Here is a 209,050-nt window from a genome sequence, read left to right on the forward strand (position 1 = left end):
AACTGGCCTAATTTGCAGAGGTTCTCATAGACTTTAAGGTCAGAAGGGACCATTATGGTCATCTAGTCCGACCTCCTGCACAACGCAGGCCACAGAATCTCACCCACCCACTCCTGTAACAAACCCCTGACCTATGTCTGAGCCATTGAAGTCCTCAGATCATGGTTTAAAGTAGGGTTACCATCTTTTAATTTTTAAAAAGGAGGACACTCCATGGGGACCCGGTCCCGCCCCAACCCCGCCCTCAGCCCCGCCCCAACTCTGCCCCCTCCCCTGAACGCTCCGCCCCCTGCTCCTCCCCCTCCCCTGCTTCCCGCGAATCAAATGTTCGCGGGAAGCCTGAAATAGGGAGGCAGCAGGTAAGCTGGGGCGGGGTGCAGCGCGACCCAGTCCGGCCCCCCTGGCCGAGCGGCTCCCTCCGGCGGCTGGCCGGCCCAGGCCAAGAGGCTCCGGCCCCAGCGTCTCCCGCCCGGCTTGGCTTGGGCCCTGGGGCACTGGCCTCCGGCCCAGCACTGCGCCCGTGGCTCCCGGCACCGCGCCGGCCCCGGCCCCACACCCCCGGCTCCTGCCGAGCACTGCCGGCCCCAGCCCGGCCCCGCACCGCCGGCCCCAGTCCCAGCGGCCCCGGCCGAGCACCGCCGAGCCCTCCCTCCCTATTTTCCCGGACATGTCCGGCTTTTTGGGATTTCCCCCCGGACAGGGATTTGAGCCCCAAAAAGCCGGACATGTCCGGGAAAATCCGGACGTATGGTAACCCTAGTTTAAAGACTTCAAGGTGCAGAGAATCCTCCAGCAAGTGACCCATGCCCCACGCTGCAGAGGTTCTGAGCAGCTACAGGTTCTGAACACCCACAACTTTCAGGGATGTCAACAGGGGATGTTAGTTCTCTGCATTTCTGAACATCAGGTCATTTCTTTAGGCACCCAAATATGGATTTGCTTGCTTAGCGTCAGCCAACCCTATTTGAAAATCTCCTGCTGAAACCTTTAAGGCGAGGAATCACGTAGGGTTCTATAACTGGGTATCACTAATGATGGGATCAATCTGAGCAATGGAAAATACGCAGTGAATATCAGGAAATGTTTCATGGCCGTGAAATTAATCTCCTATGGGAAATGGTAGAAACTGAAATTTTGCCATTGACTTCAATGGGGCCAGGATTTTACCCCAAATTCCTTTTAAAACTAGACTGGACAAAGCACTAGTAAAACTACTTCAGGGAATAATTCTCCATGGATAGAGTAGGAGGAATGCAGTGAGCTAAAGAAGAAAGAATCTTCACTTCTGTGACAAAAAAATCAGTAGATCTAGTCCTTGAGACAACGTCTCAGCAAACAATTGCGTAATTGCAGGTTGCCGCCCCCTATTTTCGGTTACTTCTGACACATGAAATAAATGCTAGGACTTTTCAGGAGCTAAAAAAGAGAAATGCCAAAAATCTTTGTAACATCTGCTTCCCGAGGCAAGTCCTTAGAAGTTATTAGCAGCTAACTTCCTGAGTGAGTTCCTTGGAATGGAACATTTTTAGAAGGTCAAACCTAGTTGTGGGGGGAGGGATAGCTCAGTGGTTTGAGCATTGGCTTGCTAAATCCAGGATTGTAGGTTCAATCCTTGAGGGGGCCATTTGGGGATTTAGTTGGGGATTGGTCCTGCTTTGAGCAGGGGGTTGGACTAGATGACCTCCAGAAGTCCCTTCCAACCCTGATATTCTATGATTCTGACACCTAGTTGGGCCTACAGGACAAATGGAATTAATGAAGAAAAAGGTTAACTTATGGCCAGTGAATCTTCTAAATACATGGGACGGGCTAAAATGAACATGGATACAGACTCATTTAAAACAGCACTACTTATCTGTGTGCTAGGAGCGCTTGGGTTCATCTCTTGTTCTAGATGGCTTAATCAGTAACTTAATGGCTACAGAATTGTAAGAATTTAGTGTGCCGTTCTTGTTTCAGGGATCCATGGAGATAGGACTCCCTCTGCAAATAAGGGTGTGAAGTGATGTAGGTCACCATACTCTCAATATCCTTTTAAAACAGAGCTTGAGCCTGAAGGTTTAGATTTTGAAAAGTCTTTATCTGTGGGATGCGTATAAAAGAGCAGATAAGAGGTTAATGGGAATGATGTTCCAAGCGGCCCTCCAAAATACAGGGTTCAGAGCAAATGACCCAAGTAGTCTCTTCTGCCCCTGGTATCCAGTGATCTGACCCAAAGCTCATTGAAATCAATGGAAACAGTTCACTGAATTTCAAAGGCATTTGGGTCAGGCCCTAAGATTTCCTGTTAATATAGAGAAATAAAGCCTAAAATATAGCGTTTACATTTTTCTTGTATGCAGTAGCTCATAACAGGCTGAAGTTTCAAATTTTAGGCACTCAACTTGCAGCTACAAAACGTGCATAGATGCAATTAGCTCATCCTGTGCATAAAAGGAGCATGGTGCATACTTCAGGTCTGATTCTGCTCTGACAGAAGCATACGTTGAAAATACCTCAGTTGAAATAAATGGGCCTGCTTCACCACTGCACACTTGAGTTCTGATTTCAGTGGAGTTACTGCTGTAAAACTTGAGTATCAAGTAGTGAAGTAGGCTGCTAGAGATGCACTGCTATACACCTGCTGTCAGGAAGATACAAGCCTTTTTGTGTGTGAGCAGGTTTGTTGAACAGAGACCTGCATGTACAAGGGTACAAAGCACTTGGCACGTGCTTTAATACCGTTGACTTCAGAGACAAAGCATCCGCTTAAGGTTAAGCACATACTTGAATGCTTTGTTCTATCAGGGTCATATTTTGCAGCTATGATTTTGGCACACAAGGCTTGATTCTGCTCTCCTGTTAGCTTTACATCAATGGAACTCCATCTGCTTCCATTGAGTTACTCCTGATTCACACCAGTGTAAAGGGAGATCAGAATCAGGCCCTAGTTTTGAAAACGTTGGCCCAACGTTTCATCAGGATTCTCCTCATTTTTATTAAAGGAAGTACCTTATCAATATTTACTCCTGGTTATACATCTAGTTTTTCGCTTGCTTTTTTATTTTATGAGTCAATATTTGCTTTAAAACTGTACTCTTTTTATTTTTCTGAATCTGCCATTTAGCCAATTAGAGAGGCTTTACATTCTAATTCATGAACTGCAGTTGTGTGACCGACCTGCCCTTTCAAACTGGCTGAACGTAAATAATTTATATCTAATTGCAAACTCTGATCAAGATAAATGTCAAGAGAAGTAAAGTTCAGACAATACATTTTGAAAAATAGCTGGTAACGTGCCAGATTTTAAGGTAGGGTTTGGCAACCATTTATTTTGTCGTGAAGCGGACAGTTGTAAACATTTCAAGCTTGAAATTAAGATACATTAACTCAAACAAGCTTTGCCTGCTGCATTAGCAGTTGACAACTGTGAATAGACAGAGAAGCAATGTATTCAGATTCCTCTGAGATCTTTCTTTCCTAGTAAATAGCATCAGGTACCATAGCCCCGGTTCTCCTTAACAGTGAGCTCATGAGACTTTTTTGGGGGGCTTTCCATGATTCGTATTCCCCTTGCATTCATGTAATTGAGTGAAGGGAAGACACCAGCATAAGTGGCAATGTATACTTGGGTGCTGTATGTGACCGCCTTTTTTGATTTCACACTTTTCCTACATCATGGAGGACATAAATATCAGATTGAAACACACCAGAGTTAGCTGCAGTTATGTACTAACTACCAACCACTGAAGTCCTCTTGAACTCTGATCACCTCAAGAAGGTTCTCCTCCCTTTTAAATGTTGTCAACTTTTTAAGCAGGCCATTTTAAACATCTTTAGTCTTTCACGTGTGTGGGTTTTTAAAAAAATTTACATTTTTGTACATAAAGCTCCAGTGGCTGTTGGACAATTATGAGACTGCTGAAGGTGTGAGTCTTCCCAGGAGCTCGCTGTATAACCATTACCTGCGGCACTGCCAAGAGCACAAACTGGATCCAGTGAATGCTGCTTCCTTTGGAAAACTGATTCGTTCTGTGTTCATGGGGCTGAAAACTCGGCGCTTGGGAACAAGGTTAGTACAAAGGGGGTTGAGATTAGGGTTCAGTGGTAGCAGAAGCACATTCTCACCTTTCTTTGGCCCCATCTGTTTCACTTTACCGCTGTTTCTGAAAGGTCATGGAAAGGCCAATGAGCGGAAATGCCACTTCACTCAATTAGATGCTAAATACCATTGACCTGGACACTCGCTGCATTCAGTGACGTTGCAATGAGTAATGGATGAACGGGCAACGACTTGCTATCTTTTTTTATGGTTATCACCATTTTAATAATGTGGTGTGGATTACTTAAGAGGCTTTGTTGTTTAGTGATCTGAGTATCAGGGCCGGCGTTTCCATTTAGGCCACCTAGGGGGTCACCTAGGGCGCCAGGATTTGGGGGGGGGGGCGGCAATTCGGCGGCAGGGGGTCCTTCCGTGCTCCGGGTCTTCGGCGGCAATTCTGCGGCGGGTCCTTCACTCGCTCCGGGACCCGCCGCCAAAGTGCCCCAAAGACCGGGAGCATGGAAGGACCCCCCCCACCGCAGAATTGCCGACGACGACCGGGAGCGCGGAAGGACCCCCACGTAGGGCGCCAAAAACCCTGGCGCCGCTCCTGCTGAGTATTAGGAGTCATGGATAATTCCCAGCTCTGCCATAGACTCGCTATTGGGGATTTAGGCGAGCTCCTTCACGTGCCTATATATATTTTATCCATCTGTAAAATTGGTTTAATACCTCCTTCAGAGGAGTGTGTGAGGCTTAACTGAAGTTTGTAAAACCTCCGAGAGCCTCATAAAAGATGTTACAATAATTCAAATATTAGTCGTCGTCATAGTAGTAACTGTTTTCAGTGGTTGCAGATTGTCCTTAAGAACAGTGGCTCTTGACTTTACGTTTTGCAGGAGGGAGAACTACTGCCCTGTTCTGCCGCAATCTATACCACAAAACGCTCCTTCCCTCCTGTCACTGGTGATGCAGACCCACCCAACATTATTCACCGGTAACAGCCGTTTATTCCTAGGTCTATATAGTAACAACCAAACAATATCTCAAATGGAAAATTGCTACTTTAAGCAATATAAGTAATCTTAACATGTCATAAGCTGTGTCAGGTATTTGAGGACAAAGTTTAATTACTGTGGTGTTCCTGAAGCTGCTCCGAGGCGGAGAGGCAGCCATTTTGCTGAAGAGATCTCATTTGGGATGCCTGACCATGTGGGGAGTGAACAGAGCTCATAGGCCAGTTTCTTAAGCAGTCTTTATTCTGTTTTGAATTTTGGCTTACCAATAATAAACCCCATTGTTTTAGTAGCTAAACAGTCAGGTTTAACTTTGGCTTCATGGTTCAGTGTTACAGCAGATGAGGAAACTGGTTTCCAATCTCACACTCTGTTCCACTCAACCCAATCCATGTCACAAATGAGGTCCCTTTTCATCAAGATTGCTATCAGGAGCTGGAGACTTAGAGAATCGTATTGCAATTAAACGATTAGATTCTGATCTCACCGAAAGATTACACCAAAAGAATTCTGTTGATTTCAGTAACGTTACTCCAGGTTTTTACTCCAGTGTAACTGAGATCAGAATCTGAGCCCAAACCTTTAGACACAGACCTGCTGCTCAGAGTTTTCTAATGCAGAAGTAGGCTTCTTACCTATAAAACTTCCAGGGTGCTGGGCTGAGTCTCGTGAGCGGAGTGTTCTTCTTTTTAAAAAGTGGGAGGGCCCTAACTAAAACAGAATAGGTTGAATATTTGTGCCTAGAAGCTAGTTAAAACCCCAAATATGCATAGGGTGACCGTATTTCCCTATATACTGAATACGGGACACCTGTAAAATTACTCGTATTCAAGCAAGTTCAATCGCAATCAATCGTACAAACGTTCAAATTAACATCAAGTTGACTGAGCCCCTGTTAAAAGGAAATACTATATAGTTGGATTCTTTTTATTTACCTTCTTATCTTTAAGACTTTAGGGTTCATATGGGAAGGGGTGACACACACACACCCTTGCCCCCCTTCCCCACACACACACTGGGGGAGGTGACACAAACACACACACTCCCGTACACCTCTCTCACACAGTGGGGGTGACCGACTGACCCTCCCTGCCCAGTGCTCTCTGCCCTCCATGCCTGGCTGTGCCCCCAGGATGGACCTGTCTCTCCTGGTATCTGGCATCGCTTCTTCCTGAGGCAACATATGGGCAGGGGGCATGCAGGGTCACATGCCCACCCTCCCCAGATTTCTGCCAGGGTTCACAGCAGAATGTGGCCAGCAGCAGCCTTTCGGCATTGTGCAGGAGGGAATGGACGGGAGCTGCTTCCAGGTGCAGGGAAGGAGGAGGAAGGGAAGGGATGACCTGGCCCGTGTCTTTGCAGAGCTCGTCTCTTCCCCCTCCCCCCCAGCTTGTCCCCTCCTGCCCGCACAGTGTTGAAAAGCAGCTAACATCTCCAGGCTGGCCACCGACATGACCCAGCCACCTCCTGTGCCCTGGCTACAGTGCGGGCAGGAAGGGGTTAAGCCCTAAGGATTCATTGTGCACCAGGGCCCAGGGAACCTGACTGCAGGGGCTTCAGCGAACCGGACCAAAGAGGTGGCTCAACAGAGGAGGGTGCCTAGGGGGTGGAGCAGCCCCATGGTCCCTGGGGGCAGGATCTAGGGTGAGGGGTGGGTGAAGAGGGTGCTAAGCCCCTGCCCCAGGGGCTGCTGTGGCACCTACAGGTTCGGGGCGTGAACAGGCTGGAAATTGCTCCCCCTCCCCCGCCACTCCAGAGCTTAGCTGTGGGGTGGAGAGTCTTCCTCGTGCCAGCGCTGAGCAGGGCTTTGGCATATGCCAGGCGTGGCTCCTCCTGGCCATAGTAGTTCTTTAACTTCGAGTCACAAGTTTAGGTCCACTGAAATGACTCCAATCCCTTTTTAACGGGTTAAGACAATAGCTATGTAAAACATATTACAATAGCTAGGCAGATAACACAAAGCTTGCAAAATCCTTCATTTCAGCAACAGAGAGGGCTAAGCATTCCAAAATCTTTCCTTTATAAACCTGAAGAGAATAATTCCTACCCCAAGGAGGGTTCCATGTAGAAAAACAGTTGTCAGACAACAGTTCCTTTTTCTAAATTCTCTGTCTGTGGTTGGGCTGTGAAATCATCATTAAATTCAAGATGTGTTCAGACTCTTCAATACAGTGCAAATCATCACACTTCTGAAGAGCACCAACGCGGGTGTCTCTGAGGCTGTAATGAGTGCTTTCCCAGCTGTTTATCCTGTCCCAGTGAGGACCTGCTTGGCCATCATTAGTTCCAAATTGACAACTCTTGCTGCAGTCTGATTGAGCAGAACTACTATCTTTGGACATCCAGGCTGTGTAATTATCATCCTCATTCCTATAGCCAAGCACTGGGTAGATCTAAAAAGAATTCTAGCTTAATGGGGATACTTTAATTGAGTCATCCATGTGCAATGCTGAAAGCTTAGGAGACCCTACAGATCTGCACTGATCAGCCAGAGAAGAACTCACAGCCATTCTTGCTCTTTCGAAATCTTGTGTAGGCTTAATTCAGCCTTGCAAAACTATCATGAAAAGTAACTAGTGCAGGTATAAAATCCACCTTCTGCCATGGTGACTGAAGATAATTTGGGGGCATGGGGTAAAAGTTAGGGGAACCAGATTTTTCTCACCCCCTGGTGAGGGGTCAGTTAGGATGGTTTTATCCAATTTTATGTGCAGAAATCTAACCCCTACAGTGAAGTTCTGTTGCTGTATAAAGCCAATTCAGATTGAAGGGTAGAATGACTCCAAGATCTCTGTGGCATTCTATATAAATAACAGTTTGCATTCTGAAACTTACCTCTTATTCTCCAGTTGCCACTGATCACTTAAAAGACAAGTCTCACCGGAAACCACCCTGTAATTAAAATGAAAGAGTCTGTGACCTGAAATGTCAATTGCAATTTTAAAAAAGTAGTTACATTGATATCAAATGTGACACTTTCAGTTCCCAGTTGATACAGGAGCTGAGAAGATCAGAACAGTTCCTTTTTGAGTGAAGAGGTACATTTCAGCATCACTGTGGCTCCAGAGTGCAGGCTGAAAGCCACAGGTGAGGGACCACGGAGGACCATCAGCCAAGAGCATTTCTCACTACAACATTCAACTCCTGGAGTGATATCTTGGCCCCATTGAAGTCAATTGGAGTTTTCCCATTGACTTCAGTGGGGCTGGGATTTCCTTCTTGGTGCTTTAAAGCACAGTATATTTCTGGATACCACAGTGAGGAGCATGTTATAAATTTTTATACAGAAAGAAACCTTCACTCCGTCACTAAAAAACGGTCATGTCTGGCTACCACTGAAGTCAATGGTAATATTTCCATTGCTTTCCATTATTAAACGTAGATTTGGCTCAAAGTATTTTGACTTGGATAATCCCTTAGCTGCCTGTGAATAAGGTTTTATGACTAGATTGAAAGCAAGGCTGAAATGGGTCTAGGCTGCAAGATTTTCAATGTAGATGTCACTGAACTGTGTTTTGAGACACATGGTACCATATTTTCCCAGAGATAAGTGCCGAGTTCAAACAAATCTTGTAAAAGGAATCCTGGACTCTTGATTGCTTTCAAAGTTTGGGGTATAAACCCTCATCTCCAGGAACTTAGTTTCAGCAAGATTTGAAAATAACATGTACACCTCTGAATGTGAAATTAGGTTCTCAATATGCTTATTCAGCAAAGTAAATCCATGCTAAATTGGCATCTGGGATTAGACAGAAGTTATAACGCACATTTATGATCCACAAACCATTAGCACTGTCAAATGTTTCACTGAAGCCTAAAAGTAAATTGCAATGCTTGTGTGTCATCTCCATTAAATATCTGACATCTATAGATTTTAATGTTATGCTTGCAGGGGAAACTCCAAGTATCATTATTATGGGATCCGTTTAAAGCCAGAATCTCCACTGAATCACTTACAGGAAGACACCCAGTATATGGCGATGAGGCAACAGCCCATACACCAGAAACAAAGGTATGTGCCCAGGGCTTCTCAGATCTGCTAGTTGTGGCAATGGAAGCTGCGAGGAGTGGTTTCCCCAAAAGAGCAAAACACGGGGTCCCACCTCAAACAGCAGCACCAGGAGCTTGAGACTTTTAGCGCTGGTTATTTGCAAAGGGGGCCATATGCTGAGGGATAGCTCATGGCATAAATTAAAAAGCAACAGAGGGTCCTGTGGCACCTTTAAGACTAACAGAAGTATTGGGAGCATAAGCTTTCGTGGGTAAGAACCTCACTTCTTGCATCTGAAGAAATGAGGTTCTTACCCACGAAAGCTTATGCTCCCAATACTTCTGTTAGTCTTAAAGGTGCCACAGGACCCTCTGTTGCTTTTTACAGATTCAGACTAACACGGCTACCCCTCTGATACTTGGCATAAATTAAGAAACTTGGTGATAAGGTAAAGTACATTCTATAGGGAAGGAGGAAGGCACTGCACTTAACAGAGCTTGAAGTGGCTGATACTGAACAAGGATAAAGAAGGGTCAAAGAGAAATTCGGATTCCACAAACTATTCCTCTTTGCCTCTTTTTGTGCAGCAAAGGCTTGGACTTGGGCTGCCTGTTGCTATGGTGAACACTACAGAATATCCTTTTCACTGTATCCCAGTGACTCAACATTTTTAAGACCTTAGCTGTACAGTTATTTGTGTTTAACCAGTGGAAGGGGTCTTGTTTTTCTTTTCATAGACCAGCTAGTGCAAGAGGTTCAGATGGGGCCCAATCAGACTCGCATCTGGTAATTCTGGGTAAAATTAAATGAAGGTCATGATGCAAAGCAACTCTTGAATTGCCTCTTGGCAGCTTCAGCACTCTTGCTTCTGGTTGGAGGGAAGGCATGGAAAAATCTCAACTTTTTAAGTTCCCAAACAGCAAAAAAAAACAAAAAAACCACCTCTGCTGCTTATTTCACTGTCTGACCTTGAGCAAATCATATAACCTTTCTCTCAGCCCCGGTTTCCTTGTCTATAAAATGGGGAGGATGATACTTATCTCAGATGGATGATGTGACATTTCATGAACATGTGTATATAAAGCATTTGGAGAAGGTGCTACAGAGACATGAAATATTTATTGTTGTTTCCATCCTATTTTTGCCTGAAGCTTCCATAATATTTTTGAGTATTTTGAGTATTGGTATTAGGCCTCATCTGCAGTGAAATCTCGCTGCTATTAAAGAACAGTGTTTTTACTTGGTTAAAAAAAACCTGTGTGTAAAACAGTGTTATTTATCTAGAACACTTTTTTAAAACATTAACCTACCCGTGTTTGGCGCTCTGTTAGAAACAGGCTTGTGAAACCATGCTTAAACCTTGTTTAAAACACAATTATAAATAAGTGGTAAAGCTCTAATGCAGGCAGCCGTTAGACTTTTACTGGTACTGCCTCACTTCTTTAACGGATCATCCTAACGTTTATCGCATGTCTGATACGTTAGGAGCAGTGGGGAGGGCCAGCTATCAGTTTTACACAGCCCATTTGCAATATGAAGGAGAAGTTAATGTGCTTCATATTCTGTCTTGTCAATGGCATCCCAGGCACTTAAGACACATTCCTGATTGTTGACCCTCAGAGGTACAGTAAAAGCAACTAGTGCAAATAAAAAAAATACATATCCGAGCCCCAGTCCCTTCACTGGAACCAAATGGTTTTATTCATTTTAGCATTTCCGTCCCCCAAGTAAATGTAGGCAAACCATGAATGCACATGATGCAAACTGGGACGTCCGTTTCACATCAGCAAAGTGTAGCAATAAGATGTTAGGCCACCAAACAAGGTTGGCTTCCCCACCCCAATGTGAAATTGATTGGTCATTGGCCATTCCTAGTGGGAGCTGTCATTGTCACCAAACTCCACACCACAACTTGCTTTGATTGCCCCCTTCCCTCACTAGCAATATCAGCAGAGAAGCCCAGGGCTGCCCAGAGGATTCAGGGGGCCTGGGGCAAAGCAATTTCGGGGGCCCCTTCCATTAAAAAAAAGTTGCAATACTATAGAATACTATATTCTCGTGGGGGCCCCTGTGGGGCCTGGGGCAAGATGCCCCACTTGCCCGCCCCCCCCCCCCCCCCCGGGCGGCCCTGGAGAAGCCAAGAATCAAATAGAGCATAGGAACTGAATTACCCAGAAGCCCTAGTAGCTGTTTCTCTGGGTCAGGGGGCTGAGGGGGGAGCATGTACTCTTCTGCTTGTACTCCATGGATAAGAAGACTCCAGGCCACAGGGCAGTCAAACGAGAGACATCCACCTGCTCTACATTCTCTTCAACATCTAACAATTAAAACAAGCCGATACAATGCTTCTCTGAGGTTAGTCAGGAAATGGCCACTACTATTAATTATTATTTGTGTTGGAGTAGCACCTAGGTGCCCCAGACAGTCGTGGATCAGGACCCCATTCTGCTAGGCGCCATACAATTGTGTATCATTTTATTTTAAATGCAGAGCAATATAAATGACACTGTTGCCTTCCTGTTATTAACTCTGTGTAGAAACAAGCTGCATTTGATGCCACTTACACAATCTATTTACCTCTTTGGGATTATTTGAGATAGATAATTTGGCCACATTTTATACTAAGAATACGTTTATAAAGGCTTAATAAATGCTGAATAGATGTCATAAGCATATCACAGATATGAATAATATGTGTTATAGTTACAAGCATATCAGCAGAAGGTTTGCAAACCCCGTGATTATAAACCACCTGTTGATCTAACAATTGATTAACCATTTATTAAAACAATTATTTAGAATTTATTAACCCTTTAGAAGCTATTTATAAATGTACACTGACATATTAAGCGACTTGTTTGTTTGTTTAACGCAGAAGTGTTATATGGTATATGACTTTGCCAGATAACTCTTTCACTGTGTGTGTGTTTGCACATTTTAAATGTGCATACTACCAAGCTGTAGTCTGAGGGTTTTTTATATTCCTAGGTATAGACCTGCACAGAAGATGGATGGCATAAGGGAGAGTGGATCCAACAGTAGCCTGCACACTACTCCAGAACAGTCAGTTGCAGCTCAAAGTCAACACCATCAGCAGTTTATAGGTGAGGAAATTCAACTCAAATTCCATTCTTCCTTTCAGTTTTCTCATTTCTAGGAAATGCAACTGATTTCTAACTTGAAAAGGCTTCACAACCCTGCTCAGCAGGGCCAATCTATTGCCGTTCTAGGTGTCTGTTTATTTTCAACATTTGCCAAAGATATCCTAATAAGTGCTTAATATACCGTATCTTTTATTTTTACATTTGCAACTTCCCTCACTAACCCTATTACACCCACAATCTGCACAGCTTTCCTCAGGCATGCTGCGAAGATGTCATGTGTCGCATGCTTCGGTTCTTAAAAATAGCATTTATTTATATATATTACTTAGAAATCGCCATCTTTTCTTGAAGAAAGAAGAACAGGAGTACTTGTGGCACCTTAGAGACTAACAAATTTATTAGAGCATAAGCTTTCGTGGGCTACAGCCCACTTCTTCGGATGCATGAAGTGGGCTGTAGTCCACGAAAGCTTATGCTCTAATAAATTTGTTAGTCTCTAAGGTGCCACAAGTACTCCTGTTCTTCTTTTTGCGGATACAGACTAACACGGCTGCTACTCTGAAACCTGTCATCTTTTCTTGAAAATTCTCCCTGCAATCTTAAGAGTCTACCTCTGCTGACTTCTGTGGGGCTTCCCAGGGTGGGAAGCACTACAACCAGAAGAATGGAGCCCTTAACTAGTATTTTTTTTAAATTATATTTGCTTGCAGCTAGGTTTCCCATTCATTGAACTTTTCTGAGCCCCAGAAAGGCTCCGGTTTAAGATGAGTTGGGGGCAAAGGTTAAGATTAATTTTACTGGAAGTTTTTATCCTGTCCTTAGTGTTGATGTTATGGCATTCAAATCAAAAAGCTCCACGTTCTCTTTTGGATCAGGGGGATAGCTCAGTGGTTTGAGCATTGGCCTGCTAAACCCAGGGTTGTGAGTTCAATCCTTGAGGGGGGAGGGGCATTTAGGGATCTGGGGCAAAAATCTGTCTGGGGATTGGTCCTGCTTTGAGCAGGGGTTTGGACTAGATGACCTCCTGAGGTCCCTTCCAACCCTGGTATTCTATGCTTCTATTCCTCTTGATAATGGAAAAACTAGCAGCCCTGCAGAACAAGGGTAACAAAAGTCTTAGTCCTAGCTCTTTCTGTGCGGATGACTCAAATGAGAGAGCCTCCAAGATGGTGGATTTGTTGTGATTGCAATGCATACACACATGATAGAAGCATGCACCTTGCAAAGTTTGCATTCAATTCTTGGGGAAGCTCATATTTCCTATGACAAAGACATACCATTCAAGTCCCACTACTCTGGGTGAGGATCATGTCCAGCAGTGCACACATCTATTACATCGAAACCTTAAGTAACCATTCAAGAGATCAACAAATATTTACTGCTTAATGGAGGTGGCCTTCTAATAATGGTGAATCCGAACTGTACTCTGTATACTTGGGGCAATCTTTTAAGACGGGAGGTTGCCTAATAAGGCTGGCCTCCAATATATAGATTTCCATATGTGTGGGAGGAGAACTGGATACAAGACACACTGCCTACTAGTTGCCACAGTTCGCTGCATTTTTTCTATTTAAGGAAAACTGTGTTAAGAATTTGCTGGATACCAGCTTGTCCTTCAAAGGAACTTAAGAGGAATGAAAGTGGGCACAAACAAGTGAGACCAACAGTTTACCCAGTTACTTCCCAGTCCAAACTGTAGGTGTGGGGTTGAGGTTTCCCCCCACCGTGTTTCTGAGTAATGACACACAAGAACATGGACCTCTCTGAGCAGTCTCTAAAATGCAGTTGTGCCTGTGATGTCTGCCATCCAATTAAATTTTCCATTGTACTCTCAAAATACCGAAAGGATGTAATTCAGACTTCAGAGAAAATCTAATGGGAACGCACATTATAGTGGTACAAAGCATTCATGTTTCTTTCCTCCTAGTTGCAATAAAAACATTTTCTTTTCTCCAATGAATAATTGGGCAGTGGTGTTCTTTTTTGGAATGACATGTTGAAGTATTGGACAATCGGTCTCATTGTTCGTTATCTGAAATATGAAATGTAGCAACCGGCTGCTGCAAAATTGTATCCTAATTCATAGTCTTATAAAACTATGAATGCCTGTTAAAGTTTGCCATCTTTCCCAACTTTTCTCCTAGATGTAACCCATGTCTTTCCTGATTTCCCGGCACCTGATCTAGGAAATGTCCTCTTACAAGAGGGGATCACCATGAATGATGTCAAGACGCTACAGCTTCTTTACAGACGACACTGTGAGGTAACTATATAGGCTCTGTTTGCTTGATCTAGGATCTGATTCCATAGTGTGCTCCTTCTACCCCAGTCCTGCTCTCTTGAGGAGTGGGTTCTGAACCGGAATGTTTTTGATTGGCTTGATAACTTGAACTATGCTATTTCCTCCCTGTGTGATCTGCTTATATTCTGAGTGTTAAAACAACACATTGTAGATTGTTCTACTTTTGTATCTAATCTAATCCAGGTGGTAGGGTATTCCACTTAACGAAGAAGCTGTGTGACTGAATGTTATCAGAGCATCTTATGAGCTGTCATCTTTAATTCTTAGGCAACTTTGGATGTTGTAATGAACCTTCAGTTTCATTACATTGAGAAGCTGTGGCAGTCCTTCTGGAGTTCTAAAACACCATCTAGTGATGGCTCTACCACCATGCCTTCCAGGTAAATGGTTACACACGTATCCTTGCTAACCTTTGGATGACCTAAGTTTTACTAGTGTTTTACCTTAGAGATCATGAGTGATACTGTTTTCAGCTTCATGATTGTATTGATCTGTAAGAGTTAAGGATGTTAACTACCTACCAGGAGAGGACCCTATCTTAGGGATAGAGATAGAAGTATACTATTGTAATTGTACACCAGATGCAGAGGATTTTAGTATCTGTTTATTTGATGTGCACCTCTGATTACAGATACTAATCTAAAACGTGTTATTTTGACTAACAGGAATGGGTCACTGCTTTTGTAGAAGCCCAGTATAGACAGACATTTAGAACTGCATGTCATTGAATGTTGTTACAGAATGACATCAGAGGAAGCCAATAAGAACTTAATGACATTCAGCTAAATGGGGACTCGTTCTTAATCAGGTTGCCATGAAAATTAAAAAAAAAAAAAAAAAAAGCCTTGTGTTCTGGGGCATAATGACAAAATGTGCTGCTTTGATCTTTTAATTGTATTCTTGCCTAGTTCTCTGTTATTTCCTATTCTTCCCTGTTTATGCGTTAGTAACCTGCCGCCAAGGGACAGGGAAACGGACAGTGAGTGAAAATAGAGGAAACTGAAATAGTTGGAATGGTAATGAAAGTCCAAATAGTGTCCACTTTCACTGACTGTATATAAGGATTTCAGGTCCTAATGTTTTATATTCAGAGCAAGGACTGTAAAAATTTGGGAAATGGGGAGAAAATCCCCTCCTTTCTCCTAATAATCTTCAAATTCTAACCCGATTATCCTCCTCAGATAGTGCCCAATGGATGGATCGCTGCAAAGAAACACTGTAACTGTAGGTTTCTTTTCAGATGTTTAGTTTAGAGAGTCAGAGATAGGAAACAAAAGTAGGGGTGCATCGTAATTGGGATACAGTCATGGAACATTTAAGGTATTGTTAAAAATCTTACACCACCGAGAAAATTATTACAGGTGGGCTGCACAATCAGGGAAGACACAAACATCAGTTTCATGCATTGGGGCTGCAGTCTCGCAAGATTTTACTCCTCAGGAAATTCTGCGCCAAAAATATTAAAAATTCTGCACACAATGAAATTCTACATATTTTATTTGCCAATAAATAAATGTGGAGGCTCCTGCATGGCAGTGGGGAGCACAGGCCACTGGCTGTGGAGATGAGAGGTCATCCTGCATCCCTCCCCCGGGACACGGACTTGGCGGTGAGGCTGTATCTGACCCTAACACAGCGCAGGGCCGAGCCTGTCCCAGAAACCCCCTGGGGTCCTGCCCCTCCGCACCAGGCACCCCAAGATCATAGAATCTCAGGGTTGGAAGGGACCTCAGGAGGTCATCTAGTCCAACCCCCTGCTCAAAGCAAGGCCAATCCCCAACTAAATCATCCCAGCCAGGGCTTTGTCAAGCCGGGCCTTAAAAACCTCCAAGGAAGGAGATTCCACCACCTCCCTAGGGAACCCATTCCAGTGCTTCACCACCCTCCTAGTGAAAAAGTTTTCCCTAATATCCAACCTAGACCTCCCCCACTGCAACTTGAGACCATTGCTTCTTGTTCTGTCAACTGCCACCACTGAGAACAGCCTAGCTCAGGGGTGGGCAACTTTTTGGCCCGAGGGCCACATCTGGGTGGGGAAATTGCATACAGGACCATGAATATAGGACTGGGACAGGGGGTTGGGGTGCGGGAGGGAGTGCAGGGTGTGGTAGGGGGTGTGGTGTGCAGGAAGGGGCTCAGGGCAAGGAGTTGGGGCAGAGGAGGGGTGCAGGGTGTACGAGGGGGCTCAGAGAAGGGGGTTGGGGTACAGGAGGGGGTGCACAGTGCAGGAGAGGGCTCAGGGCAGTGGTGCAGGGAGGGGTGCGGAGTGTGGGAGGGGGCTCAGGGCAGGGGGTTGGGGTGCACGAGGGGTGCAAGGTGCAGCAGGGGGCTCAGGGTGGGGGTTGAGGCGCAGGAGAGGTGCGGGGCAGGGAGTTGGGGTACAGGGTGCAGGAGTGGTTTGGGGAGTGGGCTCCAGCCCGGCGCCACTTACCTGGAGCTGCTCCGGGGTGGCAGCAGCACGCACCGGGCCAGGGCATGTTCCCTCAGCCTCTCCTCGTAAGTCATGTGCCTGAGCCCCCTAATCATTTTCGTTGCCCTCCACTGGACTCTCTCCAATTTGTCCACATTCTTTCTGTAGTGGGGGGCCCAAAACTGGACGCAATACTCCAGTTGGGCCTCACCAGTGCCGAATAGAGGGAATAATCACTTCCCTCGATCTGCTGGTAATGCTTCTACTAATGCAGCCCAATATGCCGTTAGCCTTCTTGGCAACAAGGACACACTGTTGACTCGTATCCAGCTTCTTGTCCACTGTAATCCCCAGGTCCTTTTCTGCTGAACTGCTGCTTAGCCAGTTGGTCCCCAGCCTGTAGCAGTGCATGGGATTCTTCTGTCCTAAGTGCAGGACTCTGCACTTCTCCTTGTTGAACCTCATCAGATTTCTTTTGGCCCAATGCTCCAATTTATCTAGGTCACTCTGGACCCTATCCCTACCCTCCAGCGTATCTACCTCTCTCCGCAGCTTAGTGTCATCCGCTTAATAAATGATCCAGCACTCACCATAGCTCCTCTCCCACTAGCAAGCAAGTGGGACAGAGTCTTGAACACATGTCCAGCCCTGGCCCCCGATCCAGGTGTGGGGCAGGCAGGTTCAGCCCGGCAGGATCCAAGTGTGGAGGGCTTAGTGTGGGGGGATCCAGGTGTGGAGTGAGAGGGTTCTGTGTGGGGCAATCTGGGTGCGGACAGCTGGGGGTAGATCTGGATGCACAGGGGCTCATTGGGGGCTTTGGGTGCAGGGGAAATGAGACTGCGGGGGGTCCAGGTGAAGATGGTTGGACTCAGCGGGGGCGGGTCTCAGTGTGCGGGAGGATGGGGGCTCAGCAGGAGGGGTCTCATGTGGGTGGCTCTTGCAGGGGGGTCGGGGCTGGGGGAGTGGGGCCTAGTGGGGTGGGGGTCGGGTTCGGGGGGCTCGGCAGGGTGGTCCAGATGCAGGGGGGTGGGGCTCACAGGGGAAGAGGAAGGCCTGTCCTCCCCAGCCCAGCCCCAGCTCGGGCTAGCAGCTGAGCACAGCGCAGGGCATCCTCACCCCCCCAGCGCAGTGATTTCCTCCTCACCTGCTGCTCCAGGCGCCTGAAATGATGTGTCCGCGCCGCTGGGGAGGGGCACGTGACCACTCTTGCAGCTTCCCTTTGCTTCCCATCAGAGAGTCATTTTTCTCACCTTTTCCTAAGATAGGGTCTTGTATTTATGAGCAAGATAATGTACGGTTTCCAGGGTGCCATCTCGGGAGAAATAAAGTTACTTAAAAATACTAAAAAGAAGAGTAAAGACCCTTCTGCCCATGTATAAAGAGATATTGAGGCAGGTTAAATTGACCTCATTCACTTGAAGACAATGCTGTGTCCTTGTCACAGCATGGGACTGGCTTTTCCTCCATGAAAATGTTTTCAGTATTTGTTTCCCGGGCAAATTTGGCACTGCTCGTATGCAATACCGGGCAATACAACACGTCACAGCAGTCCGCTCAGTGGCAATGTGATAGTCAAAAGGAGTAGGTTGGACAGCAGAAAGGAGAGGTGTGGATGTCCGGGAATGGCCAGCCTCACCGTGAGGAACCAGATGAGCACTTGCTTGTTGAAAGGAGTGAAAAAAAATTGGGTTTTGAGCTGCATTTGTTTTAGAAAGAGGGGAATGGGGAATCACTGAGCCAGAAGGAGGCAGGCAACTGTTGTGGGTGGTTGAGTTGATGGCAATGAAGGACCAGCCTCTGAGAGAGGACTGGAGGAATGAGAGGAGGTCCAGACGGGGTGTGTGGATAGGAGGTGAGATCCTGGCCAGAACGAGCAGAGACACGATACAGAGAGCTGAGCTCCCAGAGCTGATGAAGTCCCTACAACTGATCAAGCACCACTTCCTCAGAGAGACTCCAGAGGTTGTCTTTCACTAAAACCCAAAATGTGTTATTCTAATGAGAAATATGGAACAACTGTACGTGCATAAAGTGAAAGGTGCCGTTAACACTACATTACTCTTTGCCATGTAGTGAAGAAGAACACGAAGGGGTCATCTCAAAGGACAAACTCATCACTCTGTGTAAATACGATCCTATCCTGAAATGGATGAGAAGCTGTGATCACATCCTGTATCAGGCCCTGGTGGAGATCCTCATCCCTGACGTGCTGAGGCCGGTGCCTGGTAAGTATGTTGTGAAGTGATCAGAATGGCATGGGGAGCCCTGACTCTTGACCAACTTTCTTCTTTCTTGTGTTTTTGTTGTTGTTGTTTGTTTTTTTACTGTTTCACTCCATATTGTGCAATAGAAATAGATGGTTCACTGAGGTTGGCTACCACTTGCCATAAAGGCTGGCGTAGAAGGGTTTTGTTTTGTATCCGAGCTTGTCTGTTATGGCAACAGTCGTCTCCTCTATATGGAATGATTCCCATTTGGGCATCGTATCATGGCTCCTAGATGTATTTTTCCGTCTTTTAAAAATTCAGTTAATCACATTATCACAGCCTCAGGCTTTGGCCAGGAACCAAGTTGGAAAATGTAGGCTTAATACGCATAGAATGTATTTAAGCATAATTAATCTGTGCTGAATGCTTCCTTAGAGATGTGTGTCTTTCTGTTCTGTCACATCATTCTGGCCCAGTCTGCACATTATGGATTTTTTCTCTCTCTGTATATATTGACACTGGTTTGGGAGATTAGCACAGGATGCAGAGGCTTTTACCCCCAAGGCCCTGATTCAGCAATCACTGAAGTCTCACTGAACGCACCGGGAGTGAAGCACATGCTTATGTTCTTTGCTGGATCAATTCCTCATTCACTAGCTCAGACTCTGTCCAGGGCAATAGTGACCTAATGGCCTCAGTGCAGTCCCTAGTGGCAGAAAACCACCACCATGTGCCCTCCTGTTGGCAGGAGGGGAAGGATGGTCTGGAGGCTTGTGTGCTAAGCTGAGACTCAGGAAACATGAGTTCAGCTCCCAGTTTTGCCACAGACTTCCTGTGTGACCTTGGGAAAGTCACTTGAGGCCAGCTTTTTAAAAGTATTTAGGTGACTAACTCCCATTGAAATGAGTGTGAGTTAAGTACCTTTTGGGCCTTTTGTCTCTCTGTGCCTTGGGCCCCGTTCTGTAAAATGGGGATAATAGCACTTCCCTACCTCTGAGGGCGGTGAGGATAAATACACAAATCATTGTGAGATGCTCAAATACCACCATAATGGGGGCCAGGTAAGTACTTTAAGTGTTCAGTTTTAATGGAAGAAGCAAGGACCAAGTGGGCTATAAATGGCCCCTGTATAGGTGGGGTTGTATATGTCAGGATTGATATCTAGGCGGCATGAAGAAAACTCTTGCTGTCACTGCCTTGTCCGGGAATGAACAAGAAGGTTTGCTTCTTTAGCACTGCCAGGCCCGCCCCTTTCACAGCATTACATTTCCTGAAAATGAAAACTTATTTTTTTGAATGCCTCTTTTTCCTGTCTGTGATTTCTGTTGTTCACCACAAACCCAGCAAAAATACATTAAAAAACATGTTTATTTGCTATTGTGACCTAGTAAATAAAAAGGAACAAGTTAAATTTGTTTTGATGCAAAAACAACCAAAAAGGCACTTTAACAAGGTAGCTTTACAATGGAGACGAGGCTCAACATTTGCAAACCTGGGTACACCAAGTTGGGCTCTGAACTCCATATTTAGGCAACTGAATAAAAGTGACCCAGTTTTCGGAGATGCTGAGAATTTGCAGCTTCCACTCACTTCACATCTTTGAACACTGGGCTACTTTTGTTTAGTTGCCTTAATATGGATTTAACAGCCTGCCTTCAGGCACCCAGCTTTGAAAATGTTAGCCCAGGTCCTCGGTAAAAGCCTGACTCCACAAGTACCTATAGCACGGAAGCTTAATTGTCCTTATTGGTCCATTCTGCATGATGTTGGGCCTTATTGCTAATGACTATACTATACATATGCATATCAAACAAAAGAGATTCACAGATTCCAAGGCCAGAAGGGACCATTGTGATCGTCTAGTCCGACCTCCTGTATAAGACAGGCCACGGAACTTACCCAAAATAATTCCTGTTTGAACTAGAGCATATCTTTTAAAAAATTATCCCGTCTTGTTTTAAAAAGGCAAATGATAGCTTCAGTGCTATGAACTTCTAGTTGTCTGTGATTTTCATATCCTGGCCCACACATGCACTTGAACATTATTATTATAGATGCCAGTGATCTTAGAAAAGTTTCACATATGCCTCAAATAAGAGGGAGCTATTTAATTTGTTGGACAAAAATCACAGCCCGATGAATATATTTCAGTCTCCATTTTTTTTTTTTTTTTTTTTGCAAGACCCCAATGGACTGCATTCATCTGATTAATCTGTAACTGCACTAGGCTCCCATGGTACAATTTCTGATCCAATAGCTATTATCTTGATTTCGTATCTCCCAGAGTAGTTCTAGGCTGACAGGTCTCATTAAAGCCTCTTTTCATTGGAAAAGCCTCTCTAACTATCCTGACTTCTCTCTTGCAGGCACCTTGACGCAAGCCATCCGCAATTTTGCAAAGAGTTTGGAAGGATGGCTGATGAATGCAATGAGCGATTTCCCCCCACAGGTAGTCCAGACAAAGGTAAACAGCGGGAGTTTGTTACAAACAGGGGGGAAGTGTTTTGTTACAGTTTCGTGCAGTGGTTCCAAGCCACTGGAATTTCAGGCTTTGGTGACTGGCATTCTGGGCCCACCTTAATGACATGCCTCTGCTGGGCCTTGTTACACCATCACTGCTCACTTGGCCAATTGGGCATATTCCATGCTCAACTCAGCAGAATAAACAGGCAGTGTTGAGCCAGAATACAAGATTTGGGGAGAGGTCCATGTCATGTTATCATGGACCTACGGATGGGGCGATATCTCCTCATGGAATGTATGGTCACAGCCACTTCATCTCATGAAGCATGTATGCTGGGGCCTGGATTTGCTATTTCTAACTCCAGGCTTCAAATGCAGTACTCAACAGCGATGATTAATTGTTCAGACACTGTGTTCATCAAGCGCTTACCACACCCTGTAGTCGCAGATAAAACAGTCTGCAATTAGGCATCTGCAGTGGAATGATGCTCTACTGGAGAGGGAGCCGGAATGCCGGCAGTGACCAAGGAGCATTGGCGGGCCTTGTTTAACTGCAGTGTCTCCTCTACTTGTCAGTTCTGCCAGCCTTTGATTTACATAAACACTAAATTGTCCAAGCTGATAAACATGGTCAAAGCTGCTCATTTTCCCCCTCCAGTCATGTGTTTCTGTAACACTCTCCCCTGCTGCTGATGTGGAGCCAAGGGTTCCACTCTGGCAAATTGCCTTGGGAGGATCACAGAAATGTAGGGATGGAAGGGACCTTGAGAAGTCATAAAGTCCAGCTTCTGTGCTGAGGCGGCATCGACTATATCCTGTCTACTCCTTCTCCTCTATCCATTAGGCCAGTACCCTTTCAAAGAAGAAAATTAGGTTGATACGAGGTAGCAATGAGCTATTACAGTGAAGAGTGCTAGCAAAGATTTATAAGTAGCAGCATCAATAGAAGAGTGTTGTGCCCTTACGCAGTAGCGAAGAGTGGCTTAGTGCTTATGTCCTAAGTGTTTTGAAAGGGTTGTGTGTGTAATCGGTATGGCCCTGTGGTGGGTGTACCTTTTACAGGTTGGAGTAGTGAGTGCCTTTGCACAGACGTTACGGAGATACACTTCCCTGAACCATCTGGCTCAGGCAGCTCGCGCTGTGCTCCAGAACACCTCCCAGATAAACCAGATGCTCAGCGACCTCAATCGAGTGGACTTCGCCAACGTGCAGGTGACTTTGTGATGTTTCAGTTGAGGCCATGTGACGTGGTGCAATGATTCCTAAACTACAGTGGCCTGCAGAAATCTAGCTGGTCACATAGTGCTCGCTCCTCCTTAGTGCCAACTACCAGATTGCACCACAAGACAATGAAGCGTACATTAAATGCTTTCCCAGGATTGCTTTTCTAGGAAAGCAATTGTTATAGGTGCCAAAGGGATGTCTTACAGTGGTGAGCAGGAAAGGAGGTGTCCACAAGCCCATCACTTTATAAAATGGGGCTCATGCTATGGACACATTTGAGAAGCCTGGATTTTAGTGATTTGGGCAGGGGACTGGGAGTCTCCGGAGTCTCAATCCTGATTTTTTTTTTTAGCAGGTCACAACCTCTCTGTGCTTCCGTTTCCCACCCAATGAAATGGGGACGCTAGTACTGACCTGCACCATAGGGTGGGTTGAGAGGCTTATTAATGTTAGAAAAACCACGTTGATATCGGTTGGTGAAAGGGTGAATGGGTGGGATTTTCAGAAGTGCCTGTGTGATTTAGGCGTATAGGTCCCTTTGAAAACCTCCAGGACTTGTGCTCCTAAAGCTTGTAAATGCTTTTGAAAATCTCACCCAGGACTAAAGAGTTAGGTGCCCAAATCCCATTTAACTCAGTGGCAGTTTAGAACATAAGAACGGCCAGACTGGGTCAGACCAAAGGTCCATCTAGCCCAGTATCCTGTCTACCGACAGTGGTCAATGCCAGGTGCTTCAAAGGGAATGATCAGAACAGGTAATCATCAAGTGATGCATCCCCTGTCATCACTTGATGATGCATCCCCTGTCATTCCCAACTTCTGGCAAACACAGGCCCCATCCCTGTCCATCGTGGCTAATAGCCATTGATGGACCTATCCTCCATGAATTTATCTAGTTCTTTTTTTAATCCTGATACAGTTTTGGCCTTCACAACATCCTCTGGCGGAGTTCCACAGATTGACTGTGCGTTGTGTGAAGAAATACTTCCTTTTGTTTGTTTTAAACCTGCTGCCTATTGGCACCTAATGAGGCATCTTTTGAAAATCCCAGATGTTGCTGGTCATACAGAAGATCTAGTCATGGAGTCCCGTGAGCCCGAACGTTGTTTGGCTGACTTGGAGTCTTTTCCTTTGCCAGATACATGAGTCAGGATGCACCAAAAGCCATGAGATGGAATGAACAGCAGTTTTGCTCAGGCATGTAAATATCAATTTCTAATTTCCTCTTGTGCCCTTGGCAGGAGCAAGCCTCCTGGGTGTGCCAGTGTGAAGAAGGCACGGTGCAGAAGTTGGAGCAGGATTTCAAACTCACCCTACAGCAGCAGAGCTCCCTTGATCAGTGGGCCAGTTGGCTGGATAACGTTGTCACCCAAGTTCTAAAGCACCATGAGGACAGCCCCAGCTTCCCCAAGGCAGCTAGGCAGTTCCTGCTGAAGTGGTCCTTCTATAGGTACACCTCTTTTCTTTTATCCTGGAAGTGTATATGCACCTGCTTGGGACATCTAAATACCTTTGCTGCTAAATTGTATTTTGTCCATCTGCAGGCCAGACTTCAAAAAGAAAAGCCATCCAAGGTCAATACCCTAAAACCTGGCTGCCGAAAGTTTGGGTCCTAAATCACTCTACCCTGGCATGAATGACTACATGAGTGTTTAGGGCAATGGAAAATCAGGCCCTGATTCTCTGTCTTAGTTCCCCATCTGTGAATTGGGGATAATAATCCTAATCTCCTTTGCTAGGGGCTTTGTGAGGCTAAATTAACTAATGTTCCTCAAGTGCTTTGAGATTGTTTGGGTGAAAGGAAGAATTTAACGATCGCGTATTAGGTACTGCACAGTATGACTCAGCATTTCCCATGATTCTTCCCACTCTAGAATTCACACCAGCCAATCTGTGGTTCTAAAATGTGTCCAAAATGTTTTGTTTCCTAACCGTTCTCTAGCTCTATGGTGATCCGTGACCTCACCTTGCGCAGTGCTGCCAGCTTTGGTTCCTTTCACCTGATTCGCCTGCTCTACGATGAATACATGTTTTATCTGGTAGAGCATCGTGTTGCCCAGGCAACAGGGGAGACACCAATTGCTGTAATGGGAGAGGTGAGCACTATTTATGCCCTAGTAACAGAACCCAAACTGAGCAGTGGTTAAAGGGACACCACCAGCACAAGCTACACTGTGCTCTGAACATGTTGTATCAGCCACTTTTTCTGAAGGATTCACTAATTTTTGGCACCTCTGTTTTTGGCACCTAGCATAAGACACCCTGACCTTTCAGTTTCTTCCTATTGAATTACTAGGAGTTGTGAGTGCCCAGCACCTCTGAACATCACACACAAATTGGCTCAAGTTAGGTGCCAGAATATGGAAGCACCCATTTGATGGCACTTTGCGGGAGTGTGTCTAAGACATCCCTGCAAGTTACATACCCAAATCCCATTAGCTTTTACTGGGATGGAGTCCCTAGCTGCTCTATCCCCTCAAAAACCTCAACCTCTGTGCACAGTCAACCACTTTCCCCTCTTTGGGTTTTTGAGGGAAAAGCATTTTTACAAATCACAACACTTAGTCATAAGCCCCCAAAGATTTGGCAGTGGGGCCCAGACACAGATGCTACACCTAAAGCCACTTCCAAATCACGTTTTAAACCGGCTGGATATCAAGTTGATAGTGTCCCCTTAAAGCTCGCTGTCCACATAGAAAATATTCAGTAAGAAAGTTTCCTTGCTAGCATTAACATGCTAGATTAAAACAAATACATTTAAAAATCTAATTTGCTCTTTGGATTTATACTGTTTGTTTCTCGTCCCTTTTCCTGCAACTGACACAGTGAAACTAGATAAATCAAGTTTCACCATCTGTTTAGTTAGTTTCACTTTCTAATTCTGACCCATTAGCCCCAGTGCTTAATTTTGTTAGGTCCTCAACACTGCAGCAGATTGTTTTAAATACACAAAAACTTGTTTTCATTAAAAAAGAATTTTTAAAACGATATGGAATTATTTCCGTTTATACTTTTTAACAAGCCCTAATTGTGGGCTTTAACTGTTTGACAGTTTGATTTTCCTTCATTAGACTCTTGTAAATATTTGTATGCACCATAAACTTCAGAAGGAGAAGGATTCTTCATAGCATAAGAGAACTAATCCCATCTTTTCATGTACATCTCCTCAGTATTTTATTGCTCTTACTAACTTATGTTCCTACTACAGCTTTGTTTTTCATGGTCTTACCCAGCAGTTCAGCTGGTGCCTCCATTATTATAAAGTAATAAGGCACTGCAAGAAGTCAGAGAGAAGTATTGATCATTCCAGGTGACTTACTAAAATAATAGAGGCAAGCAAAGTAACTAATGCAGCTGACTTAAAGTTGCTCTTTAAAGGCTGTCTAAGCCCTGGTCTACACTGGGGTGGGGATTGATCTAAGTTACGCCACTTCAGCTACGTGTATAACATAGCTGAAGTCGACGTACTTAGATCGACTTACCGTGGTGTCTTCACCGCAGTGAGCCGACTGCTGCCGCTCCCCCGTCGACTCGACCTGCGCCTCTCGCCGAGCTGGAGTGCAGGAGTCCACGGGAGAGCACTCGGGGGTCGATTTATCGTGTCTAGACTAGACACGATAAATCGATCCTCATTGGATCGATCGCTGCCCGCTGATCCAGCGGGTAGTGAAAACATACCCTATGTGTCCATGGTAAGGTTGCAAGGCCTCACTGTAACTCTGCCACCTCTTTCAGTTGCTGGATACACACGTGCAATGTGAATGCTATTTATTGCAATCCAATGACTGCTGCTAAGAGCGGAGTAGACAGGCAGCAGAGAGGGAAGGTGCCATGTGTGTGCCTGTGAGCATAGAGAAACCCAGCATCGTGCCATTTGATGCTCTGCACAAGTTTGCTCTTGGTTAGTGCTTCAAGCCTAATTACACAAGGAGCTCACAGATTTGCAGGCTGAGTTTAAGGTCCTGTAAGGTAGAAGTTTAGGCCTCACAGCTAGATACATTCTTTAAAAAGGGATCCTGTCTTTGACAAGGACCAAGCGGTTATCCAATCCAGGATACTCTATCCTGTTGGAGCAAATTCATGGGGGATAAAAAATAGTCGGGTCTGGTGTCTCAGTGGCCTAGAGGAGTGGCAATAGGAGATGGAGCTTTTCACCTCTGACGCCACTGCTTTGAATCTAGCCCAAGTATATTCGTCCCTGCCCCCTCCCAGCTGTGCAGTGTTGACAATGTTCCTAGCAGACAGATGTCCACATCGCCAGCACCTCAACTGGCACTAATTGGCCCCCTTAATAGATACATCCGAAGAGAGGCCAAGCATTGAATGGGCCATGGAGACTGAACCCTTCTCTCTGTCCTAGTGAGGCACTCTGAGGACAGAACACGAGGAGCTTTAGAGCTCTCAGCACGCGTGGTGCCTTTGACCAACACTGACTCTCAGCAGCTCCCTTTGTCCAGTAGGTGGCACTGTGGCCATTCCAGCAGAAGAGTACTTTTTAAATGAAAGAAATTGCATTGGCCAGAGAGGTCTGATCCACAGATGTAGAGTAACAATAAAAACTCGAAAGAGGCAAATCTGTTTTGCTTGTTTGTGATAGAGCAGTTTGCTGACTGAGATTTACAGATGAAGAGCGCCATAAGAGGGCTAGCTATTATTAGCTATTACTGGCGCTAGTGGGAACTACAATAATACAAATAATACTATAATAATGCTCTGGGTATTACATTTTTTTTAAAAACAAAATTTAGGTCCAAGTCTATAATAGTGATGGTCTGCTCGCGATTTCAGAAACGGATAAGCAAGTTTCTCCTCTTACTTTAATAGAGTCAATTTCTGCCTCTTGAGCTGTGTATGGGGTTTTGTGCATGTTGGATACAAGTTTGCTCATTGACTTAAATGGGAGCGGTGATGGGTTCCCCCCGGGTTGCCACCTGGAACTGGGGTACCACTGAGCCCCCTGACCCATCAGCCTGGGCTCCCACTCCCCCTGTGAGGCTGTGACAAGCTGCACACACGCTCCCAGTCTCACACTTTCACCAGTGCACAGGTAGAGACACACCCAGCTGTAGTAACATGCAGACAAGCGTTCGGACCAGCTATGGCACTTACCAGCTTCTCAGGCGCACACCCCCTCTGGAGGGTAAACCCAAAATTATACCATCTTGCGCTGCACAGAGAACTGTATAGTGTCAGCGCATAAAATTCGCCCTCTCCCTCAATGGGAGTAGGGTGACCAGACAGCAAATGTGAAAAATCAGGACAGGGGTGGGGTGTAATAGGAGCCTATACAAGAAAAAGATCCAAAAATAGGGATTGGCCCTATAAAATCGGGATATCTGGTCACCCTAATGTGGAGAGAGATATGTAACAGCTTTCTGCCCCACATTATGATTTCCACACACTGGTTTTAGACCAAACAAAAACAAGTTTATTAACTACAAAAGATAGATTTTATGTAACTATAAGGGATAGCAAACAGATCACAGCCGATTACCTCTCATATAAACAAAAACGCAATCTAAGCTTAATACACTAAAGAGATTGGATATGAGTAGCAAATTCTCACCCTAAATGATGATTTAAGCCAGAGATTCTTAAAGGGCAAGCTGCACTTGCTTGCAGCTTAAAACCCCAGGTATTTCTTTCGCAGGCTAGAAACCCCTCCAGCCTGGGTCCAACCCTTCCCACTAGTTCAGTCCTTGTTCCTCAGGTGTTTCCAGGAGTCTCTTTGGGTGGGGAATCAGTGAAGAACCATGATGATGTCACTCCCCTGCCTTAAATAGCTTTTGCATATGGCCGGAACCCTTTCTCTCCAAGCTTGGTTCCCACACCTTTCAGTGGCAAAACACTGGTATTCTAAGATAGAGTGCAGTACCGGGTGATCTGGTCACATGCCCCTGTACTGGCATAGTAGCCGTGACTAGGAGGCTGTTTGTAGAGTCCTCAGGAAGGTTCCCTGGTGGGAGATTATCTTCTTCTAAGACTTATTGTTCTCCCTAATGGCCCTTCCCAGCCATTCATCCAGACTGATTGCATTCTGCCTAGTGGGCGTACCCCAGGTGTAAACACCTTTGTAATAGATGCATAAACAATATTCCTAACTTCAGATACTAAAATGATACATGCATACAAATAGAATAACCATATTCAGTGAATCATAACCTTTCCAGTGATCTCTCACATGACCTATCTTGCATAAAATACATTGTAGTTATGCCATAATCATATCATCATAATATTACTGTGAAGAACACCGGGTGTAATGCCACCGGAGCTATACACACTCATTCATACGAGGCAACCAAGGCCGGAGGGGCCTAAGTATGAATGACATATTGCAAAAAAAAAAAAAAAATGAAGTCATCAAACATTTCTCTACATACACATTTACATATTAATTTATTTATGTAAAATGAACAAGTTTATTCTACTCACGACACTCATTCTTCAAACAGATACTTCTGAGTAAGAGATGGCCAGCGTAGCATACCTCGTGCTTTCTCCTGGCCTCCTCCTTCCTAGGTAGTGGAGTGCTCATCTGTCGGAGGATGAACCTGCAACATTCCCCATCCTGCTCACCTCTTTCCACTTTGTGCTTCTACCCTCAGCTCTCCCCTGGCACAGTGCAAAGCCAAGCCCTGCAGGTGTTTCCCCCAAGCTATGGCCTCTACCCCCACACACCCCATCTCACTCTCACTGCAGTCTGGGAGACAGCCAGCTGTTATTATGTAAAAGAAAACCACTCCGGTGTAAAATCCAGTGAAGTAGAGGAAGGAGTAGTGGGAAAATGACACTGGGTGGCATTGTATTTTTGCCTGTCTTGCTCTGAAAGCTGCCCCCCAGTGTTGCACTGGCTGAGGACGGTGAATTACTGTTTTCACATTGAACCCAAATATTATTTGTGGGATGATACCCAGTTTGTGTAGTTAATCTCCAGTGATTCACCACATCAGGCCGCTTGGTCACCAAGCTCTGCCACAATTAGAATCATTGAATAGAATCGTAGGACTGGAAGGGACCTCGAGAGGTCATCTAGTCCGGTCCCCTGCACTCATGGCAGGACTAAGTATTGTCTATTCTAGAATGTGAGATCAGTAGCTGTGACATGAGGTTTTTTAACATGAGTTCTGTCTGCACCAGCCCCCTACGGTTTGCATTTGTTTGTTTTAAACTTTCTGAAAGGAAAAGGTAACAGCTAGAAATGAAACAGATCTTTAGATGGCTGCCCAGTCATGATATTTAGCACTTCTGTACTATGTTAGCTCTTCAGAATCACGATACAAACATTAAACAAAGGATCTAAAGCTTTTCAGCTTTTGAATGACTAGGAGTTGACAAAACAGAGCTATTCCCTGTTGTGTTCTCTGCCCCCCTGAACAAAAAGACTTCATTGAAAATCAGCATCTTAAAAGAACCATTAAGGATCTTTCAAAAGAACAGTCCAACCACGGCTGCTGTAGTGACACCCTTGTTACATCAGGCCTGGTGTTTAAGGCTGGTGTAGAATGAAGGGAGAGCTTCCAGTTTCGTTTGCATGTGTAAATCAAGCAGTCCTCGCTTATTTCTTTTCCTTCAAGTGCTCAGAGTTTAGGGGAGGAAAGGGAATGAGATTCTGCTTATACCGGGTGTGAGAAAGCAGGAGACACCAGAATCTATTCTTGTGCAAAAATCTGTTCTCCCCGAAGTCAATAAGATTACACAGGTCTGACAGTCAGCAGGTCTGTGTTCTCATTCCCTTCTCGACTCACTCACATTCCATGTTTACCCAACATTTTCCAGTTGGGAAAGAAGCTACTTTGAGTTGGGGCAGAAAAATGAGGACTAACTTCAGGTTTATTTAGCTTAAAGTTTTTGGAATGAAACTCAAAAGAACTGTAGTTCCGTCTGGAACTGGATAGTGTGTGCAGGTTCTGTGCAAGCCTCCCACCCTACCGCTCTGGTACTGCCTCTTCCCCCCCGCTTCCCCCGCTCCCCCAGTCACTCACCAGTTGTCCAGAAATGGGACCCAGCACGCATAGAAGAGGATGGTGATGGGCACTAGGACCAAGGAGGCAGCGTCCTGGAGCTGCCTGCCAGCCTCAGCCCAGGAAAGGGACAGAGGGAGCCTCTTCCCTCTAGGGTGACCAGATGTCCCGATTTTATAGGGACAGTCCCAATTTTTGGGTCTTTTTCTTACATAGGCTCCTATTACCCCCCACGCCCCCGTCCTGATTTTTCACACTTGCTGTCTGGTCACCCTACTTCCCTCCCTGACAGCTAAGCAGAGCTCTGGAGAAATCAGGGGGGCAATGCCCATTCAAACTACACCCACGGCTGGCACAGGTTGCTGTGGTAACCGGATTTTTAGTGGCCGGTCACCAGTGTTAACTGGATCCCTGGCAATGTGTTCCTGCAGCGTGGGGAGATGCCGCAGGCTGGCTGCCGGCTGAGCTCCTTCCAAGCAACAGGGGACTGCTGTGCCTTTCCTGCTGGCAGGAGCGCTCCCGCCACCCTGCCTGACCAGTAGGGCCTAAAAATAGGAGAGCCTAAGGCTATAGCCTTATTAGTCTAATGGTTCATCTGGCCCTGGAGGCAACCTCTGGCCTGAATGGTCTTGGGCAGCTCAAGATCCCTGACTGCTCAGCACCCCCCTCTGTGCTGCTTGGGAATTAGCGGCCAAGATTTGTAACCTCTGTTAAGTTCTTAAAATCAGCTATTAATTACAATGGTTTTGAAACAGCTGAGCACTGTCTGTGCAACCAGGGGACTCTCTAAACCTCACTCATCCAAGTTGTTTTCTCTTTCAGTTCAGTGACCTTGCATCCATGTCCTCAACACTGCTGGATAAAGGTATCTTCCGGCTCTATTCTTCTCTCTTTCTCCTCTAGAGGTCGCTCCTTTAAGTCAATATTCAGGTTCATTTGTTGTGGGGAGGGGAAGCTTGACCATGTCCGCAGACCACAGTTTCCAGGGGGCCATCTCAGGAGAAATAGTTACTTGAAAATACTAAATAAATAAATAAATAAAAACTTGGCGCAAGCCACCTCCGTCCTCTGGTTTAACTGAGTTGCACCTTTCTATCCCCCGAAAATGCTGATACTGGGAATTGTCCTCCACAGATGACATTAGCGACCTTGGAGGCGAGGCAGATGCAGATTCCCGAAGTGTCGGCGAGCCACTAGTGAAGCGCGAACGTAGCGACCCTGGCTACTCGCTGCAAGAGATCTAGAACAGGGACTTGGGTTTCCTCCAGCCAGATGAAATGTCTGAAGACTTTTGGACCCGGGTTTGAAAGTCAAGCCTGAATTGCCTAGTACGCGGCGATATTAGTGCCTCTTAGTTTATCTTAACGTTTACTTCTGTTCGAGAAAGGGTTTAAGGGCGTGTGAGCATGTGTAAAGGATGCAGCGGTTTGTGAAGAGGGTAGCAGTTTGTCCGTACAGGAAGAGCCGATTGGAAGCCTGCTTTCTCCATCTTTCTACATGTAAAAGGAGCACAAGTGGTAGGTGAAGGGTGATGGTTCAAAAAAAATCCATGAAGGACAACTGCTTCATGGTTGACAATGAATTGAACTCCCTGGCCTTGGGATGCTCCCAGGACGGGTTGCTTGAGCCCTGTTCACCTGATCAGGTTGCTTTGGAGTAGAGGGGGTCAGATTAGGGGTTAAGGGGGCTTCTGTTTCAGGGGGTGGGGTTTGGGTTTCTTCTCCGCTTTTTCAGACTTCACTGTGATTTGGAACTTGCACCAGTCAGTGCCCGAGAAGAACCCTCCTATGCCCTTTTGGGATGGGGCGTCCAGCCTGGCCATTCACACTGTGGGATTACAGTACAACCTTCTCTTGTACCTACCTGGAGAGAAGGGCCCTGTGCTGTGTCTCTATCTGACCCGTGCAGGGTGGTGCGTAGTGTGTAGTTTGGGCTTTGCATGACACAACTTTCCTACCCGATCCTCTGTTACTTGCTGTGTATTGCTGCTTTTAGTCCCTGAATGATTCTGTGACCGCCCTGTAAATGGTTCAGAACTCTGACTCTCCCGGGAGCGTCTGGGACCCTTTCCGTCTGATTTGAGATACCAAAGGACTTGGAGGAAGCAGCAGCTGGTCACAACATTTGTTCTTTGCCCTCCACGCTCTAATGCGAACAGTAACTGTAGGGAGACAACAAAAGGAATAAGGCATGCGCATCCTCACCAGGATATTTCAGCGTAAGGCAGATTTAGGCCCAGAGCCTCAGCACCTGTTATAATTTTTAACAGTCAGATCTGCCATGCTGCCAAAATGTTGAATGTAGGGTCTGGGGGGGTGGGGGGAGAAAGAGCAGCTAACCCAGGGCACAGGCCCGTGGCATGAGCATGGATGCTGGGGTTACATTGCAGTGCCTTAGGGAGGACTGGCGCACCTGCTTTCCTCTGCCGTTCCAGTTTAAACTGATACAGTAGTGCCTGTCGCTCGGAATACGAGGTCTGAAAACAGTAAGTTAACCAGTTTCCATGTAGCATTCGTGAGCTCCTTGTGGGGCACTTTGGCCAGGTTCATGCTCCACCCCACAGTGGCATCTCCCAGCCTTGTATCATTTACCACTGCAGATCATTCTCATTGCTGTGACCGAACACTGCACATGTGTGGCTTAGAGAATCTGTCCCAAGGTGTTTATGTACACTGCTGTGTCCTGTAGGGCTCGTGTTATGTCATTATCTACGCGGTGTGAGAAGGGACAAAATTCTAGCATCAAACCAAACGGCGCAAAAAAAAAAGTGCAAATTTTTGTGAATAAATGCGGTGTCATAACTTTCATTATTATTTCTGATTTATGAGTATTTACTGTGAGCTTTCCCCAAACTCTCATGTGCATTTGCATATCGAAGTATAATCTATCCACCATATAATACTCATTAATTCCAAAAGGTACTAACCGTGCAGTAGCAATTTTTTTTAAAGTGTGAGAGCTAAGGGAAAGTTGTCTAGTGGCAGATCTTCCTACACTAGGCTACAGTACAGTTGTCCATGCGAGGGTGCTGTGTCTCTAGAAATATGTCACAAACTCAGGGAGAGACATGGCAAAGCGTGACTTGTTTGCAGAACTAAATTTGTAAAGACTGGCAGGGTCTAGTGTCCTAGCCACTGTCTGAACCTCAGATGCCGCGGCTTAAAAACAACCAGCACAATCTTACATTCCCTTGCTCTTGAAGAATTTGATGTTAATTGCAGCTGTTATTCTTTGCAGCTTGTAACCGCTGAATACATCAAACTTCTGCTTGCCACGTAAGTGCAAATGAGAATACAAGTGAGGTAGGCCAGCTATTTTGATAGATGCCCAAAATGGACATGGCACAAAAATCCCAGTTAATACATGTTTATTACTGTTCTTTTTTTAAGGGCTCAGACCTATATAAGAACAAATTCTTATGGCCCCCGTTCCTTCTTTATCTACCCAAACCCTACTGCTGTAGCCGCTCAGAGGGCAAGCATGGGCTCCACAGAGGCTGTCAGCTTAAAGCAAACCTGATCACCTCACTTTTCTTTGAAGTTATCTGCTTCAGCTAGGTGGTTCTGTGCTGGGGTGTCTGCCGTGAGAGAAGAGGATAGGACCACACAGTGAGTTGGCACCTCAGAGCCTTAATTAGAGACTGCCTTACTGCCCCCCCAGCCTTTAATCATTGTCACGGGATGGAAGGGAAGTGCGGGAGAGACACTGAAGACATGACAGTCCACCCCCTGGAACATATTCTCCTCCAAATACCATATAAACATGGCTCACAGAGGCAGGGGTGGAGGGAAGGGAGGGGCCTTTGTACCTATATCAAACTATCTTTATATAGCCTCCCATGTGGTATAGATACAGCTGCAGGGGTTTGGCCCTGGCCAGGGAAGCTTTCCCTCCACATGAGGCTGAAAAACAATAGAGAACAGATGCTAAAAAAGTTAGTGATTCTGTGCTGGCCACATGACCAGGGTGCACTGAATGCTCAGGTCCCTTTCACGCCTGCTGTCCAGCAGACGTACTCCCAAGGTGCTACTGTGCTGGCCAAATAATGAACACGCTCGGTGAAATGTCCTGGGCATGAGGCTCCCGCATCATCTCAGATGCTGAGGGAATAAACATCTACCTACCTAAATCCTGCTACTGTCATCACTGGAGCCACCTGTGGGAAGGATGGACTCGGGAACTCCCATTGAGCTTAACCCCATAATCATCCATCGCCTATGGAAACAGAGCAGAGGGGAGCAGCACTTTCACATTGCCATCAACCTGCCCTTTGGCAGGGACACAGCCCCTAGCATGCAGCTGCGGGACAGGAAGGCTGAGAAGTTTTCTGGCCCCTGTGTTGTGGGCCCTGTTTCTAAACCCTGTGTGTAACACCCTAGACCGCAGATGCTGATTTGCTCACTTCCAGTAGTTTCTACAGAATACAGTCTTGCTGGCTGTGACTTAATTCTCTTTTATTTGGCAGCTGCTGAAATATGTAGATGAGTTGTTATTAACGATTAAAGCATCAGAAAAAGGCCAGATTTGGGAGTGTGTAATTTTTTCCCTTCCACAAGGAAAAAGGCGAAAGTTCAAAGCAAAAAGGCTTACACACTTGAATCCTCGAGAAACAAATGAAGCCGCTAGTCTGACAATATGCACAAGTAACTTGCCAAGGGAAGGTCCCGCGAGTTGGGGCAGGTTAGGCAGAAGGAGGTACAGCTTCTATTCCTTGCTCTTATCACTCACCAGCTCAGTGACCAGCATCAAGTTATGGCTTTCTCTCTGTCTAGTTGCAGTGCGAGCTTTTGTAGGATGGAGGAGCTGTAGCTGCAAATGTGTTCAGTGCTCAGCACCCACGTACACCCCTCCGCCCACTGGAGCCGCTCTTGGTTAGAACGTCTAGATGCAACTGTCATAATTAGGACCCGACCAAACTCCCAGTCATGAAAAACACGGCACGGACCGTGAAATGTGATCTCCCCCTGCGAAATCTGGTCTTTTGGGTGCTTTTACCCTATACAGATTTCACGGGGGAGACCAGCATTTCTCAAATTAGGGGTCCTGACCCAAAAGGGAGTTGCAGGGAGGTCAAGTTATTTTAGGGGGGGGGTCATGGTATTTCCACCCTTACTTCTGTGCTGCCTTCAGAGCTGGGTGGCTGGAGAGCGGCGGCTGCTGACTGAAGGCGTAGCTCTGAAGGCAGCCGCGCAGAAGTAAGGGTGGCAATACCATACCAGGCCACCCTTACTTCTGTGCTGCAGCGGGCGGCGGCTCTGCCTTCAGAGCTGGGCTCCCGGCCAGCAGCCGCCGCTCTCCAGCTGCCCAGCTCTGAAGGCAGCACCACCGCCAACAGCAGCAGCGCAGAAGTAAGGCTAGCAGTACCACAGCCCCCCTACAATAACTTTACAACCAACCCCCCCACTCAACTCCTTTTTGGGTCAGGACCCCTACAGTTACAACACTGAAATTTCAGATTTAAATACTGAAATCATGAAATTTACAAACTTCTAAAATCCTACAACTGTGAAATTGACCAAAATGGACCCTGAATTTGTTCGGGCCCTAGTCATAATGAATGGTATTTTCAGAGCACTGCTCACCTGCCCCCTCAAATTCCATCACCCTAATGAAGTCACAGAAATGCTCTGAGTTTAAAAAGCACCAAAAGTCAGAAGCCAGGTCTGCCCTCCTGCTGGAGCTCACAGGCTTGACCTAGAGAGAAGAGCATCCCCGTCTGAGACCACACTGCCTTAGACACGCAGCAGCTGGGCCTGTGAAACACGTAGGGGTTGGAAAAGCTAGGGCTATACAACACCTGGATTGCATGCCGAGTTAGTAAAGGACAAACAGCTAGAATTTCAAAATGCCACTTCCTTCCTTTGAGGTCTTCCTGCTGGTTCCCCATCAGCTCGTTCTCATTCTCACGCTTTGGGGAAGCCTCAGGGCCTTTCACCCTCCCCTCCGTGAGAGTGGGATGCAGCTAAGTCTTATTTTATAGAGAAAGGAGCCACGCTGGCTTTTTTCGATAAGCCAAAAGCCTCTTCAAGGGCTGGAGCCTGTAGCTGCCCCTTGTAACCGGCGCTCCTCAAGCAGTTGGTTAGGAAGTTGTTCCTGAGTTACCCTGGTTTTAACGATTGCTTGAATGTTCCTTGATCGTTCACCCGCACAGCCGTGAGCAGCATAGATTGCAGTAGTGCCAAAGGTCATTTTCAGCTGGAGCCCACGGTTGTGAAATGCATCCCCAGGAAAGACGTCTGTAGCCATTACACTTCATGCTCGGCTCTAAGCCTTTATCTGCAAGGCCTTCCACGTGTTTTGGCCAAATCTCAGTGTCTCAAGAACAACTGAGTCACGGGAGCAGGGGAGGGAGAAGAGAATGTGTTGACCTTGTACAGGAGTTGGTGTCACGCGGCCCCATTGCTGTTACATACTGAGGAAACTGTGACCTTCAGGAACCGCAGCTTGGTGCAGGGTGTGACCATTTGCTGCAGGTGCTTCCTACTGCAGAAGAGCTGAATCAGGGTCTTGGGAAAGTCCTACTTACAAGGGCTATGCAAATCTCCTCCCAGAAGTGTGGCTGGGGACTAGGCCAGGGAAGTGGTTTGTATCACTGAAAACCCATTCAGATTTGTCCAGGGTAGCAGCTCTCAAGTCATCAAATCCCATCTCTCTCTGGTGCTCATCACTGGTTCCTGGTTTGCTGCTGCAGGCTATCAGGTCTCCACTCGCACAGCGCAACAAGCCGCTTCCAGTCTGGCATTTCCCCACAGTCACGTGCTTGATTCGGAAACCTTTGTATTCTTTGACAATAGTGTGTTTGCGCAAGCGGTGCTAAGACTGTGCTGCTATTCTCAAAGCATTCTGTACACACACTGCTGTGGCCTCACAGCCTCATTCCCCCATTCTTATACAGATGGGGAAACTGAGTCACTGAGAGAGGCAACTTGCTCAAGTCCACGGCAGAGCAGAGAATAGATCCCAGGTCTCTGATTTAGGGGATACAGCACTGGACTGGGACTCACTAGAGCCAAGTTCTATTCCCAACGCTGCCACTGGCCTGCTAGGTGACCTTTGGCAAGTCACTTTGCCTCAGTTTCCCCCCCTGTAAAATTGAGAAACTGACTTCCTGTGTAAGTCACTTTATCGCTAAGAGCCCGGGATCATCACCACCACCACCGTAAAATACACATGCAAACCGGGGACTGTGATTCTGACAGGACGTAGGGGCACAGCTGACGAGATCTGGCTTGGCATTTTCTCCTCCAACTCCTTCTTTTTATTAGACTCCCTTTGTCTCTTATTTAGAAGAGAAAAACCAAACCAAAATGCAGCTGTAAAAAGCAGGGGTGGGGAAGGAAAACCAGGCCTACATAAAGGCCTGGATATACTAAGGGACCTTGGTGGTGCAACACCTAATTTTCAAGCACCTAGCCCCGCAGAGGAATCCACAAATCCTGGGTTAGGCACCTAGGCTGCCCATTCAATACATGGGGAGATAACTCTGAGCCCAAGCGTACGGCCTATCAGTCCTCCTCCTGCACCGGTCCTTTGGTGCAGAATCAGGAGCCCTCAGAGACTGTCATGTTTGTGTTCCTCTCTGGCACTAGTTTACTCCTGACACCATATCACATGCACCTTGTACACGCTAGGGTTCAGGGCTGCCTCCAGCAGGTCAGGCTTCTGCACCACCTATGGACTGGCTACAGAGCTTCCTTCGCAGACAGATCACACCAGCCGCGTTCACTGCACGATCGTTGATGGATTGCCAAGTATGGCTGAGGTTAGCTTCAAGAAGGGTTACACACACAGTATCACCAAGTGGCTGAACCATATAATACAGTTTAGCCTTCCATTACACCTGCTGTGTGCTGGGAGCCAGGCACTGGGTGCCTGCCTGATGCAGCAGTGGGCATGCCCAGAGGTAGAAAACTTAGGATTCTAGAGGGATTTTTAGAGGAAAAGTTTAGGTGACAAGTGAATTTAGGTGCCTACAAGTTTAGGCCACAGCTGAGTGGGGGTTTTGTGGATCTCAGTCAGTGCTTAGCTCCTAGGTTTAGGCACCGAAGTCCCTGTGTGGATCTGGGCAAAAATACCCTTTGGAAAACGGGGCTGGACAGCCTGGGGCTTCTGCCAAGCCAGCTGCAAAGGTGAGTCCTCGGCACCCTCTACTGGGTGTTTGGCCAGCAGGAGATTAACAGGTTCAGGAGGAGCCCAGCGGCATTCTGGGATGCCGCATCATTGGCCGCAATGAACAAGATTTTCCGAGTCAGAGGAAGCTGAGATGGTGAGAGTGTCTGCTGCCTTTTCACAGATGTAGGGGTAAGGCTTGGAGCACTGGTCATCATTCCAGTTACGCGGCGGGGGGTTTTTTTCGAATCTCAGAGATGCACAATCCTCATTGTTAAAGTTATCTGGCTGGGGACCGTACCAAAATCTGGAGAGAAAAAAACAAACAAACAAACAAGGAACTGTCAGCACCTGCATTTTAGAAACCAACAATGCAGATTTCTCTGCATCTCAGCTCTCCTGCCTGTGATGGGCCTTTCCCCTGCTGCAGCACCCACTCAATTTGCCATAAAAAAATCTAATTAAATAGTTTTGTTTGAAAATTATAATGGAAGTAACTTTGGATTTTGCAGCTAGCCTTGGTGTCAGCCCAGCCTGCGTTTGGCTCGGGAGCAAACAGTTCTGGTGCCCACAGCGCAGGAATGATGCAAGGGTTAGAAAACCTGCCTTATCCTGATTAGCTACAGACTGAGCTCCTAGAATCTAACAAAGAAAAGGTTGCGGGGTGACTTGATCAGTCGATAAGTACCTACATGGCCAATATTTGATAATGGGCTCTTCAAAGTAGCAAGCAGAGGTAGAACACAATCAAACGGCCGGAGGCTGAAACTAAGCAAGTGCAGACTGGAAATAAGGCATACGTTTTATCAGTGAGGGTAATTAACCACTGGAACAATTTACCATGGGTCATGGTGGGTTTTCCATCACTGACCATCTCCAAAATCAAGATTAGAGGTCTTTCTAAAAGATCTGCTCTTATTCAAACAGGAATTGTCCTAGGGCAGTTATCTGGCCTGTGTTATACAGGAGGTCAGACTAGATCAGGGGTTCTCAAACTAGGGGTTGGGACCCCTCAGTGGGTCACAAGGCTATTACATGGTGTGGGGGGTCACGAGCTGTCAGCCTCCACCCAAACCCCACTTTGCCTTCAGCATTTATAATGGTGTTAAATATATTAAAAAAAAGTGTTTTTTTATTTATAAAGGGGGTCACGGTCAGAGGCTTGCTATGTGAAAGGGGTCACCAGTACAAAAGTTTGAGAACCACTGGACTAGATGATCTGGTGAGGGGGAGGGCAGGAGAAAGAGAGGGGGACATGTTATCCTGTTTGTCCCCCTTTGGTGCAGCTGTTGAATCAATGCATGCTCCCTTCCGCTCCCCTCCAGCGTTTCTTACAGAGCTGCTGCAGGGCTGAGTGGGGAGACGTTTAGCGAGTGTCCTCCAGCCAGAGCGCGCTATGGAGGACCCTGTATTACACTTACTTCTCCGTTTGGTTTAAGTCAGTGCCATCCACCCACTTCCACGAGTTTTCTTGGGCCACATCCGTCAGACCAATCCAATAAACCGACTGCCCATGCCGCTTGCTGAGGAAGGCCTGGAGAAGGTTACAGACAGCGCCGCATCAGAGACGCTTCAATGTTTCTGCTAAGAAGCTCCATTCTGCTCTCAACCACAAATCGCACCAGGCCGCTGAACTGACAAAAAAGGGCCCTTTCCCCAAAGCATCCACTGCAGCAGGGGGAAGAGAACCCAGCTGGCCCTGTTAATCTAGGGGATGAGGGGTCCTTCACTGTGGTACGTGTGCTCCCCGCTTTTCATTCCCAGAGATTTTAGCCCTGTTTTAGTTAGTTTGTTCTGTGACCCCTGGCATCCCATAAGTCAGAACCGACTCCTCTATTGCAGTGGGTCTTAAGCTGGGGGTCAAGAACAGGTGTCAGGGGGTCATGACCGCCCTGCCCTTCCCATGTCGGTCAACGAGGGAAAGGGCACGATCTTGGGGGTTCCTGGTATGGACAAGGTCAAGACTTCCACCAGCAAAGTCCCCCAGCGGCCTCAGAACTGAGGCAGTTTTGCTGCTCAGTGCCTGGGCTGGTGCTCGAACGTGGCATTCCCCCACCTACCTCCCTGTGGAGCCTGAGCTGGTAGCCATTGTCAGAGGCCACCTCAGAGCGCTCCGCTCAGAGGGGGCCCACACAACAGAGCTGGAGGAGTCCAGCGTAGTCCCTTCCTTCAGCACTGGGGCCATGTGAAAAATTCAGCTAGAATTTGGGGCGCACAGGAAGAGTTCCCCCCCCCCGGAACATCAGCCTGGGTCAACAGACCAATGGGGCCCTAGGCTCCTATTCCTCAGGCATGCCCCCGCCCCTTGGGGCCATTCAGTGCCTTGACCACTACCCACGCACAAGGCAGAATGACCAAGTGGCAACCCATGCATTCACCCCCTAGCCTGGAAGGAGATGGAGGCAGGAAGCGGCTTAACCCCTTGCCCCCCAGGGGTAGGGGGGAGGGAACAATCCTGCCCCAGCTGCAGCAGCTCCTGCACAGAAGTGGCTGCAACATGCGCTCTTAAGCCCTACTGCAGTAGCTACGGAACACACAAGCCCTGTGCTAAGGGTCCTGGGACAGCCCAGGTGGGCAGGGCCATTGACGTGGGCGTCCTCAGCACGTCCTCAAAGGTCAGGCCCAGGGTGGGCTTGCAAAAGGAGGCATCAAAAACAAAAACAAAACAAAACAAAAAACCACCAGCCAAAAACCCCACAAGGTCCCTAGGAGGCTCCATGATAGTAAGTAGCTCACGTTACCTGCTCCTCCAGATCATTAATGACCACTAGATCGGCCTGTTCCTTCTGGCAGCGGCTCCTGCTGGCATCCCACGATAATTTATCTAGAGAAAAGTTGTAGCATCTTCCTTGGTTTGAAATCCATTGGTTGGGGCACAAGGAACAGCTGATGTCTGAGGAGGGAGGAGAGGGAAATTGAGCACAGCTCGGCTCAGACCAGGGGGCCGCGTAAGAACAACCAGCACCTGAACTAGGCCGTTGTGCCCCTCCCGCTGGCTGGGTAGCTGCTGTCTCAGCTCCGGACCTTTGCCCGAGACGGCAGGAGAGAGCGGCCTTCGCAGCTCAAGTGGGCAGCAGCGCATCTGCCCTTTCCTTAAGGCCCATCCAACAGGTGGGCGTTCAGAGCTGAGACTAGGAACCTGGAGTCCTGGGTTCTCCTGCCAACCCCACCATGTTAAGAGTCACTTCCCTGCTCAGGGTTTCAGTTTCACCCTCTGAACCCGGGACAATGGCACCGTACTCACTGCGGGGCTCTGAGGCGTTGGAGGACGGGGACTCCAGGGTGCAGCTATTTGTGTGCAACACCCACTGCAGTAACTGGGAGTATCTCCCTTCCACTTGCTCCATTTTGCTTTTGGCTTGCTTGGATTCCTCTAGAAGCCGCGTGTTGCCAGCCAGGAGCCGGGAATCTAGCAGAGGGAGAAGACACCACGTTTGAGTGGGGGTGGCCCCTTCCCAAAGGCAGTCTACTTCAGCATCTGTCTCAGCACCGATATGAAAGCTAGGCCAACTGTGGCCTCAATCGATGGCCTGTCCTGGCCTTTAATCAAGAGGCTGAGCCGGTCTGAAAGGTCTGTGTGAACAGTGTGGACCTTGTGGGAGCTGCCTCTGAGCCCCAACCTTCACACCGGCCATCTGGTTTTACTGTTGCATTAAACTATTCTCGTTAGGTTGATCTAACTGACCCCTCCAGCCTTGGGGATTTGTGGTGCCCATCAGTCTAGGCACAGATTGGTAGCCCACACTAGAAGCCAGTTACACTTGAGGAGAGTCATTAGGGATGAAACTGGGGAGGTGGAGGAGATGCTAAGGGAAGAGGATGCATTTGCTGGAGAGTTAAGATCTCAAATCTAGGGCTTGGGGGCAGAGATCTTCCTAGGAAAGGAGGTTCACCTAGACTAGAGGGACCATACTTGGCAGGTCAAAAAGTGTTGTCCAACTGTGTCACCACCGAAAAGTTGTTACCACGTGACACATGTCGAGTCACCCTGCCAGCTTCTGACACAATAGCTTCCTGGGTACACTGCTCAGAGGCAAGGATGTCCTGCCACCCACTAGCTGACGGTTGGGAATGAGTTGATCGCGAAATAGCGAACCAGAGGACTTAGGAGGAATGTTTCAGGGGGTGGGGAGGCCCAGCAGGGTCTGGCTTTCTGAGCACACTTCAGCGGGGAAAAGCATTGTTCTCTCCATTTAACAGGGCCGGGGGGGGGGGGGGGGGGGGGGGGGGGGGGGGGGGAGAAACCAACCCTCACCCTTTCCATCAAAAGTACTTACACAAGATACTCAGGGAAATTAGCACCACCAGGAACAGCACGCAGAGAATCACCGCTATCGCTAGCCAAGGCCACAGAGACGTCTTCTGGGCGGGGGGCTTTGATTCTGGGTGTACTGAGGGAGAAAGGAAAGAAAAAAAACCCAACACATCGGTGCGCATCTGGTACAGACCCTACGCAGTATCCGCCGCAGAAGGGAGAAAGTCATAGGCCAGATCCTCACCTAGCGCAACTCAGCGCAGCTCCTCCAGCGGCATATGGTAATTTACACCAGCTGGTCCTTAGCATTCATAAATAGCGACCGCAACCAGGGTCCTGGGGCGACAGGCTGGGCTTGGGAGGCCCGAAGAGAATGTCTTATTTGAGCTTCTTATTAGTGTTAGATAGCGTCTAGAGACATCCTCCCCGCCCCCGAGCCCTGCCTCCCAGCGTGCTAGGTGCTGCACATGCACATCGTGAGAGGCAGTCTCTGGCCTGAAGAACTTCCAATCTAAATAGCCAAAATAGACAGAGGGTGGCAGGGGAAACTGAGGCAGGGAGCGGCAAAGGTGCTTGCCTAAGGTCATCCAGCAGGACAGTGGCAGACCCGGGAATAGAGCCCCGTCTCCTGGGTCCCAATCCAATGATCCATTCACTGGGCCATGCTGTCTCTACGTAACATAACACATGGGGACGGTGATATTCCAAGCCCCTCCCCGGGGCTCCCACCCAAGAAGCACCTGTCAGGGGCTCTCTGTGGATGACTGTTACCTGCTTTCTTCACATCTGTTTGCTGCAATCTGGGAGGAAATTTCAGATCCGCGTAGGTGACCTCATCTTCCTGACCCATCTTTCCTTTTCCCCACAGATCTGGGTTTCAGCTTCCTCCCCCTGTCAGGCACTGGGCCGTGGCTAACGGAGACGGAGCACCACTTATCCCTCCAGAGCAAACAGCGAGCTAGGATCAAGGTAAGAGATACAGTTAAAGGGCCGGGGTTTGTTACTGAATAATAAGATCAGCCATGTAAGTGACCGACCTCCAGGCCAAGGGGCGCTGCTTGGGCCAGGAGGGGTTTTCTGAGTCTGGGAGGGATTGGAACAGGCCAGCTGGTGGACACAGGTGACAGGCCCCCAGGAAACGTGTGTGTGGGAGACAATAGGAGAAGCAAAGTTAGCTGAACCCCCTAACGGCTCAAGCCTTCGCTCGCACATCCAGATGGGCTAGTAAAAAAACCAGCAAACATCAGAGAACTTGATTTAACACCACCACCTCTTAACTAGCGCTTTCCCTCAGTCGATCTCAAAACACTTCACAAAGGAGGCCAGAGACATATCCCCCATTTTACAGATGGGGAAACTGAGGCATAGAGAGGAAGTGACTTGCCCCAGGTCACCCAGTAGGCCAGTGGAAGAGCAAGGAATGGGACTCAGAAAACCTGGGTTCTAATCTAGTGATCTATCCCCAAGGCCATCCTGCCTTCCCTAAGACTAATGGGAGGCCATGTGACCTGGTGCATAGGGCACTAGACAAGGACTTGGGAGACCTGAGTTCTGTCCTGGCTCTGGCACTGACCTGCTGTGGGACCTCGGCTAAGTCACTTTGTCATTCTGTGCCTCAGTTTCCCCATCTGAAAAACAGGTAGACTAATATTTGCCTCCTTTGTAAAATGCTTTGGGGTCTCTGGATAAAGAATGCCAGACAAGAACTAGGTAGATCAAAAACTCGACCAGAGAAGAAATATTACAGCAAGAATCCCAAAGAGCTGCCCCCATCACAGGGCAGGAAAAAACCAATCACACAAACACCCTGCAAAGAAGAGACGCGTGTTTAATTCTGCACTCTCCCACCCTCCTCAGATCTACGGGGAAGTGAAAACGGTCAGTCCCGAAAGAGGAACAGAAGACCTCTAAATAAAACCAAGGAGGACAATGGCTCCCTCTTTCTTGAGGGCCCCTAGCAGGTGGCTGTCAGCGGAGCTCCCACCCAGTCACTGGGAACAGAAATCTTGCATGGGGCAGCTCCACCTCGGCAGCTGAACAGGGCTGGAGAAAGAACCCTTCTGAGACCAGAAAGCGGCTGCAGAGTCACCACCATGGTGGCGCCGAGATGGACGTTAGTAACTGGCTGGCATTATTGGCTGGAATCGTTTTATTCCCGTTTTCCTTTTAAGATGGTATTTCTGGAGTCGGTTGAGCTGGAGTCCTGTCACATGCAGGGACATTTAGTCACATGGAGCCAGAAAATAAAGCGTTGGCTTCTTGCCAGCACCCCCGGGCCTTAGGTCCTTATTCCACATGGCAAATCTTGCCATCAGATGGTCACTGCTAACTTTGGCTGGACAGGAAGCAGCGAGTTAGCCAGAGGGAGGCGTGGCCCATCTACCCAGACACTCTGTCAATACAAGACACAGGAGGCAGCCGTTCTGCGCCACTCCGCACCGGCAAGGCCTGAGCGGTGTCCAGCTTTGGGTACCGAACTTCAAGAAAGATGTGACCGAATTGGACCCAGTGTCCGGAGGAGAGCAACAAGAACAAGAAAAGGTTTAGCAAACTTGGACTCTGAGGAATGGTTGAAAGAAATGGACACGCTTAGTCTAGACTCTAGAGCCGTGTTTCTCAACCTTTTTGATACCAGGGACCTGCTTCGGGCCTTCCTAAACTGTGTCAGGGAGATCTCAGGGACCGGCTGTTGAGAAACACTGGTCTAGAGAAGAGAAGGCTGGGGTGGAGGGACCACATGATAACAGCCTTCAAATATAGAAAAGGTTGATGTCAAAGAGGACAGTGATCAGTTGTTCTCCATGTCCACTGAGGGCTGGAGAAGAAGGAATCAACTTAACTTGCAGCAAAGGAGATTTAGGTTGATAATAGTTTTTTCCTATCTAGAAGGAGAGCCAAGCCCTGGAACAGGTTATCTAGGGAGGTGGTGGAATTCCCACCCCTAGAGGTTTCGAAGAGCAGGTTGGACAAACGCCTGTCAGGGAGAGTTTAGGTTGACTTGGTCCTACCTCAGAACAGGGGGCTGGACTAGATGACCTCGTGAGGTCCCTTCCAGCCCAGCATTTCTAGGATCATGAAATAGCCTGTGTCTGCCAGGGTGGGAGGCAGTTCAGTGCCTGAGTTATTCAAGGCAAAGGAAGGAAGGAAGGAGAACTTTAACTGTCAGTTTCCCCCAGCACCGGAAACCCCATGCACCCAGGCTCAGCCAAGCGTGGAAGTTGCAGCAACAACCGGTCACGTTGTGAGTTCCCCATGCACCGTCTCCACAGGTGCAGTGGGGCGAATTCCTCTTTCAGTAGACACCCGTCGGGCTGGTTTGTACAGGCCCTTACCGAGGGAAAGCAGTCGCATTTCCGACTCTTGGAAGAGTGAAATCTTCCTTTGCCCAAATCCCATCTCGGAGCTGGCTTGGTTGGAAGGTTTCGCCTCAGATTTGTACATTTTCTTCCTTGGGAACTACAATGTGGTGCTTCCCCACCCCCACGTGCCCAGTGCAGTCTGGTGGCATGGGAGCATCTCAGACACACCCATCCCAATGCCCCTCAATCCTGTTTTGCAGCGCCCCACTCCACTCTTCCAGCCCTGGCCTCCGCATGTACGTACAGCTCAGCCCAGGCCCCTCAGGCCTGCTCTGTAATAGCCCCTGCTCATCCAGCCCCCCCATACAGCTCTGCCAACGCACTTCATACCTGACTTGCAGCCCTCTGCTATCCCAGCTTGACCCCTCTCCAGCAGGGCCTAAGTCCTGACCCACAATGCCCCCAGCTATCTTCCCCTCAACCCACAGAGTTTACATGAAATACAGCCTCAAGCTTGCTCAGTTTTGCTCATGGGAAGCTGTAGAAATCCCCCTCCTAACATGGTTTGAATGGAGAGCTGCTACCAGGGAGAGGTTGGGGCCAGAGCTGCTGAAAGGGTACATGGCTTGTGGGCACATGGCCACGGCATCACACTGATCCTGGGGCCTCCCCCAGGGGTGGGTACACACACACAGGCCGTGGGGTACGGCGATGTTCATGGCATACTTACAGAGAAGATCAATACATAACTACTCTTGCTGGACAGTTGCAACATAACACTACTTTATTCTTAGAACACAGCATCATTACAGACAAGAACCCCAAAACAGAGAGAGACAAAGCAGACTGCTCCTTAAAGCAGAGAGGCATAACTCACCCCACCCACCTTACTAGCCTGGCTGTCTGCAGACTGACTGCTGCTAGCTCAGAACACATGCTTCCCTACAGAGCTTCCTAAGCTGCAAGCAGGGCCAGGAAAACCCTCTGAAATTTAAAGTGACAGCCTACAATTTAAAAACCATTTTCAATGCACTGCAGGGACAAATCCCCCTGACAGCTTAAGGAGAGGGAATCTGTGTCCTCAGAAGGAGTCCTCTGTCACTGGTTTTGAACAAAGAAGGGGTGGATCTGGGCCAGGGGTTTTTCTCTCAAGTCTTAGTGGCAATGTTGTGGATCATCACCTCTGGGTCCTGCCCTGAACAGCATGGCCAATCCTTTCCATTATGTTGCCAGGGTGAACATGAGGCAGGTAGTAAGTGGTGCATCCTGGGCTTTACCTTGGATCTAGGGGGAAGTGAAGAGTGCAGAATTAAACACGCCTCTCTTCTTCGCAGGGTGTTTGTGGGTTTATTTTTTTTCCCTGCCCTGAAGCAAAACCCAGCTGGGGTCCCATGACCCTGTCTCCACCAAGCAATCAGTAAGACACTACATCTGTAACTGCAATCCCCCCAGACACAGCACTTCCTGACAATAGTGACAACGGGAGGAAGCATCTATTCACTCAACAGCATTAGGAGAACGGTTATAAACATGGACCACTGAAAGCCAGGGCATTCGGATTTAGGTCCCATCAACAAGCTGAACTCAGACCTCATATCTGCCCCTCCCACCCACAATCCAGCTTCACCCTCAAGCTGGGTAAATCACGCATCCATCCCCCAGCCTAACTCAGATCCGTTAGCGCTATGGTCCAATCCCCATGCCCACCGTGGCCCAGAGACCGCCCTCCCATTCCAAATGCACAACATGGGTATCTTTCTTACCTGCCAGAAGCTACCACAGAATCAACTCAGCTTTAAACCTCCCCAGCTGAAAGCTACGAAAGGGTTTAAAAGAGAGAACGACTGGGGGGAGGCAAGGGGGTGGATGGTTTGGTGGAAGCAGTGTTGTCTAGTGGTAAGAACAGAGGACTGGGAAGCAGGACTCCCGGGTTCTCTTCCCAGCTCTGCTAGAGGAATTGTGTCTCGGGCCAGAGCGTGCGTAAAGCAGGACTCCTGGATTCTATCCCAGCTCTGTGAGGGAGCCCAAACATGGGTTAGAGCTTCTTATTCTGGCTGGTTCTGCACCCCACTTCCAGGCTTGGAGGTGCTCTGCCCCAAATCCCCAGCCTGGAGATCCCTCTCCTTTGGCAGAGCTCGGACCGGGACCTGCCTGGCTTGGACTCAGCTCTACTTTTTAACTGTCGCTAAAACGCAGACAATGGTCAGCGCCTCCTTGTCCGTATGCCCAGTGAACCCCAGCACTTACTTGGCAAAGGCGTTCTCCCGTCTTCTGCTGTTGTACGAGCCGCGCAGAGCGAGTACTCAGCGGGGCTCTCTTCCCCCCTCGGTCAGAGGAGCACCCTGGGACCGCAGCTGGCTCTTGACAAGGGCAGGCCGGTCACCCCAGAACGTGTCCTCCTGCTCCCTGAGCTGTGTCCAAAGCACCGCGGGGAAGAAATTGAAGACAGGAGTTCTTGTTTCTTCAGCAGCACAGTTCCTCTTTCTGGAGGCAGAAGGTGAATTACTGATGTGGAAAAGCCCTTGAGTAACCAGCTCTGTCCGGCCGCCCAATGAGCGCTGAGTCCCAGAAACCAAGATGGGAGAGCCAGGGTCACGCAGCTGGTCCATCACCACCACACTCATTAGACCAGTGCGGATGATTCCCCTGGGGTCCGTTCCCCCGCTCCCTTGTTCCACAGCCCAGCAGAGCTCAGCGCATGGAACGTTTTCCTGAAGCGCCGCCTCCGTGTCCCCAGTCCGAAAGTCAATGCCTCACTCTTAGTTCTAGCCCCTTCTATTGCTCCAGCTCTGATCCGTCCTGGTCATTGCATCCAGCAGACAGTTCACACGCCCGGCCCCAGCACATGCTCACAGCTGCATAGCTCATTTTGTTATTTTTCTATTAATACGCTCTCAAAGGCGAGCTGGAATCCAGGCAGACAAATGCACTTGTGTGGCACTGGGGGACAGAGCTGGCTGGCTGGCAATTCCCCGGGCATAGGGGTGGGGAAGTCCAGTCTGGCATCCAGCTAGCCTGGCTGGTATACAGACAATAGGAGGGATTACCAAGGGAAGAGGGCCTGGTGGAATTTAGAGCAGCCTGAGCGCTGCTCTGACCTGCTGGGAGATCAGCCTGGGGACAAGGCTCCAGGGAGCACATTTGTGCCACGTGACTGGCACAGGTCAGACTGGGCCCACAACGGTGGGGGTTGTGTTTTTCTTTCTTCCCCACCCCCTTTCCGTACTGATTCCATCCCAGGGTTTCCCTCCAGCCACCACCCCCAGGACAGGAAAAGGCACCTGCTTCCCATATCTTCACTCCCTGCCCATCAGTGAACGCCTTCCCCAGCTGAAGGCCAACCCCAGCAGCCAGCCGCTACGGAGCGGCTCCTTCTGGTCAAAGCAGGGAACTTCCTGTGACAACAGCATCATCTCAGCTCTAGGAGCTGCACGCAGGCCTGGCCTTTGTAGGTTTGAGCAGAAACCAGCTGCAACCAGGTTTCCTTGGGGTGAGAGGAGATGCTGCTGGAGCTATCAGAGCAGGGCCAGCTCCACTCCCCTGCTCGAGCACATTCCCTGCCCTTTAATAGCTTGCTTTTCACTGACGGGAGTGGACGCTGCCTGCCTGCCCCTTTACAGATGGTTCACGTGCCAGAACCGTGCTGCCATCAGCATCACCCACCAGCCCAGGGGCGTCCAAAGGAAGTAGCCTTAGAACGTGGGGTCCTGCCTCTGTCTCCCAGCCCTTTTCTAGCCTCCACAAAGGGCAAGAGGCAGCATTTCAGCAGCTGATCTAGATTAATCATCTAAATTAGTGCTGGGGATGCAAAAGGCCCTCAAAGAAAGTTCCCTGTCCCAGCAGAGTCATGGCTGGGGCTCACCAACTTCTCCCGCTCTTGAGCTCAAGGTGCATAACATGCCTACAAAGGCAGGGTTAGCTCTGTAATGCATGCATCCACCCAGCTCCAGCTCCCCCATCATATACCTGGTCTCAGCTCCCAGGCACACCTGCTAGGAAGCCAAAGGCCTCTCCTCAGGCTGGGGCCCTGCCCTATTTCCTGCAGGAGGTTCATGCAGAGCAGGTGAAGCTGTTTAACTTGACAACACATTTCACCTGGATGCTCATTTGCCTCCTCTTAGCAGCCAGGGCAGCCCCCAGAGCTCTGCTGTGTGGCTTCCTGGGTGGGTCTGGCTTTTATTATAAGCCAGTGGCCTCGGGGATTCTCTCTTTGTATTGTTAGTAGGGCCAGTTTGTGGGGGGAGGGAAAGGAAATAACTTAGGGGTCTCCACAATGTAGCAGAAGGAGCTGGTGGGCTCTTAGTGCATCTTCACCTGGTGAAACAGGTAAGAAGCTGGTGTTTGCACCTGCTTTCTCCTGCCCTTAGGCTCAACCCTTTCCTAGAGTCCATCATATGCTTCTTGGGGTGTAGTGTTGATCCCTGCTGGGGGAGGGGTGGGTGATATGTGCCCTGGGCTCCCAATCACATTCTCATTGTAGTGCTGAATTTGTAATGAAAGAGGTGCTGGGGCTCAAGCAATTGTCTTGTATTCATAACCCACATGCCAAGCCTGGAGATACTGGGGCTATGAACTCCCAAGCCCAGAGGTGCTAGGGCTTAGCCCGATTGCTAATTAATGCTCCTTCGATATGAGGCATTTAAGCTGCTTGTGATTGTCCTCTGTATTTCTTCTACCTTGCCAGATGAAGCACCATGTCGTCTCATGGTTCCTTGGTGGCCCTGGGGCTTGGTTCCCAGCCCAGGTGCAGCACCCCCATGCAAGTACAAACAACTCCCTTTTCTACTCTGCACTTCCTTCCGCACAAGGGCCAGCCTCTCCCCCCACTCAGCCAGGAAGACTTCTTTGAGAACTTTGATGGGTATGTGTCTCTCTATCTACTGTGGGGCTACCCCTCCCTGATAGCCCTGGAGATAAGGCCTTAGTTATCTCCAGATTCCTAGTAGTGCAGGCAGTGCTCTGCCGTATGCTGCATCTCCTAGAGGAACCAGCTCTCGGAGAGAGAGAAGGGAGTTGAGGGCTCCCTTCAATTTTCTGCCTCTGCTGAGACTGCAAACAGAGGGGGCAACTGGTGCCCAATGTGAGCTGCTGGGGGTTAGACCAAGACCCCAACACACTTTACATGATCCTCCGCAAAGGCCTTTGATATTATCCGCCTCTGTTGGCTACTGATCTGGACTTGAGCTAGTGCTCTCGCGTTGAAAGTTCCCCTCTAACCTAGCGCCAATAGGCTGGAGTTGGCTAGTTCCCAGCCGGCTTGGCTCTGCAGTGTCCTGCTGCTTGGGTAGCCCTTTACCCCAGGGCACAGCGGGTGTACAATACTCCCATGCTGAGTTATTACATAGCACTAGCAGCTCGAGACCATTGGGGGGCCCCTTGGTGCTGGGTACTGTGCAAACGCAAGGTGAGATGGCCTCGGGCCTGACGCGCCCACTGTCTAAATGGATGAGACCGAGGTGCAGAGCGGGTCCTTGCCACAGCAGATCAGTGACCGAGCTGGCCAATGGGGAAATGACCCCATTATGGCTTTTAACCTATGGCTAAAATCTGTACTCTTCTCACACGGCTTTCTCACGCAAGCAGGTAGCTACCCGCTCAGTGCAGGTTGGGTATCCATGGGACCCACTTCCCTGCTCTACGCCTATGTTTGTAACTTGGAAGCTCTCAGCGGAACCGATTCTCTGTGGGCTTCTGGTCCCCCTCTATTGTAGGTATGCTGGCCAGATGCGTGGACATGGGGGAGAATCCTGGGGGTGGGGAAGGGAGTTAGTATCAAATAGGAGAAACGTCTTCCCAGCCTCTCCTTTAAAGCGCCTCGCCCCAGGGTGTCTCTGCCGGGGAGTTAGGTACAAGCAAAGAAATGTGAAACTGGAAGGGACATCCATAGGTCATCAATTCCAGTCCCCTGCACTTGAGGCAGGACTGAATCTGGGACAACTCTCCCATTGCTAATTAAGGTTTCAGAGAAGCAGCCGTGTTAGTCTGTATCCACAAAAAGAACAGGAGTACTTGTGGCACCTTAGAGACTAACACATTTATTTGAGCATAAGCTTTCGTGGGCTACAGCCCACTTCTTCCCCAGGGCTCTCTTCCTATGACTACAGCAGAGATGCCGCCCTCTCCCCCCCCCCGTGTTACAGGCTGAGAACTGTAACGTGGGAATGAGATCTAGGCCTTATCTCACTCCCCACTCCTTCAAAGTGACCCAGTTTCAGGACATGGGGGATTGAGGTCATGGAGGGGGAGTTAATCAAGAAACTCGCCCTTCTAGGGATTGTGGGAGGGAACCTGACTGACGCAACAGCTTGTCCCTCCCAAATGTACCATTCCCTGGGCTTCCCTCCTTAGTCACGTGCTGCCAAAACATTACAATGATGATCTTGCTTGCAGGGTATAATTAGTGGGCAGCAACAGAGTCAGGGTGAGAACAGGTCTTATGGGTAATACACTGAGTAGTTGCACCACAGCTAGCAATCAGCATTTTTTTTCAAGCGTTAAATGCTCGAATGTCTGGTTAAACAAAAGCTTAACACTATTTGCAATAGCACCAGCGGCTTGCATCCTAATGTTGTAGTCGTTCCAGAGACTATTCCGTCCCCTCTTGAAACAAATCCTGGGTATCTCTTGAGTGCCTGTCTAGGGTGTTTGAACAGCCTTCCCCCAGGTGAGCACCTCGACAGCCAATCTGCACAAGCAATAATAATAATTGGACCAGAGCCCTGGTCTCTGGTGTCCCAGTTCTGTTCCTTTAGCTGCTGCACCACACTCACTTCCCTAACCTTGTAGCCCAAACAGGTAGGGACATGTGAGTATCTTTCTATGTCCACCCAGTAGTAGCACTTCCAATCCAGAGCTGCGCTACTGGTCTCTAACCCAGCCACCCCCGTCTCCATGGCTGAGTGATGCTGATCCAGTCTGCAATGCTGGTCACTTCCAGGAACGGCAGTGGGGAAAGTGCTGTGTTTACCGGCATTGGAAGCCCCTCTGAGATTTCCTTGTATTCATGATTCCTAAAGGCGTTGCCTCGATTGCAGCCACACCGGGGTACCTGGGTGTTTGTCTGTAAGTGGGTAACCCAGCTAGTGACAGGTGCCCACTGTAAGTGATCCAGGCCTGGGTGCTTGTTTATCCCAGCTGCAAGTGCAGTTAACCTTGGGCGGGATCCCGGCTGTCTTGCTTGTAGGAGCTTCTACGACCTGAATGACATTTTTGGGGCTGACTCGTTCGAGTGCGACTCCCCGGTGCCCGACGCACAGCTGATCCAGAGGATTGTGTCTCAAGTGGAGTTCTACTTGTCTGACGAGAACCTGGCCAAGGATGCCTTCCTCCTCAAGCACGTTCAGAAGAACAAATTGGGCTTCGTCAGCATCAAACTGCTGACCTCTTTCAAGAAGGTGGGTGGTTCCCCCTTGCCCCTCACATCCTGGTGCATGTGACTAGAGCAGTGTTTCTCAAATGTGGCCACTGCGGCTGCATGCAGCCACCAGGGGCTTTTCTTGCGGCCACAGCCTTCTCGGCTGTGATTGTCCTCCCCACCCCTTCCAAAGCAGGGCCTCCTCCACCTTCCCTTCTCCCTGTTGCTCCTGGATGCCCCTGTTGCTCCTTGGTGTTGGTTGCTGGGGCCACCATCAGGGGTTGGGCCCTGCCCGCCTCTGGAATCACCGGGGGCACAACGCTGGAGGAGCAGGCAGCCAGGGAGTCCCCCATCTTCCCAGGGGCGGTGGGGCTCAGGCTTTGGGCTTCAGCTCAGGGGTGGCAGGGCAGCAGGCTCTGGGGGTGGGGCTTCAGGCTCCAGCCCCGGGCACTGGCTTTGTGGTGGCAGGCCTCAGGGTCCAGCCCATTGGCTTCGGGCTCCATCCTCTGGCCCCGTCCTCCAGCTGCGGGACTTTGGGCTCTAGTCGCAGGGCTCCAGACATCACTGCCTTCCCCATCTCCCCACCCCCATCTCCCTTGGCCCTCCCCCAGGGCTTAATTTGTCCCCAGGCTCGCCGGGGCTGAGTAAGTCTACTGTGAAAAGTGATACTTGTATGTTTGTTAATCACTTTTCACAACAGACTGACTAGCTAGCAATGAATAAATTACAATGATTTGGACATTCCTATGTGCATATTTATTTGGTTTTCCTAAAGCTAATTAAGTATTTTAAGAAAAAGTGAGAGAGTGGCCACCAGCCAGAGTTGGTGGCCGCACTGAGGCCACCAAAAAATTTGTCCGGAGTACCCCTGGACTAGAAGGAAGCTAGGACTGGATCTAAAGGACCAAGGCAATATCCCGATCACGTGCTAAAGTTTAGCTTGACCTCCTCTGGCCCTTGCAGGGCTCAACTTCGACCTGGGTCGTGGCCTGCCCCCTGGCCATTTCAAATGGATACGGCATTCCCCGCCCCTCCTCCTCCTAAACTGCTGTGCAGCCTCACTCTGTTATCAGTTGTGCTTCACCCCAGAGGTGGCTGCATTTCAGAGGTAGATGGCAGTGGGTAGCTTGTAAAGTCTTTTAGGATCTTTCAGGATGAAAAGTGCTCGATGTAGATGTTAAGATTTAACTGTTTGTTTGGCACAGATTTTCAAAAATGGGGGGCCTCAAATTAGGTTCTTAAATTGCGTGACCGGCTCTGGGGAAGAGAAGCAGTCTAATTTTCAGAAGTGCTCAGAAAGAAGCAACATTCATTGCCTGCTCTAGGAGGTAGTGGTTGCCCAGAATTGGTAGAAATGGGGTCCTTTACTTGTGAGACTAACCTCAGGTTCCTATTTTGAGAAATCTTGGCCTAAACAGACACATGTCAGCGGCCTTCTGTGGAATTCTGCATACTCAAGTTCTGACTCATGTTTAGCTGTTCTTGGCTTGTGGGTGAATAGTGTGTGTGTGTGTGTGTGTGTGTGTGTGTGTGTGCTCTGACAGTACACAATCCGTCTGCTCGAATGCACACAGGCCTATCCAAACTGCTTCAAATTGGGTCAAACCATCCTCTGCTGGCCACAGACTGGACACACTTCACTTGAAGCAGGAAAGACCTCGCTTTTTAAGGGTGGAGTGGTACATCCTGCTGGAAAGCGAGTCTTCACCTTAGCCATACCCAGTCAGCTTTCTGTCCATATTCAAACCAAGCAAAGGCACCTACCAGAGGTGAGGGGGAATCTACCAAGGGAAGTGTTGGGTTCTTCATAGTCTTCAAATAAAAAAAAATTCTGGAAGAGGAGGTTTAGCCAAACATGTTACTGGGCTCAGTACAGGTGTAGCTGGATGGAAGTTTCTGAGGTGTTAGATGAGTCCGACCTCCTGCCTAACGGTCCCTTCCAGCCATACCATCTATGAAACCTCTGCTCCCTTCCTCCCCTTGAAAATAAGTTAGAACCAACGTCCCCAAACTCTGCACTGCAGACAGCTGAGCTCTTCTCATTTCTGGCTACTGGTAGGGGGGGAACCCAAGTGCTAGCCTGGACTTCTGTGAAAGCAGCTACGAACAAAGAGGAGAAGCTGTGTTCCTAGGGGTCACTGTGCCATAGTAGGGACAGGAGAGGTGAACAGATGGGCTTTAGAACCTGACAACCGCAGTAGGAGATGGGAACAAGGAAAGCAGAGGAACAGAGCGGGGGGGGGGGGGGGGGAGGAGGAGGAGGAAGACATAATTGTATTAAAAGACCAGTTATAAAACATCAACACTCGGCATGTCAGCATGTGCTGGTCTTCCCCAGAAATGTGACCTGATAACCAGTGGGAGGTTAGGGCAATCCTCTCTGGATGAGGCATGCTATGGAAAAGCCATGAGAGCACCCAAAATGAATATTTTGTAGCTGGGAAGTGTTCTTTCCTCCCCTTCTCCCCCAACACCCTGTTTCCATGACTGGTGTCGTTTTAAGATGGGGCTTAATAAACCTTTGGGATTCTGACAGGATTGCCTGGGGACTGGCCTCCGTGACCCAAGAGGCCCCTTCCGGTAACTCTCTGGGGTCTCATGCCCTGTTCCATAGAGCAGCGTGCGCTTCCAGGGCTCTGTCCAAATAACCAAGGGCCAGGCGCATGGGCACGTTCCTCCCCGGCAACATGCTTCAGCTCGGAGCGGGAGCTCCCCTCCAGCAGGAAGAGGTGGGGAGTCGCTCTCCACAGAGCGTTTGGATCAGGGCAATTTCCGAAGTTCCCACCAGAGCAACATTTTTATTCCTCTTTCCCCTGGCGCTTCCCTCCTGGATCTGTTCCATACGCAACTTTCCCACTGCCTCTCTTAGCACAGAGGCACTGGGGGTGAAATCCTGCCCAGGGCTGGGATGGGGATAAAGGAGGCGGGAACACCATTCTGACTGGCTGTGGGGGGTGTGTATGTGAAAGGAACCGAGGGCATGTGGGGAGCTGTGCCCCCTTTCCATAGCTGCACGTGGACAGCACCAGAGCTGGTGCAGAGAATTCTGTGCAGGTACATCCCAAGAGTAGGGGGAGTCTTTGAATATCCTCATGGCAGGAGAATATTGTTTCCCTTCTCTCTTGCTGACAGGTGAAATACCTAACTCGAGACTGGAGGCTCACTCTCTATGCCCTGCAGTTCTCGGAGCTGCTGGAGGTGAACGACGAAGGGACTAAGGTGAGAAGGAAAATTCCCATCCCGGAGTCTCTCCTGAGCATCCCGCCAAGCAAACTGCTCCTGGCCTGGAACCTCCTACCCCAGGAACAGGGAGTGTCGCCACCGCTCCAGAAGAGCTTCATTGAGACCATCACTAAAATGTTCAGCCCCTTTGGCGCCATCACCTCCATCCGCATCCTGAGGCCGGGCAAGAAGCTGCCTTCCGACGTGAAGAAGTATTCCTCCCGCTACCCCGAGCTCCTGACCAAGTGCTGCGCCTTGGTGGAGTATGAAAACCTGGAGAGTGCTAGGAAGGCTTATGAGGAGCTGAGTCATGGCCTGGGCTCCCCCGGCAGGGAGAGCATCAAGGTGGTCCGTCTCTCCGGGAAGGGCTCCAAGAAGAAGAGCGGGGATGACGTGGAAGAGGTGGAGCTGGTGGACCAGCTGGGCAGGAAGCAGCAGGCGTCGGAGACGCTGGCCTATGCCGCGGGAGACTCTTTCTTCTGCAGCTCTTCGGAGTCCGACAGCATGCCGGCTTCCCCTCCCATCCTGATGCAGAAGTATCTCTCCGCTCCAGTGTGGTCCGCCTGCAGCCTGGGCATGAGCTTCAAACCCGGCTTCTTCAGCAGCCCTCACGCCAGCCCTCTTCTCTCCAATAAAAGTCTGGCTCACCCCCACTGCCCTTCGCCCCTGGCTGCCGAGCTGGGCAACGGTGGCTCCTCCAGCCCAGATACGAGTCCCGAGTTCCGAAGATTGTCCGATTCCTGCTGGGACAGCGGGATTGGCTCTGGCAGCTCCTGGGTCCAGCGGCGACGGGTGGCTGCCCATAGCCAGTCTCTGGAAACCAGAGCTCTACCCTGCAGCTCTCTGGCACTAAGAAAGATGCCAGATTCCTTTGGCCTTCGACCTGGAGTGATGCGCCTGCCCCATGGGCCGGATGGCACCAAAGGCTTCTACAACAGCATTGGGAGAGGAAAGCTGGTCCTAAGACACTAGTGTGTCTCGTTGTGGTTCTTCTGTGTGGTTTTTGTTTTTGTTTTTTCTTCTCTCAAGTAAATTAGCCCAGTGACCCTGGAAAGAGGTTATCTGCTAACTACTTAAGCGCAGCCCTGCGGGAAGCTGGAGTCTGAAGTATTAGGAACTTAGGGTTTAAGAGGGATGTTCAACGACTAGTCGGCTTGGGAGGTGAGATGCTGAGGAAGAGGATGTACCAAACAACCACCATTTCTCTCTCGCTGTAGTGGCTGCTTCTGTCCATGTGCTGTCTAGTATCTAGACTTTCTAAGCCGAGCCATGCTGCTGAGATTTTATTGTAGCTAAGGGTTTTATTCCACTAACTCCCACGCTATCCGCTACCAAATAGTTGCATGTGTATCTCAGCCTGCACCTATCGCTAGCAAGACTCAGGGACTTGTTCCTCTTTCTGATCCAGTAATGTAGCCTTCAGTTCTCAGAGCAGTGTCACCTAGGGGTGAGTTTATACCCTTTCAGAACCAGACTTCCAGGATGTGGTATTCTGTAACGGCCCGGCTTGGCAGCGGATGATGTAAATAGGTTGTTTCTAAATAGAGTCTTGTGTGTTGACATGTGAGGTTATGCAGATGGAATGTTAAAATGATCAATAAAGAGAGTTGAAGTATTCCAGGCACCTGCTGTACCATTCGAGCCATTGCTTTCTCCTTGCACATCTTTCCTGGGTTCTCTGCGGGCTGCAAAAGTATCTCCCTCTTTGGAAAACTTTGCTTTCAAAATGAGTTTCCTAGCAAAGGGATGCTCATTTCATCCTGTACCTAGGCTGTTTCACTGCCTCCTGCCAGGGATTAAATTCAAGCCCTCCTACCCCAAAGGGATAGACACTTATCCCCCAGACTCGGAGAATCTTCACTAGTGGTATGGGTTCTAGGACACAATGAGCAGGTCTGCCCTCTCCAGGATGGAATCAGGACACTGTTTCAGCCACTGGCAAGGTAATTTTGGGGTAAGAGAGTCCCTTCCCCACCCATATAGACTTTGTCTCCAAAGCAGTTTTTGTTGATTCAATAAAAAGGTGTCACGTTCTCTTCCCTAGAACCCACATGGTTGTAGACACTACTTCTGTGTCCACTCCAAATACTGATCTTGGTAAAACTTTTAATAAGAGATCTGCAAAGGGGGGGAAAAAACTGGGGGATCTATGGGGGGTTAGGCTCCTTGAGGGGATAGATAAGTACTTAATTATCTACTTTCCAGGGCTATAGTAAGGTTGAAATCACTAGTTTGTAAAACGATGCAGAATCCTCAATTGCAAAGTGCTTTCTACAGCCTGGTCAACACTTAAAACTTAACGTGCCTGAGCTACGTTGCTCAGTGGTATGACAAATTCACACCCCAGAGTACTGTGCCCCTGATGTAGATGTGGCCAGGCCCATAGGAGAATTCTGTCAATCTAGGTCCTGCCACCCAGGGAGGTGGATTACCTACCTCAATGGAAGAACCTCTTCCATGGCAGAAGGAAGCGTCTAACCTATGGTGCCACAGCAGCATAGGGTAGATAGAACCCTATTTGCACAATAGTGCTTTGTACATAACAATGTGGTTTCCCCAGGGAATTCTAATGCAGGTGCTTAATGTAGGGGCATCCCAGGCTGGGAGCACCAGGAGCGATTGCACCAGGGTGTCTGTGCTGTGAGCCTCCACTACTTAAGCAAAGAGGAAAAGTCCATTAACTCAGTGGTTCTCAGCCTTTCCAGACTACTGTACCTCTTTCAGGAGCCTGGTTTGTCTTGTGTACCCCAAGTTTTACCTCCCTTAAAAATGATAACAGGGCCACTGGAACAATGTATAATGTGGGGTGGTGAGAGTCATTGAACCAAACTATAAACCCTTTATAGGATGGAAACCACTTCAAGCCAGGGGGTGCTGCTGCAACTCCTCATTCTAGCACCTATGAATGATAGTGTCACCTCCTGACTCAGCGAGGCCCCGGGCTGCTCAAACATAGTGAGAGACCGTTCTTGCCTTACAGAGTTTACAGTCCAAATGAGACAAATATTAGTAAAATGGATCCTCTGTTGGACCCCATACAACTGCACTGAATGAAGGTGTTTACAAACCCACCCTGTGAGTGCAGAAGCCAGGGTGCATGATACATGCAATTGCTATTAAACAAAAAAATTCAATAATTATTTCATCAAAAACCTGGTAAATAATAAAAAGGTACGTGGGGGGTGGGGGGAGAGAACAGAACTGCATCAGTTTCAAAGCCCACAACTTGGAAACAACGTCCCACTTTCAAAATGGTGTGTGAATTAATGTTGTGAGCAGCCCTACCATGAACGTGACAGTAATTGGATTTGATGCATATCATACAACGGTACCTATTTAAGGGACAGTTGTAGCAGAGCTGGAGAGGGGTAAAGAAGCAGAGGCATCTGAAATGCAATTTTGGGAACAGGTTTGAAAACAAGTGATTTTATTGTATTATACAGTTTTTTCTTGCATTATAAAGCACCTCTCCAGGGTCCTAGGTGCTCGTAAAGCAAAGCTGTATAAGGTACATATGGGTATATAAATAATCTTCACATAAACACTTGCCCACTGACCCTGTCTTTTGAAATATAAATCACCCAGTTCACTGAACTTCCACAACTTAATTGGCTCCTCCATCCAACCAATCCTTATTGCTTAACTCGCCCCTTTGAGGAAAAGCTGGGGCACTAGATAAGTCTTGTGTTTGCTCCGGAGCTCATCCATTCTGGGTTGGAATAAAGGAGGAGTAGTGAGTACCTGTATCTAGGCTCCCTAGATGGAAGATGCCCCCTGCCACCGGCTTAAGCTAGCGGGCTGTTGGCTTCTGGGCCCCCAGCAAATTGCAACGGTGATGGTGTAGCCTGGAGACATTAGGAGCAGGAATGTCCCAAACTGTTCAGGGCTTTACGGATCAAAACTGCCGCTATCAATCAATCCCACCTAGAAACCAATTGGGAGTCTCCGTTGCCTTCTGAGCGGCGATGTAGCAGCGTGTCTGCATGAAGCAGTACTCTAGGAAGGAAGGACCGACAGGCTTGTGGTCCATCTAGTCCACTATCCTGTCTCCAACAGGGGCTAGTTCCAGATGCTTCAAAGGAAGGTGCCAGTGAACCCCTTGGAAGTGGACTGGTTCCTTTAATCTCAGATGGCCCATGGAAACAGGCTCTCACCGAGTGAAGGACCAGTCTGCCCATGACGAGGATGTAACCTCCACCTGCTCTCTGAGGGCTAGCTTGTGGCCTGCTCTAGGTGAGAGCCAGAAAATGGCTGGGTCCGCCCCCCGGTTGTCCTGGCAGCCCTGAGATACTGAACTAACCCCCACGAGTCCTTATGTGCATGGACAGCGAAGTCACCAAGGACAATGATCCTCATTGGCTCCAACACTGCAGCAGAGAGAAGCTGAACCACCCCTGCCAGGCTCTGCAGTGGGGTGATGGATGCACCAGGCCATCACAGCGTTCGCGCATTAAATGCACCATCGGTTGCACCCCAGAACCAGCTAGCAAGAAGCAGGATGCAAGATCAGGCAGAGGCACCTGCAGCCTCTCCCCAGCCTCCGGGCAGTAGTAGGGTGACCAGATAGCAAGTGTGAAAAATCGGGACAAGGGTGGGGGTGGTGGGTAATTGGCACCTATATAAGAAAAAGTCCCAAATATCGGGACTGTCCCTATAAAATCGGGACATCTGGTCATCCTAGGCAGTAGCAGCAGCACTACTTCCTCTTCCTCCTCTTCCCTTTGCCTCCATCTTCTCAACTACCTCTGCTGGGCCCAGAGGGGAAGAAGGGATATCCCCTCCCCACGGCACACACCAGGCGTTGCCGCCTGGCCCAGCACCAAGGATCCGGGGCCTCGTTGTGTGCCCAGGGCCCATGATGTGACCAGTTACATCCCAACTGTGGGGCACGTGGGTAAAGGGGAGTCACAGAGGAGGAGATCCTAGGGGTGGGCAGAGAGGAGCTGCTGGGAGCTAATTTTTACACCCTGAGTTGTCCCTACCCGGCTCCTCTAAACTTCATTCGAAGGGAGCCCTGTAATAGTTACAGAGTCCAATCATCAGTGGCAGCTCCAGGCACCAGCGCTCCAAGCGCGTGCCTGGGGTGGGCAAGCCATGGGGGGTGCCCTGCTGGTCCCTGAGGGTAGCAGTCAGGCAGCCTTCGGCGGCGTGCCTGGGGGAGGTCCGCCGGTCCCGCGGCTTCGACGGCAATTCGGCGGCGGGTACGCCGAAGCCGCGGGACCGGCGGACCTCCCGCAGGCATGCCGCCGAAGGCAGCCTGCCTGCCGTGCTTGGGGTGGCAAAAAAGCTAGAACCGCCCCTGCCAATCATCATGCACTCTGAGACCATGCCTAGTGCTCCATTTGCTGGATCCACACTCCCACGCTAGCTCGGGTTAGACCCCCACCGCTGGCAATTCACTGCCATGTGTTCCGGGCGGGGCAGGACTGCGGGGTTCCGTGCTTTCATTGAGGGCCTCCTTTTCCACTGCCCAGCACCTTGGATGGTCCAAGGGAGGGTGTCCAATGGGGGTGTCTACTCTGACCATCCTGAGCTGTACTTGACACACCCACTTTGCAGGCTCTTAATAATAAATCCCCCCCCCCCTTTGCACTGACTAATGCCGGTTTTTGTTGAAACCGGCTTTCTTCGAAGAAGGAAAACCAATTAATTTCCCCAGGGACTTTCTGCACCTCTGGGAATCAGCCCCCAATGCACCCCCGAAAGGCAGTTATGGTAACAGTCTGAATTAGTCGTGCACAGCTAGATATATATTCTAAGAGCCCTGTAACACATTGACCAACTGTAATATCTGGGAATGATGAATGACTGATCTTGGAATCAATCTGCAGGGTTTCATCACCCTTGCAGACACCTGGCCCGTTTTCATCTCCTTCCCCTCTATTGCAGCACGTGGGACACCCTGAGAACCTTCTCTTAAATGCGGGCACAGAGTGGGTTTCCGGATAGATCGCTTTTAATAGAATAATAGTAGGATGGTTCATTAGGCTCAGTCATTAACTGCAATCACCCAGCCCTGCTCCAGCCCAGTTTTGCTTCCGTACAGCTGCTCCGAATGGGCTAGTCAGATGCCTGTCACCAGGCATTCCTGCCTGTCCGACGTGCTGCTCTCCTGGGCAGAGGCAGGCGTATTTTTGCTGTCTGTCTGCTTTCCTTTCTTTATTGATGCACTGCTGTGCTTCTCTTTTCCTTGGGGCTCTTGCCTGGGGTCCTGGAGTGACCCGCTGTCCTGGGGAGGCTGCAGTACCCGCTCCAAATCCCACTTGGGGTCCTCAGTGAAAGTTTTGAGGTCATAGAAATAATCCATGCTGGCCACTGTATTTAGGATCTCGGGAACGCTATAGTCAAAAGACAGCAGCTCATCAGGCAGATTGAGGGACCGTATGTCGCTGGACGAGTCATCACACGGGAAGCAGCAATCTTTGCTTTCGCTCTCGCTGGACGTTAGGGTGCGGCTCAGGTTATCTCTGGAAACCTCCGAGTCCGAGTTAGCTGGAGAGCAATCAAACAGCTTCATTGCATCTTCCAACAAAACCTTCTCAGGCAGATCGAAGGGCTCCTCTGTGTCCAGCCCCTCGCTGTCTTCAGCGACGAGGCTGCCCTGCAGGGGACATGACGCTGCCTCCGCCATCACCTGTGCGTTTGCAACACTGGGACTGGAAAGAGGGTTTTGATCTTCGATGCAAATGTCTGGGATCTGTGTATTCACTAGGAGGTTCTGGCTCATGTGATTTTCTTTGAGTTCTTCCCCTTCCACCTGGAAACTATCAAACCCTTGAAAGTCTGGGTTGTGGGGACTTGGCCTATCCTTAAGGTGGCAGTAGGTGCTTATCTGGAGGCTTTGCTCATTCTGGCTAAGTCCAGGCAGCGATACGAGGAGTTGCGGCAGTTTGTTGTCATTGTTCTGACCATCTTCCTGCGGCTGAGGCATCTCAAGAAACTGGGAGTCGTGGAGTGGGTCAGGGACCAAATTACCTTGTTCTGTCCCATTGGCGGGGCCCTCCTGATTGAAATAAGGCATGATGTATTGGGAGTTGCTCGGGATCGGGTGGTAAGCTGGGTAGGAGACTGTCTGGACAGGACTCTTGAGGTATCTGTGGGTGTCCAGAAGGTAAGCGTTTGGTGAACTTGATCCACCCGTGAGTTTATAAACTGACGGTTGCACGAAATTGGTCATTGCCCATTCTATGCGATATATCCGGGGATCGAAAAAGCACCCACAGGGTGCCATCTGGAAACCTGGGCAACGGAGATAAAAACATCATTCGTGGGGACCCCGGAGCCGACGAGTAAATAAATCCTCCGGGAGCGCGTGACTCACCCCCAGCCAAGACCCGCCAAAGGCAAGATCCTCAGCTGGTGTCAATTGGTGGGGTAGTTCCCTTGATTTCAATGGGGCTGAGTCGTGTACACCAGCTAAGGGTCCGGCACAAAGGATCAAGGCTCTGCTGTGGCCCAGGTAGGAGCGTAGGTTACACACTGGGTACACATCTGGTCCGAAACCGGTGCCAGTGGAAAAATAGCGTCACTTGCACCAATCTGGGATTTGGGGCAAACGCAGTGTGGAGTCAGAGGGTGCAGCTCCCAGGGAATCTCTGGGCCCAAGTGAACAGTGTAAGTGACATGTTTAGTGTAAACTGATCACAATGCAGGTGCCGTTGACATCACAGGGTGTGTCTAGGCTACGAAGATGACATGAGCATAGCTAGGTTGCCGTATCTGTGCCGGCCCAACCCCGTAGTGTAGACACAGCCTACACTGCTGGAAGGGGTTTTTCCATGGGTGTAGGAACACCCCCACCCTGAATGATGGTAGCGTTCCTCCATCGAAGTAGCTGCATCTCCACTGGGGGTTAGGTCGGCACTGCGACGTTTGTTAGGGATATATTTTTTCACACCTCTGACTGATATAGAATCATAGAATCTCAGGGTTGGAAGGGACCTCAGGAGGTCATCCAGTCCAACTCCCTGCTCAAAGCAGGACCAATCCCCAGACAGATTTTTACCCCAGTTCCCTAAATGGCCCCCTGAAGGATTGAACTCACAACCTTGGATTTAGCAGGCCAATTCTAAACCACTGAGCTATCCCTCCCCCAAAGCTATTGCAACCTAACTTTTCCATGTTGACTAAGCCACAGAGTAGCTTGCACTGATTTACCATTCAGATGGTGTGTGTGCATGTGCAAAATGAGGGGAGTTTACACACCAGGGAGGGAGTATAAGGATGAGCAACCAACAAGAGAGTGGAAGGGAAAGCAGATCTTCTCCCCGGACACCAGGCAGCTGTCTGCCTAGCACCCTTTGTTATCTTTTACAGATGAGATTTGCAAAGGGCGTTAGGGGCCTGTCATGGGATGTCCACACCAGCCCCTGAAGGGGTTAAGGTGGCTAAATGGGCCAATTAACTGCCGAGGCTGCACCTGGAGGAGGAGCCAGGAGGACTAATTGAAAGCTGAAGCTCACCTGAGCGGAACAGCCAGGGCTTGTATAAAGTCAGACAGCTGGAGGCAGAATGGGGCTGCAGGGAGGAGGTTTGCAGTCACTCTCCCTGAGACTAGGGAGAGAAGGGAGCTAGGCTTGTAGGGAAGGACATGCCTGGAGGAGGGTGGAGAAAGAGACGGATAGAGGCAACATAGGAAGTAGGAAACCGCAGCAAGGTGTGGGACTGTACAGACCTTAGCGGCTGGGTGTAGGGTCCCCAGGCTGGAACCCAGAGAAGAGGGCAGGCCTGGGTTCCCCTACCAGCCAGTGGGGAAGTGGCACCATTGAGGCAGTGAACTGGAAGACTGCCTGGACAGAGAGACATTGGCATGCACCCGCAGAAAGGGAGAACCAAGCCACAAAGAGGGAGCAGTCGAGTCCCGAGAGAAAGTCAGAGTGAGCATCTGCAGGAAGAGGCATCAGATGGGCAGAGCTAATCCTCCTCTATGGCCACAAGGAGGTGCTCCGGTGGTGAGTAGCGCACCCCTGGACAGTGCCCAGGTCTTATGAAAATTCCAGTCTTAATTCTTATGTCTGTAAATCTTATGTGTCCTAAACATACCTGCAGGGGGTCCAGTGAAAACGTCTTTCTCTTGACTTGGGGGATGGTACAGGTTGGATGGTCCTGAAATAGTAACACAGAAAAGTCACACGGCCCCATTTTGAAATGACGCTTTATTTGATGAGTATTTTGGCAGGGTGTAAAATGATTAACTTCAAAAGATTAAAGAAAATTGGAAGAGAACGAAAAGGAGAGAATCCAGCAGTATATTTCCTGAAGAGAATACCCAGGACTGATAAATCTGAGGGGGGAAATTTAAAAGAGGAATAGACTAGCAGAACAGAGAATTAGTTCTCTTACCTACTGATGCAGGGTTGTTTGGAAGGACAAATGTTTGGAGTGGCCGGTTTGACTGGCTCTCCGATTGATCTAAGGGTCTGGGACCATAGGCATCATGTGGCTGGTAGAACGGTTCTGGTTGCTGCATAATTGCTGTGTCAGTCTGAAGGACAATCAGGTTACACGACTGCTCTTTGGATGTATCTAGGAGAATTGACTCCAGTGTTGCCACGGCTGAGAAGTTCTGTTTTGATGGTTACTCGGGAAAGAATTCCAGGTAACAACTGAGGTTCTAAGTCCCCTAAAAGTGCTGAGATAGTCATTACCTTTGGAGTAACCTACCTGAGTTTTATGGTAGGAATTTTTTATTTTTTTTTAAATCCGGCAGTAAAAGTTTGATCCTGGGATTGCCTTGTCTGGGGAGAATGGGTGGTGTTGCCATGAGATGTTTCAGCAAGGGTTGGTTAAAGTGTGACCTATAGGACATGGAGCTCTTGCAAGATGAGAACTGGTGCCTCCTCTTTAATGTGGCGCATGCAAAGCGCCATCTCTTGCAGCGCAGCATAAAACGAGTGTGTTGCTTCTTCCTTTAATCCTTCAACACCTCAGCTAGTTCATCAGGTAAATCTCCGCTCCGTCTTCTCTCCCAGGCTCATCTGCATGTGCACTCCCACATGCACTCTCTCTAGCTTCTCTCTCAGCTGTGTCTGGCACAAGCTTGCATTTTCCCATGGAAAGTTCCCCAAGTGCACAAGTTCCCAGGAAGTGCAGGACACCAAAGGGGTCGGTGGGTGCTAACGATCCTCCACGCTCGCCGAGAGCTCATCTCCAGGGGTGGGATAGTAACCCATGTAGATCGCCCCTGCCCCTGGGAGGGAGCAGAGGCCAAAATGGGCTTAAACCGCTTATGAATGAATGCTCCGTAGCTGCCATCTTAGCTCCTTTGCTTTGCCCAAGGCAAGAGCTTTCTTCCTGGTTGAGGCTACTCGGCGAAGTGGGCAGTGAGATCAGTGGCCCTGACACTGAATACCAGGACTGTGGTTCTCTGTTCACTTACTCCGCTGCACCCACTGAAGTCCAGGGCGTTGTCCTGGTGTGAGTGGACGGAGAATCAGCCCCCCCAAGTGCTTAGCGTTGCTCTGCCTGAGGTCCAGCAAGCAGGTGGCTCTGCTGTGTTGAGCTGGGAGCTTCCCCACATCCCAGGCCCTCTGGGAGACCTGGCTCACACCAACATCCCATAGGCCTGTGACATCACAAGGGCTCTGCTTATTCTACAGATGGAACTGAACGACTGCAGAGGGGAAGGGGAGGGGAAGAGCCTTGCAAGGCTTGGAGATGGTGACCTGACTGGCCAGGGTGAGAGGAGACTTTGGCATAGGAGGAGGATGTAATATTATTACCTTGATGTCTTTAGGGAGTTTTTATGGTGATGTCTCACACACCACACAAGACCTTCCAGCAGCAGTTCCGGCTTCCTGTGTATTTTCCACAGATAATCACTCTTATGAACTCTAAGGAGTCCGGTGGCACCTTAAAGACTAACAGCTTATGCCCAAATAAATCTGTTAGTCTTTAAGGTGCCATTGGATTCCTTGTTGTTTTTGTGGATACAGACTAACATGGCTACCCCCTGATCATATGAACTCTGCTGCAAATGTTCTTAAATGTCTACTCCTACTTTAGCCAGCTAGTCTTAGGTGCATCAGATAGCCTGCCACCACACAGCAGAGAGGTCTGTCCTCTTCGCTGAGGGCAGCTTGGCTTCACTCCCACTACTGCAATGGGAGAGAGAGCGATCACCTTAATTTAGGGCAACTTCTGGTCTCCCTCCACTGAGAGCAATGGCTGATGGCGGCCATTACAAAATAAGGCGAGTTTCTCTACAGCAGATGTTATGTGCCAGTCTCTGCTTAAGGAGAAACTTTGGTTGCTGAAGAATAACAGCAGAAAAAACAACCGTTCATCCTAAAGAATTAAAAATAAACCACCCAACTACACAATTGCACCAGCTCTACTCAAGATTCACCTCTCTGCTAACTTTTGGGCAGATAGAAAATGCCCAGGGAAATGACCAGGGACAAAAAGCTCTGACAAAATGCAACTTTTAAAAAAATTTAATTACCTGACAATTAATGGATGAACTCAGAAAATCCACTCAGTACTTACAAAGTAAGTGATGTTATTTTGGGGAACATACCCTGTACTCTTCAGACTCCGCAAAGAAAACACATCCCTACTCTAAGTGGAAAGTGGTTTTAGATATAGTGGACAAGTCTGATACGGTTGGTAGGCTGGGAGGGGGAATGAGAGCCCGATGATTGGGGATGATGTGTATAGTTCAGAGTGCTTTGATAAAGGGGGCAGTGCATGGCAGTGCTATATTCAGAGAATAATGGTTGGAGTTTCATTTCTCTGGCACCCAATGTGGGCAAGTCCAAGGACATCTCCGATCCTGATAAGTGGTTTGAAAAATCAAAGCCTCTACCTGGAGAGTGATATTAGCTAAAAACAAAGGCGTGAAATGGGGGAGATGAGCGTCCGTCAGATCTGCCCAGCCTTCCCTAGCAAGAAGAGCTCTAGCAAAATCAGGGATTCAAAACTTAAGGGATAGAAATAAAAAAAACACATATTCTCACAAGTAATATTTTTTCCCAAGGTTTGCAGACCACATAAATGTATCCATCAGCTACACCTGGTCACCTCACATAAATTCATCTTGCTAACCGACTTAAACACTGCAAGGGATTTTGCAAATTCGGGTGTTAAGGATAGATTTACAGCTCCTATTTGCCTTCTTTACAAATGTTTTTAAATATGTAAGAGGGATATTAAAATAATTCCTTGAATACACATTGGCTTTATAGTTCAGGCAGCTGGTATTAATTGTTATTGTCATACGTGGTTCTTAGTGTGCTTTTTTATCGAGATCTCAAAGTGTTTTATAAAGGAGGGTCAGAATCATTATCCCATTTTACAGATGGAGAAATTGAGGCCCAGAGATGGGGAAGTGCTACAAATGGATCTTTTTTGCATTTCATTATTAATTCTAAATTTGTGGTTTTTCATGATTTTGTGTGTGTGAAATTTCCAAACAAAAATGAAACCTTTGAGTGACCTCAATTTCACTGCAAAAAAGAAATGAACAAAAAGTGAAATTAGTGATTTCACCTGTTTGTTTCCAAATCAACTATTTCTGCAAATTTCCCCCCTCAGAACAAAAGATCAGGGGACGTGGAATCAGATGAAATGAGACTGGACAATTCTGCAAAATAATTAGTTAAAATCCTATCTGCAGTTTCATCCTACTCTGAAAATAACACTATATTTACAACACATTGGACTACCAATATTATCCTCTCCCATGGAGATTACTATTCGGGAGATGCCAGCCATGGCTCTGTAGTTACAGCGGAGTTGAATTTTGCATTTAAAGCAGAGATTCGTGTTCTTTGTATGAAAAACACCCTGTATCCTCAAGAAAGTTGCAGCACTTACTCCGAGTACCAAAAAGAACAAGGAGTCCTTGTGGCACCTTAGAGACTAACAAATGTATTTGGGCATAAGCTTTCGTGGGCTAAAACCCACTTCATTGGACGCATGGAGTGGAAAATAAAGTAGGAAGATATATACAGAGAGCACATGAAAAAATGGGTGTTGCCATACCAACTATAACGAGACTCATCAATTAATTATCTATAACAGCCCACCTTAATTGATGAGTCTCATTATAGTTTTGACATGTTCTACTGGGGGACCAGTCCATTGTGCCAAGAAGTGTCCCTAGTCATATGGGTGGTTTGGATCCTTCTGCTAAACCTCCCTTCCCAAATTGGCCCAGAATCCCCCCCCACTTTCTGGAGTGAAGCCCAGAAAGTAAGTGTGTGTGTGTGTGTGGGGGGGGGGGGGGGGGGGGATTCTGGGCCAATTTGGGAAGGGAGGTTTAGCAGCAGGTATTACAACTAAAATTGGAAAAGGTACAGAGAAGGGCAACAAAAATGATTAGGGGGATGGAACAGCTTCCGTATGAGGAGAGATTAAAAAAGACTGGAAAAGAGACAACTAAAGGGGGATATGACTGAGGTCTATAGAATCATGAGTGTTGTGGAGAAACTGAATAGGGAAGTGTTATTTACTCCTTCACATAACACAAGAACTAGTGATCACCCAAAGATATTAATAGGCAGCAGTTTTAAAACAAAGAAAAGAAATTATTTCTTCACACAACACACAGTCAACCTGTGGAACTCATTGCCAGGGGATGTTGTGGAGGCCAAAAGTATAGCTGGGTTCAAAAAAGAATTAGATCAGTTCATGGAGGATGGGTCCACCAATGGCGATTAGCTAAGATGGTCAGGGACGTAACCCCATGCTCTGAATGTCCCTAAGCCAGGGGTAGGCAACCTATGGCACAGGTGCCAAAGACGGCACGTGAGCTGATTTTCAGTGGCACTCACACTGCCTGGGTCCTGGCCACCGGTCCGGGGGGCTCTGCATTTTAATTTAATGTTAAATGAAGCTTCTTAAACATTTTAAAAACCTTCTTTACTTTACCGACAACAATAGTTTAAGAAAGAGACCTTCTAAAAGCGTTAAAATGTATGACTGGCACGCGACACCTTACATTAGAGAGAATAAATGAAGACTCGGCACACCACTTCTGAAAGGTTGCCGACCCCTGCCCTAAACCTCTGACTGCCAGAAACTGGGAGTGGGTGACGGGATGGACGACTTGATAGATTGTGCTGTTTTGTTCATTCCCGCTGAAGCACCTGGCATTGGCCTCTGTCAGAAGACAGGATACTTTTGAATCTCTTTGAGCCCCTCCACTTGCTCTCCAGGATGGCTCATTTGAACAAACCACCTTCAGCCAAATCACTGTTTTCCACCTGGTAAAGAGTCTTGTCTGCTTCCTTCCAGCAATGACCTGACTACACCTGACTGAGTCCAAGGCTTTCAGACGTGTGCCCTTGGCACTGGCCTTTTAAAACCATCCAATTTGAGGAGTTTAAACAAATAGCTGTTGCTTAGTACGGCTTGGCATTACATTAGGCTGGGATGGTTTCCTATGCTGCCGCGGGCGTAAGTGTCATGTGACGAGATTAGGGTTTTACTGCTCTGGTGCCTGTGAATAACTAATTTGGAGCAATTGGCTTGCAGTGACATATGTGAGTTTGATGATATTTCTGTAAGTGTCACGGGAAGCTTGAAGTCCCAACTTTCTGGTGGGTTGGAGGAATCGAATTTTGTCAGCATTAGTGGAGGAGACGGGGGTTCAAAGGGTTAAAATCCTGCCCGTTTATATTGCTGGAGGGTTTACTGGGTAAGGACAAGAAAGAGAACTAGCATTCTTTGCAAGGGGTGTGTGTGTGTGTGTGTGTGTGTGTGTGTGTGTGTATACGTGTACAAAGCCACTGTCCTGGATGCACTCCAACTGCTCGGCTGTGTGCCATAGTTCCCTGCACTAAGAGCTAGCAGAGAGTCCCCTTCAGTTCAGTTGACCGAGGCCTGTGCTTTTTGGGAATAGGAGGATGGCAGTTACATGCAATTGCCACAGTATATGGCTAGGGTGACCAGAAGTCCTGATTTTTATAGGGACAGTCCTGATTTTTGGGTCTTTTTCTTATACAGGCTCCTATTACCCCCACCCCCCCACCCCCCTCCTGATTTTTCACATTTGCTGTCTGGTCAGCCTATATATGGCCTAATGGAGCCCTAAAGTGGTCATGAATTTGGTCCAGCCTCACGGTGCTGTGGTTGGCTGTCAATATTAACACCCTCTCGCAAGCTTCCTAGAATATAACCTGGATTATTTCCTTTTTAAAATGACCCGTTTCGCACAATATTGTCAATCATCAAGGACTAGACACCCAGAGCCTGCTTCTCCGTTGCCCTGGGCCTTATGCAATAGGTTACACCAGTGCAAAGTGGTGGTGAGAGGCTGCCGTTCTGATCTGGTAGCCATTCGCACCCCACTTTGCACTGGGGTAAATGTCTGTGCCCGGTGCGGTGCAGCGGAGAATCGGGTCCACAGGCACAGGGGGCGAGCGCAGACAATGCGACACTTCGAGGGCTGCCCCAACCACTGGGTAGGGATTCTGGTGGGGTAGGGATTCTAAGAACCCTTGTTAAGCATCCCCTGCCCTACTCAGTTGGAACTGGATTTTGACACATTGCCTGGTTCCAGTCCATAAACTTCATTTAGCTGCACCACGCACACGGACGCAAGTGTGTGCCTATCCAAGTATCCGTAACATGGTCTCCGCCGTGACAGTATTTTAATGCAACCAACCACCAAGTCTCTAATAGGATCCTTTCCTCCCTGTATTGTTTCTCTGTCCCTCTGGACCCTTGTGATTGTATCGTTAACCTGAACGTGTGCAAACCATTCTTCCCTCTGAGAGCAGTTCTTGCCGTGCATCCCTCCGTGCTGTCAGGCTCCCCCCGTCGGTCTCTACTTGCTGCTGATGTTACTGGCTTGCTTCAGGAAGGTGAATTCTCATGGTGTAACTTCCCCAACTGGCTCGAGAGCAGGCACACATCTGCAGGTAGTTTTCCTGGACCTCGTCGCTGGGTGACATGGAGATAATGTAGGGTGACCAGATGTCCCGATTTTATAGGGATAGTCCCAATTTTTGGGTCTTTTTCTTATATAGGCTCCTATTACCCCCCCACCCCCTGTCCCGATTTTTCACACTTGCTGTCTGGTCACCCTAAGATAATGTGGCAAGGGGAAAACTATTTTCCTGCTGATCTGAGGCACGCACAAGGATTTCCATGGTGGCTGTGTCAGAGAATTCTCGTTCTGCGATCCACAATGCTACGGGTTTGTCGTGCCGGGGAGGGAGCACAAATTTCACCCCATCAAAGGCTGCATTGGTGACTTGCTAAGAGCCTAAGGAGCTGCACTGAATGTCAACTCTCCTCCGGTACAAAGCTTCTTCCACCTTGAAGAAGACTGGCCACATTGCATGCTGGGATCTACATATGGTCCTGGTTCTCTGTCTGTTTGCACTAGTGCAAAGCAGGAATAACTCCAGAGAAGTCCGTGGCATTCAGACCAGTGTGAGATCAGAACCAGGCCAGTCAGGTAGCAAGCTCACTTTCCCTGCAAGCTGCTGCGCCATATTAAGGGCGATGGTGCCCATAAACCACATGGTAGAACTTTATGGACGACGTTTTGCCAGCCACAAGCTATGGTGGACTTTGCATTTGTAGAACTGCTTTCCACCATTGATCTCAAGGCAGGTAAATGTGATTCCTATTGTACTAAGAAACCTAGGCAGCTGGTGGTTCAGGCCTGACAGTGAATTAGTGGGCGTTGGGCACAGAACCCATGAACCCTTGCACTTACTCCCCTGGTCTAACCACTAGACTGTGCTGCTTGCCTGTATACGTACACTTAGGGCAGGTCTACACTACTGCTTAAGTCGATCTAACTTACCTCGCTTGGGGGGGCTGTGTGTGAAAAAGCCCCCTCCCAAGCGACGCAAGTTTCATGCTGTCCACACCGACACAGACGCTCTCCTGACGACATAACTTCCGTTTCTTGCCGCGGTGCAGTATTTATGCCAATGGGAGAGCGCTCTCCTGTCAGCACAGCTCGTCGTCACCAGATGTGTTCCAGCGGTGCAGCTGTGCGGATGTAGCACTGGAATGGAGACGTGCCCTCATTTAATGTACTGATAAAACATGCGTGCCGTGCCTTAGCCTGATTCTAAACTTGAGAACTGCAATCTAAAAAAACCTAGAATTAGTTCATTAATTATTTTTCAAGTCACCCGGTTAGCATATTCGCCCACTGCAGGAGATACGGCATCAGGGACAGACTGGTTTCTTTTTGCCACCTTTTTCATTTTAGAAATAACACCCCCCCCAACCCAATTTACACCTCCCAGCAGTCTGGAGCTACCTGACCCCATCAGGTCCTGCTCTCTCCCACACACCTTTCCTGCTTCCTGTGAACCTGGGCTACTTTCCAGCTTCTGGTTCTGTTCAAGAGTCTATGCTGGGAGCTTCCAAAGCTGTTTTCCTGCCAGCAGGGAAGCCAACTGATGCCATTAGTGATGGGAGCCAGATTGAGATCCAGCAATACATTTCACATAGACCATCAAGTGGTAACCGCTAACCGGGGCCATGTCTGAGTCCGTATCTCCTAAAGATGGATCTATCCAGTTCCCTGCTACATGTGTGCGCAGTTCAGCTGCCAGCAAATATGCTTTTCCATGGCACAGAAGCTGCTAACCAAGATACTAAGGCAGTCCCTTTCCTCCTCTGAGTAGCTGCATTAACCCCTTCATCTCCTCAGGATGCCCAGTGAAGGACTGGGGTGAAGCTCTCAGAACACTCTTCGGACATACCTTATGTTCCTATAACTTCAGACAGCCATTGACATGGTCCTGCTGTGTCCATGGACTCAATGATATCGAGAGACCTAGGCATCCCCTAGTATTGGTTCAGGTAGGGCCAACATACAACTGTTGAACTTGAAGGAGCTCTCTAATTCCCTCTATGTGGCTGGAAAGCTCATTTGCAGCGTAAACCATTTCAAATGCAGGTAGTGCTGAAATGCCTTACCGGTTCCTATCCACCCGAGTGATTCACAGACACGGTCAAGGGATGTGTCAAATGGAAACACCTGCAACGTGAAGAGCAAATTGCTACCAGATGGAGCGTGCTTCTAAGGGAGGAGAAAGGCCAAGTTAAAGGATGCCCAACTAGGAGAGGAGCAATTTCTCCTGTACTCTGAGCATGGGAGGGGAGTGGCTGTAATGATGTCTGGAAAGAAGGGGAACAAAAGGTGTTGTGGTTGGATGCAAACCTCAGCTTGCATGAGAATTGTGTTTTTGTTGTGTGGGGTTTTTTTTTGTTTTGTTTTTAAAGGAAGGAACAGAGTTGAGGGTTTCCCCAGGATCTCCAGATCTCTGTGTGAACTTCACACAGTTTCAGGAGCTGTGAACTCTTGAGCGATACTTGGTGTCTGTAGGGGATTTCAAACTACCCCCTGCTGTGTAATAGGGATGGAAGAGGCCTCCAGACCAAACTAGTTTAGCACAAGCAGATGCCCCTGTATATACTATAAACGGTGGGCCCGATTTCCCCATTGCCCTGCACCTTGTTCAGTCAGTGCAAAGTTGGCATGAAACACTGCCCGGCTGATTTGCTAGTGTTTTACTTACGTAAGGTGCAGGGCAACAGACCATCAAGCCCCATGTGTGTCTATATTTTCATTCAAAACTCTCCTCTCCCCTTCTCTCTGCTCCCTTCCTCACCTGACTGAAATGCGAACCACGAACACGTGACTCTGAGTTCAAGTCTGGAACCTACATTGGTTAGTACAGGGGTTGGCAACCTTTCAGAAGTGGTGTGCCGAGTCTTCATTTATTCACTCTAATTTAAGGTTTTCCATGCCAGTAATACATTTTAATGTTTTTAGAAGGTCTCTTTCTATGTCTATAATATATAACTAAACTTGTTGTATGTAATGTAAATACACCTCTACCCCGATAGAACGCTGTCCTCGGGAGCCAAAAAATCTTACTGCGTTATAGGTGAAACTGCGTTATATCGAACTTGCTTTGATCCGCTGGAGAGCGCAGCCCGCCACCCTAGAGCGCGGCTTTACCACGTTATATCCGAATTCCTGTTATATCGGGTCGCATTGTAGAGGGGTAAGGTTTTTAAAATGTTTAAGAAGCTTCATTTAAAATTAAGTTAAAATGCAGAGCCCCCCCCCCGGACCAGCGGCCAGGTCCTGGGCAGTGTGAGTGCCACTGAAAATCAGCTCGCGTGCCGCCTTTGGCACACGTGCCATAGGTTGCCTACCCCTGGGTTAGTAGGTAAAACAAGTTTGCCTAGCCTCTACCCCAGGCCTAAGGCATGTTAGGGTAGCGTGGGAGGGGGATGCAGATTGATTCCACTTCCCACTCTAAAGGCGGGGGTCCCTCTGAAGATGCAGACCCCACTCTTCCAGGGGAGCCCCTGAAGTTTCACTTAAGGAGGCAGACTCAGAAGGCTGGTTCTGCCGGAGAAAGCTCTTGCAGGCCTACAAATATCTTAGTAGCCAGCAGTGAGTCAGGAAGAACTTTCTCTACTGGACAAGCCCAGGGAAACAGACGCTGGGATAAGTGAGATCATCTCATTATGTTTCTTGAAGGGCTGATCCAGCAAACACCTACTCATCCATGGAATCCTTTGAACTCGCACACAATGGGTCTGCACGCATAAGGATTTGCAGGCTCGGTGCTTTTGTAGTGTTGGAAGTGAGTTGGATCTGAGACTCACGACTGGGTCCAGTCGGGCTCTGACAGCAGGACTGTCACAAATGGCCACTGATCTTGAGTGCCTGACTGCACACACCTTAAGGGGTCCCCAATCAGGGGACCCCCAATCAGAGGCACCCATAGGCAGTGGACTGATTATCCCCATATTGCAGATGGGGAATCCAAGGCCCAGAGAGGAAGTAACTTGACCCCAGTTCTGCGGGGGCTCAGTCCACTGTCTTTTAGCAACAACCCAATCGCAGCGTTTGCATCCTGTAAATATTACTACAGAAATCCCGCATCTATGTCCCACCCCACCCACGTTCCTGTCTGGGACTTGCCTTGTTGTACGACAGCAAAGGAGCAGAGCGCTGGGGCGAGAGGAGGGAGTTTGGACTCTCCGTCGCCCATGAAACTGGGCCAAGGTGAATACAGTTGTTCCATATGAATCTACTTGGAATCAAATGTCTTTCAGGAGAACCATTCTTTCTGAGGCATGAATGCTCATTTCCCTGCTATTGCAGGGGGACTTAGGCCTATTCTCTGCCTGTGGCACATGTCTAGGCTCCCGTGGGCTGTCATACTTTGGTCACTGGGTTTAGTGTGTAGGTGCTGGATGGCGGAGGTGGCCTGAGATATATAGGAGGTCAAACTAGATGATTTGGTGGCCCCTTGTGGCCTTATATAGCAGTTACCAGCTCCGTGTCACGTCAGTGTGGAGAACTGGATTAGTTCTGTGGATAGAAATCTTTGGCCTCTAGTCGTCATGCCAGTCAGCACATTTATACAACCCTTTATTCTGCATTGGCTTCTGTGGACCAGAAAGGCGCATGCAGCCCTACCAGAGTCCATGCGCTTTGAGGAGTGAGAGTCTTGCAAAGGTCAGAGCCTTTTATGTTGATCATCATCCTTGTGCATGGTCCCCTGCTGTTGGAGTTGTATTTAAAGGGACTTAGGGTAGATTTAAAAAGGTATTCAGGCACCTAAAGGTGCAGAAAGATACATAGTGGGATTTTAAAAAGCACCCAACTACGTTAGTCACCTCGCGCCTATTGATGTCAATGAAAGTTAAGCACCTAACCTGCAGACTTACATTTACAAGTGTTATTTCTGTATCTGAAGAGACTTCTGCTTCGGTAAGTTTTTACCATTGCACTCTTTCTTCTGATTTCTAAAAGACAAAAAGCTCCTCTCCATAGGCCGAGATACCCTTATATCAATTTACCAAGGCATTTCATGGTTAAAAGCTCAAGGGCCTAGCCCACAGAAAATACCTCCACCTGGCTCAACAGTTTAACCTAGGAGCCCCCTGTGTAAAAACGGTCATCTCTAAGAGCCCTTGCAGATGCACGAATGGAGCGGTGACCTATCCAAGCTGGCTGCATCTTAACAAAACCGTGCAAAACCGAGTCTACTATAGCTTCTCTCCCCTGCCGTACAAGCACCAGCATTGCTTAGCAGTTCTGCTGTATTATACAATATCTGCACAGGTGCAGTTTCAGCAGCATTTTTATGAACGCATTGCCTTCGAGGCAGTTGAGAAATTGACTTTTAATATTAAACACGAGGAAATTATTAAAAAGGGGGAAAGGGAAACCCCCTATTAAATCTCACACCTTTGATTCAGGTCATTAACTTTTCATGCTGCCTCATCGCCTTTTCTTGCCGGAGTTGTTTTTATGCAAGATTTATGATGTGCCTGTGAAATGCTCGAAGCGTATTGTGTTTTTCCCCTCCCATGACTGACTACAATCTACTCACCATGGACAATGATTTACGTTTCATTTCCTTGCCTGAAAAGGTTATGAAAATATGCCCGTTCATGAGCTGCTGGAAGACCCTAGAGAACAGGGAAACGGTTTATTTAGATAACTCTACAGGGGAACACGGTCATAATTTCAAAAGTGCTAAGTACCCCAAACTCCAATTTAAGTCACTGGAGCTGCAAGTGCTCAGCCCCTCTGGAGAAACAGACTCACCCCTGTTTAACATCTGCATGTGAATACTATGGGCCTGATTCTCTACTTGCTTGCATATGTTGTCATTTGTCGGTGCAAAGTGAGTGGGAAAAACTCCAGACTTCTGAATGGGGAGCATTTTTACTCTAGCTTTGCACAGGTGTAAGCCATGCCATATGAAAGACAATGGAAAGATCAGGTCCACTGTTTCATTCACAGACTTACTCAAGGTAAGAAGTGACTGACAGGTGTGGAGCTAGCCAAGGTATCGTGCAACTGTTTTATGGTGTTGAGTCTTGGGGTGGGATTTTTCAAAAGCACTGAGGAGGCCAGGTCTTGAAAGTTAATAGGATTTAAGTGACTTGGATTTTCAAAAGCATTTAGGCTCCCAACTTTTTATCTTAACAGGGCACAGGAATGTCATTAAAACCCAACGCTGCTTGTTCACTCAGTAGCCATAACAGGTCCATTTTAGGTATTCCCATCTCTGCAGTGAAGAGTGGCATTCTTAAATGTAAATTCTCTGGTCCAAATATCTTTTCTGTACACAGTGATTAAATATGTACTGAGGGGAATCTGTCCAGCTGTAGTTCTACTTGGAAAAGGGGCATGTGAACACCCTTCTAGAAGTAACTCTGGAAAGGCAGAGGAACCCAGAGGGGTTAACACCATGTGCGAGAAAGAACAACTGCATCCACATTTGTCGCCCTATTCGTTGCCATTTCTGCATCAGTATGGCACATGGCTTGTATGGACGAGAGAGGGACTGGAACTGCACCCTCCTTTCCCACTATAATCCAATCACCATGAGCCAGCACCACAACACTGATTCTAGAGTGTTTGCTGACTCCTTGTATATAAACATCAATGTGAGACTCCTACCTCACTTGGAAGGGATGTAGGTAAAAGTGGCACCTTCTGAATTGACAGATCTGCTCTAGATATGTATTTAGGGTCATATGTGGCAAACTGACTGGCTAGAATCAATTTCTATGGCTTTTACTCATGGTAGACCTGCAGACCCAATGACATATGAGAGAATGAGCTCCATTTTGTTCTTGCCAATACATCTTTGGCAGATCTGTTCAAATCCCAAGCGCAGAATCTTTACTGCTGTACACCAAGTGCAGTTGGGAGAGTTATTTGTATCAGGCTGGGAGTTTGTGCAATGTATTTATTGAATGTGTCAAAATAATATACATCTGAATAAAACCTGGAGAGACTAAGGGGAAGGCTCTCCTGGGAGACCATGTAGGGTTATTAATGGTTTGTATTAATCCAGCTGCCACTCAGACAAAACACAAAACAAACCCTTCAACCACTGCACAATTGCTTTTTTTCAGTAAAAATGTAAATTGCCTCAGCAACTCTAGGTGTCCACTATCAATGTGGAAAAAATCTCTTACCCTGAACACCTAGAGGAGCTGAAGAAATTTAAATTCTTACTGTAAAAAGAAAGCACTTGTGAAATGGTTGAAGGTGTGTGTGTCTGTCCGTCAGTCTCTCTCTTGCAGCTGGACCAAGCAAGGTTACATTGATGCTAATGCTCACACCCTCAAGGTCTTTATCAACCCTTGCTACAGAAGCACCTACCCAAGAGATGTACAAAGTGCACATGTTAAAAAAAAAAGAAAAAAAAAAAAGCTCATGTGGTGAATTGAGGCAAGCCACTGACCAACAAGCACTTCATTTTTTTGCACCAAAGGCCATGAGAAGGCTTTGGAGAAAATGTAAAAGTTACACAGAGATGATGGTCCAGTGGTTAGGGCACTAGCTGTGGGCCTGAGAGATCCAGGTCCCTGCTCTGCGATGGACTTCCTGTGACAACCTGGGCAAGCCACTTGGCATCTCTGCCTCAGTTCCCCCACCTCTAAAATGGGAATAAAAAAAACCCACTACCCACCCTCCTGGGAGCTGAGCACATACACACATTTAAGATTGTGAGGTTCTCCGAAACTATGGGTAATGAGGACTACAGAAGTATTCTAGCTAGAGAGATCCTTAGATGGAAGATGGGCAGCTCTCTCAGCCAGAACAGGCTGAGTTGTGACACTTGTCCAGTTATCGGCTTGTGTAATGACAAACATTAACTAGACATTAAAAAACCATAAAATTTTATTTAATTCCCAGCAGCCGGAGGCAGATAATCCGTGTCTCACCACATACAGCTCTATTGCCTTCTCTTGCCTTGCCTGTTTAAGGACTCTTCCAGTCAGTCCTATCTGTAAGAATTTGCCTTGTGTTTAGGCAGGAAGGTAAAGTTTGTAGGTACAGGCCCCAAAAGCATCTCACTGCAACAAAACAGATTTGTATTCAAATACATTCAGATTCTGACAATACCTCAAACTAACACACAGTCATGCAACATCCACTCTGTGGTAGGCTAGGCTCTCTTTGCAGTAGGAACTAGGGGGTCGATTTTCAATTTAGATGCCAAACTCCCACAGACTTTCAGATGCCTTATTCTCAAAAAGTTGAATTTGTGTCTTGAAACTCCCCATCCCACCTCTCCTTCTGCTTACGCTGAGCTCGAGACACAGTTGGTGCTCATATGTTAACGACCCAGATCCCTCAGTTGGTGTATCATGACATAGCTGGTGTAGATCTGTGTAGCCCCATTGACTTCAATGGAGTTGAGGATCTGTCCCATCAATACTACAGAACTCTAATATATCTAAGTACTAAAAGTTCACATTAAGGAATATTATGGTTTGTTGTCTTGTATATAAAATGTTTACAACCAAAATTCCCAAGAAACCAATGTTTTATTAATGCAGTATCATTATAATTTTCCACAAGACAAGACATGTAGGCAGTGAAATCCAGTAGAGTGAGCAACTATGTACCAACAGCTATAGACCTTCGGCATGAATATAAAGCTATCTGAATGCAGAGCAGACACTGTATACATTATAACCACACTTCTGGAAGCAGGCTAGTACTTACCTTCTTTTTTTTACCTTGAAGGTGACAAATATATTTTATTAAAGTGCACAGAGACTTAAAATATAAAGTTTTAAACGTTTTCATACTTCCAGTGAGCAGTATAGAACAAAGGAGCTAACTCGATACTGAAGTTGCAAGGCTCTGCTTGGAAAATGGCATTTACAAAACTTGGCTGAAATGTACCGTTCTAGTAACTTGGTTGTAGGCAGCTGTTTCCAATACTAACAAAATGGACAAGGATTAGCTACTCCCCCCCCCCCCCCCCCCCAAAAAAAAGGACAAGGCTGCTGCCATGTTCCATTTTTGCTTCTTTTCTGTTTCCATGGGATGGGACATAGCAGCTGGCTACACTCTCAATGCCATTTCAACCATGGGGCTGAAAGTCTGCAGAGTCACTTTTCAAGCAGTGTCTGTAGACTTTTGGATGCAAGAAGAAAAAAAAAAGGCTCCTGAAGTCTAATTCTGAAAGCCTGCAGTGGATTGGAGAGGGGAAAGTCCAGCAACTCCCCAAGCTGTGGAATTACCTAGACTGGAAGCTCTTTGGGGCAGGGGCAGTCTTTTTGTTCTGTTTTGTACAGCACCTAGCACATGACTGGGATTCCTACGCGCTACTGCAAGACAGATAAATAATATACTGGGTACTGTGCAGTCAGTAAACTTGAAAAAAAAAAATCACATTAATTTTCCTCCTTGGTAACAGCCTTCAAATCATGGTGTGGGAAGCACACTAAGTGTCAAATCCTCTAGGTTTATATTAGCATCTCAGATACGACTTCTCTCAGTATAGGCATCTGTGGGCACGTACAAACAAGGAGAGAGTAATATGGCAATACAAGGCTTAACTGAAAACCTACTGAAGTGAAGGTATTGCACCATTCTAGTCAGTCTCTTACTGTCACTTACTGTGTTGGGGAAGTAGACCACGATCCTAACCAACCCTACAGAATTCTCATATTGAGTTGGGAGGTGGGGAGAGAAGGCAGGATAAAATATGAAGTTCCCATGATCTTTCCATGCCAGTATGATTGTGCATCATCTGGTATTTGAATATTAGGTTGCAGGATGAAATCACTATGACCAACTGTCTATTTTATGACAACTGTTAGCCATTTACCTTATTTTAATCCAGTCGTCCACGTTTTGGCTTGCCATTAAGGTCTCCAGATAGTCTCTTCCCATGTAGTAAGGAGGCCGCTCATTGATTTTCTGAGGTAGGTACTCCAATAAGCCAGCTGGAATATACCTCACAATGCAAATACATATATTAAATGTCACTGAATTTTATTATTCTACAGTAGAGGCAGAGACCCAACAAGAAAGGTTTCTACCAAAGATGTTTGTGAAACCAAGTTACCTGCACAAAAATGACAGCCATTCCAGCATGAACTTCCTGGTTTTCTCCACCCCTTGGGTATCCGAACCCCAGTGTTCAAGGCCATAATTGGTGAAGTCTTTGAGAATATCAAATCTTTCATTGGAAGAGATGTCCCAGTGTCGCTGTTCTTTAACTTCAGTGAAAATCCAAGGTTTGATCAATGCCCCTCTGTGGTCAGACAAGATTGGATCAGAAAGGAAAATGGTTGTAACCAAAGACAGGGCTTTCCAGCTATAAGACTGAAGTTTAGCTACAGACTTGTATATGTGAGACATGGGATGACTCCAGCCAGACAGCATTTGTGTTACTGAGTTACCTCCCCGTGGGCACAGGAAGACTGCATTTCATTTTCTAGTTAAAGCCTCCTACAAACACAGCTCTGGCAGGAGGATCTGACCACTAACCAGACAATCCAGCCTTTTCAGGGAATCTGCTGGTTTTCACTTTGACCTTTTGGGGCTCAATTCTGTACTCTTATATGATCAACTCCCATTGACTTTCCTGGACAATGCACCCTGGCAAGTGAGAGAATAACTGAGCCCCAACTATTGTTTTTTTTCCCCATGTGTCCCATTTATTTATACTCCAGGAGCTTGCCTAGAGCCAAGACAGAACATGGAGTAATCATGTACCAGCATCTATTTAACCTCAGGGATAACAGGAGGTGTGGGAAATTGACTAATAAATATTAAACACCTGAGGGATGAAAGGCATTAGGAAGTCTGTTTCTAAATTACTTAAGCCTTAGAAAATTCCACCCAGAGAGGTTGTGACTGAGCTAATGTCACACAGGAAGCAGATGCCAGAGAACTAGATCAAGGTTTTATTCCCTACTCAGGTCTATTCTTTAACCACAAGAGCCCATAAAAGTGAGAGTCAGGGCAGAGCAAACATAAGGTTAATCAGCAGGATTACTCTAAGGCTGGGATCTGAGAAGTGAAATTGGAAGTAGCTTCTGAAGGGGGAACAGATTCAATTCTCCAACAGATAAGAGACAGGCCAAATTGATCAGGGATTAGACAAAATGGTCCCCAGACCTCCAAATCACTTGTGCTGTGCTGTCCAATGTCAGAACCAGTTTAATCTGCATTGCAATATCAGAAAGGGAGATCATCAAGGCTGGAGCTTTGGATCTAAAGAGACTTGCGTTTTTTCAACCTGCTAGCTGATTAAGAGTTATGCCAACCCTATGAGCAGCAGCTTCTATCCCACAGATTAAACAGGAGTGTCACCCAAATCATGTGCTCAAGAGCCTGGTTTGACTGCGAATCATTTGCAATACCATGCACTTCTGCTTACAGCTCTCTGTAAGCTGATGGTGCCCCCTTTAAAGGCTACACCAGAAGTAGCAAATAGTGCTGTAGCTTTCAACTCCCATGGGAGTCCTCTTATGCCAGATACACTGTAACAAGCCTCCAAGAACAGCCTTGCCAAGGAGGAAACCCTTGTTGTCGTGGTGTTTTTGTTTTTTTTTAAACCTCATGCCTCCAGCTTCCATCCAGGACACACCACACGATCCATTGTCTACAGCTAAGCTCTAAGATATAACCGCATTTGCTCCAATCCCTCAGATAGAGACAAGCACCTACAAGATCTCTATCAAGCATTCTTAAAACTACACTACCCACCTGCTGGAGTGAAAAAACAGATTGACAGAGCCAGATGAATACCCAGAAGTCACCTCCTACAAGACAGGCCCAACAAAGAAAATAACAGAACACCACTAGCTGTCACCTTCAGACCCCAACTAAAACTTCTCCAGTGCATCATCAAAGATCTACAACCTATCCTGAAAGATGATCCCTCACTCTCACAGATCTTGGGAGACAGACCTGTCCTCACTTACAGACAGCCCCCCAACCTAAAGCAAATACTCATCAGCAACCACACACCATTGAACAAAAACATTGACCCAGGAACCTTTCCTTGTAACAAAGCCTGATGCCAACTCTGTCCACATATCTATTCAAGTGACATCATCATAGGACCTAATCACATCAGCCATACCATCAGGGGCTCGTTCACCTGCACATCTACCCATGTAATATATGCCATCATGTGCCAGCAGTGACCCTCTGCCATGTACATTGGCCAAACCGGACAGTCTTTACACAAAAGAATTAATGGACACATCTGACATCAGGAATCGTAACTCAAAAACCAGTGGGAGAACACTTTAACCTGTCTGGCCATTCAATGACAGACCTGCGGGTGGCTATTTTACAACAGAAAAACTTCAAAAACAGACTCCAACGAGAGACTGCTAAGCTGGAATTGATATGCAAACTAGATACAATCAACTTAGGCTTGAATAAGGACTGGGAATGGCTGAGCCATTACAAACATTGAATCTATCTCCCCTTGTAAGTATTCTCACCCTTCTTATCAAACTGTCTGTACTGGGCTAGCTTGATTATCACTTCAAAAGTTTTTTTTCTTACTTAATTGGCCTCTCAGAGTTGGTAAGACAACTCCCACCTGTTCATGGGTGTGTGTGTGTGTGTGTATATATATCTCCTCAATATATGTTCCATTCTATATGCATCTGAAGAAGTGGGCTGTAGCCCACGAAAGCTTATGCTCTAATAAATGTGTTAGTCTCTAAGGTGCCACAAGTCCTCCTGTTCTTTTTGCGGATACCGACTAACACGGCTGCTACTCTGAAAAAAGTAAATAGGAAAGGCAGCCACTTACCTTGCAATCATAATTCCTGAAACTCCAGTCTGCATGGCTCGATTAGCATCTTCGTAGGACAAGATATCTCCATTTCCTGTGTTGGAGAGGAGAGAACCCAGGAGGTCAGAGTGGTGCACAAGATCAGGTCAAAATGAAATGGCACAGGATGAAACTCAAAAGTGCCCTTATACTCTGAAAAGTGACCCTGTAAAATGGCATTGGGGGCTCCATGTTTATTCTCTCACAGGTACTACAGATTACATTTATTCTTTTTACAAAAGGATTTTTTCTAACTGCCAATCTTGAAAATTCAACCTGGGACCTGAGGGTCACGACAGGTTTTTTGCTTTTGTGTCACTGCCCAATAATTCAGAGATGCCAAGCTTCCTTTGAAACATTTAGAACGTTTATTAAAAAAAAATTAGGGAGGTTTCTTGGACCTCTCTCCCCTCTCTGATCTCCCTGCAGAAAACAGGACCTCTCCCCTCCCCCAGAGAAGCCAGGAACAGTTCCTCCTCGCCTCGCTGTCTATGGCCAAGGGGAGGGCAAGGACCCTCTAGTCCCCACCCTCAAACAGGGAGAAGGGGAGGATCAACCCTAGGAAAGCTGCCCTCCTAGGGCCCTTAATTACCTTGGCAGTGCTGGGCCTGAACCTCCTTCCTGGATGATTCTTCTCCTTCCTCTGGTACGTTCCCTCTTTTCTGCCATTGCCTCCTTCTGCCCCTCTGGCTTCTCTTCCTCCACAGACTGAGCAGTGAGGGTCTGAGAGGAGGCAAGCCGCAGTGATTGTTAGTAGGGCTTGGGGCACTGGATTCACCGCCCAAGCCACAGGCTGTGTTGCGCTTTGACTGCCCCGCGTGAATCCTGCGGACTAGCTCTAGATACCTAGAGCATGTTAACACAGTCCAGCAAGGTCTGCATGGGGCAGTAAAAGTGTAGTACACAGCCTGTGGCTGGCGCGGTGAATCCAGCAGCACCCCAAGCCATGCAAAATCACTGACTCACCTCCTATCGGACCCTCACTGCACAGTCTTTGAGTGAGGGGGTGGAGAAGAACGCCCTTCACAGCTGCAGCGCAATTTGTTGAGTTTCTCAGACCCGAGAGGTGGTGACTGACATGCACACACCTATTTTTGTGTGTGTGTGTGTATATAATATTTTACAGGTCAAGTTCTATCGTCAGAAACTTTCAAATTCTGCTCTGTTACACCTGTGCAATCATATTATCTTGCCCTGGGGTTTCAGAAGCATGAGGATAGAACTGTGTTAGACAATAATTCAACTGACGATTCATGAACAGGAATGAAGTACAGCTCACCCCGCCCAAGCCCTCATGGCTCCACAACACTAACAGGAGTTTAATGGTAGATGAGACTTGGAATACACAAGGGGACTGTGGGGGAGATTCATCTGTCAGTTCATTGACCTGAATGGAGTTATACTACAGTCGAACTGTTGGGTAATTTTTCAGACCAGAACTGCATTTTAAGCTAAGTGGTCAACCACTACTGGTGACAGCCGATCTATCACCTCTCTGACATCACTTTAGGGACTTGTCATTAGTTCTCTCTCTGCTTCACTCTTCCCTGCCAAGACTGAATGTGCTCAGGTCTCAACTTTCCCTCAAACAAATAATGAAGACAATCTCACTGAAGGAGATGCAAGTTTGGGGGAAGACAGATTTTATGTTAATTGGACCAGTAATATTTTAACCATACACAGATCACATTTCAGAAAAACAAACGGTTTTAAAATAACCAAATCATTAAAAAGTTAAAAAAATAAAATCAGCCGAGAGAAACATACCAAACAGAGGCATTGGGCTGGCTAATTTAGCACACTCTGCTATGTACTCCCAGTCTGCAACCTTTGTGTAACGCTGTTCTCTAGATCGGCCATGAAGCTAACAGAAAGAAGTTACAATTAGTACCTCACCAAGTAATCTAAAGCAGCTAGGTTGAGATACTACAAGAAAGGCAACAAGTTCAAAATGGATAAGAGTGAAACGCTTTGATAGCACAGAAGCTAAGCATTCGGCAGAGGTCAGCGCTGCAGTGAACAGTAGGGGAACTGGTTAGCAGAATTCAAAAAGACATCATGAACAAACATAACATTGTCAGTGCTTGCAAGCTAGAGCAAGAAGCCAGAGGGATTATCAATGTGGACAGAGACCAAGGTGGTATTAATGATAACGTGTCCTCACTGTAATATCTCCTCCCCTCACAATACAACTTTGCACAGATGTCTGGGTTCATGCCTCTATCCTGATGCATCAGGCACAGGCCACTACCAAAAAGGATGATTGGACTAGATGCACTTAAATGATAGACAGACAGACAAAGCATCATGGACTCTGGCCAAATTCCTGACATCAAACACAGGCAGGGGCCCATACCGTGACCATGGAAGCTCCCCACCTCCGGATGTTGGGGATTACTTTATGAGCCAGGTTGACTTTTTCTTGCACACCAGTCCTTATCTTCACTGTCAGAGGAACATCCAGTACCTGCACAAAGGGAGGAGTGAAGCTAAACCAGACAAAAGAGCTTTGTTTGGAAGCTCGTTCTTCTCGGCCAGAGGATGCCTGGTACTCACCGAATTCATTCCTCTGACTATCTGTTCAAACTTGTTGGAACGGTTCATTAAGGCACATCCACCCCCCTATGGGATAAAACAGGCACAGTCAGAGATCCTTGTATTTTCACCTAACCCAAGAGCCTTGCTGAAATTAACCAGACCGCTGCTTTTCATTTGTATAAACTAGAGAAGATTTGCACTTTTTCATCTTGAAGTGCAGTCAAGATTGACCGTGCAACTGCATGCTGTAGCTCTGGGGGAATATACTGTATAGGGTGACCAGATTTTAGGGGACTTGACCCGCGTCCCGACCTTACATTGGTCGGGATGTCTGGTCCCCCTATATGAGGGAAATAGCGGCAAGCAGGCGCCGCCGGCGCCACTCACCTTCCCTCCCTGGGCCCTGGGGCAGCGCGCAGCTGAGCTCCCGGCGCGGCGGAGCCAGCCCACGGGGCCCACCCCCCGGCCGTCAGGAGCCTGCAGAGCACAGCCCTGCCCCTGCCCACAGAGAGGCAGCGAGGAGGTCTCGCTCTGCTGTGTGCTGCAGCGGGGCGGGGCCTGTAGACTCCGGCAGCAGGCAGCGGTCGCGGGGCAGAGAGCGCCCCCGCCCCCCTCCCCTCGACCCGACCCTAGGAAAGGGCCAGAGGGACTGGGAGGGATCTGCCTGCTGGCTGCTTCCTGGGAGCCGCTCCAGGTAAGCACTGCTGGGCTCACCTGGCCCCCTGGCAGGTCCCTCTGGGGGAGGGCTCCCCTCAGACCCACTGCCCTGAGCCCCTACCCTGACCCTGTTCCCTCAGCCTCCCCCACAGTGTCCCCCCCTGTGCCCCCCACCCTCAATCCACTGCCCTCAGTCCCCGACCCTGTTCTCTCTGCCTCCCCTGCAGTGTCCTCCGTGCCCCCACTCAATCCACTGCCCTCAGCCCCCACCCTGAGCCTGTTCCCTCAGCCTCACCCGTAGTCCCCCCTGTACCTCCCACCCCGAACCCACTGCCCTCAGTCCCTGCCCCACCCCAAATCTCCTCTTCAGCCTCTCCCGTCATCCCACTCCATCACTCCCCCTGCTGTCCCACCCCCTCAACTTCCCCCCCATTCCAGTCCTGCTCCCCTCTGTCTCATCTCCTCCAGACCCTGTCCCTCTCCCAAATCCCCCGACCCTCCCCAGCCCAGCCCCATTATCTCCCCCGCCCCGCTCTACACAGCTCTCTACCCTGTCCCATTCATGCTCCCCTCAGCCCCTACCCTGCTCCCTCCATCCCAGTCCTGTCCCATCCCCCTCAGCCCCCCTGACTCCCCCAGTCCCAGTCCTGTCCCCCCTCAGTTCCTCCACCCTGCTTCCCCTGGTCCATCCCCACACACCCACCGACTTCCTCGACCTCCCTCTCCCCAATCCCACTGCCTGGACTCACCCCCATCCCACTCAGGACATGCAGGAAAAAGAAGCAATGGGCTTAAATTGTAGCAAGGGAGATTTAGGTTAGACATTAGGAAAAACTTCCTAACTGTAAAGGTAGTTAAGCACTGGACAAGTTACCTAGAGAGGTTATGGAATAGCAGTCATTGGAGTTTTTTAAGAGGTTAGATAAACACCTGTCAAAGATGGTCTAGTGTTATTACTCACTCCTGCCTCAGTGCAGGGGTTTGACTAGATGACCTGTTGATGTCCCTTCCAGTCCTACATTTCTGTGATTCACACTGAATAGCCTTGTGCCACTGTTTAGTAGTAGTGGCACACAGTTCTCTGACATGCAGGTTTATAAAATTGTAGTTAATATACAGTTTAGAGCATAGCAGTTTTAAAGCTCTGCATGTTCAGACCAACCGAGCTGAAAATTGTGATCTATAGTATTCAAAACTATTAAGATGTGGGCTGAAATAAATAAAATCAGCATGAATTGCTCAACAATATCAATGGAATCAGCATTGCACTGCTATATATTGTAAAACATTACAGTGAAATCTTGCAAGCATTACATAGCACGCCGCCTTGCCCAAGTGGTAACTAAGCATAACATCTTCCTGTTTCAACATTCTTAACTTGTATCCCATAGTTTTTTTTTTCCAAACACTGAATACTGCTAAGTTATGAGTTTTAACAAGTTTTTTTTTCTTTTAAACCACAGCACTGAATGTTATTCTAAAATTGTTTTCCAAATATTCTTAAACTCCCAGTTTATCCCCCGCTGATGTTCATTGTGAAAAGTATTGCAGGTCTAATAAGAATATTTGGCACTTTTGTAATTCACTGTACAACCTGTGTTTTGTGCCCTCCTCTGGTGGATTTTTAGAGGATAACTGTATAGCTACCAGCTAAGGGAGTTATATCTTGAACTCAAGTAGTAGAAGCTCATGCTTCTAAGTCTGGATGGCTCGGGTTCAATCTTTGGTGACTAGCTATGATGGAGGTTGCTACACTTATCCCTTTAATCAGAGCTTCTGAATTTGCTTTGTTGTAGGCAGAGCTAGCCTATAGTTAAGCAACCGAAAATTTAGAATGGGAAGTGTTGAAATGTTGGGAAGCCTTATAATTTTGCCAGTCTGGAACGAACATCCCATCTGAGGGATGGGGGTGGGGAGAGAGGAGAGTGAGACAGGACCAGGAAACTGGGACAAGGAATCCAGAGCGGTAGTGGGGGGCAGTTGAAATCAGATGAGGAGCTGGGGTGGGTTAGACAGCAATAGGATAGACATAGACTGGATGGGACAGGGAAGAAGGGTCTTTGACTACTAGAGACCACTCCATTCAGGAGTCTGGAATAGACCCAGGATTCCTGAGTTTCACAGTTCCTCTTCGGTCAGCAGATATCTGTGAAACCCAGTGGCAAAAAGTGTCTCATCCCCCTATAGAGCTGATATATCACATATAGGATGTCAACCTACTGCCTCTGCCATCATTTACTCCATTAGCTCAAGTGGCAGAAGTCTGTGCAGTGGATCTAAAGGTTCATCGGCAGGGTTGGAGCCATGCGAGTTTCACAATGATTCCACATGCCAGAATTTCTGGGGCAGTTCAGTTTTGATTTTTACAAAAAAAATCTGGGGAAATGCGTACAGAAATAGGGTGACCAGATGCCTAAATATCGGAATCTCAAGCAGGAGTAGAGAGGTTATTTTATCTCTGTATTTGGCACTGGTGCAACCACTGCTGGAATACTGTGTCCAGTTCTGGTGTGCACAATTTAAGAAGGATATTGATAAATTGGAGAGTGTTCTGAGAAGAGTCACAAGACTGATTAAAGGATTATAAAACATGCCTTATAGTGATCGACTCAAGGACCTCAATCTATTTAGCTTAACAAAAAGAAGGTTAAGAAGTGACTTGGTTATAGACTAAGTATCTACATGGGGAACAAATAGTTAATAATGGGCACTTCAGTCTAGCAGAGAAAGGTAGACATGAGCCAACAGTTGGAAGTTGCAGCTAGACAAATTCAGACTGGATATAAGGCATACCTTTTCAATGGTAAGAGTAATTAACAATATACTAAGGGTTATGGTGTTTTTCTAAAAGCTATCCTCTAGGAATTATTTTGGGAAAGTTCTATGTCTGTGCTATACAGGCGGTGAGACCAGGTGATCACCGGATCCCTTCTGGCTTTATAATCTCAGAACTAGGTACATCAATTCACATGCAAAATTCTCAATAGGTGTCCTTGTCCTGTGGCTGGTGGTGCAGGCTGCAGCAGGGGGCCGTATAACCCCTCTCGCAGCTTCCTAGGGCCCCCTCTCATGGCTCTGTGCACCTGTGTCTGTCATTGTCGTCCTCTCCCGCCCCTGTCCCGCTCACCCAATGTGTCCTGATATTTCACTCTTGTGATCTGGTCACCCTAATATTGTATAGGAATGGTTTATGTATTCTTGTAGGCTGGGGATTGTATGTAGCTCGGGGTGGGAGCATTACCAGTTCCTCCAGGAACTAAAAACAGTGGTGGATAATTAAGGCGAAATTAAAACCACCCCAGAAAGGTTGGACTATCCCTGCAAGCGGCTCACACATACTGGCTCAAACTGGATTTTCCAGAGACCAACAGACAAAGAAAGGGCTTTTGGTCTAAAAAGGCTGAGTTTAAACTGACACAGGGCTTTCTTTTTGATTCAGCAAATGGACAGGACCTTCTGTCCACAGGGGGTCCCCAGCCTTGTGGAAGGGTTAGAAACACTTTGCCATGCCCCAAGAGTCTTGTGGTGGCTGACCTCTGGTAAGCCTTTTAAGATGCGGATAGGGACTTATTGTTTTTTATGTGTTTTCTCTGTAATGCTTTTGCCCTAAGAATAAATGTATTTTGCTCTGTAAAGGTTGGTTGCTTTGACAACTGGCTGATAACTGGTATACACTGTGGAAACACCTGGAGAAAGGCTAATCACAGGTGCTGGACCCCAGCCAGACCTGCTGGGGAAATCCCAGTGAAGTGCAGAGGGACTGCAAGCCTAAACACTCATCTGGAGGAAAAGAGACACAGGTCTCCACATGAGAAAGGTGACAGCTAGGAAGCCTGAAACCTTTAAGTGGAAGTCCTGGAGGAAGACTGGGGTGGAGGGGTGTCAAAGGTGCAGTTAACCCTGAAACTGTGACAATGATCAGAAAGGCCACTCTGCAAACTGCACCTCTCTCTTCAACCGATCTGCCCCTGGTGTAAAATTTAGGGTTGTGGCTGCTGAGGTCATTGACAAAATAAGCTCTCACTAGTGTGTTAGGCCTGCAGAGCATGAGCTGCATTCTGGCCTGGCTTGCACACCCGCAACAGAACTAACTAGTGTTAATTGTTAACACAAGTTATTGGGCTCCCTACAAGAGTAACTGGTTGAAATTCCATGGCCTGTGCAGTTGATCTAACGGTCCCTTCTGGCCTTATTTTCTATGACCTAGGTTCCAGTTGAAGAAGATTTGTTGCTGAGATGCTGCAGGATTCAGAATAAACCCAAGCTTGACTTTCAGATCCCAGGCTGAGTTTGCAGAGCTGACAGTTAGAAAAGCCATCTTATTATTTGTAAGATGAACACATTTGCTATGAAGTCATTGAAACAAGCCTTGGAATAGAGAAGGTTACTCAGTGTGTAGAAATAACGGTCCTTAGACTGAACAGGCAGTGGCGACATTTGTTGTGTTGTGAACAGACAAGGGATTGGGAGGAAAACCAAAGGAACGACACCTGCTCAGAGAAAGGATGGAGGATCTTGTTAAATGTTACCTTCTTATACACCAGATCTATTGGGCACCCAACGTTGATGTCTACAAAATCCATCTCAATGGTCTGGTTCAGAAGCTCTGCACATCTGGTCATAGTGTCTGGAAATGCTCCCTCCAGCTGAAAGGGAAAACAGGACAGATTCAGCCAAAATGAGCTGAACTCTCCAAAAAAAATGCCCGAGTCTCAGCTTAAAGACACAAGGGCAGTTCACCCACAGGGAAAGTTACTCCCTGCAGATGCCCAGTGGACGATGTTTCCCCAAGAAAGAAATACATGAGTTGTTCCTGGATTCCCTCATGGCTGAAGTGACGATACTGGACCTGCACTCCAAAGAGATCTTCTGTGTAGTGTCGCTTCAAGAGAGCCCATTCAGATGACTGGCCTTGGAGCAAGTTTGTGCACACAGCCATTTCTCCACAGGTGACATCCGCTCCAAAACGCTTGCATATTCTCCGGAAAGGGAGGTTACCACACTGAAACCCAGAGCAACAGGGGAGAGTTGGCAAAAGTTTTGACCTGCACCACTCACGTGAGGAACTTGTCCCATCAAAGTGGGTTTACAGCAAATTTTCACAAGTGGGGGAAAAAAACAAATTCTGTTAGAACTATTTGACCTACCGTTGTTAAGGGAGCCAGGTAGAGTTTGCCTTGGATAGCCAACTGGAAAACAAAGACCGGAAAGGCATATTAGAAGAGCTAAAATAGTGAAGGCCAAGTGGGGAATTTCAGTTATACACACCCTGGGAGTTTGGCTTTTACAGAATTCATCACATTTCCTTTTAGTTTCCATGAAAACAGTATGTTTTTAAATTAAGCATTCCTCTGCAGCATTTGAACCCCCACACTGCAGCACTGCGCTAGGGCAGGAGGACTAGAAAATTAAACTGACTCATCTATTGCATTGCCCAGCTGAGTGAAGTGAAAGAGCTACAGAAATGGGGAAAACAACATTTTAGTAATAGCAGGTGGTACGAGAAAGAGAGAAGGGAACTAGTTTTTCTGAAAAGCAATGATTTTTTCTTAGCCTGACAGCCTTTCTGGGTACATTTCCTCTTAAACATCCTGAGGCATTTGCCAGGTGAGTTCAGATCAGGCAGAGCTGGCAACACCTACAGCTAGGTGGGTTTCACATGAGCAAGACAAAAATGTTTTTCTGAACAGCGGACCTGAAAAGCATTTATTACAAAAAGACAACATCACAACCTTCAAAGATCCAAATCATTAACTGTCTAACCATGTTTGAGAACAAAACTTGGGGGAAGCGGGTAAAGGGATTTTGGATAAGCAGGAGAGCAATGTATGATGCACGCTGCAGCACATGGGGGTGGCAGCCATTTTCTGACTTTCAGGCTGGATAATTGGGGTTACTCGGTTTATAAAGAGAGAATCACTGAAATACATTTTAAACTAAAGGCTCAGACCGGAGCCCTAGGAGTTCTCTAATCACAGCAGACAGCATCATTAGATAGCTGTGTACGGAGGCCTCTCCCCTCACTAGGGGTCTGAGATACCAACCTCCACTGCAGTACGACCCCACAAGTAAAAACCTTTTTCTTGTTTAAATGCAGAACCAGAAAGACTTCTCCTCCACCCAAGAACTAAGGGCATGTGCACGAGGAATACTTCACCAGTACCTCACCTCAGCCAAGACTGCCAGTCACCCTGACTGAGGCTTTTCAAATGCAGCTTTAAAACTACCCGATTGTTGCCCAGTACCACGCGCACCCACAGAATAAGATCCCATCCTCAGCTTTAGCACTTACTCTTTTTTTCTCACACAGCCGCAGTTTTATAACATCTTCATCGGTCACCGGGCCTATTGTTTTGAGAGTGGAATCCTTTGATGCATCCGCTAGGCAGGAACTCTGCAGGACCATTGATTCAGGAGCTTCTCCCTTCTCTGACACTGCAAGACATTCTGGTGCCTCCTCTCCAGGAGGTAGGACATCCACGCCCTCGGCATTCCCTTTGGATGCTGTGCAGTTTGTCATCCCTTTCTCCCCCATTGAGTTGCCTGCTGCCTTGTTTCCCGCATTGCCTGTGCTGCTGGGCTTGCCCAAGTGACGAAGGTACTCACTGGATTTGTCAAAGCAAACTTTTTTCTTGCGCAGTCGCTGCTGGAGCTCTTTGCTGAGGCTGTTTCTCACCAGTGGTTTCCCTTCCCACTGCTTTACAAGGTCCTCATTAATGATGTTCCTGTAGTCCTCCCCCAGGTGCGCCCTAGCAAAGCGGCATGTGACTCCATAAATGCACTTTCCGAAGGTCTTGAAGAGCACGCAGCTATCCCCGAGGTCTGAGGGCTTTGCAGCCATGTACTCCCCAACATCATGCAGGAAGCGCACTGGGAGCCAAAGTAGCACTTCTCTGCACATTCCTTCAACGACAAAACACACTTTCAATGTAAAACCATCCCCCACCCTTCTGTGTAAATGGGCTCATTTTTACTGTGTGTGTCAGCTTTGTTTCCAGGAGGAGTTCCATGGACTTCAGTTACACACACTCTGACCATTCCTGATCGCTTGTCTAGTTTAAAGAAACTAGCATCAGTGTAAAACGTCAATGCAACTTCACCAATGCAAGCTCCTAATGTAGACACACTGGACCAGTGCAAAATGGGGCTTGCACTCATACAACTTACCCGTGACTTATGGGGATATGTTGCACTAGTGCATATTCCGTATTACCCTCTTGCAGTACATCTACTCTGGGGGGTGCAGGAGTTGTGCCAGCACAAAAACTACCAGACTAGACAGGGCCTAAATAAAGTGCAAGCTCTCTGAGGCTTAATAGCTGAATTACCCCCTCCTGAGAATAAATAACATCCATTCCATAGGTACGTAGATGGCTCATTCATGACATATTATTAGGAATCCAAATGCATGCTAGGTGTTTTACAGCTAAAAATATTCTTATCTAAAGAACCCTGAAGTTGCCAACCAGAGCAGGCCAGCCACTTACCTGGATTACTGATTGGCACAGCCTGTCCTTTTCATAGTGATTTGGCTTCATACATGGCCGACTCTTATTCTGGCCTCTGGCTCTCTTCTGTTCCTGGGGTTTCTTCTCCTCCTCTTTTACAACTTCCTCTTGGCTTCCTTGCTTCCTAACTTGATCACCACCATCTAGCTTCATCTGTTTTGCTGGAGGCTCTGTCTGGTCATTGCTACTAGGATCTTCCTCCCGGACATCATCTTGATTGTTTTCCTGATTCCTGGATTCCCTTTTTGCTTTGAGATAAGCATGGAACTGGTCTTTCGAGGTGAGATACCTACAGCGCAAGAGTGCTCTCATTAAACTTCTGACTGATCATTTGACATGTGCTACATTAGACAGCAAAGTTTACTGATGAGAGAACAGGCAGATCGAAAGAAGCATATTCTACACTAAGGAAATTAAAACCAGCATTAACTTTTCTGACCACAGGGATGCCACAAAGCCCAAAACGTGAAGTAGGATCATTCTTGAGCTAGTCTTTTTGTCTGCTCCACAGACATTGGACTTACAGGGTTATTGAAAACCAAGTTAGGGCCCCAGTTCTCCACTACACTGAGGCTATGACAAGACACAGTGGGCAGTTAGAGGGGTCCTACTCTAACTTGCACTGCGGATGCCAGGTGATCCAGCAGAAGGTCAGGTACAACAGAGCTCAGGTCCCCCTTCCACTGTATTCTTCCCCTTATACCAGAATAGGGGGATAGCTGGCAAAGGAAAGAGATCCACTGGGAATCCCCAACTGTGCAAAAATAGGGCGGTTTATAGCTTGCCTCATGTTCAGTGTGGACATGGAATCTGTGGACACAACAGCTCCCAAACCACTTGGATTAAGGCAGTGGGATGTAGGCTGTCGCATGTATACTGCCTCTCTGCATTAAAGATGTACAGTGTATTCCTCATCTCCATGGTAGATCTTTGGGGTTGGAAACCACTGAAAAACTGAGGAAGCACCACAGGCACCTTTGTAAGTAGAACAGACAGCCTTTATTACTAGCATCTTCTACAGAGAGCAGCAAAATACAGTGAAACTTGTCGTAAGTGACCACTTATGCCAACTTTATCGATACCTCCTCCTCCAGTTTGTCCATTTCTTCCACTTATGATGTTTTGTCATAACCCTTGATTATGAGCTTACTGGGGCAGAGACTGTCCGTACAGCGTTATAGCACCACAGGACCCCAATCTTTGACTGAGGCCTCTCGGCTACACTGTTCATACAAAAATTTATTCACAAGACTGACAAGAGACTGATTGCTTAATGGAGGTGGGGCAGAATTATAAACCAAACATTTGAGGATACTTTAGGATGGTTTCCTAAAACAGAAGGGTGGACCCAAAATCCATCTTTAGGCACCTAAATAAAAGTGGTGTGATTTTCAGAAGTGCCAAGCACCTTCAGCTCTTGCTGACTTCAATGATAATTGTGGGCGCTCATGACCTCTGAAAATTTAGCCACTTTTAATTAGGTACTGACTTTTAAACATGTAACTTCACAAAGCTTGCTGTGGTCTCTCACACAGGTTTCACTAACTGACTGGTAAGCTGAGGACAGTAACTTAACTCATCCAGGGCAACAATCACAAGGCCAGTAACGTTTTCCAGTTCTCCCATATTTGTGCTCTCTCCGTAGTTTGCAAGGCCTCTTATGAGCCTTCCTGCAAACTGATACTGTCTCTGCCAAAGGCACCTGTTGATATTTGCTGGGTGCTGAACGGCCAGCTGCTTTAACTACCTCAACCCACAAAGTCATGTAGGATGAGTGGAGGGATGGGGACTCCAGGGGCCATCTGTCATGGGAGCAGCCTGGGGAAAGACACTGTGGTATTTTAACAACGCAGCAGGTCCTCTGTTGCTGATTCTTTTCTTTTAAGTACCAAGTAACCAAATAACTGATTTTCTTTCAAGAGAGGTGAGCGATGCGGCCTTCCAAGCGAGTCACCCCAGCCCGGGAAACCAGAGCACCCAGCCCAAAGCCACCCAACTTCTGCGGCCCGAAGGGCTCCGTCGACCACACATCAGGCACCCAAAGGCCAGAACCAGATTGCATGAAGGGAGGGGGGGAGGGGAGGATGCTGGGGTAGCACAGGAAAGGGGTGCTGGGAAAGAGGGAGGGGGGCTTCGGGGGAAGCAGGAGGGGGGCTGGGAATGGCGGGTGTCTCGGGGGGGGGGGGTTCCCTGAGGAGGCAGGGGAAGGGGAGGGGGGCTCCCTGAGGGGGCAGGGGAAGGGGACCCTAGGGAGGTCCCAGGGGAGGGGGAAGGGGGCCCCTGGGGAGGTCTGGGGGGGTTCCCGAGGGGGTGGGGAAAAGGGGCGGGGGCTCCCCGAGGGGACGGGGGAAGGGGCCCTGGGGAGGAAGGGGAGGGGGGCTCCCCGAGGGGAGGGGACCCTGGGGAGGTCGGGGGGGGGGGGCTGAGGCGAGCCCGGGGAAGGGGACCCTGGGGAGGTCGGGGGGGGGGGGGCTGAGGCGAGCCCGGGGGAAGGGGATGCTGGGGAGGGGAGGTTCCCCGAGGGGGTGGGGGAAAGGGGAGGGGGGCTCCCCGAGGGGGCGGCGGAAGGGGCCCTGGGGAGGTCTGGGGGGGAAGGGGGAGGGGAGGTTCCCCGAGGGGGCGGGGGAAGGGGACCCTGGGGAGGGGGCGGCGGGTTCACTGAGGGGGCGGGGGAAGGGGACCCTGGGGAGGTCGGGGGGGGGGGCTGAGGCGAGCCCGGGGGAAGGGGACCCTGGGGAGGTCGGGGGGGGGGGGGCTGAGGCGAGCCCGGGGGAAGGGGACCCTGGGGAGGTCGGGGGGGGGGGGGCTGAGGCGAGCCCGGGGGGAAGGGGACCCCTGGGGAGGTCGGGGGGGGGGGGGGGCTGAGGCGAGCCCGGCCCGGGCCTGGCCGAGTGAGGGGCGGGGGCGGCCCGTACTCACTGGGCTCTGATGGGCGCCACGCCGGCTCCCGCCGCCTCCATGCCGCGCGCCAGGCCCCGGCTCGCTCGCTGGCTCCACCCACGACGGCGGGCGCGAGCACTGAGCTCCTAGAGCGCGCGCGCCCGCCTGGGTCACGCGCACGTGAGGGCCGAGGCCGGGGCTGGCTTGAGAGGAAGGTAACACGGGAGAAGGACCGTACCATGTAGTCTAGGATGGGAGGGGGGGGGGAGACCCAGGTCATACCATGTGGCCTGGATAGCAAGAATGGCCTGGTCTGGTGGCTCAGAGTTCCAGGCACAGGCATGGGGCAGAGGCTGCAGCAGCCCCAGACCAAGCTAAGGGCTTGGAGCAAGGGGCGAGCCTGGGGCAAAGGGCCTGCCCAGCAGCCAGTGGGACGGAGGGTGACCCTGGGACATTGCCCCAGCTGCTGCCTTGCAGCACCCACCCTGGGTATTGCCCAGACTCCCTGCTGGGGTTTGCCTTTATGCAGCTGTTTGGGGCTGCACCCTGGCCATGCGGGGCTGGCTCCGTCATTTGGCTGGGCCACTGGGTTCTCCAGGCACTGGCAGGCAGGGCACTCAGTTCATCTGTACTGGAGCCGACAGACCCCACGGTGCCGCCAGCTGGTGTGACTCTGCCACGAGGCTGGTGATATTTGGGGTTTCTCTTAAGGCCCCAGTCCCCGGAGTCATGTGCTCCTGGGAGACTCTGCTTTCATTCCATTTAAAAAAAAAATAATTGTCTAGCCCTTATGGTTGTGGGGGAAGAGCTTGAAAACATAATGCCTAAGGACTCAAAAACCAGAAAGGGGGGGGGGGGATCATGATTTTTAAGGCAATCTCTTGATTTTGGGGGGCCTGACTCGTGACTTTGGATGCCTGGGTTTGGCAAACTGAGCAAGGCAGCCCTGCCTCTCTGTGCAGCATCCTAGCACCTGCTGACATCTTGTCCCAGGAAGGTAGAGGTGAGGAGTTGATGGGGCTAACCTGCTCTGTGTGGGTTTTGGGGGCTCAGTGGTTGGATGTGTCCATTCAAGAGGCTACAGTGTGGGTTTGTGAAAACTCTGAAAAGGTTGGTGTCCTGGAAGAGCTGTGGTCCTGTGGAAAGCACACAGTGGGGTTGTCTTCATCATGAGTATGTCGGCACCCCTGGTATTTACCCAGACAGGGGTGACTGCTGCCTTTGAGGGCTGAGAATAAATTGGTTGAGGCTTAACTCTTTAAACTCAGAATCTCATCTCCATCCCTGAAATTCATTGTAGTCTAACAAGAGCTCTGAGTACCTTGAAAGCTGTTCTCTTTCACACAGGCGCCGACTTTCCAATGTGCCAGGGGGTGCTCGACCCCTGGCTCTGCCCCAGGCCCTGCCCCCACTCCACTCCTTCCCCCAAGGCCCCACCCCACCCGCCTCTTTCCACCCCTGCCCCGCCTCTTCCTGCCCCATTCCGCCCCCTCCCCCAAAGTGCACCGCATTCTTGCTCCTCCTCCCACTGCCCCAGAGCCTCCTGCAAGCCGCAAAACAGCTGATTACGTCAGGCAGGAGGCGCAGAGAGAGAGGGGGAGAGGTGCTGACCTGTGGGGCCGCTGGTGGGCCGGAGGCGCTGCGGGGAGGGGGAGGTTTTGATAGGGGGGCTGCTGGTGGGTGCTCAGCACCCACCATTTTTTCCCCGTGGGTGCTCCAGTCCTGGAGCACCCACGGAGTCGGCGCCTATGCTCTTTCACCAGCGGAAGTTGGTCCAATAAAAGATATTACCTCGCCCGTCTTGTCTCTCTAATATCTAACATAGCTACAACAACACCGCAAAGATAATTTGATTGTTGATTAAAACCACTGGTCCAAGTAGGAGGTGGAGGATGGGTGGCTGTATTGATGGCTGGCAAGGAGTTAAATAGTTGCCTGTTTTCCAAAAAGTGGAGCAAAACGCAGTCAACCTCCTGTTTAATTCAGAAGGGATGCTCAGGCAGGGTTCCCTGAGGAAGAGGAAGGGGACCCTGGGGAGGTCCCTGGGTGCAATGTTCTCTCCACAGGCTGCTCCTCCTTATTAAATAATAATAATGACATTTCCCTCTTCTCTACAACTTACCAGCTAAGGATCTCAAAGCCCTTGATGCTTCCTAGCACTCTTGTGGAGCGAGGCAGTATTATTTATCCCCATTTAGATCAGGAGAGGTGGAGTAACTTGCCCCATTTCATACAGTCAGTAAATGGCAGAGTGGGGAATAGACTCAGTGTTCTGCTGGAGCTGCAAGACTCCTTCTCCTCTATCCTTAAAGACAACTGCAGCTTCAGACTGTATTATGGAGCTCCTCGCTAACCCTGCCCTAAAAGACGCTTTGCTTTTTAAGGTCATTTCCCAGATTTCTATACATCTAAATTTGCTTATGCTACATCGATCGTTCTCTTTAAGGTGGCAAATGCAAGCCATAGTCCAGTTGCTAATCATTTATCTAAACTGAGGGTATGAACTATCCCACGTTGAGCGGAAAAGTAAATCCAACTCTTGAGAGTTCCCATGGGCAGGATTTCACCGCCCGTTGATCTGCTAACAGATTTTTCCATATTACCATTTAGAAACATTTTCCATTTCAGTCCAAGCACCAAGCCGGGAAGGTTTCGTATTTCTGTCCCTGATGGCCAATGGGAAGAGGTCGTCTGCTCTCCGCACGCTCCCTTCAATGACCTGTATGGCTTAGTGCTTTCCTCCTAGAGATGGCTCCCAAAGTGCTTAGGTAATAGGATACATTGAGAGGTCACAAGATAATACCCCCAGGCCCTGGGAATCTGGATCATCTTCTCATGGAGGTTTGAGCCATCACATACATTGGTTACAGTTCTGTGGTGCTGCCAGAAATCCTAAAGACTAAGGCTCAGATCCTCGAAGGTATTTAGGTACTGAAATCAATGGGAGTTAGGCATCTAAATACCTTTGAGAATCTGGGCCTAATACATTATACACCTGCCCACTCAACAGGGCAAGAAGGCACTGAGACTCTTCTCAGACCAGCTAAAGAGTCATTTCTAACATTGTTTTTGGCCTGCTGATGTCAGTTCAGGATGCAAAATAAAAATGATCAATGTTCTCTATTTCTCCCCTGAGCACTGAGTCCCGAGAAAAAGGGTTGGACCTGCTACTGAACTACTGAAATCACATGCTGCCCATTGACTTCAGTGAGTGCTGGAAATCAGGCCCCAAACTACAAATTCATCCCTGTGCCGGTGCAGGCACCAGAACATGGCTAGAGAGGAGGCATAAGAACATAAGAGCTGCTGTACTGGGTCAGACCAGAAGTCCATCTACCCCAGTATTCTGTCTCTGGCAATGGCTAGTACCAGAGTTACAGGGAGAATGTACAGAACAGGGCAGGTTTGGAGTTTTCCAGCCCAGTCTTCCACTCCTGGCTTCTGGCAGGCAAAGGTTTAGTATTGCCCCGAGCATGGGGTTGCATCCCTGACCATCTTGGCTAATAGCCGTTCGTGGACTTATCGTCCATGAACTTATCTAGTTCTTTTTTTAACCCAGTTATACTTTTGGCCTTCACAACATCCCACAGCAATGAGTTCCACAGGTTAGTTGTGCATTGTGTGAAAAAATACTTCCTCTTGTTTGTATTAAACCTGCTGCCCATTAATTTCATGGAGTGACCTCTGGTTTTTATGTTGTGTAAAAGGGTAAATAATACTTCTCTAGTCACTTTTTTCATGCTGTTCCTTATTTTACAGACCTCTGTCATATCCCCCCTTAGTCACCTCTTTTCTAAGGTGAACAGCCCTAATCTTTTTAGTCTCTCATAAATACCCAAAATATAAGACCTAGTAGTAATGTGGGACTTTAACTACCTAGACTTCTGTTGGATAAGTAATACAGACGCTCCCCGACTTACGCAAGCGTTCCTTTCCGGAAGGCCTTATGTAACTTGAATTTTGCGTAAGTCGGAAATGTATCTCCAACCATTATGCAAAAAAACCTCCAAAAAACAAAAAAACCTCCTATTTCTAACTTACGGAACTTTTTCTCTAAGCTTGGATTTGCGTACGTCAGGTTTACATAACTCGGGGAGCGTCTGTATGGAAAACACAGAATTTCCAGTAAGTACTTGGAATGTATTAGGAACAAATTTTTGTTTCAAAAAGTGGAGAAAGTAACCAGGGGGAGAGCAATTTTAGATTTGATTCTGAGCAATAGGGAGGAATTGGTAGTGACGCTAAAGGTGGAAGGCAATTTCGGTGAAATAGATGATAAAATGATAGATTTCACGATCCTAGGGAAAGGAAGGCATGAGAGCAGCAGAATAAGGAAAGTGGACTTCAAAAACGCAGACTTTAACAAACTCCAAGAACTGGCAGGTAAGGTCTCACGGGAAGAAAATCTAAGGGGAATAGGAGTTCAGGAGAGCTGGCAGTTTCTCAGGGAGACAATATTAAAGGCGTAACTGCAAACTATCCCAGTGCAAAGGAAAGAGAGGAAGAATAGGTAGAGGTCAATATGGCTCCATCAGGAACTCTTTAATGACCTGAAAATTAAAAAGGAATCCTACAAAAAGTGGAAACATGGACAAATTGCTAAGGAGGAGTATAAAAGAATAGCAAAAGATGTAGGGGCAAAATCAGGAAGGCAAAGGCACAAACTGAGTTACACCAAGCAAGGGACATAAAAGGCATTAAGAGGAGGTTCTTTAAATACATTAGGAGCAAGAGAAAGATGAAGTAAAGTGTAGGTCCTCTACTTAAGGGGGGGAGGAGAGCTAATAACGGATGACATCAAGACAGCTGAGGTGCTTAATGCCTATTTTGCTTGACTCTTCACTAAAAAGATTAATGGTGACCAGATATTCAACACAGTTCATATTAACAACAAGGGGGAAGAAATGTAAACCAAAACAGGGAAAGAACAGATTAAAGAATATTTAGGTAAATTAGATGTATTCAAGTTGGCAGGACCAGATGAAATTCATCCTAAAACACTTAAGGGAACTAGTTGATGCAATTTCAGAACTGTTAGCAATGATCTTTGTGAACTCCTGGAGGATGGGTGAGGTCCCAGAGGACTGGAGAAGGCCAAACAGAGCACCTGTCTTTAAAAAAGGGAATAAAGAGGACCCGGGAAGTTATAGACCAGTCAGCCTAACTTCGATATCTGGAAAGATACTGGAACAAATTATTAAACAAGCACCTAGAAGATAATATGGTTATGAGGAATAGTTAGCATGGATTTGTCAAGAACAAATCATGACAAACCAACCTAATTTCCTTCTTTGACAAGGTTTATTGGCCTAGTGGATGGGAGGAGGCAGTAGATGCGACATATCTAGATTTTAGTAAGGCTTCTAACACAGTCTCACATAACATCCTCATAAGCAAGCTAGGGAAATGCGGTCTCGATGAAATTATTATTATGTGATGTGACGGGGTGTATAAACCCCTCACTGGACAGGTGGGGGTTAAGAAGCAACTCTGGGCTCAGGAGGCCCCGCCCCTCCGCCCATGCTGAGCATGCTCAGGTTGGAGGTGGGGTTTAAAAGGCCAGCGGACGGCTCAGTTAGGGGTTGGCAGGCCAGAGAGAAGGATGTGCTCTGGGAGCTCCAGGCCAGGATGTGACTTGATTTCTCCACTAAGCCTGGGGATGGAGGAGTCACAGCTCCTGGAGCCTGGGACCAGGCTTGGAAGCCTGGAATGCAGTGCTACCCAGGGATGGCCGGCAGCCAGCTGGGATGCAGAATGAAGTAGGAATTGACCTAAGGAAGCTGACCTGAGGCTGATGCAAAGCACCGCTGAGTGAGTGAAGCTGAACCAGCCTCCCAGGGACCTGGGTTGGAACGCGGTGAAGTGGGAGGGCCAGCTAGGTAGAGCCGGTGCCTGCAAACCTCCAGATCCATTGGGGGTGTAACTGCTGCCTTGGGGTCTAATCACTTGGCAGGAGATTCTGGCTCCCACCCACAGGTGGGTGCACAACTGGTTGAAAGACGCCACTCAAAGAGTAGTTATCAATGGTTCGCTGTCCAACTAGGTGGGTGGATCTAGTGGGACCCCACAGGGGTCAGTCTTGGGTCCGGTACTATTCAGTATTTTTGTTAATGATTTGGGTAATGAAGTGGAGAGTATGCTTATAACATTTGCACATGACTCTTATCTGGGAGGGGTTGCAAGCACTTTGTCAAGTTTCTTTTGGATTCTAATCCTGTCCCCCAAATTGGAGAATTGATCTGCATTCAACAAGATGAAATTCAATAAAGATAAGTGCAAAGTATTTCTCGTAAGGAAGGAAAAATCAAATGTACAACTATAAAATGGGGGGAAAACTGGCTAGGTGGTCATACTGCTGAAAAGGATCTGGGAGTTATTGTGGATTACAAATAGAATATGAGTCAACAATGTGATACTGCTGCAAAAAAACGAGTAATATCATTCTGGGGTGTATTCACAGAAGTGTTGTGTGTAAAACACAGGTGGTAATTTTCCTGGTGAAGCCTCAGCTGGAGTACTGGGTCCAGTTCTGCACGCCATGCTGTAGGACAGATGTAGAACAAATTGGAGAGAGTCCAGACGAGAGCAAGAAAAATGATAAAAGGTTTTGAAAACCTGACATGATGAAAGGTTGAAAAAACTGGGTATGTTCATTCTTGAGAAATGAAGATTGAGGAGGGGGACCTGATAACAGTTTTCAAATATGTTACGGGCTGTTATAAAGAGGACGGTGATCAGCTGTTCTCCATGTCCACTGAAGGCAGGACAAGAAGTAATGGGTTTAATCTGCAGCCAGGGCGATTTAAGTTGGATATCAGGAAAGGGTACCTTAACTATGAGGGTAGTGAAGCTCTGGAATAGGTTTCCAAGGGAGGTTGTGGAGTCCCCATCATTGGAGGCTTTCAAAAACATGGGCAAACAGCAGTCAGGGATGGTTTAGGTTTATTTTATTTTGTCCTGCCTTAGCACATAGGACTGGACTTGATGACTTCTTGAGGTCCCATCCAGCCCTATATTTCTATGATGGTGGTGTTATATTTTCTGTCTTATCTTTTATCCTTTTCCTACTAGTTCCTAACATTCTTTTAGCCTTTTTAACCACTGTTGTGCATGGAGCTGACGTTTTCATGGAACTATCCATGGTGACTCCAAGCTCTCTTTCTTGAGTAGTAACAGCTAATTTAGAATCCATCATTATATAGGTATAGTCGGGATTGTGTTTTCCAATTTGCATTACTTGCACTTATCAGTGTTGGATTTCATCTGCCATTTTGTTGCCCAGTCACCCAGTTTTGCGAGATTCCCCCAGTAAGTCTTTGCAGTCAGTTTTGGACTTCTCTATCTTGAATAATTTTGTATCATCTGCAGACTTTGCTACTTCACTGTTCACTCCCTGTTCCAAATCATTAATGAATATGTTGAACAGCATAAGTCCCAGTGCAGATCTTTAGGGGACCCCACTGTCTAACCCTCTCCATTGTGAAAAGTGATCACTTATTCCTACGTTTTCTTCATATCTTTTAACCAGTTACTGATCCATGAGAGGAGCTTCCCTGTTATTCCATGACTACTTAGTTTCCTTAAGAGCCTTTGATTAAGGATCTCATCAAAGGCTTTCTGGAAATCCAATATCAACTGGATCACCCTTATCCACACGCTTGTTGACACCCTCAAAGAATTCAAATAGATTGGTGAGACATGCCTTCCCTTTACAAAAGCTGGGTTGACACTTCCCTAACCAGACATGTTTGTGTCTGATAATCCTGCTCTTTACTATACTTTCTACCAATTTGCCTGGTACTGAAGTTAGGTTCACTGGTCTGTGATCGCCTCTGGAGCCCCTTTTTAAAAAAAATCAGTGTTCTGTTAGTCAACCTCCAGTCACCTGGTACAGAAGCTGATTTCAGTGATAGCTTATATACCGTGGTTTTGCAATTTCATATTTGACTTCCTCCAAACTCTTGGGTGAATCTCATCTGGTCCTGATTACTTACTACTGTTTAATTTATCAATTTGTTCTAAAACATCTTCTATTGACACATCCGTGTCGGACAGCGTTTCAGATTTGTTACCCACACCACAGGGATCGTTTTTGGGCATCTTCCCCCATCCTTTGCAATGAGCACCGATGCAAAGAATTCATTTAGTTTCTCTGCAATGGCTTTGTCTTCCTTGAGTGCTCCTTTAACTTCTATGTCATCTAGTGGCCTCATTGGCAGCCTTCCCACTTTGGCTATACTTCAACAATTTTTACTGTTAGTTTTTGCATCTTTTGCAAGTTGCTTCTCAAATTCCCTCTTGGCCTGCTGTATTATAGTTTTACACTTAACCTGCCAGAGTTTGTGTAAACTTCTTCTTATCCTCATTAGGGTTTGACTTCCAAATGTTAAAGGGTGTCTTTTTGATTCTAACAACTTCCATTACTCTGCTGTTTAGCCATGGTGGCATTCTTTTGGTCATCTTCGTGTCTTTTCTGATTTAGGGTGTTGATTTACTCTGAGCCTCTCTTACGGTGGTTTTTAAAGAGTCCCCATGCTGCTTGCAGACTTTTAACCCTGGCTACAGGTCCTTTTAATTTCCATCTAATAAGCGTCATCATTTTTGTGTAGGTCCCCTTTTTAAAATTAAATGTAACCCTGGTGGGTGTTTTGGAATTATCCCCCCCTACAAGGACATTCAATTTAATTACCGTATATACTCATTCATAAGCTGAATATTTTTGGTAAAAAAGTGACACATCAAAGAGCGGGGGTTGGCTTATAAACAGGTCTACACCAAAATTTGATGATTTAAAACTCTATGGCAGGGGTTGGCAATCTGTGGCACGTGAGCTGATTTACTGTGGCACGCTGCTGCCAGCCTGGGGTCCCCGCCGCCGGCCCCGCTCAGCCCGCAGCTGGCCTGGATGGATGGAAGCAAGCCCGGGCCGGCAGCGGGCTGAGTGGGGCCGGTAGCCGAGACCCCAGCTGGCAGGGGCCGGTGGACGGAACCCCAGACTGGCAGCGGCTGAGCTCTCAGCCCGCTGCCGGCCTGGGGTCTCAGCCGCCGGTCTGCCCAGCCTGCTGCCAGTCTGGGGTTCCATCCACTGGCCCCTGTAAATGTAAAATGTACGACTGGCACGCGAAACCTTAAATTACCACGAATATATGAAGACTTGGCACACCCCTTCTGAAAGGTTGCCGACCCCTGCTCTATGGAATCATTGAATTGAATATCTAATACATTGTCGTTTTGTTTACCTGGGGCGTCTGCAGGCATGGAGCCCCTCAGCTCCCTGTGGCCGCGGTTTGCTGTTCTCATCCGTCCTGGCACCATTTCCCGCAGCTCCCATTGGCTGGGAACAGTGAATCGTGGCCACAGGGAGCTGAGGGGCTCCATGCCTGCAGATGCTCCAAGCAGGAGTGAAAGTAACTTACAGGATTTACCGGTGCTGCCGGAGTCCTGAGGGGGCGGGGCCTCATCCGGAAGAGGCGGGCCTCTCAAGATTTAAAGGCCCTGGGGCACTGGCTGTGGTTGGGAGCCCCAGGGCCTTTAAATCAGCCCGGGGCTCCCAGTTGCAGAGGTGGCTAGGAGCCCCTGGGGCTCAGGGGCAAATTAAAGGGCCCGGGGCTCCGGCCGCCACGGAGCTCTGGGCCTTTTGAATCCCTGCCTGAGCCCGGCTGGGGCCGGGTTTTAAAGGGCCTGGAGCTCCTGTCGCTGCGGGGAGCTCCGAGCCCTTTAAATCCCGGCCCCAGCCCGGCCGCCGGAGCTGCAGGCGGGATTTAAAGGGCTCTGGGCTCCCAATCCGCGGCGGGGATTGGGAGCCCAGAGCGGTCCGGCACGGTGAACTAGCTCTTGCCGGTACGCCATACCGGACCGGCTTACTTTCACCTCTGGCTCCAAGTAAACAAAACGTCCTGACCCGCCAGCCAAAGTTTTCCAACCCCTGAAATATAGGGTCGACTTATGAAAGGGTCATACAGTTTTTGCAATTTTTACCTATCCATTTTGGGGGGTCGGCTTATAAACGAACAGGCTAATGAACGAGTATATACGGTACATTATGGTCACTGTGACTGTGCGTTTCAGCTATAGGTACGTCTGGAACCAGATTCTGTGCTCCAATTAGGACTAAATCAAGAATCACCTCTCTCCTTGTGGGTTCCAGAATTAGCTACTCCAAGAAGGAACTTGAGCCTCCCATATGTAGGCGTTGGTGGATTTGACGCCCGGTACAGTTGGGGTGACCAGACCCAAAAATCAGGACTGTCCCTATAAAATCAGGACATCTGGTCACCCTAGGTACAGTCTAGGACTCTCCTGGTTGCATTTGAGAATTGGCATCCGATCATGTTAAGGCTGCGATTTTTGTCATGGACGTTTTAGTAAAAGTCATGGACAGGCCACGGGAATAAACACAAATTCACGGACGCCGTGACCTGTCCCTGAGTCTGACAAAAAATCTCCATGACAAAATGGAGAAGGAGGAAGGTCCAGCGTCCTGCCCTGCTGTGGCTGGCAGCTGTGCCCCCTCTCCTGCCCAGTGTCTGGGCGTGATCCCCGCCCACAGCGGCTGGGTAGCTCCAGGGGATCCCCCACCGCCCAGGGACTGGGGAGCTCTGGCGGATTCCTGCCCTAGGCTGGGGAGCTGCGGGGGATGGGCGGTGGGGGGTATCCTGCAACTCCCAGCTGCTGTGGGCTGAAGTCACGGAGGCCTGCAGAAGTCAGATTCCACAACCTCCATGACCAAATTGTAGCCTTAGTCATGTATTCAAGACAGTTGTACATGCACACAGGGGAGGAGTTAAGGTTGCCCCTGCAGCTTTATCCCTGGTCTTTCTTGACTTCTGAGGACTTAATGGGACTCCTCCCTCAATGTTCCATCAGAATCGTATTTGGGGTGGAATTCTTGGTGTAGCAGAAAAGTTCTTTCCTTCTCTGAGGGGGGTAGGTCACATGCTCAGGACTGGCTGCCAGGAGAAGAGGTTTTGATTGATTGGATCTTAATACATTTTGGAGAGAAATACAAGAAATGCAAGCCTCTATTTTCAGCTTCACTTTGGCTGAGGAAAGGAAGGAAGGAAATGGGGCCCTAGGGACTAATGAAGTAATTTCACCGGTGTTATTATGGAGCACTAAGCCCAAAGTCAGAGCAATCCACTTTTGACTCTGTCTGTGGTTGGCTGAGGTCACAGACCTCCATGTCTAATCCCTTCCTGGGCAGCACAGGAAACTGAATCTAAAGTGACTTTCCTGAGGGACTCTGGTTTACGGTCTTTGAGAATGGAATAAGGAGCCTCCACGTGGCCAGTTCAACTCAAGCCCATGTTGGTAGTGCTTGAAATTAATCAATGGCTGCTTAGATGCATATGGAAAACGAGTCAGTGGGTCTCCATCCATTGCCCTTCTTGCTGGCAGTCTCAACAGGGATGTGCAGAATTTAATTGGCCCCTGAGAGTTAGCTCCCCACTCACCCCTACTGCTACCCTGGTCACACTGGGGTCCTGGGGCTGGTGGATGGAGCATGCGAGTATGAAGCTTCCTGTACTGCTACCCATGCTGTCTTGGTTCTGTGGATAAACATGGGGCTTGACTCTCCAGGATTATCAACTCAACATCATTCATCAGCACTAAAGCCATTTGAAGTGGGTAGGGGAGTGTTCCCCCCCCCCCTCTTCATTTGCCTTGAAAGACCAAGTCAGAAAAGGGAAAGGTCAGACACAGGCAGAGTGATCTACGCAACGGGAACCAAGTTAGAAAGAGCTCAGCCAGTTCAATGGCCAAGTTAAACAAGACACGTTTATTAATGAAAATACACCTTCCACCGACTCCCCTGCAACAGTCAGATGTTAGCGAGACAAGATGGGTGAGGTAATCTTTTTTTATTGGACCAATTTCTGTAGGTGAAAGAGACAAGCTTTCGAACGTATACGGAGCTCTTCTTCAGGTCTGTGTAAGCTCGAAAGCTAGTCTCGCTCCCTCAACAGACGTTGGTCCAATAAAATATATTACTTCACCCACCTGGTAAGATCCTGGGACCAACACGACTACAACATCACTGCAAGCAATAGTCAGATGTGTCACCCGAAGTTCAACCTACATTCAGACTTTAGCTGAAAAACAGAATCGGTGTGAACCACTAGGGGGCATCCATACAGCCTATAGCAGTGAAATCGAAACTTCTGTTTTGGTCTTTAGCGTACGTGCTACAATGTTCAGACAAATGGCATTGCCTAGTGCTTTAAGTGTTCGGCATGTCATAGACAAAGATGTCATTTATTCTGCCTATATACAATCCTATAAGTTGGGCATCACATCTACACTACAGCTGCTACAACAGCACAGCCTATGGCACTGCAGCAGGGCGGCTGTACCGTCACAGTGTAGTTTGTCCTATGGCTGGTGTGACTTGGAGCCAAAGAACATCATTTGATTTATAGAATTGCCCGTGGTTTGGTTTAGCTTATTAAAAGAGATGGGGTGGAATGGCCCCCAGACAGATACGTGGCATTTCCAGTGATGGGGAACCCAAACCCACACTTCGGAGCGCTCCAGATGTGTTCTTTTTTTGGTCCATCCATTCTGGATGTTCTCTGGCCACAACAGCAGCCCTTGCAATCCCCTCACCCACTCAGGGCTAGTGATTTCTCCAGAAAGAATGGGGAGAAAACGAGGCCGTGACCGTCTCCTTCCCTCACCTCCACACCAGCCAGCTGCAGAGAGGAGAAATTGCAGCACACTCCAAAAGCACATTTTTCCCCCCTGATACTCCCCCTGTTTCTAGTTTAACAGAGCTGATAGCTTGTTGGACCTTGGCGTTCCCATGTACAACCTTTCCTCCTAAGGGCATCCAATATGGAGGGTGGGTTTTGCATTGCCAGCATGAGCCTGTTCCCACCACTTCCGTGTGTAACTCGGAGAATCGGGTCCAGACTATCAGATTGTTTTGATATCCTGCAAGCCGCATCTCCCCCTCCAGCTCCATCTCTCCTATTACACACCATAAAGAAGAGGAACTCGTTAAAATATTAAATCCAGACTAAAGACCAACTTCGTCTCTGTTTACAAAACTAATAATAATGAAAAAAAATCTCAAATTTTAGTTGGGTTGGGAAAAAAAATCCTAGAGGTGAGACAAACCCAGACCCTTTATGGAACCCCCTCATCTCCGACGTTGTGGGAGAGGCAAGTAAATGGAATCCCAGTTGATTTTCTGTCTCCATATTCGACTGAAAGATGCAGCAGCCTAGACCCAAAGTTCTCTGAACCCTGAGCTACACACGCTACAATCGGGTTCATTCCTGTGGCAACCGTCGAGGTTTTGCAAAAATCAAAACCACCCCCAGTTTTGCCTCTGGCTTGTCATCTCGCATCCCAAATGTAGGGACAACCTCTCATCCTATCTCTGTTCCATAGGACAAAATAGTACAATAGGTTAGCCACAGGCCTTTAAAAACAAAATCAAACTCAGGCCATGTTTACGTTGCAGGGGGGAGGTCGCCATACAGGCGCTAGCTCTGTTTGAGCTAGTACACAAAAAATAGCAGTGGGCATAGGATGGCCAGACAGCAAATGTGAAAAATCGGGACAGGCGGTGGGGGGGGGTCATAGGAGCCTATATAAGAAAAAGACCCAAAAATCAGGACTGTCCCTATGAAATCGGGACATCTGGTCACCCTAAGTGGGCAGCACAGGCAGCTGTGTAGACCTGCTGTCAGCATGTATTGTGAACTGCGCTGCTGTGTGTCATGGGCCCTTTTTGCTAACGGAGATTCTCCTTTATCTTGAGTGGCTTTGTAGCCAGTGGGTCTCATTTCTCTGCCCCACTGTGTCATGGGGTTAGGAACACCTGCGAAATCCGAGGCGGTCACAGCTTTATCGTAGCATTTGAAATGATTTCTTGAAAAGGGCCCGATTCAGCAAAGCACTTAAGCACATGCCTCATTGACTTCAATGGAACTTAATCACATGCTTAAAATTAAGCGCATACGAAGTTAATTCCGTTGCTGGATGGGGGGCTGTATTCCATATAATGCAAACCCAATTATATGCAAATGCAAAAATAATAATAATGAGAAGCCAGTGTTTTGCAGTGAACTTTAGTTTTACTGAGGCAACAGAATGTCACCTGACCTCCTACCCAGCCCCTAAGAGAGCAATGAAACTGCCTTGGTTGAGCAGTCCTAATAAATATCATATGGTAGCTTTAGGATCCCAGTGTGTTTATGTGGGGCGAGTGATCCTTTCTGGCTTTTTGTTCTCCTCTTAAAGCCGCTGGCAGCTTTGCTCTTGCTGCTGGAGGGTGAGGAATTGGCAGCGCTGGAAACAGTCGTTCGCTTTTTCCAATTAGGCCTTGGCAAGCTGCGGGTTGTAGAAGTCGAGCAGCAAGCAAAAGGGCTTTGGCTGGGGACTTTGAATCTGAACAGGAGCCGAGGCGCGAGAACTTTTTCAGGACTGTCCCCTCGGCTGTGCTGAGCAGAGGATCCTTTCGCCACTTGTTTCCCTCCCTCTGCCCCCACTCCCTTCTTGGACAGGGTGCCGTTCACTATTGCTTTTGTGTAGTGTTCGGCCAATGGGAGGCCCCAGTTCAGCACAGCAGTTAAGCATGTGCTTAATTTTGAGCCTCAGAGCAAGTCCCAGAGAATACGCACGTGTTTTAAATTAAGCAGGCCTGCTTAAGTGCTACACGGAGAAAAAGGGGCATAGACGTGAACCAACCGAGTCTGTTCATGCTGTGCTTTGCCAATAACGCAGTCTGACCAACCCCCAGTGTTCAAAACTCAAAACTCCAGCTCCCCAAACCATGAGATTGGCTTAAAAAACACGAAGGTTTAAAAGTTGTACACGTTGGACCCTTTTTTGTCTCCAATGCAGGCTGAACTTTTCAAAGCAACCGGAGGGGCGTTAGATGCACTATTCCCCGTTAAAATGGCATCCGCACTCCCTAGGCGCCTTTGAAAATCTCAGCCGTCTCTCCCTAAAATGAGAACCGTTCGAGGGGCGCGTTGCACTGGGCAGTGTTTTCTAAACTCCGGCTCCAGGGAGTCCATCTCCCCTCGGCTCCTGCCTCTCTGCAAATCGTCGGTATTCATGTGTTGCAGCGCTCTAAACAGCCCTGGGATCCGAGAAAGGCCTGATCCCGCGAGATGCCGAGCTGGAGGAGGAGCCCGGTTACAGGGCTCAGTGAGCAGTGGGTTGGTTGTTGCCACAGGCTGGAGCCATGAGCGTAGTGGAGTCGTAAGGGCCGGGGCAGCGGGTCAGGTGCCTTGACAAGGCACCGTAAGAGCAGCTCCTCACCTGCAGCCTGTCTGCCCTCGGCAACCATGGAATCAGGCCAAGGCCTCACCTTCACCAATCGCTTAATTTCACAGCATGGGCTGAAGGGCAGCGGGCGGCTTTCCGGCCCTGTCGCTCGCCTTTTTCCCACAAGGCCCTGCTCCATCGACTGCTGTCACTCAGCGGGGTGCTGAGGAGGGATTGCCAGCATGGGTTGCGGATGCCTCCTTCCTTTATCTTGCCTGTCGTGGCTTCATCCCATTTTCCCTGAGAAGGGGGATGACCAGGGCTGGTGCTACCATTAAGGCAAACTAGGCGGTTGCCTAGGGCGGCAAGATTTGGGGGCGCCAAAAAGTGGTGCCCCCAATTTTTTTTTTTTACAGCGTTCCTGGGCTGGGCTGCCGGCGGCGCGCTGACACGTGCGGCTCAGACTCCCTCTCCCAGCACAGCGGCCGCTCCACTTCTCCCGCCTCCCAGGCTTGCGGCGCCAATCAACTGTTTGGCACTGCAAGCCTGGGAGGGGAGGAGAATTAGAGTGGGGGTGGCGTGCTCAGGGAGGAGGCGGAGCAGAGGTGAACTGGGGTGGGGAGCTGCCACACGGCTCCCCAGGGCGGGGGGGAGCTGCCACGGGGTGGTGCCTCAGGGTGGGGGAGGAGCTGCCGCGGGGGGGGGGGGGGGGGCTCAGGGCAAGGGGGGGCTGGGAGCTGCCGCAGGGCTGGGGGGGTGGGGCGCAAGGTGGAAGTTTCGCCTAGGGCGCGAAATTTCCTTGCACCGGCCCTGTGGATGACGGCGGATTACGAAGGGACGTGCCCTGATACGTGTGGATGCTGCTGACCTGCTAGTCACTTTGTCTCTCTGTGCTTCCATTTCCACTGTCCCTCTGTCTTGTCTGTTTAAATTGTTAATGTTTCAGAGCAGGGATTGTCTATTAATATATGTTCCTGTGTGTTTCCACCTAGCACAGGGGGGGCCTCAATCTCTGTTTGAGCCTATAGGCACTAATGTAATACAAATTATTATTTTAATTATTTAAAAGCATGGCAATTTCCCTTTCCTGCTCCGCCATGCCCTTGTGTTCCTTTCTTCAGAGATAGGGCTGGGTGCTCAGGGGGAGATGTGTGGTGTAATTTGAAGTGTAGGAAATGATAAACAGACTTTTCCTAGTCATTCCGGTTCGGTGGAAGATTGACTAATTCTGTTGACAAGAAAGGATTTTCCACATTTGTACCTGCACCATATCCACTTTGAATTGTTCTAGTCTCTCCATATATAAACTGAGCTCTGTTTGACATTAGTTCTGTCCATCTGTGTGTGTCCAGCTCTATCCAGGCTTAGACGGCGTTGCTTTCTGTCACCTGCTGGTGGATGGCTGGATAACGTGTTCACAGCCAGAGTACATAGAGACAGAGGTTAATCGGGGTGGGCAAATGCAAAACTTAAGAGCTAGATAACATGAAGCTGAACGTAAGGGGCTTGACTCTGATCTTATTTACTCTGGTGCAGTTCAGGAGTAACTCCCCACTGAAGGCAGTGTAAATGAAGTAATGAGGTGTAAAAGCAGTGTGAGGGCAGAATCCGGTATGTCACGTGCAACAGCAGGTTGAACTCTTCTGTGAAATATATGTAATGTTCTGTCTTCAGCCCAGGGATAAATAATAGTCCCCAGCACCAATCCATCAAACATAATTACGTCTCTTTCCTAACAATCCCTCAGAACTGCTCACAAGGGAGTTGACAGGGAGACCGAATTTCTTGTCAGTGGAAGTTCCTTCCTGCCGTCCAGGAAGGATGAGGATTAAAAGCCCCTTTCATTAATGTTGGCTCCAGAACTGGCTCACAAGTTAGATGCCGAGACTTCTAGAGTTTCCTACTCCCCAAAAATCACAAGCACAAGTGTCTCCCCAGAAATTAGTGAAGTCCATGTCCTTCCAGGATCACAGAACCCTTGTGCTCCTGGCTTTACAGAGGCTACCTGGGCAGTCCAATAGGTAGGGTGCTGGCCTGGGAAACAAGTAACTTGGATGCTGTTCCTGTCTCTGCCACTGATCTTATGTGTGACCTTGGGCAAGTCCCTTCCTCTCTACATGCCTCTGTTTCCCCTTCCATATTGTCTATTTAGATTGCAGGCTCTTTGACGCCGTGACTGTTTCTTACTATGTGTTTGTACAGCACCTAGTGCAGTGTGGCCTTGGTCTTGGTGGGAGCCTCACGGCACTACTATAGCCCACACAACAATAATACAGATGGGTAAAGTGAGGCAGAGAGAAGGGGATCCCATCATTTTCAAGCCTGGGTGCTTAAGTTCACCATCAAAATACATATTGTCAGGCATTGTCACTGTGTGATGGAGCGTATACCTTAGCCCACTTTGTTCCATCTTCTTTCCTTATACAGACCCAGCTAAGGAGACTCATGTGGGCCAGACCTAGGAGAAAGGGGTCCAGAGTTCCCTCTCCCTGGGAATGGAACCATAGGGAAGCCGTAGGAATGGAGTATCCCTATGCTGGCTCTTCCAGAAGAGGAACAGAATGCTGGGGAGGGCCCCGAGGGTCTGCAAGCTGAAGCTCCAGGCAACGTGGCTTAAATGGTTTGGTTTTATTTGATGTTCGTTGAGGGAAAGCTGGCACTGAAGAGGAGCCAGACATGGTATTGATGACCACTATTGTTCTGGACACTTTATTTGAGACATGATACATTGGGAAGGGTGAGACTGTCTATGAGTTAGCTGGAGGTTGAATCACTGGAACCAGACCATCACAGGGCCTGATAGCCAACAGGACGAGGTGACCAAGAGGGAAGACCCAGCAATGCCACATCCAGCCAAGGTCACTCTTCTACAGATGGTCATGGGACTTAATTTCAAGATAGACCTCTCTCATAGAGCTGGGAGGGACCTTGAAAGGGCCTTCACAGCAGGACCAAGTACCGTCCCTGACAGATTTTTGCCCCAGATCCCTAAATGGCCCTCTCAAGGATTGAGCTCACAACCCTGGATTTAACAGGCCAATGCTCAAACCACTCAGCTATCCCTCCCTCCTGGTGCACTTCTGCCTCCTTTCTGGGCTCTGAGTGCAACCAGCACAGGTCTTGCACTTTAGCCTCTTGCCCTTACCCGTCTCGGGGTGGAATCTCTGGTTTCTTCCACTCTCAGACCAGGACCTGGGTACAGTGCCCCATGCAGTCAGACCATTTATCACGTTCTATGTCCGACTGCAGTCTGGGCACCCGTGTGACTTCCCTTTGGGAACCTGTGACCAGTGATATAGTGACCAACAACAGCCTTCTCAAAACAAAGTGTTTGTATGCAGTGGTTAGAGGAAAGCATTAGAGAAAAAGGATTTTAAACGGACAGAGTACACCTGGCTAACCTCCTCTGCTCTTATGCTTCACTACTGAGAAAGTAGGGCAATTGGTTAGTTATCTGAGGTGCCTGTACATGAACGCAAGAAGCCTGGGAAACAAGCAAGAAGAACTGGAAGTCCTGGCACAGTCAAGGAACTATGATGTGATTGGAATAACAGAGTTGCTGGGGTAACTCGCATGACTGGAGCACGGTCATGGATGGGTATAAACTGTTCAGGAAGAACAGGCAGAGGAGAAAAGGTGGCGGAGTTGCATACACTGCAAGAGAGCAGTATGATTGCTCAGCGCTCTAGTATGAAACTGGAGAAAAGCCTGTTGAGAGTCTCTGGATTAAGTTTAGAGACAAGAGCAACAAGGGTGATGTCGTGGTGGGCGTCTGCTATAAACCATCAGACCTGGAGGGAGGAAGTAGACGAGGCTTTCTTCGGACAACTAACAGAAGTTTCCAGATCATAGGCCCTGGTTCTCATGGGGGACTTCAATCACCCTGACATCTGCTGGGAGAGCAATACACCAGTGCACAGACAACCCAGGAAGTTTTTGGAGAGTGTTGGGGACAACTTCCTGGGGAAAGTGCTGGAGGAACCAACTAGGGGCCATGCTCCTCTTGACCTGCTGCTCACAAACAGGGAAGAATTGGGAGGGGAAGTAGAAGTGGGTGGCAACCTGGGCAGCAGTGACCATGAGATGGTCGAGTTCAGGATCCTGACAAAAGGAAGAAAGGAGAGCAGCAGAATACGGACCCTGGACTGCAGAAAAGCAGACTTTGACTCCTTCCGGGAATTGATGGGCAGGATCTCCTGGGAGGCTAATATGAGGGGGAAAGGAGTCCAGGAGAGCTGGCTGTATTTTAAGGAGGCCTTATTGAGGGTGCAGGAACAAACCATCCCGATGTGCAGAAAGAATAGCAAATATGGCAGGCAACCAGCTTGGCTTAACAAAGAAATCTTCAGTGAGCTTAAACACCAAAAAGGAACCTTATAAGAAGATGAAACTTGGACAGATAACTGGGGAGGAGTATAAAAATATTGCTCAAGCGTGCAGGGGTGTAATCAGGAAGGCCAAAGCACAATTGGAGTTGCAGCTAGCAAGGGATGTGAAGGATAACAAGAAGGGTTTCTACAGGTATGTTAACAACAAGAAGACTGTCAGGGAGAGTGTGGGACCCTTAGTGAATGGGGGAGGCAACCTAGTGATAGATGTGGAAAAAGCTGAAGTACTCAGTGATATACCTTTACTTTAGGAAAGCTTTTGATATGGTCTCCCACAGTATTTTTTCCAGCAAGTTAAAGAAGTATGGATTGGATGAATGGACTATAAGGTGGATAGAAAGCTGGCTAGATCGTCGGGCTCAACGGGTAGTGATCAACGGCTTGATGTCTAGTTGGCAGTCGGTATCAAGCAGAGTGCCCCAGGGGTCTGTCCTGGGGCCGGTTTTGTTCAACATCATCTTTAATGATCTGGATAATGGGATGGATTGCACCCTCAGCAAGTTCGCAGATGACACTAAGCTGGGGGGAGAAGTAGATACCCTGGAGGGTAGGAATAGGGTCCAGAGTGGCCTAGATAAATTGGACAATTGGGCCAAAAGAAATCTGATGAGGTTCAACAAGGACAAGTGCAGAGTCCTGCACTTAGGAAGGAAGAATCCCATGCACTGCTACAGGCTGGGGACCGACTGGCTAAGCGGCAGTTCTGCAGAAAAGGACCTGGGGATTACAGTGGACGAGAAGCTGGATAGGAGTCAGCAGTGTGCCCTTGTTACCAAGAAGGCCAACAGCATATTGGGCTGCATTAGTAGGAGCATTGCCAGCAGATCGAGGGAAGTGATTATTCCCCTGTATTTGGCACTGGTGAGGTCACATCTGGAGTATTGCGTCCAGTTTTGGGCCCCCCACTACAGAAGGGATGTGGACAAATTGGAGAGAGTCCAGCGGAGGGCAACGAAAATGATTAGGGAGCGGGGGCACGTGACTTACGAGGAGAGGCTGAGGGAATTGGGCTAATTTAGTCTGCAGAAGAGAAGAGTGAGGGGGGATTTGATAGCAGCCTTCAACTACCTGAAAGGAGGTTCCAAAGAGGATGGAGCTCAGCTGTTCTCAGTGGTGGCAGATGACAGAACAAGGAGCAGTGGTCTCAAGTTGCAGTGGGGGAGGTCTAGGTTGGATATTAGGAAACACTATTTCACTAGGAGGGTGGTGAAGCACTGGAATGGGTTCCCTAGGGAGGTGGTGGAATCTCCATCCTTAGAGGTTTTTAAGGCCCATCTTGACAAAGCCCTGGCTGGGATGATTTAGTTGGGGTTGGTCCTGCATTGAAGTTGGGGGTTGGACTAGATGACCTCCTGAGGTCTCTTCCAATCCCAATCTTCTATGATAATCTAAATTAGACAGGCCTTTTGGTTAAATTACTGGGCCAGATCAGAAGCCACTTACATTCTCTAAGCCAGCGCTCATCCTCCTTGTCTACATGGGAAAATTGACCAGCACCGCGACAGCAGAATAAGCTATTCTTGTGGAGTAAAGATTCTGGAATAAGGTGACTTTTATTCCAGAACAGTGTCCGCATGGACAGTTATTGCAGCAGAGCTAAAGTGGAATAGCTTATCTTGTAATAGCTATTCGGGGCAATTTCCCTATGTAGAAAGACACGCCCTCAATCTGGTTCTCTCTTGTTCAAACTCATTTGGCTGCTCCCCTTGAGAGTGGGCTAGGGCCATTAATGCTGCTCACTTTAGCATTGTCCCTTAATGACCCTTAAGGGTAAGGTGTTAGACAACGATTAGAAAGGCCTCCTCTCTTTTCCCAGGCTCTGCTACCCGGACAGACTGAAATATCCACCGGCGTTTATGCTACAGTCACACCATGCAAGTAACAGATCCGGGCACAGTGTTAATCCCCAAAGAGCACCCCTAAATTTGACACCGGCATCTAAATAAAAGTGGCCTGATTTTCCAAGGTACTAAGCACCCACAGCTCCCAGGGACTTCAGTGGGAACTGAAAGTGCTTAGCACCCTTGGAAACCATGACATTTAGGTGTTGACCTTCAAGCCTCTGGCTTTGAAAATGTTGGCCTAATTGAGCTGTCCAAGGTCATGTGGCAAGTCAGTGGCATGCCTGGGAACAGAAACCAGGGGTCCTGACTCCCAAGATGTAGTTTAACTGCTACATTACACCCTCTTTTCACATAGCAAGTTGCTAGCAAGCATCCCCATTCTTGGCCTTTGGTATCTCCAGGCTCTCGCCAGGCGAGATAGTTAACAAGGGCAGGGTTTGTAATTCCGAGCACAGAAGCCGCATTAATGGATTTGTGTGATTTCCTTTTATCAGCCTCTCCAGCCTGCTGCTTGGGGAGGGCTGGGACGGGATTAAGGGAATGCGGAGGCCTGATAAATGGAGATAGAAAACCACGAGCCAGGGGCTGATCGATACAGGCCCAACATCAAGAGCTGCAGCAAGCTTCCAGGGCTATCTAATTGAATGGACCTTGTCCCCCGGGAGCCAGACTGCAATGGAATGACCTGAGTGGAGCACAACGTTCCCAGCGGCTTGCGGCTGGTGCAGTCATTAAACCTGTTGAGCGGGTGGAAGGGGAATGCTTGTGAAGGCATTAAGCTTTTGGCCTCTTGCGAATCACTTGAGTTTTCCTGACTCAACAGTTTATGTAGGTCTGATTAGTGTCTTGGCATGGGCTAAACTTTCCCATGCTTCCCAGCAGCGCTCAGAGCTGCCGGGGCCTCCTGGGTTTTAAGGAGCTGGGTGTTCTTGTTTGTATTTCTTTCAGGGAGTTTGAATAATAGTTTCTGAACACATCGATCGCTGCCTAGTAATGCAACCCATGCAGAGGTGAGCTTTTAGGAACGCGAGACAGTAGAGGAGTTTGAAGTTTGGCTTTGGATAAATATCCTGAAGTCTGGACGTCTCACCAGACCATCTAGAGCACCCGGGTTTGCAAAATGAGCTGAAAAAGAAATCTGATGAGAGCAGATTCTCTGCATCCAGCGCAGTACCGGGTGAATCCGTGGATTCTGGGCAAGTCATTCCATCCCATTGTTATGGGTATGTCTTCACTGCATAGTTAACCCAGGTTCTTACCTGGGTTTTAGCCCAATTCTCCCCACCATCCACACAAATAAACCTCTGACCCAGAGTCACGGGGTGCCCGACTCACCCTTGGAGCGCCTCCTGGTGGCCACAGCTGGGGATTAGCTCTGCCAGTTTGACATCTCTTTCTTCAGGTGCTCACTCTCAGAACTGCACCATCTTCCTGGCTTGGTCCTTCGGCCAGGTCACTGTAGTTTTCCCCCTCTGGGGTGTGTACCAAAGTCTCTCTGTACCAATTGTCCCAGACAATCTTCCAATTTGTTGCTCCTCAATGGTGGCACTTCTCCAGTGGCTGGGAGGGGAACCCACCAGGTTCCAGCCCAGGGACCCTACAACCAGCGTAGGGTCTGTACTGTCCCACACCTTGCTGCTATTTCCCTGGACTGCTTCCTACCGTGCCTCTGTCAGGCTCCTTTTCCACCTTCCTTCAGGTATGTCCTCTCTAGGCCTAGCTCCCTTCGCTCCCTACCCTCAGGGTGAGTGACTGCAAACCTCCTCCCTGCAGCCCACTTCTGCCCTCAGTTACCTGGCTTTATACAAGGCCTGCCTGTTCCTGCCCAGAAGAGTTTCATCCTTTAATTAGTCCTCATTGCTCCCTGGCTCCTCCAGGTGTAGGCAGTTAATTGGCCCTCCTAGCCACATTAACTCTTTCAGGAGCTGGTGTGGGGTGAACACCCCATCACAGCCAGGTTTGTACAAGGTTTAAGGCCGGGCTCCTGTTTAACTTTGGCTAGATCCTCTCCATTACGCAGTGAGGTTGCAGGCTCACTGGAGTTCTGATAGTCCTCCAATGCCTTCCCCCAACCCGGAGAACAGACAAGTTCTCCTGCAAGTGACTGTGGAAGGATCCTAGACTAGCTCAGCATAAAGAACCATGGGCTATGCCCCCAGACACACATGGGCAGATGCAGGAAGAGTAAGGACATGGGGACATGGGTAAGGCTTTGCAGTGGTGATGCTCAGCCAATCACCTGAGTTAACTGTGCAGTGAAGACCTGGCCTGTGTGCTTCAGTTCCTTCTCCCACCTTGTGTCTGCTTAGATCATCAGTACTTTGGGGGAAGGTACTGTCTTTTACGATGCGTCTAGCTCAACAGGGCCAGGATCTTAGCCTCTAGGTGCTACTGTAATGCAAACAAAGATACCATTTAATATTTGAAAGCTCTGGGCCTTCTGTGCTAACAAGGATCATGTGAGGACACAGCTGCCCATTAGCTGCAGGGCAAGTGTTGTAGATCCCCTTGTCTGGAGGGCTGTCGCTTGTATTAGGCAGGGTGAGGAGACCTCTCCTTTAGCAAGGCCTGGGGGAATATTGCCCCCAGTTCAAGCATGTCTGGCAGCAGTGCAGGAACGGCTTTCGGTTAGGCTTGGTGCTGACTGGCTCCCGGTGACTGCTCTGTGTTCCAGCTGAGCAAACGCCACTGGAAAGGAACCCAGCAGCAGGTCCGAGTGAAGACCAGACACCAAGCCATCTTCAGCCGCATCCTCCTCGTCTGCTCTCTGGCAGCAACCGGTGGCAGCTTCTGCTGGTTTATGGCTCCTTGGTTCACCCACCCAGCAGGGAAGCAGTTAAGAACTGTGCAGTGCTGTCTGCTCCTCATCCATGCCAACACGTGGGGCCCTTCTTTCAGATGGCTCTGGAGATCTTCACTCATTTCCTGTGTTCTCTCTCATAGGCCCCACAGGCCGTTTTCAGTCCTTTTCCCGTTAATCTCTTGCAAATGCATTTGAAGATCTTTTTCACCTGAAATGGTTTGCCAGTCTCTGTTCAGTCCCACTCCCTCTCGCTGTCTCACTCCTCTGGTTCCCCTTTTTAATTTGCCTTTGCTTATTTTAAATACACAGCTCCTCCACGGCAGAGTGTTTATAGTTCTAAAAGCCTTCTGCTGACTGCTTATGCTGCTCCTTATATCCCTACTTAACCGCCTTGGCCTCTGGTGCCATTTCCTCTTTTCCGAATGATCCAGGATGAATCTCTGCCCCAGTCTCCAGCTGTTTGCTAGATTGTTCCCATATCTCTGGACCCCTTTTTCCCAGACACTAAAGAAATCCAGTTAAAATTCCTTCCCTTGGGTGTTTCTCATCTCTTCAAAGTCACCATCCCTGGAGTCAGAAACATACACGCCACTGAGTCTCCTTCATTACCAGATGTTTCCTTCCCCTTCCCCTGCCCCTGCGTTGCTAGTGCCGCCTAATGCCAGAAGCAGGGAAGTACCAGATGCCTGTGGGGTGGTGTAATGTTAGTAACCTAAACTAGGACCGTATAGATCATTGTTGCAACCACTGTTCTATATTTGCAGCAAATCTTGTACAAAGGTTGTCGTGTGATGTGTCTATAAAGAGGTTATGATTTGCTGGTTATGATTCTGCTATCTGTATGTGTGTATCACTTTTGTATTTGAATTATGAATATGGGCTATGTACTTGTATCTCAAATGTATTTGATTTCAAGTAGCCAGAGTGAAGCATTTGGTCAGCTTCTTGAGAAGGGACTATTCTCAGTAAGTGCCCAATCAAGAAACGCTTAACTGACAAGGGACTTTGGGAGACACCAATCCACATCTGAGCTTTCCTGGGAATATTCAAACTAACAGGTAAACAATGGTGTCGGCCTGTAAAGAACTGAGTCATGCATGGACATTTGACTTGCCCATGTGACTCCAAACTCCATCTTGCTGTGATTTTCCACAGTAAGAACAAAGTGGTGTTCTTCCATGGGCAGAGGATATAAAAGGCCCTGAAAACTCTTCCATCTTGTCTTCAATCCTGCTTCTTACCTCTGGAGGGACTTTGCTACAAACTGAAGCTCTGAACAAAGGACTGGATGACCCATCCCACCTGTGGATGTACTCCAGAGACTTCATTTGAACCTGCAGTTTATTCTATTACGGCTACAAGCCTGAACCAAGAACTTTGCCATTACTGTATGTAATTGATTCCATTTAACCAATTTTAGCTCTCATCTCTATCTTTTTCCTTTTATGAATAAACCTTTAGATTTTTAGATCCTAAAGGATTGGCAACAGCGTCATTTGTGGGTAAGATCTTATTTGTATATTGACCTGGGTCTGGGGCTTGGCCCTTTGGGATCGGGAGACCTTTTTATTTTACTGGGATATTAGTTTTCATAACCATTTGTCCCCATAATGAGTGGCACTGGTGGTGATACTGGGAAACTGGAGTGTCTAAGGAAATTGCTCGTATGACTTATGGTTAGCCAGTGGGGTAAAACCAAAGTCTTCTCTGTTTGGCTGGTTTGGTTTGCCTTGGTGTGCAAAGGTACCACACCCTTGGGGCTGTAACTGCCCTGCTCTAAGCAATTTGTCCTGAATTGGTACTCACCGTAGTTTTCCACCAAGGGCAGCATCGTTACAGGTGGCAAGCAGGATTCTTTGGAATTCCCCCTGGGATCTTCCCTAAATGGGGCTCTCTAGCTTTACAGAACTCGCAAAGGGAGTTCCCGTTAGGTTTTATCCTGCCAGTGGAAAGGTCATATGGACCCTGAGAGGGCTTCTCTTTCATCCAGGCCTCCTCCATGTCCTTTTTGCTGCTTCATGCTCACTCTCACAAAAGCCCCATTTCACACATCAATGCCGATTCCCTACTTGGCCAGAGGGGTCACTATTGAGTGATGCGAGATGCTCCAGCCCTTCTTGGACTCCCAATCCAGCAAGCAAGACCAGAAATGAGATCCAGGTTTTCTGGGCTGTGTACATAGACTCTGTAGTCATCAGCAGGGATTGAACCCTGGACTTTCAGCACCAAAAGCATAAGCCCCTACAGGAGTGATGCCTTTAAGTGTGAGTGGATCTGATCAGGAATATGCCATCAGATGGACTATGGCCCCCATGATGTCTCTCTTCTGGTTGAATCAAGGTAGTGCATCTCTGAAGTCCATGAGACCATGGGAGATTCGGCCCAGCTGGGGAGCTGCCCGCAGCAGAGAATGGGGGCAAGGGGCACTGGAGTTATACCTGGCATGAAGCACTCAGGGGGACACAGATTAAACATTTGGATACAGGGGATGTTATCGCCAAGTGCTTTGAATAGAAACTTTCCCAGAACTTTCTGAAAGATTTCAACAATTCCACTTTTTCATTCCAATTTGGGGCAAAACCAAATTCGGAAATAGCAGCATTTTCCACAGGAGGGAAATTCTGATTCTTCCCCTCTCCTAGCTCTGACTGTGAGTCTGTTGAACCAGCCACCAGGGGGAGCGATGGTCAATGACACAAATCCAGTGTGCTGCCCGGAGCCCTAGCCAACCAGAGCCATCCCTCTCTCCATCCCCCTGTGCGTTGCCTTTCTTGGTTGGTTTCAAGGATAAACTAAATTGAGCCACTATCTGTGTGGGCGGCCAGAGCAGGTCCTGGGATTGTTATCGCCGCAACCCTGCTGATAGGGAGCGTTCTGTAGCGCAACACGCATTCCCCCACGCCTGCCCCAGGAGCAAAATCCACCGCAGCCTCTCTACTGCCTTGGGAGAGAGCTGGTTTCTGCACTGCAGTGACACTGGTGGCCTGGGAGCGGCATCTGGCTGCAGCAACCCACCAGTTTCTGGACCCGTCACGCTGGCACCTTGTAAATGTCGTCAGCTCCCTCATCCAGCGTATCAGCCGTTATGATTGTTTTGTTTTGTTCCCAAAATAGGCTGCTCTGTAGCAGAGATGCCCCGGTTTCCATCCACGGAGGAATGTGACACGTGAGCCCTGGCTAAACCCCAGCCCCTCGTTTCCCATTGTCGAGAATGCTCCTAGTGACTCAGCTTATTACTGACACATGCCTTCCAAGCCTGGGTTCTCCTTCCAAACAAGTGGAGCAAGGGAATCCATGTGAATTTCCCTGTCGGGACCGAGGTAACCGAAGCATGAGTGCAAAGCAGGCAGAAGGGTGAATGACTAAGTGGATGGGTGAAGGAATTTGCTGCAGGTGTGCACAGGGAGGGAGAATCTAATTTTGAGGTTAAGGCACCAGTGTGGGACCTCAGGAGGTCAGGGTTGGAAGGGACCTCAGGAGGTCATCTAGTCCAATCCCCTGCTCAAAGCAGGACCAATCCCCAGACAGATTTTTGCCCCAGATCCCTAAATGCCCCCCTCAAGGATTGAACCAGTGTGGGACTCCACAGTCCGAGTTTAGTTCCTGGCTCTGCCACAGCCTAGTCCCAGGTTTTCTCAACATGGGGGTCGGGACCCAAAATTGGGTTGCCAGAATGTTTCGAAGAGTCGCGTGGCAGCTCTTGTCCCACAGGGCTGGCTGGGCTCACCTCCTTGCTCCAGGCATTGTAACCTCTGGGGTCCCAGCGCTGCTCAGGTTTGGCCTGGCTGTCATGACAACGGGAGTCCAGGTTGGCCAAATCTGAGTGAGTGGCACTGCCACCCCATGAGCCTGGTCACAACTCTACTCACACAAATGTGGTCCACTTGGGGGAGGGTGGGGGGTGCAAACCTGAGCGGTGCTGCAACCCCAGAGGTTGCAACACCCGGAGTGGAGAACCAAGCCCAGCCAGCCCCAGGACAGGAGCTGCAGGCGCCGCCACTGTGAAATAAGTGCTGGGCAGGACCCGACTGAACCACCCAGGGCCTCCACCCCGAACTATTTACTGGATTGTGACCGGCCTTAACCATTTACAATTGGGTCCTGAGCCCCAAAAGATTGAGAACTGCTGGTCTAGTCTGTCTGCGTAGACTATCAGGGTTGGAAGGGACCTCAGGAGGTCATCTAGTTCAACGTCCAGACAGATTTTTGCCCCAGATCCCTAACTGGCCCCCTCAAGGATTGAACTCACAATCCTGGGTTTAGCAGGCCAATGCTCAAACCACTGAGCTATCCTTCCCCCTTGAGCAAGTTCTAGCCCACATCTCTAAAAGGTACAACTGCCCGGCCTGTGTAAGCTCTGGAGTAGCTCGGCAGATTTCAATAGAGTGATGCTGGATTTATGCCAATTTACACCAGTCCAACTGAGACCAGAATGCAGGGCCCGATTCTCCTCTCCTGTCAGTGTGCGTCTTGCAACACCCCCATTGGAGATGGTGGAGTTACTCCAGTGTAAAAGTGGGGTCAGAGGAGAATCCTGCCCATTGAGTCACCTGGGTGAGGATGGCAGGGTCAGTAGCTCATGGCGTCAAAAGAGCTTTGGCTTCTTTTGGGTAGACATCAGATCCTATTGCGTTAACCTGTGGTCACTGGACTGCCATGCTAGCTGGGGAAAGCTCTGTTCCCTTCCCTCTCTCGGCCCCAGAACATAAGATTCTGACCTCAGGCTGGGAATCAGCAAAAGGAGCAGATGGAACTCTTGAGCGGCAAGGTCCCATTTATCATGCAGTTATCTTCAGGAGGAAGGGGAGGACAGAAAGCAGCAGGAGAGAAGAGCCAAAGACTCCCTAAATAGAATGTTTGTCCGAGTTTTCCACCAGGCAGTAAAAGCTCTTTATCTGCCCCCTCCTATCTACAGACCCATCTCCGTTCTTACGTTGTACAAATTGCAGATGGAACGGCCCTGCCCTGCCAAGTATTTTCAGTAGCCTGCAGCTTTACATTGCTCGAGCAATGATTAAAGTACAGCTGGGGGGGGGGGGAGTGAACAGCTGATGTGTGCACCAACCAGCCCGTCTTTAACAGAAGAACTAATTGGATAAAGTCCATCTGGGAGGAAGCGATACCTGTTCAGCAAATGGATGGAATGTAGGGATCAAGAAGGTGACGGGAGCTTTAGCAGATCTTTGGCATATGGGCTTCTTAAGCTGTTCACAAAACACTTTATTGGCTGGAATTAGAGGGCAGTAATCTCGCAGAATGGTTTGCCTTTTGCCTCTCGTTTGGGCAGGGGCGCCAGAGGTTTTCCCGACGTGTGAATCCTAGACAAGGGGAGTATTTGGGGGAGGTGGGAATTTCTTTGGAAAATATTCCCTTCTAGACTATTCTATTCCATGGAGCCGCTTATAATCTTCCTAATTGCTCGAGTATCTGAGCACTTTCTGGGAGTGCGTTATGCGACATGACTAGCATCTGTCATGTGAGGCTTGGTCTTTCTCCCCAGAGAAGAAAATCTTACCTAGGAACCAGACAGAACAATCGGTTCCCTCTTGTTTGACGTCCTGATGAGAATACTAGATCCACGGTCTGCCTCTTGGGTTCTCAGCCATGGGGTCACGACGACCCCCAGGGGTGTTGCAAACAGGTGCCAGGGGGTTGCGATTACCCTGGCCTTCCAAAAGAAGCAGCAACAAGGCCTCATTGAGAAGCCTCTGAGCGACAACACAGGCCTTCCGGTTCCCAGGTCGCAGAGATCTCTTCGGCGCAGAGACTGTCTTTTTGTTCTGTGTCTGTCCAGCACCGAGCCCACTGGGTGCCCCGTCCATCACTGGGGTACCTAGATGCTGCCACTGTACAAATCACCATTGTCCTCCTCCTCTCCAGGGTTTGGTTTGACTTAGCTAATGGCAGCGGGAGAACAGGGTTGGTGGTATTAGCACTGTGGGAGCACCTAGATCAAGACAGGGCCCCCTTGTGGGAGGTGCTGACAAACACACTGTACCTGGCAGACCTTGCCCCCAAGAGCTTATAGTATAAAAAGTTTGCCCCTAAAGCTTTTCCCCTGGTCCGAGCTCCAGCAGTGGGCCCCTTTCCTTTACTTGGTGGTTGAAGTTTTGAAGACAGATTGCTGTGAGTCTGGGATCCCCGGTGGCTGCCGTCCGTCCGTCCAGCTGAGCTCAGCAGAGCAGGATTTCTTGCCGTACATCTGCAAACCTGCTGGTAATGCCCTGCCTTAAGGTCGGGGTCCACCAGACCCTTCCTTGCTGACACACACTGAGGCCTGGCTGTAGATCGGCCCCTGACACCTTTCTGCAAGCGGCCATATTTTCCCCCCGTTTCTCCCCCGTTAGCAAATCATGAAGATCTTAGGAACATGGGGCTCCAGCTCCTATGTACCTTAGAGATGCTGTCCCAGTGCACAGACCCAAGACCAAGCGCTGAATTAGGTAGCTCTACAGAGGGAGGAGATGTCTCTCCAAGGCTCCTGCAGCTCTAACATGCCCCCTTGCATTGGGGAGCGGGGCGATAGCAGCACCTTGCTTCCCCTGCCCTCTGCATCTATGGTTGGTCCTGATTCTGCAGCACTTTCTCGTGTGGTCCCTCTCCCGCTGCAGGATTGGGCCCAGCCCTTGGGCTTTCTCCATCCATTTGGATGCCTCAGACGCGTGCAGAACTGGGCTGGGAATCTCTCTCTCTCTCCCTTCACGCCTGGTGCTTCCTGGAATACAGTGAAGGCATGAGGGGATTTGGGGATCGGCCGGAGCTGCAGAGCGCAGGCGGAGAATGAGAGTGAAAATCGATGGTGGGGAGAAACATTCTGGAGCCTCCAGAAGGCGTGACGGAGGGGAAAACGGGGGAGGGAAGGGTTCTAGTGTATCCCAAGTGGTTCACTGAGCCGTTACCGGAGCTGCATTTCCACAGCAATGTTGGAGCCCATGGAGCAAGGTAGAATTCAAAGGCCGACTCTTCGATCTCTGGTTGGGAGATGATTCCCTGATCATCTGTCCCTCCCAGTGGCCCCCAAGCCTATTGCATCTGAAGACCTCTGTAAGGAAGGAGTTCGTGGAAGATTTACCAGTATCTCCTTGTAGGAACCAAGGCCCTGGTTTTCAGCAGTGACTAGTGATTTTAGTTGCCCAATTTTGGCACTTTACAGGGCCCACGTTTCCAGAGGCTCAGCGCTTTCTGAAGATCAGACCCCTCCCCCCACTTTTGGTGGTATCCAGTTGGGCCCCCCAAAAAATCATTTGGTCCTCACGTTGACTACACAGGCTGTAAATCCTGATGAAGGAACCTCCAAAGAGGGACCCTTCCGATAAGCAGGTGAATGTTTAAATGCTGCTGTGGGTAATGGTCTTGGGGCAAAAACAAAGGCCGGGGAATCAGAAGATCTGCCTCTGTGACCTTGAACGAATTGCTGTGTGCTGCCTCCTGACTGGTACATGGTGGGGGAGTATTTATAATGCGATATTGCACTGGGTTGGGGCTGCATGCAAGCAGACTCAGCCCCTTGGAAAGGACGGTTTGATTTATGGAATATACGTTGATGTCGGTGTGTTTGAACGCTCACGTGAACACCTTTAAACATCTCCCTAATTCCTGCAAAACCCAGGGGAAGCTTTGATCCCTCTCAGGAATTCTTGAGGGCGTGAGGTTTGAAGCTCTTCCGGAGACAGGATGAGCTAGAAAAGGGATCTTGGTAAAGCCGCAAATCTTGGAAGTTCCTTGTTTGAGACAAATCTACCCTAGGATGAGATGTAGCCTGCAGAAATTAGGGGGAGCTGTTTTGGTTGGGTGAAATTGGAATAGGCAGCAGGGCCACCCAGAGGATTCAGGGGGCCTGGGGCAAAGCAATTTCAGGGGTCCCTTCCATAAAAAAAAGTTGCAATACCATAGAATACTATATTCTCGTGTGGGGCCCGGGGCCTGGGGCAAATTGCCCCACTTGCCCCCCTCCCCCAGGCGGCCCTGATAGGCAGTGGTTGAAAACCACAACAGCCAGTCTCTCCTTTAGCTATGGAAGGCCCAGCACCCCTTTACAACAGGGCCTAATTCATCCTTCTATATCTCCACTCACTGCAGTGGAGGAATTTGACCCAGAGAGTGTAACGCCTAGGAAGTGGCATTTTCATGCTCCAGCACGACTTCTTTATTGCCTTATTCAGACAATTGCAGCTGTTTAGTTTGTTTTATTCCATTTCCTTCCCTGCTTGGTTCGCCTCCTTCAGCTCTGCAGCCTGGAGCCGCTACTGATTCTCCAACCACCTCCTTAGGAGCTGGCAGGCAGTAGATCTGGCCGGCTGGGGCCTCCGGGCAGAGCACTGTTGATTTCCTTCGCTTCTCAGCATTTTCCCTCTTGTTAGGACCTGATTCTCTGCTGTCCTGTGCCTCGTGAAGTCACTTGCACCAGTGCAAGCCCGGTGTGAAACACCAACAAATCAGAATGGGGGCATCATACGCCCGCTTTGCGGCGGAGAGACTGACTGCCCGTGATGCAAGGCAAGGGAGAATCAGGCTGGTGGAGTCCAGTCCCACCGAGATCCGGGAGGGTGGGGCAAGGGGGCACCATTGATTTCAAATGGAGCAGGATCACGGCCATCACTTGGAACCCGAGATTAAGACGGAGCATGATTTTTTTCACCAGAGCTTCCCTACAGTCAGTTCTCTGTGGCAAGGGATTACAAGGATTCTCACAGCGGGATGCAGCAGTCAAACCCATTTGCTTTTGCTGTACACCGTGAGGAGAAGCTAGCAGATGCGATGGTACTTGGAGGTCTGTAAATACCGGAGCCATATTGCCAACCCCAAGCATCCAAAAATGGGGAGTCAGGACCCACTAGGAAGTCATGAGAGTTGCTTAAAAACCAGGAGATTATAAAAAAATAAAACCAAATTTGGGTCCTTTTTTATTAGTCTTTTGGTTTTGGACCCTTCAGGGTCGAGTTTCCAAATGTTTCTCTGCATTCACAAGGGCTAGAACCCTTTTTTTTAAAATAAAAAGATAAAGGCTGAGATTCTTACTGATTCCCATGACTCCAGGAGCTGGGGCTTTAAGAAAAAAACACCCAAAATCATGAGACTTGTGCTAAAATCTTGAGTCTTTGCCTCATTGACCCAGATCAGATAAAACCTGGAAAGAGAGGCTCTTTAACAGAGGTGTTTAACAACAGCCTTTGGCGTGAGCTGCCAGAGCTTCCTGGTTAAGGCCCTGCCCGCATGACAGAACGGCACCTCAAGGTAGTGACATCAGTGCCTACCAGGGGGTGAGCTGAACCAGCACGAGCTGGAGCTCACATTGGGTGCAGGTCACTTCGGGATGTTAGTGGTTGAGGCTGTAATGGTGTTAGTTCTGCTTTTTGCCCTCGCAGGATGCCTTAGGGGCACACCCAGTTACAGCCACTGCACATTTCCTGAATTGGGGATGAGCGAGTGTGTTTGATACATCTTCCCTCTGCCTCATCCACAGAGGATGTGAGTCTGTTCTAGCCCCCAACTGTTTTGCCTGGGTCTCTCGCTCAGTTATAATAATCCCTAGTTCTTATCCAGCATGTTACATCCTTATCCCCATTATACAGATGGGGAAACTGAGGCACAGAGAAGCAAAGTGACTTGCCTAAGGTCACCTAGCAGGCCAGGAATACAACGCGGTCTCCCTTGTCCCAGTTCAAGGCTCTATCCATTAGGAAATACTGCCTCAAGCTATAGCGTCTTAAGCTTTCTAGGCTGGAGGTTCAGTCTGTGGTCTGGGGGTCGCCATATCGGACTGGAAAGTGTCAAAAGAAAAAGCAGATGTCAAGCAGCTGTTTAGTCCTCATTATGCAGGAATAAGCTTTTAATTTTAGGTAGGTTCAGATGATCAGATCGTCTAACAGGACAACTGTTGTGCAAATGTATGGGAGACATTTAATGCATTAAAAATACTTCATGGGGGGCGGGGGTTGTTGAACAATTTCACTAGAAACGGCAGCTTTTTATGTTTTGGTGACTTCATTTATTCAGCTAATGTCTTTTGCTGACAGAGATTTATCAGCCTGAACTTGCTTTTCCTGGCCTGGGAAAAATTAAAAGCTTTGCTCCTGGCTCAGCTGAAAAACCCAACCCAACATCTCTGAATGAGTTAGGCTGAAGATCAATCCTTCTCCTGACATCACAGCTCGGAGAGTCATGACAAGGAGAAGGGAAGTGGCCCAAACTGTTGCGGCTATATTGTACTGCCTCAAAAGCAAAGCCAACCATGGTTAAAAACAAAAGGGCCTGGATTTTTTCAGCTAGAAACGCCCTGTGTTTAAGGAGCTGGCTGGCATAGAATGCTCACCTCTGCTCTCTAGTGCCATGATTCCCAAACTACGCTAGGCCGTGACCTCCTTTGGGCTCACCTCTGTTAACATGACCCCCTGGGATCTAAGAGCCCTGCAATTTGACCTCAACCCCGTGGGACCAGGCAACAAGTGTGGGGCTTGGGTTGGGTCAGACAACAACCCGACTCTCTCGGGCTCGGTTTGGGTGGGCTCCCCTCCTGCCTATGGGGTTGGCATGGCCGTGATGGCAAGCCTCCCTCCAGCCAGCCATTGCCCCAGTGCCTTTCCCCGCATAACATGGCAGTGGTGGGCGGGGTACACAGCTGCTTCTCACAGCACAGCATGCATGTCCCGTGACCCTCCTGGTACCCTTTGGTCACAACCCACGGCGAGGGAACTCTAATGGATGGGACCAGAATGCCCAAACTGCCACAGCCCCTATATAGCTTCATGTACATTCTGCTTTAACTGCAGTGGAGAGACCCACCCTTCTAGAGCAGGAGGATCTGGGATATCTTTTTATAAGAATCCAGTTACCTATGTACAGATACCACTGACCCTTAATGGAGCAATATTGGTGACTTCTTCTTCTTCTCATATTTCCTTCTCATTGGGATAGTTTCCTGTTGTGCCTTTCATAGTGTCTCTTTGAGAAACTGCCAGCTCTCCTGAACTCATTTTTCCCTTAGATTTTCTTCCCATTGGACCTTACCTACCAATTCTCTGAGTTTGTCAGAGTCTGCGTTTTTGAACTCCGTTGTCCTTATTCTGCTGCTCTCGCTCCTTCCTTTCTGTAGAATCTTGAAATGTCACTTCGCGGTCATGTTCCTCCAACGTGCCTTCAACCTTCAGATTTGCAACCAATTCCTCCCTCTGAGTCAGAATCAAGTTTAAAATGGCGGTCATAGAATCATAGAAGATTAGGATTGGAAGGGACCTCAGGAGGTATCTAGTCCAACCCCCTGCTCAAAGCAGGACCAACACGAACTAAATCATCCCAGCCAGGGCTTTGTCAAGATGGGCCTTAAAAACCTCTAAGGATGGAGATTCCACCACCTCCCTAGGGAACCCATTCCAGTGCTTCACCACCCTCCTAGTGAAATAGTGTTTCCTAATATCCGACCTAAACCTCCCCCATTGCAACTTGAGACCATTGCTCCTTGTTCTGTCATCTGCCACCACTGAGAACAGCCGAGCTCCATCCTCTTTGGAACCCCCCTTCAGGTAGTTGAAGGCTGCTATCAAATCCCTCCTCGTTCTTCTCTTCTGCAGACTAAACAATCCCAGTTCCCTCAGCCTCTCCTCATAAGTCATCTGTCCCAGCACCCTAATCATTTTTGTTGCCCTCCGCTGGACTCTCTCCAATTTGTCCACATCCCTTCTGTAGTGGGGGGCTGAAAACTGGACTCAATATTCCAGATGTCGCCTCATCAATGCCGAATAGAGGGGAATAATCACTTCCCTCGATCTGCTGGCGATGCTCCTACTAATGCCACCCAATGTGCTGTTAGCCTTGGCAACAAGGGCACACTGCTGACTCATATCCAGCTTCTCGTCCACTGTAATCCCCAGGTCCTTTTCTGCAGAACTGCTGCTTAGCCAGTCGGTCCCCAGCCTGTAGTGGTGCATGGGATTCTTCCTTCCTAAGTGCAGGACTCTGCACTTGTCCTTGTTGAACCTCATCAGATTTCTTTTGGCCCAATCCTCCAATTTGTCTAGGTCACTCTGGACCCTATCCCTACCCTCCAGCATATCTACCTCTCTCCCCAGCTTAGTGTCATCTGCGAACTTGCTGAGGGTGCAGTCCATCCCATCATCCAGTTCATTAATGAAAATGTTGAACAAAACTGGCCCCAGGACTGGCACTCCGCTTGATACTGGCTGCCAAATAGACATTGAACCATTGATCACTACCTGTGAGCCCGACAATCTAGCCAGCTTTCTATCCACCTTATAGTCCATTCATCCAGCCCATACTTTTTTAACTAGCTGGCAAGAATACTTTGGGAGACCGTATCAAAAGCTTTGCTAAAGTCAAGATATATCACGTCCACCGCTTTCCCCATATCCACAGAGCCAGTTATCTCATCACAGAAGGCAATCAGGTTGGTCAGGCATGACATGACCTTGGTGAATCCATGTTGACTGTTCCTGATCACCTTCCTCTCCTCCAGGTGCTTCAAAATGGTTTCCTTGAGGACCTGCTCCATGATTTTTTCCAGGGACTGAGGTGAAGCTGACCGGTCTGTAGTTCCCTGGGTTCTCTTTCTTCCCTTTTTTAAAGATGGGCACTATATTTGCCTTTTTCCAATCGTCTGGGACCTCCCCTGATCTCCATGAGTTTTCAGAGATAATGGCCAATGGCTCTGCAATCACATCAGCCAACTCCCTCAGCATCCTTGGATGCAGCGCATCCGGCCCCATGGACTTGTGCATGTCCAGCTTTTCTAAATAGTCCTTAACCTTCATCTTTATCTTCATCCAAAGACTTTCAGCTGGTCTGCCTCTCACCTCCTTCTGCACCTTAGAACAAGTGTATATATTCTTCACATATAACACACTACCTCCTTCCTTTCCTCCCCCCTCCTTCCTGAAGAAGTTATGACCCTCTCTATCCCTATTCCAGTCATGAGATTTATCCCACCAAAGCTATGTGATGCTAATTAAGTAATAATTTAGCTTATGTACTAATACTTCCAGTTCCACCTGTCAAGTCAGGTGATGATGGCCAGTGCTTGGTGATAGGACAGTCCCTCTCTGGAAAAGTTTACTCTCCTGGGACATGAACAGGTGCTAGACAGAGATGAACAAACCCATTCTAGTATGGGATCATTGGAGCTGGAGTGTTGGAGCAGGAAGATGTTTCTCTAGCAAGAACATTCAGACTCAACTGATGATATTGTGTCCTAGGTATGCTATTCCTCCCCAGGTGTACTCGGGTCTTGATTCTGATCTCACTCACTCTGGTGTCAATCAGGAGTAACTCCACGGAAGCTAGTAGAGGGGTCTAGTATAAAACTTGTTTAGAGACCAGAAACATTGACGTATGCTCCTGCTGTTGTACCTAGCCGCTGTATGTATGTCATCAAGTATCGGGGGTAGCCATGTTAGTCTGTATCCACAAATACAACAAGGAGTCCGGTGGCACCTTCAAAACTAACAGATTTATTTGGGCATAAACATCAGATGCATCCATGTAGCTGGAGAAGGGGGTTTTTTACCCACAAAAGCTTATGCCCAAATAAGTCTGTTAGTCTTTATGTATGTCATGGGTCTGATTCACCTCTCATGTGCATGGGTTTTATACCAGCATTGGAGACAATGGAGTCACTCCTGACATACGTATTAGGGGGGGAGGGATAGCTCAGTGGTTTGAGCATTGCCCTGCTAAACCCAGGGTTGTGAGCTCAATCCTTGAGGGGGCCATTTAGGGATCTGGGGCAAAAATCTGTCTGGGGATTGGTCCTGCTCTGAGCAGGGGGTTGGACTAGATGACCTTCTGAGGTCCCTTCCAACCCTGATAATCTGTGATACACCAATGTAGGAAGAGAACAGGTCCAACGTATCTAGTCTTAGGTATGACTCTCTTACAGACTAGGGGCCATATCTTCATCTGGGACAAATCAATAGAGCAGTGACAATTTGCACTAGCCAGGACCACAAAGTAAAATATCTAATATACACTGTTTCATGACATTAGATTTATTATCAAGGAAGCAATCCATAATCTGCAATATTCTGAGCCCCGTCATAAACACGGAGTTAGCCATTCTTTCCAGTGCTAATGGAATGGAAGACGTGTATGTTCCCCTGTCAGCTTCAGTTATGCCAATGCAACACAAGCGATGGGGGAGGGATAGCTCAGTGGTTTGAGCATGGGCCTGCTAAACCCAGAGGTGTGAGTTCAATCCTTGAAGGGGCCATTTAGGGATCTGGGGCAAAAATCGGTCTGGGGATTGGTCCTGCTTTGAGCAGGGAGTTGGACTAGATGACCTCCTGAGGTCCCTTCCAACCCTGATGTTTTATGATTGTACATTTTTGAGGGCTCCACGGTGCTTAAAATTTACTCAAGTGCTATGTTACAATTAGTGCCTGTCGGTTTAAAATTTTCATACATCGATGGAGTCCAAGAAGGTTTTATACACACACATACTGAGAAGAAATCACCCCTATTGTGCAGGACAGTGATCGGCAAGTTCACGTGGTGAGTATTTCGTGCCAGCTATTAACCATGAATAATACTTGGAATAATTTTTATAATTAAATTGGCTTTTCTGAGCTGCCGGATTTTGGCCACCGTCTTGCAGGGGAAGTAAAATGACCTCATGTGTGAGAGTTACAGCGTGAAATAAACCAGTTTCCATCCTGCTTGGTGACTAAAGCATCCGCAGAAGAACTCAGCATTTCACAGGGCGTGGTGAAGTTTTCCCTGTTTATCCAGGATGGAAGCTGCGTTCAAGCTACCTGACATCACTTCCCATAACGTCCAGGCCGGAGGGCTGTCTGGGCCTGATATTGACGCCTGAACCGTGCCGAAACCAAACTGCGTAAGTTGAATTGTTTTCTGACCTGAACCTGAGTCTGCATTGCCTCAGGCAATGGTGCATGCAGTCCCCTGCCATGCTGTGTTTGTGCTGGGCAGTGAGAGGCGCTGTGCCGCCTCTACACACTAACTCTGCTTCACGTGTAGCGCAGCGACGTGTCAGCAGCTGGCAGGAACGGGGGGTGAAGCTCCCACACCCATCCCGGGGTAGGAGGAGGAGAACTGACCCAAACCAAGCCTGAGAGGGTTGGGTTGTGTTCTGATTCGACTCAAACCTAACACGTGGTGTTGGGTCCTGTCGGGTTCAGATGGGGCTGTAGGACATATAAGAGGGACAGTGTCATGTTGGCCAATAGTTAGGGCTCTGGATTGAGACTTGGAAGAGTTGTGTTCTAGTCCTCACCGTGACCTTGGGCACATCACTTTGCCTCTCACAGCCTTTGTCTCTTTTGTCTATTTAAACTCTTAAGCTCTTTGGGGCAAGGAGCATCTTTCACGATGTGCAAATACAGTGCCTAGCACTCGGGCTGGCCAGCAAACAAGAATTGGGTTTCATGAAAAATGTCAGAGGCTCTGTTCCGTGTCAGGACCAACCCAAAACCTTTGGAAATTTTTAATGAAAAACCAGCAAGCGAAAGATCCCAGTCTAGGCACTCACCTGGAACGGGAGAGACCTAGCTTCAGGTCACGGCTCTGAAGCAGGCAGAGCAGGGACCGGAGATAATATAACTAAGCAGGCCCTGGGTCTCATTCACACTGCTCTGACCGTGGAGAGTAGCTCTAGTGTGAATGAGAATCGGGCCCAGTTGTGGATCTAGCACTTGTTTCTTCCGGCACATGAGCTGTTGGGGCCGGACTGCCCCTGGCCTGTGTGGGTGCAGGGAGGGGGTGGGGTGTGAAAGGGGTGCAGCTTGCTTGCAAGGCTGGGTAAGGACTCTGCCCCCGGGGGAGGCAGGGATGCGGCCTCTCTAACTTGAGAACAAATTGTGCCATAACGCTCAGCCATTTGCTGTACAACGCCTTGGGGCCTGATCCTGTGTTCTGCCCTGCCCCGCTGCCCCCTTCATCTTCCTCACTTTCCATCCACCACATCTCCTCCCCTTCTCTTCTTGCCCCTTAGGGGATGGGGCTCCATGTTCCTGTCCCTTTGAGCACAGCCCCACTCAGGCAGGAGAGACCCGTTCTCCCCAGCTGTTGGAGCTGTCTCAGGTACCCCTTGGGCCCCTTCCTGGAGGACAGTGGATCAGTCTGTCCCGTCCTGGTGGAGCTTGCAAAGCCACTGATGGGACTTGGATGCCCAAATCTCGTCCATTTTAATGGGAACTGGGAGCTTGCACAATCTCAGTCCCCCCCCCCCCCCCCCCAGTGTAACTGCAGCCAGTTCAGTACGGTGACACCGAGGATGAATTTGGCCCTCTCCATTCATTCCATTCCCTCTCCTACTCCCCACGGTGATCCAGTCTCTCCCACAATCCCCAGCCATCCACTGAAACAAGGGTGTTTTGGTTGTAGATGCCTGAGGGGGTCACAGCTGTTGTGACTCACTGGTATTTCTTCTCGCTGCTCTGCCTCTCTTCTGGAGGAAGGTGCTTGGACCGGGCTCTCCCTTGAGCCCCCTCAGTGCTGCGGCAGGGGTTGTGTGATGTGTGTGGGGTGCTCTCCGCTCTGGAGGGGCCGAGCACGCGGCCTCTGCAGCAAGCCCATCCCTGTGGGGCACGACAGCGGGGATGGGTGTGGAGCTTGATGGGGGCCAAGTGTCAACACCAGGCCCTTGGGCGGACCCTGAGGCTGACGCCTCGTCTATCCAAACTGCAGCCTAGGGCAGAGTCAGGTTCTTAATACTGCCTGTCACGGGTGCAGCCAGGACCACGGCGGCTTTGGCCAATGAGACTCTGGGTATGTCTACGCTGCAGGGAAAAAACCAGCCATGCCAGCCGAATCGCGGTCCTGGGGCTCGGGCTAAGGGACTGTTTAACTGTGGTGTAGATGTTTGGGCTTCAGGCTGGAGCCCGGGCTCTAGGACCCTGCAAGACGGGATTAAACAGCCCCTTAGCCCGAACCCCACGAGCCAGAGTCAGCCGGCGAGTTTTTCATTGCAGTGTAGACGTACCCTCTAAGTTCAAGGGAGCGCCTGAGACCTTGTAGCCATGTAGCCTGAGACCTTCTACCCCGACGGCCTGCTTAGGTGTCTAATAGTGCACCCCTCCTGCCGTTTGTGCACGCAGCGTGCGAGGGGAAGGTAGAGAGGGGGATTCAAAGCCAAGATAAATATTCTCGGGCTCTGGCTGGGGCGCTAGGAAAACAGAAAGCGCCATGAGTAACTTAGTTAATAAGTTTAGAAACACATCATTAGCCTGTCAGCACTTCCGGCAAGTGAAACGTAGCCAGCCAGAGCTTGGCCTGCAGCAGCTGACTCACACTAGACTCGGGGTTTCAAGTGCGAGGCACTAGGAGTGAAGGGCTGCCTCGTCCCCGTGCCACGAGGCCGGCGTGACAGGCTGCGCTGCCCGTGGAGCAGAGCAGGGACTGAATGACAGTTCATCAGAGGCCTCATCTACCCCCTGCTGCCCCTTGCTCCATGGAGCTGTGGCATCTCTTACAATGGCGCAAAGCATTACTTCCCCTGCTGTGCCATTGGCTGGCATCCTAGGGAGGTGGAGCCAAGGGTCTGGCCACACCCTTTCCCTGCTTTCCCGGTTCCTGTCCATCTGGGCCGGAGAGGGAGGAGCACACGGTTCGGTGATGCCGGTAGCCTCAAAGAGACTGGAGGGACAGGCCTTTCTCCCCCAGGCGGGTGCACAGTCAGGGTCAACATGGGAGAAGTTTTTCAGACACGGCTGAAAAATGCACTTTCGGTCAACCTGGAATTAGTCACAAATTTGACTAGTTTCAGACTTTTTGGTTTTTTATAAGGGAGCCGCTAGGCAGGGGTAGGCTTTACCTCCGTGGTTAATGCATTCAGCTGAGCTGTAGCAGACCCACGTTCAGTTCCATCCCCTCCCTCACGTAGAGGAAAGGTTGGCATGTGCGTTTCCCATGTTCCAGGAGAGTATCTCACCTCTGGGTCTCCTTCAATCTTTCCTGCTGAAGCTGTTTCACTTTTTATAAATAATTGAGTAGTCACTGGAGCAGGGACTTGCGTCTCTCACAGCCTCGGCGGATGCCCTGATCACCAAGCTATAGAATCATTCTCCCACTGCTCCCTTGGCCCAATGACTATTCGTTGTCACTGTGAGTGACTATGAATTGCCACCAGGAATTGCCCTGAGCAGCCACGTGGGGTGAGATCACTGAATACATGTTAACGACCTGCCGGGGAAACTGCAAATATGACGGTGCCAAGCCGCTGCATACATCGGGGGGAGCAGCAAAGGACAGGCTCCTCACTTCGGCTCTAGCAAGCGAGTTATCAGACAAACAGCAGATGCACGCTGCTTGGCAGCACGTGGGGTTAGCAGAGCGTGAGCACCTCTCCCCGCTGTCTGATAAGAGGGCACGAGAGGCCTGATGCATGAAGGAAGAGCCCAGCTTAGTGAATGCTAATCTCTGAAAAGCTTCCAAGAAGGGCACTGGCAAGGTTAAAGCATGAGGCAAGAGAAAGCGAGACAGGAGCTTTCAGAAACATAATGAGGAGGTGCCAGTATATAGCCAGGATACAGCTCTCCCGGGAAAGAAAGAAAACTTTGCAGCAAAGCAATTAAGATTCCCAGACAGAAGCGTGGTGCAGAGTTATGGCTGTAATTAGTTTCAAGCAAGGGTGTCAAATTCATTTCATGTGGCGGGGCCTGCTCCGATGGCCTGCCGCTTGGCACAGGCCACATTCAGCAAAAGTTGTTAAAATAGAAAGAGATCAAGATCAACCATGTTGGTCGTTACTGGCATTGATTTTTGATTTTAGGGACTGCTGCTCCCCGATCCCTGGCATAGCATGAACCAGTGCATCAACATTTGGAGCAAACCACTGGGCTGAGGCTATCTTGAGTATCGAGTTCAGGAGTAAGTCAGTTGAGAACATTGTTTAAATATGTTGATATTTACGATGGAAAATAATGATTCACGCACATGTGTGCTCCCAACCATGGAAAGAATTCTTGATGCAAAGGACTTCAGTTTGAGATAATTTGATCCCAGATATTGATAAAACTTGGGAACACTAATATTGGAAAGCTTGCCCTTCAACAGAGTGTGGTACTGCAGTTCAACATGTTCCCCTTGGAATAAGTTGCATTAAACAGAAGCTTAATTTCAAAGGCATGAATGTCATCCTAACATTCTGTCACTACTTGGGTGTACCCCTGCATTCGTGTCTTGAGCATGTTCAGGCGCTCTGTAATATCCACCATGAAAGCAAGGTCAGGAGCCCTTCATTGTCCTGCAGTTCAGTGACATCTTTCCCTCTGTGAGCCATGAAAAGTTGGATCTCACCATGGAATTAAAAAAAAAAGTGCATCAACACAGCTCCTGGACTTAGCCACCGAACTTCAGTGTGATACAGCAGACCACGATGAATGTCACATTCTTCCAACAGCTGGCGGATCTGCTGGTGGTTGAGACCTCGAGCTCAAATAGAATTGACAGTTTTAATAACCGCCTCCATCGCACGATTCATTTAAAGTTTAAAGCAACGTTATTGGGAGGGTTCCTCAAAACAGACTTAACTCGCATTCCCCTTTGCTCTGCTGAATGGTTGCTACCTTGGTCAATGCACCAGGGACTGAATCAGGGCCCACCAAAGCTGAAAGCACAAGTCTCTATGATTTGAGTGAAAGATCCAAGCTCTCAAGTGGAGAGCAGTAGCAGACTTATATCCTCTGTGGGACTGGCTCAGAGTGGCCTGACTAGTGGGTTAGTCTCCACAACCGCTTCCTATCCAGGCACGGGGTGTCTGCTTCATCCGCCTCCTGGATCCTCCAGGTGCCTTTGATACCATTGATCAATCTTTTCTCCTTGGCACTGTCCAACTTGGCTTCCAGGGCCCTGTCCTCTCCTTGTGCTCCTTGCTCCTCCAAAACAGCCTCCTCTGATGCCACTCCCCCTCTCTGTCAGTCTCCTCACAGGGCTCTGTCCTTAAGGCCCTTCAGTGATGGTTCTTTGGGATATCCAGGCCTGTGAGTCACCTTGGGTGACCCCACCCGCTCACGCGGCTTCAGCTTCCTGACTCTGACTCACAAATTACTCTCTCTGCCTTGATCTGTCCTCTCCATCTAGCTTTGTGCCTATTGCACGTATTGCCCTGGATACTGTAACACCAACTCAAGAGTACCTTGGCTCCCCATCATCTGTCCCAAGCCCTCTGTTCTTGTCCTCTCCATCAGCACTAACAGAGCTGCGCAAACAACTGATTTTTTTGCTTCCCCGGCAATTCTGAAAAATCAGGAAAAAAAATAATTTGGGGTTGACCCGAAAACAAATTTTTTTGCAATGTTTTATTGAAAATGTTGGGAAAAAATTATATCAGGTCAAACGAACTGTTTCGTTATCAATTATGAGCCTTTAAAAAAATAAAATTTGAAGGACATTTTGAAATAAGCTGTCATTTCAGAATGAAAAATCAAAACATTTTGTTTGGGAAATGTTGAAACATAATGCTTTAGCTTGCTCAGGATATTTTTCTAAACTGGAACAATTGGGGTAAACTGATCTGAATTCATGAATCTGCATTTTTTTTTCTGGAAAAAAGTTTTGGCTGAACATTTTCACCCGGCTCTTGCCACTAACACCACCACCATCTCCCCATTACTATCTGGCAAATGAGGATACTGTCTACTCCTCTCTCTGCATTCGATTAGCCAGAGCCCTTATGCAGATGCTTAATATTGAACATGTGAGTAGCTCCATTGACTTCACATGCTGGGCTTGATGGGGCTGGTCCCACGTGCTTTCAGTTAAGCATGTGCACATTAGGGCATAGCCCTCCTCATCCTCCATGCCTTCCAAACCTGCTGCCTTCCTCTGCTGGCCACCTTTCCTCTCGGTATTTACCCTCTTTTCCCACTTGAAAAAAGTCTCCCATGCCCACTGCTTCTCCTGCAAAGGAATGTGGCAGCTCAGGCATAAAGCTGTGGAAAGGAAAAGCCGGGCTGGTGGAAAGCCTTTTTGGCTATTGTAACACTCTGTAGCTCGTGGGAACATCCTACACCCCCATGTTCATCTTTATAAAATGATTGTGTGGTAGGCAAAGTTTGTCATGTCGGGTGTCTTTGGAAGGCTCGTGATGCACTGAGCATTGTTGTTAGAGTGATTGTTCTTACAGGAATGTTGTAGCAATGTGATAGGTTGTAATTTCATGTATATAGTTATGAGGCTGAAAATGTGTCCTCGTGGCTTAAAACAGGCCCAGACAAAACTCTCCAGGAGCAGAGGGACAGTTCACACCTCATCAGGGCAGGTATGGGACAAACTCAGCCCAGCCTCACCGGAACAAAGGACACTGGCCTAGGCAGCAACAAAGGATCTGTTGGACTCTCGAGTGAATCACCCCCCTTCCCTTGGTCAGTTTGGCACTGCGATGAGGTAATGCTCACCTGACTCTGAAGGGGGGGGCAAAGCCAAGAGGGAAGAAAGAACATGATAAAAGGAAGAGACTCTTTCTCTCTTTTCCACCTCCATCTACAGACACCACCATCAAGTGACTGAAGCGCTGCTGAAAGGGGAGAGCCTGGCTGAAGAGCAACCAGCCAGCCTGTGGTGAGAAGCATCTAAGTTTGTAAGGGCATTGGAAGTGTTAAGATCAGCTTAGAATGCATTTTGCTTTTATTTCATTTAACCAAATCCGACTTGTTATGCTTTGACTTATAATCACTTAAAATCTATCTTTGTAGTTAATAAATCTGTTGCGTTGCTTCAGGTAGAATAAACTGTTTGGTTTGAAGCGTGTCAGAAACTCCCCTTGGGATAACAAGCCTGGTACATATCAATTTCTTTGTTAAATTGACGAACTCATATAAGCTTGCAGCGTTCAGTGGGCATAACTGGACACTGCAAGACGGAGGTTCCTAGAGTTGTGTCTGGGACTGGAGATATTGGCTAGTGTCATTCGGTTGCACAATCCAAGGAGCAGCTTCCATGCCAGAGGCTGTGCGTGAACAGCCCAGGAGTGGGGGTTCTCACAGCAGAACAGGGTAAGGCTGGCTCCCAGAGTCAAAGATTGGAGTGACCTAGCCGATCACCGGACCAGATAACACCAGGGGAACGTCACAGCTACTCTGGCACCAGCTGGCCCATTCCACCCGCTGCACAGCGAGACAGACTTTGGGAGCCGGACAAAGAGCAGTACAGTGAGATTTTTGTATCTGGCATCTTTCGCCATCGGATCTGTCATTCTTTGCAGGTTGGAGCCAGTGGGAAGCTGACGCGGCCCTAACTAGTCCTGCACCTCTGGATCCATAAACAACGTTTGGCGACGCCGAAGAAATGAGTGCAATGAAAGAGAAGAGGCCGGCGCTAATTCTGTGGGAGCCAACACAGGAGAAGCCATCGTCCTGGTGGTTGGTGTGCCCCTCCCAGCTCAGCCATGTCACAGGTGCAACTGCCCTTGGTAGTGTTAATGCACACTCACAAACGTTCAGCGTCCGAGTAAGCTGCAACCGTTGGACTGCTGGTGGCACTAACTGAGCCTTGCTTCAGAACACAGCGGGGAATGTCCGACTCTGCCTCGGGTGAAAAGTTACAGTAACTCCTCGCTTAAGGTTGTAGTTCTGTTCCTGAAACATGCGACTTTAAGTGAAACGATGTTAAGCTAATCCAATTTCCCCATAAGAATTAATGTAAATAGGGGGGGTTAGGTTCCAGGGAAATTTTTTTTGCCAGACAAAAGGCTTTATATACATTTTAAACCATTTTAAAGAAGCAATTTAATACTACAGTCATCACTGCTGAGTATGAAGCTTGGTTGAGGTGGTGGAGTCAGAGGGTGGAAGAGGATGGATTGTCCGGCTGCTCCTCTTACTGTTCTTGCAAGCACGGGCACTGACTTTGCCGGGGGCAGGGGGCTCAACCCCGGCTCATCCACTCCACCCCTTCCCCCAAGCCCCCACCCTTGACCCGCCTCTTCTCGCCCCCCACCTCCTCCCCCTTTACTTCACACACTGCATCCTCCCTCTCTCCCCTCCCTCCTAAATGCTGCAAGCCAGCTGACTGCCGTGGTCAGGAAGTGGGGGAAGAAGGGGGAAGATGCTGATCTACGGGGTCTGCCGGCGGGCGGGAGGTGCTGCGGGGGAGAGGGGGACTGCCAGCTGTGGAGAAAGCAGGCAGCCAAACAACGTAAGAGTGGAGCATTGCATAACTTTAAATGAGCGTGTTCCCTAATTGATCAGCAACGAAACAACGTTAACCGGGACGACTTTAAGTGAGGAGTTACTGTACTCAGAAGAGCAAGTTGGGGCCAAACCATCAGCTGGTGCAAATAAGCATGGTTCCATTGACCCCAGTTGCCTAGGTACACCAGCTGAGGCTCTGGCCTTTTATTTTCTGGCTTCTAGGAGGGCTTTGCAAAGGAAGGAAGGTAAAACACCAAGTAAATCAACCAGAAAGTGATTGACCAGCACCTTGGAAACCCCCTAATCCTGCGCCATCAACTGCACTGGCAGTTGAATCCCTGAGTCTCAGCATATCCAGTGGGACACAGCAATTCTGTGTCATCAGCTGCTCTGATCCCATGTAGGGAGCTGTAACACCATGCCCCGTGGTAGGTTATCAGCAAATTCTGTTTGTGTTGCTCGCTGAGCGTAATCAAGATCTTTCCATACACGGTCTTGTCCGTGGGCTTCTCTTTTGAGGTTAGGGCCAGTGGACAGGCCTTTTCTTCCTCTGGCATTCCAGGGAAGAGTAGGTATTTTTCTGAATTTCTTAGACTGAGTTCAGAAGCTGAATAGAGCTCCAGACGGCGAGTTCCTCCTTCTTCCGATCAACTGGAAAGAGGAAGACCCTTGGGGAAGTCCTCGTTGCCCCATGGAGCTTGGTGGAAGCTGTGCTGCATGAATTCCTTCCCTTGCAGCAACCTCGAGAGCCGTTCAGTTATTTGAGGGCTGACCCAACCCACAGTGACGTTATTGGCAAAATCCCCATTGGTTCCAACCTGAGCAGCACCCCGTGTCCTAAGAGACTGATCTAAGACCCATTAGAGTTAATGGAAAGACCCCCATTGACTTACATGGGCTTTGAATCCAGCCTGTGAAAATCAGACCCCTGGAAGATGTCTCCAGTTGGACCCCCAAGACACTAATTATGTTTCACAATCTTGGTCCATGTAATTTAGGAGCTTCTTCAGTCCATGTTCAACCGGGCTGGCTCCCACCAGGGAAATGTGTCCTGCGCGTTTGAAGCACTGGATAGCTAGTGCAGGGATATCCTTTTCTTGCTCTGGAGGAAACCGGTGTCCCTGGCTGCACAATGTACACCTGCCTTTGGGAAAATTACTTCCTGGGGCAGGAACTGGGTTCTTGTGCTTATACTCTGAATCTGGTGTCAATCTGGAGTAACTCCATAGAAATAAATGGAGTTGCCCTGGTGTAAGTCAGATCAGAATCAGACTCCTCTACTGAGGGGAGTCACTCTGGATTGACACCAGTATAACCTAGCAGAATCTCTGTTCTGTACATTTGTCCACCACATCACTTCCTAGCAGAGCTGGTGCCTGTGCTTTGGAAACCCGGTGACACTGAGGGGATGTCTACCCTGCAGTCACGGGGTGTGTGTGCAGCCCTTGTAGACATACTTGTTTCGTTTTAACCTACCTAGCTCGGATACTGGTAGATGCGGAGCCGCGGCCGCACAGATTAGCTGCCTGAATAATGTTCTGGGGTTCTGGGGGTTTATACAGCCTACACTGACGTGCACTGCTGCAGCTTCACCGTTCCAATACCTGAGCGAGCGAGAGCAAAGCTAGCTCCGTAACGTCTACGTGAGCTGCAAACACTCCCCGTGACGGCAGGGTAGATGTACCCAGAGACGGCGTCAGCGTTCTAAATCACAGGTTAGATCCGGTGGATGCGGGACTCTATTCTCTCTGGACAGAGATTCCAGCACCAAACTGGGGAAGGAGCAGGGATACTGCCAGTGTCTTGACTGCAAACGTCCCATCAGGGCCGGGCTGGGCTCCATTTGTGCACATGGTGGTTTTCTCTGCATTTGGTCAGGCAGGATCGCAGGGGCTTTCCCTCGCGCTTTGCCCACGGAGCTTGACTGAGGCTGAGACGCGTTTCCAAGTTACGAAGAACAGTAAGACGCAGGCCAAGGGTGGCTGTTTTCCAGTTCTTTCCCAGCTGTGCTGAGGGGCCTGCGATTCCACAGCCACTGCCCGGTAGCTCGAGAGAAGAGATCTGCAGGGTCTGTTTCCAGGAATTGGCGGGACCTATTCTTTGGAACCGCAGATTTACCCGCTTATGAATAAACACAAATTATAGCTGGTCTGCCCTCAGTTACAGCTGATTTTTATCTACCCCACCCTTACATTGCAACCGGAAAGAGCACTTGGCTGGATTCTCTCTCTTTCCATTTCCAGTCCCTGCGACATACTGAGAATTTGGAAAGAGGACAGCCAGGCTTGGCCTCTGTGAAGTGCTGACTGCCCTGGGTTTCTCCTGCCCAGGCATTAGCTATGCTCTTCAGTTCAGTTTGTTTTAAGGCCTGGAGGGACCATTGTGGCTTCCTGCTTCTACTGGGGCTTGACCACCCCGCTCCCCAGGATATTCTGTATGCAAAGCCAAGCCGAGAACCGCTATGCTCTGGAGCCACCCAACCAAGGGCAACGATCCCCACTTTACAGCTGGGGAACTGCGGCATAATGAAATGAAGTCAGCGGTCCAAGGTCACACAGAGCTGGGAACTGAATGAAGATTTCCTGCAGCCCAAGTCGGTGCCTTAACGACAAGACCATCTTTAAACTAAGCCCATTTGGTTTCCACACCCTATTCCAGCCTTCACGTCTCTGCGGTGACTACAACATTAGTGCTAATTATGATGGTGGATACTTGCCTAGTAGGACATGAACTGAGGGCTACGCACACATTTCCTGGAGGCCAATGCTACCAACCTGGACTGGATTCTAGCTGGTAGCTTGTAGAGGAAAAGGCGCAGTGGGGCCTTGCCAGCAGTTCGAGCCATTCAGCCACCCCAAAAGGAGGGCAGCTATTAGGCCGGAAGGCTGAGATCGTGTGGGATGGGGTGTGTGAGCTAATTGGACCAGCCCCTCCTCTAAGATGGAAGTTTCTCTTCCCACCAGCAGTAGGAGACTTGGCCTGTATCCTGCATATCCTGTCCCTGAGCCTCATCACCTCACTTTGTTCACAAAGCGCTTCAGATAAGCTCATTGGCAGAGGCTCTGTGTTCTGCTGAGGCATTAAGAACTCAGGGCGTTTTTTTCATTTCTGAGACCCTCAGAAAACAAAGCCCACATGCAGGCCACAGAGCTGGGACAGCAAATACAGGCCCTGTTCCCTGGAAACATAGGAGTTACAACCGGTGGCTGTCTAGTCCAGGATCCTATCTGAAGCAGTGACCAATGTCAGATGCTGTCAGCCATCTTGGCTGAAGAAAGCCGCTCATGAGACGTTAGCATCGCCTAAGCCAAACACAAATCCTAGCCCTGGTTAAACCTCAAACCTCCATCTAATGAATAACTGGAACCAAGCCCCTCTCCTTGGTTTATCTCAAGGTGAAAGGGATTTCACCTGCCCCTCCTCTCTAGGGCTGAAGGACATTTTCTTTGATGACAAGAGGCTGACTGTGTGTTTCGAGTTTGTGAAACTTGTGCAGAATTGGAGCCATTTCTGGACAGTTTAAAATGAATCGAAGGGATCTCGTGCCAGATGTTTGCTTCTCTCTGGGTGTTTTTTTTTTTTTTTTTAATTTGAAAAGCCACCTTTGGCCAAAACCCCCTCACACATCACCCCCCTAGCTGTTGCTGCTGCTCCACAGAAACATCTCACACAGGGAGCTACTGTGGGATCCTACCACACATCCTGGAGCGCGACAGGCGCATCCTGAACGTCACGCATGAGATAAACACGGGACTGTCATGCATGGGACATGTCCCCTATGGGACAGCTATGGAACCATCTCAGGTTCTGATGCTCTTGTCCCTTGATTGGTTGTGGCTGGAATGGAGATGTCATGAAGCTAAGAAAGCCCAGGATGCCGAGCTGAGGGAACGTCCACTGAAAGAGTGAATCTTCCCCCAGCTGTTTCTCATCTCTGCTATGCTCCATTGTGCTTGATGGCCAAGTTTTTAAACAGGGACTAGGGATTTTGAATACCCAACCTGAGATACTTGCAAAGGCCTGATTTCCAGGCAATGCTGAGCACCTGTCTCACTCAAACAAGGCCCCTTTAAAAAGTGCCAGCAGGAAAGTGATGTGTATTCATTTCATGATGCCTTCCTGGCTGGAAGTTGCTCCACCTCCTACTGCCACTCCCCCGGAGTTTATTTGCCTTCATTAGTCCTGCACGGCGGCTAAACAAGATGGAATTGGCCAGAGGCAGCTGGCTCCTCCACCTGCTAAGAGAGGAAGCTCAGGCTGAAGCCCTGAATCTTGCTCTGGTACCTTGACGAAGAAAGACCATCCTTCTTCATGATTGTCCATCTAACCCCCATGGGCTCATGCGTTTGTTTGTCCATTTCTGATGTTCATGCCTCACTTTGCTTTTCTACTTCCTCCACTAGCACCGAGAAGCCTCAACTGGGATCGAGGCCCCATTCTGTCAGGTGCCGCACAGACTCAGTGAGAGATAGGTCCCGTCTCAAAGAGCTTCCGATCTAGACAGAAAACGGGTGGGGAAACACACACAGAGAGAGGAGGTGATTTGCGCAAGGCCACATGACCACTCAGAGGTGGAGCATGGAGTAAAACCCAGGTCTCGTGTTCTGTGCTGTACCCACTAAACCACGCTGCCGTCTAGCTGTATCTCTTTAAGGGAGCTGATGTTATTTAGCTTGATCCGAGTTTTAACAAAAAAATGTTGAACAGATGGGCCCCTGGCTGCTGACAACCAGCTGTCACAAACAGGAAAACACATGCGTTTTCCAGAGTGCGCCAGCAGCATTTCGCTTAACAGAAAATACATTTTTCCTGCTCTGGGAAAGGCTGTTTGATGTAATATTGTCATAGGAAAAAACCCATATGTTGCCGTTTTGAAGAACGTGGGAGATGCTCTGGGGACAGTGTCATCTCTGAAGGCCTTTAAGAGCCAGGCATCCTGAAGAAGGGAAGCCCAGACCTAGTAGGAACCTCTGGGTGTGTGCCTTAGCATTGCTGGGTCCCACAGCCAGCAGCTTCCAGTAGCAAATGGTTGTGCCAGCGCATGCCCCAGACCCGAGCCGATGTGCAGGACAGTGTGTGCTTTGTGCGTTGCCTGACAAGAAGCAACACGTTCAAAGTATGCTGGGGCTTGACGTTCTACATCATGTGTGTCTGTGTGTTGCTGGGGCCAGCCGGTTGGAATGGCCCTGGTGAGCCTGAGCAGGGATGGAGGATTGGTGATGAGCCAGCCCAGGGTGCTCCTGTCCCAGGGTGGAGATGGGCCCAGCCCCACTGGGGACAGAGCCAACTCGCCTTCTGTGGTGTGGCATTCTTAAGGGGTCCTGAACACAAGGGGAAACTGAGGCAGGGCATCGCAGAGCCATTGCAGGCCACAAGGGGACACTTGGGAGAAGACTGACCCAGGTACAGTTCCCCTCAGTGAGGCTCTGCTGTGGGAGGGGAGAGGTGGTTCTTTGCCTTCCCACTTGGCTGACGCGCGTATCACACATGCATGACTGCGGGGAACCCTCACACATGTCTGAGGGCACGCAACCCTCTTGAACATGTGAGAACACGGAACTGCTGTGCACGCCTGAGTGTGTGGCACCATCACAACGTTCACACGGTGGCCATTTACATAGGTTGGGCGAAGAAGAGCCCCAAGCCCTGTGCATGGGTTAGCGTCTTCCTTGCTCCACCTGCGCTGAGGATAACAGCCTGCTGCTTACTCAAGCTAACCGCTGCTCCTTGTATTCAAGTGCCAGGGGCTTGTGTGGCTGGTGCCAAGGTTCTTGGGTCCTATATCCACTAACGAGCCATGCTGGCTTTTAAAAAGATAGCGGTGACAATCCCCGGGATTGGCGCTGATTTTAACAAGAGATTGCACGCTATTGCTAGCCGCTTGGCCACTTCGTTCTTCGGCGTGGTGGGCGCTTTAAAGCGATATCAGCAAAGATAGATCGGGAATGTGAAAAACCACCCCCCTGACCGACAGCTATGTCAACAAAAACCCTACTGTAGATGCAGCTGTGTTAATGGAAGAGGGCTTCTGTCTCCATAGCTAACATCGTTTGGGGAGGTGGCATTCCTACACAGGCAGAAAAACTCCTGTCGATATTCCTTGCGGATTTCTACCACCCAATCCCGGGGACTTGTTGCTATTTAACGTAGCCCTGTGTTCCAGCTCCGCCTCTTTTGACATCTCTCTCTGACAGCATTTCAGCCGATTGCCTCAAGCTCTGGCAAGCGGGCCACAGACATTGGGCTGCACACAGCGCAGGAAGTGGGGAATGATTCTGTGGTGAACGGACTGGCTGGGGCAGGCACAGATTCTGTTAACTAGCGTGTGTGTGTGTTCAGTGTTTGGTTCTGGCTTCCTTCCAGGCCACGTTGTGGGAACGCCAAACAGCTGGAGGGCACCTCAAGGTCACGGCGGAGTCACTCGGGGACACTAGCTCCTCTCACACCTGCTTTCCAGGTGATGGGAAACAAAGGAACCCCAAGCATTTGAGCCGGAAGCCGGGCTCTGGAAACCGTCAAGGAACGTCTTCTCCAGAGGCGAGATTTCAGTCTGGCTCCAGGCCCGAAGGAAAGGGCGTGGTAGTGAAAGTGAGAGTCGGAGAGAGCGAGATGAGGGTGAGGGTGGGACGGATCTCCAGGCTGCTGCTCCATGTTATTCTGCTAAAGCTCTGGCAGACCTGAAGCTGCGTCCCCCCCGCTGCTCCCGCAGCCCTTAGCCGAGGGGTTCCCAAACTGTTTGCTGGCACAACCCCATTTTAATGAGCTATTTCCTCCCGGGACCCCAGACAGCACCAAGGACAGCGTTTTGTGGAGCAAAATGGCATCCGTCCTCCATGCATTGTTGTGATAAATGAAAGCAGGGGGGGGAGCTCCCTTTGCTGGACACCCAGGGCACGTCTTCACTACCCGCCGAATCGGCGGGTAGCAATCGCTCTATTGGGGATCGACTTATTGAGTCTAGAGAAGATGCGATAAAATCGATCCCCGATGGCTCTGCCGTTGACTCCGGAAATCCACCGCGGCAAGAGGCGGAAGCGGAGTTGACAGCGGTGCGGCAGCGGTCGACTCGCCGCCGTCCTCACAGCCAGGTAAGTCGACCTAAAATACACAACTTCAGCCACGCTATTCACGTAGCTGAAGTTGCGTATCTTAGGTCGACCCCACCTCCGTAGTGTAGACCTAGCCCCAGCCAGCCAGTTAGCTGTAAAACCCCTGTTAGTAGCTGTTTTCTACTTGCTTTACCTGGGAAGGGTTAACAAGCCCACAAGTCAAAGGAAAGGCGTGGCCACCTGACCAAAAGAGCCAATGGAAGGGCTAGAGCTTTCTAAAATTGGGGAAAAAACTTCTTTGTCTGCATGTTGTTTTTCCGGGAAAGAGGGGAACAGGGAGTAGTTATGCTGTGAGAAGCTGAAAGCCAGGTATGAAAAACCATCAGAACATACCTAAAGATTGCATATCTAAAAACCCCCAAAATGTAAGTAAATTAGGGAATGTCTAGGAAGACGCGATTAGGGTTATTTCTTTTATTTTTTATTGGCTTGTGGACTCCTCTGGGCTAACCCCAAATGCTTTTTTGTTTTGCTTGTAACCTTTAAGCTGGACCTCAAGAAGGTTATTCTTGATGTTTAAATTTTGTAAGTGAGGTTTTTTAAATCTAGCAAAAGCCGAAGCTCCAGGTGTATTTTTTTTCTTTTTATTTTTAATAACGTTTACCTCTTTTTAAGAACCGGATCGGATTTTTGGTGTGCTAGGAGGCTTGTGCATATGTTATTTCATTAGCTGGGGGGAGGCATAGCTCAGTGGTTTGAGCATTGGCCTCCTAAGCGCAGGGTTGTGAGTTCAATCCTTGAGGATGCAATTTGGGGCAAAAATCTGTCTGGGGATTGGCCCTGCTTTGAACAAGGGGTTGGACTAGATGACCTCCTGAGGTCCCTTCCCACCCTGATGTTCTATGAACAGCTGTTTTCCTTTCTCAGCTCTTCCCCAGGGCGTGGGGGGTGAAAGGGCTTGAGGGTACCCCACAGGGAGGAATTCCCAAGTGCGCCTTTCTGGTTTTAAAGGGTTTTTTGCATTTGGGTGGTAGCAGCATCTACCCATCCAAGGTCAGAGAGAAACTGTAACCTTGGGAGTTTAATACAAGCCTGGAGTGGCCAGTATTAATTTTTAGAATCCGTGAGGGCCCCCACCTTCTGCACTCGAAGTGCCAGAGTGGCATGGATCCTGGAATAAAAGTGACAGCAGTGAGGCACCACCAGAGGAGGGTGCCCTGGAGAGCAGAGCTAATTCCCATGACATCCGGCAGGAGGCGCCAGAGTGGTGAGTCACACTCCGCCACAGACACCCTTATTCTGGGAATCAGAGTATCAGCATGGGGAGCTATGCCGGTCAACTTCCCCATGTAGACAACCCTAAGACAACTCTCTTGGGCTTCCTTGAAATTCCCAGCCTAATTGCGTACCCCTTTTTGGCAGTGGCAGGAAGAGAGACCAGCATCAGATGGGATATTAATAATCCTGTTAATAATAATAATTAATACCTAGTGCCTTTCAGCAGCCGATCTCAAAGTGCCTAAATAAAAGCCACATTTTTAACACCACTGAGCACCCAGCAGCTCCCGTTGTGATGCTTTGCGTCTCCAAATTGGTCAGCACTACAGCTGGTCAAAAGCGTTCATTTGAAAAAACAGAAATTTCCGTGGGAGATGGCTGATTTTGACTTTTGGGCTTTTCATCAACACCCCCTCCCCAAAAAACTAAAGACCCCCAAACCTGAACAATTAAAATCCCCCCCCCAAAACAAATCCAAAAAACCGGTGAAGAAAAATGAAGTTTTTCATCTTCCTTGATTTGTTTTGTAGGAACAACATTTCCCAATGAGCTGTATTCAGCACCCCAAGTGCTGAGCCGTTTGAATAGCTAGCCCTGGGGGTACAGACCTTTCCTCAGCGTTGCTCAGCTTGTATATGCCAAACCACCATGCTCCACGGAGAAGAAAACCATGGTGTGGGCTTCTCTTCTCTAGGCTCTCTTGCCTCAAGTTAATGGATTGACTCAAGGTACTTTATCGATTTTTAAAGGGGTGGATGCATCCCACTCCAGGGCCTCACTTTAAAGCCCAACCTGGACTTGACCCAATCCCGAGTCATTTACGGACCTGATCCGTTCTCCCCAAGCCTGAGTCAGTGCCTCCACTGCGGCTGCTTCACCCTTGGCCTTCTGCCTGCTGGCCACTTAATGCCCATGCCCGCCATCACTCTCCAGCTGCCTCCTGCCCGTGGGCACAGTGGGGGCTGCATGCGTCGCGGGCTGCGTGCCCCACTCCTACTGGCTGCCGCCTCGCAGTACTGCGCAGGCTCGACGGCACGCTCACATGCCCCATCGCTGCGCCAACCCCATGGGCAGGAGGAGGTGATCCGAGTGACCCAAGCTGAGCCCAAGAGGGTTGGGTTGTGTTCTGACCCAGCCCACCCTGCAACACTTGTCGCCGGGTCCCATTGGGTTCAGGTTGGGTTGCCAGGGTCTACACCCCACACCTTCGATCCAGTTACCAACATTTGTTCTTTACTGGTAACCTGGATCAAACACCTGTAGAGCGTCCACACTCATCTATTCAATCGTACCAAGTGCCTCCAGCTAATTGGCAATCGGTTAACTTGAAGTAAAAAAGACCAGTGTGGACATACATGTTTGCTTGACGGCAGCTATAAAAACTACTGCACTCAGAAGGGTAAACTTCCCAGCCAAGGATTAGTCCAGAGCAAAAACGTCAGCTGATACAGACAGGCAGGGCTGGCATGTGGATAGACCCCTTCTCCTTTCCCCTCTTCCGTTTCCCCTCTCTATCGTTCTGTTCATTTTTGCTCAGAAACAAATGTCAAAACAGTTACCGAGAATCTTAAGGTTGCTTTTGGCAAATGACTTGAGAGAACGGGGCAGAAGAGCAGAGCTGGATAATTCTGTATGTAATGAGCTCTGGTTAAAATTAATTATTGCTATGCAAATAAACAATAAAGGGCAGCATTAGCCTGAAGGCATGTGGGCTTATGCAATCTCTGCAAAACTGTTATGGGGCAGATTGCATACACTCAGGGCTGACGAAAGGGAGGCCGGTATGCCCCCCGCCCCCGCAAAAGTCTGAAATGTCTGTGTAATGAAAATGGGGTAGTGAAAATGAGGTACGGGCACCCCACATTTCTCTCGACGGGCCTGCGTACACTAGACCCTGAACCTTTAGAGTTTGGAGCATAGTAGGAGCAAATGCTTAATGACGCTGAATCCCTGACAGAGAAACTTGGGAGACGCAGGAGCAATTTAGGTAAATGGGGAATCAGGTAAGCAGGGGAGAGCCTGGCTGAAGGGCAACCAGCCAGCCTGCGGTGAGAAGCATCTAAGTTTGTAAGGGCATTGAAAGTGTTAAGATCAGCTCAGAATGCGTTTTGTTTTTATTTCATTTGACCAAATCCGACTTATGTTTTGACTTATAATCACTTAAAATCTATCTTTGTAGTTAATAAATCTGTTTGTTTACTCTACCTGAAGCAACGCGTTTGGTTTGAAGCGTGTCAGAAACTCCCCTTGGGATAACAAGCTTAGTACATATCAATTTCTTTGTTAAATTGACAAACTCATATAAGCTTGCAGCGTTCAGTAGGCATAACTGGACACTGCAAGACAGAAGTTCCTAGAGTTGTGTCTGGGACTGGAGATATTGGCTAGTGTCATTCGGTTGCACAATCCAAGGAGCAGGTTACATGCCGGAGGCTGTGCGTGAACAGCCCAGGAGTGAGGGTTCTCACAGCAGAGCAGGGTAAGGCTGGCTCCCAGAGTCAAAGATTGGAGTGACCTAGCCGGTCACTGGTCCGGATAACACCAGAGGAGGAAGTCACAGAGGCATGCAGTGTTTGTACCCTGCATGTCCCTATAAGTGAGCAGAGAAACCCATCGGGAAGAGATGATGAGTGAGAATTTCAGATAATCAAGATTTGGAAGAACGGGGTTTGACACTAGTCCCAAAATAATGAGCCAGTAACACTGTGGCTAGATTCTACGCTGTCCTGCACCTTGATCCATCACTAGAGCCCCTGGGTTTTTCGTAAATGCAAAACAACACTGCAATGCAGAGGCCCACGGGTGGTTCGCTACCCAGCGTCAGCAGCTCCTATCAGGCCTGACAAACTCACTACACACTGTTTTCAAAGTGCTTATCCTGAAGTCATCTTGTAAGGTAGCGAAGAGAGCTGGTGACACGCCGGTTGCTAAAATTGTTGTGAAATGTGTGTGTTAACGCTATATGTGGATCCCTGCTGATATTATGGTTGAAAGTCTGTCCTCCAACACCGGGGGAGACAGGTTTTCTTCCAGACAGGAGGGAAAGGAATTATTTCTTTGCCTCCAATGTATATTGAGCATTGGGAAAGCAACACAAAGGAAGCTGCATTTGCATGTGAGTCAACAGGAAAAACCAGGTCGAGGAGGGGGATGTGAAATCAGCATGGGAGGACAGCAGAAACTGAAGCTGCTGGGGTTGTCTGGTCACTGGGGTCAAAACAGGCAGTTTGGGGGAAATATAAGGAGAAGTAAAAAGACTTTGGTAGCCATTTCATTAGTGAAAAACACAGGGCTCCAGTAATGGAGAATCAAGTCCTCCATCACCAGTGGAGTAACCCTTTTTAGGCCAACTCTGTGACCAAAGTAGCCTGACCCCTGGGAGTGGCCCTTTCCACTTCAGTAGGATTATTTGCAGATTCCTTTTCTGAGCAAAGGTTCCGTGATTCGGGCACGATACAGCTCAACTTAAGGTGATAGCAAAACTCTCTCTAATTTCAATAGGTCCCACCGTGCCAAAAGCGTGACCCAGGCCAACTGCTTTCCTAAGACACAAATACCTTTTCTCTATTCCTGGGCAAGTTCGCTCCAGCGGAGCTGTCCGAAGGCAGAGCAGAAAGGCTTTTTAAAACTCCCTAGCCATAAAGCAGAATTTAAAAACAAATATTGCATTATTAATGTTTTCCATGTAAAGTAACAAAGACTCTCTCCCCAACAATGCAATGAGCAAGACATTGGAATTCATACAATGGTCATTATTAGTAACACCAGGAGAAAGGAGTGCAAACATGCCCTTCGGCGTGGGGTTGCGGGGATGGATGGTTTTGTAGCTAAAAGGCATTTATCTGGCTCCAGGAGATGTGGGTTCGAGTCCCATCACTTTTTTTTTCAATTTTCTTCTCTTTGGACGAATCACTTACTCTCTCCGTGCGTCAGTTCCTCAGTTCCCTGTAAAACAGGGAAAACAACATTTCTCTTGTCTGTCTCGTCGTTTGAGCCAGGAACTCCTGTTTTGACACTGAGGTTGTGTCGACACTTAGAATGCTACAGTACTTCCGCAGAGACACTCGCTACAGTGACGAGAGGGGGTCTCCCATTGCTGTAGTTAATCCACCTCCTTGAGAGGGGGTAGCTCGGTTGACGGAAGAATTCTCCTGTTGCCCTCGCGCTGTCTACACCCGAGGTTAGGTCGGCATAGCAACTTCTCTTGGGGGGTGTGGATTTTTCACATCTCTCATTGCCATAGTTAGGCGGATGTAAGTTTTCAGTGTAGACCAGCCCCCGAAAGTACGTCTACACTCTGGAGCCTATACTGGCGTCGCTACGTTGGTGCAGCCCCTTTATGTGGATGCAGCCTGCACCAACAGAAGGGGTTTTTCTGTCTCCGTTGCTACGGAGACAGAACAAAGTGAGCTATGTGGACAGAAGCCCTCTTCTGCCAACACGGCTGTGTCTACACTGAGGGTTATGTTGGCATAACTGTATCCATCAGGGGCACAGGGTTTTTTGCACTCCTGACCGATGTAGCTATGCCGATATAACTTTTCAGCACAGAGCAGGCCTGACTCCCTGTGTAGCCATAGGCAGGTCATTTGACCCCTCTGCCTTCATTTCCCTGTGACGGTGGGGTAATGATACTGACCATAGGCACCGATTCTCTGGGCGCTCTGGGGCTGAAGCACCCACAGGGCAAAAATGGTGGGTACAGGGGGGAGGAGCGAGGACCTAGTGTGCTCGGGGGAGGGGCAGAATGGGGTGGGAAGAGGTGGGGTGGGGCTTTGGGGGAAGGGGTGGAGTGGGGGCTGGGCCTAGGGCAGAGCCGCAGGGGTTGAGCCCCCCCCGGCACATTGGAAAGTCAGCGCCTGTGATACTGACCTACCTAACAGGACTGTTATGAAGATTCATTAGCTAACAGGCCAGGTTCTCCTCTCCTTTAATGGCCACCTTGATGGGGCATCTCCTCCAAAGCATCCCGCTCAACACCGCGCCCCCGGCACTGTGATAGGAGAACGGTTCAGTACAGATCTGGAAGGACCCAAGTTAGCTATTGAATTTCCTTTACCGCTTACAGCAGCACTCGGGGGTTTCTGCTCTGCTCTCAGGGCTTTAGCATACCCAGTCCAAGGTGATCAGATAGCAAGAGTCCCCACCCCTCTCCACTCACACTGCCTTGTTCTAACCTGGACCTCCCTTTGCCCTCCCATAAGAACATCAACAGGAGCGCAACTCAACTTCACGGGAGGGGAGGGGTGTCCCTTTGCATAGAAAATGCTTTGTAACTGTCTATACAGATGCTTGGGCCTGGAGGTGTTGGGGAAGTGATGTTGAGAGAACAATATGTCCTCAACATCTGGTTAGCATCACTCCGAGTTTGACATCAAAGGTAACCATGCACTCAGCTCTTCTGCTTAGCATGAGGTTGTGAAGGATGTGGGACAATTATTGGCCTCTCTTTTCCCCTGAACCCTTTCCAGCTATCCTTGGCCAGTCAAAGCCCCACACTCTGGCTGCTGACTCATTTAGAGTCTTCTTTCTTAGCTTCATCCTCGCCACCCAGCAAAGAATAAACAAGTCACTTGGGCGCCCTTAGGTGATCAAACCCCTCCTATGTCTACAGATTGAAAGATTGACTTTTCGCAGGGGAACTGGCTGTGACAGGAGATTGGCAATGGGATAAGGAGCCTTTTGTTTCCAACCAGCTGTTCAAATCCAGCCCAAATTGGTCATGACCCAGAGTCATTGCTGTCTGGTAAATGTGTGGTGACCTGGGAGAAATGAGTTGGTAGGTCTCAGGCTAGTTTCCACCACCGCAACTGGAACTAACTTGCCCCCTGCTTGGCAGACCTGGCAGTCAGGCCGAGGATTGAGTGAGCATCAAGAGAAAATCCCCTCTTGGCCCCAGAGGGCATAGCCAGTCAATAGGGCTGTGCAGATCCATCTGGTGCCTTATCATAAATACATAGGGTGCTGGCTGCTTTGCTGACAAACTTGCATTCCTGCCCCACTGTAAGTGATTCCTGCATGTATAGGGTTACCATATTTCAAGTTCCCAAATAAAGGACACTTCCGGGGGGAGGTGGAGTTGGAGGGGGTGTGGACGTACCAGGCCACCCTTACTTCTGCATGGCTGCCTTCAGAGCTGGGATGCCGGCCAGCAGCTGCCACTTTCCAGCTGCCCAGCTCTGAAGGCAGCGCCGCCACCAGCAGCAGCGCAGAAGTAAGGGGGGCAATACCAAAATCACAGACATTGGCTCATATTTCAAAAATCTGCCTGGACAGAGATCGGAGGATCAAAAAAGAGGTCATGTCTGGGAAAACCCGGCTGTATGTGGTAACCCTGTGCATGTATAAGAGAATGTATAGTGACCAGGCAGCCTTCTTAAACCATGGTATTGATTATTTTAACAATAGGAACAAAGCATTTTGAGAAAAAGGATTTTAAAACAACAGTCGACAGGCATGTCTGTCTTACTCAGACATGCCTCATCCCCTGACAGTTGCCTTCGATCTATTCACTGGCTGTCATTGGATAATGAGAAACATACACACACACGCCATTGTGTTGGAACAGTAACAGGGCAAGTTGTGATCATGGCATTTCTGTGGTATTTACCTCCCGGGATTCCAGCACCCAACAAATGGGCTGCTCTTATAATTTCACTCAGGCCCTGTCTCCTGCTGTTGTTCCCATCCCTGTACAGAAGTTCGTGCCCAGCTTCTTGTCTATTGGAAAATGTTTTGCCAACCGGACTCCCGTGGAAGCGCCCATGTGGTAACTGGATGCTAGCAAGCTATAGCCGCTGGAATTGGCATTGGTTTTTCTCTTGCCGGTACTGGCAGCCAACTGGCACAACCCACATGGGCGTGGGTTTCTTGCCTTTCTTAACCTTAGTGGGGTGTTTGGTAGGCGTTGTGGCAGAGGTGGGTTTGGGGGAGAGGGTCACACAGCAGAAGGGAGGACTCTGAGGTTTACAGCAAAGGGAGGCTTTATGGGGATCCCAGTGGAATTTGATTTTTTTTCCTTGCAAATTCTCTGAGCTGCTGTTGATAAATCGGCCTGGAAGAGGTGGAAAGGTGTGAAGCTTCCCGGGGTACCCAGCGTTGTGCGGCACCTACCTTTAGTGTGAGGGTCAGCTCCCTGGCTCCACCATGTGCAACACAAGCACACACCCCCCCTCAGCCTATGCAGACTCTGCTGTCTCTCTGCAGGTAAGCAATAGGCGCACTCCGACCCTTGTGCCCACAAAGTGCCCCCTGGAATGTCCGGCCCCTGGTCCACTGGGCATTCAGAGATTTCACAGATCTGCTACTCCCAAAGGAGTCGCTGACCAGTGTCACGGCAGGAACACCGCCCACTTAACACACTGCACTTAGATATGTTTATAGAGAAAACAAGAATACGTCTATTTAACGACGAACAGAGATTCAAGAAGGAGCAAGTAGAATTGATGGCAACGAAAGGTGACATATCAACTAACATCGTAACACGCATTCTAGAGCCTAGACTTCTCTAACCGGATAATTTCAGGTCTGTAGAGTTTAGCTCACCCCAAAGTCTTTCTCTGAGCATTATACAGCTGTGACCCTCTGTTCGTAAGACATGCATGCTGGCAGCTTATCTCCCAGGTGAAGGAGATCGGGTACAACCCTGAGCCCCTAGATAGTGCAACAATCCATTGTCTTTCATTACAAACAGGCTACCCCCACCCCACACTGGTTGTTTTTTCCTGTAGCCTTCTTTCCTGTAGATTTTGCAAACGTTGATCAGCTGGTGGCTCTGAATACAAATAGACTCACACTGTAAAACCCACACAATGGTCAGCCAGGCAGATAAGCATCTCCTCCACTGCCTGACCAGATCCTGCTTATCACCTTCTAGTGACCTGTCTTACATACCTTAAGAAGATAGTTTTCAGTATAGATACATAACTCCTTAAATAGAATCTGGACATACATCTCACAACGATTAGGCCCACCAGTGCATTGTTGGCAGTTGGCACTTTTATATAGACATCAGACCCAGGGGGTCCCTGTAGTCCCTTATGCACCCCTTACGCGCTCTGCCAGTTGGCATCAAGGGGTCCTTGGGGCACAAAAGGCACAACAAGAAGAACAAACACTCTAACCGGCTGGATGCTGAAGGCAGAAACCAACAGGTGGAATAGTCATAAGAATTGTAGGATTTAGTGGTCCTACCCCATCCTCTGGGGGGATTTCAGCAAGTCGAACAGGAGGCTTGTGCCACTGCCTAGACCTTCGCTCATCAGCCATGGGGCTGCGCCCCCAATGGAAGAGCCTGTCTCCGCTCATCTGCAAGGAAACCAGAACTGAGGCTGGATGACAGAGAAGGCAAGGCATGAAATGGAGCGAATGCTGCCGGCTGTCAGCAGCCGCCCCATGGAGACACCTCTGCTTAGTCTTCATATGTCAGGAGCCTTCATTAGAGCGGTAACCGATCATCCGCTAGCTGCTGTTATTACAGAAAACAACAGCGCTCGTCGGGGCGAGCCGCCAGGGCAGAAACGAATGGAAAACGGCTCATTTACTGTTAGTTCTGCGCCTGCTGTTCCAGCAGCACCTCCAGTCCCAGCGGCACTGGGCAAGAACGTCACTAGAAAGGAATCGTCATTCTGAACAGACCTGTCTGCTGCCTTCAGGCCCCGGCACGTCCCTATTCTCTGGCTGCCCCATTTTCACCCCTGGCTCAGCAAAGCCCTCGGAGCTCCCCTTGCCCGTCTGGCTGAATTGCACAGGGGCCATTAGAATCTGGCTCGGAGCCACTGCAGGAGGAAGGGGGAGCCCTGGGGCGAGGGGCCCGGCGCGGGCATGGGCTCCGATGCCCTGGGGAGCGGGGCCTGGCGCGGGCATGGGCTCCGACGCCCTGGGGAGTGGGGCCCGGCGCGGGCATGGGCTCCGACGCCCTGGGGCGAGGGGCCCGGCGCGGGCCCGGGCTCCGACGCCCGGGGGCGAGGGGCCCGGCGCGGGCCCGGGCTCCGACGCCCGGGGGCGAGGGGCCCGGCGCGGGCCCGGGCTCCGACGCCCGGGGGCGAGGGGCCCGGCGCGGGCCCGGGCTCCGACGCCCTGGGCCTGGGCTCCGACGCCCTGGGGAGCGGGGCCCTGGCGCGGGCATGGGCTCCGACGCCCTGGGGAGCGGGGCCCGGCGCGGGCCCGGGCTCCGACGCCCTGGGGAGCGGGGCCCAGTGCGGGCCCTGGCTCCGACGCCCTGGGGCGAGGTGCAGCAGAGGGAAGTTGCAATGCAGCAGAGGGGGGGCAGAGGGGCTTTGCTGCAGCACAGAATGGTGCCGAGTGGGCAGTTCTAACAGAGCGGAGGCAGCACCGAGGGGGAGCTGTGAGGCAGAGGAGGGGGAGCCCTGGAGGAAGGCTCAAGGCAGGGGCCAGGGCTTGTTAGCGGTACACAGTGATGCTGAGCCCAGTTGGATCATAGCGGTGGAGGCTGTGCGGGTTCGGGGGACTTGAGAGAAGTGAGCTACAGAGAAGCCTGGGGCTGGGGACAAGATTCAGCTGGTTCCTTGCTGGCCCAGCTCCTGTATTACTAATAATCATTGTCTGTCCCTCCCTGTCTGGGGAGGAGCTCTTGTCTCGCTCAGAACCATTTGGAGCTGGGTTCTCACCACCCCGGGGGTATTTATCTTACCAGTAACTGGTGCCATGGGGCTCCAGAGCTAAAGGCATGAATTGCTACCGCTTGAGCCAGGGTCTCTAGCCCAGAGCTGGAGCAGACTCCTACGCTCGGTGGATCAGGCACCTGGAACCCACTGATCCACGGGGTCCCTATTCCTGGGGACCCAGACGAGCCCTCCTCGTGTGACGGCCAGCCTCTGGACTGCCACGAGAAACTCAACCGGGGATCTCCAGAGCTAAAAGCGTGAGTCTCCTAGAACTTGAGTGGAAGAGCCAGAGCTGAGAGCTGTCAGAGACCCACACTCTCCGTGGCTGAGCCACAAAGGTGAACGTACTCAGGCCGCTGGCAGAGTCCTGACAAGCCCACCGCGGTGCTGGTGCGTGTGGTGGAATTTGACCCGGCGCATCTCGTTCCGTTCGATCTGGCTGGGAATTCTTTTCCAGCTGCCATTGGCCATCACTCACGCTTCTCTTGGGTTTTGCCCCCATGAGCTGGCTCAGGCAGTTGCCCTCCTACGGAGCACTGTGATGGACTGCCAGCTGTCCGTCACCATCACGTCTCATGAGCCGCTTGTCAGAAGGACCCTGGGCTGCAACGTGTTCGATCTTATTGCTCAGGACACGTAGAAAGCAACCTTTAAACTAGCAGCAGCTGCTGGGAACGTACATCGGAACCAGCCTCGAGGTCTCCAAAATCAATGCGCCACTGGCTACATGACCCCATCAGTAGCCCGTGTTTAGGCTAAAGCCCCACTCCCAGCCAGCATTCGTATCGGATCAACCCCTCTTACTCTCACTGCTCTGCCTCTCCCCCAGCTCTCTGTCCTGGGGGTACCACGGCACTGCCTCAGGTTGTCGAATGAGTCACCACCAGCCCTGCCTTACCTCCCTGCCTCCCGTCTCACTACCAGTCTGATCACACTGAGCTGGGAAGAGCACTGGCCAAGTAGATGTGGCCGGAGAGCAGCACGTGTTTGCGAGCCCACCGCCTTCTCATCATTCTCCAACAAAGGTAAGCCGGTGGGGTAAGCTGGCGTTAGAAAACGATGGGTGCTTTAGGAATAGATAGCTAGAAAAGGGCATTGAGTAGCAAGAGCTCTCTGTGGTGACAGAACTGGCATGAAGTGCGGATAGACGCTGCATTGGGTCCTGTAGCCCCCATCCTAGGCAGCTAGAGACATTCCTTGCCAGCTGCGCAGTTTAGGAAACTTTCTTTAATTGCTCTGTGATTAAGTAACTTTTAATTTCCTCCTGTCAAATATAATCCTATTTGCTTTTTTTCTTCCTCTTCTTTCCCCTCCTGGAAATTAAGTTCATGTTCCTCCTAATTACCCAGCTGCTTCTCTAAGCGCCGATGGGGATGCAGTTGTTTGTGCTGTTTAGGTCACAAGGCCGGCTCTGTGTGTGTGTGTGTGTGTGTGTGTGTGTGTGTGTGTGTGTGTGTGTGTGTGTGTGTGTGTGTGTGTGTGTGTGTGTGTGTGTGTGTGTGTGTGCGCGCACTGCAGAGATCAAGCTACTGGATAGCACTTGAAGTCCTACCTGTCTCGGAGGCTAATCCTGGCTATTTCTCTCCAGGGTGCCAGCTTGAATCCAACCCAAGGAGACAATGATCATAAGCTCCTATCCACACTGGTGTGGCTATGCTGATGGCGACCCACAGGGCAGATGCTCTGTGCTAGTGTAAAACACAATTAGCACCACACTATCTCAGCCCCGTGCAGCATGCACGACTCCCCTGATGCCACGAGGCTCTGACGGGGAGGAGCAAGCCCCGTAGGTGCTGTCTAGAGCAGGCCTGGAGGAAAGGTTTTCTCTGCACAGCTGTAAGCAGACGACAGATTCCAGAGCAAAGACATGACGCCTATTTCATGCTTCCGTTGTGGGAGGAGAAGGTGCTTTGGCCAGATATTCCTGGAGTCCTGCTAGCTTAGGGAGGGGAATAGTGGGGGATGCAAGTGATAAAGCCACAGTAATCGACTCCTGTACAAAGCCTTGCTAATTCACTCAGAAATCAAGAGCATTCTCAGCGATAGATTTCCGACAGTCAGAGGGCACCGGCAGCCTGCCTTGGACTCCCCGTGGCCAGTTGGACGAGGAAAGTCAGGCCATGTGTCACTGGAAAGGGAACTTCTCCTACTCATCCAAGAGGTTTTGGGAGTTGACTTTCGGTCCCATTTTCAGGAGCTATTCACCGTCTCCCCACCCTTGCCTCACACAGGTGGTCGGTGGGCAAACAAAGGGAGATGTGGGGGGGTAAGGCTGTTAGAATTTGACTCCTTCACAAGGATGCACTCCGCTCATAAAACTGTCGATGCTCCCTCCTCCGTGGCTGGGCCAAACCCCTCCAGATCCATCCAAGCAGCATGACACCCCCTGGAAGCTGGTGGTGCCCAGAGAAGCCACCCTTCTGGCCTGCCCTGCACCCAGGGCTATTTCACACTGCTCCCCGGCCTGCAAAGAGAGAGCTTGCTTGGGAGATGCAAGACTCGTAGAGAGGGGCTAAGTGCACTTATGCTAACCCCCATCTTGCCCTACACATCGGGGATTGAACTAGCGACCTCTAGACCTGAAAGCATCAGTCTTCACACTGTGAGCTAAAGAAACGCCCCCCCACTACACAGCGCTGGAATAAACTCATATCCGCCAAGGGGGACCCGCAATGGGCTGATCAATGGGTTACGTGCTCACCACTCAAAGAGAGCGCTTGGTAATGTGTACCGTGCATTGACACCAGTGGGAATTTTGCCTCAAGGCCTGGAGCTCCTGGGGATATTTGCATGGAGTGTGATGCGCTGGTGCCTACTTTCAAACTGGGGCAAGGCAGAGCAGTGTCAGCCCCTGCTCGCACCTGGGCAGAGGCACAGCAATAGCCGTTTGGTTACAAATACCCCAGGTGTAGACAGTCCCTTGGTAAGGGCTTAAGGAGCAGAGTCCATGGCCTTTGCACCACCTCCTCCCCTCAGCAGAACCCTCCTCCCCAGCACCTTGGCCCAGCCCAGCGGGGAGGCCCTGAGGGAGAGGGCTGGTGAGCGAGCCTGGCCAGCCCTCAGCCTACAGCGGTGGCTCCTGTCCCACGGGGTGGGCCTGGCTCCCCACTCCAAGCATTGCAACCTTGTAGTGCTGCTCAGCCGCGGCCCGCCTGCCTCTGTGTCACGGCTCTCGCTCTCCAGCCTGACCCACCCTCAGGCCTCGTCTGCACACCGGACCCAGGACACATCTAGAACCTTCCTGCGACCCTCACAACTCACCATTTGGGAAACGCTGCCCTGGGCGGGGGGAGGGGCATTTAAAATTGTTCTTCCTCAGCTCTGCCACTGACCTGCTGGTAACCATGGTCAAGTCCCTTTCCCGCTCTGCGCCTGTTTCTCCTCTCACCCTTTGTCTGTTTAGACTGGAAGTTCTGGGAGCAAGGACAGTCGCTCATGGGCTCTGCGTCGGGGCTACAGATGGGAGGTGTAGATCCCAGCTCGGGTAGACGTACACACGCTAGCTCCGCTTGAGCTAGTGCGCTAAAAATAGCAGTGGGCCCGTGGCGGCATGGGTGGCAGGACAGGCTCACTCTGGTTCCCTTGCAAACCCCTTTGGCACCTCTGCATTCCACCCCTCTCGCTCCAGATGGCAGAGCGCGGTCCCTGGGGCACAAACTCTTTTGAGTAAACACCTTCCTCACTCGGCTGCTCCCAGGGCAGCGAGGCAAGGCTTAGAAACCTGATCACGCAGGCAGGTTACAGCTGCGAAACCTCAGCCAGCGCCGGGCTCGCAAGGCGGGCCAATAAAACAGGAAGGCAGCACGTTCAAACTGGTTATGCTCTGTCAAAGGGATTATCCGCGGGGTGGAATGTAAACTGGAGGGGTGAGCGCGGCTCACGGCGTGAGAGGACCCTGGCAGGGCCACCCAAAGCGAGAGTGTCAGGTGAGTCTTTCACACGTCGCTCTGTTGGGAGGAATGCAGAGCCGGGCTCCAACATCATTTATCAATGCGAGAGCAAAGGCTGGAGACTGGATGCTGCAGTGGGAACAGGCAGGGCCCAGCTGGGATGGTTTTAAAGAGACTCCTGTTGTGAGGCTGCTGGCCACAGGCAGACCCTGTGGTTCTCTCTGGGGCTCCAGCTCCCCACCTCTGCTGTCTAATGTCCGCCCTGGGTTTCCCTAGCGCCTGGCCTGGAGGAGGCAGACCTGGAAAGGAGTTATGACTGCATACCCGCAACAGGGACTCTGCAAAGCCAGTTAGAGGAGTGGTCTATCTGCTTCCCCATAGAGATGCTTCCCCCACACGGGCAGACGGAGAAGGGGGCTAATTAACCCACCAGGCCACAGCTGAGGGCAATCAGGTGGCTACGTAATCCCCTGGCTGAGTGAGGGAGCCCAGCTGAGGGGGAACAAGGCAGGAAGTCGGCAGCAGAAGGGGGGCTGCTGGGAAAGGCTGCAGTGATTCTCTGGGAGAAGGGAGGTGTGTTTGGAGCTACAGAGACAGGGTAGCTCCCAGGGAGGAGGCTGGCAAACCCAGAGATGGGGGAGTGCCAGATGGTAAGGAAAGAGCTCAGGGAAAGGCAGTAAAACCCAAGAGGAAACAGACCTTGGCTGCTCATTCGATGGTCCCTGAGCTAGGACCCAGAGTAGGGGGCAGGCCCGGGTTCCCTCACCAGCCCCTGAGGGAGTGGCACCATGGGGCGGTGAAAGGGAAGACTGTCTGAGGCTGCTGGCGAGACCGGACTTGGACACATCCCCCTGGATGGGGAAACCGGGTACTGCCCTGGCCTGCGGACTGAGTCACGACGAGGAGGCTGCAGTGCCTGGAATGAGAGAGAGAAAGAGACAGAGCGATGGCGTGCAACCACCAGAAGGAATGTTGGCCTGGCAGAGCTAATCCCCAGAACTGCCAGGAGGAGGCGCCATCCAGCGGTATGTGGAACCTAATTAAGTCAGGCCAGATGGGGGATACCATGAATCAACCTGTTCAGTAACTTCCCCAGTGAGTAATTCCCCTGAATTCATGGGGCTACTTGTAAAGTAGGGTACTACTCGCACTGAGTAAGGGTGCCACCATCTAGCCCTTTATTTTTAACTATGGAAGGACTCAACAGGGAAACTATTTTTGGCCGGACCGTGAACCCCTTCCTCCCACTGCTGTTCAGGGTACCGCTTGTGCCGGTAACGGCCGTCCCATGGGAGTAGGCACTCTGCAATCTTTGTGTGTATTTCTTACGAAAACGCCTGGGTTTCACGGAAGAACCTTGCCAGCATCCAGAATAGTCCCTTGTTTATAAAACAGAAATCAGGAGCTTGGCTTGGCGCTGAGCAAAACACGCTCGAAGCATCGCAAAGTCGCCGCTTTATGATTAGATTGATGTCTAAGGAGAGAACAATCCTGGAGCCCCCCTCGCGTTTCCGTAACTGGATCCCTCCCCTCAGCTGTATCCAAAGGGCAATTAGGACGCTCTGATCAGGACACGAGTTATTCCTGTACAAATGAGAGGAAACAGGCCCAGGAACAGCTCCTTGTGGGCCGGCTCAGCTGCCGGAGGTGAAGATCAGATTCCAGGCTGCTCCTTTCAATATGTTTCCCATTAGACAGATAAGAGCGGGACTAATGCAATTCTCCTTTTGTGAACACTTGTCATGGAGATTAGGGTACTGTACTTGACGGCATCAAGGGCATTAGATAAATCCCCCGAAACAGCAGCTCTCCCAGGAGCCATCGCTAAGAGAATCCCATTAAGCTGTTGTTCTCTTGCCAGCAATACCATCTCAGCCGTGTTTCCTGCCGCGGAGCTAACAATCCCACAAATGGGGAGGGGCGAACTCCAAAATAGGCAACTGAACCAATCTCTGGCAGAGTTCAGGTTCTCAGGAAGGAAGGAAATTGGCCTGTCTAAGCTACCTAAGGAATTTCTGTGCTGCCCATCCCTTGGGGGTCCAACTACCAGCAACCCAAGACTGTTCCTGGAAATGCCACAGACCCCTCCATCTTTCCTGCCCCACTCTTGCATGGAGGCTCCACCACTCCCCATGTCAACTGGAGAGACAACTAACTCCTCCTGGGACAGTGGAAAGACCTCCATGGTCCTCAGGTGCCCTGCGGTGAAGAGATGGACCTTGTTCGCTGCCATAGCAAGCCCAGCAGGATATATTTTTCTCCACTGCCAGATGGTTTATTATCCCAGACTGTCCCCACTCTGTCCCAGACCCAAGCATCTCCAGCTACCAGCAACTTTCGGAGTATTTTGTAGAAAAGAATGGAATAGGAATAGAATCCGTCCCCTAGCTGGCTTTGCAGAGTACCTTGGGTACATCCCTGATGCAGTCCCTTCCATCTCTGCTTGGGCCGTGTCTTAGGAAAACCCAGTGTGGCAACAGTAGGCAGCGAGCTGGAGATGCCCAGAAAGCCACAGGGTCCGTCTCCAGACTCAAGGATGACCTCTGTATCCCAAACATCACAGGTAGGTCACAGTGCCACTGCTGTGTCTCCTTCGCCCATTCGCTCAGTAGGAAGGTGCCCATCCAAACGCTGGGCAAATCGTGCACATTGTTTGCCGGGTGAGGAATCCAAGAACAAGGTGGTTTGACTCCAGGGCTTACATTTGGTTTGAAACATGTTAAGGCCTGAATGCTGCTGAGGTTTGTGACCTTCCCGCCTGATGAGGTGTGACCTGGCTGGAGACCCCTGCAGCAATCTCGTTATCACTTCCCAGTGGCGTCTGGGCAAGGTCCTTGACAAATACCGTGGCCTGAAGGACTCACACGGGACTGTCTGATGATACTGGGAAAACTCAGTTCCCCCGGGGGGATTTAAGGGGTGAATGCTGCAGTGTAGACAACGTGTCCATGCGGCAATTGTCACAGAACTCACCGGGGCACTTATGGGAGCACCCATGAGGCCTGAACAGACAAGGAGCCTGATTCCCGGTGATCTTGTGCCATGTGTGTTCACATACCCAGCGCAATGGCGGATCAGGCCCTGGAACTTCGATGCAATGCGTTGGCGTGAGGAGTCCTAACCCAAATCCTCACAGATGAAGAGCAGTTTTCGGTTGCTGTCTCCCACTCCCTTCTCTCTGCAGCGGGGCTCCTGCTCCAGTCCCCACCGCCTCCCTGTGACGGGCAGAGCGAAGAGCTGCTCTCCTGCCTTTCTGCTCCCTGGCATGCCCATACTCAAAGGAGCCCCCGCAGGCAGGTGAATCCCCCTGGGACATAAAGAACCTGAAGGGGACTGCAAACTTCAATGATCGTGAGATGCTCGGCAGAGATCTGCCCACCCCCCGGGGCACAGAGAAGCCCAGGGTAGGGAAGGGAGAGTGGCTTGTTGGGCCAGGGGGAGCTAACCCCACACTGCCGCTCCCATCCCCATCAGGCTGCATCCATTGGCACCTGACCGGAAGACAGGCAGTTGGCCGAGGGTGCCCATTGACTGAGCCGAGGGGCTCATGGGGTGGCTGGAAGCCCAGCAGCGGGGGCCAGGTAGGCAGGCAGCGATGAGAGGAGGGAGCCCGAAGGAAGGCAGGGCTGGCTGCTCCCACCGCCAGGGGGTGGGGGACGCTGGCTACTGACTCTGCCCAGTAGGCAAATAGCCCTGCAGGCGGTGGGGCTCCAGGGATGTAGTAAAGCGCGTGGTGGCTAAGGATGCCTGGAGCTGTGGTGGTCAGTTACTGAGGCTGGCAAGGACTCTCAGGGCACCACTCCGGATGCTCCCCAACCCCACCACTCTGTTCCCTGGACGGAGGGAAAGGGGTCAAGGAGGGAGCAAAGACCCACTCCACAGTCCCCCTGGAAGCAACTTGGGGATGGGGAGAAGAGCAGCATGTCAGCATCTCCCTGGACATGCCTAGAGAAGCAGTGGCATGGGGAGGGCAGCACTGGTAGAACTCCCTGCCCCCGGCCGTCTCCTATCACTGGGGCCACTTTTATTACCCATTTCCAATGGGGGGAGCTGTATTCTGTGTATTACAACGGTTCCATTGTGCTGGGCTCTGTCCATACACGGAAACTGAGACGGCCCCCGCCTCAGGAAGCTACATTCTTAAGCGATGAGACAAAATGGGAGGGGATACCCTGGAGAAATGATCTGACCAACATCGCACAGTAGAACCCAGGTGTCCTGGCTCCTACTTTAGTGCCCTAACCACTAGACCACAAAGTTTCCTGTGCCCTTGGCTCCCACATTTCCCCTGGGTAGATGCACTCAAAATGGCTTATGCCTGGAACAGGCACAAAGAAGACTGAAAAAAACACCTCGCTGCAGCATTTGGTCCTTTTACCTGGGCTTCCCAGCACTGCCGATGGTTCTGGCTCGCTCTTAGTGAATCAGCTCTTTGCAATTTGGATTTGTAACCTGCTAATAAACTGACCCATTAATCAAAGAGATGCATGTGGAGCAACTCCCTCTCTGTACATCATATGTCCAGCGCCCAGCCCCGAGTGAAAAGAAAAAGGGTCATAAAAATATTATTAGGTTTATTCTGCCACATTTCAACCTGAGCATGCTCATAATTCATGGGCTATGTGTGGGAGTTGGCCCGTCCCTTCCAATCACAGGACTTGCAGTAACTAATTTCAATAGGATGTTCTCATCAGATTCCTGACTTTATGCGTAAGGCCATCTTACGACTTCATTTCAGCCAGGTCTGCCTTATGCATGTAATCTACCTTCCCCACACAACACATCCCCCCCTCCCTCCCTCTCTCTCTCTCTCTCTCTCTCTCACACACACACACACACACACACACACCCATACTTCTCCTTATACATACTTCTTCCTCAATCCCACCCGCTTGGAAAAGAGGCGACTAAGGGGGGATATTATAGAGGTCTATGAAATCATGACCAGTGTGAAGGAAGTAAATAAGGAAGTGTTATTTACTCCTTCTCATAACACAAGAACCAGGGGTCACCAAATGACATGAATAGGCAGCAGGTTTAAAACAAACAAAAGCAAGTATTTCTTCACACAAACGCACAGTCAACCTGTGGAACTCTTTGCCAGAGGCTGTTGTGAAGGCCAAGACTATAACAGGGTTAAAAAAAAGAACTAGATAAGTTCACGGAGGACAGGTCCATCAATGGCTATTAACCAGGATGGGCAGGGATGGTGTCCCTAGCTTTGGTTTTGCCAGAAGCTGGGTGTGACACTGTACCCCATATTCTTCACACTGACATTATTAGGAGCTGATTATGACATAGTTATGATGTATTTTATGCAAGATTAATCATGTGAGATGTCATTGGAAAGGTTATGATTGGCTGAATATGATTATCCTATTTGTATGCATGCATCGTTTTGGAAATGAAGTTATGAATATTGTCTGTGAATATTATCTGTGTAGGGGAGGGATAGCTCAGTGGTTTGAGCATTGGCCTGCTAAACCCAGAGTTGTGAGTTTAATCCTTGAGGGGGTTACCCAGGAATCTGGGGCAAAATCAGTACTTGGTCCTGCTAGTGAAGTCAGGGGGCTGGACTCAATGACCTTTCAAGGTCCCTTCCAGTTCTAGGAGATAGGATATCTCCATTAATTTAATTTTAATTTTTTAATCTATTTCACTTGTAGCTATTCCTGGGCAACGCCCACTAGGCAAAAGGCTCTCCACCTAGATCAGTGGTTCTCAAACTTCAGCAACCCAAAGACCCCCATTTTTATTTAAAAATTTTCATGGACCCCCAAACCCCATGCTCAGCCCCAGGCCCTGTCCCCACTCCACCTCTTCCCCCCAGGCCACACCCCTCCTCTTCCCCTGAGTGTGCCCCATCTCTGCTCCTCCCCCACCCTCCCAGCACCTCCTGCATGCCGCTGAACAGCTGTTCCGCAGTGTGCAGGAGGCACTGGGAGGGAGGGGGAGGAGTTGATGAGCAGGGCTGACAGCTCTGGACATGACTCACAGACCCCCTGGAGTTCCCTTGTGGACCTCCTGGGGTCCGCAGACCTCAGTCTGAGAAACCTTGGTCTAGATGGCTGGCTGGGAAAGGCCCATTCAAGTTAATGAGCCATTAGAGAGAACAATAGGCCTTAGATGAAACTTATTTCCCACCTGGGGAGCCTTCCTGAGGACGCTGCAGACAATGGCTGCTGTGACACTACGGGGACATGTGACCAGATCACATGGTGCTGGACTCCATCTTGGGATGTCAGTATTTTTCCACTAACTTGCGTGGGAACCAAGCTTTGAAACAAAGGGTTCCCACCGTATGCAAAGTCTATATAAGGCAGGGGAGTGACATCATCGTGGTTCTTCGCTGACTTCCCCAGCCAAAGAGACTCCTGGAAACACCTGGGGAACAAAGACTGACCTGGGGGGAAGTGCTGGACCCAGGCTAAAGGGTTTTTTAGCCTGTGAATGGAACACCTGGGGATCCCAAGCTGTGAGCAATCTGCAGTGTGCTTATATCATCACGTCAGGTGAGAATTGGCTTTTCATGTCCTATCTCTGTAGTATAGTACTCTCAGTTTGGGTTCTTTTGTTTATTTGCTAGGTAATCTGCTTTGATCTGTTTGCTACCCCTTATAATCACTTAAACTCTATCTTTTGTAGTTAATAAACTTGTTTTTGCTTTATCTAAAACCAGTGTGTGGGAGTCCTAACTCGAGGCAAAAAGCTGTTGTATATTCCTCTCCGCACATTTCATGAGCTCACGCTGTACAGTTCCCCGTGCAGCGCAAGTTAGTATAATTTTGGGTTTACACTCCAGAGGGGGTGCGTGCCTGGACCCTTCCCATGCAGGGCGGATCACAGCGTCTGCATGTAACTGCAGCTGGGTGTGTCCCTACTTGTATGTGTGCTGGAGCCTGGAGAGAGCTTGTCACAGCAATACAGTGTAAAGGGAGCCCAGGCTGGTGGAGCAGGGGGCCTCAGCGGTACCGCAGTTCCAGGTGGAACCCCAAGGTTGGGGGAACCCATCACATTGGGAATGGGCAATGGGATGGATCACTTGATGATTGCCTGTTCTGTTCATTCCCTCTGAAGCACCTGGCACTGGCCACTGTCGGAAGACAGGATACTGGGCTAGATGGACCTTTGGTCTGACCCAGTCTGGCTGTTCTTATGTTCTCCCTCTTACATACACTCGAACCCACGCTTCTTTCTCCCCTCTTATATATACCTTCCCCCAAGTGCACACTAGCTTGCCTCTCATACAGTGCTCCATTTGCCCTCTTTGTGGACAGAAGGTAGAATGAAGTTTTTGTTCCTGGGGGATGTTACGGGGGAGACATAAATGGGAAGGAGAGATGGATTTGGGCTATGAAAGCGGGGCAACATTTTTTGGAAAACTTTCCTCCTGGTTGAAATTTTCCAGTTTTTCCAATAAAAAACCAAACCTGATTTTTCTGTTTGTAAAAAATAAAATAAAATTGGGTTTGGGTCACATTGGATGTTTTTCTACTGAAAATGGTTTTTGAAACCCAAAGAGTTTTCAGATTTTCATGGGCAATAATTCTTGAGGGCACAAACCTCAACAGCTCCACCTTGCCCAGTGTAGATAGTTCCTTGGGAGCCTTCCCTAATCAGGTTGGGATCGGAGCATGGGGGTGCAAGCCAGCTGCCAAAGTCTCAAGCCACACAAGACTGGTGCTGCCCACTGTCGCAGGCACTGGACCCTGGACAAGATGAGCCACTTCTCTGATAAGGTCTTGGATAGCTCAGTGGTTTGAGCATTTCCCTGCTAAACCCAGGGTTGTGAGTTCAATCCTTGAGGGGGCCATCTGGGGATTGGTCCTGCTTTGAGCAGGGGGTTGGACTACATGACCTCTTGAGGTCCCTTCCAACCCTGGTATTCTATGAAGTCCTATGTTCCAAATAGCCAGACATATTGACCTTTAGGGAATGCTACAGGGTTAATCTATTTCCCCTTTGAGGGAGAGCTTAGTGGCATGGACAATGTCTTTAGGAGGGTGGGGTAGTCCCATGAAAGCCCTCATTCACCACAGACTGGTGGGGTCAGCTTGCATCTGGCCTGGGAATGGCTGAATGTATCAGGCACAGGCAAGCCAGATTCGGCTCTCGTATTAGCTTTGCTCCAATTTCCAGGCTGTTGACTCAACTGGAGGAAGGGCTGGGGAAGAGAGAATGAGTGACAGTGCGGAGGATGACCTGGGAGAAAGCAAGAGGGGAAAAATAGGGAGGGTTTCTTTGTGATCAGAAGCTGACCTGCCGTAACTGAAAAAGGCATCATTCCTCAAACAAAGGCCAGAGGTGAGGCCAAACGATCACATGGGCTATAAAATCTAAAAACACTTCCCAGGGCCGACGGATCTGGTCCCAGGCCTCTTTTTCCTCCTCCAGACTAAGTGAGATAGTCGTGAATTTTGTTGCTGCTTTGTGTAACCGTTACCATGATGCTCACACCGCCCGTCTCGCCCGGAAATGAAAAACAACCAGCACTGCACAATTCAGGTAGGAAATACAAATGCGTAGCTCCTGCCACGAGCCACTCCGGGGGCGGGCACAGCTTATGGGAGGAGCTGGGGCAAGGCCGGGCAGTGCTCTAGACGGAGCCAGTGCATGGGATATTCATGGCATCTGCAATGAAGTGGGTGATGGGAAGAGTCCCCTGTTTGGGGAATGGGCATCGCTCCCATGAAGACTTGGTTCAGCAATTGACTATTATTTGCATTCTGGTAACCCCTATGGGCTCCAACTCAAATCCAGGCTCCATGGTGCTGGGCGATGAATATACACAGTCCCTGCCCCCAGCAGCTTACATCCCAACAGGCAAGACAAAGAACGGGAAGAGAATGGCCCCACATCACACAGCAGGGGAGGGGAGGGGATCCCGCCACCAGCTAACACACACGAAAGCTGCTAACTGTCTTGTTCTCACCTAGGATTTTACTCTGCAAATTGGAAGCTCTTTGGAGCAGGGACCATCTCTTTGTTCTCTGTCTCTACGGCGCCTAACGCCATGATGGGGTTTCTAGGAGTTACCGCAGTACAAATAATACGGAATAATCCATGTTAGTTAACACAGGCTAGCTAGCACACGGCGAAAACCCGACGTTGCTTCCTAGTGACGAGACGGCCTCCATGGCAGAGCTGTCTGAGGGACCTAGAACTGCCCCGTTGCCATAGTAGCTGCAAATCTCACAATCGCAGGGCAGCGCTACCCAAACCCAGGCCCCTGGCTAATGCCCTAATCACTGGACCAGCTTTCCTCTCTAGCATAAACACTGCTCCCCCAGTGAGATGAGCTTGGTGGCGTTCCCGACTCCGCGCATGGAGTCTTCTTCTTGGATTTTCCCTGCTGCTCGCGGTCAGGCTGCTTCACGTAGTTTTGCCCCAGGCCTGATGATTTTCCTGACACGTTTGAAACCAAATCTTTGCGGGTCAGGGCCCGGCGAAGGCGCGGCCATATCCTGCGTGTACTAGCATTACCCAGTGTGTTAGGTTAAGAGAACAGCTTCTTTATCAGCTGGGGGCCCAGCTCAGGTGCAGAACAGCTGTACTCCGGCGGCGAGTGAGTTCTTAGCAAGCTACACAGCTGGGTTGCAAGCTCCCCCGTGGGCAGAGGTTTCTTCAGGCGATGGCATCAAGCCTAAAGAGAACGTAGCTGCTTTGGGAGAGAACAGGTCTCTCGGCTCACAGGCTTACGGAGAATGTAGGTAGTGCACACCTGTTAGGCCCATCTGCCATTTTGTGAGGCAGAGCCAGGGCAGAGTGTTACAGAGATGGCACACCCTGCGCTCTCTCTTTCTCACACACACATATAGGCTCAGCTGGGGTACACCGGGGCGGCGGCTCTGAAATCAGCCGAGGATCTGGGTTCCGTCGTGTTTGATAGTTTCCCTTCATCTAAAATAAAAGCCATTCACACTGCCAGTCTGCTTGCTCTCTGTGTTTGGTAACACATAATGGGGTAGTCTCTGTCTGCCAGCATCTACACGTTCTACCCACTGTCTTCCTGTTTCTGCTAGTCCCATCCTTGTCACTGCCAGATGCCTTTATCTATGGCTCTCCTGCCAAGAGAAGTCAGTCCACTAAAAGACAATGCCTCACCCATCTTGTCTCTCTGTTCAGTCATGCAGGACAGAACTGTCTGTCTTTCCCTTTTGCGCAGGTTTGGACAGGCTGTTCTGGGGAGAAGCACAGTGTCAGTTGGGACTCTTGGCTTTTGCGCCAATTTGTCGTGTGTCCTTCAACATGGCACATAGGACCTGATCCAAACAGGGCCGCCCAGAGGATTCAGGGGGCCTGGGGTCTTCGGCGGCGGGGGTCCTTCCGCTCCAGGTCTTCGGGGCACTTCGGCGGCGGGTCCCGGAGCGCAGGGCCGGCTTTAAGCCGATTCGGCCGATTCCCCGGAATGGGGCCCCGCGCCTAAGAGGGCCCCGCAACATCCGGGGCTACTGGCGGAGCGGGGGAGGGAAAAAAAGCCACGTCCTGCTTCTCCTCCCTCCCTCCAGTGCTTGTGCCGCCATACAGCTGATCATCACAAGCCTGGGAGCGGGGGTGAGGGGGAGGAATGCAGCATGCTTGGGGAAGACGCGGGGCCAGGGTGGGATCCAATGGGGCAGGGAGGGGGCGGAGTCGAGGCAGGGCCCGGGAGGAGGGCGCGAGACACTTCGCGTCCCGGTGTGGGGCCCCGCACCTGCTAAAGCCGACCCTGCCAGAGCGAGTGAAGGACCCGCCGCAGAAGAAGCCCTCGCTGCCGAATTGCCACTGAAGACCCGGAGTGGAAGAAGCTCCAGGTCTTTGGCGGTGGGTCCTTAAATAAATTAATGGAGATATCGTATCTCCTAAAACCAGAAGGGACCTTGAAAGGTCATTGAGTCCAGCCCCGTGTCTTCACTAGCAGGACCAAGTACTGATTTTTGCCCCAGATCCCTAAGTGGCCCCCTCAAGGATTGAGCTTACAACCTTGGGTTTAGCAGGCCAATGCTCAAACCACTGAGCTATCCCTCTCCCCTCCTTCATTGAGCTATCCTGCCTTCACTCGCTCTGGGTGTGTTCGGCGGCACTGAAGGACCTGCCGCCGAAGACCCGCCGAAAACTCTCGTGGGGACCCCTGAAAACTCTCGTGGGGGGGGGCCCGGGACAAATTGCCCCACTTGCCCCCCCGGGCGGCCCTGGATCCAAACATTCGCTGAAATCAATGGAAAGTTTCTCCTTGACTTCAGTGCCCTTTGGATCAAGCCCATAGACCTTCCACCCACTTTACAGACGGGTGAACTGAGATGTGGAGTGGTCCTTCCTTAGGCCAGGTCTACACTACCCCCCTAATTCGAACTAAGGTACGCAACTTCAGCTACGTGAATAACGTAGCTGAAGTTCAAAGTACCTTAGTTCGAACTTACCTTGGTCCACACTCGGCAGGCAGGCTCCCCCGTCGACTCCGCGGTACTCCTCTCGCCGAGCTGGAGTACCGCAGTCGACGGCGAGCACTTCCGGGTTCGACTTATCGCGTCCAGACTAGACGCGATAAGTCGAACCCAGAAGTTCGATCGCTCGCCGCCGAACTACCGGGTAAGTGTAGCCAAGGCCTTAGTGAACTTTTGCCAAGTGCTTAGAGTCTCCCAGATCAAAGGCACTGTAAAGAAGCAAACAACCAGTATTATTTTATTAAACCGCGGCCTCTTCTAATTCTTTTAATGGTGTTTTCTTTGTGGTTTTGGTTTGGAACATCCTCTTTTCATTAAGGAAAGAAAGAAAATCTGTCTTGGATTGAAATGACTTGACTTTATCCATTAATTTCATTATGTCTCAAAGTGCTCAGTTCAAACACCTGGGGCGTGATAAACAATAATTACCAGAAACTGGACCCCATGACCCAGAAATCAAGCCAAAAGAAAAACAAGGGATTTGGATAAATACAAATGTAACATTCTTACATGACAATAAAGCATCTCTCTCTCTGGTCTGTTACTGCATGAATGGATCTGAATCCCAGCTGTCCCCAGTGGTGAATTCTACCTCGAGGGCACAGTGGTTTGCTATGCTTCCCTCTTGCAAGATTTTGTGTCACACAGACCTCGGGCTGAGCATTTTGGCTCTGTCCGGTTGTGTTGCAGCCCTGGGTGTTGTGCGGGTCTTTGATCGGAGCACCAGGTACTTGCCACCCACCGGCACAATGGAGCACATGAAATGGGGAATGTGAGGCACTCAAGGCTGAGGTGTACAAGGTGTTGTGACGGGGCAAGGCCAGATGGCTATAGAAAAGTAATGGGAGATAGATATATTAGCCCCAGGCTAAACAAATCCCTGGTACCAGGATAAGTAAATGGTAGCTGCTCTAGGTCAATTAAGACACCCGGGGCCAATTAAGATCTTTCCAGAAGGCAGTGGAGATTGCTAGGTTGATTGGGACACCTGAAGCCAGTCAGGGGCTGGCTGAAACTAGTTAAAAAGCCTCCCAGTGAGTCAGGTGGGTGCGCATGTCAGGAGCTGTGAGAAGTTGTGCTATTGGAGAGACTGAGCTGTATACTCCATACTAGGTACAAGGAAGGTGGCCCTGAGGTAAGGGGGAAGTGGATCTGGAGGAAGTGGGGGCTGCTGCGGGGAAGTAGCCCAGGGAATTGTACGTGTCCTGTTCCTAAAAGGTCAGTTACCATAGCTGATACTATTAGGGTCCCTGGGCTGGAGCCCGGAGTAGAGGGCGGGCCTGGGCTCCCCCCTTTGCCCCCTGATTAATCACTGAGACTGGGAGACAACAGAGACTGTGCAAGGGAGGATAGCTTCTCCTCACCTCCTTCGCTGGCTTATGATGAAAATGGCTCAGTAGACTATGACCCTTGTCTCTAGAGAGAGAAGGGTTAAGGGGAAGGTCACAGTGAACCTCTGAGGCTAGCGAAATCCATCAGGAAACGCAGGACCCATGGAGACAAGGACAGAGCTTTGTCACAGTGTGCTTAAGCATGGAGGGCGGATTTCACTCTGGGGTCATGGACCAAGGGCGAGGCTGAAATCCCAGCTAACCCCAACGGCCTTATACTGACCCTCTGCACAGGTGAATTTCATCCTGAGAGTCTAAGGCCAGATCTGCTGTGCAGAGCCAATGCCGGCGGAGCTCCCTAGGGTAGACAGTGTATGCCAACGGAAAGAGGAGTTCTGGTGGTGCAGAAACACCACTGATCGGAAAGACACAAGCTGTGTGGACAGCAGCAGCACTCTGTCAGCAGAGCTGTTTTTACACTGGGGGTTTCCCGGCATATCAGTTAAGGGGGGTGATCTTGTCACCCTTCTAGCTGACGTAGCTATGATTTTTTTCACCCTCCTCGCTGGCAGCGGTGCTGGCAGAACGGTGTAGCATAGACCCAGCCTCCGGCACAGAGTATCTTCAAAGATGATGGGTGAAGAGATGGTGAAGCGTCAGGGGCAAACTCTGCTGGGTACTAAGATGCCAACAGCTGTTCCTGTAGCAGGACGACCGTGAGGGTCGAAGCACGGCTGAGCCCCTGCCAAACGATTGCACAGCAAAGCACCGCTGCGGCCAGTTGCAGATGTGCCAAGACCCTGGTGTCTCTATAGTCCCAGGGCTTCCATCAATCTCTTTGGGGAGCTGGTTTCCTAGCAAGAAAATCTCAGTCGCTTGCTGTGATCTACAAGTGATCCCTGGCTCAAGGAGTCCAGATGTCACTTTGCTGGACAGATCCGTCCGTTCCAGACAGAATGTGACAGGGGCCCGCTGACAGGAGTGGAGAAGTGTGACGCTGGCGTTGGAAACCAATACCCATTTTTTTTTTAGAAAAAGAGACGCTGACGGGCATCCCCCCTCCATTGAATTATTATCTATGTGACAGTAGCACCTAAAAGCCCCAGCCAAGGCCAGGTGTCCATTGTGCGAGGTGTGGTGCATGCATCTGGGGAGCAATGCCGAAGAGCCGGGAAGCTATATAGGCAGCAAAAGTGTGTGTGGGGAACAGAGTTGAAAGGACTTGTCCCAGGCCCGAAGAGCAGCAGGACTAGGACCCAGGTTTCCTGCCTTATAGGCTTGGTTCCTGCTCCGCTACCCCCCCATGTCTGTGGGGGAAATCAAAGGTCCTGGGGCTTCCAGCTGTTACCTTAGAACAGTTGTTCATAGGTACTATTACCCAAGCCTGCACTGGAAATTCAGCCTCTTGTGAATGGCTCTCTAGGTTCACCTCCCTGGCTTAGCAATGACGGTGAGTGCGTAGGGGCTCCCTGCCTCCCACTGCATTCTGACGGCTTGCCCTGACCTGGGGTGGAGTTTGGGCTGCTTGGGCCTGGGGCAGGAGCCTCTCAACATGACTGACAGGTTAGACAGTGCACAGCGGACCAGAAAGCGGCAAGCGACACCTGGTGCAGCTGAGACCCTCGCGCCTCATCCTGTAGGATGCCGAGGCCAAAGGGAGTTAGGTGCCTTAATACCTTTGAGGAGCCAGGCCTGAGACCCCTTCAATTCACCCTTGGCATCGCACTGACTCAGGAGCGTGCTGCACCTCCCACAAGGTTCTCGACAGCGCCCAGGATCAAGTACTTGGCAAACCGATACAGTGCAAACCTCGAGGAACTCGCCTTCTTTCCGTCACTACATCAAGTTCAGTCAGACTGTGCCTTGACCGGCTTCTTAATAAGCCCTTCAAAGTCAGGTCTGACTGCTCCAGTTGGAAGTCGGTTTCCCCGGGTCATTCATCTTGTGGGAGCTACGAGGGGCAGCACCGTCGACTTGCCCCCAGCTCTTTCTCCATGTGGTTACGTGGATTCTGTGGGCGGTAGCATAGCCACTGGCAGTCGTGTCTTTCTGTAGTGCATGGCTCACATGCAGGATAACAGCCTACTACTTACGTGCACCGAACAGAGCTGTACCTTTAGCACAAGTGGCAGGGGCCTGCGCTCTATTCCTGCTGCCAAGCCTGGGTAGATCCTTTACAATGGCATAGCAGAATTTTTTTATTTATTTTTTTTACTTGCAATGGTCTATACATTGCTGTGAAATGCTCCAGAGAGAGAGTCCATCATGCACCCTCCGTAAGTGGGAGCCAGTCCGCGGCACAGCCCAATACGTAACGCTTCCAACCTCTTCAAGTATGGTTGTATTTCATCGGTGAAGCTCTTCAGGGACTTTGTGTTCCGTCATCATGGAATTTTTATGACTCCTTTGTGTGTATATAACGCGATTGCCCTGGAACGGGGAGAGATTAATCATTGTTCCTTTGTTAGTTTTCAGGAATTTTTAATGTCTATGTTTTTATCCATCCTTCATGTCAGAATGTGGGGTCCATGGGCTAGCTGACATTTCCAATGACTTAATTGCTTAGATTTTTCCCTTTATGTTTATGGACACTTGCTCATATTAGATTTTGAGTGAGACATTATGTACTGAGCACTTTCCGGCTGCCTTCAGATTTTTCACTCGGTTCCAGTGTCTCCTCTTACTGTGTATCATGTATTTAAAACATCCCTTCCCACATGGCTTGATGAATTAACTGGGATCTGGGAGGTGGACTAGAGAAATATTTAACATGGAACGTGTATGCCAAAGTGTCGGAATGACATCTGAATCGAGGAGGGGCGTTTAGAAAACTCCTCTTAAGAAGTCTCTATATGGAAGAAAAGTATCAGGGGGTAGCCGTGTTAGTCTGTCTCCACAAAAACAACAAGGAGTCTGGTGGCACCTTAAAGACTAACAGATTTATTTGGGCATAAGCTTTCATGGGTAAAAAAAACCACTTCTTCAGATGCATGGAGTGAAAGTTACAGCTGCAGGCATTATATAATGACACATGAAGAGAAGGGAGTTACCTCACAAGTGGAGAACCAGTGCTGACAGGGCCAATCCGATCAGGGTGGATGTAGTCCACTCCCAATAATAGATGAGGAGGTGCCAATTCCAGGCACTTTTGAAAATTTGGGCCAACAGGGAGATCTCAGATATGTCTGTGGCAGACGGATGCTTAGGACAAGGTGGGAGGAAAGGACTCTTGTGATCTGACACTAGTTAAAGTCCTGGCCCTCAGCCAGGTCTATGATCCGCTTCATTGGGGGGCTTCAATGACGCATCTGGTCCCAGCACTTAGCAGCAGGGCTTAATTTGTACCAGGGCTGAGCCCCGGCACCTCTGGGCCTGGCAGTTTGTAGCCCCGGCACCTCTGGGCCTGGCAGTTTGTAGCCCCGGCACCTCTGGGCCTGGCAGTTTGTAGCCCCGGCACCTCTGGGCCTGGCCATTCAGAGCCCCGGCACCTCTGGGCCTGGCAGTTCATAGTCCAGCTCCTCTGGGCCTGGACGTTCAGAGCCCCGGCACCTCTGGGCCTGGCGGTTCATAGTCCAGCTCCTCTGGGCCTGGCCGTTCAGAGCCCCGGCACCTCTGGGCCTGGCAGTTCATAGCCCAGCTCCTCTGGGCCTGGACGTTCAGAGCCCCGGTGCCTCTGGGCTTGCTGAATCAGTTATGAAAGTAAAAAAAATTGCTTGAGCCCTGGCATCTCTTTCATTACAGATTAAGCCCTGAGTAACAGGGCGGGTTGTGGGCCACGAGAGAGGGGCATTGGCGGAGCAGTGTCAGGGGAAAGCAGCAAACCTGGGACCACAATAGCTGGGGGGGCTGTGGGTCAAGATTGAGAGGCATCAGCAAAAGTGTGTGCTGGAGGTGCTGTGGACTGGACTAGAGGTGGGGGCTGTGGGTCAGGACTGAGTGGCATTGGGGGCCCAGCACTGGGATAGGAGAGGCTGTAGGGGAGGTCCAGGCTGAGGTTGATGGTGGGGTGGAAGCTGTTGAAATCGTGGTGGAATTCTTCCAGAATTTCTTTCCCATGGGTCCAGATGAGGAAGATGTCGAAGATGCCCCTTCTCTACCTACGCTACATTGACAACATCTTCCTCATCTGGACCCATGGGAAAGAGATTCTGGAAGAATTCCACCACGATTTCAACAGCTTCCACCCCACCATCGACCTCAGCCTGGACCAATCTACACAGGAGGTCCACTTCCTAGACCCCACGATACAAATAAGTGATGGTCATGTTAACACCACCCTATACCAGAAACCCACTGACTGCTATGCCTACCTTCATGCCTCCAGCTTCCATCCCGGACACACCACACGATCCATCGTCTACAGCCAAGCGCTGAGGTACAACCGCATTTGCTCCAACCCCTCAGACAGAGACCAACACCTACAAGATCTTCACCAAGGATTCTCAAAACTACGATACCCACATGAGGAAATAAGGAAACAAATCAACAGAGCCAGAAGTGTACCCAGAAGCCTCCTGCTGCAAGACAGGCCCAAGAAAGAAACCAACAGAACTCCACTGGCCATCACCTACAGTCCTCAGCTTAAACCTCTCCAACGCATCATGAGTGATCTACAACCCATCCTGGACAACGATCCCTCACTTTCACAGGCCAGTCCTCGCCCACAGACAACCTGCCAACCTTAAGCATATTCTCACCAGCAACCATGCACCGCACCATAACAACTCTAACTCAGGAACCAACCCATGCAACAAAACTCGATGCCAACTCTGCCCACATATCTATACCAGCAACACCATCACAGGACCTAACCAGATCGGCTACAACATCACTGGTTCATTCTCCTGCACGTCCACCAATGTTATATATGCCATCATGTGCCAGCAATGCCCCTCTGCTATGTACATTGGCCAAACTGGACAGTCACTACGCAAGAGGATAAATGGACACAAGTCAGATATCAGGAATGGCAATATACAAAAACCTGTAGGAGAACACTTCACCTCCCTGGCCACACAATAGCAGATTTAAAGGTAGCCATCCTGCAGCAAAAAAACTTCAGGACCAGACTTCAAAGAGAAACTGCTGAGCTTCAGTTCATCTGCAAATTTGACACCATCAGCTCAGGATTAAACAAAGACTATGAATGGCTAGCCAACTACAAAAGCAGTGCGCTCTGCTAGCTGGAGGACAGCAAGGGCTCTCCACACCCCACTCTCCGTGGTCCTAGGGCTGCTGGCGTCACTCGCATCCTGCTCTTGGAAGGCAAGAGTCTGGCTGCTTCTTGCTTAGCTGTGCCTGGCAGCGAAGGCTTCCCTGTACCCCTCTTCTCCCCCCCTGTGCACTCCCACGAGAGCAGCAATAACTGTGACTACAGGTAGCGCCCCGGACCCTGCAGATCTGGTTACATGCAATTAGCCTTTTTGCACATGCATATTTTGCACGTCCAGTTTCGGCTGCCAGTTTGGAAAACCTAGCCCTTCCCCACCCAAATGATCGTTGACAGTTTGTTGGGGAACACCCTGGGGTCCCCGGAGAGTTTGGGCCTGGCAGATGCCGTCGTAATGTGCTCCGTCTCCGTCTTCGCTCCAGTCGCTCCGGACTCTGAGTAACGAGAGGAGGGGGAAGCTGAAACGTGCTGAGTGCTAGCTTGGCTTGCAAAGAGGCAGTGCGAGGCCCCTGCTGTGCCTTTATCATGTCTCCTGCCACGCCATAATCCGTGTCTCGTGTGCTGCTGCCCATTAGCATTTCAGATCCACATTCAGGGAAGCCATTAGGCGTAGGCAAAGCTGAGGTTCATAGAGGGACTTCCGTGCAATTATTCTAACAGCGCAATATTGCACGGAAGGGCTGGCAAGTGCTGGATTTTCCATTTTCAGACAGATTCGTCTTATGCTGGGGTGGGACCGGGTCAGTTGTGTGCTATAGGGGCTTTTTGGGTGGGACCAAGTCAGGCGTGTGCTCAGGGGGGCTGGGAACGTGACTCTGAAGCGTTCACGACGAGGTTGCTGGTACACGCTCGAGATGGGATAACCTCAGCCGGAGTCTGATCCAACTCCCATCAAAGCCTCCCTCCCAATTGTATTCGGCGAGAGCTGGATTGGACCCAAGGGCTGGAGGCTGAAATGCTCATCTTGGTTCCAACATCTCGCAAGAACCGGTTTCCTTGTGACGTCTCCTCTATGGGCTGCTTGTGGTGAGGTCAGCATCAGCTTCTCTCCCAGCACTTGTACTGCAGCTCCAGCCTCGGCTGGAACCAGGGCAGGCCGAGGCCCCTGCAAAAACAACGTCCAGTCGTTTTAAAACAAAGGCACTTCCACAAACCTTTGCCAAGGGGGTGAGTCTGGGGTGGAGGCTCATGTAGAGTCTTCGTTTGTCCAAACCAGTTGGCTCAAAGTTAGTTCGAATGCAGCCCCCGTGGATAGGGACCAAACGTCATTCCCAGCAGGGAGTGAATAAACCAGTAGGACCGGCTCTGCCCTTCCCGCCCTTGGGAGCTAGTCCGACAGATCAGTCAGAGCCGTGGGGTGGGAGGAGCATGCGGTGCTGCTATGGGTGCTGGGGACAGGGCCGGCTCCAGGCACCAGCGCACCAAGCAGGTGCTTGGGGTGGCACATTTTCAGGGGCGGCATTCCAGCCAGACTTTTTTTTTTTTTTTTGGCGCTTGGGCAGCAAAAGCCCAGAGCCGGCCCTGGAAGCAGCAGCACGTCTTGCACCGGGGGCGCCTTGGGGCCGCTGCGGTTTGTGTCGGGAAGCAGCACCCGCACCTTAAGGCCGGGCGGGCTCCGAGCGCAGGACACTCGGGCTGGGGGCCGCCCCTTGGGGCATACAGAGCCGCCTGTAGGTGCCACAGAGCGGTTGCCCCCAGCGTTGCAGCCAGGGCTGGGAGAAGCAGCCCGAGCCATCCAGGGACTGCGGCAGGGCGGCCAGGAGCAGCAGCAGCAGCGGGGCCATAGAGGGCGGGGCGCTGCCGTGCGGGGCCCACGTCCCGCTCTCCAGGGCTCCGCTCCCTCTGGGGCTGCCCTGCCCCGGCTCCTCAGCCCCCTGCCTGGGCACTCCCCCGGCTCTGCCCTCCCGGGTCCCGGCCGGTCCTGGAGGCGGGAGCCCCAGCTGGAGGGACCCTGAGCTGAGGCGTGGCCCAGGAGCCCCACTGCTTACCCCGACCCTGACAGCGCCGGACCGACTGGAGGCAAGAGGGGAGCGGGCGGAGTCAGCACTGGTGGGGGAGCCCAGAGTTGGGATGTCAGGGAGTGCGGGTGGGGTGAGGGGGGAGAGCCCAGGGTTGGAGCGGCAGGGGGTGTGGGTGGAGGGGGAGAGCCCAGTGCTGGGGTGGGGGGCAGCCAAAATTTTTTTGCTTGGGGCGGCAAAAATCCTAGAGCCGGCCCTGGCTGGGGAGCCGGTCTGGAAGCCCAGTCTCCAGGGGCATCACACAGGGATTTTTCACAGGCAAAGAGCTTCATTTTCCCCCCTCCCCGTCATTAAGCGTCAAGATGGAATCCAAGCACAGGGTGAAAGCCGCCCCTTTTTGCATAGTGCAAACTCCCAGCTTTGTTCAGGGGAGAGGGGAATGCAATCTGATGGCCCAGCTTCCACTCATCTGCAGCATAACCCCATTGTAGCCAGTGGCAGCTGCCCCCCCCCCCACATGGCTTTTGGGCCACCAGTTATAAATACTCAGATCCAGTAGCCCCAATCCGCCCTCAATGACCCCCTCTTTGCTGGCCCATTTAGAGAGCCCCTGATGCCTACAGGGGGTGCATGATGCAGAGGCCCATGGCATAGTTACCCCACCTGTACCCTCCCCTTAAGTAAGTGGGGCTTAAATTGCATGGAATATTCCATGTTGGGATGGGTTTCAGCCCAAGTGCAAACCTGGTAAAGATTAGCCTGGACTTCTTCGGGCAGCACTGGACCCTATGATGTGAAGAGTTACCTGATGTTTTAGGAGCCCTTTACTCAGGCCTTGTCTACATGAGGGAAATTTGCAGAGGAAGTAAATTAAACTAAACCGAATTAAGGCCGCTTTAATTCTGAATCACAGCATCCCCGCAGGGTTTAATGCAGTTTAACTACTCCACTTCAAATTCTCACCTTTAGTGAATTCGGATTAACGGATGTCCCTGTGTAGACAAGTCCTAAATTGCACTGGTGTAAACCCCATTCTGCTCTGGTGCATTGTGTCTACATTAGGGGGTCAGTATGGCTTTGTGGATAGAGGCCTGACCTAGGACTCAGGGAAGCTGGATACCACTCCTGGCTCTGCTGTTGGGTAACTTTAGGAAAGTCATCTCACCTGTCTGTGCCTCAGTTTCCCCATCTGTGAAATGGGACTAATGTCACTGACCTCCTTTGATGAACGGCACTATATAACAGTGAGGTTTTACTCATGGTCCAGCTTCACTGGTGCAAATTACCCTCATGCAGGCAGGGTCTCAGTCATCTGTGAGCGCCTTCCATTTGACACGGCAGCATAAATATTTAAACTAGCGGCGTGGACGTGGGGGACCGAGATGTGTGTGAAATGCCCTTTGCAAAGTCTTTAGCTCCTCGGATTACAGCAGCAGCACATGGAAATCATTACGGCTCTGAAACAGGGCTTGCAGTTTTATATACTGGTGACAATAACAGCATCAAATCCATCAGCTCCTCCAATCCCAATAATTGAATTCCCCTTGTAAAATCAAGTAATTGCAAACACGTGGCCTTGTTCTCTGCTTTCTTCTGCACCAGCAGCTACTATTAATTCAGCCTTGGCATAAAAGTTCCCGCTGACTCCAGGGCGAGCCGCATTAGCCTGTGCCCAGGCTGACGGGGATCTGGCGAGTTTTAAGCACATAATGGCTGGAGGCTCCGGTTCTCATCTTAGCTGCTGATCGGGGACAGGAGTCAGGGCGCGCTGACATGGTGACAGAAGGGACAGTCAGGCCTGCCGTCTCAAAGCTTCTCCAGAGGTCAGAACAACCTCTCTGCTGCAGTGCTAGTGGTCAGGCCTGGGGGCAGCAAAGGGACTGTGGGGGCGGGGGGGGGGTTTGAGGTTGGAGCTGCAGAGAGGAGGGACAGTGTGGTACAATGGTGAGCGAGCTGCACGACGGTGAAGGAGACTTGGGTTCTCTGCTAAGCGACCCTTGGCAAGTCCCTTCCCCTCTCTGGGCACGTCTACGTGGCAAGCAGAAACCCGCGGCAGCGAATCCCAGAGCTCAGGGCTACAGACTTGGGCTCGTGCTTGGCATTAAAAATAGACTTGTAGACATCAGGGCGTGGGGCCTGCCCCCCCAGGCTTCAGAGCCCGAGCTCCAGCCCAAGCCTGAACATCTACACAGCTCTGTTTCCCCCTCCCGCCTGTTTTGTCTCTTTGTGTATGTACAGCACCTGGCACGGTGGGGCTCTGATCTCCATCTGGCCCCTAGGTGTAGCGTCCTGCTGTGATGGGGGTATCAACGCCGCTCTGGCAGTGACGGGGTTAAGGGGAGCCGCTGAACCCAATTAGGGGAGGCGGGTCGTTAAGGATTAGGACCAGCTGAGGAGATCTAGGCTGGGCAGTGCCTATAAAGGAAGGACCCCAGGGCAAGGAGACCCAGAGACCAGCCCATCCAGGAGAGAGGCAGGTGGGAGTTTCTGCTCTCTGGGAAAGGAACCAGAGAGGGGCTTGTGGGAAGGCGCCTGTGTCCTGGCTGGGGCTGTCTCTGAAGGAAAAGCTGGAGACGCCTAAAGCAGGCTTGGGAGGCTTCAGGGGAGAACCCTGCGTGTCTGTGGCTTCGGAGGAGCTGGGCCTGCGGGGCAAAGCCCTGGGCAGCGCTGTCTAACAGGGCGAAGAGGAGCTCTGCCGAGCCTGGGCCAGGGGTGAATTGCCCACTGAGACCGGGAAGGGTGGAGGAGTTTTCATTCCACTGAGCGGTGAACTGGGAGGTGGTTAACCTGGAAGGGTTGGGACTCTCCCTGTGACGTGGCCCCAGATCACAGAAGGGGGCAGGGGGGAAGGCAGAGGCCTGCGGTGCTGGGTCTCGCCGCGAGGAGGCGCTCTGGGGCGGTGAGTCTGGGATGAATACAGGGCTGCTGGGGGGGACTGAGGTGTGCTGACACAGCTTCCGGAGTGCATGACAGCTGCTGCAGGTGAGGACTGAGTCTTGACCTGGGGCCAATGACATAACCTGCCGGCATGGTAACAGGCTGGCCTGGGCCTGGGTGTGAGCCTGGGATTCGTGGCATTAGTGAGGCTAGGGGGGCTAGAGGAGAAGGGGGGGGCGATAGCAGGGCTGGGGGGTGGACTACATGAGGAGGGGCTTTGGGGCAATAGTGGTGCCAGGGGGAAAGACTAGAGGGGAGATGGTTGGGCAGTAGTCATTTGGGGGAGGGCTAGAGGGGAGGGGGTTTGAGGCACTAGCAGCACAGGGTGCGGGGGCTAGAGGGGAGGGGGTTTGAGGTGGGGCACTTGCGGTATTGGGGGGGCTAGAGGGGAGGGGGTTTGAGGCACTAGCGGCACTGGGGGGGGCTAGAGGGGAGGGGGTTTGAGGTTGGCACTAGTGGCACTGGGGGGGCTAGGGGAGGGGGTTTGAGGTGGGGCACTAGCGGCACAGGGTGGGGGGGCTAGAGGGGAGGGGGTTTGAGGTGGGGCACTAGTGGCACAGGGTGGGGGGGCTAGAGGGGAGGGGGTTTGAGGTGGGGCACTAGCGGCATTGGGGGGGCTAGAGGGGAGGGGGTTTGAGGTGGGGCACTAGCGGCACTGGGGGGGCTAGAGGGGAGGGAGTTTGAGGCACTAGCGGCACTGGGGGGGGCTAGAGGGGAGGGGGTTTGAGGTGGGCACTAGTGGCACTGGGGGGGCTAGGGGAGGGGGTTTGAGGTGGGGCACTAGCGGCACAGGGTGGGGGGCTAGAGGGGAGGGAGTTTGGGGGGGCACTAGCAGCACGGGGGGGCTAGGGGAGGGGGTTTGAGGTGTGGCACTAGCGGCACTGGGGGGCTAGAGGGGAGGGGGCTTGAGGGGGGGCACTAGCGGCACAGGGTGGGGGGGCTAGAGGGGAGGGGGTTTGAGGTGGGGCACTAGCGGCACAGGGTGGGGGGGCTAGAGGGGTTTGGGGCGTGAGCAGCGCAGAGGGGAGGTTGCCTGGAGATGCTATTTTCAAACAACATTCCATGGAAACCTTTAAAATTAAATTCATGGATCAACACTGGGCTGAATTCTCCAGCTCCGCAGGGAAACGGCTGGACGTTCCAGGAGACGAATCATCCCAAATCCTGCAGGGTGACAACGTCTTCAACCCTCCACCCTGGGAGAGGCTGTGCCTGCTCCTCCAGCAACCTGCTGCTTCTGCTGGTGAGAAGGGGAGCGCCTGGGAACCGGGCTGGATCTGCCCCCTCCCCGCCTGCCGTTGAGAGAGTCCCGTAGGACTGGTGTCATTTCCATGTGTTTGAGGCGAGCGGGTCTCCATTTCCCACCAGCCAGGCCTTGGACAATGCCACCTGTTTCAACATCCCATTGTTGCAACAGCCAACCCAGTCATTTTCATTCCCCCGGCTCCTGTCCCCATGGCTTTAACCTGCCTGCTCCCCCCACTAATCTGCCCCACTGTATAAATATCTCAAAGGAAGTGTGGAGAGCTTTCAAGTCCCTGTTGCTAGGAGCAACCCTTTTATTAGCAGCCACACATGTTGGGCACATGTGTCCAAAGTAGGGTGACCAGATGTCCCGATTTTATAGGGACAGTCCTGATTTTTGGGTCTTTTTCTGTTATAGGTTCCTATTACCCCCCACCCCCTGTCCCGATTTTTCACACTTGCTGTCTGGTCACCCTAGTCCAAAGGAACATCTGTCCCGGAGAGACAACATCAGGCAGCAGCGTCCTCAGGAGAGCTATTTTCAGCCCGAACCTGTATCGCCAGTCTCTCTAAAAGCATGAACGTTCCAGGCTGGGCTATAAGATCAGACCCTAAATAAAACTTCCACCGCCTCTTGGCACTGGTTATCCAACAGAACAGAAATGCGAATGGGACGTTTGCAAGGAGGCCAAACCTCAGCGGAGGGAGAGACGGCTGCAGCAGTCAGTGTTAGGCAGATAAGGTTCAATGAGGCAATCTCTTCCTCCTTGTACCCTGTCCACCCTCCTGCTCTCGGCATTCAGGCACCATGGTGATGAGCAAGGGACGCTAGATGGATGATTGATGAGCTGTGATGCCATAGCAGCCCGGCGCTCTAGTTATGGGCCATGGTAGGTGCTGGACAAACACAGACCCCCCCAAGGGCTACAGCTGGTGCTGCTCCCTTCTGGGGCTCTGGCACAGGTGGGGAGTGGGGTGGCTTTAAACCAGCTTTGTGCCTCCTAGGGTCTGCCCGGTCTGGGGGCTGGTGTGATCCAGGACGTAAATTAGAGCAGCCCCAGGGGCTCCTCTAACTTGTGGCGGTCCTCATTGCCCGCTGGACCTGGCATGCCCCTAGGCCTGGCACTGCAAGAGGGGGCCGTGTAGGCAGGGCCGACTCTAGGTTTTTTGCCGCCCCAAGCAAAAAAAATTTTGGCTGCCCCCCACCCCAGCGCTGGGCTCTCCCCCCCCACCCACACCCCCTGCCGCCCCAACTCTGGGCTGTCCCCCCACCCCACCCACACTCCCTGCTGCCCCAGCCCTGGGCTCCCCCCACCAGTGCTGACTCTGCCCGCTCCCCCCTTGCCTCCAGTTGGTCCGGCACTGTCAGGGTCGGGGTAAGCAGTGGGGCTCCCAGGCCACGCCTCAGCTCAGGGTCCCTCCAGCTGGGGCTCCCGCCTCCAGGACCAGCCGGGACCGGAGAGGGCAGAGCCGGGGGAGTGCCCAGGCAGGGGGCTGAGGAGCCGGGGCAGGGCAGCCCCAGAGGGAGTGGAGCCCTGGAGAGCGGGACGTGGGCCCCGCACGGCAGCGCCCCGCCCTCTATGGCCCCGCTGCTGCTGCTGCTCCTGGCCGCCCTGACGCAGTCCCTGGATGGCTCGGGCTGCTTCGTCCAGCCCCGGCTGCAACGCTGGGGGCAGCTGCCTTGCGGCACCTACAGGCGGCTCTGTATGCCCCAAAGGGCGGCCCCCAGCCCGAGTGTCCCGCGCTCGGAGCCTGCCCGGCCATAAGGTGCAGGTGCTGCTTCCCGACGTGAACCGCAGCGGTCCCAGGGCGCCCCTAGTGCAGGACGCGCTGCTGCTGGCAGGGCCAGCTCTAGGCTTTTGCCGCCCAAGCACAAAAAAAAAAAAAGTCTGGCTGGAATGCCACCCCTGAAAATGTGCCGCCCCAAGCACCTGCTTGGTTCGCTGGTGCCTGGAGCCAGCTCTGCGTGTAGGATTGTGTATGTCAGTCCTATGTTGCTCCTGCACTGGGGGTAATCTCCTCCTTTCTAGCTCCTAGATGCTGCCAGAGCGGGGCACAAGGGCCACAATCTGGTTCATGCTCTTCATATCTTCTTCCATCTCACTCCCTCTCCTCCTATCCCTATACAATTACACTCCACTCTTTCAACCCCCTCCTTCCTCGACATTTCTCCTATAAAGGCTTTCAAACATAGGGCACAAGAGAAGGGAACGTGGGGGGAAGAGCCTGCACTGCTTTAAGGCAGCGGGGCCTAGTAGGTTGAACACTGGATTGGAAGTCAGAAGGCCGGGTTCTGCCACTGACCCGCTAGGGGACCTTAGTCACTCCCCCTCTCGGTACATTTACTTCCCCATCTGTAAAATAGGGATAATAATATTCACCTTCCTTTTCTAAAGGACATTTACAGTGAAAGGTGCAATATAAGAGCCAACATTGGTGCGTTGTCTGCTTATCTGGGAGCAGTTCCTTGGAGGATGCGTTGTTTCCATGGCCTGTCCGGCTGATCAGGATTGTAAGTTCCTTGGGGAAAGTTCTCTGTCTCTGCACTGTGCACCGCCCGCCCCTGCTGATGACACTCACTCAACAATCATCTCTGGTGGCCTGAAACATACACCCCTGATTTATTCTGTGGGCCTCATCCTCTTCTCATGCAAAGCGGTGTAAATCAGGAGTAACTCACCTGAGGTCCACACAGAACACCGCTAGTTTTATATCTTTGCCGAGACTTGGTCTTGTCTTTAATGTCTTTCCACCACCAGAATGATGCTCACCACCCCGTGCACCCCTACCAACCAAAAATGAGATCAATAAAATCTAAAAGTCCAAACCAAAAAACCTCCCCCAAGCAGTGTCTTTGGCCCTGAAGAGGGAGAAGACCCCAAGAAATCCCCTTGGGACTTTGCCTTTACATAGATGGCCCCCAGATCATAGAAGATCAGGGTTGGAAGGGACCTCAGGAGATATCGAGTCCAATCCCCTGCTTAAAGCAGGACCACTCCCCAGACAGATTTTTGCCCCAGATCCCTAAATGGCCCCCTCAAGGATTGAGCTCATAACCTTGGGTTTAGCAGGCCAATGCTCAATGCTAAAACCTGAAGTCAAGGAGACAGCTTCTAAAGTTCTTGGGGGATATCACGGGGGGAACTGTCCTCCTGTTACTCCGGTGATGGACGGCTGTATACATCCCCAAGCGAGCTAGCGAACAACTGTTCTGCTCACAGCTCTGGGCTGAGTTCTCAAGTGGTCGTCCTATGATGTTTGTCTGCTGGCTTCGTATTCGACCTGTTGTAAATAAAACGCTAATTCTAAAAAAAGATGGGAGGCGCCCAATCCTGCCGCTTCTGTCCTCTCTTTGCAAAGCCCTCCCTGCTCTGTGTCCTTTTGCTCCAGCCCTGTCATTTCAGCTACGTTTTCCCAGGCACGTTTCCCTCCGCTCCATTTAGGGCTGCTTTGCATTAAGATGTTTGTATAGCAGCTACTGGTTTTGACAGGACATTTTTGCCTTGGTGGCCTTTGTTTTCTCTCTGCGGCCCCGGGGGCTGCGTGCGGAATGGTCGTCATTCACATGCGGGGGGTTCTGCAGCCCAGCAGAAGTGACGTTTCTTTGGGAGCCCTGCGTTGCATCCTGTTGATTGACTGACTGCTGCAACGCTGCCCAGCCTGGGGGCAGTGGAGATAGGGACCCGACCAGCACATCCTGTGATGCACTCTGCAGGGTGACTGACGCTGGTGTGCTACAGGCAAATCCCAAAGGGATGGATGGAGCAGATAAAGCACCACCTAGACTGGTCTCTATCTAGGTCCTTTAAGATGGTCGGTCTGGCTATTCAGGCTGTGCTCATCTCTGGTGATCTTCTTGCTCCATTGGAGCTTTTGGTGCCTGCTCAATCACTGGCTGCGTAGTGGCATTTCTTGGTACACATGCTTTGTAATTTGTTGATCTTCCGGCCTAATACTACGTCCGTACCAAAAATGCCGCTGAAGTCAAACCAGTGCTGGTGGTTGTGCTGGTGGAGGTGGTGGTGCGGGTGGAGGTGCTGATGCGGGTGGAGGTGCTTGTGCTGATGGAGGTGGAGGTGATGATGGAGGTGGTGGTGCTGGTGGAGGTGCTGATGCAGGTGGAGGTGGAGGTGCTGGTGGAGGTTCTGATGCGGGTGGCTGTGCTGGTGGAGGTGGCTGTGCTGGTGGAGGTGCTGGTAGAGGTGGTTGTGCAGGTGGAGGTGCTGATGCAGGTGGAGGTGCTGATGCTGATGGAGGTGCTTGTGCTGATGGAGGTGCTGGTAGAGGTGGTTGTGCTGGTGGAGGTGGAGGTGATGGTGGAGGTGGTTGTGCTAATGGAGGTGCTGATGCAGGTGGAGGTGCTGATGCAGGTGGAGGTGGTGGTGCTGGTGGAGGTGCTGATGCAGGTGGAGGTGCTTGTGCTGATGGAGGTGCTGGTAGAGGTGGAGGTGCTGGTGGAGGTGCTGATGGAGGTGGTTGCTGGGCTCAGCTGTGACTATCCTCATTGCTGAGTGTCTCCTGCCACTTAATCTGAAGCAGCAGACCAAGACGACAAAGTCAATCTGCGGCTCTCCAGTTTTCCTCAATGCCCCCGTTCCACCGCCATGCAATAGAGTTGGGAGAAGTGGCGGGGGGCAGCGGGGGAAGGGGTCTATAGAGCTGCAGCTTTGTAGCAAGCTTGATATCATGCCACCTCCAGAGTGGCTGCTGAAAGGCCCGAAACATGGCAGCTAGCTGGTGCTATACACGTATCCACTTCTTTCAAGCATCCTCCGGCACAGCGCACGGTGCTTCCCAAGTGTTCGACAGTTGCTGCCTGCGCAGTGGCCTGTCTGAGCTGGCTGTAATCTGGAGATGGAGGCTGGCAATGGCCAAGGACTTCGTTTTATCCGGATTAATAACCAGCCCAATGTGCTTCTTGCCCGACCACACTGGCCACAGCTACAGCGATTCGCCAAACCGAGCCAACAAGACAATGTCTTCGGCATATTTGAGATTTCCAAGCGGAGCGATGTTCAGCTCAGCACTGCTAATAGCTGCTGCCTCAGGCTTGTCCATTGGCTTCAGTATAAACACCGTCCCGACACGAAAGAGACGGGGGCTCTACGCACTGTGGCAATGGAAGAGTAATGTGCTATGTTGTTATAGGATCTCTCATGATGTTCTCCCATGATAGGGGGCCATCAGAATCCCAGACGAAATGCAAGGACTCAGTGTGTGTAATAGAAAACAATCCCAGCATATTAATACTTACAGAAACAAACATGGGAGAGACAGGAGAAAAGAGAGAATAAACCGTCCATTAAGTCAGCTTCATCCCACCGACTGGGCCTTCAAGCCCTTTGCTTCCTTCAAACCTGTCCTCTATTCTGAACCTCTACCAGAGGGGGCGCCTTCTGCTTTATACTGAGAAGGGGTTCCCATCATGCCTTGCTCTTAAAGGGGTACTCACTCCTGCCAGCATTCACAGAGAGTTTAAGAGAGTAGTTACTTAAATATGGTCCGGCACAAACCTTAAAGGGATAAGCACCCCATTGGACTCCCCATCCGGCCCTATAGAAGCTGAACTGTACAACCAGTTCAGATACTACAGAAGATGCCATGTGAAATTGTCATGCTTCCCATGTTCCCTGAAGACCTTTCCAGATTCTCACCCTCTCCCTCTCATCCTTTTTAATCCTTTATTTATTTTGTTTGGAAATTTCCCATAATTAATTTCAGGTGGGTACTCCTCTGGCATCTGGGAATTTCCCCTGCCTGTGACAGATGGAGAGGCTTAGCGGCAACGCCTGCACTGGTGTGGCAGGGGGCGGAGGGAAGGGTATTTCCCTTGTCTTCTCTCCCCTTGGAATGAGGGGGTGACGCAAGGCGAGATATATTCGTATGGCTCACACTTCATACCATACATGGTACTAAAGCCCCTCGGAGAGACAGCTGTGAGTGTAACAGAAAAGGTTCTAAGGTGAATGTGTCTCAGGGCTTGTATTACAAGATACTTGTAGATGATGCTGTACTGGGGCAATATGAGACTTGTCCTTGTGCCACTTATCTATGGTCAAGGCCCCACATAGGCTCTGGGCGTCTATAGCACTCAGGTAGCGATTCTGCAGCAGTATCCACCGGGCAGTGTAGCCTAGTGGATGGAGCACAGGACTGGAACACATGAGGCTTGAGTTTAAGCCCCAGCTCAGGCAATGACCTGCTGCATGACCCTAAGCAAGCCATGACGGCCCAGGTCCGCAGAGGTATTTAGGTGCCTAATTCCCGTTGATTTCAAGGGGAGTTAGGTACCTAAATACCTCTGTGGAACTGGACCTTCCTCCCCTGGCCACCTTGCCTAGTTAGATTAACTCTTTGCGATAGGTTCTGTGTCTCAATATATGTCTGCACAGCACCCCGTATGATGGGGCCTCTAGGTGTCCTACAAATAACGAGAGCTTCAGTTACCTTTTAAAAAGCTGGCTTTTAATGAATGAATGATGTCAATGAATAATACAACCAGGACCAGCCCTAGTGTTGTGTATTTTGACAGGACATTTATTTTACGCAGTCCTCACCTTTTCGGTTTCAAATATGCCTGATTTATGAATGGACAATGGGCCGTTTGGTTCACTGAAGATTATTCCGTCATTTGATTCCACGCTTGCTTTCACATATAGTGCCACTCCCCCACCAGCACAACCTGTTCTCTCCTTCCGATATATTTTGTACCCTAGAATTACTTTGTCCCTTTCATTATCCTCATTCCACCAAGTTTTTGTGATGCCTGTTATATCAATATCCTCATTTAATACGAAGCACTCTAGTTCACCCATCTTATCATTTGGACTTCTAGCATTTGTATATACGCACTTTAAAAAATTGTCACTTTTTATCTGTCTGCCATTACGTGATGGCCTATTTTCCATTTGACTGTTTCTCATCAGATCCTACCCATATTTTATCATCTTCCATCCTCTCCTCCTTACTAGGACATAGAGATTCTCCATTAATAGATCCTCCCCAAGGAATGTCTCTGTCCGAACCATGTGTTCCTCTGCACCTGTTGGCTTTCCCCCAGCCCTTAGTTTAAAAACTGCTCTACCACCAGAGACAATTCCTGCCCTGAAGGGTTTACAATTTAAATAGATGAGGCAGGCAAACGGTGGGAGGGGACCCAGAAGAGCAAAGTGCCTTAGCCAAGGTTACCCAGCTGGGAATAGCCTGGAGATCTCCAGATCTCCGTGTCCTACCCACCGGGCCATGCTGTCGCTAGAGAGCTCTTTTCCCTCTCCCCGTTCATCAGTGCAGAAATCTGAAATCCAGGTGTGCTGGGCACATCTGCAGCTCATTTTCCTCTAGCCTGGGATGCCAGAACAAGGTGCATAGGCCAGGGAATTCCAACGGCATAAATCAAAGGAGGGAAACGCAGCCTTTGGAATCCATTTGTCCTGGAAGCATCAACAGCTTCCACTGTGCGGAGTGATTGGTGGAACCAGCACCTTACAGCTGTATGACCAGTAAGCCCGGTCATAGCAGCTCGTTAATTTACTGCTCTGGGAGCAGAATGGCTTTCATTGGGCCTTAGGAACCGCTATAATTCAAGCAGCCGGATGTTGCTGTTGGTGCCAAGACAAGAGTGTTTTATGGGAGCCACCGGCCTGGCGTGAGAACTAGGGGGGGGGGGTGTGCCCTGAACAAGCAACAGCAAAGTGGGGCGGATTTATTTCTTTGGTAAATCCAAGTTCAGGTAGGGTTGCAAATGGCTTTCTGGGGAAGCGAATCCTGCTGGACAGATTTGGATGCTTTGTGGGGCAGGGACTGTCTGTGTGTCTGTACAGCACCTAGCGCGATGGGGCCCTGGCCCATCACTGGGGCTCCTAGCTGCTCCCCCAGTGCAAATCATCTAGCAGCAAGATGCCAGTGTGCTGCATCTAGGGAGCCTCAGAGCAGGAATATGGAGCTATTCCCATGAAGCAGCTACGGGCTTCGGTCCTATTTGGAAACACACCCTTGCTTCTCTATTATAGCAGCTACTTTTCTCTCGGGCATCTGTCTCCAAGGAGATGCTACTTGTCACAGCTGCAGGTGTATCCCTCCCACTCCACGGTCCACTCCAGGAGTGCCCAGTAAGGTCTCAGGTCTCCAGCTGCCACCTGTCTCTGGGCAAGGATCTTTGTCCCATTTCCTCCTGACTGGGGGTTTTAAGGCTGCCCAACTCCCTGCCATATGCTTTGATATCCCCAGCAAGCCAATCTGCCCCAAAGGCCAGCACCTGTGTGTTGCTTTCTCTCTGAGGGCTCTGACCCGTGTATTGTCAGCTGTTACCACCCAGATTTTCCTAAGCAAGTACCTTTAGTCTTAAGGTAAAAGCATTGTGGAGAAAACGTATAACAAACCATCAAAGTCCCTATACACATGCTCAGAGCTCACCTATCAGTCTTATGGGGCCCTGGTAGGTCAAGGTCTTTCCATCCCTTCCACAGGGACAGGGCCGGTGCAACCCTTTAGGCAAACTAGGCGGCTGCCTAGGGCGCCTAGTGGTTGAGGGCGCCTAAAAGCCCGCTCAGGCTAGGAGGTGGAGTGGAGGTGAGCTGGGGCGGGGGGTGGGGTGCGCGGGGAGGGCCACCCACAGTAACGGGGGGGCACACAGGGGAACCGCTCCCCACCCCAGATCACCTCCACTCTGAGCACACAGCCCCCTCTCTAAGTCTCCTCCAATCGGTGCCGCAAGCCTGGGAGGCTTAGAGGAGCACCGGTGTGCTCAGCGAAGGAAAGCTGGGGCGGGCTTCTCGGGTGGGGTTAGCTGCTGCGGGGGGGGGGGGGCGGATTAGCTTCCACGGGGGGCGGGTCCCCGGGCTGGGTTAGCTGCCGTGGAGGAGGGGCTTGCAAAGGGGGGGTAGCTGCTGCGAGGGGGGGCTCCCCGGGTGGGGAGGTTAGCTGCCACGGCGGATAGGGTTAGCTGCCGCGGGGGGGGGGGGGGGGCTCCTCGGGAGGGGCAGGTGGGCGGAGTTAGCTGCCACGGGGGGGCGGTGGGTGGGGTTAGCTGCCGGGGGGAGGGGGCGCAAGGTGGAAGTTTCGCCTAGGGTGCGAAACTTCCTTGCACCGGCCCTGCACATGGGCTGGGCAACCCTGGGACAGAAGGTCCTGTCTGTTCACTGGCTCAGAAAGAAGGCCCTGAGGCAGTTTAAACAGTTTAAACCCAGCCTTGTTATATCCAAAGCCCTTTCTTTCGCTGTTGATTTCTGGAAAAATCAGTTTGAACCAGTATGTGCAACTCTACCCCCCCCCCCCCCCGCCCTCAGAGATAAATACAATCCCTGGCCAACCATGTAACACAAACCATGTACACAGTACAATCCCCAAAGATATTGTGTGCGGCTGAAATATCTGTCACGCTACGTTCCTGTGACTCTCACGCACGATCACAAGGTGAAACTGAATGCGAAGCGTGCAGATGTTGCAGCTGCGGCGTGGAAACACTGATGCCGGTTTCCCTCTCTCCGACCCCGCTTTCAAACCGTTGTAACTTGGATGACTTCAGCGGAGTCTTTCCTGGGCTAAGCAAGAGCAGAATCAGGACCGTGGTTAAAGGCTTCGTGGTCACCTGTCCAGTCTCAGAACCTGAGGCTGTCAGATAACCATGTGCATGTGCCAGGTGGGACTAGAACTGACGTTTGCTGGTTCCAAAGGCATAGACCTCTCTCCAGTAAGCTCGGTGGGAGACGTCGCTGAGTACATGCTGTATTCCATGTAGAAGAGTGTAGAAGAGCACAGACACACATTGTTCACACACAGAGATTCAAGCCAGATCTCGTTGGAAGTAGAGATGACGCAGTGGGGAGATGGATGCTCTGGCCCATCACACGGCGGTGAGACAGCCTCACGTAAAACCATTACACGCCAGCCAGTGACAATGGGGGACTGTCCAAAGGCAGGGAGAGAGTCTGTCCGGCTGTGCTTCTCCTAACCTTATCCAAATTCTTTGGAGCTGGATATCTCCCAAGATCAGGACTCGCTGGAGTGGCTGGGCCAGAAAAAGCAAAAATGCTCATGTGCTTCTTTTGTCCCTTTCAGATTCAGACTTGCCCTTTGGCAGGACAGCACCAGAGCTCTGCAAATTCCAAAGCCTTTGGGGGAAAGAAAAAGGGCCTTCATCCTAAACTAGAAAACTTCAGCTTTTCTGTAGAGCGGCACCTACAGCTGAGGGACCCTTTAGCGCGGTGGTTACCTTACCTGCTCCAGCCCTGACAGGGCTTAAAGCAGGCCACAGCTGGCCCCATAAAGGGACGGCTAGGCAGGAGCTAGGTTAGAGTCTCTCTAGCTATAGAGGGAGAAGGGCCTGGCTGCCGGGGAACTGAGCAAGGTTCCTGAGTGGAGCAGTGCTGGGGAATAAGGCAAGGGAGCTGGGGAGCTCCCACCTGGAAAAGCCCCAGGCTGTGGCCTTGCCAAAGGCCAAGCAGGTACTAGAGTTGCAAAGGGGCAGCCCAAGGGTAGGCAAAGGCAGCAGGTTCAACCCCCCCCCTTGCCAATGATGAATAGCTTGTACACTGCAGTCTGCCCAGTGAGCGGGGGCTCGATGGTGACTGGCAGTAGCCAGAGACTGAGGCGAGGTGGGGATAGAGGGTTGGGGGTTCCCCAGGGTGGGGAGACCCAGAACTGTGGGGTTATTACAGAAGGCAGAACTCTGGTGTAGAGGGGCACCGGGGTCCGGGAGGGACACAGAGACCAGTGAAAGGCGAGATATCGGCCTGCAGAGGGCGCTCCAAGGCTGGAAAAGCTAATTCCCTGGAGGACCAGCAGGAGGCGCCACAGCGGTGAGTCGTCACTTCACTACAGACCCCGACAGGTGGGGAAAGAGATGTACAGTCCTTAACCTGAACAAATTCAAAGGTTCAGACCAAGTCAGTTAAATATGGTCCTGATTCGGCGAAGCACAAGTAACCCATCCCCAGTGAGCAAAGCAATCGAGCGTACACTTAAGCACTTTGTGAAAAGGGAAGAGACTCCTTGTATGCTTACGTTTAAGAACATGCTTGAGTGCTTTGTTGAATTGAGGCCTGTCACAGGAATTGGGTTTACATAGCTCATGGCTACCATGTAGTCGAATCAGCTCAGAAGAAGGGATTTTGTTTGGTACACTAGTCTCCGAACACATAGTCGCCTTGTTTGTGGTGTATATTCATCCAGCCCAGCTACCAAGTTCAAATTAGAAGTAAGGCCCACATTTTAACAGGGAGGGTGAATAACGGATGGAATACATTCCCAAGAGAAGTGGCAGATTCCCCATCACTTGATGGCTGACTTTCTGGAAGATCCGCTTTAGCCAAACTCAAGTTATTGGGCACAATATAGCGATAACTCGGTGAAATGTAATGGCCTGTGATACACAGAAGGTCAGACTTAGAAGGTCTAAATGGTCCCTTCTGACCTTAAACTGTATGAATCTATGAATGCTGGCAGTATTCCCAGTTAGGAACAGTCAGGAGTGGCCCAGTATTGAGAATTCTCTCATCTTTGGCTCTATTTCCCCAGGGAATCGGTACTATTGATATGATGGTCCGGTGTTTCCAGGCTCTGCTTGTAAGCTCCCGTCTCCCGCTGTGGTCTAACCTTGTGTACTAAGATTGGTTGCGTCATGAGAACATGTAATTATGAAATTAGGCAGCCTAATTAGATCGAGAGATAAAGCCCTGTATGGAATAATGTTTTTCCAAATCTGAACGTTGGACGCGGCATAAAGGGAGAACAAAGGCAGCTGTTTGTGGAAGCAGGCCTTGAGGCTGTAAGCACGGTCTAGTGGCGAGGTCACTGCACTGAGACCCAAGACGTTCGTTCATTCCTTAATTTTCCTGCTCGTGGAACGTACAGCGCACACTTCAGATCACCCATTTCCTGGTCTTCTGCCAATGTTGCAGCCTGGTCTATACTGCAAGGTTGGAAGCCATAACATACCTCCAGCATGTATGAGGCCTTCCACAAGGTCTTCTCCATCCAGCTTTTGCTGGCTCTAACGCATAAAGCTGGTGGACACTCCGACTGTATGGACTCCGGCGTACGGAGTAGATGGCCAGAGCCACCCGAACTATCATTGAAGCTGTTGGGAAGACAACAGAGGCTGGGTGGTCAAATACCTGAGCTCCTCATGCGTAATGTGACAACCCACCACAGGCCTTCAAGACACAGGGTGTCCATTCCCAGCCCTGCACCTCACCTGCTGGGTGACCATGGCCTAGTCACTTCTGCTCTTGGTGCCTCTGTTTCCCTTCCCACCTCTTCTCTGTCTTGTCTATTTACACTGTAAGTTCTTTAGGGCAGAGATGTCTTCTACTATGTGTATCTATGGTGCGCAGCCCAATGGGTCTCTGAGCTCAGGATGGGGTAGTCTGGAAATTCTGAAATAGCTTCATTCAAATTTTAAAAACCGAGTTTTCTCTTTAATTAAATATGAACATGAATAATGCAGTCAGGACAGTAGCCTCTGATATTTATTCTGACATGCATCAGAGATATTCTAACATAGCTGAGTTCACCATCTAGCAGTGCCCAAAGCATGGTGAAAAGCAGGCAGGCACATTTAGTTGTGTAGGATGGATTTGTAACTAGAGCACTACTATAGCACTTGAGTAGTGCCAGGTTCTAGTCTGCCAGGGTGACCAGATGTTCCCATTTTATAGGGACAGTCCCAATATTTGGGGCTTTTTTTAGATGGGGTCCTATTACCCCCCCACCCCGTCCTGATTTTTCATACTTGGTCAACTAAGGTCAACCTGTAGCCTGCTCCTGAAAGATATAGCCCCTCTAACTTCTATGGATGTAAATATAAACTTCAACATTTGAACCAGTTAGGGCTGGTCAACATTTTTCTCTTTTTATTTTTGTGACAAATTTTTAAAAAATACAAAACTATTTCTATTTCAAAGTTCTTGAAACAAATATATTTTTGGTTTTTTTAAAGATTTTTTTTTCATGGTTGCCAAACCCCCACCAAAACTTTCCAAACTACAAAGAGACTCCTCTGTCAGACATGGGTGGAGGGGAGTGGGATCAAGTATTTTTGTGAACACTCATGAAATCAGGAAAACATCACATGACATCCCTGTACCCAATCAAAAATTACACCATGGCAAACCAAAAGTGAAAATAATTTGAAAAAAAAAACCAATTTTTTGGGGAGAAAAAGAAAGCAGCAACAACATCTCGATCATTTCTGACGAGCATTTTTGCACAACTGAAAAGATTTGTAAAATCAAAAAAAAATTGAGATTTTTTAAAAATATATATATGTTTTTCATTTGAATCTTGTTTGAAAAATGTTGGCCAGCTCAAAAACTGATGCAGCAATGTCTCCCTGCATGCACAGACACCTGAAACAGAGGCATGAGCTGCCGCCACATAAAGATCTGTTAACTCTGAAACCTAATGTGATATATGTCAACATTGACAATAACTATTTCACTTCTGCTCAAAGCACGTGATGAAGAAAAATCAGCTATGCTTTCCAAGCCTCTTTGGCCACAGAATCTCTTTGAACTTGAATGTTTGTTCCTGTTGCTTGTTCAGCTCTTCAGTCAAGTCCTCCTAGTCCATCCTACCTGCTTCTTTTTGGGAGCGGTAAGGCTTTGACAACAGCAAAGGTCTTGTTTCCAGGCAGCATTAGAAAAATGGATCTTCTCATGTGACTCTCTTAATATTAAATGTTTAGATTGAGGCCAATAGCTGCTACTGCAATCAATTTGAGGCCCCGTGATGGGACTTAACCCCCATCACCTGCAAGGCTGGCAAATGCACCCAATTAGTCATGTTTTCTGCCTGGAGAGGTGAGTAGCTAACTGGCTCCTGGCCAGAGAGGGCGGAGCTATTCTGTAATAAGAAGACTGAAGGATCTCAGTTGGAGAAGAGACTTCAGGGGAGACGGGTCTTTCTGTCAGAGAGGAGCCCAGAGCGAGGGTTTAACAGGAGGACAAAGGGAACAGCCCACTACTGGGGCAGGGTGGGCTCTCACCAGGGAAGCCCTGAGGTAGGGTTTGCGAGTAGAGAGGGAGGAGTTCAGTAGCCAAAAGGGGCAGAAGAATTATTCAGGTTCATTTGGTCTTGTTGGTGATACCCTGAAAGGGGTTTGAACTTCGTGACCGGCCCAGCAGCTAAGCCATGGAAGGTCTGGAGCCAGAGTCAGCCAGCCAGTACTGAAGCTGATACCAGTGATGTTACGCCTGGACGCAAGGGGGCGCTCCAAAGGTGAGAGTGTCCCACCACAGGCCCCATTGTGCTAGGGGCTGTACAAACTTACTGTAGATGACTGTATTCTCCCCAAAGAGCTCCCAATCTAAGATGAGAGATGACAGATGGGTGAGACAGATAGGGGAGGACAGGGTTACAAAAGTAGGATGTTTCAGCGCAAACTGTATGTGTGTGCACTGGACTGAGATTCGGGGATCTGGATTCATCTCCCACAACTGCCACCAACTCCCTGTGGGGCCTTGGGCAAGTGCTCTGGGACTCAGTTTCCCTGTCTATGCAATGGAGATAATGGTACTTCCCTGCCTCATAGCTGTGTTATGAGGTGCTTGGACTCTCTGGTGCTGGGATGGGGGCATATAAGAACCTCAATAGAATTAGCTGGGTTTTAGCAAAGAGCAATTAAGGGGATTTGCCTGTTCCTAATTGTCTCAGGGGAGAGGCACTCATTTATGACTCATCTAGTAGCACAGCCATCTAGAACCCACTAAGATCCTGGTTTGAGCTGCAGGGTGCACAGGCAGACACAGCAAAGCCAGTCCCTGGACACAGGAAGTCCCACAAAAGAATTAAGTCCCCTCTGGAACCTGGCCACCACTTAGCAAATGCAACTGAAACAACCCACGCCCTTTGAACTGCTCTAAATCAACAGGGTCTGTAAGATTTCAAGGGCCCAGATCTGACTTAAATTAAAAGTTGCTGCTTCTTGTCGGATTTAAATTCCTTGACATCAATCTGCACAGAGCTGACCGGGATGATTTATTATTAAAAATAATGTCTCCCAGCAGTGTGTCTTTGCCATATTAGAGCATCGCCGCAGTCTTGGTTTGGAGAACAGGAAAAATCTCTCCAGCTGGCATTTTGTACATGTATTTGTACATCCCCTGACTTGGTCTTGCCCAAGTTCTGCCATGGAAAGAGACTGTGAGGAGCTCCTGCTGCTAGAGACGTTAATAAAACTGAGAATGCATGGTGCTGCACATGGGGATTGAAAGTGCGAGCGGATTCCTGACCACTTCATCTGTAATAGGCTAGCTCGATTCATGGATTCATAGCTTTGTTTTGTTTGTTTTTAAGGCCAGAAGGGATCACTGGATTATCTTGTCTGACCTCCTGTTTAGCACAGGCCAGCAAACTTTACCCAGTTACTCCTGCACTGAGCCCAATCACTTGTTTGACTAACACTCCTCTTCCAGAAAGGCGGCCGGTTTTGAGGAGGAAGCCTTCAAGAGATGGAGAATCCACCACTTGGGTTAAGGCAGAAATAAATAATAATAGATTGACTGGAAGGTCATTGAGTCCAGCTCCCTGCCTTCACTAGCAGGACCAAATACTGATTTGGCCCCAGATCCCTAAATGGCCCCCTCAAGGATTGAACTCACAACCCTGGGTTTAGCAAGCCAATGCTCAAACCACTGAGCTATCGCTCCCTGAGCTTAGGACTTGGGAGAGATGGGTTCAGTTCCTTGCTCTGCCACAGATTTCTGCTAAGTTCTTGGGCCCTACTAAATTCAGCATCCATTTTGGTCAATTTCACCATCATAGGATTTTAAAAATAATCAATTTCATGGTTTCAGCTGTTTACATCTGAAATTCAATAGTGGTGTAACCCTGGGGGTCTTGACCCAAAAGGGAGTTGTGGAGGGGTTGCAAAGTCGTTGTAGGCGGGGTCATGGGATTGCTACCCTCACTTCTATGCTGCCTTCAGGGCTGGGCTCTGAAGGCAGCAGCTGCGGAGCGTCCTGCACCTGGGGGAGGTTCCCAGCTGTGGGTCTGATCCCCCCCCCCCCCCAAGAGCAGAAAGTCCCCCCCCCCCCCAGCATATGTTCATTAGCCGCTTATGACTTGGGCCCAGATCCTCAAAAGCGTTTAGGTTCCTAACTTCCATTAATTTCAATGGGACTTCGCCACCTACATACTTTTGAGGATCTGGGCCTTTGTGTCTTCATTCCCATCTCTACAATGGGGATAAAAGCATCTCCCTACCTGGTAGGTCTGTTGCAAGTCTAAGACTGTGATACTATGGTAGGGGGCCAGATATGTACCTGTGAGAGTGGAGTTTCTTTTTTTTTTTTTTTTTAAGTACCACTTTCCTTGGTAGTTTGTTCCAATCATGAATTGCTCTCTGTTAAAAGTTTGTGCCTTTGTTTCTAATTGCTATTTGGCTTTAATTTCCAGAAAACAGTAGACAGCAAGGGCAATTTTGTGCTGTGCTTTGTCCCCCCCATTCCAATCACCATTCTGCATTTTTCCTCTTCCCTTCCAAGCTGCCCACAAAAACATCATGCCAAGAAAGATCACAACAGCCTGTCTCCGAGAGTCACGTGCTAAAGTGGCTCGCAGGTTCGGTTCGGTTTGGATGATTCTGCAAAACTGGGCTGGAAGAACAGGTTCTGTGGGGATGCATCTGATATTTCCACCTGCGGCAGTGGTACCCTCTGAGCAGCCCACCACGTGGTATTATGATTGTGTGGG

The 209,050-nt window shown here is 49.8% G+C and overlaps 5 protein-coding genes and 3 long non-coding RNA genes across 26 annotated transcripts in view; 4 read left to right on the forward strand and 4 right to left on the reverse strand.

Moving 5' to 3' along the window:
- The window catches only part of RFX2 (regulatory factor X2), a 100,794-nt gene extending 67,279 nt beyond the window's left edge, over window positions 1–33,515 (forward strand). For 14 of the 17 annotated variants that reach the window (XM_005281218.5, XM_042841467.2, XM_042841469.2 and 11 more), the window contains 12 exons: window positions 3,870–4,051; window positions 8,930–9,049; window positions 12,017–12,132; window positions 14,277–14,395; window positions 14,702–14,814; window positions 18,918–19,069; window positions 21,418–21,515; window positions 22,577–22,726; window positions 23,980–24,188; window positions 24,681–24,834; window positions 31,525–31,567; window positions 31,837–33,515. In XM_005281218.5, coding sequence (XP_005281275.1) covers window positions 3,870–4,051; window positions 8,930–9,049; window positions 12,017–12,132; window positions 14,277–14,395; window positions 14,702–14,814; window positions 18,918–19,069; window positions 21,418–21,515; window positions 22,577–22,726; window positions 23,980–24,188; window positions 24,681–24,834; window positions 31,525–31,567; window positions 31,837–31,946 — 1,566 coding nt within the window. In that variant the 3' untranslated portion in view covers window positions 31,947–33,515. The remainder of the gene's footprint in view (window positions 1–3,869; window positions 4,052–8,929; window positions 9,050–12,016; window positions 12,133–14,276; window positions 14,396–14,701; window positions 14,815–18,917; window positions 19,070–21,417; window positions 21,516–22,576; window positions 22,727–23,979; window positions 24,189–24,680; window positions 24,835–31,524; window positions 31,568–31,836) is intronic. The other 3 variants (XM_024105773.3, XM_065578200.1, XM_065578203.1) reach the window with 1 other exon arrangement.
- Window positions 29,398–50,597, reverse strand: LOC122172281 (C-type lectin domain family 4 member A-like). 3 transcript variants are annotated; one of them, XM_065578207.1, is made up of 8 exons: window positions 50,332–50,597; window positions 48,613–48,849; window positions 43,838–44,024; window positions 43,089–43,202; window positions 42,056–42,220; window positions 41,553–41,704; window positions 40,233–40,345; window positions 29,398–39,118 (listed from the first exon to the last, which is right to left on the reverse strand). In XM_065578207.1, the coding sequence occupies exons 3-8, from the start codon at window positions 43,914–43,916 to the stop codon at window positions 38,920–38,922; spliced, it is 822 nt and encodes a 273-aa protein (XP_065434279.1). In that variant the 5' UTR covers window positions 43,917–44,024; window positions 48,613–48,849; window positions 50,332–50,597; the 3' UTR covers window positions 29,398–38,919. The 3 variants fall into 3 exon arrangements, with proteins under 3 accessions (XP_065434279.1, XP_065434278.1, XP_065434277.1); XM_065578206.1 differs by having other exon boundaries at window positions 50,228–50,597; XM_065578205.1 differs by having other exon boundaries at window positions 48,613–50,597.
- LOC101934171 (la-related protein 6-like) lies at window positions 50,456–58,891 on the forward strand. Its single transcript, XM_008168888.4, has 4 exons — window positions 50,456–50,691; window positions 51,050–51,226; window positions 53,549–53,759; window positions 56,852–58,891. The coding sequence occupies exons 2-4, from the start codon at window positions 51,060–51,062 to the stop codon at window positions 57,911–57,913; spliced, it is 1,440 nt and encodes a 479-aa protein (XP_008167110.2). The 5' UTR covers window positions 50,456–50,691; window positions 51,050–51,059; the 3' UTR covers window positions 57,914–58,891.
- A 3,381-nt stretch (window positions 58,892–62,272) lies between these two features.
- PRR22 (proline rich 22) lies at window positions 62,273–67,113 on the reverse strand. The gene is made up of 3 exons (XM_065578101.1): window positions 67,062–67,113; window positions 65,984–66,046; window positions 62,273–64,180 (listed from the first exon to the last, which is right to left on the reverse strand). Exons 1-3 carry the CDS (start codon window positions 67,111–67,113, stop codon window positions 63,006–63,008), a joined length of 1,290 nt encoding a protein of 429 aa, XP_065434173.1. The 3' UTR covers window positions 62,273–63,005.
- A 5,409-nt stretch (window positions 67,114–72,522) lies between these two features.
- Window positions 72,523–74,967, reverse strand: LOC122172282 (uncharacterized). The gene is made up of 3 exons (XR_006172437.2): window positions 74,837–74,967; window positions 73,704–73,910; window positions 72,523–72,829 (listed from the first exon to the last, which is right to left on the reverse strand). It is a non-coding gene; the product is annotated as an uncharacterized LOC122172282 (long non-coding RNA).
- Window positions 74,968–76,962: 1,995 nt separating this feature from the next.
- Window positions 76,963–198,742, forward strand: LOC135977448 (uncharacterized). Its single transcript, XR_010594941.1, has 3 exons — window positions 76,963–77,402; window positions 82,721–85,302; window positions 198,722–198,742. It is a non-coding gene; the product is annotated as an uncharacterized LOC135977448 (long non-coding RNA).
- DUS3L (dihydrouridine synthase 3 like) lies at window positions 80,577–99,296 on the reverse strand. Its single transcript, XM_065578522.1, is given in 14 exon segments — window positions 80,577–80,770; window positions 82,540–82,668; window positions 82,780–82,968; window positions 85,495–85,570; window positions 87,283–87,379; window positions 87,872–87,982; window positions 88,072–88,137; window positions 93,240–93,356; window positions 93,560–93,712; window positions 93,858–93,899; window positions 95,003–95,577; window positions 95,580–95,613; window positions 96,198–96,507; window positions 99,138–99,296. Coding segments are annotated over 14 exon segments (2,013 nt in total). The 5' UTR covers window positions 99,179–99,296; the 3' UTR covers window positions 80,577–80,697.
- LOC135977447 (uncharacterized) lies at window positions 99,223–117,688 on the forward strand. The gene is made up of 2 exons (XR_010594940.1): window positions 99,223–99,313; window positions 116,748–117,688. It is a non-coding gene; the product is annotated as an uncharacterized LOC135977447 (long non-coding RNA).
- Window positions 198,743–209,050: the final 10,308 nt, after the last annotated feature.

Source organism: Chrysemys picta, chromosome 25 (genome assembly GCF_011386835.1).
Source record: "Chrysemys picta bellii isolate R12L10 chromosome 25, ASM1138683v2, whole genome shotgun sequence".
Classification (NCBI taxonomy): domain Eukaryota; kingdom Metazoa; phylum Chordata; order Testudines; family Emydidae; genus Chrysemys; species Chrysemys picta.

What these genes read in the sequence shown, in the direction of transcription:
- PRR22 (XM_065578101.1), bottom strand. Translation starts at nt 67,113, where the DNA reads ATGGGTTACTATCCCACCCCTGGAGATGAGCTCTCGGCGAGCGTGGAG. An exon ending in CTCGGCGAGCGTGGAGGATC is followed by an intron (nt 66,047 to 67,061) that starts GTTAGCACCCAC and finishes TTACTATTTCAG; the next exon opens with GACCATCCAACCTGTACCAT. An exon ending in TTTCACTGGACCCCCTGCAG is followed by an intron (nt 64,181 to 65,983) that starts GTATGTTTAGGA and finishes TCCGTTGCCCAG; the next exon opens with GTTTCCAGATGGCACCCTGT.
- LOC101934171 (XM_008168888.4), top strand. Translation starts at nt 51,060, where the DNA reads ATGTCGTCTCATGGTTCCTTGGTGGCCCTGGGGCTTGGTTCCCAGCCC. An exon ending in TTCTTTGAGAACTTTGATGG is followed by an intron (nt 51,227 to 53,548) that starts GTATGTGTCTCT and finishes TCTTGCTTGTAG; the next exon opens with GAGCTTCTACGACCTGAATG. An exon ending in TGCTGACCTCTTTCAAGAAG is followed by an intron (nt 53,760 to 56,851) that starts GTGGGTGGTTCC and finishes TCTTGCTGACAG; the next exon opens with GTGAAATACCTAACTCGAGA.
- LOC122172281 (XM_065578207.1), bottom strand. Translation starts at nt 43,916, where the DNA reads ATGGGTCAGGAAGATGAGGTCACCTACGCGGATCTGAAATTTCCTCCC. An exon ending in AACAGATGTGAAGAAAGCAG is followed by an intron (nt 43,203 to 43,837) that starts GTAACAGTCATC and finishes TTTCTCCCTCAG; the next exon opens with TACACCCAGAATCAAAGCCC. An exon ending in AATTTCCCTGAGTATCTTGT is followed by an intron (nt 42,221 to 43,088) that starts GTAAGTACTTTT and finishes TCCCTCTGCTAG; the next exon opens with ATTCCCGGCTCCTGGCTGGC.